Below are 225,385 nucleotides of genomic sequence, written 5' to 3'. Positions count from 1 at the left end.
TGATTCACACAGTCTCCTCTGAACAGTGTATGTTGAGATGTGTCTGTTACTTGAACTCTGAAGCATTTATTTGGGCTGCAATTTCTGAGGCTGGTAACTTATCCTCTGCAGCAGAGGTAACTCTGGGTCTTCCATTCATGTGGAGAGCCAGTTTCATCATAGCGCTTGATAGTTTTGCATTTAAAGAAACTTAAAGTTCTTGAAATGTTCCGTATTTACTGACCTTCATGTCTTAAAGTAATGATGGACTGTCATTTCTCTTTGCTTATTTGAGCTGTTCTTGCCATAATATGGACTTGCTCTTTTACCAAATAGGGCTATTTTCTGTATACGCCCCCCTACCTTGTCACAACACAACTGATTGCCTCAAACGCATTAAGGCGGCACACCTGTTAATTTAAATGCATTCCAGATGACTACCTCATGAAGCTGGTTGAGAGAATGCCAAGAGTGTGCAAAGCTGTTGTCACGACTTCCGCCGAAGTTGGTGCCTCTCCTTGTTCGGGCGGCGTTCGGCGGTCGACGTCACCAGCTTTCTAGTCTCCACCGATCTACATTTCTTTTTCCTTTTGTTTGGTCTTGATTGTACACACCTGGTTTCCATTACGTTATAATTTATTCCCTATTTAACCCTCTGGTTCCATCATGGTTTTGTGCGTGTTTATTGTTGTCAAGTTGTCTCGTTTATGTGCTCTGGAATTTCATTCTCCTTGATGGAAGATTACTCAATTAACAAAGTTACGATTATTACTCATCTGTGTGTCCTGCGCCTGACTCCGCCTTACCCACATCACCTAGACTATTGACAGCTGTCATCAAGGCAAAGAGTGGCTATTTGAAGAATCTCAAATATATTTTAATTTGTTTAACACTTTTTTGGTTACTACATGATTCCATGTTTGTTATTTCATAGTTTTGATGTCTTCACTATTATTCTACAATGTAGAAATAGTACAAATAAAGAAAGACCCTTGAATGAGTAGGTGTTCTAAAACTTTTGACCGGTAATGTATATGTTATTCTCATTTTGATGTTCTGGAGAATTAGGTCTTATTGTTCAAATGCTTTCAAGAATACACCCCACAAAACCATGGTGAAGAATCTGAACCAAATTGAAGTGAAACAATTGATATGATAAGCGCCTCAGTAAAAACCTGGAACATTGAAATGATGTGTATGATTATGTACAAGTGACTGCCACAATAAAGGAAACACCAACATAAAAGTATCTTAATAGGGCGTTGGGGCACCACGAGCCGGCAGAACAGCTTCAATGCACCTTGGTATAAATTCTACAAATGTCTGGAACTCCATTGGAGGGATGTGACACCATTCTTCCACAAGAAATTCCATAATTTTGTGTTTTGTTGATGGTGGTGGAAAATGCTGTCTCAGGCACCACTCCAGAATCTCCCATACGTTTTCAATTGGTTTGAGATCTGGTGACAGTGGGCCATGGCATATGGTTTACATCGTTTTCATGCTCATCAAACCATTCAGTGATCATTCATGCCCTGAGAATATGATTTAGTTTATTTAGTTTAGTTGATTAATTCGACCATTTAAAAAAACAAGCACACATAAAAGTTAAAAGCCATACATGCACATGAATAAAATCATTGAGGATAACACACAATAAAGTCTGGGACTTATTTCCATTGTGGTCCTCTTGAGACAAGATGGCTATACAAGATTGAACACAGTACGGCAGTGAAATAAATAAAACAAAAACATAAAAGAAGAACATCCATCTCATCATTCCAGTTACATCATAGGGGTTATTCATATGGGCACAGAGGACATCAAACATATTTTTACTTTATTTTTAAAGCTGTCCAGAGAGGGCATTGTTTTTATAGGCAGAGGCAACTCATTCCATTCTGAGGCTCCAGTATACAAGAAAGTACCTTTCCCTGCATTACTCCTGAACCTGTATAAGCACACATCAGCAACACCTGATCTGGTGCTGTGATTGTGTGCATCCCTAACACAAGGAAAGTAATCACTTAAATATCTGGGCGCAGGATCATAAATACTCCTGTAAACCAAACCTAGTCTAATCTGGGACACCCTAGCCTCAACAGGCAGCCAGTTTAGTTCCTGAAAGCAGCTTCTGCCTATGTGAGTACGTGGACTCACCTTCAATACTACCCTGATCAACTTATTCTGGGCTATCTGGAGCTTCCCCTTCATAAGTTTAGATAACCCCCCAAACCAGGAAGTACTAGCATAGTCAAAATGGCATTGAATGAGGGCAGTAGCTAGCACATTCATGGAGTCCTTATCAAGCAGCTTGGACTTTCTAGCCAAAAACTTAGTCCTGGCATTAACCTTCCCTAGCATCTTATTGGCCATGCTCACACCTCCCAAGCTTCCATCAAGGATACATCCCAAGTAGCTAACAGAGGTTTTAGTAGTCAGCACCTCACCCCCTAACTCCACTCTGATTTCAGACAACCTACACAATTTAGGTTTGGATCCAAAAATAATTGCTTCAGTTTTCTCTAAGTGCAGAGATAGCTTATTATCTCCAAGCCATTTGCTAATGGCTCTGTGCTAAGCTCTGTGCTAAGTATGCTCTTCAACATATTTTTACTTTTGTTAGACACCAGAAGTGTAGAGTCATCCGCATAAAGAAAAAGACGGCAAGAACAAGCATCTTTCATATCATTAATATACAATAAAAACAGCAGAGGCCCAAGCACGCTCCCCTGCGGAACGCCACAACTCATTGGTTTTGCCTGAGACAATGACCCATTAACCTCTACTACTTGCTCCCTTCCTGATAAATAGGACTTTACCCAATCTAGAGGGATACTGCTTAACCCCAGTGCCTCCAGTTTGGAGATTAGGAGACAGTGGTTAACTGTATCAAAGGCCTTCTGTAGGTCAAGCAGTACCATTCCACACAGATTTCCCTCATCAATCTCTTTCCTGATGAAGTCAGTCAAGTAAAGTAGACATGAATCAGTGGAATATGTTTTTCTAAAACCCAACTGAAAATCATACATTAGACCCTGTTTGTTAACATATTCATACATTTGCTCATGTACAATTCTCTCCAGGATCTTTGATGTTACACAGAGGATATAATAGAGGCCTATAATTCCCAGGGTCAGACTTTATCGCCTTCTTATACAGAGGTATAACTTTAGCTTGTTTCATGTCCCTGGGAAAGGTGCCTTGTTCAAGAGAGAGATGAACAATATGCGTAATACAAGGGCCAATTTTCTCAGCAGAATCTATTAGAAACGTTGCAGGAATATTATCCAGGCCTGTGGCTTTGGAGCATTTAAGCTCTGCCAGCATACTGACTATTTTGGCTGTTGCTACCTTTGCAAAAGAAAAAGAGTTTGGCTGAACCCCTAACTCTACATAATACTTCTTGACTTGGTTGCTTCCATACAAACCAGAACTGGTGGGCAGCTTGCTAACCAGCTTGCTGGCAACAGAAGTAAAAAAAAGAGTTGAATTCATTGGCAACCTCTGCTTTTTCATATACCATCTCCCCTTTGATGTTCAGTCCAATACTGTTTAGTTTGTTTTTGGTAGTACTACTACAGCCTAGTTCCTTAAATGATTTCCAAAGCTTTTTAGGGTCATTTTTGTTTTCAATTATTTTCTCAGCAAAGTAACCCCCCTTAGCTTCATCCATCCTGCTCTGTGCTTCATTTCTGTGGCGTTTATATAGGACAAAATCATGCTGCTCTTGAGAGTTCTTAAATTTCTTAAAGGCCTTATTCCTTGCTTGGATAGATTCTAGAATCTCATGATTAAACCAAGGGCTAGATCTCTGCTTTACCCTGACCCGTCTAATGGGAGCCATCACATTCACCACATCAAGGAATCCACATTTAAAGGCTTCCCAGGCACTGTCTACCCCTACACTATCTAGCACAGGTGACCAGTCAATTTTACCCACTTCCTCCCTAAACTTTTCTACACAGTATTTTTTGAGTCCTCTGATTCTACCAGTTTTGTGACACTTAAATATATCTTTAAAAATCCTCCTTGTGCAAAATGTAATAAAATGATCACTGATTCCATAGACTATTACTCCACTCTGTGATATTTTAGATTTATCAGACACCAATATTAAGTCAATTGTACTTTGCACTGTTTCACATATCCTGGTGGGATCTTTTATAATTTGGGTCAGAGCAAGTGATCTACAAAAGTGCATAAATACATTGTGGGTTGGGCTATTCTTTTTGCAGACATAAGTATTGAAATCCCCTAACAAAATGATTTCCTTCAACAGCGAATCATTACAGTTTGAATTTCAAGACCTTCATAGGATGCATTCTGCTTGGGCGGCCTATAACACACCCCCAACAAAATCGGCTTAGTTTTGGGAAGGCAGATATCCAGCCAGACAATCTCCAGATCAGCGTTTAAATCTTATCTGACGTTAAAAGCAATGTCTGATCTTACAAACGCACATATTCCCCCACCGTTCCGATTCTTCCTGACAACAGAGTAATTACTTATCTCAATTTCTGAGTCACAAACAGATGAATACAACCATGTCTCAGTAAAACATAAGACACCCACCTCTGATTTGCAAACCAACAGGCGTATCTCATCGATCTTCGGTAGTAGGCTTCAGACGTTTAAGTGCACAAAAAGTAAGCCCTTCTTCCCAAAGGCCTCATTGAATTCCCGATCCACTTGTAACCCGCCTCCCACTGCGCTGCCATCTTCCCACTGCCCTGCCTCCGGTGGCCTCTGTCGCCATAGAGCACCTCTCCCCAGGTGCCACTCCATCGTCCTCACCCCCATGTCCGGCTGCGGCTGCGGCTGCGGCTGCGGCTGCGGCTGCGGCTGCGGCTGCAACACAGTCTCACATTCAATTCGCGCATATATGTACAAAATGTATTTCAGCAGATTTCGTGCGTTTTTGTGCATTTTTGGGGTGGTTCAATTCGTTTGAAAATACACGAATTTCTGTGCTACTTAATTCATGCGAAAATACACGAATTTCTGTGCTACTTAATTCGTGCGAAAAGACACGAATTTAACCAGTAGGCGACACACAAGCCTTTGCAACAACCATATAGACGCGATAGTCTATATTTCATTTTTGTTCTTCTTAATGGCTAATTCAACGTCATGAATATACAGAAATGTTGTCTTTGTTTAACCATGTTTTAAAATGTGTCGTTGTATGCCTATATGTACTGTTTTAGACTTGCTGAACAGAATTTTTGAGAAAAGACGCACATTTACGTGCGACTTAATTCGTGGGAAATATTGTTTTATTAATGCCAATGCTGTTTTCTGTGCTTGATTTCGCTTAATACTTTGGATACTGGTGCACTTGTAATCAGAACGCCTTTTTGTCATGTAGGCAACCATACACGATTTTCTTCATAACCCATTTCATATTTCGTGGAGCCTAAATTACACCATTTTCTTCATAATGCATGTATTACATGTTAATGTAAAATAATGAATTATGTTGGCTTTCACTTATGGCCTTTCCAAGGCCCTTCCATACCTTAAGGGAACATTTTAGCACTCGCCATATGGTTAGTGAGAAACGCCACATTGCAAATGTACGGTCCCTTACTAGACGTCCTGCAACGTTTCTAAAATTCGCGGACGCGTCGGGCCGTGCGCGGGGGAGAGATCTTTCAGGAAGTCATCAAACGAAATCTCTCGGACGTTCGGTTTCCGTTTTATAAAAATAACAAATTTTGGTCATTTTTCCGCAGTCTCGGAAATTCCCACCAGAGGGAAAATAAATCATATTGCAAATGCACAAGCACATTGCAAATGCACGTGGCCTTTTCTCCTAAACTTATTTCGAAGACGAAACTTGGTGAGCGTAGGTTTGGCGTAATGGACAGTTGGCCCCGAACAAGATGGCGTCGAGGCCTCAACGCTTTTTGAGTTATGGCCATTTTTCTGGGATTAAAGGTCAAAAACGCAAAGTAGGGTGCTAATTTGACCGCTTTACGTCAAAGTACATAAGCATACGGTGTCAGGAAAAAAAGAACCAGCCATTTATCTATCGTAATTTAAGAGAAATCGTACATTGACAAATTGGTAATGTTCACAAAAAGGAGTTTAAAAAAAAAAAGTTACAGATCCAGTTGCAGTGTGTTCAGACGAACATTTTTTAAGTGGGTCTCGAAGCTCTGCGAGAATTCTGTGATTTTATGTGATTTTATGAAATAACACACACTCATTTAACCCTCTGTAAATAAGTCAGTTCTTAACATAAAGACTTAAAACTCAATATTATATAAGAGCCTACCCCAAGGAGGATATGTGTTCACTTTCAGCTTCCTATGTCAACCGGAAGTACCTTAAAATGGTGCCATAGGGTCAGTTTCGAAGGGTTAAAAAGGTCAGATCTTTTCAAAACTTCACTTGTGTGATTAGGCAACCCTCATGAACTGTAAATCAGTAATTTCTCTCAACAGATGTCAAAGAAAAGCTCTCACACACACACACACACACACACACACACACACACAGCAAGGATGGAGTGAAAAAGTACGGTGCTTAAAGACACACAAAGCCTGCAATGGCATTACCATTATCTCCAGGCCATGCCGAGTTCAACGAGATGCCCCGCTTGACCGTAGCTCGCTCGGTCTGAGTGCAGCGACAGTGACAAGAAGAAGGACCCAAAGGACCCTTTGACCTCAATTTCATATTTTTTTGCTTTTGGGAGACAAAGAGAGAACCGTTAAGGTTAGAAGCACAATTTGACCTCAGGAACGTTCCTAAGGTCCTCCCGATCTGTGCAAGCCTAACATTGACCGTGTGGCATTAACCCTTAACAGTTAAAAGAAGGTGTTAACATCAAACAGTTTACAATGACTGTTTGAATACATTGCCTGCTCCCCTAAATTCAACCTGAAGCCTATGTGGGTTAATAATGCCTTATGAACCTGTCTTCGATAACAATCCATCAGGCCACTACGAGGTCTACCTGTGTCGATTCTAAGCTTCCTGGAGCAACCGGAAGTGGTTAAATAACCCTAAAAGTGTTTGCCATACCCAACCTGCAGTTTGAGAGAAATAGTGCATTCAACCCTATGTAAATCAGTGAGTTCTTAACGTATAGACTTAAAACTCAGGATTCTGTAAAAGCCCACTCCAATGAGGATATGTGTTTACTTTCAGCTTCCTGTGCCAACCGGAAGTGCCATAATTGGTGTCAAAAGGGCTGTTTCGAAGGGTTAAAAAAGTCAAATCTTTCCAAAACTTAATATATGTGAATAGGCAACCCTCATGAACTGTAAATCAGTCATTCATCCCATCAGATTTCAAGGAAAAATTTACACACCCACACAGAAAGGATGGAGTGACATACTGAGGGGCTTAGAGGCAGACAGTGCCTGCAATAGTTACTTTTGTTCAAACTTTTAAAGAACCGTCAGACCTAGAGTTCTGAAACTTTACAAACCTGTTCTAGAGCTCAGGTCGATTAAGCACGGTGAGTTATGTGGCTCTAGAAGGTTCTCGGACCGATTAAAAGCCTCGTGCATTTGCAATGACTTCAATTCATTTTGAGCATTACAAAATGGCGACATTTAGAAAAGTTCCAGAGTTGCAAGACTAGGTGCATTGAAACCGGCTCGGCCCATAGAGACGGACCCCGACATTTCTGTCCGATAGCTCATTCAAGGACCCCGTAGCAAGGCATGGAAAAAAGTGGAATTTCAGCACCAATTAAGGTTTTGCTCGGGCACCGAATGACCTATCGAGCCGAAACTTGGGATTCGAGGTCGCCTCACATAGGGCTAAACATAATGTGAGAACTGGACCCGCAGCTAGAACATAACTACGTATTATTTGTTTTATTATGGTTTAAATGGAAGGCGCTGTGAATTTCGGGCCTGCTCTGAAATATGTGATAGTTGGCTTCTAAACGCGTTGGAAAAAGTGAGTTTGGAGTCAGATGGTATCAGTTTGGTGTCTGAAAATATCTAATTGACTGATGGACACTGACTTGCTAGTTGACTTTTGTGCATTTGCAATATGTTTCAACAGTGAGGTACCATCACCAAAATTGACATGATGAAATTTAACACAACGAGCGATGGAGAGGTCCCACTATCACTGCCCGGCCATCCCGAGGTCATCAGGCCAGTCATTTTTGCATTTCTGCAGTATTTAAGAGAATGCCAAATTCATGGCCAAATTCATGGTACATGCCCATTGAATCCTATTGCAAATGTAACGTTACATTTGCAATATGATGTGATGTTTTTCACTGTTGAATCATATTGCAAATGTAACGTGCATTTGCAATATGTTTAAACAGTGAAAAACCACCAAAATAGCATTCTGAAATCACCACTAAAAATGACATCACCATAGTCTCCAGGCCGTGCCGAGTTCAACGAGATGCCCCGCTTGACCGTAGCTTGCTCGGTCTGAGCGCAGCGACAGTGACAAGAAGATGACCCTTGACCTACATTTCAAGTCTTTTGCTTTTGGGAGACAGAGGGAGAGCTGTTAAGGTTTAGAAGCACAATTTTACCTCAGGAACGTTCCTAAGGTCTCTGTGCAAGCCTAACCTTGACCGTGTGGCATTAACCCTTAACAGTTAAAAGAAGGTGTTTACATCAAACAGTTTACAATGACATCTCACCCCATAGGAGCTCATTGCCTGCACCCCTAAATTCAACCTGAAGCCTATGTGGGTTATGAATGTCTTATGAACCTGTCTTCAATGACAATCCACCAAGCCACTATGAGGTCTACCTGTGTTGATTCTAAGCTTCCTGGAGCAACCGGAAGTGATAAAATCACCCTAAAAGTGTTGCCATACCCAACCAGCAGTTTGTGATATATAGTGCATTCAACCCTGTGTAAATCAGTCAGTTCTTAACGTATAGACTTAAAACTCAGGATTCTGTAAAAGCCCACTCCAATGAGCATATGTGTTTACTTTCAGCTTCCTGTGCCAACCGGAAGTGCCATAATTGGTGTCAAAAGGGCTGTTTCGAAGGGTTAAAAAAGTCAAATCTTTCCAAAACTTAATATATGTGAATAGGCAACCCTCATGAACTGTAAATCAGTCATTCATCCCATCAGATTTCAAGGAAAAATTTACACACCCACACAGAAAGGATGGAGTGACATACTGAGGGGCTTAGAGGCAGACAGTGCCTGCAATAGTTACTTTTGTTCAAACTTTTAAAGAACCGTCAGACCTAGAGTTCTGAAACTTTACAAACCTGTTCTAGAGCTCAGGTCGATTAAGCACGGTGAGTTATGTGGCTCTAGAAGGTTCTCGGACCGATTAAAAGCCTCGTGCATTTGCAATGACTTCAATTCATTTTGAGCATTACAAAATGGCGACATTTAGAAAAGTCCCAGAGTTGCAAGACTAGGTGCATTGAAACCGGCTCGGCCCATAGAGACGGACCCCGACATTTCTGTCCGATAGCTCATTCAAGGACCCCGTAGCAAGGCATGGAAAAAAGTGGAATTTCAGCACCAATTAAGGTTTTGCTCGGGCACCGAATGACCTATCGAGCCGAAACTTGGGATTCGAGGTCGCCTCACATAGGGCTAAACATAATGTGAGAACTGGACCCGCAGCTAGAACATAACTACGTATTATTTGTTTTATTATGGTTTAAATGGAAGGCGCTGTGAATTTCGGGCCTGCTCTGAAATATGTGATAGTTGGCTTCTAAACGCGTTGGAAAAAGTGAGTTTGGAGTCAGATGGTATCAGTTTGGTGTCTGAAAATATCTAATTGACTGATGGACACTGACTTGCTAGTTGACTTTTGTGCATTTGCAATATGTTTCAACAGTGAGGTACCATCACCAAAATTGACATGATGAAATTTAACACAACGAGCGATGGAGAGGTCCCACTATCACTGCCCGGCCATCCCGAGGTCATCAGGCCAGTCATTTTTGCATTTCTGCAGTATTTAACCTTTCACGAGTATCAACCCCGTATCCGGGATCACCCCCCACCCCCCCCACACTGATTAGCATCGCTAGCATAGCTTCACAAGTAAATAGTAGCATCTAAATATCATTAAATCACAAGTCCAAGACACCAGATGAAAGATACAGATCTTGTGAATAAACCCATCATTTCTGTTTTTTAAAATGTTTTACAGGGAAGACACAATATGTAAATCTATTAGCTAACCACGTTAGCAAAATACACCATCTTTCTTTGTCCACCATTTTCTCTCTCCACCACTAGCTATCACCAATTCGGCTAAACTAAGATATTGATAGCAACAAACCAAGAAAAAAACTCATCAGATGACAGTCTGATAACATATTTATGGTATAGGATAGGTGTTGTTAGAAAAAAGTGCATATTTCAGGTAGAAATCACAGTTTACAATTGCACCGACCATCACAAATCGACTAGAATTACTAGATAGAGCAACGTGTATGACCAATTTACTCATCATAAAACATTTCATAAAAATAGACAAAGCATAGCAATGGAAAGACACAGTTCTTGTGATTTCAGACCATATTTCAGATTTTCTAAGCGTTTTTCAGCGAAAACACAATAAATCGATAAGTTAGCATACCACATGTGCAAACGTTAGTAGAGCATGAATTCAAGGCAAAGGGAGCTATAACGTTATCATCGCCAAAATATATTAATTTTTTCACTAACCTTCTCAGAATTCTTCCGATGACACTCCTGTAACATCATTTTACAACATACATATACAGTTTGTTCGAAAATGTGCATATTTAGCCATACAAAACCGTGGTTATACAATGGAAATAGTCACAACTCAAGCATCAAAATGAGGGACGTCAGCTTTCAGAGTGATCTAGTTTAATCGAAAGCTAATCATATACTTGACTAAAAAATACAGAGTTGACAGGAATCGAAAGACAAATTAGTTCTTAATGCAACCGCTGACTTACATTTTTAAAATTATCCTTACTTTTCAATACAGGGTTCGCCAAGTGAAGCTATACCAAACAAAATGGCGAAATATGCGTTTAAAATATTTCGACAGAACAACGATTTATCATATTAAATATTGCTTACTTTGAGCTGTTCTTCCATCAGATTCTTGGGCAATGTATTCTTTCTTGGGTTTAATCTTCTTTTGGTCGAAAGATGTCCTTTGTCCGTCTAAATGCCCGCTAACGTTCGACCGGGACCCCGAAATGTGCCCGGTGCTTCACATAGAAATGCATCAAAATCGCACTAAACGGATATAAATTGCTATAAAACGGTTTAAATTAACTACCTTATGATGTTTCTAAGTCCTATATCGAATTAAATTACAGACGGATACATTTCAAGTTGATAACCGAGCCTGTGAAAATGGCATCCGGAGGTCCCTTCCTGCGTAAGGGCGAGCGTCGAAAGGGGGGCTACTCTCACTCCTTGGTCTTTTATAACCTCTGAGAGCTACCTAGAAGGCCCATTCCACTTCTCATTGGTTACTGACATCCAGGGGAAGGCGGGTGCAGTTCGTGTCGTTCCATAGGATAGACAGAGACCTTAAAAACTGATCTGAAACCAGAGCTTCGCTCTCAGACCTTTCACTGTCTGTCATGGATTTCGCTGTAGAAAGAGTTCTGGGTCACCCACAGACATCATTTCAACGTTGTATGAAACTAGAAAGTGTTTTCTATCCAATAGAATTAATAATATGCATATTGTACGAGCAAGAATTGAGTACTAGGCAGTTTAATTTGGAGACGACAAAATGCTAATTCGGAACAGCACCCCCTGTAGTCGCAAGAAGTTAAGAGAATGCCAAATTCATGGCCAAATTCATGGTGCATGCCCATTGAATCCTATTGCAAATGTAACGTTACATTTGCAATATGATGTGATGTTTTTCACTGTTGAATCATATTGCAAATGTAACGTGCATTTGCAATATGTTTAAACAGTGAAAAACCACCAAAATAGCATTCTGAAATCACCACTAAAAATGACATCACCATAGTCTCCAGGCCGTGCCGAGTTCAACGAGATGCCCCGCTTGACCGTAGCTTGCTCGGTCTGAGCGCAGCGACAGTGACAAGAAGATGACCCTTGACCTACATTTCAAGTCTTTTGCTTTTGGGAGACAGAGGGAGAGCTGTTAAGGTTTAGAAGCACAATTTTACCTCAGGAACGTTCCTAAGGTCTCTGTGCAAGCCTAACCTTGACCGTGTGGCATTAACCCTTAACAGTTAAAAGAAGGTGTTTACATCAAACAGTTTACAATGACATCTCACCCCATAGGAGCTCATTGCCTGCACCCCTAAATTCAACCTGAAGCCTATGTGGGTTATGAATGTCTTATGAACCTGTCTTCAATGACAATCCACCAAGCCACTATGAGGTCTACCTGTGTTGATTCTAAGCTTCCTGGAGCAACCGGAAGTGATAAAATCACCCTAAAAGTGTTGCCATACCCAACCAGCAGTTTGTGATATATAGTGCATTCAACCCTGTGTAAATCAGTCAGTTCTTAACGTATAGACTTAAAACTCAGGATTCTGTAAAAGCCCACTCCAATGAGGATATGTGTTTACTTTCAGCTTCCTGTGCCAACCGGAAGTGCCATAATTGGTGTCAAAAGGGCTGTTTCGAAGGGTTAAAAAAGTCAAATCTTTCCAAAACTTAATATATGTGAATAGGCAACCCTCATGAACTGTAAATCAGTCATTCATCCCATCAGATTTCAAGGAAAAATTTACACACCCACACAGAAAGGATGGAGTGACATACTGAGGGGCTTAGAGGCAGACAGTGCCTGCAATAGTTACTTTTGTTCAAACTTTTAAAGAACCGTCAGACCTAGAGTTCTGAAACTTTACAAACCTGTTCTAGAGCTCAGGTCGATTAAGCACGGTGAGTTATGTGGCTCTAGAAGGTTCTCGGACCGATTAAAAGCCTCGTGCATTTGCAATGACTTCAATTCATTTTGAGCATTACAAAATGGTGACATTTAGAAAAGTCCCAGAGTTGCAAGACTAGGTGCATTGAAACCGGCTCGGCCCATAGAGACGGACCCCGACATTTCTGTCCGATAGCTCATTCAAGGACCCCGTAGCAAGGCATGGAAAAAAGTGGAATTTCAGCACCAATTAAGGTTTTGCTCGGGCACCGAATGACCTATCGAGCCGAAACTTGGGATTCGAGGTCGCCTCACATAGGGCTAAACATAATGTGAGAACTGGACCCGCAGCTAGAACATAACTACGTATTATTTGTTTTATTATGGTTTAAATGGAAGGCGCTGTGAATTTCGGGCCTGCTCTGAAATATGTGATAGTTGGCTTCTAAACGCGTTGGAAAAAGTGAGTTTGGAGTCAGATGGTATCAGTTTGGTGTCTGAAAATATCTAATTGACTGATGGACACTGACTTGCTAGTTGACTTTTGTGCATTTGCAATATGTTTCAACAGTGAGGTACCATCACCAAAATTGACATGATGAAATTTAACACAACGAGCGATGGAGAGGTCCCACTATCACTGCCCGGCCATCCCGAGGTCATCAGGCCAGTCATTTTTGCATTTCTGCAGTATTTAAGAGAATGCCAAATTCATGGCCAAATTCATGGTACATGCCCATTGAATCCTATTGCAAATGTAACGTTACATTTGCAATATGATGTGATGTTTTTCACTGTTGAATCATATTGCAAATGTAACGTGCATTTGCAATATGTTTAAACAGTGAAAAACCACCAAAATAGCATTCTGAAATCACCACTAAAAATGACATCACCATAGTCTCCAGGCCGTGCCGAGTTCAACGAGATGCCCCGCTTGACCGTAGCTTGCTCGGTCTGAGCGCAGCGACAGTGACAAGAAGATGACCCTTGACCTACATTTCAAGTCTTTTGCTTTTGGGAGACAGAGGGAGAGCTGTTAAGGTTTAGAAGCACAATTTTACCTCAGGAACGTTCCTAAGGTCTCTGTGCAAGCCTAACCTTGACCGTGTGGCATTAACCCTTAACAGTTAAAAGAAGGTGTTTACATCAAACAGTTTACAATGACATCTCACCCCATAGGAGCTCATTGCCTGCACCCCTAAATTCAACCTGAAGCCTATGTGGGTTATGAATGTCTTATGAACCTGTCTTCAATGACAATCCACCAAGCCACTATGAGGTCTACCTGTGTTGATTCTAAGCTTCCTGGAGCAACCGGAAGTGATAAAATCACCCTAAAAGTGTTGCCATACCCAACCAGCAGTTTGTGATATATAGTGCATTCAACCCTGTGTAAATCAGTCAGTTCTTAACGTATAGACTTAAAACTCAGGATTCTGTAAAAGCCCACTCCAATGAGGATATGTGTTTACTTTCAGCTTCCTGTGCCAACCGGAAGTGCCATAATTGGTGTCAAAAGGGCTGTTTCGAAGGGTTAAAAAAGTCAAATCTTTCCAAAACTTAATATATGTGAATAGGCAACCCTCATGAACTGTAAATCAGTCATTCATCCCATCAGATTTCAAGGAAAAATTTACACACCCACACAGAAAGGATGGAGTGACATACTGAGGGGCTTAGAGGCAGACAGTGCCTGCAATAGTTACTTTTGTTCAAACTTTTAAAGAACCGTCAGACCTAGAGTTCTGAAACTTTACAAACCTGTTCTAGAGCTCAGGTCGATTAAGCACGGTGAGTTATGTGGCTCTAGAAGGTTCTCGGACCGATTAAAAGCCTCGTGCATTTGCAATGACTTCAATTCATTTTGAGCATTACAAAATGGCGACATTTAGAAAAGTCCCAGAGTTGCAAGACTAGGTGCATTGAAACCGGCTCGGCCCATAGAGACGGACCCCGACATTTCTGTCCGATAGCTCATTCAAGGACCCCGTAGCAAGGCATGGAAAAAAGTGGAATTTCAGCACCAATTAAGGTTTTGCTCGGGCACCGAATGACCTATCGAGCCGAAACTTGGGATTCGAGGTCGCCTCACATAGGGCTAAACATAATGTGAGAACTGGACCCGCAGCTAGAACATAACTACGTATTATTTGTTTTATTATGGTTTAAATGGAAGGCGCTGTGAATTTCGGGCCTGCTCTGAAATATGTGATAGTTGGCTTCTAAACGCGTTGGAAAAAGTGAGTTTGGAGTCAGATGGTATCAGTTTGGTGTCTGAAAATATCTAATTGACTGATGGACACTGACTTGCTAGTTGACTTTTGTGCATTTGCAATATGTTTCAACAGTGAGGTACCATCACCAAAATTGACATGATGAAATTTAACACAACGAGCGATGGAGAGGTCCCACTATCACTGCCCGGCCATCCCGAGGTCATCAGGCCAGTCATTTTTGCATTTCTGCAGTATTTAAGAGAATGCCAAATTCATGGCCAAATTCATGGTACATGCCCATTGAATCCTATTGCAAATGTAACGTTACATTTGCAATATGATGTGATGTTTTTCACTGTTGAATCATATTGCAAATGTAACGTGCATTTGCAATATGTTTAAACAGTGAAAAACCACCAAAATAGCATTCTGAAATCACCACTAAAAATGACATCACCATAGTCTCCAGGCCGTGCCGAGTTCAACGAGATGCCCCGCTTGACCGTAGCTTGCTCGGTCTGAGCGCAGCGACAGTGACAAGAAGATGACCCTTGACCTACATTTCAAGTATTTTGCTTTTGGGAGACAGAGGGAGAGCTGTTAAGGTTTAGAAGCACAATTTTACCTCAGGAACGTTCCTAAGGTCTCTGTGCAAGCCTAACCTTGACCGTGTGGCATTAACCCTTAACAGTTAAAAGAAGGTGTTTACATCAAACAGTTTACAATGACATCTCACCCCATAGGAGCTCATTGCCTGCACCCCTAAATTCAACCTGAAGCCTATGTGGGTTATGAATGTCTTATGAACCTGTCTTCAATGACAATCCACCAAGCCACTATGAGGTCTACCTGTGTTGATTCTAAGCTTCCTGGAGCAACCGGAAGTGATAAAATCACCCTAAAAGTGTTGCCATACCCAACCAGCAGTTTGTGATATATAGTGCATTCAACCCTGTGTAAATCAGTCAGTTCTTAACGTATAGACTTAAAACTCAGGATTCTGTAAAAGCCCACTCCAATGAGGATATGTGTTTACTTTCAGCTTCCTGTGCCAACCGGAAGTGCCATAATTGGTGTCAAAAGGGCTGTTTCGAAGGGTTAAAAAAGTCAAATCTTTCCAAAACTTAATATATGTGAATAGGCAACCCTCATGAACTGTAAATCAGTCATTCATCCCATCAGATTTCAAGGAAAAATTTACACACCCACACAGAAAGGATGGAGTGACATACTGAGGGGCTTAGAGGCAGACAGTGCCTGCAATAGTTACTTTTGTTCAAACTTTTAAAGAACCGTCAGACCTAGAGTTCTGAAACTTTACAAACCTGTTCTAGAGCTCAGGTCGATTAAGCACGGTGAGTTATGTGGCTCTAGAAGGTTCTCGGACCGATTAAAAGCCTCGTGCATTTGCAATGACTTCAATTCATTTTGAGCATTACAAAATGGCGACATTTAGAAAAGTCCCAGAGTTGCAAGACTAGGTGCATTGAAACCGGCTCGGCCCATAGAGACGGACCCCGACATTTCTGTCCGATAGCTCATTCAAGGACCCCGTAGCAAGGCATGGAAAAAAGTGGAATTTCAGCACCAATTAAGCTTTTGCTCGGGCACCGAATGACCTATCGAGCTGAAACTTGGGATTCGAGGTCGCCTCACATAGGGCTAAACATAATGTGAGAACTGGACCCGCAGCTAGAACATAACTACGTATTATTTGTTTTATTATGGTTTAAATGGAAGGCGCTGTGAATTTCGGGCCTGCTCTGAAATATGTGATAGTTGGCTTCTAAACACGTTGGAAAAAGTGAGTTTGGAGTCAGATGGTATCAGTTTGGTGTCTGAAAATATCTAATTGACTGATGGACACTGACTTGCTAGTTGACTTTTGTGCATTTGCAATATGTTTCAACAGTGAGGTACCATCACCAAAATTGACATGATGAAATTTAACACAACGAGCGATGGAGAGGTCCCACTATCACTGCCCGGCCATCCCGAGGTCATCAGGCCAGTCATTTTTGCATTTCTGCAGTATTTAAGAGAATGCCAAATTCATGGCCAAATTCATGGTACATGCCCATTGAATCCTATTGCAAATGTAACGTTACATTTGCAATATGATGTGATGTTTTTCACTGTTGAATCATATTGCAAATGTAACGTGCATTTGCAATATGTTTAAACAGTGAAAAACCACCAAAATAGCATTCTGAAATCACCACTAAAAATGACATCACCATAGTCTCCAGGCCGTGCCGAGTTCAACGAGATGCCCCGCTTGACCGTAGCTTGCTCGGTCTGAGCGCAGCGACAGTGACAAGAAGATGACCCTTGACCTACATTTCAAGTCTTTTGCTTTTGGGAGACAGAGGGAGAGCTGTTAAGGTTTAGAAGCACAATTTTACCTCAGGAACGTTCCTAAGGTCTCTGTGCAAGCCTAACCTTGACCGTGTGGCATTAACCCTTAACAGTTAAAAGAAGGTGTTTACATCAAACAGTTTACAATGACATCTCACCCCATAGGAGCTCATTGCCTGCACCCCTAAATTCAACCTGAAGCCTATGTGGGTTATGAATGTCTTATGAACCTGTCTTCAATGACAATCCACCAAGCCACTATGAGGTCTACCTGTGTTGATTCTAAGCTTCCTGGAGCAACCGGAAGTGATAAAATCACCCTAAAAGTGTTGCCATACCCAACCAGCAGTTTGTGATATATAGTGCATTCAACCCTGTGTAAATCAGTCAGTTCTTAACGTATAGACTTAAAACTCAGGATTCTGTAAAAGCCCACTCCAATGAGGATATGTGTTTACTTTCAGCTTCCTGTGCCAACCGGAAGTGCCATAATTGGTGTCAAAAGGGCTGTTTCGAAGGGTTAAAAAAGTCAAATCTTTCCAAAACTTAATATATGTGAATAGGCAACCCTCATGAACTGTAAATCAGTCATTCATCCCATCAGATTTCAAGGAAAAATTTACACACCCACACAGAAAGGATGGAGTGACATACTGAGGGGCTTAGAGGCAGACAGTGCCTGCAATAGTTACTTTTGTTCAAACTTTTAAAGAACCGTCAGACCTAGAGTTCTGAAACTTTACAAACCTGTTCTAGAGCTCAGGTCGATTAAGCACGGTGAGTTATGTGGCTCTAGAAGGTTCTCGGACCGATTAAAAGCCTCGTGCATTTGCAATGACTTCAATTCATTTTGAGCATTACAAAATGGCGACATTTAGAAAAGTCCCAGAGTTGCAAGACTAGGTGCATTGAAACCGGCTCGGCCCATAGAGACGGACCCCGACATTTCTGTCCGATAGCTCATTCAAGGACCCCGTAGCAAGGCATGGAAAAAAGTGGAATTTCAGCACCAATTAAGGTTTTGCTCGGGCACCGAATGACCTATCGAGCCGAAACTTGGGATTCGAGGTCGCCTCACATAGGGCTAAACATAATGTGAGAACTGGACCCGCAGCTAGAACATAACTACGTATTATTTGTTTTATTATGGTTTAAATGGAAGGCGCTGTGAATTTCGGGCCTGCTCTGAAATATGTGATAGTTGGCTTCTAAACGCGTTGGAAAAAGTGAGTTTGGAGTCAGATGGTATCAGTTTGGTGTCTGAAAATATCTAATTGACTGATGGACACTGACTTGCTAGTTGACTTTTGTGCATTTGCAATATGTTTCAACAGTGAGGTACCATCACCAAAATTGACATGATGAAATTTAACACAACGAGCGATGGAGAGGTCCCACTATCACTGCCCGGCCATCCCGAGGTCATCAGGCCAGTCATTTTTGCATTTCTGCAGTATTTAAGAGAATGCCAAATTCATGGCCAAATTCATGGTACATGCCCATTGAATCCTATTGCAAATGTAACGTTACATTTGCAATATGATGTGATGTTTTTCACTGTTGAATCATATTGCAAATGTAACGTGCATTTGCAATATGTTTAAACAGTGAAAAACCACCAAAATAGCATTCTGAAATCACCACTAAAAATGACATCACCATAGTCTCCAGGCCGTGCCGAGTTCAACGAGATGCCCCGCTTGACCGTAGCTTGCTCGGTCTGAGCGCAGCGACAGTGACAAGAAGATGACCCTTGACCTACATTTCAAGTCTTTTGCTTTTGGGAGACAGAGGGAGAGCTGTTAAGGTTTAGAAGCACAATTTTACCTCAGGAACGTTCCTAAGGTCTCTGTGCAAACCTTGACCGTGTGGCATTAACCCTTAACAGTTAAAAGAAGGTGTTTACATCAAACAGTTTACAATGACATCTCACCCCATAGGAGCTCATTGCCTGCACCCCTAAATTCAACCTGAAGCCTATGTGGGTTATGAATGTCTTATGAACCTGTCTTCAATGACAATCCACCAAGCCACTATGAGGTCTACCTGTGTTGATTCTAAGCTTCCTGGAGCAACCGGAAGTGATAAAATCACCCTAAAAGTGTTGCCATACCCAACCAGCAGTTTGTGATATATAGTGCATTCAACCCTGTGTAAATCAGTCAGTTCTTAACGTATAGACTTAAAACTCAGGATTCTGTAAAAGCCCACTCCAATGAGGATATGTGTTTACTTTCAGCTTCCTGTGCCAACCGGAAGTGCCATAATTGGTGTCAAAAGGGCTGTTTCGAAGGGTTAAAAAAGTCAAATCTTTCCAAAACTTAATATATGTGAATAGGCAACCCTCATGAACTGTAGATCAGTCATTCATCCCATCAGATTTCAAGGAAAAATTTACACACCCACACAGAAAGGATGGAGTGACATACTGAGGGGCTTAGAGGCAGACAGTGCCTGCAATAGTTACTTTTGTTCAAACTTTTAAAGAACCGTCAGACCTAGAGTTCTGAAACTTTACAAACCTGTTCTAGAGCTCAGGTCGATTAAGCACGGTGAGTTATGTGGCTCTAGAAGGTTCTCGGACCGATTAAAAGCCTCGTGCATTTGCAATGACTTCAATTCATTTTGAGCATTACAAAATGGTGACATTTAGAAAAGTCCCAGAGTTGCAAGACTAGGTGCATTGAAACCGGCTCGGCCCATAGAGACGGACCCCGACATTTATGTCCGATAGCTCATTCAAGGACCCCGTAGCAAGGCATGGAAAAAAGTGGAATTTCAGCACCAATTAAGGTTTTGCTCGGGCACCGAATGACCTATCGAGCTGAAACTTGGGATTCGAGGTCGCCTCACATAGGGCTAAACATAATGTGAGAACTGGACCCGCAGCTAGAACATAACTACGTATTATTTGTTTTATTATGGTTTAAATGGAAGGCGCTGTGAATTTCGGGCCTGCTCTGAAATATGTGATAGTTGGCTTCTAAACGCGTTGGAAAAAGTGAGTTTGGAGTCAGATGGTATCAGTTTGGTGTCTGAAAATATCTAATTGACTGATGGACACTGACTTGCTAGTTGACTTTTGTGCATTTGCAATATGTTTCAACAGTGAGGTACCATCACCAAAATTGACATGATGAAATTTAACACAACGAGCGATGGAGAGGTCCCACTATCACTGCCCGGCCATCCCGAGGTCATCAGGCCAGTCATTTTTGCATTTCTGCAGTATTTAAGAGAATGCCAAATTCATGGCCAAATTCATGGTACATGCCCATTGAATCCTATTGCAAATGTAACATTACATTTGCAATATGATGTGATGTTTTTCACTGTTGAATCATATTGCAAATGTAACGTGCATTTGCAATATGTTTAAACAGTGAAAAACCACCAAAATAGCATTCTGAAATCACCACTAAAAATGACATCACCATAGTCTCCAGGCCGTGCCGAGTTCAACGAGATGCCCCGCTTGACCGTAGCTTGCTCGGTCTGAGCGCAGCGACAGTGACAAGAAGATGACCCTTGACCTACATTTCAAGTCTTTTGCTTTTGGGAGACAGAGGGAGAGCTGTTAAGGTTTAGAAGCACAATTTTACCTCAGGAACGTTCCTAAGGTCTCTGTGCAAGCCTAACCTTGACCGTGTGGCATTAACCCTTAACAGTTAAAAGAAGGTGTTTACATCAAACAGTTTACAATGACATCTCACCCCATAGGAGCTCATTGCCTGCACCCCTAAATTCAACCTGAAGCCTATGTGGGTTATGAATGTCTTATGAACCTGTCTTCAATGACAATCCACCAAGCCACTATGAGGTCTACCTGTGTTGATTCTAAGCTTCCTGGAGCAACCGGAAGTGATAAAATCACCCTAAAAGTGTTGCCATACCCAACCAGCAGTTTGTGATATATAGTGCATTCAACCCTGTGTAAATCAGTCAGTTCTTAACGTATAGACTTAAAACTCAGGATTCTGTAAAAGCATACCCCGATCAGGATATGTATTTACTTATAGCTTCCTGTGCCAACCGGAAGTGCCTTAAAATGGGGTCATAGGTGCTGTTTCGAAGGTTTAAAAAAGTCAGATCTTTCCAAAACTTTAAATGTGTGAATCGGTCAACCCTCATGAACTGTAAATCAGTCATTTCTCTAAACAGATGTCAAAGAAAAGCTCTCTCTCTCACACACACACACACACACACACACACACACACACACACACACACACACACACACACACACACACACACACACACACACACACACACACACACACACACACACACACACACACACACACACACACACACACAGCAAGGATGGAGTGACAAAGTATGGTGCTTAAAGACACACAGAGCCTTAAATTCTTTTAGGGGGGATCCAGACTTCCATACCCGCTCTGGGAGCACTATACTACCGCCCCAAATCAATGGGTGCTGGCCTGAGTGATTTATGGAGGTTTTCAAAAAATATTCAAACTTTTCGTGCACCTGGTATTTTTTGGGGGTTACCAGGCGTCATTTTTCAAAACGGTTGAAATTGCTTTTAGGGGGCATCCAGAGTGTCACATGACCGGATGAGGTAACTATTCTTGTTCTTCTTGTAACTTTCCGGTAGGCTAGAAGCTTTCCGGTGTTTTGCTGCTCGACACAGGTCGACGCAGGTATTGCACTTGATTTATCGTTATCGTAACCGTAGGTGCAGCCAAGTGGAAATACGAAAGGTTTCTAGCTATTTCGCACTGACGGTAATTTGAACACAAGAACGTTTCTAGTGAAAAGGTGTTTACACTCAGAGCCATGTATTTACATTCAGCCACCCTAGCCTTATTACGGGTTAACGTTTTGGTAATTTTGGTTGGCCAACAAAATGTAAGACTACAATGACTGCATACGTTTCCCCAAATGTTATACGAAAAAAAAATGTTTTGTTATTGATGGACAATGGCAAGGCTGCCATTGTATTTTCAGTTACATTCTGGTCAATAAAAATGGTTTACACGTTTGTTTTTTAAGAAATACATGGAACTACAACCGAATAAAACACCATTAGCCATCATGCATTGCATGATTCATTCTATACTGAAGTCTGTTCAGAAAAATCGAAAACAGTACATATAGGCATAAAACCACAATGTTTTAATAGGGATTAAATAAAGACAATATATATATAACCTCTTATGGTTATATGGTTAAAAAAAAGACAAAATATCTATATATTCATAACGTAAAATAAATAAATACAGGCGATCGCGTCTATGGTTGTTGCAACGGCTTGTGTGTCGCCTACTGGTTAAATTCGTGTCTTTTCGCACGAATTAAGTAGCACAGAAATTCGTGTATTTTCGCACGAATTAAGTAGCACAGAAATTCGTGTATTTTCAAACGAATTGAACCACCTCAAAAATGCACAAAAACGCACGAAATCTGCTGAAATACATTTTGTACATATATGCGCGAATTGAATGTGAGACTGTGTTGGATAAAGTGAGGTACAGGGCATTGATGGATATCACCCGATAAGAGAAGGTATAGAGTTATTATAAGATCTCCATCATTAATTTGCGATTTCAGACTGGATTTCGATGATCGTTTTGGTTTGTGCCAAGGTGCTATGAAAGTTTGGTATATAACATTCCTTCCAAATCCGAAGTGCTGGATGCCATCAAAAGTGTTTGCATGACTGAGAAGTTGCTGAGAATTTACTATTCTTTCATCTAAATAGCAGATGCAATTATTTCCAGTAACATTTAAAACAAACACATAAAGTAAAAGTGCTGCCACCATGCCGAACTTGCCGATCGCCATCTTGTTTCTTGTATTGGCTAGTCGCTAATTGAGGCATTGTCATCCTATGGGGGGATAGCCATGGTAGCCAAAATAAAAGCCAAAATAATAACTTGGACAGCATTTTTATTATACATGACCCTAAGCATGATGGGATGTTCATTGCTTATTAAATAATTCAGGAACCACACCTGTGTGGAAGCACCTGCTTTCAATATACGTTGTATCCCTCTCTGGTTCAGTGGGGTTGGGTTAGATGCGGAAGACACATTTCAGTTGAATGCATTCAGTTGTACAACTGACCTCTCCCTTTCATTGCACCTATGCACCTTTCATTACTTAAGTGTTTCCATTATTTTGGCAGGTACCTGTGTATGTTTAAGCCTATCTGCCTTTCCCCCTGAGTAGATCATATGTCGTACAATCATGTCTAAACTGTGTATAGGATGATACATTTAAAAAAAAAATGTTTTAAATGAATTGGGTTTTTGTAATTAATAAGATTCCAATGTATATTTCTTTACAGTAACAGATATTTAGTATTTTACTGTGAAAATAAAAAACATAACATTGGAAATGATTTTGTGTATTCATTCCATCAGCGGGTGAGTAATGAACACGAGGGGAGACAGAGAGCTGGTTTCAAGCGCAGGGCGCAGCAGGTGTTTATTGGAAAAGGACCACAGGAGGAGGCAGGTAGCTGGGTCCAGGGGCAGGCAGAAGGTCATACACAGGGGGTCCAAAAGGGCAACAGTACAGGCAGGGAAAAGGCTAGTAATGTAGTCCGGGAGATCAGGCAATAGGTAGATAACAGGAAATCCGATAGGCTAAAGTACAGGCAGGGAATAGGCAAACGGCGTCGTTAGCGAGGCATGCACAAACTATCATTCATGGGAAACCCAGCACTCAAAAAGCTGTGTGTCAAAAAAAAAAAAAAACACCTCACAGTGACGGGGTGCAAAGAACTGAACTAAATAGTGTGGGATAATGACATACAGATGTGTGAACAGGTGATTAGAATTCAGGTGATTGGGATCTGGAGCGTGAGCTGCGTTCAGGGGATCTAGGTGTTTGAGAGTGTGAGCTGGAAAGCGGACTGGAAAGTGAGCTGCGTTCAGGAGATCTACATGTTTGAGGGTGTGAGTTGGAAGCAGACGTTACAGGGTGAAGATGTTTGCCAACATCTTTGAGGCACCAGTAACTCAATATCACAGCCTGGTCTCATAGACTAGACGTAACATAGTAAAGGTACATCCGGGACACTCAAATTAGTATGATAGGTTATGTTAGATATGGTTACATAAGACAGATGGTCACATAAGGCAAAAACAAAAGTATGGTGGTTGGTCGGGGTGGGCATATAACACGAACATCAAGCAACCCAAAGGTTTGAATCTCATCTCGGACAACTTTAGAAACTTTTCAACTACTTACTACTTTTTAGCTACTTTGCAACTACTTAGCATCTTAGCTAACCCTTCCCTAATCCTAACCTTAACCCTTTTAGCTAACCCTAAACTTAACCTTAACCCTAGCATAGCTAACGTTTGCCAGCTAGCTAACCTTAGCCAACTAGCTAGAATTCGTAAAGATATAATACATTTAGCAAATTCATAACATATTGTACGTTTTGCAAATTCGTAACATATAATACGATTTGTAATTTGTAACATATCATACAAAATGGGTGACATTCACAAATTAATAAATATCATACCAAATGTAGCATATCATACTAAATGTAGGGTCTCGGATTAACGTAAAGAATAATACTAAATGCTCTGAGACCAGGTTGACTCTCAATGATTGACAGACTTAATTCATGGCCTAATTATTATGCCAAATGTTGAGAAACAATTTAGAAACGTAGATCATTTCCCTATAGTCTTAACAGCTAGGCCTATCCTTCAAGCCTAGCAAGACATTGCCACCCCCCCATCAGGTCTGAAATGACTGGCATTAGCCTATGTCAGGTTGTCTCAGGGGACACGTGTCAAGAGCAATGACCTTGTCCATGGTCCTGAAATTGAGTCAGTTATTTACCGTGTATATTCTCAAAGTAGCCCATTTGATATCGTAAGAGGCCTGGCTGGAATAAACAGGCTTTGGTGCCACCTCAACATTTGCCTAACCAAAAGTACAGTCATTTTAATATTCACAATTTTGGCTCTCCTGTCCTGTCTCTGCCTAAGTTCGAACTACTGCTATATCGATCCTGGCAAAAGTCGATATTGGGTACGGCCACTTCTTACAATAAGCTGCACTCTAGTCGTACGATCATCTCGCGTGTTCCGGTCACGATGTCTTGTTTTCATCATACGACAGTAGCCTACAGTACCAGCTTAACCAGCGCAACCCAACGGACGAGGGAGGAAAGGGATGCTGCGCCTGTCGAAATGTATCGCGCTCCGTTTCAATATGTTACACAGATGTAGGCTACAATCTACTTGCGTATGGTGACCTTGTTATGAGTATTTTTTTTGCAATAACTTTGACTGACGCAGCGAGATGGTGCGGCAGTAAGGAATAGATATTGATCCTGTTATTGCCTCCCAGGACCGTTGTGCGATGCGTCGCTGATCTGCATTTTTTTCTGCATACAGGCTATCCTTGATAGATTCGTCGTCTTTCGTTCTTGATACAACGTTGTCGCCGGCAGATAATGTTGAATTGAGCTCAATTATTGAACGAATAGTATAAATGGTTTTGGATCATTCCTGGAAAACAATCATGTATCGATCGAAGGACTTGTTTATAGATCTTATGAATTTCATATAGTAATTCTGTGGGACTCCGTTCAAAATTATCTAAAATAGCACGGTAAGCATGGATCATTTTCATAACATTTCCACATCTATTGAGTGTATTGTAGGCATGTAATCTACTGATAAATGGAATTATACTGGTATTAGGACTGTCAACAACCGTAACCTACCAAGCATATTGCGTTGGTTTCTCCCATCTCTCTATTGGGTGATCAATGAACCTTTTACCGCATGACCTCAATGGTGAACTCATACACATCTTGCCTGACATCACCATCATCAATCAATGTGGGTTTTTATTTATCTTAGAATATATGGAGACTTCTGTGTTTCTCTTGTTGTAATGCTTAATGAAAATGTATGTCAGGTGGTATTCTAAACTGCATTATAAAGTAACAGTAAATAATTAACCTACAGTTCAATAATTAACCTACAGTTCAATAAAGAAGGGGGAAAGATACTGCAAATGCATCATTACACACACACACACATACACACACACACACACACACACACACACACACACATTTGTAATCCTTTTATTATTGTTCATCATTAGTAGCAGAAAAGGGACACTTATACACATGCAGGTATAATTAGGCAATAAGGCACTAAGTGGTATTTATATGGCCAATATACCACGGCTAAGTGCTGTTCTTATGCACGACGCAACGTGGAGTGCCTGGATACAGCCCTTAGCCATGGTATATTGGCTATATACCACAAACCCCCGAGGTGCCTTACTGCTATTATAAACAGGTTACCAACGTAATTAGAACAGTAAAAATAAATGGTTTGTCATACCCGTGATATACAGTCTGATACGAGAGGCTGTCTGGATCTTTAACTTAAAGACCCTTGCTCCCTTCGGTCTCAACGTGGACTTTGATCTGAAGCCATTTTTGTGATTGTTGTTACTTTGCCATTATGGTTGTTTGTGGGCTTGTGTGGTCTAAAGTGAGTCTATGGTCGTATGCTATCCATTTGTATTTTTTGTATGCTGCTCTTTCTATGCCATTTTAATATTTGAGAAATTAACCAATGATATTAGGCCACTCTTGGCCATGATTACAGACACCTGTGTGTCTTGACACTATATAAACGAGTCATCCCGCAGTGTCTGTGATTGTACCCTGATGAAGACAGCTTGCCTGTCGAAACGTTGGTAAATTATTATTTTTTGCATCTGAGCTCCTAGAGTGTGCGGCTCTCCTTTATTTTTAAGTTTTCTACTCCGCTAGCCAGCACCTCGCCTAAATAGGTGTGCGTTTCTTTTTCTTCTAGATTATACAGTCTGATATACCACAGATGTCAGCCAATCAGCATTCAGGGCTCAAAACATCCATTATTAACCACGTTGCATCGTGTGTAATAACAGACCTTAGCTGTGGTATATTGGCCATATACCACACCTCCTAGTGCCTTATTGCTTAATTGAGGCCCTCTGACCCCATTCTCTGTGCAGGGTGCAGGACAGGTGTGTCATCATGGAACCTACAGGCTCCACCTTGGACATGCAGATGAAGAGTGTTGAGAGGAGTACAGTGTTTCTCAGACAGGAACATCTCACCCTACTGCATGGCCTACACCTGGAGATCCTGTCCTTGCAGAAACGATGCACCGGTGAGTCTATATATCACACACACACACACGCACACAGTTACATAATTTCCTGTCAGTGACTAATGTATGGTGTGGTATGTATTTAATCAGGCTTTGTGGCAAGCGATGCGGGACAGAATCCATTATAGAATTAATACACTCTATCTCTCTCTCTCACACACACACACACACACACACACACACACACACACACACACACACACACACACACACACACACACACACACACACACACACACACACACACACATCATACATAATCCATAGACAGATGTCATAACCCATATGAAGGGGGCTCAGCTCTGTCCACTTGACACGTCAGCAGCAAAGAACAGATCCAGAGAGCAAGAGAGAGAGAGAGAAGGGGTGGTCAGATCAAATTAGACTAGTGGAGTAGACTGTGACCCTCTTTACAACAGCAGTGTTACTGCAAGCCAAGCAGAGGGAGCCCTCACTGCAGAACAAGATGTAGCCAAGAAGGCCATGAAGCATCCCTATCGATGCATCTCTTCTCTGCTCTCGGCTCTCCTACTGTTGAGTTAAAGGGCATCACCACATGGTGTTATGGTTTGACTGACAGACTAGGCCTATACACAGCAAAGATGCTATAGCCATCAAATCTTAGATACAAACGCAATGTAGCCTACTGTACTAGTCTCTCAGCGCAATAGTTTATTGGGACTATTAACTTTAACAGAGCAGGTTTACCTCAGTGAATCCTCCCCCCACTACAGCCAGGGTTTCCATGAAAGGGAGCCACAGGTCAATACCTTCCTGTTCCTGGCAGTCTGATTCCTCCTCTGGATTCATCCTCTCTGCTGTGGTTCATCTATTATCCTCCTCCTCTTTCATCCTCCCTTTGTTTGTTTGTTTGTTTGTCTGTCTGTCTGTCTGTCTGTCTGTCTGTCTGTCTGTCTGTCTGTCTGTCTGTCTGTCTGTCTGTCTGTCTGTCTGTCTGTCTGTCTGTCTGTCTGTCTGTCTGTCTGTCTGTCTGTCTCTGTCTCTGTCTCTGTCTCTGTCTCTGTCTCTGTCTCTGTCTCTGTCTCTCTGTGGAGGTTGATGGGATTTGCTGAGCAGGCAAAGGAGGGTGATAGGTTAAAGGATTTGTTGTGCTTATTTTGGGAGGTAAACTGTCTATTCATGTGAGTGAGAGGGCATGGGCAGGGAAAGAAAATAAATACTGCACAGTATATTTTAGTCTTTGTCCTTGAGGGCAACCCAAGCATGGTGTCTGTCTGTGCTGACTGGATAAGTGCTTAGAGTCCACCCAGATAAACAGAATCAGTTTAACTCAATGTGATTACTGTATGTCCAGTCTACACAAGGCCCTAATCATGTCTGTTTGAACTGTCTGCAATCAAGTTACTTGACAGACTAGACGCAAACAAATATATTGGACATGCAACGCTTCAATAGCACTACAATTACAAGTAGAGATGAACATGGGTAACAGGGATCATGGGACTGTCCCGAGAACACTATTCACATTTCCTGAAAAAATGTAATGAAAGACACGAGAAATTACACAATTTCCCCCCCAATGGTAGCACTAATGCAGGCCCTACACATGCGCAGTGTCAGATCAGCAAAAAATAAAACAGCAGATTATACAAACAAATTGTCACATGAAGCCTTTAGTCTAGCGCATTGACTTCACACAAAGTTGCCATAAATTCAAAGTGCACGCATAATTGACACTGCCGGACTGCACACGCGACCCGAATGCAGTTAAACCCTACTGTAAGCCTATAGACTACAAAATAACGTGTGCCTCTTTAACCTGTCATTGTGAATCTTCAGACAGTCACAAATTTGATAGGCTTATACACAATTCACTACATAGGCATCTCTGTCACAGACATGAAGTCTGTTAACAATTCGGGGAGGCATGAGGACAATTCTATCTTCTCCTGTCCTAGAGCCTAGGCTATTTTCCTTTCCAGTCCCAATCCTAGTGAAACCTAAAATCCTGATTCCTGTCTTGCATGAAAATCCCTAACTTTATTCTGTAATCCATAGGTTGCATTATCAAAGCACGTCTCATGTCAAAATACCGCAATAACATTTCCCCTGCTTCTCTGCGCTGACTCATAGCCTAGCCTACTAGCTGCCCATATGAGTGCTGAGGAAATATTCTGTTGAAGAGTATTTTGCTCCACTCATACAGGAGTAATGAAGACCTAGTGCGCAATAGTTGTGTATTTTTGGGGTGATTTATCAGGGGGTGCTGCAGCACCCGTACTTCCCGCGGCTATGATTGGCACTTCCGATTTTTGCGTTATTTCCCTGACTCTCAGGTTAAATATGAATTATTCCTGGTATTGAAACTTTGTCGATTTTTGGGAAAATATGAATCCCTAGTTTTGTAAGGTACTGGGTGTCGTGAGTGTGAAGTCAGGCGCAGGAAAACAGAGAGTTCAATATAGTGCTCTTTTAATGTGCACATGGTGAACCACGGCCACCCCACTAAACACTGGGTGCTCAAAACAAACTGCCCCAGACACGGGGAACCACGGCCACCCCACTAAACACTGGGTGCTCAAAACAAACTGCCCCAGACACGGGGAACGAAAACAGTCCAGCACTATACACGAACATAAACCAACACGTTCGTCTGTATCAAACACCAGGCTTACAATAATCAATCCCTCACAAAGAAACGGGCGGTCCGGCTGACTAATAAAGCCCAACTAATTACAACAAACTCAAAACAGGTGTAAACAATAAACACATAAGGAGGGGGAGAAAAGAATCAGTGGCAGCTGGGAGGCCGGCGACGACGACCGCCGAGCGCCACCCGAACGGGAAGGGGAGCCGGCTTCGGTCGGAGTCGTGACAAGTTTCGATCAGTTTTAGCATTTAGTCTTTCAATGAGACACATCCCCGCATTCCTTTCTTTTATATTTTTAAATTCCTATTTCTCTCCTAGACTTACTCATATTACTAATTTCTGTCTCACACATTAATCATTCATGTCTCTGTCTCATTTCTTGTCTCTGTTTTCTCAGAGTTGACATCTGAGCTGAATGTGAAGCCTCCAGGCAAGAGTGAACTGGGTAAGTTCTGTGTCTTTCTTTCTTTCTCTCTCTCCCCCCTCTCTCTCTCCAAGCTTGGCTTGGTGACACTGACTGTTTGTCCTCTTTGGCTCATCACCCCAACTCCTCATCTCACCCTCATGGCAGTATCCCTCACTTTACCCATCCCCCAAGGGACATCCCTGTTATCAACCTCCCCAAACAATCTCTCCCTTCTCCCCTCTCCCTCTCCCCCTCACCCATAAAGACCGTATTCCATAACAAATCATCATATAGGGGATTCACATTTTATGGCTTGATCTGCTGTTACCAGGAAAAAATATAGGAGGATGGGAATTGGGTAGATTGGCAGCAGAGTTCAAGTTCATGAATATGAACCATCAGACAAAAGGTTGTGTATGCACCTTAATATTCCCTTAATAGGTTGTTTGTTGAATTAGAATGTCTAGATACAAGATGGATATTATGCTAATATCTTAGCTTAGATAATTACAGAGACAGAAGGGATGGGAGGGAAGGGTGGTGGAGAGAAAGAGAAAGAAAGGAGGAGATGGGGGGTCATGCCCATCTGCAGCCCATTAGAACTCATCAGGGCCCCCCTCTTTTTCCAGAGCAGTCCATCCCTTGCTCTATCACTCCGCCACAGCCCCCACTCCTCCATCCTCGCAAATTGATCCATCCATTTTTACTCCCCTCTCATGTTCCTCTGTGCACTGGTGGAGGGATCCAATTACAGTCTGTTTGCTGAGACAGAGAGGTGGCGGGACAAGGGAGGATGGTACAGTTAGGGGGGCACAAGAAAGTGTTAGAGGGACAGTAAGAGAAAGAGAGAGATAGAGAAAGTGGTAAAGAGGGAGTGAGAGAGAGCGAGAGAGGGAGTGAGGGGAGAGAAAGAGAGAGATAGAGAAAGTGGTAAAGAGGGAGTGAGAGAGAGCGAGAGAGAGGGAGTGAGGGGAGAGAAAGAGAGATAGAGAAAGTGGTGAAGAGGGAGTGAGAGAGAGCGAGAGAGAGGGAGTGAGGGGAGAGAAAGAGAGAGATGGAGAAAGTGGTAAAGAGGGAGTGAGAGAGAGAGCGAGAGAGAGAAAGTGGTAAAGAGGGAGTGAGAGAGAGGGAGTGAGGGGAGAGAAAGAGAGAGATCGAGAAAGTGGTGAAGAGGGAGTGAGAGAGAGGGAGTGAGGGGAGAGAAAGAGTGAGATAGAGAAAGTGGTAAAGAGGGAGAGAGAGAGCGAGAGAGAGGGAGTGAGGGGAGAGAGAGAAAGTGGTAAAGAGGGAGTGAGAGAGAGCGAGAGAGAGGGAGTGAGGGGAGAGAAAGAGAGAGAGAGAAAGTGGTAAAGAGGGAGTGAGAGAGAGCGAGAGAGAGGGAGTGAGGGGAGAGAAAGAGAGAGATAGAGAAAGTGGTAGAGGGAGTGAGAGAGAGCGAGAGAGAGAGGGTGAGGGGAGAGAAAGAGAGAGATAGAGAAAGTGGTAAAGAGGGAGTGAGAGAGAGCGAGAGGGAGAGTGAGAGAGAGAGAGAGAGAGAAAGGGGGGAGGGGAAAAGGATGGAGAAATGGAGATTAGATTACATAGCATTTTCTATATTTGGAGCATGACCTCACCACCCTGGTCTAGTGGGCGACAGTTAGACAGAGACCAGGGAGAACTACACCCAGGAGAGAGAGAGCTGGGGTTACCCAGAGAGAGGGGGAGGGGAAAGAGACATGAAGGGAGGGAGGAAACAGAGATGGAGGAAGAAAAATCTCTAAAATAGTGATTGTGATCGGGAGAAGAATTAAGATAGAGGGGTGGAGAAAGAGGTATGGAATGAGAGAGACTGGTACAGAGAGAGGGATTAAGAGGGGTGAGAGAAGAGAAGAACAAGAGAAAGAGAGGAGGGTGAGAAAGGAGATAGAGGAAGGGCTACTTATATGGATATCAGGTTCCTCCTATTCTAAACGTAATGCAGCAATCCTAATATAGGCCTAACGAATATCTCTACTGATCATTTTACAATGATTTCATATCAAAGTTTCAACTAATCATAGCACATTTTGCTCCTCTTTTTGGGGGATTCTTCCTTCCCATCCGTCTTCTTTGACCTAATTCTTGGGTCAACCAGCGTACCAGAGGCTGTGGTGTAATTCCTCTCCCTTTGCACAGCTGTCTAAGTCCAAAGCCACAGCTACAGTTAGGTCTGACTAAGGCTTTTTTCCTACTAGAGGGATTTCAATGTGATGGAGAACCGTAGGTTTGACCAAAAAGCACAGCAAATGTTGTACGATGATTTTAAACTGGCGGTTAAAACTGGATGCAATGATGTTATCACTGCCAATTCCTGGTGTAATGATGACATCAGTGCAGCCAATTTTGTCCACTGGGAAATAAGTTATTATTGGGTTGAGAGGGCTATCAGTATGTTACTAGATTGAATGAAATATCGGCCACCAACCCACCAAAACAATCACCTTCCTTCCCCTCCCATCACACCACCACTGCACGTGAGCAGTCTGCCAGTCTGCTATCTTCAATCTCTCTCTATAGTGGGTAAGTGGCAGCAGATGGCACACCCTGCCAGTGGCCATGCCGTGGTTGGTAGGGATTGGGTGGTGGCTACTGGCAGGGATTTCCTCAATGGCTCTGTAATCCTTTGCACATATGTGCTCAGTCTTCTGCCTTTGTCCAGGCAATCCCTAAACCCACATACCATTTCCTATCTGCCAGATTATCCACAAATGTGCGTTGAGGGTAAATTGGTGATTGAAAGCAGCAAGCGCTGGTCACATTACTTAATTTCATATCCATTTGACTGACTGGATCACATCCAGGCTGTGTGTTATTTCTCTGTATGTGCTCTATGCTCTGTTCTCTGGTCCTATGTCCAGATGAACAGGGGGTTGGGGGATGGGGTTAGGAGTGCTATGTGTGGGCAATATGTCAGCATGGGTAATAGATGCCAAGTACACACTGCCCTTAATGTAAATCCTGGCAGCTGCATTTGGGGCTTGTTTTTCTGTCTGTATGTTAGTCATCTGTCTGTGAATCTCTGATGATTTGACTTGTGTGTGCTTATCTGTTTGTGTGTTTGTGTGTCTGTCCTCAGACCTGGCGGAGGAGGAAGAGCAACTGGAGGCCCGCTGTCTGGAGGTCGAAGATCGCCTGGCCGAGCAGCAGTGCACCCTGGGAGAGCTGCGTAAAGAGCTGACTCACAAGGGGGCGCTGGTAGGCGCTCTGCGGGCTAACCTCAAGGACAAGGAGCGCCGCTTCCTGGACGAGCTGAAGAGCCGCAGCCACCGCTCCACGGTGCTCAACACAGAGCTGCAGAAGCAGACCGAGGCGGCAGCCTACCTCTCCTTCCAGCTGCACGCCGCCCGCCAGAAACTGCACCACCAGAGACTGCAGCAGAGGCAGCAGGCCCTCAGGGAGAACCGGGAGAATAGGGATCATCATGGGAAACCCCCTGGGCTCCAGTACAGCCAAGCAGCCGAGTGGGACACCGCCACCTTTTCTCCATTTTCTCCTCAGTCGCCCTCCGGTTTCTTCAATGCCTCCAACGCCAGCTCCGCCATAGCCTCCCCTGTGGTAAAGCCTAAACGCAGGGGCAGCAGGGCCACATCAGGGCACCAGCTCCGGGCGGAGAGGGCCAGGGAGTGTGTCCCCCAGGAGAAGGTGATGGGCCCCGCAGAGCCCACCGCCATGCCTGACCCAGCGCTGTTCCTCCACCCTCACCGCAGGCACCACAGGTCCAGGGCCAGGCATTCCCACTCCCCGGCCCACAGACAGCCTCCTCTGGTGGGGGAAAGAGGGGAGGAGGAGGGGGGTGGAGAGGGGCCAATGGAGCCCCAGGATGGAGCTCCTCCTAGAATGGCAGCCACGGCCACAGCGCCACCTGCTGGCTGGTCAGACCAAGGCTGAACAGCTAGCCACACTGTGACCATCCCTAGAAATGCATCATCATTACTATCATCATAATAATTGTCATCATCATCCCTATGACAGTCTGATTTTATTAATACTGTAAATTGCCCATTGTCCTACACCTTGATCGAATTGATTCTGAAATGAATATAGCATTGTTGATTATAATCCTATTAACTCTAATGACTGGTATTTAGATGTATTGCTATAATGAACACTTTTTATAATTATACATTTTGACATGACCTGAATTAACTCAAACTCCCAGGTGTACGAACACCCAAAGGGGGTTGTTGTTACTAATCACTTCACGTCAATGTGTGGAATCATGTAGTTGAATGCATTTACACTGGCGTCGCTCTATATAACGTTATTATGGGGCCTTATCCGAGTGTGGCGTCCTTTGTGGAGGTTAGTTTAACCTATGGCCTGTAGCCTTAGACCACAGCACCTACTGTGCAATTACCTTACCCTACTGTGTCGTTTTAGGGCCAACCATAAATCAACACTGGGTCACCCTTGTAGAAAAAATGTGACTGACCTCTGTTGCGCTGAGTCACAGTTGGGTAGCGTTTGAGCATCTGCATCTGTGTATGTCCTTGCTGTGAACACGATTGATTTTCAGATCTTCATTGTTGGCCTTCACTGGCAAAGGTCCCACAGGTCCAAGAGGGGTAGTCATGCCGTCCTATCCCACGGAATCTTTCTTTATTCCATTGGTCATACAATAGGTAGGCCTACAGCACACTATATATGTTATACAATAATTGAAAGTAACATTAGTTCACTGGCCTGACACAAAAATCTTAGTGGGTTTCAAATAAAATGTGCCTCTGAAAAAACGAAAAACATATTAGATCACGGGACTACAATCAATCAATCAAATGTATTCATAAAGCCCTTTTTACATCAGCCGATGTCACAAAGTGCTATACAGAAACCCAGCCTAAAACCCCAAACAGCAAGTATTGCAGATGTAGAAGCAGAGTGGCTAGGAAAAACTCCCTAGAAAGTCAGAAAACCTAGAGAGGAAACTGGCTCTGAGGGGTGGCCAGTCCTCTTCTGGCTGTGCCGGGTGGAGATTATAACAGTACATGGCCAAGATGTTCAAACGTTCATAGATGACCAGCAGGGTCAAATAATAATGATCACAGTGGTTGTAGAGGGTGCAACAGGTCAGCACCTCAGGAGTAATAGCCGATCATTCAGAGTTAGAAACAGCAGGTGCGGTAGAGAGTCGAAAACAGCAGGGTAGCACATTCGGTGAACAGGTCAGGGTTCCATAGTCGCAGGCAGAACAGTTGAAAATGGAGCAGCAACACGACCAGGTGGACTGGGGACAGCAAGGAGTCATCAGGCCAGGTAGTCCTGAGGCATGGTCCTAGGGCTCAGGTTCTCTGAGAGAAGAAAGAAAGAAAGAAGAGAGAAAAGACAGGGAGAGAAAATTGAGAGAGCATACTTGAATTCACACAGGACACTGGATAAGACAGGAGAAATACTCCAGATATAACAGACTGACCCTAGCCCCCCGACACAAACTATTGCAGCATAATTACTGGAGGCTGAGACAGGAGGGGTCGGGAGACACTGTGGCCCCGTCCAACGATACCCCCAGACAGGGCCAACCACAGCCCCAAAACCACTAGGGGGATATCTTCAAACATTGATAAAGCTATTGGATGAGTTAAACTGGAGTTCCTGGGTAAATAGGAATAGGTTGTAATCTCGCAGATGCTTTGCATAAACAGGACACTTTTGGGTGATAATGCATTGGGACCAGTTTGGCCAGATGTTTCTCTCAGGTTTTGTGAGGTGTGTGTAATACCGTACACAGAGAAGAGTGTTAGATTTGATTTGAATTTCTTCTTTGTGTTTTTTTGGCTGATTTGATTTCACTATTACTAGTCAAGCAAAAAGGGTTGTTCGGGCCTTCTGGCAGATTCGTTTCTAGTCTCAGAGAGCTGAGAAGAGAAAATGCTCAGTTTCTTAAATAAAAGGTTCATATTGGTTATATACACGGTAGATTCCAAGCTGTGTAGACAGCAGCTGTTGAAAGTCATTATTTGACACAATGGAAACAGCCAATGACATTGAGTTGCACTTGGCGGACCCTAGTGGTGTAGAGACAGAATAGCACCCAAACAGATTAAGATGTGGGGTGTCAATGGATCTGAAGATTTAGCCTAATCTATTTTACTTTTTATGAGCTTTTAGTTGATGAAATTGGTGGATTTTACATTCAATGTCAGATTCTTACATTTTTAAACCATTTATCTCGGTAGGTAATATATCATAACCCTTATATGAATGTATATATATATATATATATATATATATATATATATATAGTGTGATAATAACTAAATATAACAGGGAGGTCATAAAAAAAAAAAAAAAAAAAGTCATTTAGCAGACATTTACAGTAACTAAGTGTATAGGTTTTCATACTGGTCCCCCGTGGGAATCGAACCCACAACCTTAGCGTTAGCAGCACCATTCTATACCAACTGAACCACACAGGAAGTGTCATCTATGGATTATTAAATAAATGTAGTAAAATGGAATACTGTAAAAGGTATTAGAAGGATATGTTTTATTACAATTGTTTAACTTAATATTTTTTATGACTTATTTAACTGATTGTTTAATATATTATGTTTATTATATCACATAATGTTATAAAACTATTATGTTATTTTCCGTATTTATCTGTCTATAAGGCATTTGGAGGAGGCATTGTCATGGAATGCCGTTGAATAAGTGAAGATGGGTTGAATTCAGTGCATACATTTAACATTGTAAAAAATCAACAATGTAAGAAGAGCCTGCCTCATTACTGAAAAGTAACCAACTGTAACCGTTGCTGGCAACAATTGCTGTCAAGCCCCCTAAAAAATGTCCCATGTCCCATAGGCACAACTTTCTTTCTGTGTAAAAAAAATTCAGGGAGGTTCTGCCATGGTGCCCAGATTCATGGTCAACGCCTTCATAATGTAATTTAACCCTTACTGCGCAAGCAATTTATCATGACTGTGCACTATTTCCTCAGCTTCCGAGAACACATTCCCTATTCAATATCAAAATTACAGTAACATGGCAATCCTCATTGAAAATGTTTTTATACAGCACATGTGATTCTTAGGGAACCAGAAGTTAGACTGTTAAGCTTTCATTTAAAGCAAACATCCTTGGATGATGTACTTGTGATATACCTGTGCTTATAGTGGTATAGGTACAGATGTGGTCTGTGGCTAGAGCCAGCCATGTCCAAAAGATATCCTTACTTTCGCAGGGACACATTCTACTCTACAACTAAGCAATAAGAACAGAGAAAACTGACACTTCAAATCTTACACATTTTGGACATTGAAATGTGTAAGAGTGACACACTGATACGTTATTATATCACAGATAAATAACAAATAAAAACACTATCCCTTTATTCTTAATCAAAATGCTAAACAGCTTTAATATCCTGTTGAATCAGATTGTGGTGAAAGATGTCTTATGATGACAATGATGAGCCAAAGAGGCCCAACACAGTTGTCTGGTGTTCTGCCTTAGAGTAGTCGCGCTGTGGCTATGCTGCGTAACGTTACAGCACAGCCATGCACAATTACATAGAAAAAAACGAAACGTCCCTTGTGTGCCACGAATGTTGAATACAATTATATTAGAATTTACTCAGCCAATTGTGCGTGGGGTTGGTCATTCAGTTGATCAAAATTAGTAAACCAACTTCAAAACGCAGGTCTCTGTGTGTGGCAATCAATATTTGTTTGCTCGTGACCAAAGGAATATGCACAAGACGGAAGTACATGCACAAGACGGAAGTACATGCACGAGATGAATGAATACTAAACGAAGTCTTGCAGGTGTTTACATGTTTTTGCGCATGTGCCAGGTGATAGAAATTGCAATGGCAGTACCGGCAGTCTAAAACGTTGGGTAAATAATACTTTCCTGTGGATATTCTGAAGGACCAACCTCACAACAGGTAGAGTAAGTTCAAATGTAATTTTATTGAACATTCTGGCTTGTAAGGAAACTTTGTTTCAGACTGTATACCAAGAATTCGTATCAGTCTGATTTATTAGGCAAGCCTTAGTGTTGAGTTCTGTCAATGTTATCCTCTTTCTGGATACCAGGGGAGGATGAATCATAAAAGTATTTGGTTGATTCTTCATAGAAAACTCATATCTTCCCCTCCTGCTCTCCTTTCTTCCTTCTGATGCTTTGAGGAGGTGTCAAGTAGAACAGACACAGACAAGGAATCAAGCAAAGACTTTTGAGATCACCCCTATTATATCACTTCTATCTTCTATCTGGTTTCCAATTCCACATTTCCTAAAATGTTTCTCTATACATTTACTCACTAGCATGAAGAAAATTAGGACGGGGGAGACATTTGAATACATTTCTCCTGCAGAGAATGTCTTCCATTTTGATGAGCTATTTTTTGTTGTTGTTGACGCCCAGAGGCCATCCTGACAAAGTCAGAGATCACTGAGGTGAATCCTCAACATTATTTCATACTAGTGGGTGTCACCATTACCTCATCGCGAGACCATAAGCCGGACTCATGTCCGCTACATGGGCATTTTAATAAGTATTTGGTTTTAATATTGTTTGATATTTTTTGTCTTTTCAAGCAATAAAAAGGCACCACTTTATACGTTCCCTCTGGCATACAACATAAGGTATAGAGTGAGACACTCTGAAGGCGCTTCCTCTCAAGACCCTGAGGTGTGTTGTGTCATATGGTCCCTTGCTGAGCACCCCCCAACCCCCGTCTCTACCGCACTACTGTGTTAGCTTACTGTAGAGCATAGAGCTGTACACGTTATTTGAATAAAAGTTAGGTTTGACTAAAGTTTGTCTATTGTGTGTTGTATTTTTGAATGCGTTACCCTGGATTATCTAGTTCAATGACGAACACCAGCTCTGAAATCTAGATACATAAACTCAGCAAAAAAAGAAACGTCCCTTTTTCAGGACCCTGTCTTTCAAAGATAATTCGTAAAAATCCAAATAACTTCACAGATCTTCAATGTAAAGAGTTTAAATACTGTTTCCCATGCTTGTTCAATGAACCATAAACAATTAATGAACATGCACCTGTGGAACGGTAATTAAGACGCTTACAGACGGAAAAAAGTTAAAAGTAAAATAAAAATCAAATAAATTCCCGCATACAATGTAAGAAATTTAAAATGACCACACCCCCACACACACACCACAAAATACAAATAACCAAAACAAACACACCAACCCACAACACCCACAAATAGCTAGACAAACACAAAGGCTAGTGATACAGTGATGTAAGCAAATAAACTCAGCAAAAAAAAAGAAACGTCCCTTTTTCAGGACCCTGTCTTTCAAAGATAATTCATAAAAATCCAAATAATTTCACAGATCTTCATTGTAAAGGGTTTAAACACTGTTTCCCATGCTTGTTCAATGAACCATGAACAATTAATGAACATGCACCTGTGGAACGGTAATTAAGACGCTTACAGACGGTAGGCATTTAAGGTCACAGTTATGAAAACTTAGGACACTAAAGAGGCCTTTCTACGGACTCTGAAAAACCCCAAAAGAATGATGCCCAGGGTCCCTGCTCATCTGCGTGAACGTGCCTTAGGCATGCTGCAAGGAGGCATGAGGACTGCAGATGTGGCCAGGGCAATAAACTGCAATGTCTGTACTGTGAGATGCCTAGACAGCGCTACAGGGAGACAGGAAGGACAGCTGATCGTCCTCGCAGTGGCAGACCACGTGTAACAACACCTGCACAGGATCGGTACATCCGAACATCACACCTGCGGGACAGGTACAGGATGGCAACAGCAACTGCCCGAGTTACACCAGGAACGCACAATCCCTCCATCAGCGCTCAGACTGTCCGCAATAGGCTGAGAGAGGCTGGACTGAGGGCTTGTAGGCCTGTTGTAAGGCAGGTCCTCATCAGACATCACCGGCAACAACATCGCCTATGGGCACAAACCCACCGTCGCTGGACCAGAAAGGACTGGCAAAAAGTGCTCTTCACTGACGAGTCGCGGTTTTGTCTCACCAGGGGTGATAGTCGGATTCGCTTTTATCGCCGAAGGAATGAGCGTTACACCGAGGCCTGTACTCTGGAGCAAGGGATCGATTTGGAGGTGGAGGGTCCGTCATGGTCTGGGGTGGTGTGTCACAGCATCATCGGACTGAGCTTGTTGTCAATGCAGGCAATCTCAACGCTGTGCGTTACAGGGAAGACATCCTCCCCCCTCATGTGGTACCCTTCCTGCAGGCTCATCCTGACATGACCCTCCAGCATGACAATGCCACCAGCCATACTGCTCGTTCTGTGCGTGATTTCCTGCAAGACAGGAATGTCAGTGTTCTGCCATGGCCAGCGAAGAGCCCGGATCTCAATCCCATTGAGCACGTCTGGGACCTGTTGGATCGGAGGGTGAGGACTAGGGCCATTCCCCCCAGAAATGTCCGGGAACTTGCAGGTGCCTTGGTGGAAGAATGGGGTAACATCTCACAGCAAGACCTGGCAAATCTGGTGCAGTCCATGAGGAGGAGATGCACTGTAGTACTTAATGCAGCTGGTGGCCACACCAGATACTGACTGTTACTTTTGATTTTGACCCCGCTTTGTTCAGGGACACATTATTGCATTTCTGTTAGTCACATGTCTGTGGAACTTGTTCAGTTTGTTTCAGTTGTTGAAACACGTGTAAATATTTGTATGAACAAAACGTAATGTTAAGTTTGCTGAAAATAAACGCAGTTGATAGTGAGAGGACGTTTCTTTTTTTGCTGAGTTTACATATACATAAATACAGAAAGTATACACACCTCTTGACTTTTTCAAAAATTTCTTGTGTTACTGCCTGCATTAAAATGGATTAAATTGGGGCCTCTTAAGGCACTGCATCGCAGTGCTAGAGGCGTCACTACAGACCCGGGTTTGATCCTGGGCTGTATCACAACCGGCCGTGATCGGAAGTCCCATAGTGCAGCGCACAATTGATCCAGCGTCGTCCGGGTTAGGGGAGGGTTTGGTCGGGCGTTCTAGCAACTAATTGTGGTGGGCCGGGTGCCTGCAGGCTGACCTCGGTCATCAGTTGAACGGTGTTTCCTCCGACACATTGGTGCTTCCAGGTTAAGCGGGCCGGTGTTAAGAAGCGCGATTTGGCGGGTCATGTTTTGGAGGACGCATGACTCAACCTTCGCTTCCCGAGCCTGTTGGGGAGTTGCAGCGTTGAGACAAGATCAAAAAAGGTAAAGAATGTGTTTTATTAAATTGAGATGGTGTGTGACTGGCCTACACGCAATATCCCATAATGTCAAAGTGGAATTATGTTTCAAATAAATGTACAAATTAATCAAAAATGAAAAGCTAAAATGTCTTGAGTCAATAAGTATTCAACCCCTTTGTTATGGCAAGCCTTATTAGGTTCAGGATTAAAATGTGCTTAACAAGTCACATAATATGTTCCATGGACTCACTCCAATAATAGTGTTTAAGATTATTTTTGAATGACTGACTCATCTCTGTACCCCACACATACAATTATCTGTAAGGTCCCTCAGTCAAGCAGTGAATTTCAAACACAGATTCAACCATAATGATCAGGGAGGTTTTCCAATGCCTCGCAAAGAAGGACACCTATTGGTAGATGGGTATAAATAAAAAAGCCCATTGACATTGAATATCAAAAACATGCTTTGCAAACAACAGATGTAGACTAACAGTGAAATGCTTAATTACGGGCCCTTCCCAACAATGCAGAACACAAAAATATATACACTACCGTTCAAAAGTTTGGGGTCAAATAGAAATGTCTTTGTTTTCCATGAAAACATACATGAAATGAGTTGCAAAATGAATAGGAAATATAGTCAAGACGTTGACAAGGTTATAAATAATGATTTGTAATTGAAATAATAACTGTTCTTCAATTTGCAGCAATTACAGCCTTGCACACCTTTGGCATTCTAGTTGTTAATTTGTTGAGGTAATCTGAAGAGATTTCACCCCATGCTTCCTGAAGCACCTCCTACAAGTTGGATTGGCTTGATGGGCACTTCTTACGTACCATACGGTCAAGCTGCTCCCACAACAGCTCAATAGGGTTGAGATCCGGTGACTGTGCTGGCCACTCCATTATAGACAGAATACCAGCTGACTGCTTCTTCCCTAAATAGTTATTGCATAGTTTGGAGCTGTGCTTTGGGTCATTGTCCTGTTCTAGGAGGAAATTGGCTCCAATTAAGAACCGTCCACAGGGTATGGCATGGCATTGCAAAATGGAGTGATAGCCTTCCTTCTTCAAGATCCCTTTTACCCTGTACAAATCTCCCACTTTACCACCACCAAAGCACCCCCAGACCATCACATTGCCTTCACCATGCTTGACAGATGGCGTCAAGCACTCCTACAGCATCTTTTCATTTTTTCTGCGTCTCACAAATGTTCTTCTTTCTGATCCGAACACCTCAAACTTAGATTCGTCTCTTCATAACACCTTTTTCCAATATTTCTCTGTCCAGTGTCTGTGTTCTTTTGCCCATATTATTATTTTATTTTTATTGGCCAGTCGGAGATATGGCTTTTTCTTTGCAACTCTACCTAGAAGGCCAGCATCCCGGAGTCACCTCTTCACTGTTGGCGTTGAGACTGGTGTTTTGCGGGTACTATTTATTGAAGCTGCCAGTTGAGGACTTGTGAGGCGTCTGTTTCTCAAACTAGACACTCTAATGTACTTGTCCTCTTCCTCAGTTGTGCACCGGGGCTTCCCACTCCTCTTTCTATTCTGGTTAGAGCTAGTTTGCGCTGTTCTGTGAACGGAGTAGTACACAGCGTTGTACGAGATCTTCAGTTTCTTGAATTTTTTTCCGCATGGAATAGCCTTTATTTCTCAGAACAAGAATAGACTGACGAGTTTCAGAAGAAAGTTCTTTGTTTCTGGCCATTTTGAGCCTGTAATCGAACCCACAAATGCTGATGCTCCAGATACTCAACTAGTCTAAAGAAGGACAGTTTTATTGCTTCTTTAATCTGGACAACAGTTGTCAGCTGTGCTAACATGATTGCAAAAGGGTTTTCTAATGATCAATTTGCCTTTTAAAATTATAAACTTGGATTGGCTAACATTGGAACACAGGAATGATGGTTGCTGATAATGTGCCTCTGTACGCCTATGTAGATATTCCATAAAAAAATCAGCCATTTCCAGCTACAATAGTCATTTACAACATTAACAATGTCTACACTGTATTTCTGATCAATTTGATGTGATTTTAATGGACAAAAAATTAGCTTTTCTTTCAAAAACAAGGACATTTTTAAGTGACCCCAAACTTTTGAACGGTAGTGTACATTTATAATAATAATAGAAGAAGAAAATAGTAACACAAGGAAAAAATACACAATGAGCAATGATAACTTGGCTATATACATGGGATACCAGTACTGAGTCGATGTGCAGGGCTACAAGGAAATTTAGGTAGATATGTACATATAGGTAGGGGTAAAATGACTAGGTAACAGGATAGATAATTGACAGTAGCAGCAGCGTATGTGGTGAATGTGTAAGTGTGTGTGTGTGGCGAATGTGTGCCTGTGTGTTATGTGTGAGTGAGTGTGTGTTGGAGTGTCAGTGTATGTACAATACCAGTCAAAAGTTTGGACACACCTACTCATTCAAGGGTTTTTCTTTATTTTTACTATTTTATACATTGTAGAATATTAGTGAAGACATCAAAACTATGAAATAACACATATGAAATCACGTAGTAACCAAAAAAGTGTTAAACAAATCAAAATATATTTTAGATTCTTCAAAGTAGCCGCCCTCGATGACAGCTTTGCACACTCTTGGCATTCTCTCAACCAGCTTAATGAGGTAGTCACCTGGAATGCATTTCAATTAAAAGGTGTGCCTTGTTAAAAGTAAATTTGTGGAATTTCTTTCCTTCTTAATGAGTTTGAATGTGTGGGTAGAATCCAGTGTGTGTACATAGATTCAAAATTAGTTAGTACAAAAAGGGTCAATGCAGATAGTCCGGGTAGCTATTTTGTTAACTATTTAGCAGTCTTACGGCTTGGGGGTAGAAGCTGTTCAGGAGCCTTTTGGTCCCAGACTTAGCACTCCGGTACCGCTTGCCATGCGGTAGCAGAGAGAACCCTCTATGACTTGGTTGGCTGGAGTCTTTGACAATTTTTAGGGCCTTCCCTATGACCCATCCTTGTATAGAGGTCCTGGGTGGCAGGGAGTTCGGCCCCAGTGATGTTCAGGTCCGTAGGCACTACTCTCTGTGTTCAAGCAGTTTTCATGCCAAGCGGTGATGCAGCCAGTCAAGATGTTCTCAATGGTGCAGCTGTAGAACTTTTTGAGGATCTGAGGGCCCATGCCAAATCTTTTCAGCCTCCTGAGGGGGAAGAGGCTTTGTCGTGCCCTCTTTACGATGGTGTTGGGGTGTTTGGACCATGATAGGTCCATAGCGATGTTGACACAGAGGAACTTGAAGCTCTCGACAAACCGTCGATGTTAATGGGAAGTGTTCGGCCTTCCGTTTGATGTAGTTCACGATAAACTCCTTTGTCTTACCCACATTGAGGGAGAGGTTGTTGTCCTGGCACCACAATGACAGGTCTCTGACCTCCTCCCTTTGAGCATGGTGAAGTTATTAATTACACTTTGGATGATGTATCAATACACCCAGTCACTACAAATATACAGGTGTTCTTCCTAACTCAGTTGCCAGAGAGGAAGGAAACCACTCAGGGATTTCACCATGAGGCCAATGGGGATTTTAAAACAGTTACAGAGTTACATGGTTGTGATAGGAGAAAACTGAAGATGGATCAACAACATTGTACTTGCTCCACAAAACTAGCATAAATTACAGAGTGAAAAGAAGGAAGCCTGTACAGAATAAAAATATTCCAAAACATGCATCATGTTTGCAATTAGGCAATAAAGTAATACTGCAGAGAAATTTGGCAAAGAAATTAACTTTTTGTCCAGATTACAAAGCTTTATGTTTGGGGCAAATCCAACACAACACATCACTCAGTACCACTCTTCATATTTTCAAGCATGGTGGTGGCTGCATCACGTTATGGACATGCTTTTTTTTTAATAAAAAGAAACAATAGAGCTAAGCACAAGCAAAATCCTAGAGGAAAACTTGGTTAATTCTGCTTTCCAACAGACACTGGGTGGCAAATTCACCTTTCAGCAAGACAAATATACACTGGAGTTGCTTATCAAGACGACATTGAATGTTCCTGAGTGGCCTAGATATAGTTTTTACTTAAATCGTCATGAAAATCTTTGGCAAGACTTGAAAATGGCTGTCTACCAATGATCAACAACTGACTTGACAGAGCTTGAAGAATGTTTTTAATAATAATGGCCGAATATTGTACAATCCAGGTTGTAACGTTCGTCGTCTGAAGATGAGGAATCATCGTACCAAAGCGCAGCGTGGTAAGTGTTCATGTTAATTTATTTAAAAAACAGAACACTAAACAAAAATAACAAAGAGAATGAAACAGTCCTGTCTGGTACAGACAGAAAACAACTACCCACAAAACACAGGTGGGAAAAGGCTACCTAAGTATGGTTCTCAATCAGAGACAACGATAGACAGCTGCCTCTGATTGAGAACCACACCCGGCCAAACACATAGAACACATAGAAATAGAAAACATAGAACAAAAACATAGAATGCCCACCCCAACTCACGCCCTGACCAAACCAAACCAGCTCTTAGAGACTTACCCAGCTGTAATTGCTGCTAAAGGTGATTCTAGCATGTATTGACTCAGGGGCTTGAATACTTCTAATATACACTCATATATCGAATAAAGATATATGAGTGTTTTATTGCTGGTCCCATGTTTCATGAGCTGAAATAAAAGATCACAGAAAGGAATATTTCTGTCTGTAATAAAGGTCTTTTGTGGGGAAAATCTAATTCTGATTGGCTGGGTCTGGCTCCCCAGTGGGTTGGCCCAGGCCCACCTATGGCTTCGCCCCTGCCCAGTCATGTGAAATCGGCCTAATGATTAGAGCCTATTGAAGTTATTTCAATTGACTGATTTCCTTATATGAACTGTAACTCAGCAAAATCTTTGAAATTGTTGCATGTTGCGTTTATATTTGTGCTCAGTATACATACATGTTTATATTGAAGCAATAAGGCCCGAGGTGGTGTGGTATATGGCCAGTATATACCAAGGCTAAGGGCTGTACTTATGCAGGACGCAACGCGGAGTGCCTGGACACAGCCCTTAGCCGTGGTATATTGGCCATATATCACAAACCCCCGAGGTGCCTTATTGCTATTATAAACTGGTTACCAATGTAATTAGAGCAGTAAAAATGTTTGTCATACCCATGGTATATGGTCTGATATTTTACATTTACATTTACGTCATTTAGCAGACGCTCTTATCCAGAGCGACTTACAAATTGGAAAGTTCATACATATTCATCCTGGTCCCCCCGTGGGAATTGAACCCTGGTCCCCCCGTGGGAATTGAACCCACAACCCTGGCGTTGCAAGCGCCATGCTCTACCAACTGAGCCACACGGGACCATATATACCATGATATACCATGGCTGTCAGCCAATCAGCATTCATGGCTCGAACCACCCAGTTCATAAACATCAACAACAACATCATTGGAAGTGTAAGCCAATATGGGTAAAGGTCAACCTATTCAGTCCTATATCCCTGGTTCATCAGCTTTGATATTGAGTGCAGAATGTTTTCACCACCATATAGCCATAATAACCAAAGAATGAAGTTATACAAAAATTCTACATTTCGTAATACCAGTATGCCATATGTGCCATATGTGGTGACTTGTACAAGTCACCTGCCCAAAATAAATTCACAAGTTATAATTTTGTGATCCTAGATGCAACTGTTCATAAAAAAAGTTATTTGGCACACTGCGCTTCCCGTAGCCAGACGTTTTGGCCAAATATTTTTTTTTATTAAACCAAGATAGACCACAGAACAAGAAAGGAGGTGGGCAGAGCCAAGCATTCTAGTATACATCTGCATATTTCCATTAGGGAACAACTACTCTGTGTGCGTGTGTGCAATAACTAAATTTACCTTTGCACTCCTTCTAAAAAATTTTTTTTTTACAACTTTTGCAAAGGATAAAGTTTACAAAACATAGTCCATACTGTTCATAGCATATTCTAGTTTTGGGAACAGAAAACTGTATTGAGATCCAATGTTTAATTGATGAGAACATTTGCAAAATGTGGGCCAAAATCCATCTCTTTACATCTTCTCCCACTGCCTACCAGTAGGCTTCCTCTCACTACCATATTTGGTAGTGAGTAAAAACGCCAACCGGATGCTTCACATTTATACATCCAGTGAAATATCTGTCTCATTCTTCTGTCTGTGTTTTGGGGGGTGGGAAAGAACGCAAAGAGGTCAGGAGGAGGAGAAACCACGTGTGATTGCCATGGTTCAGCGTTGACTGTCCTTCCTCTGTAGACTTGTTTTTGTAAGATCGTACCCTCTGCATGTAGCTGGCTAGCCCGTTAGCTAAATAAGGAGCATTTAACAGATTCACATAGCAATTTTGAACAACGGATTTTTGTTGCCACCTTTGACTAACTAGCTTCCAAATAATGGTGAGCAAGACAGATGACATCCCGGCGTCAGTACCCAACTGTAATGTTAACACAGTTGATCTTGTAGGAGAGACGCCAGACCGCAAAGAGACTACCAAGGCACCACACAAGGACCCTTGTGGTAAGCAACTAGCTAACGTTACGTAGTTATCAAGTTTGATAGAGAATATCCAGCGAAATGTTAAAGCTGTACCAAGCTGAATAACTAGTAACTAACGTTAACTAGCCTAGCAGCGGCATCGGTTGTAAACTATGAAAGTGTGCACATAGTAATGTTAGCTAGCTAACTGCACAGATGCAGAGTTCATTCAAAGTAACTTAGTCATCTCATCTGTCACTGAGTTGATTAGTCTAACTAGCTGGAAATGCAGCAATGGGCCTCAGCATTCGAAACAGTTTTCTATAACCAAGATGAGTTAATTCTCAATTCAACAATGACAGCTAGCTACACCAGCCATTTTAAGCTTGTTTGAGCTGTTGAACTAGCTACCGTTAGTAGTTGTTTTGGCTAAACTAACGTTAGCATGTCGCTAAGTGGTTAGCTCTGGCTATATCACGAGGGTTTGGCTAACAATCAAATAACTCTTAAGTATTTATATAATGAGAATATTGTAGCCAGGTGAGATGTTCGGCTAGCTAGTTAGCTCATTAGCTGTATGACAAACAAAGACAACCCTTGTTGTGTAGCTGACTTGATGTAGCTAGTTAAAGTTAGCTAGCATAGAAATAGTTAGCTAGCCATGCTTGGCTAGCTAGTAGCAACGCAGCCAGCGGCGATGCTGGCTTGTTGAAGAAAAATGGTTGATATAAATGTGATTATAGAAATAGTCATGAGTGTATCCAGTGTCTTAACAGTGTAGTGCGAGCACCTTACGCACATGGGACCACAGCTGTTCTGTACCTGCATGCAAGAACGAATGGACTGAAGGTCACCTTCAGTGGAACTGCACATTAAGAGAACAGAGGGGTTCTAATCGATGTGAAGTAATTTCACACGCCGTTTTTATATTAATAGAACCGTATTTGTTTCACTTAGTCCATCAAATGCATGCTATTGTTGTGACCAGATCACCAATGTCTCCGTTAGTTGGCGTGATACCTCCTCGGCCTCCCTCCTGTTCAGAACCAGAGGTTGGCTGTTCCTCGACCGGGAAGCGGAAGTTGGCCCTTTGAGAATAGTAATGGTGCATGCACCGTGAGAGAAGGTTGTACTTGAGACATTCTGAGTCATAAAGCCGGTAAGTGTCGTTTAAACAAACCGATATTCATTGTATGCCACCGATCGCTCGCATCATTTAAAGTATTGATGGTCGAGACAGTCACATGACGTACTACTGGTATAGGTTTGGTGAATGTATGGCCACTGTTGAAATTACACAACCGTAGGCAGCTTTCACGACAATGCCACAGCTTTCAGTGTCACATTTGACAGGACCTTGAGTTGCATGCATAGACGCCTGTGTTGGCACGACTATAACTTTACACACACTATAGTTAGTTCAGCTGTCACACTTTGGATAGGTCTCATCATTGTCACAATTATTGAGCGACCACTGTACTTGCATCTGTACAGATTGTTTCATTGATAGTAGGGACTCATTTTGTCACAGCCAATGACTGACATGTGTAATAACATATCATTTGTATAAGAATACAACTCTTTATTCCAGGTATTTGTAGGTATGTTATGTTTAATCAATTATTTGCATTTGTTTATGCAGATAATTATTTTGAGACAAACAACACATTTATGTACCAATCAGTATTTGTTGGACGAAGAAGCATCTTTTGAATTGGCTAGCCTACACCTAGACTAGAGCCTTCCTTGTGCAGCACATCTGCCATCATGCTTTCTTCAAGTGAATATAAGTTCATATTGATGTACAAAGTGTTTGTTCATCATAGAGCTTTTGTCTGTTGGCAACGTTTGTCAGCTATTGACAAACGTTGTCAGCTATTAAGATTAATTCACAACTCCATAGGTAAGAAATTATCATTACCAACAAAATCATTATTTACCGCTAAACCACTTTCCTGTTTTTATCAACACTTCAAGATACTATCACCTCCTTGATCATCTTTCTAATGCAACTCACCTCTCATTTAAGAGAAGCCTGCTGGACTGGATAAATGCCTTAGGCTTAATTAGAGCCTGTTGGATAACTACCAAGACACTGAGCTGTGAATCCTGCAGTACTGACAGTATTGTGACAGACAGCACATGGCAGACTGATGGGGGTTGAGAGGGTATGTTAGTGATTGTAACCAAAGAGGCTTAAATGCTCCTCAAGTGTCAAGAGGTGATCTTTATAGTCTTCATGTCACTGTCCAGACTCTCCACACCCTCCCTTCTAGCCCCATGTCATCTCTTGTAACGTTTTACTAACCTCAGGCCTTCGTAATCACAACAAAGAGAGGTATACTACAAAGCAGGATCAAATGAGTTAGCCAGCTAACTTTGATAAGCAACCCAAAATGACTTGATTTGCTTGTTCATGAAAAAAAAAATTTTTGACCATGCCCATTTCAAGATTATCTTTCTCAAAAATATAAAGTTATATCAGAATATTTAGGAAGGTTAGCTGGCTAAATCCTTGATCCTGCTTTGTAGTACACCCCTCAGGTCTGAGGTCACATATAACAACCCATTCTAAAACACATCAACATGCTTCAGACAGAGGAGTCTGGTTATGACTGGTTATGAGACCTCCCTGCAAAGATGTATGCATGACTCTTCAGGAAAGCTTTTCCCTCCCTGCTCTCTATCAATGTATCAAAATAAGGTTTGCCATCTTGTGGTGTAATAAATCTGTTGGACTTTGTAAAAAAAAAAAAAAAAAAAAAAAAAAAAAAAGCCTTGCTCTGTCCCCCCCCCCCCCCCCCAAATGTTCTCTGTTCGATTTCTTGTTGCCCTGAGCCCATGGTCTGTAGGCCAGCCATGTCAAGTGGATGGCGAATTAATTCATCTTTAGTCGAAGCAAGAAACGCGGTCAGTCTGTGGTAAACCTTGAGCAGAGATATAACAGCTTACAACAGACAGGGCAGCTTGGAGACTAGTGGCTTGCTCTCTGGATTAGTTGGCCTAGTGGTCTTTCGCAATTTTGATTGAACAAGAACGTTAGTAGTGATCAAGACATTCACACCTCGTGGAAATTATTAAATGATTGTTGATCTCTTGTAGCCCGCTCCTTTCTATTATTTGCCTGATTAATCTCTTTCGTCTTCCTTCCCACGCTATCAGGGACCTAACTCTGTGTTTTTGTCCAACTGGTTTAACTGAATGCTGGTCAAACTGGAGGTCTTCTGCCCCTCCCCTCTCCCACACCTCTCAATGATTTACATGTTAAGGAGGATTAGAGCTGCTTTCTTGTATAATAATCAAAAAATGTCTTCCATTTCTTCTGGTTAAGGTTGGTCTTGTGGTTGTCACACTCTTTAAGATAAATATCTCTTATTGAAATAGGCAAAGCCTAGGCCAGAATATGTATGACAGAAGTACGGCAGTTTGCAGATTTTGCTTTCCCTTCCTTCCATATCTTCATGCCCTAATAGACTGCAGCTCTGAAGGGTTTGGCTCTTTTGCAAAATGTTGTAGTGATAATGGTAATTTGTTGCTGCCCTCTTCCTCTTCATATGTGAATTGTGACCAACAACATGAATCTCTCCTGTCTACACTACACACAGTGACATGAAGGCTCAACCTCAACAAGTTTAGTTTGGCTAAAAGTTGAGTAATGCAGAAGGTTGCGTAATATTGGACCCCATTCCCTACCCTATCACCTCACCCCCTCGTGCTCTGTTCTGCTGCTGTAGGGCCAAGTGGGTCTGTTTTGCAATTATTAGGCTACATGATTGCTTCAGCGTTCATAATGCTGTATAGCACTTTGTACTCTTGGTACTGGCTCTCTTGTACTCTTGCCTTCTCAGTGCAGATTGGATATCATTGGCAGCCAGCATTCATATACACTTATTTGCAGGTGTTTCCATTTCCTTCTCAATTCTACTTGAGAAACTAAAACTGTTTACATTTTCAATAAATTACAAGTTACAAAAACAGTCAAACTGAGCTGAAAACTGAATCTTGAATAAAGCAGAGGGCCTTGAATGACCGAAAGGATTCCCACTGTGTGTTTGTGACCACTCTAAGAAAATGCAATAGCTGGGGCATTGATGGGAGAATGAATGGAGCGATGAAGAGTGACTTGGATCAGGCCAGAAGTAGGACACCCAAGGGGAGAGACCGAGTAACTGGTGTAACCTTATCAAATCTGTCTGCTTCTACAACAAGGCAGGAGGAGCAGTCACTGGAGACACAGGTCACTGAACCTGTTCCTAAAAAAACCAGTTGATCCCTTCACCTCCCTTCTGACCTACAGAAACATTATCCCTTGGCTCCTATTGTATGTTCAAGTCTATTCTCCTTGCTCTTCTTTAGAAGTCTGTCTTCTCTCGTAGCGTTGACCAGTTATTGGCCAAGGCTGTTGTGTTTGGTATTCAGAGCGTGACAAGTCTCTTTCTTTCTCGCTCCCTCATTCCCTCCCCCCTCTATTTCTATCCCCCTCTCTATTTTTTTTCTAAATTTCTCTCGCCTGCTCTCTTTTACTGTAGATTTCCCCCTACCGCCACGCCAGCTGTTTACCCTCCCCCAACCCCCCCCTCAACGTGTTAACCCTGACACTGCGTTACCCTTGACGTTGAACAAGGGCACGCTGGTTGCAGTTGTCTGGGAGAGAAAACAGCCCTTCCACACTGCAGGCCCCACTAGCTGATATTTATGTATGTAGCCTTTCCTCTTGGCAACCCAACCCACACCATTCAAATGAGTTTGACAATATTATTTTGGCTACTTTTTTATGATAAAAAAAATGTTTAACAACAGCACCTTCTTGCCCTTTGTGCTGTTGTCTGTGCCCAATAATGTTTGTACCATGTTGTCCTGCTGCCATGTGGTGTTGCTACCATGTTGTGTTGCTGCCTTGCTATGTTGTCCTATATTTTATCTTTTTATTTTTAATCCCAGCCCCGTCCCCGGAGGAGGCCTTTTGGTAGGCCGTCATTGTAAATAAGAATTTGTTCTTAACTGACTTGCCTAGTTTAATATAAAAATAAAACTGGTAAATAGGAAACACCACTGTTACAGCTAGAGGCGTTTTCCACAGTTACAATGCCTTGTGCCAGTGAGGCCCCTACGGAGGTTGAGATGGAGAGGAGATGGATACATACACAAGGATGAGGGGAGGAGTTGTGTGGTTGGCTCTACTTTCCTTTCAGACTTTATAGTAAAGTTCCTTGTTGTGGACCTTGGGAGTCTGGTGCCCTATGTGGAGAAGGCCAAAGGCACCAGGCAAACCACTAGCTTTTGTGTTCTGTACAATAATCTGAGTGATGGTTGAGAGAAGCAGACCATGGTAATCTGTATACCTCTGCCCCACATGGCAAAAGCTGGAGATCTTGTTTTCTGTGCTAATTGGATCCTATTGTTCTCCTTGGATCCTGTAAGTCACCAACTTGGCACTGTAGACAATGCCCTTCCGGAGTAATCTAATCTGGCAACATGCACTACTTTGTTTGCTAACTGTAGGCTTATTATCCTTATTAATTTGGATATGTGTCACTCTGCCATGGCAACGCCTTCTCTACCCGTCTGTCCAATCAGATAACAAGCTATGTTGAACGTCTCTCCTTCTGTTCAATCACAGGGCACAGTGTAGACACAGCGGTGATGAATGGGGGTGGGGCCCACAATCTTTCGGAGGAGGAGTCCAAGCAGGATGGGGCTGGTGACACAGACGGTGGGGAGGATTCTAACGAACAGGAAGTGATTGTGATTCAGGATACAGGTTTCACTGTGAAGATCCAGGCACCCGGGACGGAGCCTTTTGACCTCCAGGTACAGTACATACTTATACAGCCCAACTGCCGGTCCCAATTTGCTCACTACCCCTTGACCCGCCTAATCCTTTGACGTCTACAGATCTGTAAGGTGTAAGCAATATAGTGGAAGCTCCACCAGCACACTGTTTATACCTATCCAGAGGCTTCAGATTTGCCAACATTGAAGGGTTAGGGACAAGGTGTACAAATAGGGACCAAATTGTCACTAGCTGTACAACCATACACTGTCAGTCTCTATTGCTATAAGATGTTAAACCTGCCCGCTCCCGCAGGTTTCACCCCAGGAGATGGTGCAGGAGATCCACCAGGTGTTGATGGACCGTGAGGACACCTGCCATCGTACCTGTTTCTCCCTGCAGCTGGACAGCAACGTGCTGGATAACTTTGCTGAGCTCAAATCTATCGAAGGCCTGCAGGAGGGCTCCCTGCTCAAAGTAGTGGAAGGTAGGACTTGGTGTTTTGGGTATGTTCTAAAGTCAACCCCTAGTCCTAGACTTTATTGATCTTAAAGCCTAAGGATTGTTTAGGTGTAAGATCTACTCCTAGTTCCCTTCCTAGAGTGTCTCCTCGACTGTAGACCAGGCCTGGGCAACTCCAGTCCTCAGGGGCCTGGTTGGTGTCACACTTTCCCCCATCCCTAGCAAACACACCTGATTTTAAACTAATTGCATTTTTAACTTCTCTGCTCTACGGATCCCTTTAGCGGGATCATTTTCCTAAACAACCGCTGAATTGCAGGGCGCAAAATATTACTAAAAATATTTATAATCATGCAATCACAAGTGAAATATACCAAAACACAGCTTAGCTTGTTGTTAATCCACCTATCGTGTCAGATTTTGAAAATATGCTTTGCAGCGAAAGCAATCCAAGCTTTTGTGAGTGTATCAATCAATGCTACAACAGCTAGCCCCAAATTAGCATGGTCACGAAAGTCAGAAAAGCAATACAATTAATCGCTTACCTTTGATAATCTTCGGATGTTTGCGCTCACGAGACTCCCAGTTACACAACAAATGTTCTTTTTGTTCGATAAATATTACTTTTATAACAAAAACGCCATTTGGGTTGCGCTTTATGTTCAGAAAACCAAAGCCTCATTCCGTTCGACGAAAATTCCAAAAAGTATCCGTAATGTTTGTAGAAACATGTCAAATGTTTTTTATAATCAATCCTCAGGTTGTTTTTAACAAACATAATCGATAATATTTCAACCGGACCGTAACCTATTCAATAAGAGAGAAAAAGAAAATGGAGAGCTACCCCTCTTGCGCGCAGGAACTAATCAGAGGACACCTGACTACTTTTGAAAAATCTCGCTCATTTTTCAAAATAAAAGCCTGAAACTATGTCTAAAGCCTGGTCACAGCCTGAGGAAGCCATTGGAAAAGGAATCTGGTTGATACCCCTTTAAATGGAAGAAAGACGGGCCAGGAAACACAGAAAAAAATAAAAAAAATAATAACTTCCGGGTTAGATTTTCTCAGGTTTTCGCCTGCAGAATCAGTTTTGTTATACTCACAGACAATATTTTGACAGTTTAGGAAACTTTGGAGTGGTTTCTATCTTAATCTGTAAATTATATGCATATTCTACGATCTGGACCTGAGAAATAGTCCGTTTACCTTGGGAACGTTATTTAAATAAAAAAAATCTGACCCCTAGCGTCAAGAGGTTAACTGAAGATCATGATTAGTTGATTATTGGAGTCAGGTGTGTTAGCTGGGGCAAAAGTGTGACACCAATCAGGCCCCTGAGGACGGAAGTTGCCCAGGCCTGCTGTAGACTGTCCCTAGATTGCCTCAATAATAATGAAATGGCTATCCTCTCTGTCTCTCTCCAGAGCCCTACACAGTGCGCGAGGCCCGTATCCACGTGCGTCACATCAGAGACCTGCTGAAAGGCCTGGACCCGTCTGATGCCTACAACGGAGTGGACTGCAACTCCCTCTCCTTCCTCAGCGTCTTCACCGACGGGGACCTGGGAGGTGTGTGTGTTTGCGTACCCATTTGTTTATTTGCGTGTGTGTTTGGGTGGGTCTGTCAGTGAGAATTGGGGTGAGTGATATTTCAGTCAGTATTCTGAGGTATCCAGCCACCTTTGTACTACATATTAATGTGTATGTGTCCTCGGCAGCAGGCTATAAAACATCTTTGGTCAAGATGCGTTAGTCTGACCTGTGACCTTATCGTCTCCTCTGCAGACAGTGGTAAGCGGAAGAAGAAGGGCAGTGAGCTGGAGCAGATAGACTGTACCCCTCCAGAACACATCCTGCCTGGCAGTAAAGAGCGCCCCCTGCTGCCTCTCCAGCCACAGAACAAGGACTGGAAGGTAATAATGATGGTAATTATGGTGATTTTAGCAAACACTTTTATCCAAAGAGACGCACTGTTTGTAGTGACACATATTTCATATTTGTGGCCCATGCAGGAATCAAAACCCACACACCTGGTGTTGTCAGCAAGCTAATCATGATCATTCTAATGCCTTTTCATTTACATAGATTAATGTTTATCTCTGACATTGTCTGACAGTTCAAAAAATGTCACATTCTTCGAGGAGTTTGTCCATTTGTAGTTACTGGTTTCTGCTTCAACCTTTGATCTGCTTGTAGGAGCCATTTTATTTTTATAGCTGACAATGATTTGCCAGACTTACTCAAGCCTGGCACTAGTACACTTTTTCTAGAATAAGTAAACATGGTTGTAGAATAAAGGGTAAGATTAGTTAAAAGTGAAGTGTGCACTGACTGAAACCAGCATACATCAGCTGGCTGGGTCATATTATATCCTTACCACCATAAAGTGCAGATGAAGTAATCAGTCTATGGACCTTTTCCAATATCCACAAGTCATAAGTCACATTCCAATGTCCATATCTGATTCCGCCTCTCTCTGTAGCCCATGCAGTGCCTGACGGTCCTGACTATGAGTGGCTGGAACCCCCCTCCTGGCAACAGGAAGATGCATGGTGATCTCATGTACCTGTATATGGTGACTGTTGAGGAGAGACACATCAGTATCACCGCCTCTACACGTGGCTTCTACCTCAACCAGTGAGTCTGGCTTGCCTTATCTCCCATTAGAATTACCGCATACTGTTTTCATGCTACTGAGCCAAGCCAAGCTGTATTGTGTTGGGATTATTACGCATCCACCAGTTGCTGGAACTGTACTGGAAAGTGTGAAAGGAAACTATCAGAGCAAGCATGGTTAGGTTTGGTGAAAAAGTTAACTGTCCAAGGGCGAAAGTTGACCATAATGAGCGATGACCATGGTGTTGTGTTCCAGGTCGACCACCTACACCTTCAACCCTAAGCCAGCCAACCCCAGCTTCCTCAGCCACTCGTTGGTTGAGCTGCTGAGCCAGATAAGCCCTGCCTTCAAGAAGAACTTCACTGCCCTGCAGAAGAAAAGGTAAGTGGTTTACACTATCCACAATGCACTGTGCTTTTTATTAGTTATGTGTAATGGGGGGAAAACATACTGATAAGCATACAATTATTAGTAATTATATCAGAATTTTACACTACCGTTCAAAGGTTTGGGGTCACTTAGAAATGTCCTTGTTTTTGAAAGAAAAGCAAAAAAAATTCAATAACATAAAATTGATCAGAAATACAGTGTAGACCTTGTTAATGTTGTAAATGACTATTGTAGCTGGAAACGGCAGATTTTTAATGGAATATCTACATTATCAGCAACCATCTCCTGTGTTCCAATGGCATGTTGTGTTAGCTAATCCAAGTTTATCATTTTAAAAGGCTAATTGATCATTAGAAAACCCTTTTGCGATTATGTTAGCACACCTGAAAACTGTTGTCCAGATTAAAGAAGCAATAAAACTGTCCTTCTTTAGACTAGTTGAGTATCTGGGGCATCAGCAATTGTGGGTACGATTACAGGCTCAAAAGGGCCAGAAACAAAGAACTTTCTTCTGAAACTCGTCAGTCTATTCTTGTTCTGAGAAATGAAGGCTATTCCATGTGAGAAATTTCCAAGAAACTGAAGATCTCGTACTACTCCGTTCACAGAACAGCGCAAACTGGCTCTAACCAGAATAGAACGAGGAGTGGGAGGCCCCGGTGCACAACTGAGCAAGAGGACAAGTACATTAGTGTCTAGTTTGAGAAAGACGCCTCACAAGTCCTCAACTGGCAGCTTCATTAAATAGTACCTGCAAAACACCAATCTCAACAGTGAAGAGGTGACTCCAGGATGCTGGCCTTCTAGGCAGAGTTGCAAAGAAAAAGCCATCTCAGACTGGCCAATAAAAAGAAAAGATTAAGATGGGCAAAAGAACAGACACTGGACAGAGGAAGATTGGGGGAAAAAGTGTTATGGATAGACAAATCTAAGTTTGAGTTGTTCAGATCACAAAGAAGAACATTTGTGAGATGCAGAAAAAAATGAAAAGATGCTGTAGGAGTGCTTGACGCCATCTGTCAAGCATGGTGGAGGCAATGTGATGGTCTCGGGGTGCTTTGGTGGTGGTAAAGTGGAAGATTTGTACAGGGTAAAAGGGATCTTGAAGGAGGAAGGCTATCACTCCATTTTGCAACACCATGCCCTGTGGACGGCGCTTAATTGGAGCCAATTTCCTCCTACAACACGACAATGACACAAAGCACAGCTCCAAACTATTTAGGGAAGAAGCAATCAGCTGGTATTCTCTCTATAATGGAGTGGCCAGCACAGTCACCGGATCTCAACCCTATTGAGCTGTTGTGGGAACAGCTTGACTGTATGGTATGTAAGCAGTGCCCATCAAGCCAATCCAACTTGTGGGAGGTGCTTCAGGAACTTGGGGTGAAATCTCTTCAGATTACCTCAACAAATTAACAACTAGAATGCCAAAGGTGTGCAAGGCTGTAATTGCTGCAAATTGAAGAACAGTTATTATTTCAATTACAAATCATTATTTATAACCTTGTCAACGTCTTGACTATATTTCCTATTCATTTTGCAACTCATTTCATTTATGTTTTCATGGAAAACAAAGACATTTCTATTTGACCCCAAACTTTTGAACGGTAGTGTGTGTATATATTTTTTTTCAGAGCTAACAATATTAGACAGGTTGTTTTTCTTTATCTGAGGAATACTCCCACTGTGACTCATGGCTAATTTGGTTTCTGATTGGCTGCAGGGTTCAGCGGCATCCGTTTGAGAGGATAGCCACACCCTTCCAGGTGTACAGTTGGACCGCCCCCCAGGTGGACCACACCATGGACTGTGTCAGAGCTGAGGACGCTTACACCTCCCGTCTGGGCTACGAGGAACACATACCTGGACAGGTACACACACCTCCCGTCTGGGCTACGAGGAACACATACCTGGACAGGTACACACACCTCCCGTCTGGGCTACGAGGAACACATACCTGGACAGGTACACACACACCTCCCGTCTGGGCTACGAGGAACACATACCTGGACAGGTACACACACCTCCCGTCTGGGCTACGAGGAACACATACCAGGACAGGTACACACACCTCGCCCCTAGGCTACGAGGAACACATACCTGGATAGGTACACACACCTCGCGCTTAGACTACGAGGAACACATACCTGGATAGGTACACACACCTTGCGCCTAGGCTACGAGGAACACATACCTGGATAGGTACACACACCTCGCGCTTAGACTACGAGGAACACATACCAGGACAGGTACACAGACCTCGCCCCTAGGCTACGAGGAACACATACCTGGACAGGTACACACACCTTGCGCCTAGGCTACGAGGAACACATACCTGGACAGGTACACACACACCTATAATACTCTGTTTTGGTTTTGTGTAACATTGCGTCTCTGTTATTTATTCAGACACGAGACTGGAATGAGGAGCTGCAGACGACCAGAGAGCTGGCCCGGAAGAACCTGCCTGATCGCCTGCTGAGAGAGCGGGCCATCTTCAAGGTGAGCCAGCCTACAGCAGTAGTTGAAGCTCAACTCCTTTCCCGTGTTCTGTCTCCTGCACTCTGGCCCGCTTATTTGCTTTCGCTAGTGAGCTTCGGTCATCGATTCTCCTCTTGAAACACCCTCCTTTCAGCTCTGTTTATCTGTTTCCGTCTATATCCTGTAGTGTGCAGACTATTACGCTGCCTTCCATCCTCTACATCCTTACACCTTCACTCTCTAACCCTCCTCTCTCCAGGTCCACAGTGACTTTGCGGCTGCTGCCACTCGCGGTTCCATGGCGGTGATCGACGGCAACGTGATGGCCATCAACCCTGGCGAGGAGACACGTATGCAGATGTTCATCTGGAACAACATCTTCTTCTCCCTGGGCTTCGACGTCCGTGACCACTACCGCGAGCTGGGCGGGGACGCTGCCGCGCACGCTGCTCCCACCAACGACCTCAACGGTGTCCGGGCTTACGGGGCCGTAGACGTGGAGGGGCTGTACACCCTGGGGACAGTGGTGGTGGACTATCGGGGTTACCGTGTCACGGCCCAGTCGATCATCCCTGGTATTCTGGAGAGAGAGCAGGAGCAGAGCGTTATCTACGGGTCTATCGACTTTGGGAAGACAGTGGTGTCTCATGGGAAGTACCTGGAGCTTCTGGAGAGGACCAGTCGACCACTCAAGGTGAGGATATCATGATGATGATGCCAGTTTCATGCTTTATTTTTAAGTCTGCTAATTGTTTGGGATTGACTTTATTTGTCACTACAAAGTAAGCAAACTTCAATATCTTTTGTTGAACTGTTTTTGTCACTGCACCGGCCTACAGACATTCAACGTTTATCACTGCCATGCCACAAACCTGCCATACTGTGGTTATCACATTCTCTCTGTCATAATGACTGACTCTCCCACCCCCAGGTCCAGAGACACAATGTACTGAATGAGAAGGATGAGTCCATGGAGCTGTGTTCCTCTGTTGAGTGTAAGGGCATAATCGGCAACGATGGACGCCACTACATCTTGGACCTTCTGAGGACATTCCCCCCTGACCTGAACTTCCTGCCTGTGGAAGGGGAGGAGCTTTCCCCTGAGAGTGTGAGACAGGGTTTCCCACGCCAGCACCGCCACCGTCTGGCCTGCCTCCGACAGGAGCTCATCGAGGCCTTCGTTGAGCACAGGTACCGTAGAGCGCTTTAGGGAGGCGTTTTAATTGTGTGTGTGCCGTGGGAATAGCATGGAGACAATACTTTTCACATTTACATACCTGTGTTTTGGTGGTTACTTATGTGCTTCCTTGGTGGTTTGTGTGCTTTAGATAGGGTACTGGTTATGTCCCTCAAGATGGTCATCAGATGTTCTTTTTAGTGTATGATTGGGTCTGTGCAGATTTGAATGCTCACGTAACTGACTATGTCCTACCCCCTCAGGGATAATAAAGATTCTGTACTATACTCCTCAGATACCTCCTATTCATGAAGATGGCAGCGCTCCAGCTTATGCAGCAGAAAGCCAACAAGGAGCGCAAGCTGGCCACTCTGACAGAGAATAGCAGCCCTGGGACAGCCGTTCCAGCCCTGCCCTCCACAGAGACCCCCGATGCCTCGGCCGAGTCCTCAGAAACTTCCACAGAAACCCTCACTGACGCCAACTCAGACGCAGTCCAGACGGAGACCACCTCCACCTCTGATGCCCCTCAGGCAGCAGCAACAGAAGCCACCACCACAGAAGCAGCCCCCAAGACAGAGCCAATGACAGAAACAGACAGTTCAGCTACAACAACCACTAATGCCTCCCAGGCAACCCCTATAGAAGATAATGTGGTTCCCACTGTGACCACCAATGGGCCGTTGGTGCCCTTTGCCAAAGCAATTCAGAACGGGGAGTGCGAGAGCCCTCTGGAGGGTAAGGCTGAGGATATTATCCCGGGCTTAGCCCAGGCGAAAGAGCTGGCTGAGTCCTTAGCCGCGGAAGACGGATCCGGTATCGGTACGTCCAAACTGTTGCAGGGTAGAGAGAGGCTGGGGAAACCCAGTCGGTGGAGAAATGCATTTAAAGAAGAGGGCTCTTTTAATTTCACCATAGACATGCATTTAGAATGGTGTGTGGTTTTTCATCTGTATGTTGCCATCTTCATGAAGAGGAGGTATCTAAGAAGGCTTCTTAATGCTGGTGTCTTAGTTGCATCTCTCCACCTGGCTAGTTGTCCCTGTCCAGTTGTTAGCCTCCTAAGTGAGCATGGACCCCAGTAAAATCACTAGCAGTGTGGCATATAGCAATCCTATAACCACAGATCTCTCCATTTTGATTTCTCATTGGCTGGTGTGACAATCAAAGGGTTTGTGACTCAGAAAGAAGCAAAGAACCCTGGTTGTGTGTGATCATTGCATGTGTGTGGGATGGTTGTAGTTGGTCTCTGGCCCTACTGCCTGCTTGATAATAGCTCTAATGACGAGGTGGTTTGTGGTTATTTAACTAAGATCTGCAACAGTGGTGGTTTTCAACTCAAATTGACTTGCATGTCAATTTGAGGAAAGATGATAGTAGTGATTTTTGGGGAACTTACACCATATAATTTTGATTTGTTGCCCAGGAAACTTGTTATATTGATATTCATTCAACTTCTCTCTTCCTCCCCTGATCTCTCCAACCCCACCCTGACCTGTTTCCATCAAGACCCTAAAAGCCGAGAGGTGATCCTCAACGCCTGCAAGGCCGTGGGTTCCATCAGCAACACCTCCTTCGACATCCGCTTCAACCCAGACATCTTCTCTCCAGGTAGGAACTGTCACTTTATGGTGGTGGATGATGGGAAACGTAGTGCTTTTAGGAGAGGTTTGGTGTGGCAGCTGGCTCTGCTGAACAAAACTAATTGTTTATAATTTTTTGGTATCAATTGCTGTTACCTCCAAAGCACTTCACAGGAATTGCCTTATTTTCACATTCAATGAAACTAAAGCGTAATAAAAGACTATTGCATGCTATACTGGCACCCCCCCCCCGAAAAAAAATGCTGATGTCTCTCCCCCAGGAGTGCGTTTCCCTGAGGACAGTGCGGATGACATTCAGAAACAGAAGCAGCTGTTGAAGGATGCTGGAGCCTTCCTGGTGTCCTGTCAGATCCCGTCTCTGGTAAGTTTCAGGGCAGCAACATCGTACCAAGCACAAGCAGTCATTACCTTCACTATATTACAACATAAACGCTCTCTCACTGTCAACTGTGTTTATTTTCAGCAAACTTAACATGTGTAAATATTTGTATGAACATAACAAGATTCAACAACTGAGACATAAACTGAACAAGTTCGACAGACATGTGACTAACATAAATGGAATAATGTGTCCCTGAACAAAGGGGGAGTCAACATCAAAAGTAACAGTTAGTATCTGGTGTGGCCACCAGCTGCATTAAGTACTGCAGTGCATCTCCTCCTTATGGACTGCACCAGATTTGCCAGTTCTTACTGTGAGATGTTACCCCACTCTTCCACCAAGGCACCTGCAAGTTCCCGGACATTTCTGGGGGGAATGGTCCTCACCCTCCGATCCAACAGTGCGATTGACATCCGGGCTCTTCGCTGGCTATGGCAGAACACTGACATTCCTGTCTTGCAGGAAATCACGCACAGAACGAGCAGTATGGCTGGTGTCATTGTCATGCTGGAGGGTAATGTCAGGATGAGCCTGCAGGAAGGGTACCACATGAGGGAGGAGGATGTCTTCCCTGTAACGCACAGCGTTGAGATTGCCTGCAATGACAACAAGCTCAGTCCGATGATGCTGTGACGCACTGCCCCAGACCATGACGGACCCTCCACCTCCAAATCGATCCCGCTCCAGAGTACAGGCCTCGGTGTAACGCTCATTCCTTCGACGTTAAACGCAAATCCGACCATCAGTTAAACCGCGACTCGTCAGTGAAGAGCACTTTTTGCCAGTCCTGTCTGGTCCAGCGACGGTGGGTTTGTGTCCATAGGCGACATTGTTGCCGGTGATGTCTGGTGGGGACCTGCCTTACAACAGGACTACAAGCCCTCAGTCCAGCCTCTCTCTGCCTATTGTAGACAGTCTGAGCTCTGATGGAGGGATTGTGCGTTCCTGGTGTAACTCGGGCAGTTGTTGCCATCCTGTACCTGTCCCGCAGATGTGATGTACTGATCCTGTGCAGGTGTTGTTTCACGTGGTCTGCCACTGCGAGGACGATCAGCTGTCCTTCCTGTCTCCCTGTAGCGCTGTCTAGGCGTCTCACAGTATGGACATTGCAATTTATTGCCCTGGCCACATCTGCAGTCCTCATGCCTCCTTGCAGCATGCCTAAGGCACGTTCACGCAGATGAGCAGGGACCCTGGGCATCATTCTTTTGGGGTTTTTCAGAGTCCGTAGAAAGGCCTCTTTAGTGTCCTAAGTTTTCATAACTGTGACCTTAAATGCCTACCGTCTGTAAGCGTCTTAATTACCGTTCCACAGGTGCATGTTCATTAATTGTTCATGGTTCATTGAACAAGCATGGGAAACAGTGTTTAAACCCTTTACAATGAAGATCTGTGAAATTATTTGGATTTTTATGAATTATCTTTGAAAGACAGGGTCCTGAAAAAGGGACGTTTCTTTTTTTTTGCTGAGTTTATTTGCTTACATCACTGTATCACTAGCCTTTGTGTTTGTCTAGCTATTTGTGGGTGTTGTGGGTTGGTGTGTTTGTTTTGGTTATTTGTATTTTGTGGTGTGTGTGTGGGGGTGTGGTCATTTTTAATTTCTTACATTGTATGCGGGAATTTATTTAATTTTTATTTTACTTTTAACTTTTTTCACTCCAGGTAAAGGACTGTCTGGACCACAGTGCTCTGCCCATGGATGGAGCCACGCTGACCGAGGCGCTGCACCAGAGGGGCATCAACGTGCGTTACCTAGGCAACGTGCTGACGTTCGTGGACAAGACCCCAGCCAAGGCACAGCTGGAGCACTTCTATGTAAGCCTGACCTCTATACGATCTTGAGGACTGACTGAGGAGAATTATAATGAAGGGCAAGGATATCATTATGCTAATAATGCTAACCTTCTATACTGTTCTGTTTCTACTGCAGACATTGCAGGACAGAGTGCAGGACAATACATAATCTGCATTCAGCTTGTTTCCTTTTTCTTAAATTGTTTTGTATGTGTTCTGTAGAGAATAGGTATCAGTGAGTTAATCACCAGATGTGCGAAACATATCTTCAAGACATACCTCCAGGTGAGTGCTATTTTTCGAGCACAGATCTTTGATCTTTTGCACCACGGAATTGTCACCCCTACTTGCTTATCATAGAATGTATTTGTCTCCCTTTGAAATTGATTAAATATGAGAACAATAGACTATGTACTCCGTCTCCCAGGGTGTTGAGTTGTCGGCCCTCTCCGCCGCTGTCAGCCACTTCCTCAACTGCTTTCTGTCCTCCTTCGATGCCGTGGCACACCTGCCTGCCGACGAGCTCGTGTCGCGCCGCAAGAACCGTAAGCGCCGTAACCGCGTCCCGGGGGGAGGGGACAACACTGCGTGGGCCAGCCTGACACCCAGCGAGCTGTGGAAGAACATCGTCTCTGAGGCCCAGAGCTACTACCACTTCACCCTGCACTGGTGGGTGGGAATTAGGATTGATGTTGGCACAATAGTAGGCTTGACGTTAGCACATTATGCTAACAAGCTACCACTTCAGCCTGCACTGGGTGAGTGTGCTCGGGTTAAAGTTGGTGTATGTTTTCTAAAAACATGCATCTTTCTACAGCGAGAATGCCGACCAGGTAGTGGAGAAATACGGCCTTCAGAAGATCACCCTGCTCAGAGAAATCTCCATCAAAGCTGGCATCCAGGTAACTCCCATCAATCCTTATTTCGACTAGGTGCAATGTTCAACATATTGTATACATCTGTCCAATACCTTCAGATTTACAGAAATGCCTAGGGAGTAGGGGCCAGGGGTCAAATTGTAATTCAAAATGTATTTTAACCCTCTCCCTTCTAACACACTTCCTGTGTCTTCTGCGTTTCTAGATCCTGATAAAGGAGTATAACTTTGACAGTCGCCACAAGCCTGCCTTCACAGAGGAGGACATCCTTAACATCTTCCCTGTGGTGAAGCACGTCAACCCCAAGGCCTCCGATGCCTTCCACTTCTTCCAGAGTGGACAGGCCAAGGTCCAGCAAGGTCAGGCTAGCATGAGGCTACTAGACCTCAATCAGCATGCAGCACTACTCACACTTATAATGCAACTCACATGCATGCGCACACACACTACAGGTCCAGCGAGGTGAGGTGGGTACCAGTCCTGCTAGGCGGGGTCAGCATGGTTCCTCCTAGGGCTAGAGACAGATATGTAAATTAAACTCTACTCACACATGCAACACACACAGGAAAGTTGAGGAGAAATGTTTCCTTCCTCCCCATACAAACCATGCAGATATTCATGCAACAATGCAACTTACATTCAGTGTCCTCTCTGAACCCATTCACATTGCTTTCTGTTGCGCTGTACAACGATTGTGGAAGCCTGACTTGTCAACAAGGTCTCTGTGTGCAGGTTACCTGAAGGAGGGCTGTGAGTTGATCAACGAGGCTCTGAACCTGTTCAACAACGTGTACGGGGCCATGCACGTAGAGATCTGTGCCTGCCTGCGTCTGCTGGCTCGCCTCAACTACATCATGGGAGACCACCACGAGGTGTGCTGCTCTCGACATTATACACACATTTTGATATTCCTCTGACACATGATGACAAATGGCCACAGCAATTCCAGTGACACAGTCCTGACTGTGGTCTTCTCTGTCCACAGGCTCTCAGTAACCAACAGAAGGCTGTCTTGATGAGTGAGAGAGTACTGGGTGTCGAGCACCCCAACACTATCCAGGAATATGTACGTATCCAGGAAAATTTCTGTTTTTTGAAGACAGGTTGTTTTTCAATCCATGTTTACTGTTTCTAAATGCCTCTGGTTGCTTTCTCTCCCCAGATGCACTTGGCTCTGTACTGCTTTGCCAACGGTCAGCTGTCCACTGCCCTGAAGCTGCTGTACCGTGCTCGCTACCTCATGCTGATGGTGTGTGGGGAGGACCACCCCGAAATGGCGCTTCTAGATGTGAGTGGGCCACAGTATTTCATTTATTTTCTTTTGATTGAAACCATCCTGTGGGTGTATATGTCACCATGTTAGCTCTGAAGTTATGTACCATTTTTGTGTAACTCTTTGAGGTGTGTTTGTGACCTTTATTAAATCAGTTCTCCTTACACTTGTTCTCCCTGTCGTCCTGGGTCTCCTCCTGTAGAGTAACATTGGCCTGGTGCTGCACGGAGTAATGGAGTACGACCTGTCTCTGAGGTTCCTGGAGAACGCCTTGGCCATCAACTCCAAATACCATGGACCCCGCTCCCTCAAAGTAGCCCTCAGGTAACTACAAGGGAGAGTCATTCCTTGAGTGACTCAACATCAATTTCGGTATTATAACTGATTTGCTGTTCTATACTGTAGTTTGTATTATCTTCAGTTGATTTAATGCTAATCAAATGTTCTTCTGCAGTCATCATCTGGTTGCAAGGGTTTACGAGAGCAAGGCAGAGTTCCGCTCTGCGCTCCAGCAGGAAAAGGAGGGCTACACCATCTACAAAAACCAGGTTACAGCTACAGTACACAAAGCTCTACACGTCCTCTCATCAGAAGTGGCTTAAGAACATTTGCTGAAATGAGAATGTGCTAGATTACCAACAACTGATAATAGTTTTTAAGGTCTCTTTCTCACTTTCTTCCCCTCTATCCCCTCTCAGGTGGGAGAGGCCCACGAGAAGACTAAAGAGAGCTCCGAGTACCTGAAGTACCTCACACAGCAGGCTGTGGCTCTGCAGAGAACCATGAACGAGATCTACAAGAACGGCTCCAACGCCAGCATCATGCCACTCAAGGTACGTGGCTTAGGGCCTAGCTATATTTTCATATGGGTTTTTATCTGTAAGACAAAATCAAAGGGCCTTGTATTGTCCCCAGATGATAGCATACCTGCGTCTGTAGATTATGCTTTCAAATGTATTGTGGGTGTTAGATTCATAGTACAGTGTGTAATTTTGTTGTGTTCCACCACTTTTTCCAGTTCACAGCTCCCAGTATGGCCAGTGTTCTAGAGCAGCTCAATATCATCAACGGCATCATCTTTATACCCCTCAGGTAAAGTGAAGTAGCACCTTATTTTTACAGTTTGAGTTGAAAATAGAAACCTGTCAGGACCCAGTACTGACCCCTGTGGAATTCCATCTCTTAAAAATATAAATGTGTCAGCGCTCAACATTAACCCCTGTGGTATCCTAACCCATTTACTCTGCAGCCAAAAGGACTTGGAGAACCTGAAGGCGGAAGTCCAGCGGCGGCAGCAGCTTCAGGAGTCAGGGAAGAGCGTGGAGGATCTCACTGTGGATAGTCCACTAGAGCTGGAGGACAAAATACCCATGGACGTTAACGTTGATTAACGTCAAACCCTCCACACCACACTACTTTCTGCAAGGGAGAGGACGTGATGCAACTGCCATCTTCTTGAATGAGCATGGGGACCCGAGAACTGAGCTGTCTAAAAATCAACAATGATAACAAAAGGGGTGAGGGGCAGACAAAGAGAAACATCTATGTATAGAGTTTATAAGAGGAACTTCAAGGAGTAACAGAGCAGGGGTTACAGTATATACAGGTGTAGGAGAATACAGAATCCATGTTAACATGTTCAGTCTGAAAGCCTATGGCCTCGAGAGCTTTGGTAAAGAAGCAGAACGAATGTAAACTTGATATCTGCTACTGTGTAAGTGTGTGAGAAGGCGATCAAGGACGACCATGACATTGTATTACCAGAGCCTTATCCACTGTTCATCCCACTCCACATCAACCAACTGTTCCCCCTACCCAAGGACCATTTTTTACACCTCAAACTCCTGAAAAAGCCACTGAGGCAACTACAACTTCCAATTTCACCATGGCCCCACGTTGCCTCGAAAATAACATCTGACACCCTGTCCCAAAACTCAGGGGATTATTTTTTTTTTTTTTTACTGTGTGCTAGGTGAGATTAAAGTCACTAAACTTGAGAGATTTCTCTGTTTTGGGCCACAAAATGTAAACTCCCTGCTCTTGCGTTTAGTCTTGTTAAACCTCCCCACCAATCACCCATTTACTCTTTAGTGTTCCCTATGGTCAGTCAAAATGTATTTGTATTTCATGGTTTTATCATGAGTTGCTGCTGTGTCCGTTGGTTCTATCGCAGCAAAACAGACAGTGACGCATGTATGCTCTCAATCAATCTTTTGATTGTTACACCTTTTTTGTGTACAATTTTCTTTTTGTAAAAGCAAAATGGAAACGAGGGAGACGCCATTTTTAGGTCTGTCATTTATCCATTAATTTAACGGTAGAGTCAGCGATATGATGTAGGTGCACAAAGTAAACGGCGTAGTGGGTCAATTTCCGCAACAACTAGGAGCGTTGAAGCACAAGGCTAAACTCACCCACTGTTTTAGTCCCGTACCTACCACACTCGAACAGTTTGAAGCGAACCCATGCGCTGATACTGTGGGAGCAAAGTCAAGCGCCTCGCTCATTGCATTATCTGCGGTGTTGCTCGTGGCAACATCATTTCACTGAGTCTACCTTTAAGCCATGTCTGTTTTTATAGAAAATATGAGTGGAAAAGATGTATAAATAAATCCGTCTATGGGGTTTAGACAGGTATTTGATCAATGTTGATGGAAATACAGATATGAAACATACAACTATGGCTTGAGCAGTAGACCTATATAGGTCTCTTATGTTAGATGTGTCCAGTCTTCTATTTTTCCACTTTGAAAGTATATGTGCATGTATGTTTTTGTTTCTGTGTTTGTGTAGTCCGAGAGAAGGAATAAGATATGGCCATGATGAATTTGACACTTGCAGCTTCGTAGTATAATGACTAGGTTGGGTAAGACACAACTTTCCAAATGTTTTATATGCAATGGCTGTGTTTACACAGGAAGCCAAATTCAGATATTTTGTCCAATTATTGGCAAAAGGTCTGATTGGTCTAAAGAACAATTAGTGGCAAAAAGATGAGAATTGGGCTGCCCGTGTAAACGAAGCCATGGTAAAACCATGGGACGGCTAATGCAAACTTCCATTCTCATGTAACATTCTTGGCCAGCAATGTTGTAAATCTGCTCATATGAAGTGGGTATATGAGAAACTCCCTATCATTCGATAGAATAGACTAAACCATGGCCATAGACTTGTTCATTGTTTGTCTGTTTCAAAATAGTAAACTGTTATGTTTCCATTGTTTGGTAAACCCATTCAACAAGTTGACAGTAAATCGGGCCGCAGCAGGCGATGTATGAACAAAGTTTCCTCGTCAGTATTGAGTCCACTTTCCAGTGCTGTCTGTCTGAATGCATACACGCACAGCAACACCAAAAGTGCGTTGAGAAGGGCTTCTTCAATATACCAAAGAAGACTACTGATCGAGGTGTGTGTTTTGTGTGCGCTTGTGTACGACCCTCCCTTGCAAATGTCTTTCTAAAAATTGTTGCGGTGTCTAAATGTATGTGATTAAAGCAATAGAAACGATGCTGGAACTGATCCTTTTGTAGTGCTGCACTTGTGTGGCTGCACAAACTGCTGTCATTGTAAGTGAAAGGCTGTTGCCAAGAGAGGGAACAGAACAGTTACTGTAATGAATGTCTTGATTATTATGCTCCTAAAAAGCTGGGACAATAGAACTTTGTGTGTGATTTGTGCCTATTTATGCTTTTCAAAACGTTTTAACATGTTTTTCTGGTTTCTTTAAATTTTTGCTCATGTTTTTCATAGGGATATCATTGGTTTCCTTTTTGAAATATGTATATCTGCATTTCCTTCTCAGGTTCAACTTCCTCCATGAATGTCAGTCCGGTCTTGCATTACACTTAGTGGCCATGGGGTGGTGCTCTAGAGTACTTCAAAAACAAATGAGAAGGATTTATTCGTGTGAAATAATTTTGTTCCATACGGATGTTCACAAGCATATCTCAATGCTAGTGTGTAACTATTCCATATGCTTCTCATTCACTGGACGTTGAGGAAAGAAAAAAAGTATTTGATGAAATTGTGACGATATGAACCCGAAAAATTTCAAAGACTACTGCTTGATGAACATTGAACTTGTTGAAACCTTTACAAAAGACTGTTGTATGAGATTTTGGCCATTTCTGATAGAATAAACTCATTTAGAGTGATCAAAAATACTTTTGTCTGCCTCGAGACATCATTTTTTTTTTACCATGGATCATAATCATGCGACTTCTATTTAATCACAAAGGCACTAATTATTGTTGGAGTTCAGCTGCAATTCTGTTCTAATTGCGTCATAATATACCTCTTGATACATTCAAGTAATTGCATGAGAAACTGATTTGACTGTTCTTTAGATGTTCAACATTTGGAGACATTCAGAATTTAAAGGACATCCATCCATACAAACCAAGGGGTTTACATAAGATGAAGCAATATGTAATTTCAATGCTCTGGAAATGAAAATGTTTAATATTGACAAAATTATACATTGTCTTCAGCTTTGATAAAATAAACTGGAGGTCTGTCACTCCCTACTGAATTAATCTAATTTTAAAGCTCTTCAAATGACTCCCAGCACTTAACCGATGTCGCACATATGATACTGCTATTCTGTACATTTACACATCCATTTCGTGTTCACCCCAATTTGATACAAAATGTGTATTTTCTAAGATAGCACATCGAATCACCTAAGCAGCACACAAGGAACCACCAATCGAGCTGTCTATTTACTACGTAGAAAAATAGAAGGCTCTGACCATCTACATTTCATAGATGCACTGACACTGAGCGGGCTTGTCTCTACCCTCTCGTCTAGTGGGGAGAAAAATAGGTCCTATGGGGCAAAGACAGTGCAAATATGGTCCCTATCACCTCAGTGTAGCTGGCTGTCTAACTCAACGAGGGTTTGTCAGTTTGAGGTTTCATTCTTCTGTTTTCTCTCTTACCTTGAACTGATGAAATTTCTTCTGCACATTTCTAGTGTTAAAGTCTACTTCCCTGGCTGTGTGGTACCTGTCTGTTGCTCTTTACAAAATAACAATCTAATTATTTTTGGTCTTGAGTATGCTTTTGTATTAAAATGAATAAAGAAAACTAGCAAATAACACTTGGCTTGGATTTTTAATAACTACTCATTTACATTTTAGATTGAGATGATGTGATCTGCCGTAATCAAACTTTTCTGAAATGTTTGAAATGATTCCAAGCTATCTGACTTATTTATTTAACCTTTATTAAACTTGGGAAGTCAGTTAAGAACAAAATCTTATTTACAATGATGACCTACCCCAGCCAAAACCCTAACCTGGACGACACTGGGCCAATTGTGCGCTGTCCTATGTCCCCAATCACGGCCGGTTGTGATACAGCCTGGAATCGAACTAGTGACGCATCTAGCACTGAGATGTAGTGCCTTAGACCGCTGTGCCATTCTTGGACATGCAATTAGATGCAGTCATATCATTATCATGCATTTCAATTGTAACGACTGGTTGCTTATCTCTGCTAGCCTACAGGGTACCTGTCACACAAATGTTACAGTAGTAATTCATAGACCTATGGCACGTCATCAAGAGAGATCAAATTCTGATAACATTCTGGAATCTGAGTATCCACTATAAACAGGCGTCAATGACACCATTGACAGAGGCTGACTAATTATGTGTTGTTAAAAATAGTGAGTGTTTACAGCTATTAAGTAAAATTATAGTAGTTTATCAGTGGGTGTTTGCAAGTGTATATTTATTTAAGTAGGGCTGTGATCGAAGGCGTACGCGCGCGTCGCTTGTCAGTTTGCGAACGCAAGCGCGTCACCGACTCCGAAGGCAACTGCGGTAAGTAAAACAAGGATTGGTAGAGAGACAATTCGGCGTACTTTAAACTCGAGATCAGAAGTCCCTTATTTTGGAACAAAAAGCATCCTCTTGGCTTTTATAACTTGCCAAACTTGTTAAAGGTCTTCAGGAGAAACTATAGGGTAAGTGTAAATTATTTTGCATCAGATATTGAGTATCGAAGAAATGCTAGGTGGGGAAAATGACGATGTGGCTGTAATTTTTGCGCCTCCTTTCTATGTCTCAAAATGGCGGACAGGCCGCTTGGAGCAGCAGGTAGCTGGTCATCAGAGTTGTAAATGACTGTGTTAACCAACTAGTGGCACTGGTCGATTTGCATGTAAGTAACTTATTAACCTGCTTTAAGTTACCATTTGATTCTAACTTGCACCTCTTTTTCCAAGTGTTGATCAAATTGATTCGATAATTTTATATCAACTTTACAGCTCACTACAAAGCAGCCAGGTAGCTAACTAATGTTGTTCAGACAGTGGAAATAATCAATTATGTGTGTAGGTAGCTAACCTAAAAAACGAGTTTATGCACAGACTTGTTGCAATATATTTTTATCGATGTAACGTTAGTTAGCTAACTTTAACTTCTATTTTGCAGAGTATATTGGTGAAGTACAATTCATTACTTCAACTCGCATTCGAATTTTGAGGCTAACTAGCGTGCGCGCTCTAGTCTAGTCTACCTTGCGATCGCTGGCGATCATATATATATGTAGGTCATGAATTGAGACAGTTAAACATACCGTCTACAAATACTTACCAACTAATGTGTGGTGTTAGCTAGATGTCGTTTTACACTCGACATCTGCTTGAACACTTTGTGACAAGCTAGATAACTTTAGCTAGGTAACGTTACCCACGATTTTAGAATGTTCAATAATGGAAAAGGGCGTATACAATCGGTTGTATTTAATTTATTTTGACAGCTATTCAGTAAGTAACTAGCTAAGTCTAAATATGTTATTTTCCTAGTATTGGCCGAATGTCATGTGAAACAATAGATGTGGTCTGACATTTTGATACCTTTTTTAACTCCGCTAGCTACCAAGCTAGTTGTATGTTTCCTGTGTAGCCACTAGCTACCCTACTCCATCCATAACGTTACATCCAGTCAACTGGACTACTTTGATCAACGTTTTGTGATCTGTCATCAGCAAGGCTCTACATTAGACCGGTAACGTTTTTACAGAAATCATTCACTGCAAGTTGGCTCTGTTTCACGAATGACCTAAGTCTGAATTTATGCATTCAGTTTATAAAAATAATGGTGGAGCACATTGGTGAAAAAAAGAGGAGTTGAAGGAAAACTACCATTTGCATTGACCAATAACTTCAGCTTGAAACCTATGTTTTCTAAAATATTTTTTCCTTTTATTTGGGGATTGATATCGATTAAGGATCGACTATAGTTTCAGTTTGATCACATGTGGGTTGAAAGGCAGTGATACCCTCTATTCGGTTAGAAAAGACGCCACCCCTCTGCTACTGCAGAATGGATCCTTCAGCCTGCATCACTTTCCACTGAAACTGACTAGTCATTCTCCTCCTCGCCCGCCTTGTAGATGGTACCCCTGTCTTGTTTGTAGCCAGGATCCTTTGCTATACAGTCCTCCTCCCCTTAATGTACTATTTCATCCTGGACAGACCAGAGCTTGGCTACGCCTGTAAGGATTGCTGCAACAGCTGATGCAACTGAAATGATGATGGGATTGTTTTAGGAGTGGAGCTTCAATTAATAACTCGGTAGCTATATTTCTTCCTTCAGTTGTAGCTAATGTGGTTCTTGGTTGAATAGGTACAGTCACTTGATGTAAGCAATCAGAGATGTTGAAGTTGTGAGATCTGTTAATAGGCTACTTGTTTGTGGTTGCAGGCTTGACAACTTTCCAGGCTCATTTAGAAAATAAAGCACATTATCGTGAGAATATAAACACACGTGTACCCTCAAATATCTATTGTACAAAATGGCTATACACACATGCTGTGATATTTGGCTGTTATCAGAGGTGGAACTATGTCAACTGGACTGAGTGTTCAGCCTGCCTTTCAGTTTTTTGAGTAGTACCTGACCAATAGCGACATCGAAAATTTGTTTTTTCAAATTGCTCTGGGGAGGGTGTTTGATTACCCTCTCTGTGGAGGAGGAGGCAGGGTAAGGGAGATGGAGAGGATGAGACAGGGTGTGTCATTTTTGTGAATGCCGAGTGCCTCACTGACACAGTCGGCACCAGATGCCCAAGTTACCCTGATTTGAGCTCCAGCCCAGAGGTCACAGTAGGACAGTGGCTGCTGACCTTCAGCACAGGAGGACTGGTCTCACACACACACACACACACACACACACACACACACACACACACACACACACACACACACACTGCTAGTAATGACCTGCCAGGCCAGCAGCTCCCCTCCTTTCTCTGGATCTGGGACAGCCAGGTTGGGTTCACCTTCACATGACGGCTTGGTGCCACTGCTCATTCAATGGGTTTTGGATTGGAAATCAGTCTTTCCAGGTTTCTGTAATCCCACATTTTTTAATCAATCATTTCATGCATATTATGCGAGGAATTGGAAATCACTCCACTATTTCCGCATAAGTCAAATCATCACAATATTGTTGCATAAAACTGACCCATCACTGCAGTACAAAAAGGCCTACTATTTCAACCAATCACTGCACATTTACTGCATAATATGGTTCAATGAAGCCACCTCTCACCCAAGAATGTTCCCCAAATTTGTCAATTAATGCATATGTCAGAATTGCCTTAGCAAAATCGGGCATTTGTGCCTGAAAATCCCCCCCGACATCCTGGAAAGACTGGGAAATATGGTGACAGTATGTGTAATATCTTCTGTCAGCTCATGCCATTGTTCTATATAGCAGCTTGATTCCCAAATCCTGTAATGCATAACTAAAAATGGATAATGTCTTGATCCTTGATTTGCACAGTGCACTGCATAGCCTACATGGATCAATTGAAAATATACCGAAAACCCTTAATTCTATCTATGTTCTCATCAGTTTAATGTTGGCCTATGTGCAGTCAACTTGGATTTGTTAAGTAACCTTATCCTATGTAATTTTGGTGCATTTTAAAGCACTTTGAGATTAATTATATAATGAATAGCATTATAAAAGTTTGTCTTGTGTCAGTGGTTTAGCTACCACTCACTGATGTGTTGCCCTGGCCTGTAGCATCACCTCTTCTCAGACTCTCCCAGAGTCCTGTTTGTAGTACAGACCACAGTGTTGCTGCTGAGCACAGCACTCCCTCAGAGGATGTTTACTTTGATCTGCTAATCATGGCTTTTCTATCAGGGGACTCTGACAGCATTGATGGCCAGACCATGCTTTATTGGCCTCACTTTGCTTCTCGGCAGCAGCAGTGCACATTCAGTCACTGCACTCGATCATGGTTCCTCCCTCCTGCCATCTGTTTCAATTGGACTGCTTAAATATGCATGGAAGGAAGAGTAGCCAAGATTGACTTCTCCCACAACTCTCGCTAGGATGTGGCTAGTCAACAAGGCTAAGATATGTTCCGTTTGGTATGTGTTAAGTTTAAGAATGAATGTTTTATCTGAATGAATAGTAGCAGCAGGCTTCCATTTTATCCCTGGATAGTTTAGCTTGTATAATAGCCATTGCAGCCAGCCCAGTTGATAACCCCTGGAAGACTGCAGTGTGTCCCAGATGTTCAATCCCGTCATTATCAATTAGTGATAAAGCTCTTCAAATAATTTCTGCAGGAGTGCCCTGCCTGCCTAGAAGGGAAATACTGTGCAAAGCTTGTAATTATTTAGAGAATAACTAGCTCTGAAAATCCCATCTGTATGTAGCTTAGGCCATGTTGGGGGGTCTGTTATTTTAGAAGAAACCCCCCCCCCCCCCCCTCCACATGCTGGTGTTATGGCAGGGCAGCTTATTCAGTGTGTGGGTGCGCGATGATAGCGGGGTGAACAGGCAGTGGCTCGGTTGGTTGTTGTCCTTGATGATCTTTTTGGCTTTCCTGTGACATCGGGTGGTGTAGGTGTCCTGGAAGGCAGGTAGTTTGCCCCCGGTGATGCGTTGTGCTGACCTCACTACCCTCTGGAGAGCCTTGCGGTTGTGGGCGGAGCAGTTGCCGTACCAGGCAGTGATACAGCCCGACAGGATGCTCTCGATTGTGCATCTGTAAAAGTTTGTGAGGGTTTTATGTGCCAAAACACATTTCTTCAGCCTCCTGAGGTTGAAGAGGCGCTGTTGATGTTGCGCCTTCTTCACCACACTGTCTGTGTGGGTGGACCATTTCAGTTTGTCTGTGATGTGTACGCCGAGGAACTTGAAGCTTTCCACCTTCTCCACTGCTGTCCCGTCGATGTGGATAGGGGGGTGCTCCCTCTGCTGTTTCCTGAAGTCCACGATCATCCTTTGTTTTGTTTACGTTGAGTGTGAGGTTATTTTCCAGACACCACACTCTGAAGGCTTTCACCACCTCCCTATAGGCTGTCCCGTCATCGTTGGTAATCAAGCCTACTACTGTTGTCAGCTGCAAACTTGATGATTGTGGTCGAGGCGTGCTTGGCCATGCAGTCATGGAAAAGGGTGTACAGGAGGGGGCTGAGCACGCACCCTTGTGGGGCCCCAGAGTTGAGGATCAGTGGATTGGAGGTGATGTTTCCTACCTTCACCACCTGGGGGCGGCTCGTCAGTAAGTCCAGGACCCAGTTGCACAGGGTGGGGTCGAGACCCATGGTCTCTAGCTTAATGACGAGTTTGGAGGGTACTGTGGTGTTAAATGCTGAGCTGTAATCTATGAACAGCATTCTTACATAGGTATTCCTCTTGTCCAGGTGGGTTAGGGCAGTGCAGTGTGATTGCGTAGTCTGTGGACCTATTGGGGCTGTAAGCAAATTGGAGTGGGTCTAGGGTGTCAGGTATGGTGGAGGTGATATGATCTCTCAAAGCACTTCATGATGACGGAAGTGAGTGCTACAGAGCGATAGTCGTTTAGCTCAATGATAGCCTAACCTTTGAACATCTTCATCAGATGACACTCATATGACATCATGTTACACAATACATTTATGTTTTGTTCGATAATGTGCATATTTATATCCACAAATCTCGGTTTACATTTGCGCCATGTTCAGAAAAGCCTCCAAAATATCCGGAGTAATTACAGAGAGCCACGTCAAATAATAGAAATACTCATCAGAAACTTTGAAAGATGCATGTTTTACATATAATTAAAGATACACTTGTTCCTAATGCAACCGCTGTGTCAGATAATTTAAAAAAAAAAAGTTTACGTAAAAAGCACACCATACAATAATCTGAGACGGCGCTCAGATAGTAACAACATTTCTCCGCCATGTTGGAGTCAACAGAAATACGAAATAACATCATAAATATTCCCTTTGATTATCTTCATCAGAATGCAGTGCCAGGAATCCTAGTTCCACAATAAATCGTTGTTTTGTACGATAATGTCCATTACTTATGTCCAATTAGCTAATTTTACTAGCATGTGTAGTGCACGTGTCCAAACTCTCGCGCAGATGCAGGCAAACGTCGGACGAAAACTTCAAAAAGTTATATTCCAGGTCGAATAAACTGGTCAAAGTAAGTAGAGAATCAATCTTCAGGATGTTGTTATAATTTATATCCAATAAGGTTCCAACCGGAGAATTCTTTTCAGTCTCTATAAGTAATGGAGCGCAAGACGATATAATGAGGAAAGCGCGCGATCAAGAACTGGCAATCTGCCAGACCACTGACTCATTCCCATCCGGTCCCACAACACAGCATAAGCTTCATTCCACGTTCTACTGACTGTTGACATCTAGTGGAAGGCGTATGAAGTGCAAACAGATCCATATATTACAGGGAATTGAATAGGCGATGACTTTAACAACGACCACTCTCAGATTTTTCACTTCCTGTTTGGATTTTTTCTCAGGTTTTTGCCTGCCATATGAGTTCTGTTATTCTCACAGACATCATTCAAACAGTTTTAGAAACTTCAGAGTGTTTTCTATCCAATAGTAATAATAATATGCATATATTAGCATGTGGGACAGAGTAGGAGGCAGTTCCCTATGGGCACGAAATTCATCCAAAAGTGAAAATGCTGCCCCCTATACCAAAGAAGTTAACATGGCAGACCTGTTCATTTAAATGCATTCCAGGTGACTACCTTATGAATCTGGTTGTGAGAATGAGTGTGCGAAGCTGTTATAAAGGCAATAGGGTGGCTACTTTGAAGAATCTAAAATGTTTTGTTTAACACTTTGTTGGTTACGGCGTGATTCCATATGTGTTATTTCATAGTTGATGTCCTGGAATGAGTAGGTGTCAACTTTTGACTGGTACTGTAAATAAAAGCATTCACTGAAAGTTGATACATGTAGGCCCTTCATATATAGGCTATGCATAGCATTTTGTTCAATTTATCCAATCTTTTTTTGTTTCTCAAACCGTGAGCAACACCTGTGAAACTCAGAAATTTCTCTAATGTTGATTCACACGGGACTACAATTATCAGAGGACCTCGGCGTTTGGTTCGATTTATTACGCTCCTGCCATGTAAAAATTAATGACATGGCAGATTCGGGTGGAACTAAAATGACAGATGTGGTGTTTTGTGCATTTAATTACATTACCCGACCACTCCCAATAAAACTTATCCCGTCTGAATAGGGCTAAAGAAATGTTGGAGCCATTTGAAAAATGAGGTGACAAGTCGTTTTCTTTCTAGTAGTGATGCAAGGATGAGTGTCAATCTGTGCTCACTGTATTCTCCGTGGCACTCGGGCTGCGGCACAGGGAAGTAATCATTGCAACAATTATGATCTGATTTATTTTCACTTTTCTACGTGCGCTGGTGCTCCTAAATAAAAATTCCAGGTCCCACGGCAAAATATTTAGGCGCATATGCAAGTAAAATGGTCGCAATATAGAGCCCTGGCCTGTAGCGATTATTCATCCAATAATCACAACAGTCAGGTGACAGACGAGAGGTAGTCAGGGCCCTGCATTCATAAAGCTAGTGCTGATCTAGGATCAGTTTTGCTTTTCAAATAGACTGGAGACCTGATCCTAGATCAACTTTCCTAAACCGAGAGGCTTTGAGTACAGGCCCAGGGCTTCAACATTTAATGCACTCTATATTCAAAGACATTTTGGATTGTTGTGGGGGTGGCAACAGCAAAGGAATCATGCTATTGTGATTGGTACTTGGATGTGGAAATCTGGGAAAGGGAATGCAGTGATATTGGACTTGCCCCTGGGCAGGGATTCTTCTAATCCCTATTGCTGTATTCTTTGTTTGGCACAGTATGGTAGAGCTGCTAAATACTACATGCTGCTAAATAGCACGTGTGCGCCACCCATTGTTTCCATCATTCCATAGAAGTGTACCGCTGAAGCATTTGCCATTCCTTTGTTTATGGCTTTGTTGGACTTCAGAAAGGCATTGACTAAATGCAATATCAGTGTACATTACTATTGTAAGGATTAAGATGTTGAAGAAATTCAACGGTTATTCTGTTAGCCTGTTGACTCATGCTTACATCTCTAGATTTTGATCTTTGATATGCTATTGTAGGCCTACAGCTAATCTGCTTACTGCTTTTATTATTCTTTACATGTATAATCAGATGTCAACTAGCCTACTAGTCTTAGTTGATTGTAAATCAAGATATTGTAAATTCACCTACACCTCACTGTTTGAAGGCTGTGAGAACTTGCCTCACAAAGACTGCATTTTTATAACAGTTATTGACATTACCTAGATGGTTTCAAACATTGTGTTCCTGTTTTTAGTGTCAGTGGAGTGTTGACTAAGAAAGATTCCCTGTGAATTGAGCCATTCTTAGAATATTGAGTCTTTACTGTGCCATGCCTGACAGGGCTCTACGCTGACTTTGTTTTACAAGGAGTAGGTTTGCGCCTAAGTTGAAAAATAGGCGCATTAAGAAATTCAGGAGCTCAATGAAAAATATTAGCGATGAACTATTAAAAGTCTAAGCCGTTGGGGGGTTCTAAGCTGAGTTAAAAAAATAAATAAGTTATGGATCATTTTGATTTGGAATTTTAGGACCCCTTTAGGTATAAAAAAAGTGGTAATTTGATTAAAATATTGAATTTGGCCTTTAAAATACCTTCGTACGTCCATTCATAAAAATAAAAAAACGGTACTGGTTACCTAAAGATGAGTCCTGTGACTGTTTGCACGCTACTAACAGAATTTGGCACATCGACTGTACCATCTATAGATGAGTCCCTTGACACTTGTGGGGGTCGTAGAGCAAAGCGGAGACCACCATCGTGTTTGAGAGTCTCCCCTTTTCTAGGTCAAACCGTTCGGACGCTACAGACGGTTTTGTGGGAAGACAAGATTATCGGGATGTCTCATGGTCTGATAAACACAGCCCCAGCTCTTTCACCGCAGGTGCGGAGGTGTGACATTGGCAAATGCTGATATCTCTAGCTTAAACTGACATGTTTCGATTAAAAAAATTACTTAGATTGATGCAAGAATACATAGTTTTTCTAAGCTCCAGGTCTGTCAACTAAAATATTTATGTGCATATGCGAGTTAAGTGGTCGCACTGTAGAGCCCTGTCTGACCACAGGGAAAGTTGGAGAACTCTGAGCAAAGATACACACACACACACACACACACTCACATCACCTTGGGTATGATGATAATCAAGATTATTGGAATAGTCTGCTGCTGTTTCACTATTGAACACTCATTCAGCAGGCCGTTTTTAAACTGTTCCTGGGTCGCTAATTATTGGTTACCAGGTTGTTAGATAGCTACATTACCAAACGTTGTTCAGTCATGTTACCTAGCTATCTAAGAACCTGGTAACCTGACAGTAGGTCTAGGCAAATGTGATTGGCATGGAAAGAAAGGAAAGGGTTCTGCTACTCATGAGATGTGACACAATGACATGCAGATCATTATGCATGTTTAGTCCTTTCTCCCATTCCTCCAGCCAAGTCACAGGTAGGCCTTAACAAATATTGGCAAATCAGCCATTCTATGCAGTTTCCTATTATACACTGAACAATATGAAGTGAAATTCAATGTGTTGTATTGCGTGTGAATTGTGAATTTCAGTGACAGGTTTTTGTGTAGCACATGCGCAGAACGTTTAGAAAACGGGAACTGGGGTACGTGAGTCTGGGGTACGTGACCAACAGGACGCTAGAACAGATTTATTTTTATTTTTTCCCTCTGTGGTATCGCGATACTACTTGGTATTGTGATACTTGGCCTGGTATTGTACCGTTGGTATTGTGACAACACTAGCTCCAACAGTGTACTTACTACTGACAAAACACTGTAATGAGAATGGTAAAGAGCAATGTCAAACACGATACACAAATTACACACAGAAGCCAGCTATTAATAGTAAAAATATCTAGTTTGGGAAATCAACATGTTAGATTGCACTACAGTCATTTAGCAGGCTTTTATCCAGAGCAAGCCTACTGCTTTCATGTTGCCAGCCATGTAGCCCCTGTCTGGAGTGTATGACACATGGGAGCAACCAATGCTGTGTTCTATCTGCAACGTTGTGAACGATTCACCTCACTGAATAAACCCCTGAGACTTTCCCCCTGCAGTCAGTGTATGACAGGGTGGTTACCGCTGGCATGGTGATGACATCAGTGTTCATAGGTCAGGTGGTGCCCAGGGTACTTCACATTCACAGCAGAGTTCAAAGCCAAAGCCCCATGTATCTTTCCTCTAGCTATCTGCTGCTGATAGCCAGTTCTGACTGCACTGCTACATCAGTGTCAAGTCCACCAACCGCTGATAAAGAACCACTGTTTCCGTTTTTTATTGATTCCGGTATTCCTCAATGCTGGTTTTGTGTAGAATCTATTGTAGGGCTGACCCCTTTAGTTGACTGGTCAAATTTCTTAAAATATTTTTTTGGGGTTGATTGGCTGTTGGTCGACTTTTTATTTGATTTTTAGGTGAGCTGTGGCAAAATAAAATATTATGGCACACGAGACACTTGTTTGAGTGGACTAATCCATTGTTGAGGCCGCAGGGATGGCACACCAGTATCACCAGTTGTACATTTACCGTTAATTACCATAATTTCTCATCTACAATGTTTGGTAAGGGTCATTTATTTTAATGCATTTATTTTATTACATTTTTAGCGTTGTAGGAGTGGACACGTTGTTTGCAGAGTACACAACCTAGGTTTAACTTGTGACAAGTGTTGGTTTATTTCATTCCATTTACGGTTTATTTCATTCCATTTACATATCTATTCATTATTTTGTTTGGAGCGCTCCTGTTAATCTTGTAAGGACATGCACCTGATTACGCCTAGGCTACCTTTTCCGCGTGCAAATGTAGGCTTATACATGTGCCCATTTGGGGATCTGATACTATTTCTGATTGAGAAGCTTCACACTGATGGTGAGTTAAGACAAAGTAATTTTTCTTTGCCTCAAAAAGAAGGTAAAGGAAGTCCGTTTTTTTAATCATTGAAAAAAGGCTACTTTGAGGAACTATTGTCAATTTGAGCAATCTTTCCAGCTTTCTCTTTCTATAACCATTCAGCATGAAAGGTGGAAAAAAATGTCTAGCTCAGATCTGGTGGAAATGTCATAAAGGCCTACCTGATTATTTACTTATGCAAATAGCCTACTGCTGTGTCTGTCTGTCAGGAGCTCACTGGTGCAGTAAACTGAGGGCCCAGAATATTTTATAAAATTGTTCCAGTTTGCTAGAGCAAGCTTCAGGCCAGACCCAAGTTAATAGTTGATACAATGTTTCAAGTTCCTTGCTGACAGGCCATGCATAGCAAACGTGATTTATAGGATATATATTTATTGGCAATGGTAATAGAAGTTACTTTTAAATTTTTCATTTAGATAGATTTGATTAACCACATGACATTGATTTTGAGAGATGAAGACTTCATTATAAATTAAATGAAAATAATAACTGGCACGCAGATCAGTAGAAATGGTATGATAACTTGGCAACGCTGGTGTAGCATATTATCGTCAACTAGAAGTTGCCTAATGGCAGAATCTGGGAAGACCAGCAGCGGGAGGAAGAGGGGCGGGTCTGGAACAGGATTTTTTTGTCTTTTGGTTAGGCTGTAATCTCTGGCTCCTTTAATTTGTGTCTTAATTTTTAATTGCTGTGCTTAAGCATCAGACAGTAACCTACATATAGTGGATTTTATTCAAACATATATATATATATATATATATATATATATATATATACTGCTCAAAAAAATAAAGGGAACACTTAAACAACACAATGTAACTCCAAGTCAATCACACTTCTGTGAAATCAAACTGTCCACTTAGGAAGCAACACTGATTGACAATAAATTTCACATGCTGTTGTGCAAATGGAATAGACAACAGGTGGAAATTATAGGCAATTAGCAAGACACCCCCAATAAAGGAGTGGTTCTGCAGGTGGTGACCACAGACCACTTCTCAGTTCCTATGCTTCCTGGCTGATATTTTGGTCACTTTTGAATGCTGGCGGTGCTTTCACTCTAGTGGTAGCATGAGACGGAGTCTACAACCCACACAAGTGGCTCAGGTAGTGCAGCTCATCCAGGATGGCACATCAATGCGAGCTGTGGCAAGAAGGTTTGCTGTGTCTGTCAGCATAGTGTCCAGAGCATGGAGGCGCTACCAGGAGACAGGCCAGTACATCAGGAGACGTGGAGGAGGCCGTAGGAGGGCAACAACCCAGCAGCAGGACCGCTACCTCCGCCTTTGTGCAAGGAGAAGCAGGGGGAGCACTGCCAGAGCCCTGCAAAATGACCTCCAGCAGGCCACAAATGTGCATGTGTCTGCTCAAACGGTCAGAAACAGACTCCATGAGGGTGGTATGAGGGCCCGACGTCCACAGGTGGGGGTTGTGCTTACAGCCCAACATCGTGCAGGACGTTTGGCATTTGCCAGAGAACACCAAGATTGGCAAATTCGCCACTGGCATCCTGTGCTCTTCACAGATGAAAGCAGGTTCACACTGAGCACATGTGACAGACGTGACAGAGTCTGGAGACGCCGTGGAGAACGTTCTGCTGCCTGCAACATCCTCCAGCATGACCGGTTTGGCGGTGGGTCAGTCATGGTGTGGGGTGGCATTTCTTTGGGGGGCCGCACAGCCCTCCTTGTGCTCGCCAGAGGTAGCCTGACTGCCATTAGGTACCGAGATGAGATCCTCAGACCCCTTGTGAGACCATATGCTGGTGCGGTTGGCCCTGGGTTCCTCCTAATGCAAGACAATGCTAGACCTCATGTGGCTGGAGTGTGTCAGCAGTTCCTGCAAGAGGAAGGCATTGATGCTATGGACTGGCCCGCCGGTTCCCCAGACCTGAATCCAATTGAGCACATCTGGGACATCATGTCTCGCTCCATCCACCAACGCCACGTTGCACCACAGACTGTCCAGGAGTTGGCGGATGCTTTAGTCCAGGTCTGGGAGGAGATCCCTCAGGAGACCATCCGCCACCTCATCAGGAGCATGCCCAGGCGTTGTAGGGAGGTCATACAGGCATGTGGAGGCCACACACACACACACTACTGAGCCTCATTTTGACTTGTTTTAAGGACATTACATCAAAGTTGGATCAGCCTGTAGTGTGGTTTTCCACTTTAATTTTGAGTGTGACTCCAAATCCAGACCTCCATGGGTTGATAAATTTGATTTCCATTGATAATTTTTGTGTGATTTTGTTGTCAGCACGTTCAACTATGTAAAGAAAAAAGTATTTAATAAGAATATTTCATTCATTCAGATCTAGGATGTGTTATTTTAGTGTTCCCTTTATTTTTTTGAGCTGTGTGTGTGTGTATAATATATATATATATATATATATATATATATATATATATATATATATATATATATATATATATATAGAAAAATACACATTTAAAAAAAAATGTCTACCAATCAATTGGTCGAAAGAACAGATGACTCTGTCAACCAAGATTTTTTGTTGTTAGGGACAGCCCTAATCTATTGACTAGGCAACCTCTGCTTTTATACGTTTTGTCTCTAGATTTGATGTAGGTACTTCTCTTGCTGTCAAAGTGGGTTCCCTTTTTCTTGCAAAAAAGCAACAGGTGGAAATTCCCCAGCCTTAGGGTCACCTAGGCTTCAAATTGACTGTTGACTAATATAAGGAATGTATTGAATGTTCTTCCAGTAGGTTACAACTAGAGGTCGACCGATTAATCGGAATGGCCGATTTTAATTGGGGCCGATTTTCAAGTTTTCATAACAATCGGTAATCTGTTTTTTAAAAACCATTTATTAATGACTTAAGGCTCGTATTTTTGTGTGTTTATATTATAATTAAGTCTTGATATTTGATAGAGCGGTCTGACTGAGTGGTGGTAGGCAGCAGCAGGCTCGTAAGCATTCATTCAAACCGCACTTTCTTCCGTTTGCCAGCAGCTTTTCGTAATGCTTGAAGCACGGTGCTGTTTATGACTTCAAGCCTATCAACTCCTGAGATTAGGCTGGAAATACTATCGTGCCTATAAGAACATCCAATAGTCAAAGGTCTATGAAATACAAATGGTATAGAGAGAAATAGTCGTATAATAACTACAACCTAAAACGGAGTATTGAAGACTCAAGTTAAAAGGAACTTAAACGTTCGTTTTTTTACATGGCACATATTGCACTTTTACTTTCTTCTCTAACACTACTTTTTTTTTTGCATTATTTAAACCAAATTGAACATATTTCATTTTTTATTATATTATATAGTGTTCGTAATGGGTCCGCTGTCAAACGACCACCCCTCATCACTGTCAAACGCTCCCTAAAACACTTCAGCGAGCAGGCCATTTTAATCGACCTGGCCTGGGTATCCTGGAAGGATATTGACCTCATTTCGTCAGTAGAGGATGCCTGGTTATTCTTTAAACGTGCTTACTTCACCATCTTAAATAAGCATGCCCCTTTCAAAAAATGTAGAACCAGGAACAGATATAGCCCTTGGTTCACTCCAGACCTGACTGCCCTTGACCAGCACAAAAACATCCTGTGGCGTTCTGCATTAGCATCAAATAGCCCCCGCGATATGCAACTTTTCAGGAAAGTTAGGAAACAATATACACAGTCAGTTAGGAAAGCTAAGGTTAGCTTTTTCAAACAAATTTGTATCCTGTAGCTCCAAAAAGTTCTGAGACACTAAAGTCCATGGAGAATAAGAGCACCTCCGCCCAGCTGCCCACTGCACTGAGGCTAGGAAACACTGTCACCACTGATAAATCCACCTAATTGAGAATTTCAATAAGCGTTTTTCTACGGCTGGTCATGCTTTCCACCTGGCTACCCCTACTCCGGTCAACAGCTCTGCACTCCCCACAGCAACTTGCCCAAGCCTCCCCCATTTCTCCTTCACCCAAATCTAGATGGCTGATGTTCGGAAAGAGCTGCATAATCTGGACCCCTACAAATCAGCTGGGCTAAACCATCTGGACCCTGTCTTTCTAAAATTATCTGCCGCCATTGTTGCAACCCCTATTACTAGCCTGTTCAACCTCTCTTTCGTATCGTCTGAGATCCCCAAAAATTGGAAAGCTGCAGCGATCATCCCCCTCTTCAAAGCGGGAGACACTCTAGACCCAAACTGCTACAGACCTATATCTATCCTACCCTGCCTTTCCAAGGTCATCGAAAGCCAAGTCAACAAACAGATCACCAACCATTTCGAATCCCACCGTACCTTCTCCGCTAGGCAATCTGGTTTCCGAGCTGGTCTTGGGTGCTCCTCAGCCACGCTCAAGGTCCTAAACGATATTATAACCGCCATCGATAAGAGACATTACCGTGCAGCCGTATTCATCGACCTGGCCAAGGCTTTTGACTCTGTCAATCACCGCATTCTTATTGGCAGACTCAACAGCCTTGGTTTCTCAAATGACTGCCTCTCCTGGTAGATGCGATAGAGTTCAGTGTGTCAAATCGGAGGGCCTGTTGTCCGGATCTCTGGCAGTCTCTATGGGGGTGCCACAGGGTTAAATTCTCGGGCCGACTCTCTTCTCTGTATACATCAATGATGTTGCTCTTGCTGCTGGTGATTCTCTGATCCACCTCTACGCAGACGACACCATTTTGTACACTTCTGGCCCTTCTTTGGACACTTAACTAACCTCCAGACGAATGTCATACAACACTGCTTCCGTGCTAAATTGTAATTATTTAGATGCTATGGCCTATTTATTGCCTTCCCTCCCTAATCTTCATTTGCACACACTGTATATAGACTTTTCTATTGTGTTATTGACTGTACGTTTGTTTATTCCATGTTTAACTCTGTTGTTTGTGTCGCACTGTTGCTTTATCTTGGCCAGGTCATAGTTGTAAATGAGAACTTGTTCTCAGCTGGCCTACCTGGTTAAATAAAGGTGAAATAAAAAATACATAAATAAAATAAAAAATCATAATCGGTCGACCTCTAGTTGCAACGCCTCTCCCCTATTTGCCAAAATAGTTTGAATACATTGATATGTAGGCTACGTGTGCCTTTATAAAGTCCTTGAGCAGTTCTTGTCTATTTATGTTCTGTTTTATGTGGGCCCCAGGAAGAGTAGCTGCTGCTTTTGCAACAGCTAATGGGGATCTTAATAAAACACAAATACATTTACATTTAAGTCATTTAGCAGACGCTCTTATCCAGAGCGTCTGCAAATACTAGTCAACGTGGAGCCCTGTGCCTTTGGATCACCCTGTCCTGGGTTCTATGTTGAAGCAAAGGCTGGAATTGATCTTCTCTTCCAATGCTCTCGTCAGTCGTTGAGAATGAAATGAGGAGTAGGTACACGAGGAATGCATTGGAGGAGAAGCCCAGGAATCAAGGAAAATACTTTGAGATTCCCCCTTAGCATTTAACAGCTGTTTTGTGTACTGGTCTGGGTGAGACGACGTGATCCTGCTCCCAGTAGACTAAGAGGCTTACCGTGGCGGTTGGCCTTGGTTGTAAACTCAGGTTAATCCCAAGTACCATCAATTGGTTCCTGAGTGTAGTATGTTTTCCTGTATGCTTGGAAGCACTCATGCCCTCTTACTTTGAGTTTGTATAAAATTAAGTAATGAGATGTTTAGAAACCATGAGACCAAAAAGGCGATTGATTGAATTATTAAAATAATTATTTGAGCCCTGTTGTTTTGAAGCCCTTGTCAGTTGATTTCATTTGTATTGTTATCAGCCAATTCTGAGGGAAATGGAGAAATTAGTGTGGGTCTGCCTGGAGATTTGGCTGTACAGTCGGCCATTAGTCTGTCCTGCTTTCTACTGTTCTATTGGACAGCCATTGGAATGGGAACTGAAGTGGGCTGCCTGCAGCTGGCTGAATCTGGGTCATCTCTCTATCCTACATGTGTTAGGAACTCCCTACAGGGGGAACCAAGGGCTCCAGACTAAATTGCCACCGTGACCTGACCAGGCTACCTCATAGGGCTGGAGTAGTGTGGTGGGAAGGTAGAAGAAGAGGGGTTACTGGGAGAGTTGAACAGGTGACACGACACACCTGATGAAAATGAGGATGTATCGAATTCTTGCTGGGTGTCACATTGTGTTGACCAAGCCTATATTACAGTCTATTGATTCAAGAGGTCCACTGCATTATTGTGACCTCTCCATATCTTTCTGGTTCTCAGTAGTGTGACGAGATGGCTTTAGACCAAGGGGGCCCACAAAATTGGGGAGTAGAAAGGGGCACGTATTTTTTTATTATTCTCGTGGCCCGGATTGAAGTACCACTTTTTTGTCCCCAATTTTGTGGTATCCAATTGTCCCATCGCTGCAACTCCCGTACGGACGCAGGAGAGGTGACGGTCGAGAGCTGTGAGTCCTCCAACACGATCCAGCCAAGCCGCACTGCTTCTTGACACAATGCTCGCTTAACCCGGAAGCCAGCCGCACCAATGTGTATGAGGAAACACCGTACACCTGGCGACCGTGTCAGCTTGCATGCGCCCGGGCCCACCACAGGAGTCTAGAGCGCGATGGGACAAGGAAATCTCGGCCTGCCAAACCCTCTCTTAACTCGGGCAACGCTGGGCCAATTGTGCATCGCCTCGTGGATCTCACAGTAACGACCAGCTGTGACACAGCCTGGGATCGAACCCGGGTCTGTAGTGACGCCACAAGCACTACGACGCAGTGCCTTAGACCGCTGCGCCACTTGGGATGCCCCCGCAAATTGATTTTAACAAACATTTGGTCCCCCAAAAAATGTGGCCCTCCGTTTAATTTCTAAATCCCGATGCCATCCTTGTGCCCAAAACTTTGCCCACCTCTGCTTTAGACACATGCTCTTTACTGTCATATGAATGTTCTTGTCCCCATCCCCAGTTCTATGTGGTGTCTGTCATGCATAATACTGACCGCTCGCTCTCCTTTTCTCTCTCTCGCTACTTTCTCTCTCCTCTTGCTCATATTCTTCCTGCTCTTTCTCTTTCCAGATGCGGTTTAGAACTGACTGGTAACCCTACTGCAGGCTTTATCCTCGTCTCGTTTCTGGAGCCAGAGCTTTTGGGGGGCAGAGTCCTGCGTTAGTGGCAGAGCCTCCATCCCCCAGTTAGCCGGAGTCGTTGTGCATCGGAACGCCATCACTGTCAGTGTGTCTGGTGTTGATTAGATTGAACTGATCTTCTGACTGGGGGAAACTGCAGCAGCTGAAAGCCACGCCTTGTGCTCGACCACCCCTGGCCCCGCCCACATATCCCTGCTGCCACCATGGTGCTGTCACAACGGCAACGAGACGAACTGTGAGTAACACACACACGACCACCAACCATGTTAACTTCTTATGGCTGCAATCCCGTCACCAGGATGATATGACAACAGCCAGTGACAGTGCAGGGCGCCAAATTCAAAAATTCAGAAATCTCATAATTAAAATTCCTCAGCCATTCATGTGTCTTATATCATTTTAAAGGTAATCTTGTTGTTAATCCCACCAAAGTGTCCGATTTCAAATAGGCTTTTCAACGAAAGCACTACAAACAATTATGTTAGGTCACCACAAAACCACAATAAGCACAGCCATTTTTCCAGCGAAAGATAGCAGTCACAAAAAGCAGAAATAGAGATACAATGAATCACTAACCTTTGATGATCATCAGATGACACTCATAGGACTTCATGTTACACAATACATGCATGTTTTGTTTGATAAAGTTCATATTTATATAAAAAAATCTGAGTTTACATTGGCGCGTTAGATTCACTAGTTGCAAAAACATCAAGTGGTTTTTGCATAGCCACATCGTTTCAACAGAAATACTCATCATAAATGTAGATAATACAAGTTATACACATGGAATTATAGATATACCTCTCCTTAATGCAACCGCTGTGTCAGATTTCAAAAAAACTTTACCGAAAAATAAACCATGCAATAATCTGAGACGGAGCTCAGAACAATAGCCAAATTAGCCGCCATGTTGGACTCAACAGAAACCAGAAAATACATGATAAATGTTTCCTTACCTTTGATGAACTTCATCAGAATGCAGTCCTAGGAATCCCAGGTCCACAATAAATGCTTGATTTGTTCGATAATGTCCGTTATTTATGTCCAATTAGCTACTTTAGAATTGTTTACCAAAAGCCCTAACCAAAGTCACAAAGCGCATCCACTATAACGTGACAATGTCCAAAAGTTCTGTTACAGTCAGTAGAAACATGGCAAACGATGTACTGAATCAATCTTTAGAATGTTGTTAACATACATCTTGAATAACGTTCCAACCGGAGAACTACATTGACTTCAGTTGAGAGATGGAACGGACGTCCTACTCATGTGAAGGCGCATGGTGAATGCGTGATCAGCTCGTGGAAGTGATTACTCATTCCTGTCTCCTTCGGCCCCCCTTCACATTAGTCATCAGACAAAGTTCTATTGACTTTTGACATCTATTGGAAGCCGTAGGAAGTGAAAACTCATCCATATCTCGCTGTAATTTCATTGGGAGCTTGGTTGAAAATCTAGAAGCCTCAGAAAAAATCCAAACAGGAAGTGGAACTTCTCAGGTTTTTGCCTGCCATATGAGTTCTGTTATACTCAGACATAATTCAAACAGTTTTAGAAACTTGAGTGTTTTCTATCCAATACTAATAATAATATGCATATATTAGCTACTATGACATAGGAGCAGGCCGTTTACTCTGGGCACCTCTGTGCACCTTTCATCCAAGCTACTCAATACTGCCCCTTCAGCCATAAGAAGTTAAAACAGACACACAACCCACAATTTTGTTGCAATTACTTGCTGAGCTGCCCTATCTTTGATATCCACCACCAGCGGTTCCCGAGAGCCACCCTGAATAACACAGCCATGTGACATCAGCAGTACCTGTGACATCAGCAGTAACTCTTATCATGGACTGTGGCTGGTTAACCTGTTACTGCTAGACGTTCCGCTAGCGAAATAGATTTTTTTTATTAGAAATGTTTAACTTTCATAAAATCACAAGTGCAATACACCAAAATAAAGCTTAACTTCTTGTTATTCCAGCCGCCGTGTCAGATTTCAAAAAGGCTTTGCGGCGAAAGCAAACCATGCTATTATCTGAGGACAGCGCCCCATCATACAAACACATGAAAATAATATTTCAACCAGGCAGGTGCGACATGAAAGTCAGAAATAACTATAATTCAGGCCTTACCTTTGAAGATCTTCTTCTGCTGGCACTCCAAAATGTCCCAGAAACATCACAAATGGTCCTTTTTGTTCGATAAATTCCTTGTTTATTTTCCCCAAAATGTCCATTTATTTGGCGCGTTTGATTCAGAAATTCACCGGTTTCAACTTTCCCAACATGACTACAAATGATCTAATAAGTTACCTGTAAACTTGGTCCAAACATTTCAAACATCTTTCCTAATCCAACCTTAGGTATCCTAAAACGTAAATAATCGATACAATTTAAGACGGAATATACTGTGTTCAATAGCGGATGAAATCAACGTGGAGCGAGCTCCAGGTCGCGCAACAGAGTCCACTTGGCTTGACGTACTTCATTTCTCAAAAGAATAACATCAACCAATTTCTAAAGACTGTTGACATCTAGTGGAAGCCATAGGAACTGCAACCAGGTGCCTCATAAATATAGTTCCCCATAGAAAACCAATTGAAAACAGTCAACTCAAAAAAAAAAAAAAAAAAATCCTAGACGGTTTGTCCTCGGGGTTTCGCCTCCCAATAAGTTCTGTTATACTCAGACATAATTTAAACTGTTTTAGAAATGTTAGGTTTCTATCCAAATCTACCAATTATATGCATATCCTAGCTTCTGGGCCTGAGTAGCAGGCAGTTTACTTTGGGCACGCTTTTCATCCGGACGTGAAAATACTTCCCCCTATCCCAAAGAGGTTTTAATGTCTTTATTACGTGGGCTAGAAGCCCCATGAGCTCAATATATGCATCTGTATTCAGCAAAGTGGGGAAAGCAGGTGAACACTGAAAATTGCGTTTCCTTCCTAGCCCCACTGCAAAGTGCAAACCATCTATGCCTTGTTAACCATTCAATCTATTCCAGAGACACAAAGCAACATAACTCTAGCTAGTAGTTACCATTGTTCTCATCAGACAGACATGGATGCAGTGAAGGAAAATGCCAACTCACTCACAGCACAAGATGTGCATTGATTTTTAAAACCGACCAACTGAGGTGAACAATAATAACTAAAACTATCGGGCCCATCCAGGAAGAATCAATGATCTGTAGTTAGGTGGGGTGCTTGGGTCCCAGACACCCCTGAGGTCCCCAGCCCAAATATATTGATCTCCTCCTTCCTGTCTCATGTTATTGATCACTATTCAGTTTGGCCTCTAACTGTGACCCGAAGGATGGCATGAGGCAGAATATAACAAAGGACGTGGATGATGACACAGCCTAATATTCCTAGTGCAGAGGAGATCTCTTTAGCTTGTGGCCAAGGAAATGGTCTGAGGTATACAATGGATTTTGTACTATGTGGAAGTTCAGACAGTCCCATGTGTGTTGTCCCACGAATCGTTAACCAGAGGCATTGATTTGCGGAGTTCTACACACACACACAGATGTGTTCATCTGTGCAGTAAGTCAGGGCCGATGTTGAAGCCAATAGCAGGGGAGACACTGTTGTAGCCAGAAATAACAGGGTAGGTGTGTAACCATCCCTGCGGTGTCTGTTGCCCTGTGGTGTCTATGAACCTGGTAAATTAACTCCTGAGGTGGGGAATACGGTTAACACAGCCCTGTGTCAGATCAGATGCATGATGAGAGTTGTGTAAGAGAAAGTTAAGATATGTGGGTGTGTGTGAGGTTGTATCTGAGCTCGGCTTGGTAAGGGGATTTCAGATCTATATGAGGGGAGAGATGTCAAAGGTTATGCGTTTAATTAAAACACTAATCTCTGGGGTCACGTTAATGCAGGAATTAAAAAATATTTCTTATGTGTTTTATATCTTGATGTGTTTTATATCTTGATGTGTTTTATATCTTGATGTGTTTTATATCTTGATGTGTTTTGTAAACGCAGATCAAAAATGCTTGTTATTGTAATAATAAGCTCTCATTATCAATGAAATATCTACATTCACGAACCGGCGTTCTATCAGCAGACAGCACTCTGACTATTGTGGAGCCACTTTTCTCACAGTACTTTTCTCAGAATGTTAGATTAACTTGACGCAAAACATTAGGACATGTAGCTGGCTACATTTTTCTGATAAACATTAGAAATATTATGATCATGCATTTGTTTTTGCAAAAAAATACCTAGCCTTTTCATTATAAGCTAATTTACTTAGCTAGCTATGTGTGGCTGCTGGCCAAATAGCTTTGCCTTTCTATTGTCATCTGAAGCTATTTTCTGCCGAATGTGTTGCACTAATGTACTTTGTGTGAAGGAGAACGATTTGCACGCCCCTGATCACTCTATTGAAGCAATAAAAAATAACAGGTGAAATGGTTTAATGATCTGCGTTTTGAAAATGTATCTGATAATATTGTGTTAGGAAGAGTTAGCCTAACCATGCATCTTTTATTTGCGTTGATGAACTAAGTTGGTGCTGTTACCTTATCTGTAATGAGATAAGTTGACAATGAATGTGTCGGTCCTTCACATGACGTTACAGAACACTCGTCATTCTCTTGACACTGTTTTAGTTTAGCCTCGAAGACATGGGGCCTATGGAACTCTCAGTATCGCTATCGAGTGTTCCGTTGGAATTCTAATCCTCCATGCTCCTTAATCAGAACACTGAGCAGGCTCCTCACATTCTTCTCCTACTCCGTTATGTAATGCCCGGACACACACTACAGGAAACCAGTATGGGACCATTGCTCCATGTGAGCCGCCAGGCCGATGAGGACCGGCATCTGTTGCATTCCATCTATTGTGGAGTACGTTGGCCCTGGTGTTTTAAGAGAAGGCTCTTGACAGTAAAACACCCACTCAAATCTGTGTGACAGACCAACCGCCGGTCCCGCTGTGTCTGTTCTGTGAACCCTGGAGGGAAACCGGGCAGACATCTTGAGTCATTACATCTAAAACAATGGACTGACTGGAGGGAAATGGTGACTGTTACCAGCTGACTGCCCGCCTGCCCCGGCCTCCTCAATACTCTGACCCCTGTTCCCCTCCCTCACCCTCTTCATGGTTTGTTATCAAGCCGCACACAAATGGATCTTGTTCCCGTTCTATTTAAAACTTCCTCCCCTCTGCCAATGCTTTTGTCTCAACTCAACTGTCAGATTGAGCTGGGGAGAGAGGTGGTTCTTCAGGGCATGTGTGAAAGCTTCTATAAATTGCTCATGCTTTTTGAAAGAAAGTCTAGTAGAAGAAGAATGCATTTTGCTCACTGATCTATAAGACATGTCACCATAGAGATTGTTAGTTCAGGGAGAAAGAATGGGGAAGACATTTGTGTGCTGGTTTTGTTATAGACTCTAGACTTTTTTTGAGAAACTTTGTTGTTCTTGGAGGTCTTCCTCACTGATGTACATTTTATATATATATTCTTTTTTAAGTGAGAAGCCTTATTCTGAAAACAAATATTTGTCTTGTGTCAGGCCTATTTTGTCAGCTGTTACGATTACGAAATATATTTTTTGCAACCAGTTCTTTTCTATTCTTATTTCCTGAACCAATGAAAAGCACGTTTTTGTTTTTCCATGGTCAGTGGATTCAAGCCCAGAGGCCACGACAGAGCCCCCCCCTCTTATTAGGAGGAAGACGTTCAAGCGTCTTTATTTTTTCCTGCTTCACAAAGAACTTCTATTTAGTATTTTCCAGGTCTTTAGTCAAATATGTTTCATGTGACTGTGTTCCTTCTCAGCAGCCCCCACTGGCTGTGACTGCTCTGACGTAGCTGCATCATGAATGTTACAGATTATTAATAAACAGTGAAAGTACATTGTACAGGCTGAGGCTAATGGTACAGAATAGCAGTGAAGGGAACCTGAAGACAGTACAGAGTGACACACTCACACAGACCTTTGATCTGCATCTATGTGACTGACTGGAAAATGGAGGCCAATTTTTATTTTATTTTATCGATGCCATTTTTCACTTGATTATTACGTAACTGTTTGATTCATTCTGAGTTCTATGCCGTTTCTTTTTGGGATGGCTAAGCTTCTCGCTCTCCCTGTGGAATTGTCAGCTGACGTTCCTGAATATGTTAAACATGGAGACGTCATCAAATGAACACATTTTGTCGGCAGATATATTGTTGTAGTGGTACAACAAGCTCAATCACTCCCTGTGCTCTGTATTGGGTGTGGCAGCTGGCTCCTATGGGAAATGGCTCACACGTGTCCACCTTGTCTACACACTCACCTGGTGGGCTGGGTATCAAGTTTGGCTGGGTGGGCTGGCAAGGGGTCCATCATTAATGTTCTAATATCCAGCCTGTCAGACACACACAGACCTGATTGTGTGGGACAACTGTTCTACCTACACTACTGAAAAATGCTGGTGCTCAGACTGCCATGATAACATACATTTCTCAGAGCATATTTCTTGAAACCTGTTCCTGTTAGAGGATGTTTTTGCTTGTTGAACCTAGTGCATTAAATGTTGGACAAATGTGCTTTGTATACATTACACAAGCATGTAGTGTACTTTAGCAGGCTAATCTAACTGAACCTGACTTGTGGGTCTTGCTGCTAGTCCTCTCTGCTGCTGAAAGCTGAATACATGAGTTGGTAATCTAAATCCTGTGCACCCCCACTCTCCCTCGTCGGTCTCTCTCCCTCGTCGGTCTCGCCCCTTCTCTTGATTTCTCCCTCTTGCGCTCTCTACCTCATTTCTCTTTTTTTATTATTTTTAAAAATATATTTTAACACACATGCTGAACAATGTAACACCTGGTAGGTTTAGTCTGCCCTTGACTGCTGAGGCACGGCCTCTGCAGAGCCCACCAAATCCCATTATGCCTGCTACTAGGGGAAGAGGCCATTAGTTGTATGACAAATTAGTTCTTCATACCCCATCTACGGCAGATTGTGTTCACCATGCATATTTTGTGTAGTGTGCATTTGCAGCTGACTCAACAGTTCCAAGCTAGACACACAAACACACACCTCACCTCCGTGTGTTGTAGAGCTCACTGACCCTCCTCCAACCAGCAGATCAGTACCATGTCATTGTCTCTGTATGGAGTGGGGAAACTGACTTGGTTGGTACTGGTAAATACTACAGTCAGAATTACCTTAATTTCACTCCCTTTCCCTGTGCCGATTCACAGCGGTTTAGATAGCAGTATGGAGTGCTCTCCTACTTTCCTAAAGCAACAATTGTCCCCCTCACGGTTCAGCTGTCAGAGATTTGAGCACTAAATGCATCATCGTAAGGGATGCACAGGCCTATAGGCTTAGGCATCTACTGTGATATTAATATTTAAAAAATAAATAAATAAATAAATAAAATAAAATGAAGAGAAACTTAGCCCTAGCCCCAGAGAAAGAGAGGTATGCCGGCGGCATGCTATGACCAACATGCAGGTCTTTATCCTTGTCAGATAAGCTACTGCGTCTGCTATACAGATATCGGCTTTTTTGCTCCTCCAATAATCGGTATCGGCGTTGAAAAATCATAATCGGTCGACCTCTAGTTCTTATATGATGTTACAATTACACCATGAGTCGTTAATCATGAAACATACACCCCTTGCCCTTCTTACCGGAGAGATGTTTATTCCTGTCGGCAGCATGCACTGAATATCCCTTTGGCTGTATTGACTCTGACACCATGTCCCAAGCTAGCCGTGTTTCGGTGAAACAGTATGTTACAATCCCAGATATCTCTTTGGAAATTAACTCTTGCCCTAATTTCGTCGACTTTAACTAGGGACTGGACGTTAGTGAGTAATTTACTTGGAAGCGGTGGGTGGTGTGCGTGCATCCGAAGCCTCACTAGGAGACCGCTCCGGCCCCTCTCCTCCGGCAGCGTTGTTTTGGGTCGGCCTCTGGAATAATTTCGAATGCTACAGACATTTTCATGAAGACCGATTTTCGGGATATCTCATGGTCTGTCAAACACCGCTCTAGCTCTGGCACCTTTCACCGCAGATGCGGATGAGCAATATCGGTGGATGCGGTAGATTGAGAAACATATCTCTAGCTGAAATAAACAAATTGGTATTTTTTATGTTAATTAGATTTCCAGTGACGCTACCGTTGTAGGCCAAGGGTTAATTGCTGGATGTCTGCAGGTAAGAAGACTGTTAATTGCTGCTGTCTAATGACAAAGACATGGGGTCAGTCATGGTGCGCTATTCCCTACATAGTGCACTACATTATGCCAGAGCTCCCTATTCCCCATACCAGAGCCCTATGAGACACTGTTCAAAAGTAGTACACTAATAGGGAATAGGGAGCTGTTTTGGATGCAAGTCTGGAGTAGCCCAACCCCACCTATCAGATGCATTGAACTGGACAGAATTCGTATGACTGACTTGTCTTTTTCTTGGACATTTTAGGGTTGCCCAGGGATACAACTGTAAATACCCATTCCTTTTATATAATTGGTTCAAGAATATGGGCAGATGCTCCACACAATCCTTTGTTATAGAAATGTCTTAAAAGCTTCCCGCTCCCTTGTTTTTTTCCCTTTTTCCCTCCCCCTCTGTGGGCAGAGTAACTCCTGTGCCCTACAATAGTGCAGCTCTTCCATGGCTTCCACATGGTTGATCATGGCTTCGTGATCTTAACCGCTCTACTAAGCCATGTATCCCTCCGACTCAGAGCAGGCAAGCACCGGACACTATGGGCTGTAAAGAGTCCCATTCTTTGCCCAAGGACAGTGATGGGAATGTAATGAAGAAACTAGAGTTCGACCGATTATGATTTTTCAACGCCGATACCGATTATTGGAGGACCAAAAAAGCCGATACCGATTAATCGGCCGATATGTATGTATTTATTTATTTGTAATAATGACAATTACAACAATACTGAATTAACACTTATTTTAACTTAATATAATACATCAATCAAATCACTTTAGCCTCAAATAAATAATGAAACATGTTTAATTTGGTTTAAATATGGCAAAAACAAAGTGGAGAAGTAAAAGTGCAATATGTGCCATGTAAAAAAAGCTAACGGTTTAAGTTCCTTGCTCAGAACATGAGAACATATGAAAGCTGGTGGTTCCTTTTAACATGAGTCTTCAATATTCCCAGGTAAGAAGTTTTAGGTTGTAGTTTATTATAGGAATTATAGGACTATTTCTCTCTACCATTTCTATTTCAAATACTTTTGACTATTGGATGTTCTTATAGGCACTTTAGTATTGCCAGTGTAACAGTAGGTTCTGTCCCTCTCCTCGCTCCTCCCTGGGCTCGACCCAGGAACACAACGACAACAGCCACCCTCGAAGCAGCGTTACCCATGCAGAGCAAGGGAAACAACCACTCCAAGGCTCAGAGCGAGTGACTTTTGAAACGCTATTAGCGCGCACCCCGCTAACTAGCTAGCCATTTCACATCGGTTACACCAGCCTCATCTCGGGAGTTGATAGGCTTGAAGTCATAAACAGCGCAATGCTTGACGCACAACGAAGAGCTGCTGGCAAAACACACAAAAGTGCTGTTTGAATGAATGTTTACGAGCCTGCTTATGCCTACCACCGCTCAGTCAGATACTTAGTTACTCAGTTAGATACTGGTATGCTTGTATGCTCAGTCAGATTATATGCAATGCAGGACATGCTAGATAATATCTAGTAATATCATCAACCATGTGTAGTTAACTAGTGATTATGATTGTTTTTTATAAGAAGTTTAATTCTAGCTAGCAACTTACCTTGGCTTACTGCATTCATGTAACAGGCAGTGTCCTTGTGGAGTGCACAAGGACTAGTAACTGTAAGGTTGCAAGATTGGCTCCCCCGAACTGACAAGGTGAAAATCTGTCGTTCTGCCCCTGAACGAGGCAGTTAACCCACCGTTCCTAGGCCGTCATTGAAAATAAGAATGTGTTCTTAACCGACTTGCCTAGTTAAATGAAGATTAAATGAAGGTGTAAAAAAAAAAAAACGGCAAAGTCGGTGTCCAAAAATACCGATTTCTGATTGTTATGAAAACTTGAAATCGGCCATTCCGATTTAATCGGTCGACCTCTAGAAGAAACCCACCACTTCTTGCGAGCGCTCTCACATTTGCTTTTATTCTATTGTTTATTTATTGAATGTCTATCTCTCTCTCTCTCTCTGTAATGTCTTTCTCTGCCTGCCAGTCAGTAACCTTGTCTTTTTATAACTGTACTGAGCCCGGTCCTCCACCCTGTTTGTTTCCACTGAGGTTATCATTTCACAGGCTAGAGAGAGAAGCACTGTAACACTGAGCCAGAACAAGCCCAGGTTGTGATATCATGCTCTATATACTGCAGCAGGCAGCGCAGGGCAACTCATAAAACATTGAGCCTATTCAGATTTAAGGTCTTCCACATAGAAGCCTTAATACGCCAATACCACACGTTTGTTCAAATAATACCATGTTATCTTTCAAATACTTTAGCTGCATGTCATTGAGCTTGCCTGGTGCAATGGAATAGTCCCAAAAGTGCAAATTCCACCCAATCGGTAATCCAGGCAGGCAAGAAAACGAATACTAGCTACCTTATTTTATAACCAGGTATGCAGGGTATACCTACACACACAACCAGCATATACAATCAAAGACTTGACCTACATACAAATGGATATAAAATTCTAAAGGGAATAGAATTCTATATGTGACATGGTTCCTCAGAGTTCAGACATTGCTTATAAAACATTCAATGATACAGGCTAGTGTTGAAATATTCAGCAGGTCTATACATCTTGTCTACTGCTGTGATGTCAAGTGTACTTGAGAAACCTTGTTAGAGAGATGCACTGCCGGCTAGATGGTGTCCTGGCTGGCGAAGCAGAAAAGCTGGTTTTATAGCCTGGATTGATTGACCAGTAAGAAGATGGCTAGGTAGCCCATGGCTTGGTAATGATTGGTACAATCAAGACTGAGTGAGTGTATACTGAAATGTGTGAGTGTCTTTGACTCTATGGGCTGTTGTAGGGTGTAAGACTAGGCAGTATGTAACAAGTGTCTGAGTTGGAGTGCTAATTTAGGATCCCCCCCCCCCCCCCCCCCCCTGTCCATGTAATATTATTCATTATGATCTAAAAGACAAAACTGATTCTATATCAGCATTCCTACTCTGAGATGCTTGATACATGCAGCACCAGGTCTCAGTCGCGCTTTGCTTCTAAATTAATTTCATAGTGAATTTAGGGGCGGCAGGTAGCCTAGTGGTTAGAGCGTTGGGCCATAACTGAAAGGTTGCTAGATCGAATCTCCGAGCTGTCGTTCTGCCCCTGAACAAGGCAGTTAATCCACTGTTCCTAGGCCGTCATTGTAAATAAGTATTTGTTCTTAACTGACTTATCTAGTTAGTTCAAGGTTAAATAATAAAATAAATAGTGATGCAGTGTGAAAGCTGTGCAGCAGCGTGGCTGCTCTGGGGCGGGGCTCTTGAAGCAGGTGTGTGTAGTGCGGAGCTAGCTCAACAGGAAGTGATGTGATCAACAAACTGGCTGGCTGGCAACAAGCTAGCGCTGTATGAGCTAATGTAGCGTCTCCTTGCTCTGTTTGTGGTATATTCTTCATGGAACCGCTCTGTGTACTGTCTCTGCCATTTGAATAGCAGCATTGCACCCTCTGCTGCATTCAGCCTATGTTTAGGGTTGTTATACGTTTTGTCTACTCTCCCATTGGTGCAATAGCTGGTGAAATCCTTGTTAGAGGAGTTTCTCATGATCATGTCGTTTTTAAATTTTTTATAGAAAGGGTGGGGTTGGGTATTGGCTGTGTAAGTAAGCAGCATGACGTAATCTATTTGCCAGCCACTGTTTAGATGGATAGTTGATATGTGTGACATCGGTGTGTGTTGAATTGGTAAACAACAGTTTGTAGATACAGCATGTACTCTGAGCGAGGATGTCTTTTGTTACCTCTGGCCATGGTGGCCCACTCACTGATACCAACCAACCACACACTGTTTCCTCTCACTGTGGGCTGGTAGCCATGGAGACCAGCGTGCTTGCGCTCTGTTAGTCCTCTCTTCCCATTTCTCGCTCTCTCCCTTTTCTTTTTCCCTCTGTTTTCTCTTCCTCCTTTCTCTCCCTCTTTTGCCCCTTCTCTCCCTCGTCTATTCTTGCCGCATAGTGAATTTTGGTATCTGTTTTTTATTATATATATATTAATTATCCCCCCAGAGGTCGAGCCAGGGTGAGGGAAAAGCTTGGATCTCAACAGTCAGTTCGACACTGCAGTACTGCAGCATCTTGATTCTTGACTGATGCTGACACCTAGAATGCTTTTGTCCTTCCCAGTCTATTTGTTGCTCTTATTGATACATCCTGTTCCTAGCTGAGGTAGAATACTGAATTGGCCCCCATCTTCCCTTGTATGGAGGATGGGGGCCAGATATTTCACCGGATGTATAAATGTGAAGCATCCGCTTGGCGTTTCCACTCACTACCAAATATGGTAGTGAGTATAAATGTGAAGCATCCGCTTGGCGTTTCCACTCACTACCAAATATGGTAGTGAGAGGAAGCCCATTGGCCGGCAGTGGGAGAAGATGGAACGAGATGAATTTTGGCTGATCATCTGTAAATGTTCTTATAGATGAAACATTTTGAGCTCAATACAGTTTTCTGGTCCCAAAACTAGAATCCAGAGTGGACTTAAAAAAATAAGGCTTGTTTAAAGGAGTGCCATGGCGAATTGAGTTATTGCACATGGGCACGTCAGAGTAGGCGTTCCATAACGGAAATATGCAAATGCATGTTTGAATGTGCCAATAGCATTTCGCTAGCTCGTGCTTGGCTCTGCTCACCTCCTTGCTTGCTCTGCCCACTATCACTAATTTGTTCCTATTTGAACTGACAGGCTGTGATCAATCGTGGCTTAGTTTTACCAATCCTTGGTGGTACTGTAAGGATTTAATGAATCTGAAATGAGATGGGGTGATGTCTGTATCTCTCACTTGGCTCTGGAAACCCTTGTGCAGGGTTTTGTGCTTTTCTGGAGGGGAGGACAGAACAGGCTGTGGCTGGTTTGGGTTCTTTTAATATCTCTGTGTAGATGACACCAAGGATCTTTTTGTTTTGCCCGTCTCAGCTGAGAGGCCTACAGTGTACCATTGTCTGCTGCTGCAAGCAGCCCCAGAGTAAGACTGTCTGTTCTGTTGCAGCCCAGGATAACACTAGTACATACGCACAACCAATATGCTTCAGGGGTTTCTGTCTGTCTGCTGGGCCTGGGTGGAGCTAGGGAAACACGGTACACACACAGTCGCAACACACACCCCTTCTACTCTTTTACACAACACACTAACCTCCTCACCAGACCTGCAGCAGGCTGTCACATGAGCGATAACCTCCTGCTGACCTTCAGTTGTAATCACACTGCTTCTGTCATCTGGGAGTAGGCAGGGATACAGGAGGGGTGGAAGGGGAATAGGAGGGGGGAGGGCAGGGTGGTACATGGGGCACAGGATGCAGTCAGGCTGAAAGGCCAGCTACATGCTGTCCTGACAGACTGTCAAACACACACACACACCACTTTAAAGCCAGCCAGCCTCCGTGTCTCTGCCAAGCCCAACATCGTATTATTTTTTGGTAATTTTACTCACTCAGGTGAATAGCCTTGCCCAATGCCCCCACACACATCCAGACCCATACAACGCTGTGAGAGTAAGCCCTCCTTGAACTTTGACACCTATTATCAATCTATCGATCTTTACTACTTAAACTCACATTCTGTTCTCACTGTAAATTCATTCCGTTCAGACCAGGGTTTCCGTTAGCCAGTAATGGCTGGCTTCTGTTGGTTAATTGTCAGAGAAGAAGAAAATAAAAAATCCCTTTGCTAAATAATGCTTTTTTTAGGCTATTCATTCATTAGGCTATTCACCAGTTGCGGTAAATAAATTTGACTGGCCATGCTGATGTTTAAGTTACTTTGTATAATTTAGTGGAATTAAATTGCCGTGTGTACAGTATTTGTTTTAATCACATGCGTACAGCATACATATACAGAGCCTTTGAATGGACAATCTGTCAGACAGACTGCAGTATCTTTCGCTGCTTTCGAGACAGCTGGGGACCCCGGAAAAATGAGGTCAAATCATGACGTCTGTGATCTTCAGGTCGGAAAGTCGGAGCTCTAGAAAGAAGCCGGAGTTCCCGAGTTGGATGACTGTTCAAAACAATTTTCCCAGTCGGAGGGAGCTATGTTTAAAAAAAATAATAATAATTATGTCTCGACTGCACAGAAGTCGGAAGTCTGATATTCCTGTGGTCCCAGTTTTGTAAGAGGTCAAACAGCAATGGAAGGCAGGCTTCATCAGCGCATCACACCACTTTGCAATGAACTGGAGGCAGTATGCATTTTTAAAACATACTTGTGTATATAGTGTGTGGACACCCCTTCAAATTAGTAGATTCAGCTATTTCAGCCACACCCGTTGCTGACAGGTATATAAAATCAAGCACACAGCCATGCACTCTCCGTAGACAAACATTGGCAGTAGATTGTCCTTTATTGAAGAGCTCAGTGACTTTCAACGTGGCACCGTCATAGGATGCCACCTTTCTGACAAGTCAGTTTGTCAATTTTCTGCCCTGCGAAAGCTTCCCCTGTCAACTGAAAAAGGTGTTATTGTGAAGTGGAAACGTCTAGGAGCAACAACGGCTTAGCCACGAAGTGGTAGGCCACACAAGCTCACAAAACGGGACTGCTGAAGTGAGTAGCGCATAACAATTGTTTGTCCTCTGCAACACTCACTACTGAGTTCCAAACTGCCTCTGGAAGCAACGTCAGCACAAGAAATGTTCGTCGGTAGCTTCATGAAATGGGTTTCCGTGGCCCAGCAGCCGCACAGAAGCCTAAGATCACCATGCGCAATGCCAAGCGTCAGCTGGTGTGGTGTAAAGCTCGCTGCCATTGGAGAAGTGGAAACGCGTTCTCTGGAGTGATTAATGGCACTTGACTATCTGGTAGTCCGACTGACGAATCTGGGTTTGGGGGATGCCAGGAGAACGCTACCTGCCCCAATGCATAGTCCCAGTGAAGGGAATTCTTAACACCACACCCTAGTGACATTCTAGACGATTCTGTGCTTCAAACTTTGTGGCAACGGCATGGGAAAAGCCCATTCCTGTTTCAGCATGAATGCTCTGTCTACAAAGTGAGGTCCCTACAGAAATGGTTTGTCGAGATCAATGTGGTAGATCTTGACTGACCTGGACAGACCCCTGACCTCAACCTCATTGAACACCTTTGGGATGAATTAGAACGCTGTGACTGCAAGCTAGGCCTAATCGCCCAACATCAGTGGCCGACCTCACTAATGCTGTTGTGGCTGAATGGAAGCAAGTCCCCGCAGCAATGTTTCAACATCTAGTGGAAAGCCTGCCCAGAAGAGTGGAGGCTGTTATAGCAGCAAACGGGGGACCAACTCCATATTAATGCCCATGATTTTGGAATGAGCTGTTCGACAAGCAGGTGTCCACATACTTTTGGTAATGTAGTGTATACGTAATTATTTGAAACCTGAACGTTTTAATACATATTGAGGCATGTCTTACCTTGCTTCGAAGCAGCCTATTAGATCTCCCTTTTTACTTTTCCAATGGAAAAGTAAAAAGGTCACATGAAACCGCTTGCATGTGTCGTGCACTTTGACAACTGTTTTCCCACTAATTGCATTATGAAACAAACATTTGTGTGGCCTACTGCCTTATGCATTGGGTGCAACGTGCACATGTCAATAAATGTAAAATGTTGCCGGTCAAATGTCCTGCTCCACATTTCCTTAACGGAAACCCTGGTTCAGACAACAGTTTCAGCTGAATGACTTTTAGCACTGAAATAACCTAGCCCTGGGTGGGTAAATTTAGCCTCAGCTGTGGCTTTAGTTCCAGGGTGCATCCACAGGTCAGTTAAGTGTGTGTGTATTGGCTCAACCCTGAACAGAGGAAGAGTCACACAGTGAAATGACTGCCTGACTTCTCTCTGTCTGGTTTATCTCCACATCTCATACCGCTAGCTCATCTTTCACTTGGCTCGTGTCTCATCTAATGTAAAGAATTTTATAGAATAGCTGTGTGTGCGCACTGCAGCTGTTTCTGGGGTGTACAGTAGTTTTAATTTTCTCTCTATTCTGTGGGGAGTGATTCCTCCGTTATTTGCCTAGAGCAAAAAGATCTCATTATCGACAGCAGACATGTGCTATCTGTGCCAAATTGGTCTGTGTGTGTGATTTTTCTATCATGCATGTCAAACAAAAGACCAATGCAATTTACATGTTACTCAGACATGCTTATTTTCTTTATTTGTTTTAGCTGTAGTCAAATCCCTGACTCAAGCCTTTTCTAAATTAAGTCAATGTCTCGTCTTCTAATCTCTTCTGCTTTTAACAAGTTAACTAATTGCTGTTTTCTCCTATTGCAGAAATCGAGCGATAGCTGATTATCTTCGTTCCAATGGATATGAAGAGGCTTATTCAACTTTCAAGAAGGAGGCCGAATTAGACATGGTGAGTAATGATGGAACATTACACACACACACACACTATCAATCAAGCCTATTTACCCAAACAATACGGCTTTAACTTCCACTTTATTCCCTCTTTTAATTGACGCAGACGTGTGACTGAAGCCATATGAGCCCGATTAAGGTGCTTTAGAGCCATGATTAGGTAGTCTGTCACACACACACACACACACACACACACGAAGGCGACACTGCAGTCAGGGTTGTGGAACAGAAGCTGAAGATAACCTCTCTCCCTGTCTTCCTAGCTGTGCTCTATCAGAGCTAATGTAACTGCAGGTAGCTAGCAGCTAAAGTCGCGAATGAAAGAGCCCTTTGAATTTATGCAATGAACAATCTCTCCTCAAACAAGACAAAATAAGGAGCAAAGACGACGTGTGGCAGGTTAACATGTAAATGCTCTCTCTGCCTCTCTTTTTCCCAGTCTTTGTTATTACCTCTCTTTTTCCCAGTCTTTGTTATTACCTCTCTATTTGTATAGCACAGATAGGAGAGGTGTTCAGTCCTTCCTTCTCCCTAGTTAGTGGAAACAGCCTGAATAATAGATTATTACTATGGACGGAGAAGCTCTCTGATGCGTCTGACACCACACACACACACGCACTTTGGAAGGAATGTGTTAAAAGCCTGCCCTAATGATGCTGGCAACTCCATTAACAGCCTTCCGTTGCCTTAATCTAGTCTATTCATTATCTGTTAAATGAGGAGGCTATGCCAATGGAGAATGAAGGCATTTCCCCTAATGCTACATTTACACAGCCTTTGTCTTGGGTTTCTTTTAAGACCTCCTAAAATAATGTAATGCGGTATCTAGGTGAGCAGAGTGGTGTTGAAGATGGCATACTAAACAGCATGCCACACCTCGCGTCTGGCACAGCCCGCACGCACGTGCACACACATACACCCTGCTGATAGACTGGCAGACCACAGTGATAAGGAGGTGTGTGTGTGGAGCACTGACTGACTTTGTGTTAAGCCATCGGCAGATCACATTTCTCTCTCCTCCCTCTCTTCACAGGCACAGTGCCACGACTCCTTTCATCCCTCCATCCCCATCACCTCTCCTCCTCCCCCCTTATCACTCCAAGCGCTGAGCGAGGCAGCAACTGTTCTCTTGTACAGCTCTGCTGCTCCTTGGAAGAAATAGCAGCAGCTCAGCTTCAGTACACACACCTGCCCTCTGTGCCTGCAGCACTACTTCACACATCCACATTTTCTCTTCTCCTAAGAGGGGAAAGAAATGGGATAAATCTACCACAAAGCAACAAAAAATCCCTCACTGAAACTGGCTAGCCTGTCAATCAGATTTTTGTATGGTTTGTTTGATAGCTGAAGCTGGTATAGTACTGTACTGAATCACCAGAGAAGAGAGGGGTTGTACTACCCCTATCCCAACGCACCTATCTCCCTCGTGGCTCTTTCATCGTCTCCCATTAGTAACACCACATGAAGAGACAATGGAAATACGTACCTACTCAAACACACCATCCCTTACCCCTTGAGTTTTTAGAGTTTAATAGCCACATTAACAGGGTTACAGATGTAATTACAGGGTACAGTGAAATATGACCCTGATCACTGTGACTGGATCTATTTAGCATGCTGTGGAGGCGGAGGCAAGTGTGGGGCTCAGCTGCAGGTGACTTAACTCGACCTCACCCTGGCCCGTTGGCACCCCCAACACAAACAAGAGCTGGGGGGGCTCGATATGTCTCACGTCTCCACACATACCAACCACTTCTTTGTCCCTTTCTGCCACCCCTGAATAAAACATGTAGGCTCGTTTTTAGGCAACATGTTTTGATCTTGGCTAGTACCCGTAACAGGTTTCACTTAAGTTTGCCTTACTCCATACCCTAGCCATTCTGTAAACACGTACCAGAAGTCCCTCCTTTGCCCTTTAGAAAAATGGCCTCCACACCCCGGTTGCTAGTTTTTTCTCCAGGTGAAAGCCGCTCTCTGCCAGGCTACCTGAAGTTAATTTTCCTCCCCAGTGTACGGTTTGTGAGGGCATAAACCCTTGTCTGCAGGAGATTAGCTTGTGTGAGGGGGATTAAGAATGTGTTTGTGTCTCTGTAAGTATGTCTCCGTGTGTATGTGTTTACAATTAGCTTCAAGGCTGACTGTTTGGCTGTAGGGGTGTAAATCCCATTCCTTATTACTGCGCTCTCGCTCGCGCACTCTACTGTACCCGAAGACTGTCTGCAATCTCAGCTGCCTCCCAGGCAGACCCATAGGCCCCACTGATTAGGCCTAAACTAAGTTCTGTGCTAGATTGTGTGTTTCTGTGTGCGTGCAGTGTTCTTTTCCTAACTTTTTTTTTTCTTCCCCAACCAGAATGAAGAATTGGATAAGAAGTATGCTGGCCTTTTGGAAAAGAAATGGACCTCAGTCATCAGATTACAAAAGAAGGTTTGTTTTGTTTCAGGGGATGCTTTTGTAGCTGGGGATTGTGTCTCCTAGTCTTGGCCCATGACTGCGGCGGAACGTCATCTGGGCCGATACTCACTATACACAGCGTATTAAAAAGGTTACACTACAAAGAATTGAATGTGTTAACCCAATGCCCTTAAGATATGAGATCGTTTGATATGGGTGGCTTTGATGTGCTTACTTAGCAGTACACTGAAGAAGCCAGCAGAGATGTCCATGTATCATCAGCATTAGCAAGCTTATATTAGACATGTTTGCTTTCTTTTACAGATTATACACGTACTGTATTCCAAAATTGAGGTTTTCTAAGCGTCTCAAGTGCTTTACGTTGTAAGGGCTAAACTCACCTCATCCACCACCAATATGTGTTTCCCACCAGATGATGCGCGGCAGCCATTTTGTGCCAGAAACGGCTAATTTCCTTCTTAGTTACCGTATATCCTATTGTGACGGTATTACAATGTCGTCTACATATGCCCCCTAACCCCCAAGGTGATGGAGCTGGAGTCAAAGCTGAACGAGGCCAAGGAGGAGATCACCTTGGGTGGGCCCATAGCCCAGAAGCGTGACCCCAAAGAGTGGATACCTCGCCCGCCGGAGAAGTACGCGCTGAGCGGCCATCGTTCCCCCGTCACACGTGTCATCTTCCACCCAGTCTTCAGTGTCATGGTGTCTGCCTCCGAGGACGCCACAATAAAGGTCTGTAGAATATAAGAACCATCATAGACAGAGTAAAGACTTGTTGTTTATGTTATTCTCCAGGGAAATAATTAAACAATGTACAAACAACGTGATGCAATTAAATGAGATGCAAGCAAACTGCCCCAAACACCTTCCCCAACACTGTGCTGGCAAGTTATTTTATCCACTTGTATGGGAGTTGACTGTATATGTATACCTGCAACCAATAAGGCCTGGGTTTGAGTCCCTTTTCATTAAAGGTCAACTGCAGAGCTGTGTACCAACCATTGAACTGCATCATCTTTAACCAATTCACGTCCTTGTACAATATCAAAACGTGCCACTGAACCAATTATTTTTTGGTGTAAAAGCATGAAATTTGGTGTCAACATATGCTGAGCAAAAATATAAACGGATCAGGTAAAGTGCTGGTCCCATGTTTCATGAGCTGAAATAAAAGATCCCGGAATTGTTCCATGCGCACAAAAAGCTTATTTCTCTCATTCTGTGCACAAATTTGTTAACATCTCTGTTAATGAGCATTTTCCTTTGCCAAGGTAATCCGTCCACCAGATAGGTGTGGCATATGAAGAAGCTGATTAAACAGCATGATCATTACACAGATGCACCTTGTGCGGGGGACAATAAAAGGCCACAAAACATCTGTGGCATTGCACATTTTAAAGGGAGCGTGCAATTGGCATGCTGACTGCAAGCATGTCCACCAGAGAGGTTGCCAGATAATGTAATGTTCATTTCTCTACCATAAGCTGCCTCCAACGTCGATTTAGAGAATTTGGCAGTACGTCCAACCGGCCTCGCAACCGCAAACCACGTTTAACTACTCCAGCACTTCCACATCCATCTTCTTTACCAAGTCTTAAACCAGCCAACTGGACAGCTGATGAAACTGAGTTTGCACAACCCAAGAATTTCTGCACAAACTCCCAGAAACTGTCTCAGCGAAGCTCATCTGCATGCTTGTCAGGGTCTTGACCTTGAATGCAGTTTGGCGTTGTAACCGAATTCAGTGGGAAAATGCTCACCTTCGATGGCCACTGGCACGCTGGAGAAGTGTGCTCTTCAGGGATGAATCCCGGTATCAACTGTTGCGGGCAGATGGTGGTGTGTGTGGGCAAGCGATTTGCCAATGTCAACATTGTGAATAGAGTGCCCCATGGTGGCGGTGGGGTCATTGGATGGGCAGGCATAAGCTATGGACAACGAACACAATTGCATTTACCGATGGCAATTTGAATGCACAGAGATACCATGACGAAATCCTGAGGCCCATTGTCATGCCGTTCATCTGCCGCCATCCCCTCGTGTTTCAGCATGATAATGCACAGTCCCATGTCGCAAGGATCTGTACACAATTCGTACACAAGTCATGCATTGAGCATGTTTGGGATGCTCTGGATTGACGTGTACGACGGCGTGTTCCAGTTACCGCCAATATCCAGTACCTTCGTACAGCCATTGAGGAGGAGTGGGACAACATTCCACAGGCCACAATCAACAGCCTGATAAACTCTATCCAAAGGGGATGTGTCACGCTGCATTAGGCAAATGGTAGTCCCACCAAATACTGACTGGTTTTCAGATCCACGCCCCTACTTTTTTTTAAAGGTTATCTGTGACCAACAGATGCATATCTGTATTACTGGTCATGTGAAACCCATAGATTAGAGCCTACTGAATTTCTTTCAATTGACAGATTTTCCTTATGAACTGTAACTCAGTAAATTGTTACGTTTATATTTTTGTTCAGTGTAGTTGGTGCAAGTGTGTACTCAGGCCACATAGATAATGACTATTACAATATCAATCATAGTGTCAATCTAAGTTTGGATTTTGAGAATGTGAAGACATTAAAATGACTTGAGGTACATTTCAGAATTAAATTGTTTAAAAGCATAGTATTACTTGACCTGTTCTTAACCCAAATATGCCAATTACAGTGCATTCGGAAAGTGTAAGTTACAACCTTTATTCAAAAATTGATTAACTAGTTTTTCCCTCATAAATCTACACAATATTCTATAATGACAAAGCAAAAACCAGTTTTTAGAAATGTTTGCAAATTAAAAATGTAAAAATAACACTTACATATGTATTCAGACCCTTTACTCAGAACTTTCTGGAAGTTCCTTTGGCAGCAATTACAGCCATGAGTCGTCTTGGGTATGACGCTACAAGCTTGGCACACCTGTATTTGGGGAGTTTCTCCCATTCTTCTCAGATCCTCTCAAGCTCTGTCAGGTTGGATGGGGAGCGTTGCTGCACAGATATTTTCAGGTCTCTCCAGAGATGTTCGATTGGGTTCTAGTCTGGGCTCTGGCTGGGCCACTCAAGGACATTCAGAGACTTGTACTGAAGCCACTCCTGCATTGTCTTGGCTGTGTGCTTATGGTCTTTGTCTTGTTGCAAGGTGAACCTTTACCCCAGTCTGAGGTCCTGAGCACTCTGGAGCAGGTTTTAATGAAGGATATCTCTGTACCTTGCTCCGTTCATCTTTCACTTGATCCTGACTGGTCTACCAGTCCCTGCCACTGAAAAACATCCCCACAGCATGATGCTTCCACCACCACGCTTTACCGTTGGGATGGTGCCAGGTTTCCTCCAGATGTGACGCTTGGCATTCAGGCCAGAGAGGTTCAATCTTGCTTTCATCAAACCAGAGAATCTTGTTTCTCGTGGTCAGAGTCCTTTAGGTGCCTTTTGGCAAACTCCAAGCGGGCTGTCGTGCCGTTTTACTGAGGAGTGGGTTCCATCTTGCCACTCTACCATAAAGGCCAGATTTTGGTAGAGCGCTGCAGTGATGGTTGTTCTCCCATCTCTGCAGAGGAACTCTGGAGTGACCATCGGGTTCTTGGTCACCTCCCTGACCAAGACCTTTCTCCCCTGATTGCTCAGTTTGGCCGGGCGGCCAGCTCTAGGAAGTCTTGGTGGTTCCAAACTTCTTCCATTAAGAATGATGGCCACTGTTCTTGGGGACCTTCAATGCTGCTGAAATATTTTGAAAGATGGAGTACACTGTAGCAGGCCTCATTCTCTATTGACTTGCATTGGATTTGCTTAGCTGTATAATATGCTCTAGGCGTCTGTGGATTTCTTTTAGATATTTTAAGAAAAGCAGAGGAGAGATGCTCATAAAACAATAGTGTTTTGCTTTAGCTGCGTTCCCAAAGCGATGAGCTCTGCTTCCTTGTTGTTCATTCAGCCTGTGTGCCAGCCTGGCATCGCATCAGCACTACCTAATACCTACCACACTTGCTCGCACGCTTTCTCTCGCTCACGCTCTCCTTTTATCAGGACACGCCCTACAGCAACCCCCCTCCTATCGATTTGACATCCATAAATTGCTATTTTAAGTGCATTAATACAGGCAGTATAATAACCCTGGTTCGTCTGCCATGCTGTTTTTACAGCGTCTGGTCTGCTGCGCTACCACAGTGAGCTACCTCTGTGCCCAAATGAGTATAAATATTTGTGCTGTATCTTTTATTCATGTGGAATCAGTCGCCTGTTCTCTATTTTGCAACACTCCGTCCAGGGGCCTTCACCACCTCCTCCCTCCTTCCTCTTTACCCCTGTTATTTCGCTTGAGTGCTGGACCCCTGCCACGACCACCATCCAGCCATCCCAGAGCAGGCACAGTCAGGCCCCAAATCTCCCAATCTGCCCTCTTATGCCGCCGCTTCTTTCCTAGCCTGGCTCGCCTTACTCTGTGCCCTACTTTCCCTCCAGACCTTGCTGTTAAATCTTTAACTGGGGAGCTGAACGTAAGAGCTCTGCACACTGACATTCTCTCTGACTTAGTCTCTGACATTCTCTTTGACATTCCAGTAAGGCTGTTGGTTTGCCTGCAGTCTGAAACTAGTCTATTCCTCCTCTTTTGGTATGCAGGGAGTAATTGTCATGGCTTTGATGCTCTGCTTGCCCTCACTCCTTCCCCATCTGGTCCTCTGCTTTCCCTTCTGCTAACGTAGCAAATCTATGCAATCCATTTTTATATATATTTATTTTTACATGTTACCGTCCTTGAGCTCGCCACCTTGGCAGTATGTAAATCAGCAGGTTTTGTGAGCAGTGAGCCTTCTGCTTCCTTTGCTCTCGATGGGTCTCGCATTCCCTTTCTCTGCATGGTGATAAGAAGCCCTGTCCCTCACACTAAACTAGGCCAAACAGCTTGAGGTTGAGTGTCAGGTTAACTGCTGCTTATGGCAAGAAAGACCCTGCGGAGGCCTTCAGCACAGACTGGACCACATTATTTTAAAGTGACTATTTTCTCTCAAGTAGGCCTATATTAATTACTGATTTGATCTTTAAATTGAATATAGCTTATTTTCAGTTGGTCAATGGAAAGAGTTAATGTTAGTCTCTCATTCTTAGAGCCACATCGTTGCGAGTTGCGTACATTCATTTTATGGTTGTTTATCTCATGCTGTTGTCATTACATAAACACAGTTAATTTTCAGGTTAGCCTCCCTTGACCTCTGACCTTATTACCTAATGACATTGTGCAGTGCATCTATACTGCAGCTTACTGAGCTAATAGGATATGTTGGTCTGCAGAAGAAAATACCATAAAAGCTGTAATAAATTGCACTACTATGTTTCACTAGCCCGCCACTTGCGTAGGTAACAAGCTCAGCACTGATGGGTTTGGTGGCAGAAGCACAAGCTCAGCAGACTAAGTGATGGTCTTGGTGGTACTGGCAGACTTAACACCACGCCATACTGGGGTGGATTTTGTGGTAGACTAGACTCAAAACGGGCGGGGGCGGGTGGACTTGGCAGTGGAGAAAGCCCAAATGAGGCAGGAGGGGGCTTCTGTCAGTTTGCACAAGTCCAGTGCCCCCCCCCATGCTCAGCGATGGAGGAAAAGCTTATCCCCACAGCGCCTGCCTGTCTGGAAACACAGGGTAATGTGATACCCGTCATGTTTTAGATGCAGCCAAACTAGTGTTTGTTGTTGACCCTGCTATTTAAGACCCAAATCCCACTGTCAATATCAACACAATCACAATAGACATTTATTCAACCACCCTAGGCTTATTTCTTTCTCTCACTATCCCAATATGGGGATATTTGAATTTATACGCTTCACAGACAAATGTATTCTTCTAGAAACAGTAACTTAATCAGACAAAGGTTTTGAACGTTGAATATGTATGGAGTCGGTGTTTGCATGTCGAGACGCTGTCTGGCTTGTAGGCTCGTCATTCTGTGCTATTGGAGCTCTAGAGACGAACCTCAGACTGTGGGTATTTAATGTCGAGAGAAGTCTGTCTGGCACCTCACCCAGGATGTATTGGCTCTCTTGTGATATGACATTAATATGATCTTCTACTGCATTTTATGGATCTATCCTTATCTCTCTGTGCCAGTCACAGCCTGCCTCCTGTAAGCCTGTTTTGGCTGCTTGGTCGCTCGGGGAAGAGGCAGTGTCACGGTGCAGACTAGGCTAGACGAGACACTGGTATTTGGGGTCTCTGTTGCGGTGTGGGGATTTCTAGATTTTGGAGAGCAGCTGAGAGTTGTTCTGTTCATGTGTTTTCATGTGTTCACACAGCAGTTGAAATAGTGTGTTTTCTCTCCTTGCCAGGTATGGGACTATGAGACAGGAGACTTTGAGCGGACGCTGAAGGGTCACACAGACTCTGTCCAGGACATATCCTTTGACCATACTGGCAAGCTGTTGGCCTCCTGCTCTGCAGACATGACCATCAAGCTGTGGGACTTCCAGGGCTTTGAGTGCATCAGAACCATGCATGGTGAGGGGACAGGAGTGGATGGGTGGGACTGTCTAGAGAGCTAATCGGTTGAAGGATATTATGTCTTAGACCATAAGGAGGACCAGGGATGGCGGGGTATGTGTGATTGTTTGGTTCAGGCAAAGCTTGGATGAGCAATTCCAGACGTGTATGTGTGAGCATGTGTTTGGATGGTGCGTTGGGACACAGGTGCTACCGATGCTGTTCATTATCACATATGATATGGCTCATCCTCACTTACGTTCATGACAATCTGCTTCAATTAACAGAAAACCCAGTGAAACACAGGAGCTTCACATCACAACCAAATTCTGTCACACAGGCTTTAATGTTAATGCCAGCCATTCCACACTTCTTAACATCCTCCCCAATCCAACTCCTACAGGCGGTGGGGACTCACTCACTCACTCACTCACTCACTCACTCACTCACTCACTCACTCACTCACTCACTCACTCACTCACTCACTCACTCACTCACTCACTCACACCCTCAAGACGAGGTGCTATTTCTCATATCATCAGCACTCTAAATGTACCAGTCCTTAGGCAGTGTCACTGCCCCTCCCCTCTTTTAATCCTAATTGCTGGATAATTCCAAGCGGCACATTTTACGTGTGCCTTCAGGCCCCCCTGAAACAGATAACAACCCTTTGAGCCTTCCACCACCCATTATTATAACAGCCATCGCGCACTGTGGGGCTCCTCCCACCCACACACTACCCCTCCCCACCACATATATTTAAGCTTGCCTTTTTAGAGCCTCCTTAGTTTCCTCATCTTTTCAGCTGATTAAAGATGGCTGCCTTGGTCTCTAGGTAATTAACTGCCTCTTCTCCAGGAACAAAGACACCCTGGGCGTATTTGGCCATCTCACTATTCATGTTAATTGGCTAATTTGAACAAAACCGATTTTTATGGCACGTTTTAGTTCCAGTGACATTATGATGGGGAGGACTTCTTGTCAAAGTGGATGGCATTCAGAAATGGAAAGGCTTGTGCAGGAAAAGCTGGCTAACAATGCAGTTAGCCCAACTGGCCTCTGTCTAAAGTACAGTACTTGGACATTTAACCAATAGTTATTTGTCAGAGTGGTTGTTTTGGAAAGGGGATACCTAGTCAGTTGTACAACTGAATGCATTTAATTGAAATGTGTCTTCCATGTTTAACCCAACCCCTCTGAATCAGAGAGATGCAGGGGGGATGCCTTAAATCAATGTCCACATCATTGGCGCCCGGGGGTAAAAGTTGTTGTTGGTAGAATGGCAGATTTTGTCCACTTTGCCAGCCCCGGGATTTGAGCCAACAACCTTTCGGATACTGGCTCAGCGCTCTCAACCGCTAGGCTACCTATGGCCCAGTGAAGGTCTCATTGTGTTGTCTTTTGTTTTCCAGGACACGATCACAATGTTTCATCTGTAGCCATCATGCCCAATGGAGATCACATAGTATCTGCCTCAAGGGACAAAACCATTAAAATGTGGGAGGTGGCCACTGGGTAAGTATGTTGCCAAATACCAGTGCTTACCGTGAGCCAAAACGTTCACATAAGTGTGCAGGAGCTTCTCTTCTTTTAAGTAGTATTCAACATTTCCTATGCCTCCGCAAAGTAAGCAACCATCTTTAACCCATCTCTTCCCATCCATCAGCTACTGTGTGAAGACGTTCACGGGCCACAGGGAGTGGGTGAGGATGGTCCGGCCCAACCAGGATGGCACGCTGATCGCCAGCTGCTCCAACGACCAGACGGTGCGTGTGTGGGTGGTGGCGTCCAAAGAGTGCAAGGCCGAGCTGCGGGAGCACGAACACGTGGTGGAGTGCATCTCCTGGGCCCCTGAGAGCGCCCATCCCACCATCTTGGAGGCCACCGGCTCAGAGGTGAGGAGCTTGACACTGAAATACTGATATACACACTGAACTAAAGGCTTTGTTCCCTCCTTCATTCCTCGAAACGCCACCTGCTGACTCTTCAAAAGCACCTTACCCTTATGCCCTGTCCCTGGATCTGTGACAAAACTTTTATGTACAGTACATTCAGAAAGTATTCAGACCCCTTCCCTTTTTCCACATTTTATTACGTTACAGCCTTCTGAAATTTATTAAATAAAACATTTTCCTCATCAATCTGCACACAATTCCCCATAATGACAACGTGAAAACAGGTTTTTAGAATAAGTATTTAGGTGCGGTGCATCACGTTTCCATTGATAATCCTTGATGTTTCTACTTGATTGGAGTCCACCTGTGGTCCACCTGTCTATATAAGGTCCCACCGTTGACAGTGCATGTCAGTCAAAACCAAGCCATAAGGTCGAAGGAATTGTCCGGGGAGCTCCGGGACAGGATTGTGTCGTGGCACAGATCTGGAGAAGGGTACCAAAACATTTTCTGCAGCATTGAAAGTCCCCAAGAGCACAGTGGCCTCCATCATTCTTAAATGGAAGAAGTTTGGAACCACCAAGACTCTTCCTAGAGCTGGCCGCCCGGCCAAACTGAGCAATCGGGGGTGAAGGGCCTTGGTCAGGGCGGTGACTAAGAATCCGATGGTCACTCTGGCAGAGCTCTAGAGATCCTCTGTGGAGATGGGAGAACCTTCCAGAAGGACAACCAACTCTGCAGCACTCCACCAATCAAGCGTTTATGGTAGGGGCCAGACGGAAGCCACTCCTCAGTAAAAGGCACATGACAGTCCGCTTGGAGTTTGCCAAAAGGCACCTAAAGACTTTCAGACCATGGAAAAACAAGATTATTTGGCCTGAATGCCACGTCACGTCTGGAGGAAACTTGGCATCCCTAAGGTGAGGTGTGGTGGCAGCATCATGCTGTGGGGATGTTTTTCAGCTGCAGGGACTTGGAGACATGTCAGGATCGAGGGAAAGGTGAATGGCGTGAAGTACAGAGATTCTTAATGAAAACAACCTGTTCCAGAGCATTCAGGACCTCAGAATGTGGCGAAGGTTCACCTTCCAACAGGACAACGACCCCAAGCACACAGCCAAGACAACACTGGAGTGGCTTTGGGACAAGTCCTCTGAATGTCCTTGAGTGGCCCAGCCAGAGCCCGGATTTGAACCCGTTCAAACATCTCTGGAGAGACCTGAAAATAGCTGTTTAGCGATGCTCCCCATCCAACCTGACAGAGGAAAATGGGAGCAACTCTCCAAATACAGGTGTGCCAAGCTTGTAGCATCATACCCAAAAAGACTTGAGGCTGTAATCGTTGCAAAAGGCGCTAAAACTAAGTAACGGGTCTGAATACTTATGTAAATGTGATTTTCAGTAAAAAAATAAAAATAAACGTTTTTGGTTTTGTCATTATGGGGTATTGCGTGTAGATTGAGGAGGAACTAAGTATTTAATCAATTTTAGGATAAATTTTAGGATAATACTGTAATGTAACAAAATGTGGGAAAAGTCAAGTGGTCTGAATGCCTTCCGAGAGCATTGTATGTACATGCCTTAAGTAAAACGGTAATGTGACATCAAAATAATATTGTGCGCACACCCATTTAAACGTTACGGCTAGGTACATACAAGTATCTGATTGCCCAAGGGAAAGTAGACCTAGATATTCCTTATGCTGACATATTGCTTATGTCAGAAAATGTACTTTGCTCTCCACCCTCCCTCTGACTTCCTATATATCTGGCTTATTTGGTCCATCTCCTAACCTAAGATTGGCACCTCACAGAGCCAGACATGTTTGAATCAGACCATGAAATTAAAATTACAGGAGCAACCCTGTCATGGCCCAGGGTCAGACCGCCACCCTGCCCCTGTGAGTCTACACCCCCCACCCCCGATGCCCTGTGAGTGTCCTGCTCTCCCAAGTCTTGTGATCATGCATGTCCAATTTCAGTTTCATTCGATTAAAACATTGATCCTCACAGGCAGCTAGTGGCCCTGTCAAGAACCCTGTTTGCCTCGATGCCTGGGCACAATGATACACAATATCCCGTGTTCTCACAGAGGGAGCCTGTTTTTCTCTTTAGCGCTCTCTTTCTGTATTTACCCATTTGAATGGTTGATGTGCTAAGTCTGCAGTGATGGTATTGTTGATCTTGGCTAAGGTATTGTTGTATGCACACACACACACACACACACACACACACACACACACACCCTTGCCTTTGATCAAATTCTCCTTTTGAAGACTTGAAGAACTTGATGCTTAGTAGCAGAGCTGGTTCAGGTAGAATGATTCTCCAGATTCTCCTGACATCAATTATACTGGTACACTTTATGTTCTGTGAACTAAAGCAGCCAAATGTGAGTCTGACATTTAAGACTGCTCTGCTCTACGTGCTGAGATGAGCCTGCACAGGGGAACCCAAACTGTTAGAACATGCCCTTCCCTGTTTCAGAACTCTGAGGCATGTAATGACTTTTTATATCTGTGTGCACACTACATGTCCAAAAGTATGTGGACACCAGCTCGTCGAACATCTCATTCCAAAATCGTGGGCATTAATATACACTGCTCAAAAAAATAAAGGGAACACGTAACTCCAAGTCAATCAAACTGTCCACTTAGGAAGCAACACTGATTGACAATAAATTTCACATGCTGTTGTGCAAATGGAATAGACAACAGGGGGAAATTATAGGCAATTAGCAAGACACCCCAAATAAAGGAGTGGTTCTGCAGGTGGTGACCACAGACCACTTCTCAGTTCCTATGCTTCCTGGCTGATATTTTGGTCACTTTTGAATGCTGGCGGTGCTTTCACTCTAGTGGTAGCATGAGACGGAGTCTACAACCCACACAAGTGGCTCAGGTAGTGCAGCTCATCCAGGATGGCACATCAATGCGAGCTGTGGCAAGGTTTGCTGTGTCTGTCAGCGTAGTGTCCAGAGCATGGAGGCGCTACCAGGAGACAGGCCAGTACATCAGGAGACGTGGAGGAGGCCGTAGGAGGGCAACAACCCAGCAGCAGGACCGCTACCTCCGCCTTTGTGCAAGGAGGAGCACTGCCAGAGCCCTGCAAAATGACCTCCAGCAGGCCACATGTGCATGTGTCTGCTCAAACGGTCAGAAACAGACTCCATGAGGGTGGTATGAGGGCCCGACGTCCACAGGTGGGGGTTGTGCTTACAGCCCAACACCGTGCAGGACGTTTGGCATTTGCCAGAGAACACCAAGAGTGGCAAATTCGCCACTGGCGCCCTGTGTTCTTCACAGATGAAAGCAGGTTCACACTGAGCACATGTGACAGACGTGACAGAGTCTGGAGACGCCGTGGAGAACGTTCTGCTGCCTGCAACATCCTCCAGCATGACCGGTTTGGCGGTGGGTCAGTCATGGTGTGGGGTGGCATTTCTTTGGGGGGCCGCACAGCCCTCCATGTGCTCGCCAGAGGTAGCCTGACTGCCATTAGGTACCGAGATGAGATCCTCAGACCCCTTGTGAGACCATATGCTGGTGCGGTTGGCCCTGGGTTCCTCCTAATGCAAGACAATGCTAGACCTCATGTGGCTGGAGTGTGTCAGCAGTTCCTGCAAGAGGAAGGCATTGATGCTATGGACTGGACCGCCCGTTCCCCAGACCTGAATCCAATTGAGCACATCTGGGACATCATGTCTCGCTCCATCCACCAACGCCATGTTGCACCACAGACTGTCCAGGAGTTGGCGGATGCTTTAGTCCAGGTCTGGGAGGAGATCCCTCAGGAGACCATCCGCCACCTCATCAGGAGCATGCCCAGGCGTTGTAGGGAGGTCATACAGGCACGTGGAGGCCACACACACTACTGAGCCTCATTTTGACTTGTTTTAAGGACATTACATCAAAGTTGGATCAGCCTGTAGTGTGGTTTTCCACTTTAATTTTGAGTGTGACTCCAAATCCAGACCTCCATGGGTTGATACATTTGATTTCCATTGATAATTTGTGTGATTTTGTTGTCAGCACATTCAACTATGTAAAGAAAAAGGTATTTAATAAGAATATTTCATTCATTCAGATCTAGGATGTGTTATTTTAGTGTTCCCTTTATTTTTTTGAGCAGTGTAGTTGGTCCCCTTTTGCTGCTATAACAGCCTCCACACTTCTGGGAAGGATTTCCACTAGGTGCTGGAACATTGCTGCGGGGACTTGCTTCCATTCAGCCACGAGCATTAGTGAGGTCGGGCACTGATGTTGGGTGATTAGGCCTAGCTTGCAGTCAGCATTCTAATTCATCCCAAAGGTGTTTGATGGGGTTCAAGTCAGGGTTCTGTGCAGGCCAGTCAAGTTCTTCCACATTGATTTTGACAAACCATTTCTGTATGGACTTCGCTTTGTGCACAGGGGCATTGTCATGCTGAAACAGGAAAAGGCCTTCCCCAAACTTTTGCCACAAAGTTTGAAGCACAGAATCGTCTAGAATGTCATTGTATGCTGTAGCATTAAGATTTCCCTTCACTGGGACTAAGGGGCCTAGCCGAACCATGGAAAACAGCCCCAGACCATTATTCCTCCTCCACCAAACTTTACAGTTGGCGCACTGCATTCGGGCTGGTAGCGCCAAACACAGATTTCTGTCCGACTGCCAGATGGTGAAGCGTGATTCATCACTCCATGCTTAGCGGCCGACGATAGATATTTGATTTTAAAAATACGAAATGGATGGTTTTAGTATGGGGAAATTCCGATTTATACTGCACCACAGACCGTGTAGAAATGGAACAATTGAATCTAAGTGCAAATTTTGGTCTATAATCAAATATTGCCCTCAGCTGTTAGGCACCCTCAGGGCAAGTTTCTGCTACTGTGTTCAGAATCACTCTTATATAGAAGCAGAGTCTGTAATTGAACCTCTGAAGTGTAGGCATGTGCCCTGCTCTGGAGATATACATTGTCTGATAACTATTTTGTTGGTAGTCCATTTCCCCTGATTTTAAGGTGGTATTTATTTATCAAAGGCTGTGGTATAAAAATAAATTTAATTCAGAAGGCTGCTGGCTGCATATAGCCCTCACAAAGAAATTATTAAGGATTGACGTCCCGCAAGTGAAGACTGCTAAAGGTTCTGTATTGGTATTTTACTGCGGCAATTGGAGCTCATCGTGTTCTTGTTCTCCCTGTGTCCTTCCAGTCTAAGAAGAGTGGTAAGCCGGGCCCTTTCCTGCTGTCTGGCTCCAGAGACAAGACCATCAAGATGTGGGATGTCAGCATTGGAATGTGCCTTATGACACTGGTGAGTGGACCATCAATCTTAGATACAATAGATGGTAATTTCGATTCATGCAGTTTTTATGTTGTTGAATCCAGTCCTCACATGACATGAATTGCAATAGGATTGACCTTCTTGAACCCTAGTCTTAACCGAACACTCTGTCCCAGGTTGACTGGTTTCCTGAACTAAGCGTAGTCCTGGACTAAAAAGCTAGTTTTAGTCCGGGAGTAGTCTGGGAAACTGACCCTAGATTTTGTATTAACAATTCTAACCAAATGCTTTTGTCCCAGGTTGGCCATGATAACTGGGTGCGCGGGATGCTTGTCCACCCCGGAGGCAAGTTCATATTAAGCTGTGCTGACGACAAGACCTTAAGGATCTGGGACTACAAGAACAAGCGCTGCATGAAGACCCTGAGTGCCCATGAACATTTTGTAACCTCTCTGGGTAAGCCGCTCTCAATCTTTTCTTCTACAGTCAGTGTCAGTTACAGCTGGGTCTTGTTCAGTACGGCACACTGTAGCAAAATATTAGTGCTGGGCGATTAACTGAAATGTCAGGGATTTTTTTTGGTTTTTAACCCAACTAATTCTATTTAGTTTTTTCTTTCTATGCGCTCAATGCGCACATCACACAGTTTCTCTAGAGATCAATCAGATCCAGTCTGAACTGTGCTATGTAGTAGGGAGTTAGTTTCCAACTGGCCAATATTCTACTTCGTTTAACGCATAAAACATGGTCATTGACAACAATGACCATAATCCATTGCGCATTTACTTGTCCTTTCTGTTTCTATTATGCCTGCTACGGAAGAGAGAAGGATGTGTGATCGTGAGGTGATAGAGAGCAGCTGTTGCTTTGCAAGTTCTCTACCTGAAAATACATGATCCTAGTGATTGATGGTATTCAGCAGTCATAAGTATGCCTTATTTACTTTGAACTACAAAATAGTGATTTTGTCAGACACCATAGGAATTAAATTAAGTAATGAAATAAAATCTATGTAATACACACAACTGAAATATTTTATTAAAGTAATGTGAATACATGAGGGTTAATAAGTGATAAGCGGTAATGGAAAGTCACTACCATTGTACTTTTATGAATTGTTTTAAATTGATATAGCATTCAACACAATGCGTAGTGCATTTAATGTTGAGGGGGAAAAAATCATCGAAACATTGTTTCTTTTTTTATAATCGAACAGAAACTGAACCGACTTCAAAAATAACTAATCACGCGTTCTGTTCTGTCTCCTGGAGATGAATGTACTTTGGTGCGAAAAGTGCAAATCAATCCCAGAACAGCAGCAAAGGACCTTGTGAAGATGCTGCAGGAAACGGGTACAAAAGTATCTATATCCACAGTAAAACGAGTTCTATATCGACATAACCTGAAAGGCCGCTCAGCAAGGAAGAAACCACTACTCCAAAACCGCCATAAAAAAAGCCAGACTACGGATTGCAACTGCACATGGGGACAAAGATTGTACTTTTTGGAGAAATGTTCTCTGGTCTGATGAAACACAAATAGAACTGTTTGGCCATAATGACCATCGTTATGTTTGGAGGAAAAAGGGGAATGCTTGCAAGCCGAAGAACACCATCCCAACCGTGAAGCACGGGGGTGGCAGCATTATGTTGTGGGGGTGCTTTGCTGCAGGAGGGACTGGTGCACTTCACAAAATAGATGGCATCATGAGGAATGGAAATTATGTGGATATATTGAAGCAGCATCTCAAGACATCAGTCAGGAAGTTAAAGCTTGGTCGCAAATGGGTCTTCCAAATGGACAATGACCCCAAGCATACTTCCAAAGTTGTGGCAAAATGGCTTATGGACAACAAAGTCAAGGTATTGGAATGGCCATCACAAAGCCCTGACCTTAATCCTATAGAAAATTTGTGGGCGGAACTGAAAAAGCATGTGCGAGCAAGGAGGCCTACAAACCTGACTCAATTACACCAGCTTTGTCAGGAGGAATGGGCCAAAATTCGCCCAAATATTGTGGGAAGCTTGTGGAAGGCTACCCAAAACGTTTGACCCAAGTTAAACAATTTAAAGGCAATGCTACCAAATACTAATTGAGTGTATGTAAACTTCTGACCCACTGGGAATGTGATGAAAGAAATAAAAGCTGAAATAAATAATTCTCTACTATTATTCTGACATTTCACATTCTTAAAATAAAGTGGTGATCCTAACTGACCTAAGAAAGGGAATTTTTACTAGGATTAAATGTCAGGAATTGTGAAACTGAGTTTAAATGTATTTGGCTAAGGTGTATGTAAACTTCCGACTTCAACTTCAAATATATTCGGGTCATAATGCTAAATGGAATATAGGTTTGTGATGAATAACCTCTATCTACTCTTCCTTTGTACTAATGTCCTTTCTCCTCTCCTCAGATTTCCACAAGAATGCTCCGTATGTCGTCACCGGAAGCGTAGATCAAACAGTTAAAGTGTGGGAGTGTCGCTGATCCGATCAGACCTGAGAAGATCAGACCACCACCATCCTCTCTCCTCCCACTCCACCCCCCTGCAACCCACCTCACCTCCCACCGTCTCCTTCATCTCCTCTGGCTACACACACACCATGGTTAATACCTTATCCTGTCATAACGCTCTCTGGTCCAATAACTCTGGTCCTTTTATGTACATTATTCTGGATGTAGATTGAGCTATTAAATGTTGCACAGCAAAAAAAGTATTCTTGCATGGTGATGATGAATCCAAAATTGTATACTGTAAATTTACATGATAACGTTGTCTAGAAGTACCATAGGTTTAACATGGGCTGTCTGTCTGTCACATGCAGCCTTACCTACCTACTTACTGAAGGCAGATGTTTCTTTGTGTGTCACAAATGGCTCCCTATGTGATGCAATACGGATGACCAGGGCCCTTGTGCCCTGGTAAAATTAGTGCGCTATACAGGGAATAGGGTGACATTTGGGACACACTCTTTGACTGGGTGTAAAATGTAGGGCACTAAAACCGATAATTTAAAAAACGTTTCTTTACGTGTCAGATTTCTTTTTGTCTGCCTATTTTATTTTTATGATTTTTTTCTCTCTCCTTTTCACTGTTGTAGTCTCTGTTGGTGATGTTTTTGAGGAGGGGGGGGGGGGAAACGACAAAAGGAGAAGTGTAATCCCTTGATGCCGGAAGATATGAGTGTCTGTCTCTGGGGGGGGGGGGGGTGTTATTGGAATAATCTGTAGCTTTGTAACATCACTTCTGAAGTGTGCATACCATTTCTCTTCATGTGGAACTAGTGAATATATTAATTGCTGCATATACAAATGTTTTAAACTGTTTATCTTTGGACATCTGGGGGTTGAGAAAACAAAACAGCTTTTTACTCTTGTCATGACGCGTCCTTAACTTAGTAGAAAAACTTAGAATTATCCTATCCAATAAATGTATTCTGCTTTGCGTTTATTGAATCGGATAACATTTCTGTTTTGGCATCTCAATGAATTAACCTGGCTATGTTGTGCAGATGGGTGCCCTTATTTCCGTTGGTTAGTTAATGCATTTATGCTAAACTCAGTGGACTGTAAGCCTAAATTCTAACCTGAAAGCTATGTGAGCCGATAGCGTGAGGTTACTCCTCCCTGATAAGCTGCCCCCTGTCTGTTCGCCTCGGTACTGGGCCTTCCGGTTGGCTGCAACTGTTAAGGTGAGCTTCTCAGCCTTTCTCTAGCACTTGGCCCTTTAGCAGCAGACATCAGGGATCACCTCTTTTAATTTCAATTCACTTGAAAAGGATCTTTAGGTGTCTCCCTCCCTCTGTATGATGGCTGTTTGACGTCCAAAGTCTAACCTGAGTGATTTTCCATTGGAGTCAACTGAACTCTCCCTTTTTCGAACCATTTGACGAATCCAGTGTCTGCTGGGTTTTGTCTGTTATACTATAGGAATCATGTAAGTGATTTGATGCTCAGTTGGCCATTGTCTTGTGCTGCTTGCATATATGGGCTGTGTAAATTAGGGAGGGCAAGCTTAAGCCTTAGTTTTGGATGAAATATGCAAGTTTCGAGTGAGTCGGACTGTCATACGCTGTCATAGCATGACAAGGAGTCAAAGTTGCCCCTCAGGTTTGTTTTGGTATGTGCAAAAGATCTCTCCAGGGGGGAAAAAATTAATGATTGAGAGGTAATAAAGCTGTTTCTGTGGGGGGCAAAATACATGTAATTTTACTGAGCTGTAGGGAAGTGTCCAAATCTGTTTCCACCAAACTGACTGGTGAACTATTGGGGGGGGATTCATTCAATTGATGATGAAATAAAATGATAGCAGTAGACATGCTTGTGTTCGCTGTACAGTAGAGCGGTCTGATGGTAGTTCTTGTAAAGGAATCGTCACCCCTAAGCCTACTTAAAGAAGCTCCCTTCCCACAGACCGGCCTTGGCTTTGGTCTTTGGCTAGGCTTACTAGGCTGCATTTGTGCCCAGAAGAGTGCTTAGACTCCTAGTGAAGAGCTCTCGAGGCGAAACTCCACAGGCCGACTAACACATTGCAGTCGTCTCCTGGGTGGCAGGCAGATCTTTATAATATTCTGTTAATTTTATGATCTAGGAGGCTGAACAAAATGAAAACCCAAGCCCTCCATTTCCCTTAAAAAAAAACATGCTGCTGCTTACGCTGCAGCAGGTGAGGGAAAATCCTATTGTCTGGCACATCCCTGCTTTTCGTTAGATCTTTGGTCCTTTGTCGGACTGATGACCGTAGATGTAAGAAATTTAGAAATGCATAAAAAAATTTATCAGCCTTTTTCCATTGATGCATTTTTATAATAAAGAATTCCACTTGCTTAACTGATCTTATCTTAAGCTTCTTTGGTGAATATCTTCCTGTTCCTCTTCCTGTGTGTATTTGTTTGGATGTAGCTAGGTGCTGCTGCTGACCTTTGAACCCTCATAGTGGCTAGTTTGACCTTTGACCTGTCGACATTAGAACTGCTGCATGTGCCCCTGTTGTACCAGGGGCTGAGCTGTCTGGTTTGGAGGGCCTTTCTGGTTCAAGTGCTGTGATGTAAGCCACTGAACACTCGGGTCGAGTCTGAAATGGCACCCTATTCCCTAAAAGTAGTGCACTTCAGACTCCGACTCAATCAGCCACAGGCCACCCTGCTAAACTGTCAAATACTAATTGGTCCACTTGACAAACGATATACTGTTAAAAGAGCTAGAAGTAGGATAAGAGAACTCTCTCTTATGAGAAAGGGTTGTACCCCTACTGTCGCTTACTAGTAAGCAGGTGTATGGTTTCTATGTATACTGTGTATTTTGCATATTGACTTTTCAAAGACACCAGACAGACTCTACCAGACAGGTCGGCTCAGGCTGGCATGATGGCTGCAGACAGACGGCTCTGTACTTAATGTGGTTGTTTGTTGCTGTTAGGAGGACAGGTCTGTAAATGAATGAGCTGGCTCCTTACTCTATATGTGATGGGATTGCGGCAGACTAAAGATGTTCTAAGAGAAAATAATCTTCTCATTGAGAGAACACCACTTTTGCCTCTAGACTAGAGGCCTCCATGCATTTAGTCAGACCCAGACTGGTCTTTCTCCAAGCTGCTTTCTCTGTCAGTCAGTAGGAGATTTTGATTGGAGAGTCGGCGTGCGTTACTCCATACACCAGCAATCGATAGGACAATTGGACATGGTGGTGCTGAAATGTGTTTTAGCTGAAGCCCCCAAAAATGTAACTAGTAGGACATTCTGGTGTAGCTTCAGCATTCAGATGTCCTGATCTGTTCTGTTCTCGATGCTAGACTAAGTTAGCTTCCTGATTTAAGCCGATTTTCTCTATTCGATTGGCTAAATTCAGAATTCCAATATCTGGATCCTTGGGTGTAAATTCTAAACCAGGCCTGAAGTGAACCTAAATGGATATTAGACTTGACTCTTATTGTTATTGAAAAATTCAGCTTTCCCTTTCTTGGGTTAGACAAAGGTCTATAAACAAATGGGAGGGAGGGAGGGAGAATGTGTCTCTTCTTGTAATATAGTTATCATTGAATGAATGCTTTATATACCTGTGCTGTTGTACCTACCCTGTGAAAATAAATCACTTTTTGCCATTTGCAGGTCCCAAGCAATCCCTATGCTGCACTAGCTAGGTGGATCAGAGGGCCTGGCAGACAAGCTTACACTGTCTGTTGGTCCTTTTCCCCCAGTCTCAAGTCCATCTGTCTGCTATAATCTGCCTTGTGAATAGATTGAGGGCTTCAGACTTCTTCACACTGTTCTTCACACCTTGAACAGGATTTATTGTTTTGCTTTCATGGTCTTTCTCACGTTCAGCAAAATTGTTAACAATATCTGGATGTCATTATTGTTTGCAACATTAAACAAATATCTGTAAATGTTGTCCTTTTATTGGGTTGGAGGGGGGTTCTCAAAGAACATGCACAGCTTGACATATTGAATGTCTATAACAAGTTCACACAGGGATTTACTGATTTTGAGCCAAAGGTTTCAATGAAGGCGTGTCTAAACATTTCATGAGTTTCTTCAGTGAATGCATGTTTTTTTCTTAGGTCAATAATGATAGACAGACTAGGGCTATTGACATTAATCATTAAATGTTCATAATTACATTGTATACTGTGTATATGAAGTATTAATATAATGGAAGGGATTCATTATTAACGTTCACAGCTGTGATGTATGCCTGGCGATGGAAACCATACTTGGAACAGAATATTATTGACATTTTACATTAATGGACCTCAATCTTACATTTCTAAGAAAGACCATGTTGGTGTCTTCAGTTCTTTGCATTCTACCAGGTAAGTGTGTGGTAACACCTGGCTGGAACCTTTATACTACATCTAATTTTCTGACTACAATACAATAAAGGTCTCATTGAAAATAATAGGTGAAGTGTAAAATGCAGCTCTGGGAACAGATGAATCATGTTGAGTAGGTTAGGCTATGACTCAAAAGTATACTTGCTCAAGCAATAGTTAAATTCACTTGGATACATTTGAGCAAGTGTCAACATCTGTTGTACTGTAGCCCCTTTGCAATGTTTGACTGGGTGCGTGAGGTGTACAATTGCCATGTTGCCATCTGCTTCATTGTATGTAAGGAAGCACAATTTGTATGTGAATAATAGATCAATCAACCACACACTCGAGATCATTTATAAAATTGCTGCCAGAATACTACTGATGACACAGATGGCCAAGAGTATGTGGACACCTGCTCGTCGAACATCTCATTCCAAAATCATGGGAATTAATATTGGTTGGTTCCCCCTGTACTGTCATAATAGCCTCCACTCTTCCGGGAAGGCTTTCCACTAGGTGTTGGAACATTGCTGCGGGGACTTGCTTCCGTTCAGCCACAAGAGCATTAGTGAGGTTGGGCCTGGCTCTCAGTTGGAGTTCCAGTTCATCCCAAAGGTGTTCGATGGAGATGAGGTCAGGGCTCTGTCCAGGCCAGTCAAGATCTTCCACATCAATCTCGACCAACCATTTCTGTATTGACCTTGCTTTGTGCATGGGGGCATTGTCATGTTAAACAAAAGTGCCTTCCCAAACTGTTGTGCTTGTGTGCGGCTGCTCGTCCATGGAAACACATTTCATGAAGCTCCTGACTAACAGTTCTTGTGCTGACATTGCTTCCAGAGGCAGTTTGGAACTCGGTAGTGAGTGTTGTAACCGAGGACATAAGATTTTTACGCTCTACACTTCAGCACTCAGCATTGCTGTTCTATGAGCTTGTGTGGCCTACCACTTCATGGCTGAGACATTGTTGCTCCTAGATGTTTCCAATTCACATTAACAGTACGTACAGTTTATTTGGGCAGCTCTAGCTGAAATTTGACTGGGGCAGAAATTTGATGCGCTGACATGTTGGAAAGGTGGCATCCTATGACGGTGCCACGTAGAAAGTCACTGAGCTTTCAGTATAGGCCATTCTACTGCCAATGTTTGTCTATGGGGATTGCATGGCTGTATGCTCGATTTTATACACCTGTCATCAACAGGTGTGGCTGAAATAGCCAAATCCACTAATTTGGAGGGATGTCCACATAATTTCGTATGTAGCCTCAGCCTGTCAGACTTCAAAAGGTCCGTGCTATCTGGGATCCTACCCATTGAAGTTGAAATTTAACATGGTTAGGTAAGAAGTTAGATTATTGATTTAGGGTAGGGACGTCCCAAGGATCCCAGATAGCACTGACACTTCAAAATGTGTCTTTGGTACTGTTTCAAAAAATGCGCGGAATATTGACGTCAACCAATGTCTCGGCGCAGAGTTGTGACTTCATCCACCATTCCGGAAGAAACGCGGTCTAAACGTTTACGCATTAAGTCTAACGTGAGTTCTCTGCTCGTGTGTGCAAGACAACTGTTGACATTTTCAAACTTTTAGAATATATTCCGAGCGAATATTTCAGGTACTCAAGTCACCAAAACAAGAGCTTAGCTAACGCTAGCGTATCTCGCTTAGAGAGGTCTAGCTAGCCATTTTGTTGACAGGCAGCATGGAGTTGAAATGTGCTTTAGCTAACGTTAGTTAGCTTGCAGTTTACTGATGAATGCCTGTTGTTTGCTAACAAGCTAGCTAATACCCACATAGCGTTATCTTTGTATGCTTTTACACGCATCTACGTCAGTTAGCTAACTTGTTAGCCTCCCAACCCTTTGACGAGTTACATGTGTAAATACAGCTGTGTCCTTCCTCCACAGTGAAGTGAGAATGTCACTGAACAAATCAATGCACCCGCGGAACCGCTACAAAGACAAGCCTCCGGATTTTGCCTACTTGGCCTCCAAGTATCCAGACTTCGAGCAGCATGTCCACACCAACCTGGCTGGCAGAGCTATGTGAGTACAGGGGCGTATTCATTAGCTACTGACATCGTTGGCCGTTTAAGAACCAAACGGAAGCAAACAGCAAAACGATAGTTCTATTTGACAAATGCAGATAGGTCCGTTGCGGTTGTTTCCATTTAAGAAACGTTTTGCAACAAAATTGGCGTAATGAATACGCCCCAGTACATATGCTGTAGGCCAGTGGTTCCCAACTCCGGTCCTCGAATATATATTTATTTATGTATTTAACCTTTATTTAATAACCCATCAACAGCCCCGGACAAACACACCTTGATTAGTCAACTTTTCAACTAATCATCAGGCCATCAATGAGTTGAATCTGGTATGTTTGTCAGGGGCTACAACAAAAATGTGCTGTTGGAGGTACTCGAGGACCAGAGTTGGGAACCACTGCTGTAGGCTGTTGACAAGTTATCTACGACTGAGTGCCATTTTGTGCCACTATTGATTTTGTCACACCAGTAAAACCCATTTGTGTGGCAGGATGATTATTTTTTTGTCCTTGAGTGCAAAGCGCTGCCAACTTCCCAGCATTTTCTCTCATTACTGTAGCTTTCTCACCTGTGTGTGTGTGTGTGTGTCCTCACTATGTTAGCTGAACTCCCAGTAGGAGGTTCAGAGACTTAGCAGGAGAGAGGCATCAAAGACCCTTTGATTTTCCACATCCTTTTTTATGGTGTTGTGGTGGTTTTCTCCCTTCCTCTTTTGGAGGGAAGGGGGTCTCTGGATTTGGGCAGGGATCAATCAATGCCTCTGCAGGGACACATCGCCCAGTGCCCGTCCCATTGAGCTGAGTGCTAGAGTGTTGGGAGCTGATGGGGTATCGGGAGGAGGTGAGGTGACTTTAGGTGTCCACTGTAAATTATTTAGACAGGATGACCTTAACGGGCGTCATTGCTGACAACCATGATGATTAGTAACCTGGCCATGTTGGTGCTATCGTTAAGTTAGACATTACCCATAAACACTAGCTTCCCTGATCTCTATTGGAGCAGGGTTTAGGCAAATGCCTGTGGTTGCTTGTGAGGTTCATCAGCTACAGAGGAAGAAAAAGGATGACTCATGATTAATGTATGCACTACAGACAGAATCTCAGCTCTGATGGGGAGGAGTGGGAAGTTGTGAACCAGGGCTGGAGAGGGACTGGGAGCTGCAGAGTGGGGGGTTATGGGACAGAGAGCCTGGGGAGGGAGGAAGGCAGTCTCAATTCTCCCTGAACCACTAACTGGAGGATCAGGGTCTGCCAGCCAGTAATTGGGACACAGGGATATGAAATATGCAGAGAGTAGGAGAAAGAGAGGTGGGGATGGAAGTAGTGGGAGGGAAGGGACAGAGAGCGAATGAGCGAGAGGGAGCCTAGATGGATGTGGAGATGCAGAGAGCTTTGGTGCTGCTTTCTATCTCACTGAGTTGCTTTTCAGATCACATTTCTACTGTCAAGATTGTCATGACTGTTCTTCACAGCACAAAGGCTTGAGAGAGATTTCTCTCACAGAACTGACAAGGGGGAAGATTGTGAGTCCTGAGTCCTGTCACATATCACATTGTGGTGTGCTTTTGTGTGATTTACCCCCCTCCTGGTTGTGGGAAAAACAAACATGCTGGCTGCTGAAGTCAGACAGTCAGGGGTTGGAACTGAAATAATTGTCCAATCTTAACAGAACCCTTATTTTGTTTCGTTACACTGTTCCGACCAGCAAAATTAAGTTCTGAACCAGTTTGAACCAAAATAAAACGAATGGTTTATATCGTTCCTTTCTGTTCCTTTTTAAACCTTTGAAATCAACAACAAAAAAATGACATTTAGCTCAGCGTTAAATTACTTTACCAGTCAGTGCAGGGAAGCTATTTACATGCATTGGACAGGCGAGTGTAGGGCGCGAGATGCAACAGAAATGTTTGGCGAGAGAGGGTGGAGGACGAGGCTTGCTTTGAAGCTCTGGGTATCTTGTTATGGCATGCATTATCTGAATTAGGCCCACAGAATCATACCTATTGAGGAACTTTGAATGTCTTTGAACTTTAGAGTTGGCTTAACGTTGGAGCAGCTAGCTAGCTAAAAAGCTTGTGTGTGCAAAGCGGCACCAGACTATGCTTTGGAGTGGGAGGGGCAGGTTGCCTATGTGCACAAACACTGGCAAAAGCTTTTCAGCTGGCAGGCACACACTGGAATAAGTTTCTGAGTGACAGAGTGAGGGCTTTGCATAGGTGCTTTGTTGCACCTGGAATATAAAATAACATTAACCGGTTCCCATGCTTTTAAAATAACAGTTCTGTTCTGGGACAGTATAGATCACCTTTGTTCTGATTCTGTTGCAAAAAAGCAGAATTTGATTTGGAATAGAGATGTGAGGGTGTATGAGAAACCAATTTCAATCATTTCTTTTCATTTCATTTCCAAGACTAAAGTATTGCATCAAGAAGCTTAGAGGCGCGATTGAAAGAAGTCCTAGTCGACCAGTACTGCCTTCGCTTGTGTCTGCAGGAGAGGTTATTATGGCTGGATAGGCAGCCAGGTGCAGTAGAGCGAAAGACCCGACAGCTGAGCAGGAGAACAAAGAAAGAGAGGGAGGCTGTTGGGATCATTTTGTTTTTGACATCAACTCAACTGCGAGGTCATCATTACACCTGGTGCTGATCTGGAGCTGACGGGGCCAAATAAAGCACATCTCTTGCTCTTCTTCTGTTCTTTCTATACCTCTCTCTTGTCTCTGTCCTTTCCTTCATCTCTGCTTCTTTTTTCTCTGCCTTATTTCTGTCTTGCTCACTCTCTTCTTCCTCCATCCCCCTCTCCTCTATTTTTCTCTATCTACTGACTGTGCGGTCTCTGTTTTGATGGTAGAGGATGAAAAGTGTCCTGTGTAGCCGGCCTCTCTTTTGATTCCTTCTAATGACAGACTGAAGGCCCAAACTGCCCCTGGACTAGCCTGTCCAGCACCACTCCAATTAGTTGGTGGATACCCCCCCCCCATGCTCATGTGTGTATACCCCTCTCGTTTGTACATTGGAAGTGATCCAGCCTCGTCTTTGTGTTGAAATTGGCAACCGTCTGCTCAGTGTGAAAATGACATTGTGTAAATGCAAATGAATGCAGACAGACATGCCGATGTCACCACCAGGTGCAAGCGTCTACTGTATGAGTGAAAACATATTGGCGTGGGCTGTGGGTATTTTCATTGTGAATGTGCAGAGTGTGTGTGAGCTAGTTAGTTTATCAGCTGTCTGGCGTGGCTGTTTAGTGACTGTGTGGGTGAGCAGTGAGGCAGAGGAGAGCTGTTTAAATGTGCTTGATGTCCATCTGCAGCAGCCAGGTGGTAATTACAGAAGAGAGAATCATTACTGTACACTACATGACTCGCTGACAGAAGGATAGACGGATAGAGAGACGACTCACTGACAGAACTACAGACACTGACAGACAGACAAAGAGCTCCATTACCATACGTGACTCACTGATGGACAGAATGACCGACTGAGAGGGAGACAACACAACCTCTTTCTCTAGAGTTTGCTCACTACCAGACCTGCGTGGGTTCAAATATTATTTGTTTTCTTTCAAATATTTCAGCAGCGCTTGATTGAGCTTGCCTGGTGCAATGGAACAAATGCAGTAGTCCCAAAAGTGCAAGATCCGTAAACTGAAAAAGGACCTACCAGTGAGACACAAGTCTTCATCCTGAATATCCCTACAATCCAGCACTGATGTCTCCCTGAAGCTCTTACACTAGTGTGAACACAATTTAAAGCTTCAAGAGAACTTCAAGATTAGTCCACTGCTTGGCAAATCCTGTCTATGGATGTTTTCCTCTTGTTCTTTGCCAGTGATTTAGGATCCCCTTCTGCCACCAAGCAAGTGGTTGGATTAGCATACTTCTGTATTTGTGGTGTATTAATCTGGTAAGTAAGTAGCCTTAGTTGAGTACTTGAGCAGCCATTGATTCAGTGGATCAGAGTTATCTTGGGGAGACGACGAGGAGACGACCAATCCCGCTGGGAGATGAATAAACCAGTCTCCTCTCACTCACTGAGCCCCACTGGAGCTGGAGGAGACTGAAAGATAGAGAGGAGGGGTATGTGATTGAGAGAAGTTTGACGAGAGGGATGAGAGAGAATTAGCCTTTAGAATTGAAAGTATGATATATTTGGGGGGGTTCTCATCAAGGAGGGAGAGTGATGTAAGAGATGGAGAGAGCGAGGACTCAATGGCAGAGAGATGGGATTAGGAAGCATGAACCAGAGAGATGACCCAGGCGTTCCATCGCGGCTGTCTCTGGCTGGCTGGCTGGCTGACTGGCTGACGACCCATGATGCCGCGGGAGGGCATAAAAAATTCAACACTCTGGGTGACATTTCATTTGGCTGTCATCGTTTTTGGGGGTGCAGATATTACCAGCAGAGAAACCATCCCTGGTGGGTGGAGGAGTTTTTCCCCCGTCTTCCTTTAATAAATGGAACAATGGAACTTTCCACCTCACAGTGGGTTCCTTCCTGGTGCTCTGCTTGCATTGTTACCATTGTAGAAGACAGGAGGAGGTGGTGAAGGGAGAAATATGGATCAGTCTGAAAACGAGTCTCCTGGCTAGACCATATACAGTGCCTTTAGAAAGTATTCACACCCCTTTACTTTATACACATTTTGTTACAGCTTGAATTTAAAATGTATGCAATTGAGATGTGTGTAGATTAGTGACACAAATACCCCATAATGTCGAAGTGGAATTTGAAAATCTATGGCAAGACTGGAAAATGTCTGTCTAGCAATGATTGACAATTAACTTGTTTTACGAATAATTAGCTTTTTTTTCTTAAATTCAGGTGTGCAAAGCTCTTAGACTTACCCCAAAAGACTCAAAGTTGGAATTGCTGCTCGGGTGTGAATACTTATGCAAATTCAATATTTCTGTATTTAATTTTCAATAAATTAAGCAAACATTTCTTAAAACATGTTTTCACTTTGTCATTAAGGTGTTATGTGTGTAGATGGGTGAGAAATTATAATTTTAATCCATTTTGAATTCAGGCTGTAACACAACATAGTGGTATGTCAAGGGGTATGAATACTTTCTGAAGGCACTGTACATCTTTTGTGTATGCTAAGCTTGCAGATCTGAAGGCACTAGATGGGTAGCTTATATGGTGGAAGTGCGCTAAATCACCTCAATCTCCCTGATTGGTTGACTGGGTTTCTGATTACGGCCAACTGATTACCAGGACCTCTCTGATTGCTTCGCTTGTTAACCAATGAGAGCCCCTGATCAGCATGGACTTTGATTAGGGCCGAGCTCTTTACTGAGGATAACTGTGGCTTCTTTGAATGGCTTCAGCTTCTCCTTTGCATTGAACTTAGTGGCACTAAAAGTTTTTTTTCGTTTTATACCTGATGAGCTCTTCTACATACTTAAGTGCCTTCATTTAAAGTGGAGCTCTCCTAGTCTTGGCTACACCTCTGAGTCAGGAACAATCAATACTTGTTGTGTTCAGTGCAGCGAACAATAACCTGATGTGGGAAATGGAGCTGCTAATCTGCCCCCCAAAAAATCCTGTGCATTCAGAATTAAAATGAGTTTGACCTGAAGGTCGCCTCTCCATCTCTATCTGTGCTGATGAAGGACTACGCCAGTGGAGGGGGGAGACGTGGGGGCTTACTGTGCTTCTGGCTTCTTCAGCTGCAGCAGTTCCCTCGCTGCACTAGGACTGTTCTCGTGCTCATCACAGTTTCAATTCCCTCATCTCTCATGAGGTCACATTCTTCTGTTCCATCTGCTGATATTTTGCTCTCACCCCCACATTCTAATTGCTGTACTCCCTCTGTCCTCTCACTATTGTCTCTTTGTCCTCTCACTATTGTATTTCCAAATGCAGAGGGAAACTGCTGAGTATGCCTCTGCCCAGGTAGTTTGGAGACCAGAACTCCCTGTGTACTCACCCACCACAGCCCACAACCCTCCTAACAACAGATCTCAACCTTCGTCCCCCTCACAACCTTACTCTGCTTTCATTACGTCAGGTTCCCTTAGGCTTCTTACCGCCCTTATCATTCCACCTGAGTCCTCTACATCACCATCCCCCTCACTCACCTTATTCCTGTAACACTTTAACACAGACAACATGAATTCTCTCACAAACGCGGTTTATACTGCCACCGGTTTGTCCCATGTCCGACACCGTCCATCGTCTGCCGCACAAACGTCCACCCTACAATGTGCGTCTCGATCTCGTGCACGCTCACGCTTCTTCCTGTATCAGCCATATTGCTCCAGCGTGGCTGGATTTACGTGTGCTTTACTGCCTGTGTGTGCTGGTGGTCCGTGGTGGTTGCCATAGAGATCCGGCGTTGCAGTGCTCTGCAGTACATACGCACACACACACACATTACAGTCTAAAAATAGAAGGCTGAGCAGGCAGGCAGGCTCTGAACGGCCTCGTTCTCTGCATATTGATCAACGGACTGCTTCTAAGGAGAAGAGAGAAACTGAAACCTGACGACTACCGTAGCCAATGCCTAGGCTTTCGCTCAGTGGGCTAACACAGTCTTCGGGGACACGGGTTCGAACCCCCGTCTGTCACATTGTACTATATAAATTACACTTTCCCCCATATGCATGTAGTCTAACTCATCCTCTCCCTATAGTCACGCTCTTCATCAGTGAAAGTCTCTCTCCTCTTTGCTGTAGCTGTGGTGAATAGGCTCTCCGTCTCACCCCCCGAACCCAGCTAGGAGGTGCCAGACGCTCCTATCACCAGGAGGTGTCTAATTGCTGTCTGGAGGTGTGAATGCAGCACACAGACTGGTTAATTACACACATCTTGCTCTATCTGTCCCACTCTCTTTGTCTCTCAAACCCCAAAATTCTTTTGTTGTGTTTCTCAAACACAAAATGTGCTTTCCAGGCAGTGAAAATCATAAAAAATGTAGAGCTAGAGGTGTGTGGGTCTGGTTTAATGCTGGAAAATATGATTTCTGTATCATTAGCGAAGAAGTGTAAATTGATAAGCTCATTTAATTTGTCGACGGGTCACATCGTGGTGGTTGACGTGTGATGAGGGGGAATGGGAGATATGGAGCACTTGGCTGCTCAGGAAGGGAAGGGGGGAATGCAGTCTAGGGCTGCCTGGAAGAGGGGTGGTTTATGTGACATGGTGTCAGCCTGGAAGGGTGGTCTTTAGGAGAAGTAGAAGGGTGGGGTAGAATTGATTTGCCATTTAATTTAGGGCTTCTTAGTTAGTGGCTCTCCGTGAGTTTACAATAAATGTGTTAAGGTCTGGGTTTATGGTGTAGTTACTTGTTTTTGTTTTACCTGTGTAGTTATGGTGTAGTTACTTTAGCATTTTAACTACATCTGTTGCCCCTCCCCCTCGTGCAGGCTGAACTTCAAGGAGCCAGAGGCGGTGCGAGCCCTGACCTGTACCCTGCTGAAGGAAGACTTTGGGCTGACCATAGACATCCCTCTGGAGCGTCTCATCCCCACTGTGCCTCTCAGACTCAACTACATCCACTGGGTGGAGGACCTGATCGGAGGCCAGGGGGAACCACGCAGGGGCATCGACATCGGTACAGTTCTGACCTCTGATAACCCCTACTAAATATAGCCCCTCTCCCTTGATCTCTTTGAAATGAACCATCCATCTTGTTTCAGCCATCATTGCTAGGATGCCTCTTTACCACCAGTCCTGTTTCTGTAGAGGAATAGATGGCTTTTATAAGGCCTGGCCCTTTAATCCCTCCACTGGTTCTTAGTTAAATTAGACCGTTGGTTTCTCACCTGTCTATATAGATAGAGCACAAATATCCTCAATGCTAAATGGGATGAATAAACTCCCATTGGGGCGACAGGTAGCCTAGTGGTTAGAGCGTTGGGCCAGTAACCGAAAGTTTGCTAGATCGAATCCCCGAGCTGACAAGGTAAAAATCTGTCTTTCTGACCCTGAACAAGGCAGTTAACCCACTGTTCCTAGGCCGTCGTTGTAATTAAGAATTTGTTGCCTAGTTAAATAAAGGTTAAATAAATCAAATAAAATTCCCATATAAACATCACATCAGTAATGGAGAGTGGTCAAGTTATTTAATGTGTGATCATGTTTGTTTGCTCAAGGGATATTCCTCCAGCAGTAGCCAAACCGCGCTTCTTAACACCTGCCCGCTTAACCCAGAAGCCAGCCACACCAATGTGTCGGAGGAAACACTGTTCAACTGACAACCGAGGTCTGTCTGCAGGCACCCGGCCCCGCCACAAGGAGTCGCTAGAGCGCGATGAACCAAGTAAAGCCCTCCCCTAACTCGGATGGTGCTGGGCCAGTTGTGCCGTACTATGGGACTCCCGATCAAAGTCGGTTGTGATTGAACCCGGGTCTGTAGTGACGCCTCTAGCACTGCGATGCAGTGCCTTAGACCGCTGCGCCACTCGGGAGGCCCAGTGCATTACATTTGACGAAAGCCTATGGGTAGTGTGTGCTATATAAGGTGCTATTTGGGGGACAACCTATAAGAACGTCTGCCTGACATTGAGCATTACAGGCTGGCTGAGAGGGGCTGCCTGGCACAGGTCTAGCCCAGGACACATATTCACAAAGTCTTAGAGTCTTAGAGGAGCTGATATAGGATCAGTTTTGCCATATGAGATCATAATGAATATGAATTTAATACAGGCTGACTCCTACTAGTCCAAGGGCAGCTGGCTGTCCGTGTGCATCACAGACTGGCACAGAGACTGGCAGAGGGGCTGCATGATGGTTGGCACATCCACCTTCGTATCCCACATGTACTGTAGGCCTATCTATTTCCTGTGGACCACTAGATATCACTGGCCAAATCCCCATCCACATGTCATGGCTGGTTTCCTGCTCTATCCATCAGAGAGTGTGATGTGTGTGTTCGTCAGTTTAGCTCCTCAGAGAGGCGGACAGGTCAGTGATTGGTGACCCTGGTGCCTGGTCCATTCTGTAAGCTGATTGGAGCTGTCACTCTCCTGATGGATAGCCACAGGGCATTACTCTCTCCCAAAGCTTGACCTGCGAGGTGCCATCTCACCCATCTCCACTGCCCCAGGGGACCTCACTGTGGTTGGGTAGATTGGAGGCCCTGATCTCTGTTAGACCTGGACGATCTGATCATGGCTGTCTGGATCACCTCTTGTTAATCCATTATGAACAATAAGAGACCGCGGGAGTGGCATTGAATACACACACCCTGTGCCTCATGTAGTGTGTTATATCCCCAGGTACTGGAGCATCCTGTATCTACCCCCTGCTGGGAGCCTCTATGAACGGCTGGCATTACCTGGCTACTGAGGTAGATGACATCTGCTTTGACTATGCCACCAGGAACGTAGAGCAGAACCACCTCTCGGATCTCATAAAAGGTCAGTGGCAAGCTGTCCATTGGTAGCCGCATTGTAATGTTCCACTACTGAAAGGAAGATGGCTTGAAACCTTGTTGATAACGTGTCCTTGCCCTGTCTCATGTCCCAGTGGTGAAAGTTCCCCAGAAGACCCTGTTAATGGACGCTCTAAAGGAGGAGTCGGCCATCGTCTATGACTTCTGCATGTGTAACCCTCCCTTCTTCGCCAACCAACTAGAGGCTAAGGTGGGCCTCTTTAAATGGAAAGTGTTCTGAGAATCTGGAAAAACGGCTTTATAAATCTCATTTATTCACTGTTTTCCTCCCCCTCTATTTTTGTCTTTTCCTTTTCTCTGTCACTCCCTCTTTCTCCTACCCTTTACTTTCTCGCCCCATGCCCCTCTTTTCCTCTCCTTCTCCCCCCTCTTTGCCTCCCACCCTCTTCCTCCCCTCTCTTTGCCTCCCACCTTGTTCCTCCCCTCTCCCCCTTTCTCTCCGTCCTCCTCCCCAGGGGGTAAATTCCAGGAACTCTCGTCGTCCTCCCCCCAGCTCAGTGAACACAGGTGGTGTGACAGAGATCATGGCTGAGGGAGGAGAGCTGGAGTTTGTCAAGAGAATCATCCACGACAGCCTGCAGCTCAAGACACGCCTGCGGTGAGAGAGTGACACACACACACACACACACACAGGACGTGCGCGCGTAGTACACACAAACGCACCACACATTGGTCCCCATCAGTACACAGGGTGTGGTGGAGTAGCGTTCAAGATCGCATCACGCTGGTTTCCGATTGGTCATGCTTTATAAACTCAGCAAAAAAAGAAACGTCAACTACTATTTGTATGAACATAACAAGATTCAACAACTGAGACATAAACTGAACAAGTTCCATAGACATGTGACTAACAGAAATTGAATGATGTGTCTCTGAACAAAGGGGGGGTCAAAATCAAAAGTCAATGCAGCTGGTGGCCACACCAGATACTAAGTACTGCAGTGCATCTCCTCCTCATGGACTGCACCAGATTTGCCAGTTCTTGCTGTGAGATGTTACCCCACTCTTCCACCAAGGCACCTGCAAGTTCCTGGACATTTCTGGGGGGAATGACCCTAGCCCTCACCCTCCGATCCATTAGTGGGATTGAGATCCAGGCTCTTCGCTGGCCATGGCAGAACACTGACATTCCTGTCTTGCAGGAAATCACACACAGAACGAGCAGTATGGCTGGTGTCATTGTCATGCTGGAGGGTCATGTCAGGATGAGCCTGCATGAAGGGTACCACATGAGGGAGGAGGATGTTTTCCCTGTAACGCACAGCGTTGAGATTGCCTGCAATGACAACAAGCTCAGTCCGATGATGCTGTGACACACCGCCCCAGACCATGACGGACCCTCCAAATTGATCCCGCTCCAGAGTACAGGCCTCGGTGTAACGCTCATTCCTTCGACGATAAACGCGAATCCGACCATCACCCCTGGTGTGAGACAAACCGCGACTCGTCAGTGAAGACCACTTTTTGCCAGTCCTATCTGGTCCAGCGACGGTGGGTTTGTGCCCATAGGCGACGGTGATGTCTGGTGAGGACCTGCCTTACAACAGACCTACAAGCCCTCAGTCCAGCCTATTGCGGACAGTCTGAGCACTGATGGAGGGATGGTGCGTTCCTGGTGTAACCCAGGCAGTTGTTGCCATCCTGTACCTGTCCTGCAGGTGTGATGTTCGGATGTACCGATTCCTGTGCAGGTGTTGTTACACGTGGTCTGCCACTGCGAGGACGATCAGCTGTCCGTCCTGTCTCCCTGTAGCGCTGTCTTAGGCGTCTCACAGTACAGACATTGCAATTCATTGCCCTGGCCACATCTGCCTTCCTCATGCCTCCTTGCAGCATGCCTAAGGCACGTTCACGCAGATGAGCAGGGACCCTGGGCATCTTTCTTTTGGTGTTATTCAGAGTCGGTAGAAAGGCCTCTTTAGTGTCCTACGTTTTCATAACTGTGACCTTAATTGCCTACCGTCTGTAAGCTGTTAGTGTCTTAAGGACTGTTCCACAGGTGCGTGTTCATTAATTGTTTATGGTGAATTAAACAAGCATGGGAAACGGTGTTTAAACCCTTTACAAGGAAGGTATTTGGATTTTTACGAATTATCTTTGAAAGACAGGGTCCTGAAAAGGAGACTTCTTTTTTTTTTGCTGAATTTATCTGCGCCACTTTCCTAAACCCCAAATATAATATAGAAAAGCCTGTTGGTTATCAGTTGGTGTTTGTTCATTACCTTCTGTTACAAATGCACCCTTTCATTTAGGATGTAAGGTAAGGAGGGATGATAGAGGGCCACTGATGGAGGAGAGCAGAACGATGGGATGGAGCTGTCACCCAGAGTTTGTTTAATGAATTGGCACCAGGGTAAACAGTCACCCCCCCCCCCCCCCCCGGCAGTACCTGCATGCCCGCAGGGAACGTGTGTGTGTGAGAATTAGATTTGATCACACTGCACGCGTGGTGACAGAGACAATTGGCTGACTTGGAAGGTGTGTGATTGCATGTGTACGAGTGTGTTGAACTGTCACTACCATATTTTTGTGTGTAAAGATGATTGTCACCCACAGGAGAGTGTGTGTCAGTGTGTGCATATGTCTGTGTGAAAGATGAGTGGCCCTCACAGGGGGAAAAGTGTCCATCTCTCTCTGTGTCTGGTTTGCCTGCATGTGTCTGTCTGTGTGTTCACACCGATGTACTTGTATGGTGCGCTTGGCTGGTGTTGAGTGTCTGCCACAGGGAAAGGTGTGCCTGCCCTAGTCTCCCGCTTCTGTTCTTTCCTCTCCCCCCCTGCAGTGTGTGTAGTTTGTTTGGGGCCGGGGCCAAGGCAGCAGTAGCAGGCTGTCACTCCACACACTGCATGCTGGGACAGCAGAGCTACCGCCAGGTGTCCACAGAAACCAAGCCAGCCCCTCTGATTGGTCCTCTGAGACTCACGACCCCCCCCCCTTCAACAACACTAAACCGTAATTACTCTCACCAGACTATCACACATAGATAGTCATAAACACACCCCAACCACCAGCCAGGAAAGTCCCCCTTTTCAACGAGATGCCCTCTGCTAGTCATTGTCTGTTATTGATCTGATAATCACTAGCTATGTGGAGAGGGTAATAACGTTGTAATCACCGGTCTTTGTACTCTTGGAAGGAATAGCTTGAAAATAAATGTACAACTTTGCCAAGAATCTGACTGCTTCTGTCTGACCCCCTATGGGATATTTTAGTTCTTTAGGGATGGAAGGTCTTACTGGAGGAAATGGGGAAGCTTGTGTGTGTGTGTGTGTGTGTGTGTGTGTGTGTGTGTGTGAACATGAATGTTCAGCCTCCTCTCTGCATGACAAAGTGGGGAACATCTGGGGATATTACAGGTCCTCAATATTTCATGGTGCCACTTGAGACGAGGCCTTTGCGCCCCCACCCCTACCAAAAACCCTTTCACTCCCACCCTTACCCCTACCCAAAACCCTCTCAACCACTCCCACCCAAAACCCTCTCACCCCCACCATTACCCCTTATGCCAATATGACTAGCCAAGTTTGAAAATATGATCTTGCAGTGTTAAGCTTTCACAAGGCAATTCAGAGAAACCGTTATGTAATTTTGGTACGGATAGAAAGGAGTCATGAGTGCATTCAGGTGTGTGCGCCCCGGCCAATTCTCTTCACAATTATCACACAACCTCATTCTCTTCAGAACATCCCAGGGTGTGACGCCATGTCATCTTGTAACTGTACATCAAACATAATGATCCTAAATGTTGACATTGTACACACCATGCACACAGAGCAGAGCACATGTGGCAGTACACAATTTTCGGGGACCGAAAGCACTACTTTCAAAACTACTGGCTAAGAAGTATACAAAAGTACCGGAGAATCTCTTGAAAAGATTGTTCCATTACCATAACAATAAACACGCCATCCTCACCATACACACCATTGCTCATAGATATATAGTATCTAGGCCTAATTAATCTAGACAGGATAGGCAACCCAACCAGACGAGGTTTGTCATGCATTGTTTAGTTTTCCTATCCAGATTGACTCACTGTTGGTTTGTCTATTTCTCCCTGCTAGGTTTGTCTCTGTGTTTCTCATGCTAAGTTACTCTGTATTTATCTTTGCTGGTTAGTACTGAGGCTCTATATGCTGTTGTATTGATTACAGTAGACTTATCTCTTCATTGCAGAGGAAAGCGATTGATCTGCCCTGCCCTGGGCTGGACTTCAAAGCTCTGTTCCACCATAGAGACTCATACTGGCCCTGTTGTCTCTCTCTCATATATATTTATATATGTAGTAATTACAACTACCCTCTTTGCCTCAGAACTACAGAAAGTCAGTTAGGATGTTTTTCCATGGAGGGAAGCAAGAGGTAGATCCTATATCTGCCGCTTGTTTGATCGCAGGCAGGGGTTCATGCCCAGCGCGCTGGACTCACACACACACTCCTAATAGATTATTATTCTTCCAGGTGGTACAGTTGCATGCTGGGAAAGAAGTGCAGCCTGGCACCTTTGAAGGAGGAGCTGAGAAAACAAGGGGTGAGTGCACAAACACACACCTGTGTATATTTGAGACAGTCTTCAGAATGTGAGCTCTGACGAGGAGACATTTGATGCTCATACATGATCTTATACACACAGCACTCGCAAACAGATACAACACACAGATGCTCTGTGCTGTACCAAGCCCTGGCATGTGTTAAAAATATCCTGATTCCCCATATATACCCAGTGATAAGGTGAGGTAATGGAGGGTTGAATGAGCTCCCTCCCACCATCTCTAATACCACCTCTGAGACGGAAGAGTGGGATCAGATACCTTCTGAACCATAACGGATCAAGCCTGGCTAATACGCTGGCTAAGCAATGTCATAGCCCAGACCTGATTGAGCTGAATTCTATTAGCCTTGCGTGACTGAAACGCATGGCAGGGCCTACACACAAACATTTATATTACACACACGTACGCATACACACACAGACGGTATGTCAGTCCAACTAACGTTCATTAGCTCCATTATCCTAGCTATTAGCCCCTAGCACATGACTGATAACTGACTGGCTATAGAGGTTAGTCTCCAGCCCTGTGTCACTGTGCCAGTCGCTTACCTCCGAGATTACGAGACTCATTCACTGGGGATGACTGGCACAGCAGCTCCCATGGTGTTAACCACACACACGTCAATCACTGGGGGAGGACCATCCCACAATCCCATGCTCCTCCAGAGGTGTCAGAGGGCTGTCGCTGCTCATTAGTGTTAGTGCAGCCATGGCCAACGTCCAGCGCATGCAAGAGGGTGGGGGTGTAATAGGAGACCTAATTAATATGCTAATGCTATATGCTGCATCCTGTGTTTCTTTCTCTCTATCTTCCTTGTTCTCTCTCGCTGCTTGGTTCAGGGGGTGTTTAGAGGTGAACATGGCGCTGTCATATAGGGATGCGTTTTCTTGCCTCCGAGATCTTTGACCTGCATCCCTGGAGCACATTCCCCACTGAAACCCACTGCTTATTGATTGTGTGTAGGGAGGGGGTATCAAGTGGATACTATTCAAGAGTCTTTTACACTGATCTTTTCCCCCAGGTCCTTCATGCTTATTGGAGGCTCTTCTCACTAGTGCTCAGCTCTGGCACTAAGCGCTGTATGTGTAAATGTGTCCTGTTCACACCTTGAAGGATGTAGTGCTGCGCTCCTTCACCTGGACATGCTGGGAATGTGCCTCTGTAGAGCTACCTGTGTATTGCTAATGCTTGTTGTTGTCGTCTGCTCCGTTAGCGTTGTCTAATGTTCTCTGTATTGGTCTGTTTCCAGGTACCCAAAGTGACCCACACAGAGTTCTGCCAGGGACGGACCATGCGCTGGGCTCTGGCCTGGAGTTTCTATGATGATGTTACTGTTCCGGTAAGCTGGCTCTGGTGGGTGGTTCCCCTCGGGTCCTCTCCCAACCAGTTCATCTATAGTGGGAGAGTAGAAGAGAAGGAAGGCATAAGCATGGCATCACCTCTCTCTCCTTCCCTTTTTCCTCCCTCCCTCATTCCCAGTCATCCAGACCCATGTCCTAACTACACCCCTGCAACTTTTCCAGACATTCCCCAGACGTTCCCAACCTCCCCACACTTCCTTAATAATGCATTCCCGGCCCATCCCACTCCATTCTCTAGCCAATTCCATAAGAGAACACAGGCAGCACTCAACCCACTCTCTGGGGAGATGTTTAAGTCCCTCCCCTAATTTGCTGTATCCAGGCAACAGTTGCCGGGGCAGGAGTGTGCGCACCCGCACGCCATTCCATTAGGCTCTTGGGCCACTGAGGGAGTGATAGAATGAGAGAGATGAGGGAGAGATCAAAGCTCAATATGAGAGTGTGAAAGCTGGAAATATTGGGAATTTGAACGAGAATTAAAGGGCGCTAGAGGCCTGGGGATTTTTTTAAATTACGTGTTTTAAATTGAACCTTTATAACTAGGCAAGTCAGTTAAGAACAAATTCTTATTTACAATGACGGCCTACCCCGGCCAAACCCGGACGACGCTGGGCCAATTGTGCGCCGCCCTATGGGACGGCCGGATGTGATGCAGTCTGGATTGGAATCACCGCTGCGCCACCAGGGAGCCCAATGGAAAGTGGAGTGTTGCAGTATATGAAGACTCCTTTGGTGTCAGTCAAATTCTTGTCTCGTTTGCCTTACACCAAAGGCAGTTGAGCAGAAAGATTGGCCTACATTTTACTGCCCTCTCTTCACACAGTGGAGCACTCCATTACCAGGCAGACTGGGGAGGAGTGTGTGTGGGGGGGGGGTTCTATGCATGAATTGTGCATATGACTGTGCAGGTGAGCGTACAAATGTGTCTGTGGCCTACTTAACCCATGGATTACTAGAGCAGGCACCTGTGTACTAGTAACTAGCTCCTCCGTGGCACCACAGCCTGTGTTTTCAGCACAACCTGGTGATTGAATCAATAGCTCTGACATCTGACTGATGTGTAAGGCAGGAAGTGAGTCTCACCAGCCACATTGACAGAATCTGATCCCTTCATTACACAGAGAGGGGGGGGGGGGGGGGAGACATACTGAGGACGATAGAGAGAAAGAAAAAGTTAGAGACCATAAAAGGAGACTTGGCGAGGGAACATTAAAATCAAAGCGCTCTAGCTCTTGTTGGTATCTGTGTTCTGAGTGTCATGTGACAATGTGGGCCCACAGCAGGGGGCATGTCTGGCATGCAGGAGAAGATTTACAGCAAGGGGCATGGTTAGGGAGGGGTCAGAGGTCAACAGGAGCAAGACCCTGGTATTGAGGTTCTGGGAGGGGGCTAGCCCTAGCTAGGTTGAATAGCCATCTCTCTTCTGCTGATCTGTCTGTCTGTGTGGTCAGTAATTGAATATCAGGGGAGCCATGCTGGGGCTCTGTTTGTTAAGCTGAGCACCCAGGCTTGAGTCCTGGTTAGAGAATTGGGGTAGACTGGCTGCTAGAGAGAGAGACAGACAGACTGGCTACACTAGAAGACTAGAGCGAGGTGTGGTCAAAACAGAATACAGAAAGCTATTTTTCTTGTGCGTGGACTGACCACACATTTGAGTGTATGAGGAGGTGGGAGTGGGTGAGCCAGGTTAATAATGGAAAGGGAAAGGGAGGGAAAGAGCAAAGATGAATCACTGGAGACCAAAGAGTGAACTTAAAGCTGTATACACACAGACTAGATGAGGAGAGGTGTTCTTTCCTGTCAGTGGTTTTTGGTATGTGCTTGTGTGTAAGTGTTTTTCTGTGTGTATGCTTTTGTTTGTGTGAATCTGTGTGTGTACATGCATGAGTGTGTGTACTGTGTTACTGTGTGTATTTATGTCAAGGATATGCTGTACAGACAGGCTACAATCCTTGATGGATTGTATAGATTTTCTTGGTTTAAGCTGCAGGGGCTTACTGAGCAGAGAGAGAGAGGCTGGGAAACAATCAGAAACGCATGAAGCAGCTATAACCAGGCCTGGCTGGTATAGACTCATAAGACAGACCTGGGTTCAAAAACTATTTGCAATCTTTCATTTGCTTTAGCTTTCCTAGAGTGCCAGATGGGCAGGGCTAGTAGTTTTGCGATTGCCTGGGTCAAAAGAATCAATAGAACAATCTTAATCTAGCCCAACTAAATTATAAAAATAGTATTTGAATCCAGGTATGAGTCTAGACTAGACACTGTCAATTCTTTCTCCTATTGACTAGTCTGATAACACCTTTTTTCTATGGAAGGATAATACATTAATTAAACATCTCACAGATAACTGATCTAAGACCAGTTTGAAGGTCGTAGTCCAGTCCTCCATTCTGTGCTGACTAGGTCAGTTAGCCATATTGTCTGAGTGACTGACTGACTGCAATGTCATTATTGCATTGTTTCACTGCAGACCCGATCTGGCAATCTGGTGCATTTAAATAGGATTTTATGGACCAATGAATAAATGTTAACCTATAGCACAGTTTAAGGTAGAGCCCTGTGGTATTATTATGTGGGGGACTTGCTTAGGGAAGAAATTCCTCCACCAAAGCAGTGTGGCAGCGCTGAGGCAAGGTACAGCAGGGCCAATGTCATTGCTGAGGTGTAGGACATGGAAGGAGCGCCCCCTTGTGGTGTTTTGATATTACCAACTCAATTTTTTTAATGGTATGGTTCTTTGCCTTCACAATTCAATGTGTTGACACAAAGATGAGCTAAGGAGGAACGTGGAGGGTAAAGAATAGCAGTCACAGGGAGGGAGAGATGGGTATGCAGGTCATGACTCATTCCTGGCCGAAATCTACAGGAGTCCAAGACTATCTCTACATCAATCCCTCTTTCACTCACTCATTGTCACACGGAATGAGTGAGCAAAAGTATTTTGCTTCCTCTTCTCCGTCCGCTCTTCTCCTCCCTTCACTCATCTGTTTCTCTCCTCACTACATCTTCATCCATCATTCCCCAGCTATCCAGAGGGATTTCCATGGTGACTAGGAAAGTAGTGGAGCAGGTTGAGCGCTTCAAGTTCCTTGGCGTCCACATCACCAGCAAACTAACATGGTCCAAGCACACCATGACAGTCGTGAAGAGGGCACGACAAAACCTATTCCCCCTCAGGAGACTGAAAAGATTTGGCATGGGGTCTCAGATCCTCAAAAGGTTCTACAGCTGCACCATCGAAAGCATCCTGACGGGTTGCATCACTGCCTGGTATGGCAACTGCTCGGACTCCGACCGCAAGGCACTTCAGAGGGTAGTGCGTACGGCCCAGTGCATCACTGGGGCCAAGCTTCCTGCCATCCAAGACCTCTATACCAGGCGGTGTCAGAGGAAGGCCCTAAAAATTGTCAAAGACTCCAGCCACCCTAGTCATAGACTGTTCTCTCTGCTACCGCACGGCAAGCGGTACCAGAGCACCAAGTCTAGGTCCAAGAGGCTTCTAAACACCTACCCCCAAGCCATAAGACTCCTGACCATCTAATCAAATGGCTACCCAGACTATTTGCATTGTACCCCCCCCCCCCCTCTTTTACACTGCTGCTACTCTATTATCTATGCATAGGCACTTTAATAACTCTACCTACATGTACATATTACCTCGACACCGGTGCCCCCGCACATTGACTCTGTACCGGTACCCCCTGTATATAGCCCCGCTATTGTTATTTACTGCTGCTCTTTAATTCTTTTTGGGGTATTTTCTTAACTGCATTGTTGATTAAGGGCTTGTAAGGAAGCATTTCACTAAGGTCTACTACACCTGTTGTATTCGGTGCATGTGACATAACATTTGAAGTGAGACTTCACTTTAGAAATTGTTAACTCAATGTCGTCAATGTTTAAGCTTAATTGTCAGTTTCTCTGAGGGTGTGTAGTGTACTACTTGTAATAGTGTACTACTATTTTTTCAAACCTTTCTGAATTTAAAAGTAATCCTCTAGTTTTTCAAAAGTATCTAATCTGATTACAATATTTTTGCTGGTAACGGATGAGTTACCGGTTTTTGGTAATCCCATAATGTAACGGATTGAATCCGTTACTCCCCAACCCTGCCTGTAAGTATTTACAGTGCATTCGGAAAGTACTTTTCCCACATTTTGTTACATTACAGCCTTATTTTAAAATGTATTAACTATTTTTTTCCCCATCAATCTACATACAATAACCCATAATGACAAACAAAAACTTTTCAGAATTTTGGGAAATATCAAAATAAAACTGAAATCACATTTACGAGTATTCAGACCCTTTACTTAGCACTTTGTTGAAGCACCTTTGGCAGCAATTACAGCCTCGAGTGTTCTTGGGTATGACTACACGCTTGTCACGTGTGTTTGGGGAGTTTCTCCCGCTCTTCTCTGCAGATCCTCTCAAGCTCTGTCAGGTTGTAGGGGGAGCGTTGCTGCACAGCTATTTTCAGGTCTCTCCAGATGTTCGATCGGGTTCAAGTCTGGGCTCTGGCTGGGCCACTCAAGGACATTGAGACCAGTCCCGAAGCCACTCCTGCTTTGTCTTGGCTGTGTGCTTAGGGTCGTTGTCCTGTTGGAAGGTGAACCTTAGCCCCAGTCTGAGGTCCTGGGCACTCTGGAGCAGGTTTTTAATCAAGGATCTCTGTATTTTGCTTTGTTCATCTTTCCCTTGATCCTGACTAGTCACCCAGTCCCTGCCACTGAAAAACATCCCCACAGCATGTTGTTGCCAGCACCATGCTTCACCATAGGGAAGGTGCCAGGTTTCCTCCAGATGTGACGCTTGGCATTAAGCCAAGGAGTTCAATTTTGGTTTCCTCGGACCAGAGAATCTTGTTTTTCATGGTCAGATTCCTTTAAGTCCCTTTTGGCAAACTCCAAGCGGGCTGTCGTGCCATTTACTGAGGAGTGGCTTCTATCTGGCCACTCTACCATAAAGGCCTGGTTGGTGGAGTGCTGCAGAGATGGTTGTTCTTCTTGAAGGTTCTCCCATCTCCACAGAGGAACTCTGGAGCTCTGTCAGCGTGACCATCGGGTTCTTGGTCACCTCCCTGACCAAGGCCCTTCTCCCCCGATTGCTCAGTTTGGCGGGTGACCAGCTCTAGGAAGAGTCCTGGGGGTTCGAAATTTCTTCCATTTAAGAATGATGGAAGCCACTGTGTTCTTGGGGACTTTCAATACTCTGTAAATAAGGTATGTGTTTTTGTTTTAAATAAATATGCAAAAATGTCCACAAACCTGTTTTCGCTTTGTCATTATGGGGTATTGTGTGTAGATTGCTGAGGAAATTGTTATATTAAATCCATTTTAGAATAAGGTAACAAAATATAGAAAAAGTCAATGGGTTTGACTACTTCCCGAATGCACTGTATATTGTGCATTTACCAGCAGTCTTCCACACTGTCATCATGAATCACCCTTTTTTATCTGGGCAGGTTTAAGATGGATTCACTTTTTCCAAATAAATGTTTTACCTACTTTGAAGTATGACTACATCTTCACCAGAAGTTTTTAATTACCTCTTTCCGTAAACCCCACAATCTGTAAATTGATATTTTATTTCTCTCTCCATCTCAGTCTCCACCCAGTAAGAAGAGGAAGCTGGAGAAGTCTCGTAAGCCACTGACCTTCATGCTGCTTCAGCCCACAGTGAAGGAGCTGCAGTCCCAGGCCTCCTCTATAGGCTGTCCCTCCGACACCAGGCCTGTAGAGACCATCACTGCCTGGCTGGAGAAGACACTCAGTGACCTAAAGGTAAACACATACAGGGTTTTTTCTGGGTCAAAAGGGGGCTTAGGTGGTGGGTGTGGCCGGCCCGTCTGTGCAGCTGAATTCGTTGCAGGCCTGCGGGCAAGAACATTTTAAAGGCACACACCTTGGCAGGGGAGAGCAAAGTTTGTTGTTTTTAAAGCTAATTTCCTCCAATCTACACACTGCCGTGGAGCTGAGAGAATATTTTGCCGTTTTAAAACTAATTTCCTGTAATTCTACGTATTTTGCCATGGCTTATGCTGAGTTTAGTGCTGAGTGATTTGGGCTTTTTGAGGTCCGTACGATTATACTCATTGACGTTGTTGAATTTTCCCCAAACATAAGGCTTTGAATTTAGGCCTAAAAGTGTATTGCTTTGCTGTTTTTTTTGCAGTATTACTTTAGTGTCTTTTGTACACAATACTGTATGTTCACGCTGTCATTTAGCTCATTATTGTGGAGTCACTACAATGTTGATCCATCCTCCGTTTTCTCCCATCACAGCCATTGAACTCTGTAGTCGTTTTAAAATGACCAATGGGCTCCTGGTGACATCCCTAAGCAGTTTCCTTCCTGTCCTGCAGCTCAGTTCAGAAGGACAACCATCTTTGTGTTTGGGTGGTTTAATACATCATCCACAGCCTAATTATTAACATGACCATGCTTAGTGATATTCAATCACTGGCCTATGAGGCTTTGGAAAAGCTCCCTGGTCTTTGTAGTTTAGTCGGTGCTTGAAATTCAGTACTTGACAGACCTTACAGAAAACATAATTAATGTATGTATGGGGGACAGGAAGGGGTAGTCATTAAAAAAAAGTACTCTTATTTCAGAGTGAGAGTCCATATAACTTATGATTTGTTAAGCCAAAGTTTTACTTCTGAACTAATTTAGGCTTGCCTAAACAAAAGGGGGTGAATAGTTATGCAACTTTTTTTTCACTTTGATCTACACAATACTCTGACAAATTGCTATTAAATCTATTTCAATCTCACTTGAACTTTTTTTTCACATTTGGTTAGTTAGTTGGAGTAGTTTCTATAGGCTTTGTATTGTTTTTTGATTACTTTATTCAATATTTCAAAATTACTATTTTAGTAGTACTTGAAACGTAAATCAGGCATACTTTTATGACTCCTGAACACCAACTATCAGTCACTTAGATCTATTTTCCGGTAGAGATACCTTGTGAAGCAACTGTTCTCTATTCCTTATGATCGCGCATTCTTCTCTCTCGCTGTGTCTGCCCCACACTAACCTAATGTAGCAGCCGTAAAAGAAACACAGAAACACAGACCGCACAAGTAGATGTGCAATGGATTATGGTCATTGTAGTTAATTATGTTTTCTGCGGTAAACTATATAGAATATTGGCCTGCTGGAAACTACAGCTCCCTACATCGCACAGTTCGGCCTTGTTCTGATTTATCTCAGGGGAAAGTGTGCAATGTGCTCATTGAGCTCTCAGGGGAAAAAATGGAATTCAAATAGTTGAACAGACATTGGTCAATTTGTTGTTTTAAAAACCAATGTATGAAATTGAGCACTAGTTGTTATGCTCTAACATAAGGAAATCAATGTGAGCCCAAAATGCTCCTGAATGCATCATTATTTGAATTATAGATTCTCCCAGACAGTACCTCTTCTTTTGGTGATTGTTGATATTATACAAAAAAAATAGGTCCATTATCTTTTCTACATACTTTCTACACACCGGAAAGTATTCAGACCCCTTGACTTTTTCCACATTGTTACTTTAACAGCCTTGTTCTAAAATGGATTAAATGTTTTCCTCAATCTACACACAACACCCAATAATGACAAAGCAATAACAGGTTCTGAAATGTTACCAATTTTATAAAAAATAACTTCTACTTATTTACATAAGTATTCAGACCCTTTGCTATGAGTCTTGAAATTGAGCTCTGGTACTTCCTGTTTCCATTGATAATCCTTGATGTTTCTACAACTTGATTGGAGTCCACCTGTGGTAAATACAATTGATTGGACATGATTTGTAAAGGCACACCTGTCTAAATAAAGGTCCCACAGTTGACAGTGCATGTCAGAGCAAAAACCAAGCCCAGAGGTCGAAGGAATTGTCCGTAGATCTCCGAGACAGGATTGTATCGAGGCAAAGATCTGGGGAAGGGTACAAAAAAATGTCTGCAGCATTGAAGGTCCCATTCTTAAATGGAAAAAGTTTGGAACCGAGGCTCTTCCTAGAGCTGGCCGCTTTGGTAGAGCTACAGAGTTCCTCTGTGGAGATGGGAGAATCTTCCAGAAGGACACTCATCTCTGCAGCACTCCACCAATCAGGCCTTTATGGTAGAGTGGCCAGATGGAAAGCCGCCACTCAGTAAAAAGGCACATGAATGCCCTCTTGGAGTTTGCCAAAAGTCACCTAAAAAAAACTCAGACCATGAGAAACAAAATTCTGGTCTGAGGAAACCAAGCTTGAACTCTCTGGCCTGAATGCCTAGTCTGGAGGAAACATGGCACCATCCCTACGGTGCAGCATCATGCTGTGGGGATGTTTTTCAGCGGCAGGGACTGGGCGACTAGTCAGGATCAAGGCAAAGATGAACGGAGCAAAGTAGAGATCCTCGCTGAAAACCTGCTCCAGAGCGCCAGGACCTCAGACTGGGGTGAAGGTTCACCTTCCAACAGGAGAAGGACCCTAAGCACACTGCCAAGACAATGCAGGAGTGGCTTCAGGAGAAGTCTCTGAATGTCTGAGTGGCCCAGCCAGAGCCCGGACTTGAACCTGATCGAACATCTCTGGAGAGACCTGAAAATAGCTGGGGAGCAGACCTGAAAATAGCTGTGCAGCGACGCTCCCCATCGAACCTGACAGAGCTTGAGGATCTGCAGAGAAGAATGGGAGAAACTCCCCAAATACAGGTTTGCCAAGCTTGTAGCGTCATACCCAAGACTGTAATCGTTGCCAAAGGTGCTTCAACAAAGCACTGAGTAAAGGGTCTAAATACTTATATAAATGTGATTTTTATTTTATTTTTTAAATGTGCAGAAAATTCTTAGCCTGTTCTTGCTGTGTCATTATGGGGTATTGCGAATATATTTTTTATAATAAGGCTAACGTAACAAAGTGGAAAAAGTCGGTCTGAATACATTCTGAATGCACATATAATACGCCCAATACTTTTCTATGCAAAAAAAACTGACACACAGCAATCACAAGAACACTCCGCAACACACACACTTGTACTGTAAGGAACACATACCGCACCACACACAACTCCTTAAGCATTTACATGTACACACCTCATTCATTGACATGCCTTACTGCAAACATACACCCTAACCCAGTTTTTCCAACAGAGGTATACAAATCCTAGATAAAATACACAACTGTCATTATGTTCTACAGGTGCTGTACAAGCGTGTCCCATGTGGGAGGAAGGAACGGAGTCTGTTCCTGACTGTTGTGGAGAACACCTGGATCCACGGGAGACAGAGACGCAGAGACCAGGGCCGACACCTCAGAGAGCTGCCCAGAGCGCCCCCCAGTGGTATTTCCACCACCCCTTCCTCAGTCACAGCCCAGCACCACTCCTCTACACACATTCCGGATAGCTCACACTCAGATTCACACACTCCCACGGCAGCACAAGGGCCAGGCAGTGTTCCACAGTCAGGGACCAACCGGGCCAACTCTCAGGGGGCCAGCGGACAGGAAGTTCTAAGCCAGGAGGAGGAAACCAGCTGTGTCCCAGTCAAGAACAGTGGGACAGAGGAGGATGTCATCATGGAGTCTTCTCCTACCTCTATAACACCCAATACCACACTGGCACAGACAGCACTACCCACCACAACACAGAAACAGGAAGCCATAATCACACCAGAGGAAGTACCTATCGAAACACAGGAACAGGAAGTCAATGCCACTGGACAGGAAGTGATGCAGCCACAGAGCCCTGGAGCTGTGCAACACTTCCTGTTTAAGTGCTTGGTGAACGTGAAGGCTGAGGAGCAGGATGTTGCCGTGGAGATCCACTGGGTGGAAGGCCAAAACAAGGACCTGATGAACCAACTGTGTACCTACCTGAAGAACACTCTGTTTAGAGTGGTGGCCAAGCCACTGGGGACATAATGGAACATAGTTAACCTGTAGTACTGGGTCATGTTCATTAAGCAAAAAATGGTAGACGGGAACGTAACTTACCAGTTGTCCTGTATTCTATTTGTGACCCGTTTGTAGCAGGTAGTGAAATGTTCTTTGCTGGTTCATTAGTTTCACCTAGTCTCCTTGTCAAGGTTATAATGAGCAGTGACTATTTTAGTTAATTCAAGTTTGATAAATTACATTTAGAAATGTGTTTTAGTAATATGTCATTTGTCTATTTCCATGTTCAGTTAGTGTTTTACACACAGGTGGTTTATTCCAGACATTAAATTTGTTGAGGATGCCGTTTCCATAAACTGCAGCTAATCCACTTGTTTCCGCCTGTTGATGAAATACAGCTTTAACACATTCTGGGGAGACACTTGCTTCACCTTTTTATAAGTGGCCTGTGGTAGTATCACAATTAGGAAGTGATGCCAGCCAAATTAGACGGCTATTGAGTTGTTCAGCTAGTAATGAATGGTCTTTGTACACACCCACACACTTTGTCTGAAACAATACCTCCTAGTAACGCAGGATATCCAATCTTTCCTGTGCCTAGAGTGCCTGTACATTGGAATTGTCCGTAGACAATTGTCACATGAACAGACACACTTCCTGAGCAGAGATTTAGTGGTGAATACCAGAAAGTGGCCCAGCAGTGGACCCAAAGTGTATTTGCCACGTGCACAGGATACAACTGGTGTAAAACAGTACTGTGAAATTCTTACCTTGAGAGCTCTTTCCCAACAATGCAGCGCTGGTAATAATATAATCAATTGACAGCAGTGTTATGGTAGTAATAAATCTAATCATTATAGACGCAGAGGTGGTGTGTGAATGTGGCTGTAAGTGTATGGTGTCAGTGAGTAGAGACCTGTGGATGGGCATAGTCAGTGTGGATAGCCTGGGGGAGAGCAGTAGTTAGCAAGTTAAGTCTTATGGCCAGGGGATAGGAGTCTGTTTGTCTGAGCCTTGATGCACCGTTACCGCCTGTTGGACGTGAGCATGGAGAACAGTCCATGTCTCGGGTGGCTGGAGTCTTTGGCCATTTTTCTGGCCTTTCTCAGGCATGTCCTGGATGGCTAGGAGCTCACCCCCAGTGATGCGCTGGGCTGTCCGCACCACCCTTTGTAGGGACTTCCGGTGCAGTTGCCATACCAGAGGGATACAACCAGTCAAGATGTACTCAATGGTACAGCTGTAAAGACAGTGTGAGTGTATATACAATATCACATTTTATTGGTCACATACGTGTTTAGCAGCTGTTATTGCGAGTGTAGCGAAATACTTGTTTCTAGTTCCCACAGTGCAGCAATATCTAACAATTTCAAAACAAATACCTAATACACATCTAAGTAAAGGAATGGAATAATTAAGCAATAAGGCCAGAGTAGGTGTGGTATATGGCCAATATACCACGGCTAAGGGCTGTTCTTAGGCGCAACGCGTACTGCCTGGACACAGCCCTTAGCCATGGTATATTGGCCATATATCACAAACCCCTGAGGTGCCTTATTGCTATTATAAACTAGTTACCAATGTAATTAGAGCAGTAAAAATAAGTTGTCAAACCCGTGGTATACGGTCTGATATACCATGGCTGTCAGCCAATCAGCATTCAGAGCTCGAACCACCAAGTTTATAAGAATATATGGATGAGCAATTTCTGTATAGAATACAGTATATACATATGAGATGAGTAACACAAGATATGTAAACATTAAAGTGACTAGTGTTCCATTTATTAAAGTGGCCAATGATTTCAAGTCTGTATGTAGGTAGCAGCCTAGTGATGGCTATTTAACAGTCTGATGTCCTTGAGAGACTGAAAAACAGCTTCTTGGTCCCAGCTTTGATGGACCTGTACTGACCTCGCCTTCTGGACGATAGCAGGGTGAACAGGCAGTGGCTCGGGTGGTCATTGATTATCTTTTTGGCCTTCCTGTGACATCGGGTGCTATAGGCGTCTTGGAGGGCATGTAGTTTAACCTGGTGATGCGTCGTGCAGACCGCACCACCCTTTGGAGAGCCCTGCGGTTGTGGGCGGTGCAGTTGCCATACCAGGCAGTGATACAGCCCAACAGGATGCACTCAATTGTGCATCTGTAAAAGGTGACAATATATGTGAGTTCACAGCTCTGTTTGAGTGCAACTGTGTCACTATCACAGTGGCCTTTTTTTTAAAGCCGCAATATTGACTTCCTGCTCGTATTGCTGTGTCAGTGTGATACATAGAACAGCAATGTGCTGATTACAACAGAGGCTTGTGTCTCTATTTGACACACAATGGTTGCTTGAGGTGGTGTTACTTTTTTGTTGAATTTATGATAACTTTGGTCTTGAAAACAGTTAAATAGCTATCACGCCAGTAAAAAACAAGCATGCATAATACTTGTTAATTATCTAAGTTGAAGGGGTATGCTGGCAAAGTAAAAGAACATTACTGCCCATAGTTAAACTGAGAAAATGGACTACTCACCGAACATCCAGACAGTTAGCCCAAGGTCGTCGACGCTCGGCCATGTGGCGGGAAAGGCGTACTGTCTCTTTATATAACAAACGTTCGAATTGCTTTCGTTTAAAGCCGCCCCGCCCTGTAGCACGTTGTTTGTGAATTGACTATCCAACCACGCCCTTTGTATGACTAATGGAACATCTATGACGGTTGACACGGCCACAGTTTGCAACACGATCAATAAATTACATGTTTCCCTTAACATTACTTTAAACAGACACAACTGTGATGACTAATAAATGTATGGCGGAAATTGATCGCTGGTTGCTGAGGCCACAGACCTGGAGACCGAATCATAATATTCGAATGATGGCTACTGCACTTTGCCCATGTGTTCAAGCGCTATACCGTGTTGTTCTCCCAGGTGATTGGCTATTGGGAAATGACATGTCTTGCCGTGAACGGATACAGATACATCGTGGATTAGGAATAAATGATAGAACATGTAGTTTGTGTTAATCATAACACTATGAAATTCAATGTTGAAACAACTTTGGGAATCAACATGCTGAGTTGTTTAAATTCAACTGAGGAACGACTTTCACAATTTGTTTAATTTTCATGCTTCGTTTCTTTCATTCTAAGAAATAGCAGCAGGTCAGTCGATTCCAAGACTCCATTTCTTGTTTTCTTTGTCATTGCGGTGTCTGGGAGGGAATACATGTGTGGGCGGTCATAAATGGTATGCTTTTGGCCCTGATTTGTTACCTACTACTCTCAGCGCCATCTTGTTGCAACTCCTCTACGTATGTGGAAGAGTTTCTACGAGGGGTCTCCGATTACCCTTTTCTTCCGTTTTGCTGATTGAAAGACTGGATCCTTACACTGAAAAATAAAGTGCATACCCTGTAACATTTGCTAAACATTTTTACTTGTAACGTTTTGTTTCCAATACGGAGAAGAAATGAGCATCGAGACGCTTTTAGAAGCAGCAAAGTTTTTGGAATTGCAAGCCCAGCAACAACAGAAAGCACGTGGTATGTAAAGGTTGCAATCAATTATAGGTTTTCTATAGGCTTTCAAAGTTTAAAGGATCAAACGAATTCGTTATTTAGATGTGTCAAATTTCTAAATTCTTTCTACTGTGAGAAGACTCTGCATGCATTTTACCTCTCTATGTAAATGGACTTTAACCGTAATAAATTATTTTGGTTTATAATTTAAAATTACGTGCACAGTTGATTGTATTGCCTTTGTTTGCGTTGGGGGGTTGTGATTAGACTTCCTTGTCTCGACTATATAGTTGGCTTTACTGAGTTAAATGTCTTGAGCAATTTGATTTGTGTGTGATTTTTAATGGTAGCCTATTTCAGTGGCTCCTTGTTCTAAGAAGTTGACTACAAATGTATAATTTGGATGTGTAACAGGAGACAATGTAGCCATGTGAATTTTACTGCATTAAAGACGTACGATGATCGAAACGCCTCCTATCAAGTCTTGAAACGATCGTGTTTATTTGCAACACTGTTTCCAACTATGATATCTCGGCAAAACCCTGTAACCTTAACATTTGGCGACCTCTTTTAAAGTTGAATAGTAACCTTCATTCATTATTTTACATTCGAGAAAACAACTCGCAGGAAAGGGCGGTGGCGACGGGAGCGCTAAATCCGTTTAGCATAATTTGACCTGACATAGCAGGGGATCATATGACAGATTTCAGGTTTCCCTCTCGGTTTCTGTGGCGATCGGTCTTTTGAACTCCTAAAATGATTGTATGACAACTTTACATTTTGTGATTTCGTACATGGCACTTTTTAAACTGAAATGTAGGCTAAATAGAGCATTCCTAGTAAAGGAACCTTCGGCTCGCGCGCTAATCACGTATTTTTTTGCTTGTTGCTGGTGACGTGTCCAAATTGATCATGCCCCATATCTGCAACGGGGGCCGGCCCTTTCACCACGTGCATGCTCGGCACGCCTACACTCGGAGGCCCACTCCCTGTTCTCTTCTCTAGTGCTGCTGCTGGTCAGTGTGGAAGAAAGTAGGGCAGTGTTTCTCCCGCTCGACTGTACTCACTCCTCTGCTATGTGCTGTGGTTATATAAGTGGAACTACACATGTTTTTAACTCCATTCTATCAAGGCTATAGAGCTAAAAACAACGATGCAAAATTTCACTAAATATTTAGTAAGTCAAGCAAACATTAACTAAGTAACTCCTCTCACTGAATCTTGTTTTTCCTGTACTTTGAATGTGTATGTTATTATATAAGAGCTCATGGTAGTCTCGGGTCAACCAATTTACTGAAGAAAATAAGGTTATTGGAAAGTGTTTTAATTGACAAACTAATGCCGTTGACAAACAAACTTATACCAGACTTGACTCATGTTGATTTACAAAATTATGTTTATAAATTGCATGAGAACTAGGCTATCCTCAACTGTGCCTCCGATTTTTTTTTACCGGAAACCAAGGAGTGGGCGTCCTTCTCTCACATCGTAGGTCAATGCTTTCACTTCTTGGTTCTCAACCCATGAGTAATCAGATGTTAAAACTAACAACAACCCCTTCCTCTACCTTATCCACAGCTACCTACTCACCAGTCAGTTTCTTGATTTGTCATTCATTTGCAGAGAGGACAGAGGGGTAATGACCTGTGTGCATAGTCATTGAATGCTGGTCACTTTAATGTTTACATACAGTTTTACCCACTTTATGTTTGTACTGTATTTTAGTCATGGCTCATCATATAACTACTGCTGTATACATCTTTTCTATTAATATACTGTCAATAATAGCAATACACACCATCATATATATTTATATTCTGGACTCTGACATTGCCTGTTCTTATATTTATGTGTATTATTAGGTATTACTGCACTGTTGGAGCTAGGAACATAAGCATTTCACTACACCCGCGAGAGAATCTGCAAAATATGTGTAAGCGACCAATACTATTTGATTTAGGAGTTTCGACACCTCAACACTCTGTACTCTGCACTTAAAGGGAGGTTTAAGTATGTAATGGGTTTTTAAAGAACCATCCTTCTCAGATGCATGTAGAGGAGGACTTATTCCTGGCTTTGGGCAGGAGTTGATCTCTGGAATGGGTTTGTAAAGGACCATTCTTCTCATGTACTTGTAGAGTGGAATTAGACAGTGCTGGCTTTGTATTTGATGTACTCAGTTTGACCTTTTGAATCCTACTCTGGGTGTGTGACTGGGCAAGGTTGAACCAATCCTTCTGGGGTTTGTCCGAACCAATCTAGTCCTCCTGGGGTTTTATGGGTTGTTCTTGTATGTGGGAGGAGAGCACTTAATGGACTGCAACTTCTCAGGGCTCCTGAACTTTGAACTCTGACTGCAATTTGTCGCTAATGAGTGTAGCGGATAGGCCTGAGGTGGTGGTTAAAAACTAATGATGGTGTTGTTCACACTGATGACAGTGCTAGGGTGTGCACTAATACAACCCTGGTCTTGGACATTTTATTTTTTACTAACTTAAGTCGGCCTAGTTCAGGTTAAGTTAATAAGGGGGGAATCTAAAATAAAAATTCACAAAAGTAGTGCAGTGGGCCTTTTAATAGTCTTGTATTAGCGGCCTGATAGCCGTCTGGAGCATGTGGGCAACCCCCACCCACACTCGATGAACAATATCGCAGCACCCCCAAACTACTTTCCGCGGCTATGATCTGCTATTTATTTGAGACTCTTATTTAAGACTGAGGTGGCTTTCAGTGTCGCTGATGATCTGGCCTCTGCTGTGCTGGGGAGAGCAGAGCTGTTGCTTGTTCCTGGCTATGAATAAACTATGTCCAATGCCTGTGTTCACTGTGAAATCATGTTCCATGTATGTTATGGCCTTGGCCTCTTTTGGAAGATGCGCAGGCAGAGAGCGTTATTATGACCGACACACACTGTTATGCTATACTTTGAGACTTTCACTTTTGTCAATATTTTTGACTACAGTCAGCTATACCCTCCCGATAATCAGGTAAATTACCACAGCTTGGGCCCAATCCATTGTATGACCTCTATCTCCCACGCTTCTGAGAAGTTCTCAGAACAACCCAATTGGATATGGTGGTCTAAGGGAAGAAGGCAACATTGTGTAGCTAACGTGCTGTAATGGCCAGACTTGGCACGGCTCTGCTCCACCCCTTATCAACGTAAAGGATGGCTGTAAAAGCTCTCTTGTGTCTGACGGGTTCTAACACTACTGTTACCATAGCAACTGGACCCCCCCTCCCTTCCCCCTAGTATCTACACATTGAAACATGTGCTGTTGGGGGGGGGGGTGGTGATTCTCCAATCTGATTGGATGAAGATAGGTGAGGTCGTTGCTAGATCTCAGGGATTCAACCCCCTCTTTTCCTTTGTCTCTCTGGCTTGTCCAGGTTGTCTTCCTTTCTCCCCCACTCTGAGACGACATTGTGTTGAAAGAACAAGGAATACGCAATGTGAGCTCATTCTCAAGGGCAGCACGTGGACCTAATGTTAAGAGCATCAGTACTGAACTGTTCTAACATACAAGTCTGTCTCTTTCTCTCTGGGCTCTCAGTAGATGTGGAGATATCACAGAAGGAAGTTTCCCAGAAAAACAATTCTGCTTCAGCTCAAAGTTTCACAAACTCTTCATTACAGTATGTAGGCCTAAACATACTACAGTCGTTGCATATGGGTCTCCAGTAAGGATATTAATTTGGGGGATTACAGAAGCTCGTAATATCCCAACAGAATATATCCCTTTCTACATTGGAACTATGCCAGTATGAATGGGATGGGGCGAGAGGCATAAAACCTGCTTTTACTTGGGCACACTGACCTTGGAATATACCCCACTCCCTCTTCAATTAAAAAAAAAAAAAATTCTCACACACTGAGCGCAGTGCAGATTTTACCACACACACTGTCAGTCAGTCCTCCTGTCATACTACAGACTAGAGGTCGACCGATTAATCGGAATGGCTGATTTAATTAGGGCCGATTTCAAGTTTTCATAACAATCCGTAATTGGCATTTTTGGACACTGGTCATGGCCGATTACATTGCACTTCTCGAGGACACTGCGTGGCAGGCTGACTACCTGTTATGCGAGTGCAGCAAGGAGCCAAGGTAAGATGCTAGCTAGCATTAAACGTATCTTATAAAAACCAATCAATCTTAACATAATCACTAGTTAACTACACATGGTTGATGAAATTACTAGTTTATCTAGCTTGTTCTGCGTTGCATATAGTCGATGCGGTGCCTTATTGTAATTTATCATTGAATCACAGCCTACTTCACCAAACGGGTGATTTAACAAGCGCATTTGTGAAAAAGCACTGTCGTTGCACCAATGTGTACCTAACCATAAACATCAACGCCTTTCTTAAAATCAATACACAAGTATATATTTTTAAACCTGCATATTTAGTTAGCAGACAATATTAACATGAATTTCTTTTAACTAGGGAAATTGTGTCACTTCTCTTGTGTTCTGTGCAACAGAGTCAGGGTATATGCAGCAGTTTGGGCCGCCTGGCTCGTTGCGAACTGTGAAGACTTTCTTCCTAACAAAGACAGCCAACTTCGCCAAACGGGGGATGATTTAACAAAAGCACAATCGTTGCACGAATGTACCTAACCATAAACATCAATGCCTTTTCTTAAAATCAATACACAGAAGTATATATTTTTAAACCTACATATTTAGTTAAAAGAAATTCATGTTAGCAGGCAATATAAAACTAGGGAAATTGTCACTTCTCTTGCGTTCATTGCACGCAGAGTCAGGGTATATGCAACAGTTTGGGCCGCCTGGGTCGTTGCAAACTAATTTGCCAGAATTTTATGTAATTATGACAATATTGAAGGTTGTGCAATGTAACAGGAATATTTAGACTTATGGATGCCACCCGTTAGATAAAATACGGAATGGTTCCGTATTTCACTGAAAGAATAAACATTTTATTTTCGAAATGCTAGTTTCTGGATTTGACCATATTAATGACCTAAGGCTCGTATTTCTGTGTGTTCTTATGTTATAATTAAGTCTATGATTTGATAGAGCAGTCTGACTGAGCGGTGGTAGGCAGCAGCAGGCTCGTAAGCATTCATTCATTCAAACAGCACTTTAGTGCGTTTTGCCAGCAGCTCTTCGCAATGCTTCAAGCATTGCGCTGTTTATGACTTCAAGCCTATCAACTCCCGAGATTAGGCTGGTGTAATCGATGTGAAATGGCTAGCTAGTTAGCGGGGTGCGCGCTAATAGCGTTTCAAACGTCACTCGCTCTGAGACTTGGAGTAGTTGTTCCCCTTGCTCTGCATGGGTAACGCTGCTTCGAGGGTGGCTGTTGTCGTTGTGTTCCTGGTTCAAGCCCAGGTAGGAGCGAGGAGAGGGACGGAAGCTATACTGTTACACTGGCAATACTAAAGTGCCTATAAGAACATCCAATAGTCAAAGGTATATGAAATACAAATGGTATAGAGAGAAATGGTCCTATAATTCCTATAATAACCTCAACCTAAAACTTCTTACCTGGGAATATTGAGGACTCATGTTAAAAGGAACCACCAGCTTTCATATGTTCTCATGTTCTGAGCAAGGAACTTAAACCGTTAGCTTTTTTACATGGCACATATTGCACTTTTACTTCTCCACTTTGTTTTTGCCATATTTAAACCAAATTGAACATGTTTCATTATTTATTTGAGGCTAAAGTGATTTGATTTATGTATTATATTAAGTTAAAATAAAAGTGTTAATTCAGTATTGTTGTAATTGTCATTATTACAAATAAAAACATTTTAAAAAATCTGCTGATTTAATCGGTATCGGCTTTTTTTTGGTCCTCCAATAATTGGTATCGGCGTTGAAAAATCATAATCGGTTGACCTCTACTACAGACCTGTGTGAATCAACTTGTTAAAAGAATAAACATCATTGAGTTTGTCATTTAGCCAGGCAGCCAGGCAACCAGCCAGCACCAAGAAGCGCAACGTAATGAGGACTTTGGCACCTATTCCCTATATAGTGCGCTACAGGATTCCCTCAAAGACGAGCTCTGTTTAATATAATGTCAATTCTTGTAACTGGTTTCACTGTTCTGGCAGGCAAGGCATTGCAGCTGCATTATACGGCTCTTATAAGCTGGCAGAGTTCCAGGAGGCAGGATGAGGTCTATGCCTACAGGTCTGGTATCCTATTTCAATTCAGACCATACAATGGCAATGTAAGCTGTGAACACTGCTAGCTAGGTGAATGGCTGGCTGAATGCTTCCTTCCAGCTATTCTAGTTTTCTTCCCTCCCCTCTTTTTTGTTTATTGATTTGTAGTGTTCGTTGGGAGTGAACCCGGCTGTCAAAGTAACTAGATGGAGATTAGTCAGAGGACGCAAGAAATGTTGTGACATGTTTCTGCTGGTACCTAACCTTGCTGTTAGCATGCTCTGTCCTCTAACCATGCCGTCTTTCTCTCCCCACAGAGGAGAATGAGCTGCGGGAGAAGCTTCGCCTCGAACAGCTATCTGACCACAAACGCAATGATGTCACTACCTACTCCTCCCCCATCCAGATGAACCATGTGACCCGAGGAGAAGAGTCCTGCCCCGACTCAGACCGCTGCCCCGCCTTTGTCCCGCCCCCGCTGCCGCCCCCCTCCATGACTGTCATCCCTATCCCCATGATGACCTTCAACCACACAGGTCTGCCCCCCACTGTCCCAACCCCCTCCTCTACCACCTTGTCCCCCCAGGCTGGGGCAGCACCCCACCTGGCCTCCCCCAGGAGGGACCCTCATTCCCCAGGGCAGGGCCACCAGGGACAGGGTGTGCTGTTGGCTCTCTCTCCTCAGGTGAAGACAGACCACTCCCACCACTTGCCTTTGGCTCAATCTGGCAACCACAAGCAGAATCATCACCACCATAATCACCTTCCACAGATTGTTTCCCCCCACTCTGGAAACCATAAACTGCTGCAGAAGCAACAACAGCAGTCTCCCCAGCTGGTGCAGCCCTACCCTGGCTCCATCGTCTCAGCCCCCCAGCTGCATTCCTTACTCCCTCAGCCAGGGCCCCCCCAGACTCCGTGTGGAGGCCAGACCAGCCCTATTGGGGGCCGAGGCAGCCCCCCTGACCTGGACGGGAAAAAGAGGCCTGGAGGGTAAGTGGCCATTTAGTTATTTATAGGAGAGATGGTTTGTACTTTGTTTGGATTTTTTCCTCCATTTGCATTTTAGTTTTCCTTTGTCTGTAACTGCCTGTGATTGTCAGTCACTTGTTGAGCGGTAAGGCACAAACCGTATCGGAAAAATCACGAACCATGAAAAGTCACTGCACTGAAGGATTCTTGGACTAAATTATTCTTGGCTTATGTACTTCATAATGGGTATGTCCTGATTGGACAATTGTGCAATAATCAGATCCAATTAGCTCCATGTGCATATTATACAGTATATTGTTGAAGTAAAGTAGCAGATGATGGAGTACTTTATATTTGTTGGTTGATTTTGATTCTTGTTCTGTGAGTCTCGTCGTCTTGCCCATTCTGGACACCCAATCTTATAATGTGCTCCGATCTGTGCTTTTACAGGGCAGGGACAAGAGAAGTACATAACAAGCTTGAGAAAAACAGGTGGGTGCATCTCTCTCCCATGGTCGCCTTTAATAAACAAAGAGGGTTGAGCTCTTTGCACAGGGCAGTTTAAGGTTGAGATTAGGTGTGCACTTTTTATTTTATTTTTATATATATATATATATATATATATATATATATATATATATATATATTTTTTTTTTTAATGTATAATTGAACTTTTTAATTTAACTAGGTAAGTCAGTTAAGAACATTCTTATTTACAATGACGGCCTACCCTAGCCAAACCCGCACGACGCTGGGCCAATTGTGTGCCGCCCTATGGGACTCCCAATCATGGCCGGATGTGATACAGCCTGGATTCGAACCGGGGACTGTAGTGATGCCTCTTGCGCTGAGATACAGTGCCTTAGACCGCTGCGTAACTCGGGAGCCCACTATTATTGCCCACGTCTTTTTTTTCAACCGAGTTGCTTGCTTGCTTCTCTGTCCTGTTCTAAGAACAAATTATACTCCCATTTATTCACTTATGGCTAATCTATTGCATTTGTCAGACGATAATTTACATCTTGAACTTGTTAATGGCTTTGAACATTATGCTAGTACTTCCATGTACTGTAGTAGTAGGGTTATAATGCCCAGAACGGGACTAAGCAGGGGAGTTGTTGCCTTACCCCTGCCTGTATCCTTTATCAGAGATGTTTTACCAGGAAACAGAAACCTGTTGTGTATTACCAATGTGTATTATGTTACTAGGAATTATTTATAAGTCCCAAATGGTAAATTGGTTTGCAGCATATTTTTTTCTCTTTTGAATCTGAATATGTGAAATCACGTCTCGTCCTGCCTCTTCCTCTAACTAAAAGGCTCTTCTCTCTACCTCCATCCCTTACACTCAGACGTGCTCACCTGAAGGACTGCTTTGACACCCTGAAGAAAAACATCCCCAATGCAGACGAGAAGAAGACCTCTAACCTCAGTGTCCTGAGGAGCGCCCTCCGATATATACAGGTAAGCAAGCTAGAAGAACTGCATGGCTGAGCAAAGGATAAACTACTACTGAGTTGTTGAATTCAGTGTCGATTTTCACTGTTTTCACAATTTAATTTACTGTGGATTTTCCAGTTTTCCAATGTTGATTGTTTCCCTGTCAAGGGGAGCAGGGTCAGTTTTCTGTCAAGCTTTGTTTGAAGAAGCTTTTTTCCGGTAACGAAGTTGGAGTTTTATACTTGTGTATAATTTAATATAAGTGTTGTTGGCAGACCGTGTACTACAGGGGTTGGCAACTAGATTTGGGGCGGCAGGTAGCCTAGTGGTTAGAGCATTGGACTAGTAACCGGAAGGTTGCTAGATTGAATTCCCGAGCTGACAAGGTAAAAATCTGTTCTGCCCCTGAACAAGGCAGTTAACCCACTGTTCCTAGGCCGTCATTGTAAATAAGAATTTGTTCTTAACTGACTTGCCTAGTTAAATAAAGTTGAAATAAAAAAAGTCAGCCGCAGACTGATCAGGGGCCAGAACATGATTATAATAATTTGTACACTGCAAATTGACTAAGACCAAACGAGATTGTATTTGAAAATAACAATAATTTCATACCTTGATTACATTGAGAAACGATCGTGTCTCTTTTTGTTTGTGGGAATACTTGGTGAACAGATTGACTAAATAAATAAAAAAAATTGCAGAATTTCTAGTGATTTAAGTTTTTGGTTTGTTTTTGTGACCAACTTTTTTTTTAGTTTTGTCATTTTTTTTGTTTTCAGAGGGGTTTTACAGGTACAACATTTTTTGGGGGACCAAAAACTAAACTCCTTTGGGGGGGACAAAATAAATCACTCGCGGGTTGGTTTTGGACCGCGGGCTGCCTGTTGCCGACCCCTGGGTAACTGTCTGGTGGTGTTGCTAGGAACTGTCTGAGCACTGAACTTTTCAGTTGCTTCTTCAGTGTGAAGTGAGGGTGTATATTCCACCACATCTACAGGCGGTTTCTTGTGTGGGCAAACGGCAATTAATTTCAAATGAACTAAGATTATAAGAATCCTTATTTTTGTTAGTGCCAGTAGGCTAATATTGGAGCTGCTTTTGTATTTTTTTATTTAACTAGGCAGGTCAGTTAAGAACAAATTCTTATTTACAATGGCGGCCTAGGAACAGTGGGTTAACTGCCTTGACAGGGGCAGAACAAAACCTTGTCAGCTCAGGGATTCGAACTTGCAACCTTTCGATTACTAGTCCAACGCTCTAACCACTAGGCTACCCTGCTGCCCCATATCCTAAGGTCCTTGGTGTTCTTGGCAACGTCATTAGGTCTCGTCTGGTTAGTCCAGGGGAGGGTAGGACGTTTCTAGTCTCTAGCAGAAAGCTAAACTGTCTGGATATGCTCTGTTGCCTTTGGGTATAGGCGGAACAGAGAGTCTCCAATGAAAATGTACAAAGAGTTCATTAAAACCCTTTTGAAAGATTGATTAAATATCTTAATAAAAAGCTTTATAAAAGCTAATCATGTAATTAAAACCTTTTTTAATGGACTTTTGTGGTTGAAACAGGAATGACTGTAATTAATAGTGGTTCAATGAGTCATGATGTGTGATACAGGCAGGGAGTATATCGAAAGCTGTGTGCAAGCAGATGACCGGTGTACAAAGGTCTTTGACTAAGCTACTTTAACTCAGGAGTGATGTGATAGAGTTCCTGTTGCTATGTTTGCTGTGTGTGTGTGCTTGTTTAATATACACACACACTACTTTCCTGTGCACCTCTACCTCTGGTGCTGGTGAGGATCTGATCTTGTATGTTGGTGGCAGCGGTGGGGTTTTCCTCCCTGGGAGGTGCATGGAGGGGGGCTAGGCAGGGCTAGGAGAGAGGGAAACTAGGGCAGTGTGGGTGTACAGAGAACTCATGTCACCCAATCTCCCTCCCCTGCCTCCCTCTCTGTGTGATGAGGGAACGCTGCCGTGTTAGTGTGGCGTGTTCGACTAGCAGACTGACCCAGCACCCCCACCCCCTCTCGACAGCCAAGCTGGATTTGGGTGTCTTTAAAGCATGTACTGGCCAGGAAACAAACAAACAACTACAGATATTTTCCACTCTTGATGTATTTACACTAGCATTGTCCTCCATTTTTAGTTATTGGAATTTAACATAAGCTTATTTAGTGAAGAGGGGAATTGGGATTTTTATTTTATTTGAGATTTTCGGTACATTTTAATTTATTTCCATCTTAATAATGCACTTTTGCAGGACTGAATACTGGTTTAAAAAAAATGTATCTTGAATTACTTGTAGTGTATGTTGTAAACTCCCACCAGTCTTTGAAGTTATAAGTATGCTACACAGGCCTACATGTGCGTAGTTGCTTCATGTTGCTATAACACCCCCACATCCTCCGGTCTTCCCTTTTACTGATCAGTTTACTGTAAGAGGCTCCTTCTCAGTACTACCGTCTATGGAGCTCAGACTGAGCAGCGTTTCCTGATAGACAAGCTCAGTACACACACTAGCCTATAGCAGGCCTCTCTCCTTGGTAACAGTTGACTAGTAGAAGTCGTGCTGAGTCACGCAGTTCTCTTCCCTAATTGTTATTGGTTGCACTCCAATAGTGGTAGGTTAGGGGAGAGCAAGGGAGGGGTGGGAAGAAGAGTAGAGAGAGGGAAGAGATGATGGGAGGGGTGTTTTAAAAGTCCGGTGCAGGGCAGGCACGTGTTTCCCGACTGCACGCGCCTCTCTCCCACCTTTTTGTTACTTTAGGCTGGGGGCAAGGGGTGGGGCAGTCTACTAATGTGACCAATGAGCACCAGACCAGGGTTTGAATAAGAGGATTTGGGCAGAGGATTACTTTTCATTTGATTCATCTTTGAATAGTGATGCTGGCAGCTCTTCAGTCGCTGCAGCTAGCAGCATTACACTCACAGAAGTTCCAAAATAATAGACATTTCAAATCTCATATTGTGTGTGTGTGTGTGTGTGTGTGTGTGTGTATATATATAATATATATAACACACACACACACACACACACAGTGTTGTAGCGATGTGCAAATAGTTAAAGTACAAAAGGGAAAATGAATAAACATAAATATGGGTTGTGTTTACAATGGTGTTTGTTCTTCATTGGTTGCCCTTTTCTTGTGGCAACAGGTCACTTCCTTTTAGGTGGTTGTAGAAATGTTTTTTTTCTTCTGGATTTTGATAATTAGCTGGTATCCGCCTAATTCTGCTCTGCATGCATTATTTGGTGTTTTACATTGTACACAGGATATTTTAGCAGAATTCTGCATGCCGAGTCTTAATTTGGTGTTTGTCCCATTTTGTGAAATCTTTGTTGGTGAGCGGACCCCAGTCTTCACAACGATGAAGGGCAATGTGTTCTATAACTGATTCAGGTATTTTTAGCCGGATCCTAATTGGTATGCCAAATGTTATGTTCTTTTTGATGGCTTAGAATGCCCTTCTTGCCTTGTCTCTCAGCTCGTTCACAGCTTTACCTGTGGCGCTGAGGTATTTATCGTGTTTTTTTTGTGCTCTAGGGCAACGGTGTCTAGATAGAATTTGTGGTGCTGGTGACTGGACCTTTTTTGGTACACCATTATTTTTGTCTTACTGAGATTTACTGTAAGGGCCAAGGTCTGGCTGAATCTATGCAGAACATCTCTTGGTGCTGCTGTAGGCCCTCCTTGGTTTGTGACAGAGGCACCAGATCATCAGCAAACAGTAGACATTTGACTTCGGATTCTAGTAGGGTGAGGCCGGGTGCTGCAGACTTCTAGTGCCCTCGCCAATTCGTTGATATTTTTGTTGAAGAGGGTGTGGCTTAAGCTGCATGGCCCTGTGGAAAGAAATGTGTGTTTCTTGCCAATTTTAACTGCACACTTGTTTGTGTACATGGATTTTATAACATGTTGTATGTTTTCCCCCCCAACACCACTTTCCATCAATTTGTATAGCAGAACCTCATGCCAAATTGAGTCAAAGGCTTTTTTTAAAAATCAACAAACATGAGAAGCCTTTGCCTTTGCCTTTGCCTTTGTTTTGGTTTGTTTGTTTGTCAATTAGGGTGTGCAGGGTGAATATGTGGTCTGTCGTACGGTACTTTGGTAAAAAGCCAATTTGACATTTGCTCAGTACGTTGTTTTCACTGAGGAAATGTATGAGTCTGCTGTTAATGATAATGCATAGGATTTTCCCAAGGTTGCTGTTGACGCATATCCCTACCTTGCTATTTGTGCTGTTGCCTGTGCCCAATAATGTTTGTACCATGTTTTGTGCTGCTACCATGTTGTTGTGTTGCTGCCATGCTATGTTGTCTTAGCTCTCTCTTTATGTAGTGTTGTGGTGTCTCTCTTGTGATGTGTGTTTGATCCTATATATATATATATATATATATATATATATATTTTTTTTTTTATCCCAGCCGCCGTCCCTGCAGGAGGACCTTTTAGTAGGCCATCATTGTAAATAATAATTTGTTCTTAGCTGACCTGATTAGCCTTTTAGATCATAATGAATTAAATTATTTTGGTTAGGGGTGACCTGATACTAGATCAGCACTCCTACTCTGAGACTCTTTATGAATACAAACTCTGATCATGTTATCTCCAGGCCGGGTCTCTTATCAGAGCATGCCTCTTCTCTTGTTTTCCACTGAGGTTACTGTCACTGCAAGGTTACTTCTCGCCAACAGTCACTCTGCTGAGAAGTCACACTTCCTTGTTTCATTTCTTCCTCCTTTCATAGAAGTGAGTAAGCTAGAGACCAAACCTACGAGGAACTTGCATATAAGGCTGCCTGCTTGCAAGCAAATTTTTACTTCCCATGCTTGTCGGTTTGAGCTGTTTTTCTCAAGACATTTTCTCCTACAGTAGTTAGTTGTCCTTTGTTAGGCTGTATTAGTTATTTAGAGTTTACTACTTTATGACTTCTTAAGATGTGGTCTGTGCTGTCTAACATGGAATGTGTTTCTGACCTAATTGCTGCTGTTTGATATAATGCTTGTTAAAATGGCTGTGTGTGAGAGATGGCTAGGGAGAAAGGGAAATGGGGAGAGAGTGAGAATGGCTGTGTGCACCATGGCTGGAACTCTTAAACCCTGGAGTGCTCAGCACTGGGACTCCTCCCGCTCTTCATAGGGCCACATGAGCAGAGAGCACATGGCTAGCCTGAGCTTTGTAACATCACCCCCCCCCCCCCCAGCCACAGCTCAGTGCTAAAGCTATCTATCTCCTCTCCTGGAACTGCCTGGGGGGAGACTTAGCTAGCTGCTAACTGGAGGGGAGGGTGGAAGGTGGGGAGGGAAAGAGAGGGAGGGGACATGCACAGACAGCCGTAAACACCAGGCTCATTTTACCCAGCCTATTAGATTTAATTGGCGACAGAACGACTCTGACGAAACCTGTTTGGGAAGAAGAGCTGTGCTGTTGGAGGGGAAATGTGCTGTTCCATGTGGTGGGGAAAGATGCTCATGTCAGCTACAGATCATATCATCAATATAATACAAAGTACTTGATGTTGCAAATATGAGCATTTCTCTGTTTTAAGAGTAGATCATGATTTTAGAGTTTATTTTTCACGGGCAGAGATTTTAACTTATTTCCTTTTGACATTTTCGAATTCATCCAGTCTAGATTGAGAAAAACTTTTCTGTTGAGAGAGGAAATCACAGGTATTGAATTGTTAGTGTTCTATTTTCTTCTTTGATTCCAGGCCTTGTTTAAGGATTTATGTCATCAAAAGAGGCCTATAAAATACTGTGGGTCACCTAGTTAAGTTCTGATTCTCAATGACGCGTCCTTTCAAAGCAGCCCCAGATCCTATCTCGTCGGGAGTGTCGGACGGTGTGTTTTTGGGTCAGGGCCCCCTGTGGGGGTGTGAGCTTTGTCCCAAGCTGGAATAAGGGAATGTTACTTGAACTATTGTCATTGCAGTGTTGAAACAGCATCTGGGTCAGGTTTGAACCATCACCTTTTCAAGAGCAACAGAATTGATCTGCTCTTTTCAATTTTAAGAAAACATACTGTTCCTTTATCCAGACTGTCGCAGCAAGATTACATGTTGTTGTGCCATTTCCTTCAGCCCTGTCTGTATTAAGTAACCTTGACTCACACTGTGTCACAGCTTGCATATAACGGATGTTAGAAAAGTGAGTTTGCTGTTCAGTTCCACACAGCCGGTAATGGCCACTCCATCCTCTGCCAACCGCTGAGAATTGAGGAGTCGAGAGGACACAGTTGCTGTTTTGTATTGTTCACGGTGCTCTCATTCTAGCAAAGCACAGTGCCAGTCAGAAAGGATTTTGATAGTTGCCTTTCGTCCTTAGCAACTCTTCCTCATAGTGACTGGCAACAATGCACCAAGGTCTGGAACATCAAGACTACAGTGGGGCAAAAGAGTATTTAGTCAGCCACCAATTGTGCAAGTTAAAGCTGTGTAAAAATTAAAAATCCTACAATGTGATTTTCCAGATTTTTTTCCCCTCATTTTGTCTGTCATAGTTGAAGTGTACCTCTGAAAATTACAGGCCTCTCTCATCTTTTTAAGTGGGAGAACTTGCACAATTGGTGGCTGACTAAATACTTTTTTGCCCCACTGTATATAATTCATTACATGGCAAGAACTATCAAATTAGGCCATTTACCACCCAGTTTGAACACAGACACACGCACACAGCGTTTGCGTACACACACCCTAAAGTAGTTATTTGGGGCTATTTCCAGTAAAATGCAACTTTTGTGTTTTCTATTCCAACTTGGGACCCAGTGAGAAGATAACAAAGGTTTACAATTACTGACAATCACCACAAACGCTAGTCAAAAGACCAGTGTGCCCAAGCCTAATTAGCTAGCGCCGTGCACTGAAGGAGTGGCTTTTCCGTAACGTGGTTGGCTGCCTGCTGCTCACGCTACCTAGTTTAGGCTAGCCTAGCGCAATCTGTCTTGGCAGTGCTGCAAAAGTGAGTCAGTGAGTACAGCCTGGCTGCCCCAACCCCTCCCCCTCTAGGTCTCCTCTCTGACCTCCCCCCCCCCTCCCTCTCTGCCCCCAACCCCTCCCCCTCTAGGTCTCCTCTCTGCCCCCAACCCCTCCCCCTCTAGGTCTCCTCTCTGCCCCCAACCCCTCCCCCTCTAGGTCTCCTCTCTGCCCCCAACCCCTCCCCCTCTAGGTCTCCTCTCTGCCCCCAACCCCTCCCCCTCTAGGTCTCCTCTCTGCCCCCAACCCCTCCCCCTCTACGTCTCCTCTCTGCCCCCAACCTCTCCCCCTCTAGGTCTCCTCTCTGCCCCCAACCCCTCCCCCTCTAGGTCTCCTCTCTGCCCCCAACCTCTCCCCCTCTAGGGCTCCTCTCTGCCCCTCCCCCTCTAGGTCTCCTCTCTGCGGGGCCATGTGCTCAGCACCTGCATTGCATGTCATGCCGCCTGAGCGGTGTTTACACACGCACACACACACACACAAACACGGCCCAGTCCTGCTCTGCGTCCTTCTCTACTTTCTTTCACGCAGACAGAGGCCCCACTACTCCTCTAAGGAAAGAAGGGGGAAGGGAGGGAGTCATGTTTGTCACGTGCGAATGAAACAAAAGCTAATTGTAACCCTGTCTCCCCCTCTTCCCTTGGCGTAGCATGGACGCGTTGTCGTAGCAGCAGGGCTCTTTCTTTCTGTGTTTAAGGATGGTAGGGACTTAGTAGTGGGTGGATCAATACAGGCTGATACTGAAGAGGTGCTGCCATGCTTTCTCTGGGTTCTTGTCATGTGTTCTGTAGTGTCCATCTGCGGTTCTTGGCCTGTTTATCAGGTACACCGTTTTTATCTAGTCTCACTCTAGCTGTTGCTGTGTGTTCTCTGTTCTTGAATGGGGGCGAGGGGCAGCTATCCTTGCTGTGTAGACTGTGATAGTAGTACAGATTGCCTTGCAGAGTGTTTGCCTATCTTCAAGGACAGTATAGAACAGCCGTACCGATGGCAACTACAGCTAGTATAGCAAGCAGATAGAGGTGTGTTAATGTCTAGAAGCAGCTAGCTACTAGATGGCATAGTGACTGAGGTGGGGCCATAGTCATTGTATCAGAGTGAGTTCAGTGGGTCTGGGTGTTTTGTAGGGCAGTGAGTAATACATACAGCATCTCTCTCCCTCTCTGTCTGAGTCATAGCACTAGGCACGTACAGCTGTGGCCCACAGAATTCCACCGTATGTGCTCATGAGCATGCTTGCAAAGACATGCCCCCACAATCGCATTCACATACGACTGTCTCTGTATTAGTGTTGGCTTTATGCCTGCGTTCTGCAACCGTTGTTTTAACGTTGTTATAGCATTGTTTATTTGGTCGCTGATGTATGTTTCTGATGCCTTTTTAATATTCTACCATGGTACAGCTGGCACACTGGGACAATGTGCTGCTTATCACCTGACGGGTTGCCAAGGATACAATGGCGGTTTTCAGCTGTTGCCGTGACAACAAAATGGGAGGACTCCAGTATTTCATTCGCTGAGACGAGGAATGCAGACAGGTCTGCGAGTTGAGGGTGGGGTTGGGGGGGGGGGATCTGATTGGAGCAGAGTGCTGTCGGTGGTAAAGACCAACCAGACCGGCTGGATGAGACAGACGCACCTCCCGCTGAGGGCTGTCTAGGATAGGATAAATAGGTGACTCACCACCAGCCAGTCAGGGGAGTCTGCAGCAGTACGCCTTCTACTGGACTGATAGAGCCTTAAACAACACCAGACTGGCTGTCATAGTTGTTTTAACTGTACTCTGCCCTAACATTTCAATCATGACAGATCTGGTCTTCTTTAGCTCTAGACTGCACATCAGTCTCATCACACACCTTACCTGTCATAGTGTCATCACACACACACCTCCTTTCTTCCCTCAGGGGTGAGGGAGAGGTTCACACATGTAGACTAGACAGGTCATGTATAGTAAGGAATAGGGTTTGTGTGCGTGACAGCAGAGCATCCTATCTAATCCTGACTGAACACCTGCAATTGGCCTGACATCTATTTATACTTCCAACTGTACAGTAATTGTACAAATGTAGAATTTGTACCTAGCCACACCTACCAGCTACATTATACACAGTTACAGGAAGTCCAGGTCTGTGAGCACACAGCTTTATGGCTCTGACATAGATGAGTCCAGCCTTTTTTTTTAGCCTTGTCCTGATTGGCTAGCCGTGATTCTAGTCCTTTTAGCCTCGTTCTGATTGGTTAGTCATGATTCTAGTCATCTTAGCCTCGTTCTGATTGATTGGCTAGTTGTTATTCTAGTCTTCTTAGCCTCCTGACATGTCTAGTCATGATTCCATAGTCTTCTGAACCTAGTCGTATTTGGGCAATACCCTTTGAGGAGGGAGAGTGAAACTTAATGTCTCTGTCTCTCATAAAGTCAATATAAAGGTTTTGTGTCCCGGCAGACTCCATCATGGTGTTCTTCCTAGTTGTTGTCGGTCTCCCAGGCAGACTGACAGATGGTATAATCTCTCTATCCTTGCTGCTCTCCCTCGCACAGACCTGCCCCGCCCACTACAGCCTGTTTTGTCAGGCCTGTGACAGCTGACCAGAAAAGATGAACTAGGTCAGAGACCCACTGCCCAGCACCTCCCTCTTTCCATACACCCTCCCTCTATCCAAGGTCTCTCTGTATGTTCTTCCTTTCACACAGTTGTGCTCCCTGCCAGGTCATGATGCTGGCTGTAATGTTAATGTCTGTGTTGCTTCTGCTCATCCAGTCAAAGGAAGCAACAGACATGGAACTTTTCAGACATGAAAATGGCTTGCCCAAGACTTTCTTTTAGACTGCTGTCAGTCCTATGAACTAGTTGTGAGTAATGCTTTCAGAGTAGTAAATTAGTGTCCATGTGGTTTAAAACGATGGGCGGGGCCCGCATAAGGAGGCATGCACACAGTTGATTCTTGTCTAACAACCGTAGTGCCACACTCAGTACTAGTTAGTTTTTCCACGGTGGAATTTCCTCTGATTCTCTGGAATCCCGACGTTTCTGGTCCTGGTACAAGTCTCGGCCATGAAAGGCTCCAGTCTGGCCGGGCTTTGTTTTCCTCTGCTAATCTCCCCCTGTTTAGACACACACACTGCTCGTCCCTCTGATTAAATGGCTATATGACGTTCCCATAAACATGAATGCAGCAGGAAGCCAGTTGCTCAGCTCAACTCAGTCTACCGTGGAAGTGAAGTAGATGCAGTAGGGACTCATAATGACCTTCTGAAGAAACATTATCTAGACGTTACATTATCTATCGACTGTTGTAATCACTCAGGATGTGGCTGTGGTGTCGTTTTGACGGTGATGTAACATTGTAACATGACATAGTTTCTGTGCAGGGAGAGAGAAGGATCTCTTGGTCAGAGCATATAGCCCTGTCTCAATATGGATAGATGAAGTGAAGACCATGGGGTCAGGAAATGGTATTTGTGTTATCATTGTTTGTGTGATGTAGTGAACAGTATAAAGAATAAACTGATAAGGGGTGGCTTGTTTGTCATGTTGATGAGAAGAGAAAAATGTTTTATGCAAGTGGTCCCCGCAGCTGTTGCTTAAACAGAGGCCTGGATAGCAGATGTTTTTTATTAGAGCTTAATTTACATGAATGCAAATGGGGAGTTTTATGACAAATGGCATATCATATACACTGCTCAAAAAAATAAAGGGAACACTTAAACAACACAATGTAACTCCAAGTCAATCACACTTCTGTGAAATCAAACTGTTCACTTAGGAAGCAACACTGACTGACAATAAATTTCACATGCTGTTGTGCAAATGGAATAGACAACAGGCGGAAATTATAGGCAATTAGCAAGACACCCCCAATAAAGGAGTGATTCTGCAGGTGGTGACCACAGACCACTTCTCAGTTCCTATGCTTCCTGGCTGATGTTTTGGTCACTTTTGAATGCTGGCGGTGCTCTCACTCTAGTGGTAGCACGAGACGGAGTCTACAACCCACACAAGTGGCTCAGGTAGTGCAGCTCATCCAGGATGGCACATCAATGCGAGCTGTGGCAAGAAGGTTTGCTGTGTCTGTCAGCATAGTGTCCAGAGCATGGAGGCGCTACCAGGAGACAGGCCAGTACATCAGGAGACGTGGAGGAGGCCGTAGGAGGGCAACAACCCAGCAGCAGGACCGCTACCTCCGCCTTTGTGCAAGGAGTAGCACTGCCAGAGCCCTGCAAAATGACCTCCAGCAGGCCACAAATGTGCATGTGTCTGCTCAAACGGTCAGAAACAGACTCCATGAGGGTGGTATGAGGGCCCGACGTCCACAGGTGGGGGTTGTGCTTACAGCCCAACACCGTGCAGGACGTTTGGCATTTGCCAGAGAACACCAAGATTGGCAAATTCGCCACTGGCGCCCTGTGCTCTTCACAGATCAAAGCAGGTTCACACTGAGCACATGTGACAGACGTGACAGAGTCTGGAGACGCCGTGGAGAACGTTCTGCTGCCTGCAACATCCTCCAGCTTGACCGGTTTGGCGGTGGGTCAGTCATGGTGTGGGGTGGCATTTCTTTGTGGGGCCGCACAGCCCTCCATGTCCTCGCCAGAGGTAGCCTGACTGCCATTAGGTACCGAGATGAGATCCTCAGAGCCCTTGTGAGACCATATGCTGACACATGCACATTTGTGGCGTGCTGGAGGTCATTTTGCAGGGCTCTGGCAGTGCTACTCCTTGCACAAAGGCGGAGGTAGCGGTCCTGCTGCTGGGTTGTTGCCCTCCTACGGCCTCCTCCACATCTCCTGATGTACTGGCCTGTCTCCTGGTAGCGCCTCCATGCTCTGGACACTACGCTGACAGACACAGCAAACCTTCTTGCCACAGCTCGCATTGATGTGCCATCCAGGATGAGCTGCACTACCTGAGCCACTTGTGTGGGTTGTAGACTCCGTCTCATGCTACCACTAGAGTGAGAGCACCGCCAGCATTCAAAAGTGACCAAAACATCAGCCAGGAAGCATAGGAACTGAGAAGTGGTCTGTGGTCACCACCTGCAGAATCACTCCTTTATTGGGGGTGTCTTGCTAATTGCCTATAATTTCCGCCTTTTGTCTATTCCATTTGCACAACAGCATGTGAAATTTATTGTCAATCAGTGTTGCTTCCTAAGTGGACAGTTTGATTTCACAGAAGTGTGATTGACTTGGAGTTACATTGTGTTGTTTAAGTGTTCCCTTTATTTTTTTGAGCAGTGTATATTATGAAGGAGTAAACTCTGTATACACATTGATGACCGATGACATTTGGAGTAGTCCCCAGCCAAGAGTGAAAATGTGGATATTACTGGCTCTATTGAAGAACTTGTGTGGAACGTGAAACTTCAGTTTAAAGTGATTATTATAATGACATTGCAGAATGAAAGCAAGCTCTCTGAAATATTTGATTTTCCTATTTATAAGTGTGTGTGTTTTAAACTGTACTGAGCCCTCTTCCTCTGTCTTACAGACGTTAAAACGCAAGGAGAAGGAGTATGAGCATGAGATGGAGAGACTGGTGCGGGAGAAGATTGCTACTCAACAGCGATTGGCTGAGCTGAAGAACGAGCTGAGCCAATGGATGAATGTCATGGAGATCGACCGTGTTCTCAGACAGACGTTTCAACCAGAAGACGACCAGGCTTCTACCTCTACTGCCTCAGGTACACTCAATCAATCGATTAATCAGTCAAATTAATTTAGAAAGCCGTTTATAAATAATGACACTAAACGGTTGTCACCAAGTACTTTACAGTAATCATACTTGTAACGTGTACCTGGGTCTTTCTGTGAACTAGGGTACCAGTGAGGATTTCTTACAAAGAACAACATGTTGCAGCTGTTGATAATTCATTGATGATAATCTGCCTTTTTTTTTTCTTCATGTCATTACATTAAACCTCTTAGATGTAAAGTCTCCTGTTTTGGAAACCTGTGTGTTTCTGGTACCGGGTCCTACTGACAATTTCGCTGATAAATCGATCTATGGACACCATAGAATCGGCTTTCTATTTCGCAACAAAGCCTCCTTCACTTACGCCGCCAAACTTACCCTAGTAAAACTGACTATCCTACTGATCCTCGACTTCGGCGATGTCATCTACAAAATAGCTTCCAATACTCTACTCAGCAAACTGGATGCAGTCTATCACAGTGCCATCTGTTTTGTTACCAAATCACCTTATACCATCCACCACTGCGACCTGTACGCTCTAGTCGGCTGGCCCTCGCTACATATTCGTCGCCAGACCCACTGGCTCCAGGTCATCTATAAGTCTATGCTAGGTAAATCTCTGCCTTCTCAGTTCACTGGTCACCATAACAACACCCACCCGTAGCGCACGTTCCAGCAGGTATATCTCACTGATCATCCCCAAAGCCAACACCTCATTTGGCCGCCTTTCCTTCCAGTTCTCTGCTGCCAGTGACTGGAACGAATTGCAAAAATCGCTGAAGTTGGAGACTTATTTCCCTCACCAACTTTAAACATCAGCTAACCGATCGCTGCAGCTGTACATAGTCCATCTGTAAATAACCCACCCAATCTACCTACCTCATCCCCATATTGTTTTTATTTACTTTTCTGCTCTTTTGCACACCAGTATCTCTACTTGCACATCATCATCTGCTCATTTATCACTCCAGTGTTTATCTGCTAAATTGTAATTATTCGCTCCTATGGCCTATTTATTGCCTACCTCCTCATGCCTTTTGCCACACTGTATATAGACTTTCTTTTTTTCTACTGTGTCATTGACTTGTTTATTGTGTTATTGGCTTGTTTATTCCATGTGTTGTCTGTGTCACACTGCTTTGCTTTATCTTGGCCAGGTCGCAGTTGTAAATGAGAACTTCTCAACTAGCCCACCCGGTTAAATAAAGGTGAAATAAATAAAAAGATCGAAATAGGATGCATTGAGCGATAGCCTTGATTCTCACAGACACAGGAGTATCTATTTTTTGCCTGTGTGAAGCAGGATGTGATATCTGACACCACTTGAAGCTGGGATGTCCCTTCTACCGTTTCATTCGCTCTTCCAACTGTCCATCAACTCCTGGCGGAACCCTGTGCCACAGCCACTAACAATGTACAGTGGGGCAAAAAAGTATTTAGTCAGCCACCAATTGTGCAAGTTCTCCCACTTAAAAAGATGAGAAGCCTGTAATTTTCATCATAGGTACACTTCAACTATGACAGACAAAATCCAGAAAGTCACATTGTAGGATTTTTAATGAATTTATTTGCAAATTATGGTGGAATATAAGTATTTGGTCAATAACAAAAGTTTCTCAATACTTTGTTATATACCCTTTGTTGGCAATGACAGAGGTCAAACGTTTTCTGTAAGTCTTCACAAGGTTTTCACACACTGTTGCGGGTATTTTGGCCCATTCCTCCATACAGATCTCCTCTAGAGCAGTGATGTTTTGGGGCTGTTGCTGGGCAACACGGACTTTCAACTCCCTCCAAAGATTTTCTATGGGGTTGAGATCTGGAGACGGGCTAGGCCACTCCAGGACCTTGAAATGCTTCTTACGAAGCCACTCCTTCGTTGCCCGGGCGGTATGTTTGGGATCATTGTCATGCTGAAAGACCCAGCCACGTTTTTATGGCAGTGTAAGTTGTCATTATCATATATTAAGCATTAATCAGTTAAATTAGACATTGAACTTGAGTCCTGGATCTAACTGTGACAGTTTTTTTTGTATTGAGATCTCAGAAATGCAGTAACTACATGACATTCTGTCTCCTTATGTTATGGGGTGAAAACCGTTTTCATGGGCGCACAAATCCAAAATAAGGTATGCATTGCAAAATCTAATGCTTCCAACTGGAAGAGTCACCTTACCTTGATACTCTCATTAACGTGGTTCTTCAGTAATTATGCATAATACTTGTTGGATGCGAATTTGGTGTCCAGCTGATATTTTCACACATCTGATCCGAAAGGAATTTTCCAAAAGACAGTCAAGTGATTAACAGCTTTTGTGATGGTGCGTGCAATGCAACAGCTCAAGTGCTGCAGTAAAGGTGTTTGTGATGAATGTCCAGAATATTTTTGTCTCATGCGATATGCCGGTGAAGACCGTTGTGCCTGGATCCACATTGGATCTGATATTCCTAGCGAATTGATGTTGATCGTTTTGTCTGCTTGATTTACAGCAGGGTCTCGTTAGATTTATAAGCAAAAGCATCAAGGTAATGAGTTTTTGTGCCTGGGATTGGACAGTCTACTGTACGCAATTGTGTAGGATGGCCTATTGTGAAACACCCAACACTATTCCTATGAATTATTCTGGATATAATGATGAGAAATTACATAGCCTAGTGAGTTTATTCGTAATTTGATTTGGTAATGAAATTACATGCGTTTCATTTTCCATGTTAAACCTGCAATTTTAAACAATACAAGGGGCTTGAAGTAGACTACATGAACTTGGCTTTCCATACAAATCCTTCCATTAAAATATAATAAAAACGTCGGATTCAAATGGTGAGATTTAATTCTATCGCTATTCATGGATTTATGTGTCAGCCACATTGGATGCATGTCGATTTTTTTGTATTGTTTTTTGTTTTTTGTAACCAATCTATTTAGACAGGTAATGTCCACAATTCTCACATACTGTATTTTTGAATGTAATAATATCAAGGCCTAAAAATGCATTATTGGTAATGGCTTACTTTATGCATGGGGAGGGGTTCTATATTAGGCACTATGCACAATTTATAACATTGAGGTCCTTGACAATTACAGTGCTTGGAAAAAGCCCCTGAAAGTCTGACTTTAAGCAGGGTTCATTAGCAAGTTAAAGGATGTATAGTCCTGTTGTATAGCTGGAGTTATGGGTCAATTTGCATATTGACTTTCATTCCTCTAAGTACACGTGGAACTTCATGAAAATCATTTTTGTTTCAAACCATTTAGAATTTGTTTCCCCCCCAATGTCACCCATTGGCCCCATTTATTTATAGTAAGACCCATCTACACTTGTTCCAGCACAGTGTTTTAAGAATGTACAAAGCGAAGAAATCTGAGATGTTATTTGCTTTTACAATCGAGGGTAAAGTTATTAACATGTGTTCTTGCTGTCTGTGTCCCAGAGGGTGAAGACCTCATGGATGACGACATGGATGAAGAGAATATTCCGTCAGCGCCGACAGCCTTACCCACCATGCCTCAACAAGCCATACAGCCCGAGTTGTGCAAGACTGTGACCCCCACTCCCATAACCCCCACCCAACACATCTCCAGCCAACACAAGGCCCAAATGTACCCCCAGCTTCACCCTCACCTGCTGTCAGCCCTGCCTGTCTCAGCTACGTTCTCCACCCCAACATCCAGCATCACCACCACCCCTATCCAGGCCCTCCTATCGGCCCACACACACATTGTAACCTCCCCTAGCACCCTCTTCCCGGCCCACACACACATTGTAACCTCCCCTAGCACCCTCTTCCCGGCCCACACACACATGGTGACCACCCCCGCTCACACACACATGGTAAAGGCTCCCAGCCTGCAGCCCACGGTCATCGCCCACAGCTCGGCTTCCCACGCCTCCGTCATCCAGGCCGTCAACCACGTCATCCAGGCTCAGACTTCATCTGGAGGAGCCAAGCACCTCACCCACCTAGCCCCCTCAGCCTCCATGCAGCTGGCCCCAGGGCACCACCACCACCAGCCCATCGGACACATCACCGTCCACCCTGTTACCCACCTGGGCCAGCACCATTTACCCACCATCTACCCCCAACCCGTGGCTGTCACCCAGCCAGCCATGGTGGGCCACATTACCCATACCATCACCCATGCCCAGGTCAATGGTACTGCCCCCAACCAGGGCACAACCACCATCGTGGGAAAGCAGATGGGAGTTGGTGCCCAGGTGGTGGCACATCACCCACAGCTGCTGAACCCTGTAACTATGGTGACCATGCCCTCATTCCCCGTTAGCACTTTGAAGCTAGCCTGATTTCTGAACCAGGCCAGAGCCATCCTGAAGCTAGCCTGAGAACCAAGTACATGAACAGGCCACACCCACCCTGAGGTGGCCAGAGTCGGGCTGAAGTCGGAGACAGACCTGGAGACCATCTGCCCCAGAGCAGACCAGCCGGACAGGAGCCAGCCCAGACGCCGAGCCCGAGGCAGGCACCAGGACTACTGTACTGACAAACAAACGGAAAAGTCTTCATACTGAAGGCAAGACGCAGTTCTCATATTCACTGATGAATCACAAACTGCATTAACTAACCTGAGGCAGTACAGCTGTCTATAAGGAATAACTCAGAACATTCCACAAAGAAACTATAAAAAACATAATATAAATATCTTTATAATGGTTATGAGGTGAAAGAGCCAATGTTGTTGGGCTGAGTATGATGTCCAGGAGGATCATCTTGATGTTATTGTACAGGATGCAGTGGAGAGTCACAGATACATTTTGTTTGGCCCTCCGTGTGCATATCTGCAGAAGCAAAACAGCAGCTAAGAGTGAGAAAAGGGAGTCATCGAATGTTGAAGGCAGTCAGACCTGCATATTTTCACTCCTGATCGGTTTTATATTTCTGCTACATGTATTCCACAGCCAAGAGTATTTAAAAACCACACTACAAATGACTGATGGTGCCACTATCAAGCACCAAGGTATTAGATTTAACTGAAGTATACCACTAATGCCAGGGCATACATCTACAAATCATCTGAGTAGGAGTGCTGATCTACAATCTGTCCATATAAACTTATTAATTATGATTTAAAAGGCTAAACTGATTCTAGACAAGCACTCCTACTCTAAGGTGCTTTGTGGATACGGGCCCTGATGTGACCATTCAGAAGGCAAAGCGTCCAATTTCAGACGGGCTGAATCGGGGTCAGAGAGACAGGCAGTGTGTGATTGGTGGGTGTTGTTGGCGTGTCAGCATGGGATCAGTTTGTGTGTGCTCTAACAACTAAGCACCATAAAGGAGCACATTGAGAATATGATTGCAGGGACCTCCCCCTCTACCCAGGCACATGGCTGTAGAGTCAACCTAAAACATGGCCTGGCCTAGCTGTACCATGTGCTCGCCTCCTACTGCAGCACTGTCATATGGCTGCATGCTCCACAGGCTCCCCCTGCTGGTAAAACAAACTGCATGTAAAACTGACAATGGTCATTGAGCAGACTATATTGTAATAACATGTATTCAGTGGATGTGGCCCACGCAGAAATCCAACACAAATGTCAGCATTCCCACCATGCACATATGAACCACGTGATGACTTCTCATGAAACTGAACAACCACTCAATTTAGCACAGGATGAAAATGACAATACTCAAGTGACTACATATTGCCTCATTTTGTTTTACTAATAGCAGGGACCAGCATAGCAGGCACAAGCACTGCAAATCGTTCCTGGAGTATATATCTGTATGTGTAATATAGTGAGGAATGTCTCTTGATTGTGTTGCAGCAGTGAACTTGTTAAAACAAAGGCCTTTGGCAGTGTCATGGTAGAGAATTTAAATGAATGAGGCAGTTTGGGGTTAAACGACATGGTAGGGCAGTCACCTACGAAGCACTCTGACATCTTATCCTTTTTCTCCACCAACCATATCTGGTATCCCTGGTCATCAGGCTGCCTGGTCATAACTTATCTACATTCTCATGTTTGCCTTCCACTACACTATGATGACGACCTGTGTAGCTGAGATTAAACTTAACTTCTAGCACTTTGATCTGCTACTTAACCACAATTAAACTGGTTTACAAATTTACATATTGTCTCAGTGTTTTTGCAAGTGGTGTCCCTCTTCACTTAATCTGAATGTTTTTACGTGTGTTTGTGAGAGGAACAGTGGACATGATAGGAGTCTTCATTATGCTCTGATCAGATATTTTTTAAATTGAATGGATTGTGTGTATAAGTTTTCTGTTGCCTGTTTTTGCATAGATTTTTTATGCTAGCTGTTTTCTGGGATAAGTGCTGTAGTGGTGGTTCTCACAAACCTCTTTCCACAACATTGTATTGCCTGCACATTTTGGGTTGCGTTTAGATCTTATTGTCCATTATGTAAAAAGAGAACATTAATGCATAAGTGGACAATGCTTAATAAATCTTACTTACATTTATAAAAACTTCTTGCTTTGGTAAATTTCATAAAATGTTTAGGTTGTGGAGAATGTGGTAGGCTCAATCAGCAACACCATCGGAATACAAAGAGTAGTAGAAAATGTCTAGAATGAAGTCAAGATGCAGATTTTTTTTATTATTCTATTACAATTCATTGAAACCTTTCTCTTCCTCAATTACTTTATAAAGGCCCAGGTTCAATACGAGCGCGCTTTGTCCAAAATGCAAGTTCCCTTGTTAGCAGAGCCCATATTCACAGTAAATGCTGCATATGTCGGCTTAATTGGCGCATTGTCGAAATCTGAGATTGGATTGAATCCCGGCCAAAGTTATTTATTAGATAAATATTCCGAAAAGAACATTCTTATAAAACAAATGGGGAAAAAACATTTCCTACCCTTGTGATTTTGGACTGGGTCTCTAGGTGAATCTAAGCTTTGATGGCCAGGAAGAGGCAAAATAAAAAATATAATCAATGTTGCTTACAAAGAGAAATACAAATCTGAAATATTTTATTCTCATTGAAACATTCTTAATTTTTCTGGTATATTCATACAATCCAAAACATATGTATCTTTCTCATGACTTGTTCCTTGTGAATGACCTCATATTTGCACCTGAGGAAAATAAATACAACTATTCATCTTATAACAAAAATTGTTTAAAGCCAAAATTCTTGTGGGGAAACGTGGGAGTGGAAAATACCTAAATGATAATTATATAATTTCTTGCTTTGACTGCATAATAACTACTATAATAAAACCATCCACTCAAACATATCTACTTAATGTACTTCAAAAGAGTAGGTGCATACTTACTGTCCACAATCAACATCAAGTCTAAGGAGTATATCAATGAATCAACCCATGAATGAAGGCTTGCTATGTCAGACACTTCTATAACATACGAGGCGATCCGGTCATTCTCTAACCCCTGACATCCGGCAGAATAAGGGCCTTGTCCTGTCTGCTTGGTCCCCAGGCCAGCGTCTCTTGGCTGCCACTTAATTAGCTCAAGCCTGCTCTTTTCTCCTTTTGGGTAGTGTTCAATAAAAAAATATTCTACGGGGAGTTACTGCCTGAACGTGTCCATTCGGGCCGTGATTCAGTCCGATCTCGGGTTTTAAAAAGGAAATGTTCCCCACGTTTGCGGAGATCCTATCACGTAAATGTGCATGTCAGCTCAATCTGAAATTGCCTTTAAAAGTCACAATGTCTATAATCGGATTGAATCCCGGTCTAAGAACACACATTGGTTTTCACTGCGAAAAGTTAACACGACCCTGGAGAGCTGCAAGTCAACAATATTCCAGAAAACTTAATCTATCATTACAGATATCAGAACTGTAAGTAGTGGGTTTCCTTTTTCAGTTAAATACAAGAACGAACAACCCAGGTTTGAGAATGCTGGAACTGGAAAAGTGAAGGAAACGAATTAGCCCTATTAACATACATTTGTCCAAAAACACACAACAGTACTTCAGTAACATTTGTCATTCATTCCACAACAAGGAATTTCTTGCTATTCTGTGTAGCAATGCAAATAAAATAATTACAAGTGATAGATGCAATCATGTAATTGTAGTAAAAAAAAAGATTTACATTATATCAGTATACAGGACAACACATGCTCTACAGTCTACCCCTTAACCAATGTCAGGGGTTAGAGTTCACTAAGGAGAAACATCAAGGAACATTAGCGACAAAACTGGAAGGCAAAAAGTTATCTTTTGACAAGACCACATATAAACTATGGGTGGAAGGCAGGCAGGCAGGACCCGGCCATAACCTTGTAAGGACAAACAGGTGGTTAGGTCTGTGCTGTCCGGACCGGTGTTGTGCTCTAGCAATGGCACCTGACAGGGGTGCCCGTTGTTACCGTTAGAGTTTCCACAACATGTGTGGAGACGCAAGGCTTCCATGTTGTTGGAAGAAGAAACTTCTCATCATGCCACCTCCTGTCTGTGAAAGCCTCATGCCTGGTCTTGGATCAGTCTCTGATAGTGAAGGTTATTGACGAAATGAAGAGTGGTGGCTGTTGAGGTTGGATGAGCTGGACTAGACAATGGTTTGTGGACTAGAGTAGAGTGGTACTAGTGGTGCCCACCCTAGTAGTGGAAAGAAGGGGCCTATATTTACAGAGGTTAAGGGGTTCTAGTAGTAGCCTTGGTTAATAGGCCTCCTTCTGCGTGTGCATCTGTTCCTGGATCTTTGTGAGCATCTCTTGCATTCGCCGCAACTGTAGAGAGAAGAGAGGCCACTGTCAGTCAAACACCCTCAATGCGACATGCAGCAATACAAAACACCACAGAATGAAGTGGGGACTGGGGAGATGCTCACAAGCTTTAGAACCTCATACCAAATTATTACTTCCATGTGAGTGCACCAATAACCAAGAGCTACCAATCACAACAAAGCCAGCTATGTGACAACAGATCAAAAGGATTCCCCATACCAGTCTACTCTCACCAGACTATCAGATTGTTAATGCTAAACATTACTTTCACATTTACACAGATCTGACCGTCTCAGAACACTACAAATGCTGAAGTAGTGATTGCCAACATTTCATGACTGCAATGTAGGTGGCCTGGAACGCAACCATTACTTCCACATGACTGCACCAATAACCAAGCCGTATCCAATCACAACCAAGCCAAAAGTGCTGACAGACAACCGATCGATACGATTTGCCACCCCAGTCTATTCTGTCTTCAGACCATGTGACCCAATGATGGATGTGTGTGTTCATTCATGTATACAGTCCAGGTGGCCTGGAACAGGCCCATTACTTCTACGTCACTGCACCAATGACCAAGCCCTATCCAATGACCATCAAGCCAGTGGAGAACAACTGATTGATACGATTTGGCACCCCATTCGCTCTGTCTGGAGACCACGTAAATGAGCCTGGTGACTGTGCGTGTGTGTTCAGTCAAGTACACAAATTCATTTCCGTAATTACTACATGTAAAGCCTGTTAATTCAATACTGTGATATGCAGTATGAGTGAGAAAGATATGGTGCTTGCAGACACGTATTTGCCCTGCATAGCATCCCCCTCAATCCCACACACATATCAAAATAGGATGAAATTATGGCGACAGTTTTGTGTTCACGTTTTAATAATGGAAAGGGTTACATACCAAAAATGAGGAAAAAACAGAACATAATGTATAATTTTTTTAATGGCTCATGTCATTCAGGGGGAATCTACCTTGATTTTTGTGTAAATGATGCACTGATATCAATGGAAGAGCTGCGCCAAACTCAAGTTGCGCACATGGGTCACAGGGTATCGTATTCGAAAATCCCAGTTTAGGGCATTTTTGTTGAGGTAGTGTTAACCTTAAAGAACTTCATCAGCTTTTAATCATAAAATATATAAATAAATTATATGAAATTGGCACCATGGTGCTTTCGGACAGGGACAAACTCAAACAGGGAGAAGAGAACCAGGGCTTCTTTCCATCTACAACACTACTCTACCCAGGCAATGCGACCTGGCATATTATATTCTACAGCCAGACCTGGGTTCAAATAGTATTTGAATATAAAACATTATTTGTACCCAGATCTAGTCTAGTCTTCTCCTACAGTTCATGTGCATCCCAGGGCTGGGTGCTGTTGTAGGGGCTGACTGTCACCCCTAACCTCTGACCCTTCCTCAAACCAGACCACCATCACCCCACCTGACTGGGGTCTTCAGGGGCACCTGCATGTATGGATGGAGTGTATATACTGTATGACTGACAGCCTGGAGGACTCAGGACTCAGGTTCAGACCCTAAGTCTAGGCCTGGGTCAGAGTGGGGTTCTAGAGTTGGGTCTGAGTGCTCATCGTGCTCTGAGTGTCGTCGTGGTACCTCTTCGTCTTTCTCTCGGATTAGCTTCTCCGTCTCTGTGTCTGTGGTACTTGGTATCACAGGGATGGGGAAGTCTGTGCCGCTCTCCCTGGTCAGTTTACTAGTGGAGAAAGACAATATGGTTAACAGTATGTGGGTGTATATGTTGTTAAAGTTTGTGACTATATGTTAGTGTGAATTGTACTTGAGCTACATTATGTATGTATAGGAGTAACAATACGTGCAGCATTAAGATACCTGATCGAAGCTATAAACAACATATGAGTGACAGTGTATGAGCGTGTGTGTGTGTCCGTACTTGCGGTTGCGTTCCTTCACCACCATGCGGGTCATGCTCTGGATGCAGTGAGCCCTGTAGTTCTCATAGTGGGTCTCCCGTGTCACATCCTTCAGGTCCTGCATGTGTGTCCTCACCAACATGTTCCTCAGCTTCACAAAGTCACAGTGCGCCGAGTTCTCCACTGTCAAGAGTAACAGAGAGTGTTGGGTTAGGGCAGTGTTTCCCTAAACCTTTCATGTCCACATCCCGGTTCAACCCTAACCCTAGTCTATACCCACTACCCTAACCCTAGTCTATACCCACTACCCTAACCCTAGTCTATACCCACTACCCTAACCCTAGTCTATACCCACTACCCTAACCCTAGTCTATACCCACTACCCTAACCCTAGTCTACACCCACTACCCTAACCCTAGTCTACACCCACTACCCTAACCCTAGTCTACACCCACTACCCTAACCCTAGTCTACACCCACTACCCTAACCCTAGTCTACACCCACTACCCTAACCCTAGTCTACACCCACTACCCTAGCTAGTCTACACCCACTACCCTAGCTAGTCTACACCCACTACCCTAGCTAGTCTACACCCACTACCCTAGCTAGTCTACACCCACTACCCTAACCCTAGTCTACACCCACTACCCTAACCCTAGTCTACACCCACTACCCTAACCCTAGTCTACACCCACTACCCTAGTCTACACCCACTACCCTAGTCTACACCCACTACCCTAGTCTACACCCACTACCCTAGTCTACACCCACTACCCTAGTCTACACCCACTACCCTAACCCTAGTCTACACCCACTACCCTAACCTACACCCACTACCCTAACCCTAGTCTACAACCACTACCCTAACCCTAGTCTACAACCAATACCCTAACCCTAGTCTACAACCAATACCCTAACCCTAGTCTACAACCAATACCCTAACCCTAGTCTACAACCAATACCCTAACCACTACCCTAGTCTACAACCACTACCCTAACCTTAGCTTCATGTCCACATCCCAGTTCAACCCTAACATAATAAGACCCCGACACACAATAACTAAATAATGATGGTGTAACAGGGTTACCTTCCACGATGCCCCAGGGATACAGACGACCACGGACCCTCTTCCCTTTGGCCTCCACCACCGTGTTGCTGCCGATCACAGCAAACGGTATACTGTCCTGGAGGAGGGAGACAGGGGTAGGGAGAGAGAGCAAGAGAGGTGAATATGAATGAAGTGAATAAAGTACAAAGAGGGAGGAATATATCTGTGGTTATGATGAGGTAATGCAGTCAGTGGAAAATGCTGCATTGCAGATCTACCCATTTCTCCATCTCTCTCTCTCTCTCTCCCTACTTGGAATGGACAGAGCACACCGTCAGGGCACATGAGGTCACAGACACGGTTCTATGAGGGGGAGAGACTGAGACACCATTTATCTACCAAAACAACATTCTGGCCTGTCCTGGCTGCACAGCCACAGCCTGCCCTCTAATGCACCGGTGCACACAGAGATTAATAGAATTCACAAACAGATGACTTTTCAAGGCTGTGTGCTCAATAATAACATGGTTACGGACATCATCTGTAATCTGGGTTTCCTAACCCTGCATTCCTGTATTGCAGACAGTTTGTTTATGATGACTAGTGTCCTTTATGTTGCCATACTTCCTCAACTAGTGATATGAGGTTTGGATAAATGTGGTTCACCTTGAGCTCCTGATCCTGCTGTTTGAAGTCCTCATCCTCATCAGAGTCACAGTCTGGGAACTGGTAGATCTTAATCCCATACTGCTGGATCTCCTCTCGGATCTACAGGAAGATGGAGGGATAGAGAGAAGAGGAAGAGAACATTCAACTACTGTTTTAAATCCTGTGATTGAGGATGGACAAAAGAACAAGGAGCAAAAACAAATCCAACAAAACGGTCACCTGGAAATAAAAATTTGTTTCAGAAATTTGCTGAAACCAATGTCCCCTGTCCATTTCTTATTTGTACAGAGCCATGGTATTCAGACAAGCAGACACAGATAGAAAAGCCAGTTAGAGTGGCTTGCCTTCAATTTCTTTTTCTTGACCTCGGTGGGTGTGAGTGTATCTGCCTTGGCCAGGATTGGCACAATGTTGACCTTCTCATGAAGGGCCTTCATAAACTCCACATCCAGAGGCCTCAGACTGAGACAGATACAAGACAACAAGATATGACATACATTTTTTGTAATTTAGCAGAGTAAATGACCAGAGCAACTTAGAATTAGGGACAACAAGTAAACACTGAGAAAACAACCAAAACAACCACACTGTACATGTGGAAACATGGGCATAGACAACACTGACAAAACTTTGATATGGTTAAGAGATAATTACGGTAATCCAAATTAAGGTAATCCTCAAACCATATTTTCAAGGATTGTAGTAGTATCTAATATTGGTCAGCAGAGGGAGTTGTTTCCTTATTACAGGTTTGCAGCAGTGCTTAAGCGCTAATGACGGTGCTCAAGATTTTTCCTTTCAATGAACACAGCGGAGTAAAACAGACCGTAAGCTCAGACAAAAGTACTGCATCAGCATTTACACCGACAAGTGGAGAGAAAGTTCAGTACTGCAGCATCTGCCCCTCAAAATGGATAGAACGTTTAGCACTGCACCAGATGCAGATTCCCCTAGAGGCAGCAGAGCAGGGTGGTTCTACATTCCACAGAAACCCAATGCATTTAGAATGCATGGAACATGGTGCAAACCAACATGGTGCATAGTGGAAACCCTCTCGGTGGTACTCAAGGAAGGACGGTAGAAGGGGAAAGGAAACAATTCTAAGAGCATTGAGACACAGCCAATATGTCTCTCTCAATAGAAGGACTCCATTTAAAGAGTATTGAGACAGAGACAACATGTCGTAGCTGACGTACCCGTGTCCGAAGGGAGAGATGAAGTAGAGGCAGCAGTGGACTCTGTTATCTTGGATGTTCTTCCTGTTCAGTCCACTCTCGTCCCTGAAGTACTGCTCAAACTGCTGGTCGATGTAGTCCGCCACTGACTTCCAGCTAGGGCGGTGGGGGAGACACAGAGACACACCAGCACTGAGGCAATGCAGACAGTCATTCCCCTACTGTATACTGAGCTATACTGCAACTGTACCTCAAACTGCTTCATGTAACAATACAAAGCCTAATTGCAATAAAAGTTTGACAACTGTATTGAAGACTACCGTGTATATCCAAAGGTTAAGATCAACTCAATACCTCGAACTTACTCAGCTCTGCCTTAGGATCATAATAGGAGTTGAGTTGTTTCATGTTTTCCTGACACCAAAGAAGAGTCCTATGAAGGAAGGATGTTTGACATATACCATTCAGTGTTATTGACAGCGTCTCCAAAGCCAGGGGTGTCTACGATGGTGAGCTTCAGCTTTACGCCCTTCTCCTCAATGTCCACTGTGTGTTTAGTGATCTCCACTGTCTGAGTGATCCGCTCTGGGGTTAAAACACACATTTCCTTAGCAGCTGGCCATTTATATCATTCATTAATTTATTTAGAGGATGAGACACCAAAACGGCCACCTTACCCTCAGCGTTGAGTAGCTTCCTGTCCTTGTAGAGGTCTGTGAGGAAGAGGCTGTTGACCAGGGTGGACTTGCCCAGACCAGACTCCCCTGCTACCATCAGGGTGAAGTCAAAGCCCTTCTTAACAGACTTACGGTGCACCTGGTTTGGCAGTGTGGCAAAGCCCACATAGTCCTTGTCTTGGTCCTGTGAAAGCAAAAGAAACAGACGCCTATTTAAACACGCCGCTCAATTCTGGTGGCGGCACATTTGCGAGTTACAGTAATCATTCTAAATAAAAAAGGTAACACCTACCACACATAAATACATGTCTTCAAACCTAAAGCCATTTCAACAGATGTAGGGTATTGAATGAAGCCATTGTCAACACACCAGAACACACTACCATCTTTGACCAACATCAGTTTCAAAGCAAAAGCCACAAACTGAGTAATCTGCCAGACACGCAACCAAAGGTTCCACGTAAACACCACTGGAAATGGCCTGAACCTGCTGCTAGTGCTCCTCTGGGGCTAAAGCACAGCCTCTTTGGACTGGAGAGGTGATAACCCAACCCACATTGCCCATAGTGTTGCCTCTGGTCTCTACACCCTAAACGGTCCACCTGGCCTGAAGTTTACCTCTGGAAAGTCGTAGGGGTCAAAGCGACCCCAGGGGCTCTTGGGCCTGGTGGGACTGAGGGGAGACTGCATGTCATAGTGATCCACCATCCCACATTCACCCAACTGCAGCCTCCCTACGCCCTGGTTGTCTGACTGGGCTCTGCCACCCGCCGTGGGGGGCCGCAAAAAGGTGGGCGTCCCGGGGGTGTCGCCACCCTCCACCTCCCTGTCCACCGGGTGGGAGTGCTCATGGTCGGGGCTGTGCTCATAGCCGCCCAGAGGCGGGTGAGGGTGGTCCCCGCTGTGGTGGGGGTCTTGTTGCATGATGTTCTCCAACTCAGAGTCTTCAGAATCATCCATGGAATGGCTTGAGTGCTAAGAGGGGGGGGGGCAGGGAGCGGTGCGGGTGGGTGGGAGAGGTGATGCAGAGAAGAATGGACGGAGGGGAGCAAAGGTTGGAGCAGGAGGGAGGGTTAATATAGATCGGAAGGAAAACAATGAGCAAAGGTAACAGGGGCAACATAAGGATCAACAGGAAAGAAGAAGAAAATGCAGAGTGGTTATAGACACTGAATGTTTTGATGGAGAGAAACAACCTAAGAAATCATTAAGTGCAAGGTAGGCCTAGTTCTCTAGGGTTTAGAGAAGATTTACACTAAGAGACAGCGAGGAAAGAAGATAGACTGACTGATTCACTAGAGAGACCACCAGAGAAGCTACAAGGTTAACAACGTAAGAGGGGAGGGTAAATATTTGTGCTGATGGGAGGAATGCCGAGGAAGAAGAGATCTCTGATGGCCATCAAACTGATAACAAGCACACCCTCTGATTCTGACGCGAGAGAACACACTCACTCTGTCCAATACAATATAGAGCGCCAAAAATAGAACCTATAGTGTCCTCTGATAGAGTAGATAACTCATCATTTGAGTATTAGTATTTTATTAGGATCCCCATTAGCTGTTGCTGAAGCAGCAGCTACTTTTCCTGGGGTCCAAACAAAACATGACATAATATAGAACATTAATAGACAAGAACAGCTCAAGGACAGCTCAAGGACAGAACGACATCATTGACCTTCCTGAACTTGTAGGAAATGGGAGGATACATCTTGTTTAAAGTGTAGTACCGTGGCAGCTGGCTGTAAAGATTCTTCCTGCTCAGCAGCTACAGCCTTGGTATGGTAGACTCTGGAGTCTGGGTGGCACCCTATTCTCTATGGGCCCTGGTCAAAAGTAGTGCACTACATAGGGAATAGGCTGCAATTTGGGACGCAAACTGGGACATCACAATTCAATAGAAGGTACAGTACTGTAGCCACGTGGATGATAAAGAGTGTAGGCAACCGCTTAACAGGTTACACAACAAAATATGATTTGATTGAGTAGAGCTAAAGGAAATTAACCTCTAAATGATTAATGAACCCTCTTGATTACTAGAAGACTGCTCAAATGAATTGCTGTGGTATATGGTGTCATACAGCTTCAAACGCAAACAGTCATGAACACACACACACACACCTTCTTATGACATCAACAAGGACTCAAAACATGACATCATCTATTCATATGGATGTGTCACTCAACACATACTGGTAGACAGAGGAAACCTGATAAAAACCTATTGGTGTTAAACATGTCACTTACACAATGACTGATCAATTTGTGGTGATTAGTAACAGCACTCATTTTCAAATCTACCTAAACCTGTCAATCATAACTACATGTTATATTATTCCCATCTCTGCCTTTTCCCAAACCACAAGAGTAAACCATTTACCTTACCTGATGACAATACCTACAATTCATGACACCAACAAAGGCAGAGCCTCTGTGTGTAGTTGAAACTGTAAAGGGATATCCCTCCCTGGAGTTCAGACTACAGACTAGTGTTCCATCCCAAAAGGCACCCTATTCCCTATGGGCCCTGGTCAAAAGAAGTACACTGTATAAGAATAGGATGCCATTTGAGATGCAGATTGGTGCTCATGTCCTTAGGGCTGATGCTCAAGTTACCACAGCCATGCACGCCCTTTCTGCCCCAGTTTGTGTAAAGAATCCCCAGCCTGCTCCACTATGAATATTACAGTGTATTGAGAAGGCTAAGAGGCTATTTTACATTTAGAGTGCAGTCGGGAAGTATTCAGACCCCTTGACTTTTGCACATTTTGTTACGTTACAGCCTTATTCTAAAATTGTTTTTTTTCAGTCTACACAGAATACCCCACAATGACAAAGCAAAAACAGTTTTTTAGAAATTTAAAATAAAACTTCCATATTACATTTACATAAGTATTCAGACCCTTTACTCAGTACTTTGTTGAAGCACCTTCGGCAGTGATTACAGCCGCAAGTCGTCTTGGGTATGATGCTACAAGCTTGGCACACCTGGATTTGTGGAGTTTCTCCCATTCTTCTCTGCAGATCCTCTCAAGCTTAGTAGGGTTGGATGGAGAGCGTCGTCGCACAGCTATTTTCAGGTCTCTCCAGAGATGTTCGATCAGGTTCATGTCCGGGATCTGGCTGGCCCACTCAAGGACATTCAGAGACGTGTCCCGAAGCCACTCCTGCGTTGTATTGGCTGTGTGCTTAGGGTCGTTGTCCTGTTGGAAGTTGAAACTTCGCCCCAGTCTTTGGTCCTGAGAGCTCTGGAGCAGGTTTTCATCAAGGATCTCTCTGTACTTTTCTCTGTTCATCTGTCCCTTGATCCTGACTAGTCTCCCAGTCCCTGCTGCTGAAAAACATCCCCACAGCATGATGCTGCCACCTCCATTCTTCACCGTAGGGATGGTGCCAGGTTTCCTCCAGACGTGAAGTTTGGCATTCAGGCCAAAGAGTTCAATCTTGGTTTCATCAGACCAGAGAATCTTGTTTCTCATGAGTCGTTTAGGTGCCTTTTGGCAAACTCCAAGCTGGCTGTCATGTACCTTTTAGTGAAGAGTGGCTTCGGTCTGGCCAACCTACCATGAAGGCCTGATTGGTGGAGTGCTGCAGAGATGGTTGTCATTCTGGAAGTTTCTCCCAACTCCAGAGGAACTCTGGAGCTCTATCAAAGTGACCATTGGGTTCTTGGTCACCTCCGTGACTAAGGCCCTTCTCCCTCGATTGCTCAGTTTGGCCGGACGGCCAGCTGTAGAAAGAGTCTTGCTGGTTCCAAACTTCTTCCATTTAAGAATTATTGAGGCCACTGTACTTGGAACCTACAATACTGCAGATATTTTTTGGTACCCTTCCCCAGATCTGTGCCTCGACACAATCCTGTCTCGGAGCTCTATGGACAATTCCTTCGACCTCATGGCTTGGTTTTTACTCTGACGTGCACTGTCAACGATGGGACCTTATATAGACAGATGTGTGCCTTTCCAAATCATGTCATCTATTTAATTTACCACAGGGGGACTCCAATCAAATTGTAGAAACATCAAGGATGATCAATGGAAACAGGATGCACCTGAGCTCAATTTCGAGTCTCATAGAAAAGCGTCTGAATACGTAAATAAGGTATTTCTGTTTAATACATTTGCAAAAATGTCTAACGTTTTTTAGTTTTGTCATTATGGGGTATTATGTGTAGATTGATGAGGGGGGAAAATGACTTAATACATTTTAGAATAAGGCTGTAACGCAACAAAATGTGAAAAAAGGGGTCTGAATACTTCCCGACTGTACATTTGAGTAATTTAGCAGACGCTCTTATCCAGAGTGACTTAGCTCTAGGGGAACCATAGCAATCAGAGTAAACTGGAGTTATCGGCCCATATCTCTGCTCAATAGTGATGCTAAGTTTTGAGAGCTAATCTAGAGCGGACACAGTCATGATGATACATTGGTGTTCTTCCAAGTTTAAGCTCCTGTGAACAGACACACAGCCTATTGGGCTGTTCTTTCTTTGGATCAATAGTAAACAACTACTTTTTTGCACAAATAACTGGTTCAAACAGGAACTAGTAAACTAGAAAACTACAAAGGGAGTCTAAAGCATGTGGACAATTAAATTACAATTTTCAAGTACATTGTTGCCAGTCCTTGGTATGTATGAACATTAGATTGTTCTTCCACATGGTTCTCAGGATAATAGGAGATTATCCCTGCATGCCAACAGAGGGCTAATTGTGGTTCCACTGTACATATGGAGAGCACCAGTATGAAACCTCCTGCCACAACAACATCCCTGTGTTGTGTGTGACAACAGGGGATTGGGTTTAAGGGGGGGGGGGGGGGGGGGGGGTTCACTGAGAGACCAATAGAAATATGGAAAATACTCAAAAGTATTTGAGGTGCACTTGATTTAGCTTGAAATTTGGAACTTTCTGGACTATTCCATTTGTTCCATTCACTGTGTCAGTCCAACTAAATCAAGCACAGCAGCTCAAATATCTGGAAAGTATTTTACATATTCTTTGACCCAGACCTTGTCTGGTCACTGGTACCTGTTCGGGCTCATGGTGGTGGTCCCTGGTGTGGCCAGGGGATGGCGGGGCGGAGTCCAGGTCATCTGATGATGAGTGAGCCTCATGGTCACTGTCCTCCATTGCTACTGGGGCTACAGTGCACTCTGCAATCTCCAACCAGGAAGGAACATGCATTTGGAGTGGAAAGGGGCGAGGCAAGGAGCAGGGCCAACAGGGAAGTAAGAATTGGAAGGACCAATCAGAACAAGGAATGGGGAATGGTGAAGGAGGGAGTGGAAGGGTATGTTGGCATGACAACAGGATAGCGTTGCGTGATGGCGTTTTTTGTAGAATGGACCAGTACAAAAGGGTTGAAATAAAAACAAAACACAAATAAAACAAATCATGAAATGATTAAATAACTCAAATTAAAATAATGAGTGAGTAGTCTGGATCCAGCCATAGGAAATGACATGGCTGTTGGATGCCAGAGTAAGCAACATGGCTGTCCGCTGGAGTAGCCCACCGGGTGATTGAGTTGTATTCAGAGTGGTGCGTGGAAAGAATTGTTTCAGCAATGTCCAGAAATAATGTTGGTGTGTGCAGGGATCTATTCCATCTGGCCATTCCCCTCACAGCTTAATGTTGTTTATTTGTCCAGCTGCACTTAGCTTAACTGATTCTGATATCTTCCCATTCAGGGGGGGGGTCTAACAATGCACTGTTACTGAAGCAGATGAAATTAACTGATCTGGCTGCCGTTGCATCGTGTAGAGTTGAATGTCTTTACTGAAAGCACACACACCTACTAACACTCAGAGTTCAGAGCAAGGCCTTACAAACTCGTAGAAGAACCTTGCATCAGTGTTCTCCCAAAAAGGATTTCCAAGTCATCCCAACAAGGTTTTTGATGTCATCCTCACAGTTTTAATTAAACAGGGATTGGGATTAGGAGATAAGGGGCAGAGAGGACAGAGAGGAGAGGAAATTATATGTTTCTCAGATTAGTGGACCACTGACCTGTTTTCCTCTGTTGTGCTTTGCTCTGACCAAACCACACGATGGATCAATGTCCAATCTACTGCCTAACATGGACGACCCACCGTGTGATCCAATGAACAGCGTTCCTGGTCAACAATAACTGACATGGTCAACTCTGGAATGGTTCTCAGATCCTCTCTGCTCCACACACATTTTATTTCAATCACACTGAGAATATGTGTCAGATTCTGAAAACTTCTCTGCTCCACCATTTAAAAACTTGAAGAACAAGTCTTCCCCTCACTTGAACTGCAGAGAATCCACCACTTGGAAGCAAGTAGATTGATAATATCTAAAGAAAATGCAGTCTTTGTAATCAATCATTAAACAACAATCCAAACTTGTACAACAACTAGACTCGATTTTAAAAAAGACCTCACCAGACAATTAAAAAAATACTATTCAGGACAATAACTCACCGGTTCTCCTGCAGTACCTCACCTGCAGTAATTCACCTGCAGTACCTCACCTGTGTTACCCTGTATGAGATGTAACAGCCTGGCTCTCTTGCCTCTGGAGAGTGGCAAGCATCCCCTGCCTATATATCCTTTTGAACCAGGACACTGTATCCTTCAGCCCCATCGAGCAGCCTGGCTGCCCCACTGCCCTGGGGCTCCTAGTCCGATCCGCCACAGACATGAAATCCATCCACGGCCCACGCACCCATCACGGTTCACAAGTTTGGGCTGTCCAACCCATACCATGCCAATAACACCAACTCACTTGAACTTTTAAGGCCACTCATCTCTGTACTACATAGATTTTCCACTAAGAACCCACTTTGGCTCTTCTCAAGCAAATGATGTACCCTGCAAGTTAAGACAAGAGAGGAATACAGATTTATCCTCTCACACTGTATCAGTTTGGCTGTCAGGCACTGGAGTGTATGATTATCTTAAGCATTAAAGTCTTAGGAGACCGCAGCCACAGCTGAAATGGATTTAAGGGATGACGATCAAGGAATTTCACTGTAGATGTATGGAACTCTCCTTACTTTACCAGCCTGCAAGGCTGGCTGCCTGCCTTGCTGCCTAAAAACACTGATGTCTCATGAGGTCTTCATTCAACAGTTTGACATAAATTGAGAAGAAAAGAGACGGCATCTCAAGGGAGAGAGAAAACAAGAGTGAGAGGAGAGATAACTAGAGAGATAGAGAGAGCAAGAATCTCAGATGATACGGAATATAAATGGAGCCTTAACACAGACAGCAGAACAATAGTGGTAGTGACGGTCAGGCAGCAGAGTTGGACTGATGACATCACCCAGTCAGCACATCCATCAGGGCTGCCTGGTACAGAGCACTCTGGAGTGGGTTAACCTTAGGATTACTGCCCCCCCTGCATCATCTTGCATTGCTGCAGGATATGAGGATGGAGGGCAAATATGATATTTTTTGTTTCTCCATCTCCTCTCTGTGAATGTACAGCTCCATCTAGAGAGGTTGGGTAGCATCAGTCACACATGCATGCTTTCCCTCTGAGCCTTCATCTCCCTTCTCCCGATTTTCTACCCTGTGTGTACTTGTTCACTTGCCTTCATGGGAGCCACGCATACACTAATGACTTTAGAGTTATGCATTGAACTGCTGCAACCCCCCAAAGCCAAATATAATACTAGGCCTATTACTCAACTGTGTTTAGAATAAATCCATCCATTAATCTCATGTACAGTGCTTTGTAGGGAATATACGTTGGCCATTTCTCATGTGACTTTCCCAGACCTGCCAACCATGTCCAACTTTTTAGAGTACCAGACGCTCGTGGCAAATTGGAGATTCATGTTCTTAGACAAACATTATGGATCACACCTGTTTCAGTTCAGTCCTCTGAAAAGGTATTTACAAAACATAAATAAAAGATTCATACTGATAAGTACAGAACATATAAAATAAATATATGTTTTGTGGAATTAGCAGATTGTATGTTTATTCCATTAAACAAAAGACTGCACCGACACTGACCGCAAACTGGCTACACAAAGCTTAAGCAGGCTACGGCAAAGGGAATCTGAATGCTGTAAACGTGCCTATTGTAGTTCTTTGCGGAGCATACATGAATTGAGATTTTCTAAATTGATAATATCTCAAATCTAGTGCAAAGGCATTTTAGAAGCATTGCCTCTATAGCTAATACCGGACACTCATTCATTCTTCATCGCGCAGTCTTCTAAACTCCCGACTCCATGTAATGCCAAGATGTTTATATTTACTTTTGATTATACTTGTGTAATGCTTTTTATGACATGGATCATAATTACAGTCTATCAGGTTGCGTGATCCTCTTAATGTTAGGTGGAAAATACAATGCAGAATTAAATGTATATCACACTCGCACAAATGTGACCAGTCATTTTTCGTATTCGCATTTCATTTCTTTCACTAGCAAATGCGAGTGAACTGCTGGCACTTGAGCCCATTGAATGTACATTTCAGCATCACAACAAACAAGAGCAGGGGCAGACACGGGGTAGCTACGTCGAATAATGATGTATTAATCTCTATGTCCTTTGACACAAACTCCGTACATGTCTGTGTGTTGCAGCTCGAGAAGAGATGTTAGATTTACTCAGTGAATTATTTTTTATTAAAATGTAAACAATTTATTTAAAACATTTTATTTTTAAAATCAGACCCTATTAATTTCTGCTTACTTAAAAAATAAAATAAAAAATTCTACCATCATATTTGAAATGCAACAGAAAGGTCCCACATCTAGCCATCACTGGTTGTAATTCCGACAGTGTCCACAAGATAGCAGCAGTGTATGTGCAACGTTTCAGAAGGATAACTATGTATGAGGAAACTACATGACATTTAGTGTGAAGTCACCCAGGTACATTTGGGCAAATCGTGAAGGAGACATTTACATGACATTTTTCTGCAAGAATATAGTCAAATCTGTATACTTGGACTTTGATTTAGCTTTTCCAGTATTAGTAGCCATATTATATGTTCAATATTTGCAAAACACCCAGTTTTCATAACTCTCCATATTCTTATAATTTTTGTCCAAAAGGAAAGGCATGCTGTCGCACAAGGTTAGCAGCTACATTTTGCGACAGATACGTGGTTTCCGGATACTCCCGTAAAGCCCAGCTCATTGGCTATCTAGCTAGCTTTGTGTGACCCTGATTGGTGCTTATTTGACAAAGTTACAGTCGATCAAGTGAAGACCACACGCGTCATCGGCGTGCCATGAAGGCGTCGCTCTCTGACCAAATTTGGTGTCCTATAGAATATACTACACCCCTAATGATATAGTGAAGTCTGGTTACGTTCTAGGTTATCTGAGGAATAAATATGAACGTAATTTGACTGGTTGAAACAATGTTTAGGGTTAGATTCACAGATTTCTTTCTTTGCAAATTGAACGAGTGGAAATACAAAATCGATCGTGCATGCTATATGGACCTTTCTAGGATATGAAAAAGGATTTTGTCTAACAAAACAACACTTCATGTTATCTCTGGGACCCTTTGGATGACAAATCAGAGCAAGATTTCAGAATGCAAGTACACATTTCACCTTCAGAGGTGAATTTATCAAACCTATCGCGGTGAAAAAAGTGTTTTGTTGTTAGGAGCTCAAACAATGGCATGGCATTTTATTGCAGTAATAGCTACTGTAAATTGGACAGTGCAGTTATATTAACGAGAATTTAAGCTTTCAGCCGATATAAGACACTTATGTACGAACATTTGTTGGTTCTCTAAAATCTGTGATCGTGACACAAGGCGCAGCATGATTTACAACTGTCCCGTTGACGGGACGGGGTCAGAATTTTTTCTTTTCTTAAAATAATGTTCCCAAGGTAAACGGACATTTTCTCTGGCCCAGATAGTAGAATATGCATATCATTTACAGATTAGGATAGAAAACACCCCAAAGTTTCCAAAACTGTCAAAATATTGTCTGTGAGTATAACAAAACGTATTCTGCAGACGAAAACCTGAGAAAATCTAACCCGGAAGTGATATATTTTTTTTTAATCTGTGTTTCCTGGACCGTCTTTCTTCCATTTAAAGGGGTATCAACCAGATTCCTTTTCCAATGGCTTCCTCAGGCTGTGACCAGGCTTTAGACATGCTTTTATTTTGAAAAATGAAGATTTTTCAAGAGTAGTCAGGTGTCCTCCGAATAGTTCCTGCCCGCGCGAGAGGAGCTCTCCATTTTCCTTTTGTCTCTTAATGAATAGGTTATGGTCCGGTTGAAATATTATCGATTATGTTTGTTAAAAACAACCTGAGGATTGATTATAAAAAACATTTGACATGTTTCTACGACCATTACGGATACTTTTTGGAATTTGTTGAACGGAACAAGGCTTTGGTTTTCTGAACATAACGCGCAACCCAAATGGCATTTTTTTGTGATAAAAGTAATATTTATCGAACAAAAATAACATTTATTGTGTAACTGGGAGTCTCGTGAGTGCAAACATCCGAAGATTATCTAAGGTAAGCGAATAAATTTTATTGCTTTTCTGACTTTCGTGACCAAGCTAATATAAGGCTAACTGTTCTAGCATTGATTGCTACACTCACAAAAGCTTGGATTTCTTTCGCTGTAAAGTATATTTTCAAAATCTGACACGATAGGTGGATTAACAACAAGCTAAGCTGTGTTTTGGTATATTTCACTTATGATTGCATGATTATAAATATTTTTAGTAATATTTTTGCATTTGGCACCCTGCAATTCTAGCGGTTGTTTAGGAAAGTGATCCCGCTAACGGGATTCGTAGCGCAGAGAAGTTAACTGGATCAGGTCCCAGGTGGGTCCCACTGCTGTGAGCCTTTGAGCATGGCACTTTAGTTAATTAGATTAAGTATTCAGCTGAATAAATGGGAAACGTGTCTTATCAGTAGGTTATTGATACAGTACTTATGTAAATGTGATATATTTTATACATTTGCAAACATTTCTAAAAACCTGTTTTTGCTTTGTCATTATGGGGTATTGTGTGTAGATTGAGGGGGAAAAAACGATTTAATCCATTTTAGAAAAAGGCTGTAATGTAACAAAATGTGGAAAATTCAAGGGGTCTGAATACTTTCCGAATGCACTCTATATTATAGTCTAGGAACATACAGCTCCAAGTTCTACAATATGATAGAGACATTTCCATGAATGCTACGGATTTGTTCATCAGATGTGATCTAGGTGGGACATGCAGTAGGACTGTGGTTTCTGGTGTCATGTGGTTTCTGGTGTCGTGTGGTTTCCGGTGTCGGTCTGGCTCAGCTCAACCATAGGCCGGTGTTTTATAGCTAGCCGATAATGTGTTTTTGTAAGCTTATTGGTGTATCAGCCTCTGGAACTATGTTGAGCTCAGCAGCTCAGATGCTCCGCTGCAGCAGCCCTGTTGACTGGGGTTTCAGTTATACCTCCAAGAGACCATTCAGATATATAGCCTAATTTGTTTGACTGTGTGCTTTAGATTTCTCCTTTGGAATTTTCTCAAAGGAATAGTGTGACTAAATCAAATGGAATAAGAAGTTAAGTTAAGATGTAAACGTGGAGTTATGACTTAATTTACCAAGACAAATGTTGTCAACGTGACTATCATTTACATTATCACAGCCTGTTTGTCTATTCTTGTTAGTTGTGATGAATTCAGTTGGACTGGTTCTCTCTTACTGTATGTAGTCTGCTCTCCCTTTCTTTTTGTAAGGAATTGAGGTTATCTTATTATGTTGAACCAATGATAAGCACATCAGGGATGTAAAGGAAAGCAGACCTGCCAACATGCACGCATTTTGCGTATCAACTACGCAATTATTTTGTCCATGTACGCAGGTACGAGATCCGAGTTCAAAATAATATCCGTAACAGGTATAGGCCACACTACTGCCTCTCACTGCAATTACTAGTAGAAATAATTATTCATTTTCACCCAATTAGTGTAAGTAAAAAAAGATTCCCACAGTAAATCAATACAGTGACACCTCCAGTAAGATTAACCTGGTGGTCTCATATGCAGTTAGTGCATACCAACCACATGAAACCAGAAAGTTGCTGGTTCAAGTCCAAGGTGGCATACTGCTGCGGTGGCCAGCCCCTTGAGCAATAACTAAGGCACTTAACTGGAAAATACTTCTACAGATCTTGTGGAACATTCATAAGCTGCAGTCAGAAACTGAACACGTGCAGTATGTCAGCTGTTGATGATTTGTATGAACGTTTTGATCTTATCTTAAAAGTTTAATTCCACAAATTCTACAGAGCAGTCAGTCCAACACAACAAAAAGCTTTCTCTGCTCTGAAGAAAAATGTCATGGGTAAAAATCTCTCCAGTACAGAAAAATCTCTACAGGACCAATCATTCACTAAACCTCAACTAAATGCTGTAATAAATAATGTGGAGGTGACTAAACTGCTTGGAGTAACCCTGGATTGTAAACAGTCATGGTCAAAACATGTTGATACAACAGTAACTAAGATGGGGAGAAGTATGTCCATAATAAAGCGCTGTTCTACCTTTTTAACACTATCAACAAGACAGATCAAATCAAAGTTTATTTGTCACGTGCGCTGAATACAACAGGTGTAGACCTTACAGTGAAATGCTTGCTTACAGGCTCTAACCAATAGTGTAAAAAAAAAGTATTAGGTGAACAATAGGTAGGTAAAGAAATAAAACAGTAAAAAGACAGGCTATATACAGTAGTGAGGCTATAAAAGTAGTGAGGCTACATACAGACACCGGTTAGTCAGGTTGATTGAGGTAGTATGTACATGTAGATATGGTTAAAGTGACTATGCATATATGATGAACAGAGAGTAGCGTAAAAGAGGGGTTGGCGGGTGGGACAATGCAGATAGCCCAGTTAGCCAATGTGCGGGGGCACTGGTTGGTCGGCCCAATTGAGGTAGTATGTACATGAATGTATAGTTAAAGTGACAATGCATATATGATAAACAGAGAGTAGCAGCAGTGTAAAGAGGGGTTGGGGGGGGGGGGAGGGGGCACACAATGCAAATAGTCAGAGTAGCCATTTGATTACCTGTTCAGAAGTCTTATGGCTTGGGGGTAAAAAAATGTTGATAAGCCTTTTTGTCCTAGACTTGGCACTCCGGTACCGCTTGCCATGTGCTATTCGAGAGAACAGTCTATGACTGGGGTCTGACAATTTTTAGGGCCTTCCTCTGACACCGCCTGGTGTAGAGGTCCTGGATGGCAGGCAGCTTAGCCCCAGTGATGTACTGGGCCGTACGCACTACCCTCTGTAGAGCCTTGCGGTCAGAGGCCAAGCAGTTGCCGTACCAGGCAGTGATGCAACCAGTCAGGATGCTCTAGGTGATACACGCCCTAGTTTTGTTGAACCTGGACTACTGTTCAGTCGTGGGGTCAGGTGCCACAAAAAGGGACCTCTGAAAATTTCAATTGGCTCAAAACAGGGCAACACGGCTGGCCCTTAAATGTAATGTACATTTAGAGATAAAAATAATATGCATGTACATCTCTCATGGCTCAAAGTGGAAGAGAGATTGACTTCATCACTATTTGTTTTTGTAAAAAGTGTTGACAAGGTGAATGCACTGAGCTGTTTGTCTGAACTACTAGCACACAGCTCGAACACCCATGCATACCCCACAAGACATGCCACCAAAGTCAAAAACGCACTATTGGAGGAGCACAGTACTATGTAGTGCCATGGCTACATGAAACTCTATTCCACATCGGGTAACTGATGCAAGCAGTAGTATCAGATTTAAAAAAAGATAAATACACCTTATGGAACAGCTGGGACTGTGAAGAGACGCACACAGAGGAACAGACACATGCTTACACATATACATGATAAGACACGCACACTGAATTTTGTATTGTAGATATGTGGTAGCAGAGTAGTGGCCTGCGGGAACGCACTTAATGTGTTGTGAAAAGTGTTAAGTAATGTCATGTAATATTTTAAATTGTATATAAAACTGCCTTAATGTTACTGGACCCCAGGAAAAACAGCTGCTGCCTTTAGTTCAGGTCATTAGGAGTAACAACATGCCATAGTGAAGCCACAATATAACTATTTCACTCTGGTCCGTGGCGGTGCATACAATGCATTCAGTCTGCACCCACTTTTGTGGAAGGTATTCAAACATCTTTAATGAGTTCTTATAAGCACTTTAGAAATGGCATGTTGTGGGTTACTTCACATGCTTATTGAAGAACCTAATGTTTACCTTTAGGAGGGGACTTCAACTTACTGTCTGCCCTCAAAGGGACCATTGTCAACATGCCATCAACTAAGTCCAAAAAAAGGGGAAGAAATTATGGGATGTGGGAACGAAAAGTTTTTACCAGATTGACGGAGTAAAAGGTTGATTAGACTATATAATACAGTCTCAGAGAAACAATAAAAGGACATGAAACCAAATTCAACATAACAGTAGTTGTGGTTGGCAACAATACCCTGCTTTGTTACTGTTGGAGCGAGGTAGAGGGTTTAACTGCCACTACTGTTGCACTCAGAGGACCAGGCAGCTTAGTGCTTTCCATAGGACATGGAGTGTGTGTATGGCAGGTTGACGATTATTGTCATGAGTCTTTTCCTGGAGGCAGAACTGAGCAATTTCCACTTAGATAGGCCAGCTGCAAAGTTAAAATGTGCTATATTGTACAAATTAAAAGGTTAGGGTTAGGCATTAGGGTTAGCAGTGTGTTTAAGGTTAGGGTTCAAATCTGATTTGATGACTTTGTGGCTGTGTCAGCTAGTGACCACTCTGCAGAGCTGCTTCCAGAACAAGATTAATGACAAAAAACGCCAACCTGAGTGTGTGTAGACATGGGAAATGCAACCACAAGCCACAGAGAGCCATAAAGAAACGGTACAGCATGTTGTTATGGACCTCAAACGATGAAAGCACATTTCTACTACAGGCAATTGAAAAGTCAGCACCCTTATTTCTATCTACTAAAACTACAGTAGAGTAATTATGGTGCTATCGTTCAATGTCCGGTTGTGAAAATGACTTTATTAAGCTCGAGTATAGTCAGACTATGCATTTACTTCAGAATATGTTAATTTCCCCTTCCTGGAGGAAATGCATTATTTTACAGCATCTTAAGTGAAATGAGGTTTCAACGCCCCTGTGAAATACAAACTGTATTTTACTGGATGTTCTGCAGACTAGATGGGAGATGCCCCATTGGCCACCAAAGTGTGCTCTGCTTTGCTCTGCTCTGTGTGAATGCTGTGGTTGTTTAGATCAGTACAGAGTGCTCTGTGTGAATGCTGTGGTTGTTTAGATCAGTACAGAGTGCTCTGTGTGAATGCTGTGGTTGTTTAGATCAGTACAGAGTGCTCTGTGTGAATGCTGTGGTTGTTTAGATCAGTACAGAGTGCTCTGTGTGAATGCTGTGGTTGTTTAGATCAGTACAGAGTGCTATGTGTGAATGCTGTGGTTGTTTAGATCAGTACAGAGTGCTCTGTGTGAATGCTGTGGTTGTTTAGATCAGTACAGAGTGCTCTGTGTGAATGCTGTGGTTGTTTAGATCAGTACAGAGTGCTCCGTGTGAATGCTGTGGTTGTTTAGATCAGTACAGAGTGCTCTGTGTGAGACTGGGCTATTAAAGAGACAGAATGAGAGTGAGATGGGTGGGCAATACAGAAACACACGGCTCTGCCAGAACAGCCCAAGGGAAGTCAGGTGCTCATCTTACATACTTTCTAAATGTAATCCGTTACAGTTGCTAATTACCTGTCCAAAATGGCAATCAGTAATGTAACTTTTGGCTTACTCAAACTCAGTAACGTAATCGGATTTCTTTTGGATCACTTTTCCCTTAAGGAGGCATTAGAAGACACACGATCCATCAAATGCATTTGGTGTGTCATCATAGTGGTATCTGACTTGTGGAACAAACTTAAAACTTGCACCTTTTTTGAAAATGCTGAATTGAATGTGTTGTGTCAATGTACATTCTCACAAACATCCTTTCTGAATCTTTTTTAAAGATCCAAGAAGGCATTAACTAGTTTTTAAAAAGTATCTGTAATGTGATTATAATATTTTTGCTGGTAACGTAACCATTAGTTTTTTTGTAATCAGATTACATGTAATCAGTTACTCCCCAACCCTGGAAGTACATATATATATATATATATATATATATATTACAGCACATCTACAGTAGACTGGTGCTCGAAGACTTGAGCAAAATGCCATTAAACTGACACTATCAGACAGGAAGAGAGCCCCAGTCAATAACATCTGCACTGCCGCAGCAGCAGCTGCAGGTAGGCTAACTCTCCAAAACCAATACACACGCACAGTGCATTCAGCTGTTACATTAATCAATATAGACATCTTAACATCCCTATGAAAGACTGGTGCCTCCCCTCTCACAACAGGCAACCAGCACCCAGTTGCAGTGGTGCCAGAACACAAGGCAACAACCAACATGTGTTTAGAGTCATGGGAAGCCATGCACATCACAGTATAAATCTGTGTTGAGGAAGAATGTCAAGCCTAATGCAGAATTATGCTCACACACACACCGACTGATATTTATACCAAACTGACTGAAGGCAACTTGTAGTGTTGTGTTGCAGACTGTGTGATACAGTGGTAAACCTCAAGCATATGCTCAGGGGAGAAGCTGGCAATGCTGACAAAGACAAATAGTTTCATTACCACTATAGTGGAGGAGTGAACACTACAGACCATTACCACACACACACATACCTCAGAGTCGCTGTTTGTTTCAGAGTTTGCTGCCATTTTCTTCTTTGGGACCCCAATGACATGAAAATAAAAGCCCCCAATAGAAGACAGAACCCAAATCAAAAGAGACAGATCAGAGGAGGAGACAGTAAACAGGCCTTGAAAAGCTCCTCAGTCCTACTGTCACTTCACCTCTCACAGAATACACCTCAGTACATAAACACACCCATTTTTCCTACCCTCATCCAATCAATTGAAATCAAATCTACATAACCAGACCCCTTGCTACAGACTTCAGAGCTCTGTTTTGCATGCCCCTTGGCTCATTGCCAACCACTCTGTGTGGTGTATATTTGAATAATCCCACCCCTTTCTCAGTTCTGACCACTGTGTGCAGCCCATGTATATTAGATGCAGATGTAGCAGTAGCGCTGTCCTGTCACTCCTTCCTTCAGGAGAGATGCTGCACTGTTGGAAGCTTTACAACATCTGCCCTGTCGCCTTTTAAACAAGCCCCTGCTGTCCTCATTCTGCACAGCCACAGCTTTGCTCCACAATGCACACACAGATGTTGTGCTTGTGAAAAATGCATGCATGTGCATACACACACACACACGTTTGTGTCACTAATGGTCAAACAGTCAGGAAGGAAGAGTTTAATTTAAGCACAGCTCATCACTTAGTACTCATACAGGCTGCAGGCGCCCCAGACTCTAGCACCGCTCACTGCCCCCATCCAACCCCCCTAGCATCTCAGCTGGCAGTACCAGGGCAAGAGTGATACTGCAGTGGGGAAGAATAGGCTTTCCAGTGTGTGTGTGTGTGTGTGTACGTACATGGCACATGCATCTGTGGGGACAGGGCACAAAAGGGATGCTCAAATACTTTTCAAATGGGAAGATCCAAAAAATACATGTATGCAATGTGGATACAATGTGCATGCACAGACACATACTTTAGTCAGTCACCATACTAGGCCATAATATAAAGATTTACCATAATCTGTCTGGTATTACGCATTACTCATTCTTAGGGAATTCGGTTTTTGCGATTACGCTATTCCCTCCCATTTTACAGCAAGGTTTAAAGTCAAATGAATGGGCACAGCACAAAGACTGAGCCGCATTCATTTTCTCAGTCTTTTGTTACGCCATTGTAAAGGCAGTCCAGGACTGAAATAAGCAGGAACATGATTCTCTCAGTTTCAGCAGCATTCAGACAGACGGTCTCATATGCTTAACCAGAGTCATTGTCCTCAATATGTAGATTAAGAAGCACACCTCCTCTGGGTTTCAGATAATCTAGGACTATGAGAGAGAGAGCTGGGATTCAGATCATCTAGGACTATGAGAGAGAGAGAGCTGGGATTCAGATCATCTAGGACTATGAGAGAGAGAGAGCTGGGATTCAGATCATCTAGGACTACGAGAGAGAGCTGGGATTCAGATCATCTAGGACTACGAGAGAGAGCTGGGATTCAGATCATCTAGGACTACGAGAGAGAGCTGGGATTCAGATCATCTAGGACTACGAGAGAGAGCTGGGATTCAGATCATCTAGGACTACGAGAGAGAGCTGGGATTCAGATCATCTAGGACTACGAGATAGCGAGAGAGAGCTGGGATTCAGTTCATCTAGGACTACGAGAGAGCGAGCTGGGATTCAGATAATCTAGGACTACGGGAGAGCGAGCTGGGATTCAGATAATCTAGGACTACGGGAGAGCGAGCTGGGATTCAGATAATCTAGGACAACGAGAGAGCTTGGATTCAGTTCATCTAGGACAACGAGAGAGCTTGGATTCAGTTCATCTAGGACTACGAGAGAGCGAGCTGGGATTCAGATAATCTAGGACTACGAGAGAGCAAGAGAGAGCTGGGATTCAGATAATCTAGGACAACGAGAGAGCTTGGATTCAGTTCATCTAGGACTAGGAGAGAGCGAGCTGGGATTCAGATAATCTAGGAATACGAGAGAGAGAGAGGGAGAGCTGGGATTCAGTTCATCTAGGACTAGGAGAGAGCGAGCTGGGATTCAGATAATCTAGGAATACGAGAGAGAGAGAGGGAGAGCTGGGATTCAGATAATCTAGGAATACGAGAGAGAGAGAAAGAGAGCTGGGATTCAGACCATACACATTAATCTTCCTTTGACAGATTTGCTGTGAGAGGAATTCACACAGTCAGCCTCTGGGAGGAGAGGCTGTCTGGATTACTGTAGACCACTACCAGATCCAGATCCCAACCTATAGGATCATCACTGTCAGCAACCAACATATAGACAGTGCAATGAATACTGTAAGCAGTAGACAGTATCCCCATACAGTATGGTAAAAACCCACTAAGATCCTGTAAAGCTGTGAGAAATGTGCAGGGCTGGCTGGAGGGTGAGAGAGGGGGACATTCCCATTTCCACGCAGACTGGAGTGCCATGCCCACTTTCCTGTGGTGTCAATACTACTTCCTATAGTATTGTAAGTCTGTTGAAAGGAGTCCAGGTCCTGTATTCAGAAAGCGTCTTTAGAGTGCTGATCCAGGTCTGCCCTCTTATTCATTATGATTTAACAGGCTGAACTGATCCTAGAACAGCACTCATACTCTAAGACACTTTGTAAATATGGGCCCTGGTCCTCTCTAATACTCTCTCATCAGGGACTGATAATCAGGATTGTCTGAAGGAGCTGACAGCATGCCCCAAGAGATGGGATGACACACACACAGCTCAGACAGACTAGACAACACTATAATAAACAGCTGTCTTTGGAGACTCTACCGGATCATATTCCCAAACATAATTAAAATGCCTGGCTTCTCCCAGTTTACATTGTAGGGTCATCCGGCACGGGGCCAGAATGGCATACCTGATGATGAAACTACTATTCACTGACAGACAGGATACATGCTATTGGAACTCCCAAGTCCCCAAAATGGCCTCTGCGTCTCTGTGACAAGAACAGTCTTGTTTCCTAATTGGAACAGTAGGGGAAAAAGTCAGATGTAAATCAGATGCACTTAGATCAGATACAAATTTGAGTCATTTACTGTGTAAACCTTTGGTCAACAGACCTTCATCAAATGGAAGACAAATGAGACAGGAAATCACATGGTTACTCAAACTGTGCTCCTGCGTCTGAGGCACGTAGCACTGTAGACACTCGGTCCTCAGACTCCCCTGGGTACAACATTGACACCAGAGTGAGCTGGCGCCATCTAGTGCCCTCCACATGAAACAGCTTGTCAAACACACAGACGTGCCATACACACACATGAAAATGACACATTTTATGACGTGGGGTTGACGTCATTTTCGTAACACCTGATGCCAATGACATAAATGCCAATGGCTATTATAAATAGCAGAGCATCACACTAGTGGGACAATAATTGTAATGCACACAGCGTTCTAACTGAACACACAGAGAAATGCTACTGCCCTGTAGACAAGGACAACTAGCACCCCAAGTATGGTTCAGTCATGTGATGTGTGTGAGATAGGGTCTCTCTCTAGGGGTAGGGCAGCAGTCAATGCAACCTGGCTCTTATGAAGCCAGGGTAGGCTATGCCGAATAGGCTCAAAGGCACTGCTATTCTCCACTGAGGTTAATTCAGGACAGGTAAAACATTACGAGAACATTTCCGAGAACAGAGTTTTCACAATAGAGACCAAAATGCCTTATCAGCTTTCTCAGATCAACTAAAATCATTAAAACACATTGATCACAAGAAGATGGAATGTTGAAGAACCTAACAGCTCTCACCGAACTTCCACATTACCAGTTATCGACCACCTCTGCATGAACAAGAACAGCAGCCCACAGCAGCCCAGGCCCCCACATGAGGAGAAGTCCTTAGTGCTGAACCTGCACTTCCTCCTCCATTCAATTAAGGTTCTTTATCTGACCCAGCTAAACGTTCCTGTTGGAACCAGGCTGCACAAGCAGCATTCCTCGACCCTCTGTTTTGTTTTATCCTCGACAAGCCGGTGTGGAGAAACAATCGGCTCGTGAGGTCGTGGCGAGGAGGTGTTCCGTCAGAGGGCTGAGGAAATGAAAGAGGCCATCAGAGATGAATAGAGGGAGGGAAGGAAAGAGAGAGGGAGAGATGGAAGGAGAACTCCTATTATCAATTACTTTGGTATGACCCTCAGTATATATTCCAGAGGAAACACTGAGTGCCAATGGCACATGACCTCATGTCTTTAGATGTGTTTTTCCCCCTCTAATGCTCAGTTGGATAGTTCTCTATGAAAGCAATGGCCTTTAGATGGATACAGGCTTCTGGATAGTTTCACTAGATAATAACAAACCACTGCACCACAACCAGTGTGCCTACCCAGTCTCTGCAGTGAGCGTAGAATTGGATGGCACTCCTGTGCAGGGTTGGCCAGTGTGGCCCCGGTCAGCCATCCATACATCCTCTGTCCAAAATGGGCTCTCTCTCTCGCACTCTCTCCCTCTCCGACCAGAACTCATGGTGGGCAAGCACAGATCCAAATGATTCCTCTACACGGTAGAACTGTGATTTCCAGCAACTCAAAAGGCTGTAGGGGCTGTTTTTAGCTGCTTTATTTTGCTGACATCTCAAGAGAGAGCTACTACGCAATGACCAGAGAAAGACACGCACACACACCTGTATAATAGGTTGATTATAGTTGGCCATTTGAACTGTATTTGTTATCAGTCTTATTTAAAACAAACATTATTATTTTTAGGGTATAAATATATATTTTTGTTGCTGTTTATACTGTTCTGTGTTCCAGTTACAGAAGCCAAGCTGAACAAAAGGTCTGCGTTTCCATTTAGCTATAAATAAATAGCCCTGAATTATCCCCGTCCCTACACCTTTGACAGAGACCTGGGGCCTTCTGTCAGACTAGTGCTTTACCATTCACTCTACTCTCACCCCATTTACCCAAAGCTGAGGAAACCAGAGATTATTATTGGTTTCCAATGACCCCCAGATCACTGTAAAGCTCAAACTGCAGCTAAATAATTACTTTCAATTCCAGACAGAGAACAAAGCACTTTGTTGTAAACCTGCATGGGAAGGTATTGTTAATGTTTATCTAGCTAGCTAGGGTCTGTTAGTACCCCAAAAAATGATGATGTTTATCTAGACTAGCTAGGGCTGTTGTACCCAAGTACTGCAGATCTGTTGTACGCAAACAGTGGAAGAAGAGAAAATTTGCAGCCAGACAGACACCTGAAACTGCAAATAACCAAGACAGACAAAACAATGTATGAACATCTGGTTAGTAGCCGGGCTGTGAACGGAGATTTGCCCTTTGAGAGTGAGGTCAGTGTGTGAAACGGTGGACTATTACTAAACGGTTACAGTGCATTCCAGCCAGCCTGTCTGTCGGTCGTCCTCATTACATGAATATAATACCACCGTGTGTGATCTCAAGCTCCAAAAACAGGCTTTATCAAAATGTTGACTTTAAAGAGGGGCCAGGAGTAAATTAGGACTTATGGTTGCCGTTGGACACAGTGTTGACATTGTGTGGTGAGCAGATTTAATAAGGGAGTGATATCAGCGTCTGGACATCCTGAACTTCCTGTCTTGCTCAGTAGAGGAGGGTCTTGTCTAAATGAAGTGAAGAACAACAGGTATCTAGACATCCCTAACTTCAACAAAACTATAGTAACACTAGATGGCAACTTTTCTTTTGACTAAATTGAAAACCAAACCTGTGGTTTTCTACAGGGAGTGAAGGTGATGTATATTAGTTCCTAAAAGGTTAGATTATTCCTCAATGGGTGACATTAAATGCTTATTAATCTCATAACTGTTATAAGCGAAGGTTGCACCTGGTGACCCTGCATGCTGGTTTTTCTGTCTGACCACACATCTCTCTCTGAATACGTCGTTATATTTGTGGGTCCCCCAATCCCTACAGCACTCTTATTAAAAATGATTTACAGGACCAGTATCCATTTCTGCAGCAATGCAACTCTGCAAAGTACCAGTCATCCTGGCCTATTACACAGCTGCATGGAAAGACAGCCGCTCAGCTGTAGCTAGATGTACAGTAGCCTAGTTATGATAGAATACATCTGGAGAGGGAATCTGCACTCGTGTTTCTCTCTTCTGAATGTAGTTCTCTTCCCTGGCATGGCCAGTGTCCCTCCCTCAGTGTATCCACTCACTGGTTATCCCATTATGTCACGAGAGACCTGAGAGATGAGCCCAGATCAGTCTGCTGAAGGCCTGGGGGGGGGGGGGGGGGCTTATTACAACATTGTGAAGTGCTTATTACATTGTGAAGTGCTTATTACCACTTGCTACCAGTTTATTGGCTTTCTCACCTATTAGAAATAGTAAAACAGTTTGGAATGGAAAATGAAAATCAGTGTTATTGGACAAATTCAGGTACTGTAGTACCTCCTGTTTCACTTTGGTTCAAAAAGTTATTAAAACTTGATACGAGTTCTGGTTCTCCAAGACGAACAGGTGCACCGATAAGAATTGTGTCTTACCGCTGCACATAAAAAAATGTAGGATTCAGAGCCACACCTTGTTCCTTGACATAGTCGGTCTGTATGGGCCAGTGTGCTCCGTCTCAGTCTCTGCTGTCTCTTCACGTCTTCCAGTGAATCACCACACTGACTATATAGACTACTACCCTCTCTCATTTCCATTTTTACAAGACAGTCAGTCGGGTCTAGAAAGGAGGGAAGGCTTTTAAGAAGGACACTCCAAGGAGACAGGAAGAAAATGCTTATATTAGAATGGAATCCGTGGGATAGTTTTACTCAAGGTTCTAAATCCTTTAGTCTTAATGGATACGATGTAGAACAGGCCCCATATTTGTAGACCAGGGCTATTCAATGTCGGTCCTGGAGGGCCAAAACACTTCCAGTTGTCATCTTCTCCTTCTAATAGGGGACTAATTCAGACCTGGGACACCAGGTGAGTGCAATTAACTATCAGGTAGAAACAAAAAAAATCTGAAGTTTTGGCCCTTCAGGACCAGAATTGAACAGCCCTACTATAGACAATGATGGTAACAGCCTGTGTTATGAAAAGTAATGTAATAATATTAGGGTTGGGCCGATATGATTAAATCGAATATTGTGATATTTAACATTGATGACATATTGTGAAGTGCAAGACGATTTATCTTGATGTGCAAGACTATAATCTATTTTAACTTTACAAATCAAAACAGTGCAGTTTTATCAGTTAGGCTGAATCAAGATGTTGAAAATGAAGTCTAAATGAATTAACTAAGCCATATTTTTTCACCATAAGAAGATTATTTAATTAAAATGTGACTAATATCATAAATAATCACAAAAATAGCAGTCTAATGATTTAGTCATTAAAGGCGCAAAACGATTGTCTCAGATGTCGCAATATTTTTAGTAGCATATCGTAGAAGAGGTCACCCTAAATATCGCCAAACCCTAAATAATATAGCAGTATTTGAGCATCATTTAAAATGAATACCCATTTCCTTTCACAGGAAGACTGAACGTCCCTTGGGATTTGGGTTAACAGTCACAGAAAGTAGAAGTGTTAAATACACCTAATGGTAGGTTCTCTCTCAGGATGGGCCCTCAGTCTCAGCCTGTTTGGGATGCCTGCCTTCTAGAGAGCCAGAGGAAACTGTCTTCATACAGTGAACAACACTGTATTTCCTCATATAGTAGATGAAGTAAAGCCAGAGAAATCAAAGCATCACCAAAAGACCACAGATTGCAGAACCCTCCAGGTAGATTCAGATTGGCTCAGCCAGCAGATCGGGCAGCCGGGCACGTGCCAGCCTGTGAACTTGGACTGGGTGCACAGACTGAGTTTCTCCCTCTCTGCATGTCTCAATGGGAAAGTTCCAATGTGAGAAAATACTTGGTTTGGAGATGAAAGCGATTTGGCTTTGGCGTTAGTGATTCTTGCCTTTGCTCAGTTCATAAGACAACACCTGAACACTACAGCCTAGTAGTAGAGATGTGCACAGTCTTAAACGCACACATACACACGCACGTACGCATGCAGGCGCGCACACACACACTTCCCCTGGATAAGAACGGGGCTGAACAAAAACAGATGCTGAGATTAGAGAACATGAAAAGCTCAGTCTCTGCCTCTCCAAACACCGCCATAACAGCTTCTCCCTGAATAGCTCTTCTGACTCACACCAACTGCCATTAGCTCATAGCATTTCATAGAAATACTAAACAAGTGCTAATAATGATATGCTCATCCATAACAGCAAAATGAATGTTCTCAAATGGGCTGAATAGCTCGATGACTAGGCTAACACCAGCTTATAATGTAGCGGATTTCTAATTATACAATATTCAGTTGCTCCATTTAGCGCAGTAGTTTAACACGCAGTCATGGACTCATTAACACATTGGACTCATCCAAATCTGGATCCAATAACTGATACGTTAAGTATAAAAGGCGTGACATCTTGTTTTGAACCGGTCACTCATCCCCTCTGCCCTCCAGCCAGCTCACTCCTGGGTTATCTGCCTAGCGACTGAGCCCGTTCATGGTTTGTCTCCCAGGTGACCGGGGACTATGTCCATAACGATATGAGTGACGTTCCTCAGCCTGTGATAAGGCTGTTAGAGCCTATGATTGACAGGTCAGACATTACACGTACACACAGGCACGCACACTTGTGTGATTGACAGGTCAGACAACACAAGCTATATCACCCCTGGCGACAGCCATTATGAAGCTGTTAGCATAATAAGCAACAGGCCTCTAGTCCAATCCTCCCCTGACCTTTATGTAGTCCCAGACCTGTAGTACAGACTCCAGGCTCAGACCTGTAGTACAGACTCCAGGCTCAGACCTGTAGTACAGACTCCAGGCTCAGACCTGTAGTACAGACTCCAGGCTCAGACCTGTAGTACAGACTCCAGGCTCAGACCTGTAGTACAGACTCCAAGGTCTTTGACTTAAGACAAAGCAGTGACATTTCAGCTGTAAGTCAGATGCTAAAGACCTCAGGGTATTGGCCTGCTAAGCCTTTACTCATAACATCTGGAGTCTGGGCTTCACCTGAGAATAACCAACTGGAACATTATCCCAAGCTTATGGCCCTAGCCAGCAGTCAATAGGTTGTTAAAGTCATGCTCATATATGTTGTGACTGGACAAGCAATATCCTGACCTGTACCCAGAGGAGTTTGCATGTCTGGTTTGTTTTCTATGTGCATTCTTCAGACATTCCTGAACCTGCAGATTCATATAATGCTAATTGTAATTTGGCATACTACTTTTGTGCTACTTCTGTGCAACTGTTACCCACAGTAGGCGGGTGGGGTATCTTTGGCCTGGCCGGGTCTTTAATATGGACCAAGGCTAATTGTCCACTTCCTCTCCTAATCTCTCCTTCCGTCCAGTTCTCTTCATCAGCCCATAAGAGCAGCAGTAAACAATAAACACTGATCTATAGTAGACAACTCCTCTAACATCAGAGACCAAATACACAAAAATCCATATGGAAAAAAATATGCAAAGAATGCATGCCAAACACACTAGCAGAGAAACACCTTACACTTGAAACGATCTACAACTGATACAGGCTTTATAGTGCATTTATAGACGACACTTGAAGGCTTGGTATCACCACTGTAGTGGTCATGAATTGATGTAAAATTCCCCCACGCACACACCCTCAAGAGTACCAATTTACCAACTCCTGCACTAAAAGGTTCATAATCCATTCTCCTCACCCAACCCTTAACCTCCAAGCACCTTACCAACAGCCATCAGACTGCCATATAACAATCAGGCGCAAACTAACAACGTCCCTTTGACCTTAGTTGCAGCAAGGGGGTAGCCTACTTTTTAAAACAAGTACCCACAACACACAGACTGACCAGTCATAACATGAAACGGGCAGCCATGTATGGATCTATCTCCACACTTCAGCATGGTCCTGTTCCCTGCTGATAGTCAGGCTGAATGAAATCACAGACAGCAGTTAAACAGATGTCTAGCCAGACTACCAGACACCGACATCTTCCCAGCTGATAGGTCAGAGCTAGCATTGTCTCATGCCCTCTAAAATAAAAAGCAGGTTAAATAGCAGCAGCAGCAGCCCCTCATATGCAGCCTAGCTTCCCTCTCCCTTGCCAACAGAACACAGACAACAGGCTAGTACTTACCATGCTGCAGACTGCCAAAGCTCACACACACACACACACACACAGCGCTTCAGTCTCTGATAGGGACAGTGAGCCGCTCCAGGAATCCTCTGCACCGCTTACCTAGTCTATCATGAGCGAGAACGTGCACACACACACCCCAAACTCACAGGTACAGACTTGCTGTAGGAAATCAAGCTGCATACACAGTGCTTATCGGAGAGAGAGAGCGAGAGAAGGAAAGAGAGAAAGCTCTGGGATGACGGATCAAGCTTGCCCCAGTACAATAGACTTCAGGAAATGCCATCAGGAGCTGGGAATAAACTCCAGGCAGAGTGCAGAGCAGACTGAGGATGTGGCTACGGATACAGGGAAGGAGAGAGAGAGAGGGGATACCGGAGGGTCTGTCTGAGGAAACTACACACATAAAAGCCCCCAATAACTTCAGGGTCAAATTCTAGACACTGTGCCTCTACATCTGCATTACTTGCTGTTTGGGGTTTTAGGCTGGGTTTCTGTATAGCACTGTGACATCTGCTGATGTAAAAAGGGCTTTATAAATCAATTTGGTTGATTAATGGATTGATCTCACTGAATAATCCTGACATATCCACATTTACATCAATGCTTGATTTGTGGGAAAGTTCAAGGTATGCATGAGTATTTACAGGTTAGGATTCAACCCCTTAGTGTGGAAAGTCAGTCGCAGATGTCCAATAATTTTCAGGTTGACTCTTTAATCCAACACAGAACAGTTACCTACAGACAGGTTTTTCAACTTACTGTAGGAGTGGACAGGGATGCTACCATGTCATCACTGGCCGAGTTGAAAGATCTGGTTAAACTATGGCACTGCATTCCTTGAAATGTATGTGGATTGAAGACCAATGTTTTTGGTCTTCAAAGTGTTGTTTTGAGGACCGGGGTCACCAGACACTGCTAATACATCACACTCAGCATGAACTACTGTGGTCTTCACCTCACCTCCAGTTTGTTTGTTGAGCTAACTGGTCTGGTACACCAGAGGCCCTGTTTGGGTACATGCAGTGGGGCATGATGGTATTTACTCAGCCCTACCTGGTCATAGCCTCAGTCACACACACACGTCTCGCTCGCTTACACACACACACACACACACGTCTCTCTCGCTTACGTGTGTGTGTGTGTGTGTAAGTGAGAGAGACGTGTGTGTGTGTGTGTGTGTGAAAATAAAATGAAACCATCTAGTGTTCAGTGAAATAACAACACAATGTCAAATACAGGTAGCCTAGTCAAATAATTAACATCCAATCACATTAACCATTAACCACTCTCACGCGGGAAACCGTCACTCTTGCGCAGACATTTAAAAACATGACAATTTGAAAACTATGCCACGAGTTTTTGGAACGAGAATACAGATGACTTTCGAGTTGTAAGACATGTATTAAAGCAACAGATACCATTAATAAGAAGGGGCTAGAAGCGTCTTATATGGTGAGCTACCGACTGGCTAGGACAGGCAAGCCCCATACTATTGTGGAGGACTTAATTATTCCTGCTGACGCGGATATGGCTGGGACAATGCTGGGGGAGAAGGCCCCCCCCAAAAACTACAGACAATGCCTTCATCAAACAACACTTCCACGACACATCAGTGACATGGCAGGAGATGTTTTGAAACAATTACTGCTTTGCATACAAGCCAGTGAGTTCTATGTGTTACAGCTGGATGAGTCAACAGACGTGTTGGGCCTGGCACAGCTCCTGGTATATGTCTGTTACGTTTATGGAGGGGGGGGGGGGGGGGGGGGGGGGTCAATTAAGGAAGACATTCTCTTCTGTAAACCAGGACAACAGGAGAGGATATTTTTAAAGTACTGGACAGCTTTGTGACATCAAATGGACTTTGGTGGTCAAGATATGTTGACCACCAACTGACCATTCTACCGATCCACGACGATGTAATTTACAAAATAGCCCCCAGCACTCTACTCAACAAATTGGATGCAGTCTATCAAAGCCCCATATACTACCCACCACTGCGACCTGTATGCTCACGTTGGCTGGCCCTCGCTTCATACTCGTCGCCAAACCCACTGGCTTCAGGTCATCTACAAGTCTCTGCCTTACCTCAGCTCACTGGTCACCATAGCAGCACCCACCCGTAGCACGCGCTTCAGCAGGTATATCTCTAGTCACCCCCAAAGCCAATTCCTCCTTTGGCCACCTTTCCTTCCAGTTATCTGCTGCCAATGACTGGAATGAATTGCAAAAATCACTGAAGCTGGAGACTTACCTCCCTCACTAGCTTTAAGCACCAGCTGTCTGAGCAGCTCACAGATCACTGCACATAGCCCATCTGTAAATACCCCATCCAACTACCTCATTTATTTATCTATCTATCCTGCTCCTTTGCACCCCTGTATTTCTACTTGCGCATTAATCTTCTGCACATCAATCACTCGTGTCAAATTGGTATATTGTAATTACTTCGCCACCATGGCCTATTCATTGCCTTACCTCCCCTTTCTTACCTCATTTGCACACACTGTATATAGATTTTCTT

General features: G+C 43.7%; 5 protein-coding genes across 12 annotated transcripts; 4 read left to right on the top strand and 1 right to left on the bottom strand.

Annotated features, from left to right (window-relative positions):
• Positions 1-48,006: 48,006 nt before the first annotated feature.
• LOC120028230 (clustered mitochondria protein homolog) lies at positions 48,007-71,619 on the top strand. 3 transcript variants are annotated; one of them, XM_038973389.1, is made up of 27 exons: positions 48,007-48,292; positions 53,871-54,061; positions 54,339-54,510; positions 55,910-56,053; positions 56,270-56,397; positions 56,967-57,121; positions 57,357-57,482; positions 59,215-59,362; positions 59,901-59,993; positions 60,232-60,666; positions 60,904-61,163; positions 61,445-61,887; positions 62,659-62,760; positions 63,014-63,114; positions 64,801-64,953; positions 65,155-65,217; positions 65,360-65,601; positions 65,750-65,834; positions 66,016-66,169; positions 66,543-66,682; positions 66,796-66,876; positions 66,973-67,098; positions 67,286-67,407; positions 67,538-67,631; positions 67,782-67,916; positions 68,102-68,175; positions 68,333-71,619. In XM_038973389.1, exons 1-27 carry the CDS (start codon positions 48,169-48,171, stop codon positions 68,472-68,474), a joined length of 4,233 nt encoding a protein of 1,410 aa, XP_038829317.1. In that variant the 5' UTR covers positions 48,007-48,168; the 3' UTR covers positions 68,475-71,619. The 3 variants fall into 3 exon arrangements, with proteins under 3 accessions (XP_038829317.1, XP_038829316.1, XP_038829318.1); XM_038973388.1 differs by having other exon boundaries at positions 48,008-48,292; positions 61,445-61,971; XM_038973390.1 differs by lacking the exon at positions 48,007-48,292 and adding an exon at positions 49,232-49,409 and having other exon boundaries at positions 61,445-61,971.
• A 1,273-nt stretch (positions 71,620-72,892) lies between these two features.
• On the top strand, positions 72,893-129,481 carry LOC120028240 (lissencephaly-1 homolog A). 4 transcript variants are annotated; one of them, XR_005473414.1, is made up of 12 exons: positions 72,897-73,054; positions 90,415-90,720; positions 106,951-107,035; positions 109,390-109,464; positions 109,978-110,184; positions 115,778-115,946; positions 117,341-117,443; positions 117,595-117,823; positions 123,022-123,123; positions 123,393-123,549; positions 125,510-126,788; positions 129,204-129,481. XR_005473414.1 is itself a non-coding variant. In XM_038973407.1 (12 exons), the coding sequence occupies exons 3-12, from the start codon at positions 90,689-90,691 to the stop codon at positions 125,581-125,583; spliced, it is 1,233 nt and encodes a 410-aa protein (XP_038829335.1). In that variant the 5' UTR covers positions 72,897-73,054; positions 73,171-73,251; positions 90,415-90,688; the 3' UTR covers positions 125,584-129,481. The 4 variants fall into 4 exon arrangements, 3 of the variants coding, with proteins under 3 accessions (XP_038829336.1, XP_038829335.1, XP_038829334.1); XM_038973407.1 differs by adding an exon at positions 73,171-73,251 and having other exon boundaries at positions 125,510-129,481; XM_038973408.1 differs by having other exon boundaries at positions 72,893-72,911; positions 125,510-129,481.
• A 1,920-nt stretch (positions 129,482-131,401) lies between these two features.
• On the top strand, positions 131,402-157,512 carry mettl16 (methyltransferase like 16). 2 transcript variants are annotated; one of them, XM_038974259.1, is made up of 10 exons: positions 131,402-131,447; positions 131,819-131,956; positions 139,330-139,517; positions 141,184-141,324; positions 141,434-141,549; positions 141,815-141,957; positions 145,820-145,889; positions 147,161-147,250; positions 152,882-153,058; positions 156,447-157,512. In XM_038974259.1, the coding sequence occupies exons 2-10, from the start codon at positions 131,829-131,831 to the stop codon at positions 157,167-157,169; spliced, it is 1,776 nt and encodes a 591-aa protein (XP_038830187.1). In that variant the 5' UTR covers positions 131,402-131,447; positions 131,819-131,828; the 3' UTR covers positions 157,170-157,512. The 2 variants fall into 2 exon arrangements, with proteins under 2 accessions (XP_038830187.1, XP_038830186.1); XM_038974258.1 differs by having other exon boundaries at positions 131,416-131,526.
• Positions 157,513-160,381: 2,869 nt separating this feature from the next.
• Positions 160,382-187,962, top strand: mnta (MAX network transcriptional repressor a). 2 transcript variants are annotated; one of them, XM_038973616.1, is made up of 7 exons: positions 160,382-160,676; positions 167,115-167,482; positions 167,570-167,790; positions 168,220-168,261; positions 169,122-169,233; positions 181,669-181,861; positions 185,305-187,962. In XM_038973616.1, the coding sequence occupies exons 1-7, from the start codon at positions 160,604-160,606 to the stop codon at positions 186,174-186,176; spliced, it is 1,881 nt and encodes a 626-aa protein (XP_038829544.1). In that variant the 5' UTR covers positions 160,382-160,603; the 3' UTR covers positions 186,177-187,962. The 2 variants fall into 2 exon arrangements, with proteins under 2 accessions (XP_038829544.1, XP_038829543.1); XM_038973615.1 differs by having other exon boundaries at positions 167,115-167,790.
• A 485-nt stretch (positions 187,963-188,447) lies between these two features.
• On the bottom strand, positions 188,448-196,219 carry LOC120028386 (septin-4). The gene is made up of 9 exons (XM_038973617.1): positions 196,033-196,219; positions 195,817-195,940; positions 195,377-195,511; positions 194,525-194,642; positions 194,178-194,279; positions 193,551-193,647; positions 192,481-192,643; positions 192,183-192,282; positions 188,448-190,556 (listed from the first exon to the last, which is right to left on the bottom strand). The coding sequence occupies exons 1-9, from the start codon at positions 196,127-196,129 to the stop codon at positions 190,488-190,490; spliced, it is 1,005 nt and encodes a 334-aa protein (XP_038829545.1). The 5' UTR covers positions 196,130-196,219; the 3' UTR covers positions 188,448-190,487.
• Between the last annotated feature and the right edge of the window lie 29,166 nt (positions 196,220-225,385).

Source organism: Salvelinus namaycush, chromosome 34, assembly GCF_016432855.1.
Source record: "Salvelinus namaycush isolate Seneca chromosome 34, SaNama_1.0, whole genome shotgun sequence".
NCBI classification, from domain to species: Eukaryota; Metazoa; Chordata; class Actinopteri; order Salmoniformes; family Salmonidae; genus Salvelinus; species Salvelinus namaycush.
The sequence above is the reverse complement of the archived record's forward strand: the minus strand, read 5'-3'. Positions and strand labels throughout refer to the sequence as shown.

Bases quoted from the DNA above. Each gene is read 5' to 3' on its own strand.
- LOC120028230 (XM_038973388.1), top strand. From the start codon at position 48,169: ATGGTGAGCAAGACAGATGACATCCCGGCGTCAGTACCCAACTGTAAT. The intron at 54,062-54,338 runs GTACAGTACATA...CCGCTCCCGCAG, and splicing joins CGGAGCCTTTTGACCTCCAG to GTTTCACCCCAGGAGATGGT. The intron at 63,115-64,800 runs GTAAGTTTCAGG...TTTTCACTCCAG, and splicing joins CCTGTCAGATCCCGTCTCTG to GTAAAGGACTGTCTGGACCA.
- mettl16 (XM_038974259.1), top strand. From the start codon at position 131,829: ATGTCACTGAACAAATCAATGCACCCGCGGAACCGCTACAAAGACAAG. The intron at 141,550-141,814 runs GTGGGCCTCTTT...CCTCCTCCCCAG, and splicing joins CCAACCAACTAGAGGCTAAG to GGGGTAAATTCCAGGAACTC. The intron at 141,958-145,819 runs GTGAGAGAGTGA...TTATTCTTCCAG, and splicing joins CAGCTCAAGACACGCCTGCG to GTGGTACAGTTGCATGCTGG.
- mnta (XM_038973615.1), top strand. From the start codon at position 160,604: ATGAGCATCGAGACGCTTTTAGAAGCAGCAAAGTTTTTGGAATTGCAA. The intron at 168,262-169,121 runs GTGGGTGCATCT...CCTTACACTCAG, and splicing joins AACAAGCTTGAGAAAAACAG to ACGTGCTCACCTGAAGGACT. The intron at 169,234-181,668 runs GTAAGCAAGCTA...TCTGTCTTACAG, and splicing joins GCGCCCTCCGATATATACAG to ACGTTAAAACGCAAGGAGAA.
- LOC120028386 (XM_038973617.1), bottom strand. From the start codon at position 196,129: ATGGTAGCAGGGGAGTCTGGTCTGGGCAAGTCCACCCTGGTCAACAGC. The intron at 195,512-195,816 runs GTATATGTCAAA...CCACCGCCCTAG, and splicing joins GCTGTCAATAACACTGAATG to CTGGAAGTCAGTGGCGGACT. The intron at 190,557-192,182 runs GTACCACGACGA...TTCTCTCTACAG, and splicing joins TCCGAGAGAAAGACGAAGAG to TTGCGGCGAATGCAAGAGAT.
- LOC120028240 (XM_038973408.1), top strand. From the start codon at position 90,689: ATGGTGCTGTCACAACGGCAACGAGACGAACT. The intron at 90,721-106,950 runs GTGAGTAACACA...CTCCTATTGCAG, and splicing joins CAACGGCAACGAGACGAACT to AAATCGAGCGATAGCTGATT. The intron at 110,185-115,777 runs GTCTGTAGAATA...TCTCCTTGCCAG, and splicing joins CCGAGGACGCCACAATAAAG to GTATGGGACTATGAGACAGG.